Source organism: Rhinolophus sinicus, chromosome 17, assembly GCF_057876585.1.
Source record: "Rhinolophus sinicus isolate RSI-liver-muscle chromosome 17, RSI-T2T, whole genome shotgun sequence".
NCBI classification, from domain to species: domain Eukaryota; kingdom Metazoa; phylum Chordata; class Mammalia; order Chiroptera; family Rhinolophidae; genus Rhinolophus; species Rhinolophus sinicus.
Genome location: NC_142517.1, coordinates 56,755,491 through 57,043,848, shown reverse-complemented (window position 1 = coordinate 57,043,848; position 288,358 = coordinate 56,755,491). Strand labels below are relative to the sequence as shown.

General features: G+C 41.6%; 6 protein-coding genes and 2 long non-coding RNA genes across 30 annotated transcripts; 6 read left to right on the top strand and 2 right to left on the bottom strand.

Moving 5' to 3' along the window:
* Window positions 1-29,062: 29,062 nt before the first annotated feature.
* FAM43A (family with sequence similarity 43 member A) lies at window positions 29,063-34,072 on the bottom strand. The gene has a single exon (XM_019723378.3). It carries the CDS (start codon window positions 33,592-33,594, stop codon window positions 32,317-32,319), a length of 1,278 nt encoding a protein of 425 aa, XP_019578937.1. The 5' UTR covers window positions 33,595-34,072; the 3' UTR covers window positions 29,063-32,316.
* On the top strand, window positions 33,984-36,797 carry LOC148754792 (uncharacterized; the record flags this gene model as incomplete). The annotated part of the gene is given in 3 exon segments (XM_088794352.1): window positions 33,984-34,172; window positions 34,175-34,436; window positions 34,439-36,797. Coding segments are annotated over 3 exon segments (828 nt in total), but the record flags the coding sequence as incomplete, so codon positions are not given.
* Window positions 36,798-47,903: 11,106 nt separating this feature from the next.
* On the top strand, window positions 47,904-76,513 carry LSG1 (large 60S subunit nuclear export GTPase 1). 2 transcript variants are annotated; one of them, XM_019723317.3, is made up of 14 exons: window positions 47,905-48,080; window positions 49,661-49,787; window positions 55,233-55,353; window positions 55,533-55,619; window positions 56,151-56,237; window positions 59,257-59,317; window positions 60,143-60,319; window positions 63,749-64,162; window positions 66,987-67,088; window positions 67,231-67,374; window positions 68,937-69,060; window positions 71,534-71,613; window positions 72,941-73,114; window positions 75,948-76,513. In XM_019723317.3, the coding sequence occupies exons 1-14, from the start codon at window positions 47,982-47,984 to the stop codon at window positions 76,125-76,127; spliced, it is 1,977 nt and encodes a 658-aa protein (XP_019578876.3). In that variant the 5' UTR covers window positions 47,905-47,981; the 3' UTR covers window positions 76,128-76,513. The 2 variants fall into 2 exon arrangements, with proteins under 2 accessions (XP_019578884.3, XP_019578876.3); XM_019723325.3 differs by lacking the exon at window positions 60,143-60,319 and having other exon boundaries at window positions 47,904-48,080.
* A 5,884-nt stretch (window positions 76,514-82,397) lies between these two features.
* On the top strand, window positions 82,398-125,637 carry TMEM44 (transmembrane protein 44). 18 transcript variants are annotated; one of them, XR_016019702.1, is made up of 14 exons: window positions 82,400-82,962; window positions 85,469-85,595; window positions 87,145-87,238; window positions 88,280-88,446; window positions 88,660-88,746; window positions 92,563-92,733; window positions 94,373-94,510; window positions 95,732-95,836; window positions 101,210-101,368; window positions 102,095-102,287; window positions 104,068-105,268; window positions 106,006-106,099; window positions 110,741-110,858; window positions 111,738-111,757. XR_016019702.1 is itself a non-coding variant. In XM_019723353.3 (11 exons), the coding sequence occupies exons 1-10, from the start codon at window positions 82,820-82,822 to the stop codon at window positions 124,840-124,842; spliced, it is 1,236 nt and encodes a 411-aa protein (XP_019578912.2). In that variant the 5' UTR covers window positions 82,399-82,819; the 3' UTR covers window positions 124,843-124,860; window positions 124,955-125,637. The 18 variants fall into 18 exon arrangements, 6 of the variants coding, with proteins under 6 accessions (XP_019578920.2, XP_019578912.2, XP_019578927.2 ...); XR_016019703.1 differs by lacking the exons at window positions 110,741-110,858; window positions 111,738-111,757 and adding an exon at window positions 114,675-114,764; XR_016019700.1 differs by having other exon boundaries at window positions 104,068-106,099.
* An 18,897-nt stretch (window positions 125,638-144,534) lies between these two features.
* LOC141572657 (uncharacterized) lies at window positions 144,535-162,755 on the bottom strand. 2 transcript variants are annotated; one of them, XR_012497997.2, is made up of 3 exons: window positions 162,619-162,755; window positions 149,877-149,954; window positions 144,535-144,669 (listed from the first exon to the last, which is right to left on the bottom strand). It is a non-coding gene; the product is annotated as an uncharacterized LOC141572657 (long non-coding RNA). The 2 variants fall into 2 exon arrangements; XR_012497984.2 differs by lacking the exon at window positions 144,535-144,669 and adding an exon at window positions 147,215-147,699.
* A 12,044-nt stretch (window positions 162,756-174,799) lies between these two features.
* LOC141572656 (uncharacterized) lies at window positions 174,800-185,906 on the top strand. Its single transcript, XR_012497976.2, has 3 exons — window positions 174,800-174,938; window positions 181,616-181,684; window positions 183,061-185,906. It is a non-coding gene; the product is annotated as an uncharacterized LOC141572656 (long non-coding RNA).
* Window positions 185,907-191,059: 5,153 nt separating this feature from the next.
* ATP13A3 (ATPase 13A3) lies at window positions 191,060-269,705 on the top strand. Of its 4 annotated transcripts, XM_019723285.3 has the most exons (34): window positions 191,097-191,192; window positions 191,998-192,040; window positions 214,457-214,555; window positions 215,794-215,967; window positions 216,648-216,830; window positions 217,136-217,206; window positions 218,879-218,959; window positions 220,148-220,217; window positions 221,953-222,087; window positions 222,504-222,576; window positions 224,842-224,973; window positions 226,129-226,308; window positions 226,450-226,607; window positions 227,318-227,506; window positions 228,225-228,286; window positions 232,255-232,405; window positions 234,694-234,810; window positions 235,381-235,398; window positions 235,491-235,644; window positions 235,742-235,862; window positions 238,906-239,030; window positions 240,808-240,983; window positions 241,488-241,610; window positions 241,689-241,768; window positions 242,396-242,438; window positions 242,527-242,636; window positions 242,862-242,958; window positions 243,856-243,928; window positions 245,957-246,134; window positions 247,447-247,634; window positions 252,757-252,845; window positions 258,278-258,358; window positions 259,758-259,847; window positions 266,245-269,705. In XM_019723285.3, exons 3-34 carry the CDS (start codon window positions 214,505-214,507, stop codon window positions 266,440-266,442), a joined length of 3,771 nt encoding a protein of 1,256 aa, XP_019578844.3. In that variant the 5' UTR covers window positions 191,097-191,192; window positions 191,998-192,040; window positions 214,457-214,504; the 3' UTR covers window positions 266,443-269,705. The 4 variants fall into 4 exon arrangements, with proteins under 4 accessions (XP_019578859.3, XP_019578844.3, XP_074185751.2 ...); XM_019723300.3 differs by lacking the exon at window positions 191,998-192,040 and having other exon boundaries at window positions 191,060-191,192; XM_074329650.2 differs by lacking the exon at window positions 218,879-218,959.
* A 2,668-nt stretch (window positions 269,706-272,373) lies between these two features.
* Window positions 272,374-284,397, top strand: GP5 (glycoprotein V platelet). The gene has a single exon (XM_019723063.3). The coding sequence runs from the start codon at window positions 274,348-274,350 to the stop codon at window positions 276,073-276,075; it is 1,728 nt and encodes a 575-aa protein (XP_019578622.3). The 5' UTR covers window positions 272,374-274,347; the 3' UTR covers window positions 276,076-284,397.
* The last annotated feature ends 3,961 nt before the right edge of the window (window positions 284,398-288,358 follow it).

Genomic DNA, 288,358 nt, shown 5'->3' with positions numbered 1-288,358 from the left:
CTAGCAAAGAAATGTGCGATTATTTCTCCTATGCTATGCTATAAAAGAAAAATGCTCTCTACTTCATTTCCCCCTCTAGCTACCACTCCACTTCTTTCTCTTTATGGAAAAACTCCTAAAAACATTATTAATGCTGGCAGCTTCCACTTTCTATCCTCCCATTCTCCATTAAACACACTTCAACTGAGTCTTGACCCCCAGAACTCCATTGCCACGCCGACCTCCACATTGCTACAGCCAATGGTCAATGCTGCAGTCTTCACCTTACGTGACCCATCAGCAGCGTGTGACCTAGTTAATGCCTCCTCCTCGATGCACTTTCCTTCCTTGGCTACGAGGACACTGTTGGCTTTCCTCCTACCTTACACTGTGCTCTTTCTCAATATTTGCTTTTTCCTCCTCATCGCTGGACCTCTTTATCTTGAAATTACCCCCAAACTCAGTCTTTGGAACCCTTCTCCATCTACACTCATTATCCTGGTGATCTCATTCAGGTCCATGCTTTTAAACTCTATCAATAAGCTGATGACTCCCACATTTATATCTGTGGCCCACATTTCCCCTCTGATTTCCAGATACATTTATTCAACTACCCACTTGACATCTCTGCCTGAATACTATTTAAAAGTAAACTACAGATCCAAAACTGAACTCATGATCTGTGCCTAAAACCTGCTCCTCCCACCGTCATCTTCATCTCAGGAATGGCAGCTCCATCCTTCCAGTTCCTCAGGTTAACATGGCCATCCCGACTCTTCTCTCATGTATACATCCAATCTGTCAGCATCATGCATCGGTGGAAATAGCAGGGCATGGAACAGTAATGTCATGTGCAGCTTTCTAAATGACAGCAGAGCATAAACCTGAACATAAAGGTTGGACATTGACTGCTGTTCTTTGAAACAGCGTGACCTCTTGCACTACATTCTTAACCACCTCCCAAACAGCAAAGTTCTTTAGTGTAAGTGAATAAAAATAGAATAATTGGTAGGGGACAGCAATGATTCAGCCTTAGGCTAAAAGGGTTGTGCAGACCTCAGTTGGTCTTAAACTAAATGCTTCACCTAATTAGGGAACCTCTCAACTGGGACTCCTATCCAGAGGTCACACAGTTCTGCACCACACACTGAATCTCCAACATGGGCATACAGAAAATAAGCAGGACTTCCTGTGACCACCGTAAGGCCTGCTGGCGAAGGGCTCTTTTCTTAGCATTGATGCTTCCATTCCCTCCCCTTGTGTGATCCAGGACTTTGCTAATCAATCTTGGGCCTCTTTTCCTCTGAACATGGATTTGGCTTCAGAACCATTTTCAACCCAATAGCCCAAACAGCCACGACCAATTGATCTATGCGATTTGGCAAACAACTTTAAACCTAATCGGCCTCCCTTGCCTGGTCCTTGCCAGATAGTTGTGTAGTCACAAACACATACTCAGAAACGAAAGAGATGATAGAAGTGATGCCAACACAGGGAGGCTTGAAATCCACCCACCTCCGCGGTGGAGGGTATTTCCACCCCAAACGCATAGCTCCCTTAAGCTGTCTACACAGCAACTAATAGTTTCCACCTTCTACCAAGGTATATTCCTGACAGTCACATTATAAGTGGGTTGTATTTTCTTATAATAACAATAGAATAATTAGAGGTTGTGTTTCTGATGAAGAACTACGCAGCAAATAAATTACAAAGATGATCAACAATGTGTCATACAAAGTTGTCGAACAAAAGCCTTTTATGAGTAATTAAAGTGTGAAACTTTAAAGTCTCTTAAATGGGCCTAAGTATTGTATTATACATATATAAATATATATGTATACACACACACACACACACACACACACACACACACACACACACACACACACATATATATATATATATATAAATACAATAGTTAGGCCCATTTAAATATGTGGGTTAGTCAGTGTTTATAAACTGCTCACATAGCACGTAAGAGACCCCAAAGCTCTTGAATCGCCAGTTTAATCCACCTAAAATGAATACAGGAACTTCAGTAAAAGGTAATTAACTTTTTAATTTAAAAAATTGGATTTGCCTTCAGGAATTAAGAAGGCTTTGGGGGATAATCTGGATGATTCAGATTTCTTTTGAGAAGAAGAGGAACGACAAAGGGAAATCTGAACCACGGCTTTGTCTTTCTCCTAAAGAGAGGACATTGGCCAATGTTTGCAGAAGCCTGCTCGGTGTAAGACCTTGTGCTAAGGGCTCTGACACGCAAAATGATTCAAACTCATTCTTCTGACCTCAGAGCGGCACTTGTGGGACTGTTCTTTCCAAAATAGCCGTTGCATTGTTTAAATAGTTGAAGACCTCACTACAGAGCTTGATTGCATCCTACATGTCATCTTTTTATCTTATTCTCTCTTTTTAATATATATTTTAATGTTTTTACTAATTTTCCTTAATTTACTATAATCACTTGAAAGTTTCACCCAAATGGCCTGGAAACTACAGGTACGTCTACCAGTGCTTCTCAACCCCAACTGCATATCAGAATCACTCTGGGGACCTTTCAAAAATCCTGATGCCTGGCTGCACCCCAGACTCATTCAATCAGCATCTCTGGGGTGGAACCCAGGCATCAGTAATTTTTAAAGCTCTTAGGTGCTTCCAATGTGCCCCCGCTGTACAACACGTTTGACTGTCTTCCCTAAATGAAAGCCAGCAGGTAACGCTCCCTGCCACTCAGTAACTACTTGTCCATGCCTGAAGCAGACCCCCCAATGCTAGTGGATTTAGTCAGCTCAGTTCTCTAGGATGAGCATGTTTTTCCCAAATAAAAGTGGATTCTGGTCTCCAGTTATCAGTTAATATGATAATCAGGTAATAAGAGAAAAGCCTTCATGGATTTTCTCTATTCTTGACCCCCAGAAACTGTCACACTCTGGGGTTCTTTTCTGGCTACATGATGAAATATGAGACTGTCCAGAGAATGCGTCACCCACCTCACGGCCTCACTCAGGCTAAGGGCGTCTGAGAAAGAAAGTTTGGGGTGTCAGTCCAAATTCCATCCTAAATTACCTTATTTATTACCTTCCTAGGGCTGCTGTAACAAAGTACCATAAGCTGGGTGTCTTAAACCAACAGAAATGTATTCTCTTGACAGTTCTGGAGGCTAGAAGTCCTAAATCAAGGTGTCAGCAGGCCCATGCTCCCTCTAACGGCTCCAGGGAAGAATCCTTCCTTGTCTCGTCAATGTCTCGTGGTTGCGGGCACCCCTGGCTTGCAGCTGCATCACTCCAGTCTCTGCCGTGACTGTCACATGGCCGTCTTCTCCTCTGTGTGGCTGTCTCTCTCTCCTTATGCACAGTCATTGGATTTATGACCCACCCTCATCCAGTGGGACCTCATCTTAACTTGATTACACCTGCAAAGACCATATTTCCAAATAAGGTGACTTTCAAAGGTTCAAAGAGGACATGAATTGGAGGGGCACTATTGAACCCAGTACACCTCATAAACTATGGATAGGTATTCTTGTTCTTCATCCCTACAAGGCAAGCAGTAGGAACATTTATCCCAGTCTATCTATAAATCTAGTTAGATACTTGATTCTTCTCTAGAATATTAGAAAGAAAGCCATCTGCCCATAGTCAAAAGAAAACAATTTGGCTCATGAGATTGGCCTTTTAAATGTTTTAAGACAGAGAGGTGAAAAGGACAGGTATTACGCTTGTGGGTTTCTTTCTTTTTCCAGAATTTTGTCCAATTTTTAGCCATTTTTGTGGTTCTATGTCTTTAGAAACAGTAAACATGTACTATTTAAAGTGTAATCAACTCATTTTTCTCTCCTAATGAAGCCTGACCGACGATAACACACACACACACACACACACACACACACACACACACACACACGAAGTGAACTACAAACAAGTACAAACTCCTTTTATGGTTCAAATTTAACATTGTAACAATTCAATTAGACGTCCCCAGGAAGCACAAAGGGAAGCCCACACTGATAGTCAGATTATGTAGAAATTCCTCTGAGATCATTTAACATCACTGAACATCAGTTGCTTCTACTTTGTCAACAACTTTCTTTTACAAAATCTGAGGCAAGTTTTAGCCAGATTTACTGTTTCTATTGTTCTTCAATGCTACGCCCCAGGAGTATTTGCAAAATGAAACCGCGTTAGGCTTTACGCAATGAGAAGAGACATTTACAAAACCCACAAAGGCCCCAAAGTTCCTGGGCTGACCTACAGGTCTGGGTTTGAGAATTCACTATTCCCACTCCCATTTCTTCTTGTCATTTGAGCTGTCACCTTGGAGATGTCACAGCCCATATGTGCTTCATTCTGTGAAATGAGGCCCGTGATCATTGGCTATAAAACATCAGGGGAGCTGAAGGAGCAGCCAGGAGATGTTAACTTATTTTCAACCACAAGTCACACTGGCTCTGTGCTCAGGAAGGCAGCAGGCAGTAGCAGATCAGTTATGGAAAACAGCGGTAAAAACTCAAAAACAAGGACGCGGGCTCTGGAGTTGGACTGCCTGGGTTCAAATCTTAGATCCATACGGGGGTGGGGTGGGGTGGACGACAAGATATTTCTCTAAGTATCCTGCTTGCTCATCTGTATGTAAAAGGAGAATAACGGCAGTGTCTGCTTCATGGAGTTGTGCAGAAGTAATGTGATAATGAATGCTGCCTACAGCCCAGCGCATAATAAGTGCTTAGCAAATGCTAGCCTAGCTCTTATTTACTTGAGTACCAACTTTACTGAATATTCATGGATGCCTGCATCAGAGCCTTGAGAATCTTGTTGTGGAGTGACCTGATAGATTAGTGATGTCTGCCATGGGCAGGTAAGGAGTGTGGGTCTCCTGGAGCTACACGTTTGCCATTCCTGCAGGAAACATATCGGATTCATCTCTGTCTTCCCACAACTACTTTCCAGGATCCTCCACATGAAAGGTACTCAGCATATATGTAGTTAAAAAATTCCTTGGTTAGTGCTTCTTCCTATAGTGGTGCAAGGCAGGAGGAGAGAAAATGGGAACTAAAGTCTGTTCAGAGATTGAGACAAAAATCTCTCTCCCCAACATGGTTTTTTATATCTTTCGTGAGTTAGGCCATCACGCAGAATAAGTAGTCTTACGAGCAGGTAAATCCGTGCTGTGAAGCTGTTTGGGTTGGTGTGCAATGGTGAAGTAAAAACCTGGAAAACTGATGAGCTAATGCTGAACAACTGGAGGCAGAATGCTGCAGAAGGAGGAGCCACAGCTGCGCCCAGCGTCTCCAACAACTCAGCTCACACCAGCCCCTCTCCTGTCCTCAGCTCCCTTATTCATTAAACAAAAAGGATCATCTCAGTCGGGGGTGTTGTGAGGCTCAAATGGCGTAAGACATAAACACATGCTCTACCTAAAGCTTCTTACAGGAGTAGGAGAGTAAAATATGAAATCCCACTCACCCATCGAGAGCCTAACCAAATATCAAAAAAAGATATACTCAGGTATATTCAACCTATTGGTATTTCCCCCAAATTTCAACCAACCCTCCTTGGTATTTTTCTGTCTTCCTCTCTGTCTATCCCTATTCTGGGATGAGTATTAAAGTGTAAATGAGCCTCCACCTTACCTTTCCCAACCCGGTCCTAGCCAAAGCCTGTGGAAACTTTTAGGCTGTCACCACCTCATTTAACCAGAAGTTAGATTTGAGCCATGCTGCTCATTCAAAGCTAAAGGCTGCTGATCTAAGTGCTATGTGGCTCCAGATGCAGCATCCCAACCCAAGCCTCTGGACAAGTAGGAACCAAAGCCAAGAATTTCAAGCACTGCCCCACCAACCACACCATTTTAAATTGCAATGGCCACAGCTATGGCCGTGGGTAAGTCACTTTCTTTCTCTGGACTTCAGACCCTCTATTAGCCTGTAGAGCCTTAAAGTTACACCTGGTAAAGGGGCTATGGGGACAGAGTCCCAGAGAGCAGTTTCCAGGCTCTCGGCCTCACGTGGAAAGGTGCTGGCTTGGTTCTTAGATGGCCATCAGCTGTGATCAGATGACCATTCGCTGTGGCTGGGTGGCCATCAGTTGTTACCAGTTAACCATTAGCCACTAATGTACCTGCCATGGCTACGCTAGGGGGTTGGTTGGTTGGCAGAGAATCAGATGGCGGACTGCGGCTAGCAAGTGAGGTGGGTTGGCAGAGAAGCAGACGGCAGATTGTGTGGCTTCTGCTTCCTGTGTCTCCAACCCAGCCGCCAGCGAGAATATAGTGGTATGTCCCCCCGATCTATGGCTCCATGGGTGTTCCTTTTTGGCCTCACCATATCCTGCGTTCTTATGCTGGGAGTGGGACCAGAGGCCCGGCATGACAGGGGTTCAGAGCAAATCTCCCCAAAATGTGTCAATTTGCATTTAGGTTATTTTGAACTGAAGTCAGTCAAGCCCCAGCAGACCATACAAATTATCTAAGCAGAAGAGAGGGCAGAGAGAGGAAGAGGGGGAAGTAGTGTGGTGGGAAGAAAGAAACGATCAGAACTGCCAACATTAATTGCTAAATTTGACCCTAGGAAATGTTAAATTATTGTGTTGTGTCTTGTGTAGACACCGTACTTGGAACCTTGACAAGTGAGACATTATGCAATCATGATGTCACGCCAACTTGGTGAGGCAGGCATACATGCTCCATTTCCCAGAGGAAGAAAGGGAGGTCCAGAGAGGTGACATGCTTTGCCTAGTCCTCTGTGTACTTGCAAGCTGAGCTGGGATTCCAGAGCAGGTCTCCTGATTCTAAGACCAGATGGGAGCACTGGTAAGGAGGTCCTGTCTGGATTTTCTTGAAATATTGGCACTAACCTGGACTAGACTCCTTTCTATGAGAATAAAGAAGATGAGAGAGACAGATGAATGCGTGCATACAGCCAGGACACTAGATATCTGGGCGTTATCTGAGCACCTGGGGAAGCCTGAGGGAGATAAGCCTCCAAAGGTTCCCGGGTCCCTTGGCAAGAGGTTGGTGTGAACTCATGCTGCTCTTCCACAAGCCCCAAGAGGACAAAAGCTGGGACCACCCAAGGAGGTGCAGGCAGGCAGGCAGTACACTTGTGTGAAGGTAGTCAGTACTGAGCCATGCTGCTGAGGCCTGCAGTTCCCAGCAGACAGCAGGTCTGAGAGGAGCTGCCAGATCAGACAGGGAAACAGGAAGACAGAGGCGCTGCGTGTGCCGGTAGGCAGGGCTGTGAGTGTTCACCACGCAGGGCGCCACAACTGGTGTTACCACACCCAGATTCACATCGCCAGGGCCCAGCAGGCCACCTCCCTGGCCACCTCCCTCGGTCTCATGCTCACAACATCCTGTGTTGGTGCCCTATTTTCTGTTTGTTCCTTTATTTTTTATTATGAAATATTCCCAAAGGGCATTTTAAAGAATAGTATAACTTAAGCCCACCACCAGGCTTGGTCAAATTCTGATATTCTTTTCTGTATTTGCTTCAGATAAAATTTTTAAAGACAAGATCCTCACCGATAGCTTTAAAGTCTTCATGTACCCCTCCCTGATTTCTTTTCCCTTCCTTTATTCCCAGAGAAAAGCATTCTCTGGAATTTGATGTTGATTCTTCCCACGTATGACTTTTTCACTTTCAGCACATGTGGACATCCGTAAATAATCAGTGGTATTTTTCACATATTTTCAACTTAATGGAATCATACTATTAACTAATATAAACTAATATAATATTAATAAATTATAACATATCCTATATAATATAAAAACTAAATAGATATATGAAATGTGATAGTAAACAAATAATTATGGTATTAGTATACATGGAGTCAAAATGCTACTTGCTTTGTGTTTTGCTAACATTCTTGATTTGATATTTATCTACGTTAACACTAATTCATTTATTTTGATGCTACCACGTTTCCCCGAAAATAATACCTAACCAGGCAATCAGCTCTAATGCGTCTTTTGGAGCAAAAATTAATAGAAGACCCGGTCCTATATTATATTATATAAGGCCCAGTATTATTTTACTATAAGATCGGGTCTTATATAATTTTTGCTCCAAAAGACGCATTAGACCTGATTGTCCGGCTAGGTCTTATTTTCAGGGAAACATGGCATCTAGTATCTCATTGTATGAAAATACTATAATTTATGTGTCCATTCTCCTTTTGATGGGAAGGCAATTTTTCCACCTTTTTTCCAATACTCTAATTTTTTACTACTGCAAACAATGGCACAATAAGTATTCATGCACATGAATCCAGGCTGTGTACCTAGGAGCGGAATTGCTGGGGTAAGGAATGCATATCTTTCACCTCATGCTTGAGTCCCCTTTCAGCCTATCTGCCCACTCTGGACATCATGGGTAATTCCCCAGACAGGGGCACTCCTGGAACAAGGATAAGATCAGGAAATGCTACCCACAAAAACAAATGGCCAGACATAAGCACTCAGAACTTCTGTGACTGCCCATTCTGAGCTGGGCTGTATGTGCTTGTCAGTGTGAGGCAGATGGACTTGAGGAGCTGAGGAAATCCAACTACAGGCCTGAAGATGAGATCTAAGCCTGCGATGTCCCTACCAGCTGTGTTTTGGGGCCCAACTAAAACAGACAGCTAGCTTTATTTTTTCTTTTTAAATATTTAACTTCATTTTCCCCTATCAAAGTTATATGTACTCTTGACATAAATTTTAGAAATTTTAGAAAAATATTTTCATGTTAATCACCCAAAATATCCTCAGAGACATTCACTATTAACATTTTAGCTGATTTCTCGTCAGTCTTTTTTTCTTGGAATTTTTCTCTTACAGATATACTCTATTATAATCTGATTTTTAACCTAATATTATATCATTTTCCATATTGTTGAAAACACTATCATTTTAACGAATTCAGACTATTGTATCTTTTACTTAGTTTTCTATTATCTACTTAATTATTCCTATATGTTGGGTATTCAGGTTATTCCTAATTTCTATTTTCACAACTAAAATACAGTGGGCATCTTTGAGGATAAATCTTGGAAGGCCTTTTAGATCATTAAGAGAGGATCTTAGAAGTGTAATTCTCAGAAGGGCATTTTTAAAGCTTTTGATGGGTATTACTAAACTGTCCTAGAAAGACAACCATGTTACTTGCCCGCCGACAAAGGGTTCCCAATGCCCAGCTGGCCTACCTCCACCCAGTCAGCTAATTGTGAGATCTCTTTACACTGAGGCTCAGATGTGGAAGGAAAGAGAAGCTTTCAATGCTGGCGTGCCCAGCCACAGACTGTTGGGTTTGATGGAGAAGAATGTTTGGCATCCTCCCAAGCAGTGTGTATTAAGCTGCTTCCTTCTATGAGAACTAACAAGATAGCAAAATGGATGAATCATACTGTGGGAAAGTCGAGCTCCAGAACCAGGTCCCTTATATACAGTAGGCAGTTGAAATAGGCCACTGGGACAGTAGATGTACTATTTAAGTTTCTTTAGGTTGACAGCAACAACAAAAAGACTCTGGCTCATTTAAGCAAAACAAAAAGGAGTTTGTTAGAATCATACTGGGGTAAAAGCCTGTGTCTACTATTGGGCAGGTTCTGCACTGTACAGCTCAGGCAGTGGGGAATCATTCATGCTGTCATTATGTGACTGGCACTTCCTACAGTTGTGTGGTACGCTGCCTACAAAACCGTATGCAGCAGCCATGCTGGAATAGCCCATAGAACAATTCCTCAAACTATCTGGGCTGAAGGACCAGATTTTTAAATAATAATAATATTATTATTAAAAGCCATTACAGATCAATACTTTGGTGAATTAAGTAAATACGAATTACTAGAAAAACGAAATGCCACTTGATGTCTCAGCAATGTCAAATACTATAAAAGTTACTAAACACTCAGTTTCTGAATTTCCCTCACTGTGGACTGGTAATATATAGTTTGGGAAACAGCCCTCGTCCACAGACCACACACTTCGGGTACACTTTGAGTAATACCGACATAGATTCTCCAAACTGCATGAAAGTGGGAACGAAATGAGAAGTCCAGAATAACTAGATCCAAGCAGTCAAAGGGAATAGACTCTCTGTCTCCCATGTCTTTCTTTCTACCTGTTGGTACTACTAAGCCTCTCGCAGAATGGCTTTCTCCAGAGAGCGGAAAACGAAACAATTAACAGCTCTATACATGTTGTGTCTTACAGCCTCAGCCACCAGAGAAAGAATTATTGGTGCCAAATAAACAATTTTCAGAGAAGGGACTGGTTTCCAATCCAGGTTTGGTGCTCACTCCTACGGCTAGGAGAGATGTCACTTGTGGGCAAGGGTAGGACACGTAAGAAAACACTAGTTCCCTTGGGGACCATGTGAATGGTGCTGGGAGCCGTCCTCAAAAGAGAGGTGTGGTGTTACCACAAATACATGAATTTGCCAGGCAGGTGAAATAATAGGTTTCCAATTATTAGGTCTATTTTTTCCTACATTTATATTCAACTGAATACACTTTCTGAAATATATTCCACCCCAAAAAAGGATTTATGATCAAATAAATGTGGGAAAACTACAGATATTATCACCCTCATAGACATTCATAAGGCATATTAGCATATTAAAGACTCTGAGGAGTCCTGTTAAAAACATTACATAAATGTCTAAACACTATGCTATACATCTGAAACTAATATAAAATAATATTATTGAATATCAACTAACTGAAAAAACTAAATAAATTTTGTTTATAAAAACGTGCTTAATCCAGTGTTTCTCCAAGCTCATTTGATCACTGAAAGCTTTTTTAATGTAACATCCAGTAACACCCCATGGGATTAGTGTTCCAGGAACTTGTTTTGGAAAAGCCCTTGTAGGAGATAGATGTTCTTCAGAAAGGTGTGGCTCAAATCCTTAAAAAAACAAAAATTAAACAAACCAGAGAACTAGATATTTCCAGAAACTTGTAAACTATTTGCAAAGAGTTAGTTTATAATTTCAGTTAAACACCATCAAAACCACTAGTTCTAGACTCAGAGTTTTGTATGTTCAATCTTATTAACATAGCGTGCATCTCTGCAACTCCAGCTCTTCCTTCTCTGAAACATTCCTTTCCCAGGGCACTATCACAGGTGGTTCAGAACCCTTTTCATGTGATGTCTGGTACCCTGCCCACTTCGAGGGAAGGTGTATCTTTATGTCATTATGTGGCTGGCCACTGTGGTTTGCAAAACCAACTTAATAGCACAGGACACCTGCTCTACCTTGTGTGCTCATATAATAAAAGGCCCCACTGGGTGAGCAATACACTTGAGAGCAGCATTAACAGCACCCCACATTTGGGGAAGCTTGGAGGTGGGACCGACATTAATAAGTATAATGAAGGCCTTCTCCTCTCTAATGAGAGATTAGAATCTTATACAAGGTCAGCCAACTGGATTATAGGCACAACTAAAGGGCAGAGTAAACTACCTGGACAATTGGGATCAGAGGGCATAATATAGGTTGGTCACCAAGTCTGCACACAGGCAACTATATAATAAAGGGTTTATTAATATTACATTATAATGCACAATAAAATAATATCTGCGTTTCCAGACTTTGCGGCCACTCTGTAGCCAAAGCTATTATTTATATCAAGCAGTTTCTAAATGTCAGGAGGCACTGTTCTCAACGCTTCGCTTGAATTAGCTAATTTAATTCTCACAACAATCCTATGAAGGAGGTATTGTCATCATTTCCATAGGAATAGGTGAGGAAACTGAGCTGTAAGGGGATTCAGTATCTGGCCCAAAGTTACACTGTTGGTGAATGGTGGAGCTGAACTTTGAGCCCAGGAGGCCTCACTCCAGAGCCCAGACCCATCACACTGCAGCTGCCTCCCCAGGAAGCCTAAGTCCCCTATGCTTTCCTGAACAACCACCGATAAACAGGGATTTGGGGTTCTGCATCTTGCTCTTATTTTACCCACAGGTGGCATAGGAATAAGCACTGTAACTCACAACTGTTCTTTGCAGTTTGGTCTTCATCACAACCTATTATGGTAAACCAGGCAGAAGCTACGGTTCCATTTTATAGATAAGGAAGCTGAGCCTTTAACGGGATCCCTACCTACCAGTGGCAGAACCATGTCTTCTGACTTCAAGAGTCTCATGGTTGTAACTGATCTCCTGTTTTGGATTCTGTGGTAGCCAACATCCAGGATAGTCCCCAATGATCCCTGCCTCTTGTGTTATCCTCACCAAATAAGACTCATGTGTCAAACCACTAGGACTTTGTGGAAATGACAGTAATGACTTCTGAAGCTAAGTCAAAAAACATGTTGAAGCTTCTGGCTTGATCTCTCTGGATCACTCCCTCAGGAGGGTGCCAGCTGGCTTGTTGTAAGGATGCTCCCATAGCCCCTGTCATGCGGGACGGCCTGTGGGGTCTCTGGTCCCGCTCCCCATACAAGAACGCAGGATATGGTGAGGCCAAAAAGGAACACCCACGGAGCCATAGGTAGGGGAGTCATACCACTACGGTCTCACTGGAGGCTGGGTTCACTGGACGTGCGACCTGCTGTTCGTTTTGTCTGCAACCCACCGACGACTCTCTTTCACTCTTTCTCTTTCCTTCTCTCTCCTAGCGTAGCCACAGCAGTTATATTAGTGGCCAATGGCTCACTGGTTACAGCTGACGGCCAACTAGCCACAGCTGATGGCCATGCAATCACAGTTGGCCATTTACTACCTGAGCCAGCACCTGTCTATGTGAGGCCGAGAGCCTGGAAACTACTCTCTGGGGCTCCGCCCCCACAGCCCCACAGAGAGTCTCCCCTGGTGAGGAACTGAAGCCTCCTGCCCACACCAGCACAAATGCGCCAGCCATGTGGGTGAGCCCCCTGGAAGCAGGTCCTCCAGCCCTAGTCAGATAACTGCATCCTAGGCTGACTTTTTGACTGCAATAATCAAAACAGCATGGTATTGGCAGAAAAACAGACAGACCAATGGAATAGAATTGAAAATCCAGAAATAAACCTACATGTATATGGGCAGATAATTTTTGACAAAGGAGCTAAAAACATACAATGGGGAAAAGAAAACCTCTTTAATAAATGGCCCTGGGAAAACTGGAAAACAAAAGAATAAAACTAGACTGCTATCTGTCAGCGTGTACCGAAGGCAGCTCAAAATGGATCAAAGACCTAAACATAAGACCTGAAACAGTACATTGCATGGAAGCAAGCATAGGTCCTAAACTTATGGACCTTGGGTTCAGAGAGGATTTTATGAATTTGACCTCAAAGTCAAGGGAAATCAAAGCAAAAACAAATAAACAAGACTATATCAATCTAAAAAGCTTCTGCACAGCAACAGAAACCATCAACAAAACAAAGAGGCAACCAACCAAATGGGAGAAGATATTTGCAAACAATACCTCCAATAAGGGACTAATATCTAAAATATATAAAGAACTCATACTACAACTCAACAACAAAAAAACAAACAATCCAATTAAAAAATGGGCAGAGGACCTGAACAGACACTTCCCCCAAGATGACACACAAACAGCCAACAGATATATGAAAAAATGCTCAACTTCAAGAGGTATTAGGGAAATGCTAATCAAAACTACAATGAGATACCACCTCACACCTGTTAGAATGGCTATCATCAACAAGACAAGTAATAACAAGTGTTGGAAAGGTTGTGGAGAAAAAAGAACCCTCATACACTGCTGGTGAGAATGTAAATTGGTACAGCCACTATGCAAAACAATTTGGAGTTTCCCCCAAAAATTAAGAATAGAATTACCATATGACCCAGCAATCCCTCTTCTGGGTATTCACCCCCAAAAAAATCTACAAACATTTATCCTTAAAGATATATGTACCACTAGGTTCATTGCAGCATTAGTCGTGGTGGCCAACACATGGAAACAACCAAAGTGTCCTTCCATAGATGATTGGGTAAAGAAGATGTGGTACATATATACAGTGGAATATTACTTAGCCATAAGAAAAGATGAAATACTGCCATTTACGACAACATAGATGGATCTTGAGATTATTATGCTAAGCGAAATAAGTCAGATAGAAAAAGTTGAGAAACATGACTTCATTCATATGTGGGATATAAAACTGAAAGCAACAAACAAGACAAACAAACAAACAAAAGATCATAGACACAGACAATAGTTTAGTGGTTACCAATGGGTAAGGAGGGTGTGGAAGAGGGTAAAGGGGGTCAAATATATGGTGACAAAAGGAGAACTGACTCTGGGTGTGAACACACAATGCAATATACAGATGATATATTATAGAAATGTGCACTTGAAACCTATATAATTTAGTAACCAGTGTCACCCCAATAAATTTAATTTAAAAACTTTTTTAAGTTAGGGGGAAATTTGTTTGGCAGTTACAGTTAACTAATACAAGTTCCAGCTCTAAAGTTCGGATCCTGATGAAGGTCACTAACTAGCTGTAACCCTGAGAAAGTCTTTGAAGCACTCTCTGGGACTCAGTTTCCTCCCCTGCTAAATAATAATCTAGAAAAATTTCTGAGGCATTCTTAAGGTAACTAATTAACCATTACCACTGGATTCTGGAATGCTCTGTGCAAAGATGAACTTCTGGCACAAATAGGCCAGTTCATGGCAAACCTACATCATGTACCTGTAAGTATTTAAGGAACATGTCATTTGTGCATCTCATCTATCAACTCATAAAGATCTAATTTAAGACTCTGCATCTCTTAAGTTCCCTGCTCAGTGCTGAGAGGCTCAGAAGAAGGTGGGCCTTTGCTCACATTGTGTGGTTCACCAAAAATGCCTTCCTTGACCCCCACCTGCCACAAACCCATCCTTTGCCCAAGGACCATGTCAAATGCTTCTGAGACCTCCCGGGTCCACTTCATCTGACCCAGCCCTCATAGCTCAGCAGTGGTGTGTTGGTTAATGTTTAACAACTAGCTCTCTGGGGAGAAAAATGTCCTGACTTGTATCCTTTCTTGTTTTCTGTGGTGTTAATGCTTCTCCCACAGCTGATTTAAAGCTCTCAATATGACGTCCCTGAGTATAGAGTTGGGAAAAGATGTACACAATCTCCCGAGCCAGTGCCAGCCAGCTCCAGCACACCCCTGCATTTTGGACACCTCACACTCCCTGACTGTCCTCTTGGTTATTCTGAAATGTTCCTGGGACCCTATCTCCCTGCCCCATCACCAGCATCTCTCCCTCAACCCAGGCCTTCATCATCTCCTGCTGGGACCATTTTAAGAGCCTCGTCCCTGTTCTCTCCACCTCTGACCCTCCTCACTCCCATCCCTCCTCCCCACCACCTCAGAATGAGCACTTCTACACCATCATCTTATAGAATCATACTGCCCTTCCTTAAAATCTTTCAAACCCATGGTTTTCAATAGAAACGTCAAAGATACACAAGCTTTTTTTAACACCTGACCCCTGTCTACCTCTCCATCTTTACACACACACCCTCACACACTGAACCCCAGGGTGCTTCTCTGATGCACATGGTACTTTTCATGCCCCCTTCATTCCTACAGCCTAAAATGCCTTCTCTTGTCATAAACCGCACTCCTCCTTCTGGGCTCATCAGCGTTGTTCTCTTCCTCTAGCCTCTCTAGTCTCCACATTTCCATGGCATTTTATTGAGAACTCAACTGGGGAACTTATTGTGGGGAATCAGGGCTGGTTCTGTGCACCTCTGCTTTTGTCTCCCCTCCCAAAGTCATAAGCTCCTTGAGGGCAGGATCCTCAAGTAATTCTCTCACTCTTCAGTTCCTGGCACCATGTCCTGACCTGATGGGAGAGCCTGTCTGAGTCTGGACAGGGGAAGGGTGCTAGGAGGTCAGTGGGGTGAGGCAGTCGGAATGGGTAGAGCCAAGGACCTCTCCCACCCCAAAGCCTAGCGAGGCTCCTGGCAGATAGGGGTACAGTTTGCTAAGGTGGGAGAGGGGTAGGGAGGGTTGGGGGGGTGAGGAACAGGAGCTCTTCCAGAACTCTCTACAGTGACTGAGGTTCCTGGAATTCCACCTCCCTCTGTTTTCTCTATCCCTCTCCCTGGGCAGAATGCCCACTCTCCATAGCTAAAACCCATCTCTTAGGCTGTGTGTCTTTTGTGTTGCTTTAAAATGAGTAATTAAGGGCTCAAAACAACCGCTTGACCATATGTTAAAGGCTCTGGCCCAAGCCCTGACCCCAAGACTGGAGGGCAGCCACTCTCCTTTTACAAAAAACATTAAAACTTAAGTCATGGATCAAATGGTAATGTCTCGGATTTCAGGTAGTTTCCTTAAAATAACTGTAAGAAAACCCCTTGGCATGTTAGCTCTGCTCCAGTTACTAAGAGACCTCCGCAAATCTCTTTGTTCCAGCTGATTTGTCACCTGAAAAAAGGAAGTTAGTGACCAGATAATCACTACTATTTTTGACATGATTCTAAGCCAATTCCCCCCCTCTGTGCCTTACTTTTCTCATCTATAAAATGGGAATAATAATATCTGCCCATCACAGAGGGCTGTTGGACACCAAATAAGATCATGAATATAAAAATACCATTGTAAACTATACCATAAAATATTAGTTGTTATTATTTGTGAAATTTAATTATTGTGCAAAAAGTCTTGTAAAACATTGCTCGGCGATGTGAATTGATTTTAACATGTTTGGAGTCATCATGGCGAATGTTCCTTTAGGAGAAAAGCAAGAGTACGTGAAAGGCAAGTCTCCATCAGTGGGGACTCTTCACCTGGTTGGGAAAGCTCAGAGATCAGACATCCACTAGGTGATGGACGAACACGGCAGGCCAGGCCTGTATCGACAGTTTCCATTATTGCTTTTTGATTCCCCAAGATCTACACACGAGATTGGCCATGAGAATCAAGGCATGGCTGCATTTGAATGTTCAGTCAGCCTTTTAATATATGTGCTGAAGAGAGTTAAAGTAACTCATACCTGTTTGCCTTTCCCAGGTAGGATGTAACTAGGTCACTACAGTATTTCAAATGTCTTCTTTTCACCATTAGTATTGATATATATATATATATATATATATATATATATATATACACACATATACATATATATGTATATATATGCATATATATGTATATATATACACACATATATATACACATATATATATAATTTATTATTATTATTATTCAACCCTTCAAAAACAAGGTCAAGATTCAGAAGTAAGCCAGGCCTCACTTTGATCTACAAGGTCATGGCCACAGTCTGCCCAGCAGCCTTCATCCCCATGTCTCCAAGCACAATAAAGGCCTAATTAGGAATCTATTACAGTGTCCTTGAGAACTGATACTCCAGAGTGATTGAAGCCGAGGGATAGCATGAGAGTCCATGTCACTCCACAGCTTTGGCCTGAAAATCATTGCTGACCACTATCCCAAACTGCCAGCCCAAGAATGACACTCCCTTTAATTTCGCTTTGTAGATTAGCAGAGAAGCTCTTGTTAGTTAACACCTGTTAGTAGGTAGCCGCTGACCCAAGCCTCCGTGCGGTGTTCCTTCTCGTGTCACCCTGGTCACCCACGCCCTGCCTCTGGAACCCCCACTGCCACACATGTGACATTGGCAGTGTAGTTTCTGTGTCTGTCATTCCAACTGATGTTTAGAATAAAAGGTTGCATCCTAAGCAAGGATACTTTTTCAATGTACAGTTACAAAGGTGGACAGACACAGATGGCCCAATGGCCTATCCACAGGTGACCGTCTATCCCGCAACAATGTAAAACCCCGCTGATGGAAGACACTGAGTCAGAAAGCAAAAGTTAGCCAAGGCCCCCAGTCCACTGACAAGCAAATTGGAAACATCCCCTTTGTATCCGAAAGGCAGTCCGTTCAAAAACAAGCACGAAAGCACAGACAAAATGGTGCTTCTGTGAAGGGAGTATACTATCATTATTAACATTATATTATTATTATTGTAAAATCTTTAATATTTGTAAATTATTTTACAGATAAGAAGGTACTTTCTCATGATTGATATTGTGCTAGAACAGCCATACTGATGGGTAAAACATCGAGTTATTTCTATATCTGTTGGTGGTCACTGACCCAAGGCTCCTTGCGTGATCCTTCTGGGGTCACTCTGACCATGCAGACACTTCCTCTGGAAACTCCCCCCGTGCTCCCCCCCCCATACACACACTACCACCACTACACACACCTATATACCTGTCCAAGACCCAGCAGTCAAAGAGTTAACACCTGGCCCAACAGGGGCCCCTAGGACCTATGCAAGGCCAGTGCTGCGGCCCAGGTGCTTTCAGATGATGGTGAACATGCCATGCTGCTCATCAATATCTTAGTACCTCGCCTGCCTACCTGCACTGAGGTATTTAGGATAGAACAGTCTGCAGGGTCCCTGTGCTCTGCACCCCACACTCCGCTCTCTGGCTCAGCCCCAATGTGGGAACATGAGTCAGGTGGCTTCAGAAGGCCATGGGGCCAACTCCGAGTGCGTGGTCAGGCCCTTCTTTAACTGTGAGGGAGGAGTGGGAAATGTCCTCAGTGCCTAGCACTTAAAGGTGGCTTCCCTCCCCTCGGCTTTTCCCCAAAGCCCCAGGTGGGGTGCCTCTTAAAAACCAGAAATAATAACACATAACAGCCATATGGGCAAGTCCTCAACCTGCCGTCTGCGTAAGTTTCCCTCTGTTCAATCCAATGGAGAAAGATAATAACCTATCTCAGGCTTAATTAACATCTAGGCCCTGCTTCTGGGAGATTCCCAAACCCACGTCTCCCTGTAATTGCAAACCTTTATTTGGGCACTTTGATGACAGACACATAATGGGAGCTATGGCCCCAACCCCACCCACAGCCTCATACTTGCCAGCTGCCAACCTCCCCTCCCCACCCTCACCTGCCCCTCCCTGTTACTTTCTTGCCTGTCTACCCACCCGTCCCCTAGCGTCCCATGCCCATAGTCCCTCTGCCATATATCGTTCTGTGCCCATAGAGCATTTGGTTCTGGAGACTTGGGTCACAGTCCCAGATCTGCCCATTACTTCCTCCACCACCATGACATACCTGCACTTGAAGTGCCCAGCACTTTGCCTTGCGTGTAGTAGCTGTTTAACACTTGTCAGCGGCCTTCCTTTCTCCTCCATGCCACTCTTTCATCCCCAGGCCTCTCCCCTGAAAATTGAGTTATTGATGCTGCCTTGCCTACATCCTTGAGTGGTTACGAGCATCAGGAGAGAAAGTGACCAAGAAGCATTCTTTATAAATTGTCAGGTACCACCTACACAGAACAGTGGCCTCCTCAGAAGGAGAGAGCGACGGTGTGCTGGAGGAACCACTGGCCAGACACAGCCTCCAAGGGGGACAGTGCCTTGGGGGAGCCACCCCAGTCCAGGTCTGGCCCTCAGGAATGCAGGTCCTAAGGAAATACTGGGGGTCTCCATACTCAAGAAGTTTTTGGGGAAGCAGGATTCCCAGAAAGCCACTCGAGAAAGACAGAACAGGGTCAGGCACCATGTGCCACAATGTGTCTCGGGCACTCTTCCCAGCCCACCACCCGAGACCAACCCCAGCCTGCTCTGCAGTTCCTCCAAGAAGACGGCTGTGAGAATTCCTCACACTTGTATCACACTCTTCCATAAAAGTGGCTTATCTCCCTGATTTCCATTGAATTGCACAATGCTATACAGTAGCATAATTGTCCCTACTTACAAATGAGGACATCAGACCTAGAAGAACTGCACCTCTTTATGCAACATCACACACGGGGAACCTTGTAGAATGGGCTGAAAACCCAAGAACAGGGTGCAAACCCGAGAATGGTGCAAACCCAGGAAGAAGGTGCAAACTCAGGAATGGAGAGCAAACCCAGGCCTCTGAGCTGGAATGCTGTGCTTCTCCCCAAGTGGTTACCCCCATAAGAGAAACAACTTGTTGCCTTTGTTTTCTTTTTTCTTTTCTCCCTCCCTTCCTTCTTTCCTTCCTTCCTTCCTTCCTTCCTTCCTTCCTTCCTTCCTTCCTTCCTTCTTTCTTTCTTCCTCTCTCCCTTCCTTCCTTTCTCCTTCTTTCCTTCCTTCTTTTTTTTTCTTGATAATGATACATTTATTTCAACTATTTGCAGGTTTACCCCTAAACTTATCAAAGAATAATAACCAATAAAGTAATGCCATAATATACTAACACCCATACCAGTAAATTTCCCAAATAATCCTGTTAGGTATCATAAGCCTTTTGCTAATAACATTTTGAATTAAAATATTTCTAAAATGCATTATACAGTTCTTTATTTTTTCATTATATTAGCTTATTATAAATGTAACATGTTAATAAAATTAAAAATCCAACCAGTACAGTATAGTATAAAGTGTAAAGTCCCCCTGTCCTGCCCATACTCTGGGCCAGTGAGCTGATTTAGCTGGTTAGCAGAGCCGTTTCTGACAGAGGCCAGCGGGGCCTGTAGCAGACCTCTGGATGCAGCGTGGAATTCACTTACAGCCTCCCAGAGCCACAGTAACCACTCACACATCCCTGCAGGTCTCGCTCTCACTTGCAAAGCAGAGCCGTCTCTCTCCCCAGCTGTCTGGGCTCCCTGGGGGGAGTCGCTGAAGGCTCTGTGGGAGAGAAGGACACAAGTACCTTCCCTCAGGTGACTGGTCTGACCAAGGATGTGGCACAAAAAGACTCTCCTGGCAGGGCTTCTGATGTGCCCAGGACATTGGGGAAGAACGAGCCAACTCACTGTCAGCAGCCTCACAGGACAGTGTGACAGACTGTAGGGACACAAAGCTTAGAACTGTTTAAGAAGCAGAGCTGTCCCTTCAGGGGCTGGGCTGTCTCAAAAGAGAGATCTACTCCCAAAGGCTGCAGGAATTCGCAGACCCCCAGAGAGGGGTCCACCTCAAACGTTCCTTCTAGCCTTGAGTTAATGATTGCAGCATCTGTTTCTGAAAAGTTACTTGAGCTCTGGGTCCTGAGCTATTTAAAGCAGACCTTAGGGCCAAGTGCAAACTGAATGATGAATGCCTTCACAAACCCTCATAAATAACAGTTTCCCCTGATCCTCCTAAAGACTTAGTTCATATAAACCTGGGCCCGTGGTCATGAGATGAAGAGTCTCTGTTACAGAGACTGTATACTTTCTCCCCAAGCCCATTTCCCTTTCCTTCTGAGCATACCGCTAAACTACATTTCCCAGCTGCCCGTGCAGTTACATGTAGCCATGAACTGAATTCTGGCCAATGGAACGTGCTCAGAAGTTGTGTGTGTCACTTCAAGGCCTGCCTATTAAGACCTCCAAATGATCATGCACACTCTCTGTCCAGCAGAGGACATTCTCTGGCCAGAAGCCTATGACCCAGAGAGAATTCTGAGTCACTAAAATAGGGGTCAGCCAACATTTTCTGTAAAGGGCCAGATAGTAAATATTTTAGGCTTGTGGGCTACACAGTCTTTTTGGCAACTACTCACCTCTGCTGTTGTTGTACAAAATAGCCACAGACAAAATGTAAATGAATGAGCGTGATTGTGTTTCAGTAAAATGTCATATAGAAAAACAGCCAGCAGGCCCGATTTGGTTCTTTGGCTCCTACTCTAGAAGATGATAGAGACACATATACAAAGAGTTTACGCCCCTGAATGCTTGACAACAAAGAGTATTCATACTGAACAGTGCATAGGTGAGAAATAAACTTATTATGTTAAGCCAGTAAGAGTATGGGATTTATTAGAGCATCTTACCCTATTTAAGTATACCCACCATATTCTATTTTTTCTGGTTGCCAAATTTGTGGGTCAGGAAATGGACCAATGAGAAAGAAAACCCAAATATTCTTCTGCAATGGCCTTTAGAGGTACAGGCTGGAGAGAGGTGGCAGGTAAGAATTTTCAGAAGCATCCTCCAACCCTCCCTCCAAAATGATTTACAAAAAAAATACTCTGGAGGACAGTGCCTCCCCTAGCACCTAGATCAGACAAGGCTTTACGACTCAGTGGGAGCCTTTGAGGAGACCTCTCTGATAGCTGAAGAGAATGGTCATCTCTTTTGTGAAGCTCCCTCTGACCCCCTCCCTCTCTTGGGTGGGCTGGCTGCCTCTCTTCTGTGTTCCCTGGATACTTTACATATAAACTGATCGTTCCTCTTTTTATGTTGAATAGGTATTACATGTTTTGGTCTTTTCCATTGGATTATGAACCCCATGTGAGCAAAGGCTACTTCTTGTTCCCCTTTCTTATTTCCCACCCCCACCGCCCATTTCACACTCCCCCACCTCACCTCTGGAACCAGCACAGTGCTTGGCATGCAATAGATGCATTATAAATGTTTCCTCAGAGAAGGAGAGAAGAGGAATGAATGGATAAAGACATGGACAGGCTAAGATCAAAGTCACCTGGGTTGTAGGTAGGAAACTATATTATTTATCATCCAAACTAAGACACTTTGAGAGTGAAAGGTGGCTCTACTATACAGTCATGCGTCACATAATAACATTTTGATCAAGATGGACTCCATATATGATGGTGGTCCTGAAAGATTATAATGGAGCTGAAAAATTCCTATTGCCTAGTGACCCTAGTGGCATCATAGCCGTTGTAATGCTGTAGCGGAACACATTACAGTTGCCTACAGTAGTCAGTACAGTATGCTGTACAGGCTTGTAGCCTGGGAGCAAGGCTATACCATACAGCCTCGGTGTGTAGTGGGCTGTACCATCTAGGTTTGTGTAAGTGCCCTCTGATGTTCACATGATGATGGAATCACCTAACAATGCATTTCTCAGAACATCTCCCTGTCATTCAGTGACAAATAACTGTAATTACGTGAGGACATCAGGCATACATGGGGACTGTCCTGAGCAAACCAGAATCTACGGTCGTCCGAGCAGTAGGCCTCTTTGAATCGTGGGTTCCAGCAATACAGGGCATTCCTAAAAGAAATTGTTGGTGTCTATTAGTGTAATAACCTTTTAAAATTAAACACAAACAAAAAAAGAAAACTCAGAATATGATGGAAAGGAAAGGGTGTTGTGATTTGAAGTTTTTCTTGGCGGAAATCTGGGAGGATCAGCACAGCTCTCTCATTGCGCTGAGTTTTCACTGATCATTTCACACTAATGCCAACCACAGCAGCTTGAGTTTACAGTACAGCTCGTATTCACCCTTGAGCATCGGCCCAGACATACCCACAGGAACGCACGCACACACACACACACACCACAGTGTCATCAGTACAAGAAGATCCTAAGTATTCTCGTGTGTACTCTATATAGAATATCTCCAAGAAAAACCCCAGCACCTCTACATTTCCAGAAAACAGTCTAAAGGATTAATTTAGGAGGATTGTGTCCATTTCAGGAACATCTATTTGAGAGGTAAATTAAATCATGATTGCAAATAATTGTGGAGAAGTGTGTGTGTGTGTGTGTGTGTGTGTGTGTGTGTGCATGCGCATGCGCCTGAGTATAGAACACTAACCACACTAGAAATATTGATCTGGGCTGATAATCACATGCTGACAAAATGAATCCCATTACAGGAAACAAATAAAAACCCAGCCCAAGAACACAGGCGGCTGTCATGCCCTCCTGCCACAACTGATGGAAAAGATTGGGCTGGAGTTGGAGCCACAATGCACATGTGGATATCTAGAGCTTTAGACAGAAAATTGGCCCGTAATATTTCCATGTAAAGCCTGCCATTTAAATACCTACCTACTGTTTCCTGTACTTAATAAATTACTTCCTCTTTTTTGCCTGTTTTCCCTCCTTGGGCCCTGGAATGTATTTCATGGAAAATGTCCCTTCTCATGTACACATTCGGCCTCTGGGGGAGCCCCACTGAGGCTCACTCATTCCAACTGTGTTATTTCAATCTGAATATTCCCGGAGCAACCACTCCTTTCCTGTGCTGTACTTTACAAGGCATTTAGTCACCCAATATTTAGATTTTGAGCCTCAAAATGACCAGAGAGATAGTTTGGATAGATATTACTATCTCCATTTCACAGAAAGAACTGGTCCCAAAAGAAAACTTGCCCAAGGTGAAAGAGCTAATAATGTATGGGAAAACCAGGGCTAGACCCAGGTCTCAAGTCCAGTTCTCTTTCAACTTTAGCTTACAGACTCGCTCACAAGAATATACTGTTCCCTACCCCACCGTGGCACCCCCAATCCCACATTTGTCAGTTTATGTTGGTCATTTGATAAGAGCTGGGAATGGAATGGCGGAGATATAGTATAAGACTAAAACTTGTGTTGACTTCAGCGATGTGAATAGTTGCTGCAGATATAAAAGGAAGGGCCCCACACACCTTGCTGCGTCTACACATCTCATTTGGACGAGAGGCATGGGTTGGTGCAGGCACAAATAGGAGCACCTAATTATGGGGTGCTCGTATAAAGAGAGGAGCTCCTCTACTGCAAATCAGGTGGTGAGTGGTTTTCCCTGGGAATCAAGGACACTGGGGGCAGGTCGGCATGCAAAGGCTAAGTAAGACGAGCTCATCTGCAGAGAAAGCCCTGGGGGAGGACGGACAGCAGCTGTGGGTAAGGAGCTGCTGCTGGTTTTGTAGATCTGTAGGTGGTGCCTGGAAACCATTTGCAAGCCCTGAACTGGAACATAGAACTGAGAGTGTGCTGATGCAGGACCCAGTGGCCTTACCCACCTTCCCCTCACCTTGAACTCGTGTGACCTTAGAAATATCACTTTCTCTTTCTCTGTGTAAGAGATCCGCTGCAAGAGTGGGACCTTTAGGAATATGACTCATGATGCTAGAACATCTGTAATGTTCAAAGAGGTACATCCTGCACCAAAATATTTCTTCCTGTCTATTCTAGCCTCTTCCCATCACGGTGCTTGAAATACCCTTATTATTTGTCCTTTTGTATCTCAAAGGCTTTTAATATTCAAGAGTCTCCTATCAAAATGTCAATTCCCTGAAAATTCATTCAGTTAAGAGGTTGGGACATCCACGGTAGGCTGAGAAACAATAGCTTGAGGAGGCCAAATTGTGAATTTGACCACTTGTGGGAAGGAGCCGGGCACTTTGCACACATACAATTGGCTGAGGTCACCAAGGAAGTGTGGCTCCCTGCATTGCTGTTGAGGGTTTGTGAAAGAGGGCAGTGTGCCACCTTGGAAAGAGAGTAAGGGAAAGTAAAAGCCCGAGTTCCGATCTCGGCTCTGCTAGAAGTTTCCTATGACACCTGAATAAGCCCTTTCCTTTCTCTGGGCCTGTTTCCTCATCTATAAAAATAAGGGACTGGACTAGAGAAGTGCTCAGGTTCTGTCTGGCTCTCATGCTCTCAGAGCAAGGAAGGGTAGAAGATCTTGGAGTGAGCGTGGTGACCTCTTGAGCCATTGTTGGCTAATCCTGGAACAGAGAGAAAGGAGAATCCCTGACAGGCAGCTAAGAACAAATTCTCCTAGGAGAAAGATCCAGGACTGGAGTGGCTCCTGGAGCAGGAAGGAGCCTGCTGCAAGGGGAGGAGAGGAAGCATGCCCGGGGTATCAACTCCCTCTTAGTTCTAGACTTGCTGCAGGTGGGTTCTGCTCTATTGTCAGGAGAACAAAACACGCTGTTGCCAGGTGCCCTCCTGGCCTTTGATCAGATACTTGGGCTCTGCCAAGTTTCCTTGGCTAGTGTCTGGGTTGCTTCCAAACTAACTTATCCCAACCCAAAAGATACAGGGAAAAGAGTGTAGGACTTGGAGTCAGGAGATCTGAGTTCAGGCCCCAACTTAGGAAAGTCATTTTATGGGCCTTAACTTGGCCTTAACCCAGCCTTCAGTTTCACTGTCAATCCCTATTTTAAGACCCACCACAGCCTCCAAGTTTTGTAGTGAAAAGGGTAGTGAAAGGGATGCCTCAAGGAGAAACTCCTGCTCTGGCTTGGCCAAGGAAACATCACCTCCAAATTAGACTCTGGTGAGGGTCCAGACCACAGTTGGTCCTAAAGATGAGCTCTGTCCCAAGAGCCCCGGACAGTTTCTAGCCCAGGGTCAGAGGTTTCTTCTATTCTGTCCCACTACGGGATAAAAGAAGGCAGAAAGACAGTTGACCTTAACCTTTGCTCCTTCTTCAATTCAAAACATTAGTGCTGAAAAGTCTTGCTATTATCTAATCCAACCCACCCCTTTTACCTTTGAGGATCCTGAGGCTAGAGACAGGAAGTGACTTCACTGAGTCAATGCAGAAGGAATCCAGGTCACGTCAAGGCCTGGATCCAAGGCTCTTGGGGCAGGCTTTCTGCCTTCATGTGGCTTAGAGAGATTTGGGTAATAACCTTGGGGCTGAAATGAGCAGGGATAGGACTCCAATGCCTTTCAATGCTAATTCAAAACAAACCATCCTTCTCCAAACCAGAATTACCACTCCCTAAGAAGATCAGGGAGCAGTCTTGCCTAAGCACCATTTTGGTGGTCTGAATGACTGTAGAGCTGAGGAGTCAATTGAATCCCAATCTTCTCTGCTTTCTAAACATATGTCCTTCAAACCTTGGCTCCTCCATTTGAGCGATGACCTTGAGGTTTATCAGACCTATTCTCCTAGCCTGAAGTGGAATCACTTCTTTACTTCTTCCTTAGCATTTCCTGAGCACCTACTAAGTGCCAGGCTTTGTGGTAAGTTTGGTGAATCAGAGATGCCTAACCAGGAGGGTTACAGCCAACCAGGAAGGATACAGATGATTAATTATCATGATGCAAGGGGAAGAGCTCCCCCACCCTAAAGCTAGACCTGATCTTCTAGGGCAAAGTCTTGTTCGACCAGATCTCAGGGGTGGAAGCAAGAGGAGACCAAGTTCCTCTGAGGGTGGCCAGACACCCATCAGGAGCATTCTCCCCAGGAAGACAGATACCTGACCTCTCGGCCTCCAGCATCATGCAGCTGGACAATCAGCTCTAATGCGTCTTTTGGAGCAAAAATTAATATAAGACCCGGTCTTATATTACATAATATTATGTAAAGACCCGGTATAATATAATGTAATATAATATTATAATAACAGGGTAGATACTCATTCACACAGTGCTGGGAGTGGTGTGTTGATGACTGGTATCACAAATATTTATCATCAAGCATCTACCATGTATAAAATGTACAGTACTAAAGGAGGGGGAAAAGAAAGATTCAACTGCCAGTTTCTTCCATCTCAAATCTAAATATCTGGTTATAAGCCATGAAAACTGGAAGAATGTGAAAAGAGCACGGGTAGATGAGTTTGAACCCCTGGGTATTGATCCCATCTTGTGTAACCTCGGGCAGGACACCTCCCTCTATGCTTCCGTTTGTTCGTCTCTCAGGAAGGGCAGGGCCAGATCATGCTCTGGAATTGCAAGAGTGATGCTGCCTGATGACTTGTATGCTTGGTTTATTTTTTCCCTGAAGTTTGGGTTTTCTTTTCTTTTAGGTGATGTAAGGTCTGAGTTAGATGTGTGGGAATGAGAAGTAAGGCCAGGATCAGGTGGGAAGCTGGGTAATAAAAGAAGCCAGAGGCCAATGAGGAAGTGGGATGGGAGAGAGATGATGAGACGATGCAGGAAGAGGCTGTCAGAAAGGCCCCTCTTCATGGAAGTTAAACCCAAGGATGCTTGCTGGTGTTACTGTACAGCCCTAGAGTGGGAAAGTAACGAGTGCCAAGCTCCAGGGCCACCTCGTCATTCAAACCACCAAAATGGTGCTTAGGCAAGACTGCTCAAATTGGGTGACTTCAGAGCTGGTGGTGGGGGTTTGGTCCCAGGCACACTGCGACCTGTGAACATGGATGGGCCAGCAGGAGCAGGAAAGGCCCGAGCTCACAGTAAAGCCAGATCCAGATGTGGCCATGTTGCAGGAAAACATGGTGCCAAAAGTACAGCGCCTCCTGGTCCTAAGGGCCTCCTGCCCGCCTGGAGCCCTGAACAGCTTCCCACATGTCAGACATGGCTCCTAGCCCCAGCAGGCCACGCACATTTCTAGCTCTGTCATGCATCACTTACCAGCAGATGTGCGGGCTACTGATGCATACCACAGAGAAGAAAGAGTTCTGCTTATTAAATTACTAAATCCTGTTAGAAACGAGAGCAACTTGCTCCTAATAGAATTTTTATGTTTCTCGTGATCCTTGGTGACTCCCATGAGGTTTTTTAATCTCCAGTGTGGTGCCAGGGGTGGATTCCGCCAGCCAGTTCTCTCTCCTTTCACAAGCAGAACCCTTAAAAGCAACTCTGTCCCTGCGAGGGAATTGTGCTTTCTTAGTATAACGAGCCTTTCTAATTTGTTTAAAATCTACTGTTCTGCAGACTGAAGGGCAGTGAGAGGGAGGTTTTCTTTAAGGAGGAACATGTGTGTGGAGTGGGTGTCCTTTGAAACTATAATAGTTGAGAGGGTACGTAATATTAGTGTTTATTTTATACCGTCCTACTTCTGCCCCCCTTTTCCCTCAACACACACAACAAATTGTATAAACAAGCATGGGCTGTTTGTGCCGAGAAGTTGATGAGTGGATTCACGCTGTCACCCTGCAACAATCTCTCATCACTGGAAATCACTCCGTTTTTTTAAACAGCCAATGCTGCTTTGTTGACCATGGAGGATTACTTAGGCTGAGGAAGAATGTGGAAAGTGTCTCACTGCATTTAAACTGCCATCAAGTTACGTAAAGGAGAAACACGAGTCTCACCTTGCAAGAAGGAAAAGCTAAATTTGATGAGTAAAACAGACCTCAGGTGCTTTCTGGAATGCATATTTCAGCTAACTACTGAGTTTTGCTTTTGTCACACCACTCTTTTCCCTTTTTCCTTCTGTCAGGAGCAAATAGTTTTCGGTTTTTTTTTTTTTTTCATTCAAAACATCTCTTCTTACGCTAGTGATATCATCCCTGGAAGACTGAGACGTAAGAAGAGTGAATCATGTATCACCTTCCCATCTCTTCTAGAATTACATTAGCCAGAGCCCTAGGGTGCAGTGGGGATAAAAGCCAAAAAGTAGAGGGGAGGAGGGAAGGGAGGGGAAGGCACCAGAAGGGAAGAAGGGAGCTGGTTCTTTTGCAGTCCGCTTATTTTCTTCTTCCTCCTTCCTCAACGCCTAAGTCCCCCTTCCCAATTTATAAATCAGGTAACAAGAAAGATCAGACTTTGAAAAGACAGTTGACATATTTATTGATGGTGTTGGTTTAAATGTCATTTGTCTGAACTTTTTGACCAATCACCATCCCCCCATCAGTCACCGATGAAAGCCACCCTTGGCATTCTCACTGGACACATAAATTGGATAAGAATGAAGACATACAGACCCTGCCCCACCCAAATATTAACAACATGATCTTAACCCTGTTTAATGTTCTCATCTGTTTCTGACAGCAGAGGAACTTGGCGATGTGTGGAAATCATTTAACGTGTGAAATCTAGTGATGCAAGATAGTGATGGCCCACACAGCTGTGTGCCGGTCAGGTGAGAACTGGGTAGGAGGCATGCAACGTGGGAGTCTGGGTAAAATGGGATTTGACTTTCCTCATCTCGCTCTACCTGAAGGTTTTAGAATGTCATTCAGTGATGTGTATCTGAGGTATTCAGCGAAAGGGATAGAACCTCAGCCAAGCTAAAATACGATAGATTCAAAGGCCTGGACCTTGTCCTAATGTCCTTAACAAGTGACTCTGAATGACAACAACATCTCCAAACATGCCAAATATCCCCTAAGGGGAAAACTCACTACCATTTGCAAACAGTTGCCTTGCTAGTTGTGTGACTTGACAAGTTAGTAACTTTTTGATCTTTCATAAAATTAGCCTACTAATATATTACTCTCAGAGTTGTGATTATTATATGTGCTCAGTGTAGCTTGGCATATTATCTGGTAAACATTTGGGAAGCCTTCGCTGTGATGAGAAAAAAAGTATTGTTATTTTAGTCACAATCATTATCGTCATGGGTTGAACTGTATCCCTCAAAAATTTGTATTTTGAAGTCCTAACCCCCAGTAACTCAGAATGTAACCTAGGGTCTTTACAGAGGTGATCGAGTTAAAATGAGATTATTAGGGTGGGCCCAAATTCAGTACGATTGGTTCTTATAAAAGAGGCAAATTTGGAGACATACACAAACATAGGTTAAATACCATGTAAAGATGAAGGCAGCTATTGGGGAAATGCTTCTCTAAGTCAAAGAACACCAAAGATTGCCCCCCAAAACCACCAGAAACTAGATAGGAAGAATGGAACAAAGTCATAGCCCTCTAAAGAAAGCAAACCTGTGGATACCTTGATTTTTGGACTTCTAAACTCCTGAATGTTGAGACAATAAATTTCTGTTGTATAAGTCAAAAAAAAATAAAGGTGACTTTGAGTATTTTTAAATGATTTCCCACTCACCCACTCATCCTTTGGTTTGCTTTTCTAAAGATAATCTTATGCCTGAAACACTCCCGTTATTTAGAAGAAAATCTCACCCTCCATTCCTTTATGGTTCCAGTGAATTCCAGACTCATTAGGATCTCTGACTCTAGCTGCTCAGAACATATTTATGATGAAAACAAAGCAAAGTGGCATCAGGACACCAGGGAAGGCCAGGAGTGCAATCCATTTCTGCAACACAGGAAAAGGGGCCCAAAGGGGTAAATGGAACAAACAATTTGCAGAAGGCACAGTTTTGGCAGCATCTTATTACAACTTCCAGCTGATCGGGTGTAGTCAAACTGGAGACATCTGTTTGGAGTTTGCAACAGAAACAAACACAGAAAAAGCATGAAAGCTGACACACACACACACACACACACACACACACACACACTCCCCAAGCTCTAACAGCTCTTCTCTGCCTTGACCAACACACCATTCCCCCACTGAGTCATGCTGGGGAAGGGAAGGAAATCATTTCCTCCACCCCCTCCCCAACCACCCCACCTGCACCAGGACTCACTCAGATTCTGACTGGAATTTATCACCTTTGCTCTCCTTGATTTTCTTCCCAGGAAAAACAAAGATGGTCCCACTCCTCAGAGAGCCCCATGGGAACTTTCTTTAGGTCTCTAGTTAATCTTTAAAGCTCCTGGAGCTGTTTGTAAAAGAAAAGATTATCTCATATCCTTATGCTTACTTGATCATTAGTATGAACCACAGGAGGGGGTAAAACCTCAGGTGTCAAAAGTCACTCCTCCCTAAATAACCTCACAGGTCTTAGAGGGAGGAACAGAACTCACCTGGCATCTCCAAGAATTAACTTAAAGAGAGCAGAAAAAGCCCCCACTCCCACAACTCAGTGAAGCCCTACTTGAGGAAAAGCCTGGCTCCATCTGCAGCACCCAGAATGGCAGAGGACCGGAAGGTGGGTTCTCTTCCCCTAATCACCTCTAAGTACCACAAAAGCCAAACACTGTCCTACCACACCATCCCCTGATGGCCACACCCTCTCCCAACCCCACCGCCAAGCATTCTCAGCAGCAGTTCCAGACAGCTCCCCTGTTCTTTTCAATTTTCCTCTTTATTCTCTCCCCACTGGCATGCAAACAGAACCAGAGCAGTGCTACTCTTCAAAAATAACAAAATGTTTTATACATATTTCTGTATATACAACTGAACAACATTTTACATGTCCCTTTTGCACAGCAAAAGATATAAAACATCCAGCTCTGAGAACACAGTTATGTACAAAAAAAAAGATGTCAAAAGTACTTCACAACAGTGCAAAAATATTTTACACAGTATCATGGAGTGAGATCTTTTGAGCAGGAGGAAGGTGTGTTTCTAAAGGAAAACTCCTTTTTTAGATGTTAGACGTCTTTAACTGTAAACAAAATGCAACTTTCTTTCATTCCCCACCCCCAAACAATTATTTGAGGAATTTGGCAGAATTTCAAGGGTCTAAGTCTGAGGTAAACAACCCAAGCTCTCGCACCAAAAGGCTGGGGGCAAGGAGGCGGTATTAAAGTTTCAAACACGGTGCGAGCAAATTCTTTTTTTCTTTTACAGGACAAGTCAATGGCAATGCTAGGCTGCTTCCAGTTAGGGAATGGGAGGAGGAAGTTAACCCCTCCTCCAGAGGCCCCAGCCTCCTCACAAACAGGAAACTGGCCTGCAGGCACCTGACGCCTGCGGGACTTTGCTAACTTCAGCTGGCATTTCCCTCACCAGCGACCCGAGAGGACTGCCTCTCTCCTTCCCTGTAGGTTTTCCCCGTCTCGCACATCCCACCACATTTTCACGCGCAACCCGAGCTCCACTTTAAACAGAGCCAAATGTGTTGAGGGAGAGGGGCAGGGGTAACTCTGGGCTTCAAGTGTCCCATTTCCCCTTTCCTGGGAGCAAGTGGGGGCGCGGGAGGGGCAGGGAGGTGGTCTAGAAGACTGGTGAGTGATCGCGGTGGTAACTCCACGGCACGCGCAGTAGGTTGCTGGGAACTCAGCCCGAGTGCTGCTCGTCTGGGCTGGCGCGGTCTGCAGGGCCGGCCTGGTTCCCGACGGTGGCAGAGGTGGCGTCCGGGCCCCCGCCTTCAATGGAGCTCTCGCTGCCGGTACTCTCGCCAGACAGAAGGCGGGTCACCCGCAAGTCGGCCTGCAGGCTTCGCACGTCGTTGCCGAAGCTGAGCTCGCCTAAGTCGTTAATAAGCTGCGACAGCTCGGCCTTCACGTCGGAGGAGCTGCCCAGCAGCAAAGGCGGCGGCCCAGCCCCGGGACCCAGCGAGACCCCACCGCCCCCCAGCGCCTCCTCGCGGCCACTCTCCAGCGTGTCCAGCAAGTCCCCGCATTCGAAGTGCATGGCCATAACCAGCGCCCGCTGCGCCTCGGCCTCTACCTCTGCCGGGTCCCCCTCCTCCGCACGGTCCGCTTCCTCCTCCAGGCAGCCTTCGGTGTGCTCTTCTTCCTCTTCCTCTTCGTCCTGCAGTTCCTGCTCCTGCTGTTCGCCGACCAGGTCCTCGGTGATGGAACCGAGCTTGGGCGCGCTGCGGCTGCGCTCCACCGGTGGCTTGTAGCAGCAGGGTCCGTGCAGGAGCAGCTTGCGCAGCGGCACTAGAGGTATGGTGTGTGCGCCCACCAGCTCCTGCTGCTGGTGACGCGCGTCGTCCCGCCGCTTGAGCCGTTTAAATTCCGCCAATGCGTTGGCCGAAGTCTGGTAGAGCAGCAGGGCCATAGCCTGCGCCTTCTCGGGCTTAGACACCAGCACCGCGTGGCAGCGCAGCATTACCGCCTTGTGCTTGAGCTCGTGCCGGTACACCCAGGCGAAGACCTTGGGCAGCCGCGCATCCGCCACGCAGTAGGTAACGCGGTGCAGCAGGTAGAGGTGGCCTGGGCGGCGCAGTGCGCGCTCCTCCGCGTGTACCATGCGGATACCCTGCGCACTCACAGTCAGCTTCATCTTGGTGCCCTGACGGCCTGCCTCGCTCTTGCTCCAGATCTTGCCCACCGCTAGGTCGGTGCAGCCGTCGCCGCGCGCCTGGATGGTGGTGGCATTGCCCAGGTAGAGCACGGTGTAAGTGGGGTCCTCGCTGGTGATGTGTAGCTTCTTGCGCTTGGAGCGGAACATGCTTCCCACCCGGCTGAGCGCGCCTTCGGGACACGCCCGCGCCAGCGAGCTGAGCGCTGAGTAGTGCAGGCTTACCGCGTAGCCCTTGGGTTTGGACGCCTGCCTTGGCGGCGCCTCGGCCAGCAGCTCGAACTTGTGCTTCTTCCACGGCAGCATCTCCGGAGGGCGCCCCTGCGCAGCTGGGCGGCGGTGGCGGAGCGCAGGGTGCGAGCCCCGCTGAGCCACCCGCCCCGGCCGGGCTCGGCCCGGGCAAGACCGAAAAATAAAACTCTGCTGGGAGTGGCCCAGTGGTAGGGGGTGGGGGCGGAAGGGGGAGTATAGAGCTCGGGAACCCTGCAGGGGGTAAGGATAGAATTTTTTTTTTTGAGAAGAAAATACTCAGCTTCGAGCGTGGAGAAGAAAAAAAAAAAAGTTCACACACGATTTACCCCAGCCTGGGCAAGAACGGAGGCAGAGTCTTAAGCAAGTAAAATGAAAGAAAAAACAAACGAGAGTGGACTAGAAAACATCTTTAGAAAAAAACAGACGCGAGCCTGCAAATAAATAGAGAGACCCCAAGCAAAAGCAGCCGAGATGATGCTCTAAGGATACGCAGGAACTCCTCCGCGAATGTGAAAAGGAACCCCCTTTCACCCACGCACACAATTCCCAGGGCTGGAGCCAGAAACCGCGGAAACTCCACAGCGAGTGAGCCCAGGGGCCGGTGCTCCCCACTCCCAAGGGGTGCTAGAGGCAGAGAGAGCCCCTCAGCGGGGCTGGTCCCAGAATCAGCTGCTTGCCCCAAGTGCAGTCAGACAGGGGGTCCGGCTGGCCGCCGCGGGCCGCGCGCAGCAGTCCCGCCGTGGCTCACTGCATCTTCGCTCGGGCTGGACGCCGGAGACTTGGGCTCCGCGGGCTCACTGTCCTGGCTGGCTTGGCCGGGGCAGCGCGAGGCTCCAGGGGTGGGGCGCGCGCATGGTCGGCTCCGGGGACGGTCGCTACCTCATTTCTTCCTCCGGGGTTACCCAACTCTGTCCCGGGCTCCCCTCGGCCCGCTAACCTCCTTTGCAGCTCTCCCCCTCCGGTACTGCGACCGCTGGCCAGCTCGCCAGCCTCACATCCTTGCCGTCCGGGAGGAAGATCTCGGGTAAATATAGGCCGGCGCGAACCATTTGACGCGCGGGGACAGGGGAGGAGCAGAAAAGAGGATCTGTTTCGGTCTCCGACGCCGGGCGGGTTCCTGGTCTCTTAAAGGGACCTAGTTGCAGCCACTGCTCGAGAGAATGGGCAGACCGGTCTAACCCGGCAATTACATCCCAAATTTACCAGCATTTCTTTTATCAACAGATACCGCCAAGACCTGGGGTTACCCCTAACGAAAAGCAACTCGAATTCTGACACTCCACCCCCAGGCTGAATTGCTACTCACTGAATAAATATATGTCTCCACCGAAACTTGTGGAGGAGGTGGTGGAAGGTGGGATTTATACTATAATTTACTATGCAAAAAGGTTGGGGGAAAATAGTGGTTCTTTCATTGTGTAACAGCTCTCTGAGAATGACTGGGTGCTGGGTTTTTGCTTTTGTTTTTGTTTTTAGAATTTTATACTGTTAAAGAACATAGAACCGGACAAACACCAAGACTTATTTTTCACTATCTTGGAGCCTTTCTTCACCGGTAAAAATGAGATGAGTGGTAATAAGATGATTAGAGTGAACAATATACTATATAATCCATGATAAGGTGGTACCTGCCCCTAGCCTTCCGCAGTACCCCCTGCTACTGTCAGGCCTCAGAGTATCTCAGTTTTCTGAGATATATACAATTTCCAAGTAATGCTTATGTGTAATCAGAACTCAGTTTACTTTGACAGGCCAGTCATTCAGTTTTATTACATAATTAACACATTTTGGATGAGAATCCCTAGTAAAAATTTAAATGATTTGTTTTATTTGAGTGTCAAATAATGCCCTACCACCCTCCACTGGGAATGATAATCACATTAATTATTATCTTGTGTGCCAACTGGACAGTGTAGCTTTAATCATCTGACCAGCTTGACCTTTGGCTAGTAACTCATTTCTGGGACCTTGAAACAACCTGCTTGCCTCTGTGGTCTGCTCAGTCAAAGCAAAAAAACGTTCCTAACTGGAATGTGTGATAAATGCCCAAATAATCCTGTGTCAAATTCCCAAGCTTGTCCCAGAGGAAGACAGGGCACCTTCCGCTCCCCAGACCCAGGCCACTGGGGGACTGTGGTTATCTCTCTGGCTTCCATGCCAGATTTCATGTAATCCCTCCTGGAAATTCCCTGGCCCTCTACCTTTGCTAACTTTTAACCATTTTTTAAAATTCTAACCCAGTTTTCTCAGTCAGGTACTGAGTTTCAATTTAACTAACTTCTGAGTACCTTTTGGTGCTAGTCCCTGAGCTAGAAGCAGACCCAATTCTTGTCTCCAAGAAGCTCCCAGCCCAATGAAGGATGTGAACGCCATTCAGCTCTGGGTTTGCACTGGAATGTAGGATCCATGAGAGCACCATGTATTCCCAAGGCCTGATACAAATATCAGGCCTGTATTCCCAAGGCCTGATACAAATAGGCACTGCTTAATTATTGAATTAATGAATGAGATATGCATATGAATAAGAAGACAGAGTGGGCTAAATGACCCCAAGAAAGACCCAAAGTACCATAAGAAGCTAGAAGAAGAAAAGTTTCATTGTGACTAGGAAAATCAGAGAAGGCTCCACAGAGGTGGTGAGGTTTGAAGGATAAACAGGATTTCTCCAAGCAGGGAAGAATTAAATGGCTTTCTACGTATAGAGGACAGCAAAGCTACAGAACATAAAAATGCATGCAGGGGCCGGCCTGGTGGCTCAGGCAGTTAGAGCTCCATGCTCCTAACTCCGAAGGCTGCCAGTTCGATTCCCACATGGGCCAGTGGGCTCTCAACCACAAGGTTGCCGGTTCAACTCCTCGAGTCCCGCAAGGGATGGTGGGCTCTGCCCCCTGCAACTATGATTGAACATGGCCCCTTGAGCTGAGCTGCCGCTGAGCTCCCGGATGGCTCAGTTGGTTGGAGTGTGTCCTCTCAACCACAAGGTTGCTGGTTCGACTCCTGCAAGGGATGGTGGGCTGTGCCCCCTGCAACTAGAAAACGGCAACTGGACCTGCGCCCTCCACAACTAAGACTGAAAGGACAACAACTTGCCTGGAAGTACACACTGTTCCCCAATAAAGTCCTGTTCCTCGTCCCCAATAAAAATCTTTTAAAAAAAAATACATGCACATGTGCAAATTAGGATGGAGTTTAACGACTGTAACAATGAAAGAAGAAAATTTCCTGATTAAAGAAGTCTCCTGATTATGCTTTTTGGGCCCTCCTAGTCTCGGAGAGAAGAAATGGCTTTTTCATGGCTGACTAGCCTCAGGCTGTCGTTAGACCAGAGCTGTATGCCTTACTCCTCAGCTGCCCTGTTAATGGAGGGATACCAGGCGCAGTGTTGGAATGAGCTAGTTAGAACTATAATAAGCCATTTAAGGTTAATTCTTCTTCGCTTAAATTTCCAGAATGTCATGCAGTGGCAATGAAGTAGACAGTACGTCCTCTAAACAAAAAAAATTTCAGTAAAAACACACCAAATTAATCTGTGCTAAGCAACCTTTAACAGGTACATAATCTCAAAATGTAAACTCTGCAAAGGCATGTGTGAGCAGTAATTTCCAAGGGAGGTCTTGGAGGTCCAAGGGTCAGAAGGGTTTTGGGAGGAGAAGGTGGGACGAATGGCAGGAGCTAAGGTTGGTCTTAGCATCTGCAATGGGTGAGAACATGCAGACCTTGGGCTTCATGCAGTGGCAGGGAAACCAGTGGTGCACACGAGCAGGGAGGAGTGCCCTGGCAGGCCAGGCTTTGCGGCAGCAGCCAGTGTCAGTCCCACACACAGGCACACAGAGCTGCTTCTGCGGTCTGGTCTCTGCCACACCTGGACTAGCTTCTTAATAAGCTTGCTTCCAACCTTGGGAGGACAGAGGGTTCTAGGCAAATGGGAGTACTTCTGTGTGAGAGTCATGCTCTGTGCCTGTGCTCAGAGACCCAGGAGGAGGACCAGGCTGTCTCCTGGCAGACTGGGCCTGCGCCAGCCTCTCGGGCCTGCCTCACCTTTTGGAGAAGCTGGCCACCTCCCTGGAAAGCACAAGTCACAACTGAGGCTTCATTTCTTCAGCCAGGAAAGCTGGCAGAACCATTTATGATCCCACACTGCAGACCTGAGACACTGGGCAGGTCCAGAGCAGTACCGCAGCAAAGCCGGTCAGGAAAGGGGATAGACATCCATTGGAGAGCAGACTGCACTTTTTTTGTTATGACACTGCCCCATCTACTGGAGCCAGGCAGAACTGCCCCTTGGTGAGATGGTTTCTTTTAGAACCGGATGAGCCAGTGGTTGAATCAACACACAGCCATGTCACAGCAGGAAAGCAACCCGGCCTCTAACTTGACGTCTGAGAGTCAGCCTTTTAGTTCACAGAAAGCTTTCAGGCTGGCTTTCTCCTACCTTATTACTTGCATAATCTCTCTCTCTCTCTCTCTCTCTCTCTCTCTCTCTCTCTCTCTCTCTCCCTCCCTCTCCTCTTCCCCCGACATCCTACTGAATGAAAGTTGGCTTCAGAGATGTATCTGGAATCTTCAAAGTCATTTAAGAAATATTTGTTGAGTCCATTGAGGATGTGACGCAGTTGCTGGGGACACTGCACTGAAGAAGACAGACAGGTCTTTGCCCTCATGGGAGTTATATCTTATGAGGAGGCAGATAATAAGAAAACAAACAACAAATAAGACATCAGATAGCAATAAGTCTCTGAAGAAAGCAGCGCAAAGTGCGGAAGGTGGCTGGTTTGAACAGCACAGCCAGGAAAGGCGTCTCTGGGCAGAGACCTGAATGAGATGGGGCCAGCCACGTGAAGATATAGGGGGGGACATTCTAGCCTGTGCTGGCCAATGTGGTAGCCACACGAGGCTACTGAGCACTTGAAATGTAGTTGGTCTAAATTGAGATGTGATGCAAGTATGAAACACACACTGGATTTTGAAGACTTAGTAAAAAAAAATGATGTAAACTATCTTAATAATTTTATAGTAATTATACATGGAATGAAAATATTTAGTCTGTGTTGAGTTAAATAGATTTTTAAAATTAATTTTCCCTATTTCCTTATACTTTAACGTGGTACTATAACATTTGCAACTATGTATATACATGGGCAGTATTGTGCTAGGCAAACGGTGCAGCTCGTGTGAAAGCCTTGAGGTGGGAATGAGCTCGGCAGGTTCAAAAATGAGCTCCAGCTTCAAAACTGCCACTGTGTGATCATAGCCTCTTTCTCTGCCAGCCCTCTTAATTCCTGACTCCTATAACATGAGTTCTTTAACCTCCTCAAGACTTCCCGGATCTACCGCAGCATTCCTCAGAGGGGCTCACCCACTGGCTCTATCAGAATTCCCTGGGCCAAGTTCTGGATTCCACCACTAAGTCAGAATCTCTGCTTAAGCTCCTTCGTGACTGAACACATACTAACGTTTGGGGCGCCTGCTCTAGCCCACTTCATTTCTCCCACTATCAACTCCTTCCTAACCTCTTCTCCTTCCCCTCCGCCCCATCCAAGACCTTCCGAATGAGCACCGGGTCCACAGTTTCTGTACACTGCCTCCACCCAGCAGAGCGCCGACCCTGGACCTCACCGCAGTCCATATGCGCTGCTTGTGGAGCTGGACTGCTGAGTGGAATCCCTCAGATAGTCTAGTCACAACGCATTGTGACCTCTCCTATGTTAAGCAGAACATCCCCCCCCACCACCACCACCACCAAAGATGTGTCTGTCCTAATCCCAGGAGCCTATGATTATGTTACATTCCATGGCAAAGGGGAAGGAGGAGCATAGATGGAATTAAGGTTGCTAACCAACTGACCTTAAAATAGGGAGCGTACTCTCCATTATCCAGATGGGCCCAATCACCAGCCTTCTTCAAAGTGGAAGTGGGAACCTCAAAAACATTATGTGAAGTAAAAGAAGCCCGATGCCAAAAATCATGTGTTGTAGGAGTCCATTTATATGAACTATCCATAACAGGTGAGTCCATAATGACAGAACACAGATTGGCGGTTGCCAGGAGCTGGAACGAAGAAGGAATGGGGAGCAACCGCTGAATGAATATGGGGTTGCCTTTTGGAATGAAGAAAATGTTTTGGAACTAGAGGTGGCGGTTGCACAACATTGTGAATATCACTTAATTGTTCCTTTTAAGATGGTTAATTTTATGCTATATGCAGCTCATGGTGAATTTTTTGAGTGGAAAAAAGGAGGCAGAGAGGGGGTCAGAGTGACACAATATTAGAAGGTCCTAACCCTCCCTTGCTGGTTTTGAAGATGGAGGAAGGGTCTGCAAGCTAGAGAATGTGGGATCTTCTAGAAGATGGAAAAGGCAAGGACTAATTCCCTCCTAAAGGTTCCAGAAAAGAGACCCTATCACACCTTGATTCTAGCCCAATGAGACCAGTGCTGCACTCCTAACCTACAGAATTGTAAATTTCTATTGATTTAAGCTGAGTTTATGGTAATTTGTTACAGCAGCAATACACCTCCCATCCAGCCATCTTTTCTCTTATCCTGTCTCCAATTCCTTGACCAATCTCCTCAATAAGTACCCTGAATCCTCACCACTTTTTCAAAGCTGCCCACCTGATCAGTTCCAAGCAATGGACCTGGTGCCTCCTCAGGAAAACCGAGGCAGCTGGTGCAACGTTAACTGTGCCAACCCCAACTAACCCACTCACTAGGCCACGTCCATATCTAGTCTTACTTCTCTCCTCCAGATCAGAAGTCTCTCTTACTTTGAACTGTCCCCTCAAATCCATCCTCCACACTGTACCAAACTGCAAATCTGACCTTGTACCCCTTTCCATGATAACTAGTCAGTGGCTTTCCACCAACCCCAGGTTACAGGCTCAGCTTCTCAGTATATCACATGAGAATTGTCAGGTCTGTCACCTGTCGACTTCTCCAGCCTCACTGGTCACTTCCCCGGCTTTGTCATTTCTGCTTCATCAATAAATACTGGCCTGTGCTTCTCACCACGCTCAGGAGACTTTCTTGTCTTCCTGCCAGTGCCTATGAGGTTCTGTCTAACTGGAATGACCTCCTCCTGCCACTGCCCCTGGCTGACCCTTGCTTGTCTTTAAGAAGCCAGCACAGGTGCCATCTTCTCCAGAAAAGTGCCCTGGCCTCCCCAACTCCTCCTCCACACTCCTCTGTGTGACCTACCTCTGCACTTGCCTCAGTGTAATATTGTTGTCTTTAACTCTCTCCTCCCTCACTAGACTGCGAGCTCCCTGAGGACGGTGACTGTATTTAATTCACCTTTCTGTCCCCAGCTGCTAGCACAATGCCTGCCAAGTCAGTAGACCATAAATGTTTGCGGAAAGAACAATAACTATGTGTTTATTTTCACAGCAATCAGACTATCAGAAACACAGACTGTCAGAACGGAAAGAGCCCTTTAAGACAATCTAGTCCACCCTCCACCCATTTTTACAGATGAGGAAACTGAGACACTGAGAATGCGTGTACATGGCCGTATAGTTATGTAGCAGCCAAAGCAATATTAGGACCTATGTGGCCTGAATCTAAATTCCTTCACCTAAACATAAAGTCAGAAACCTTTAAACATATGTGTAGAATACATGTTCTATACTCTCTCCCCTTCTATGAAGGGCTACATTTGGGGGGCTCATGGGTTCATTGGGTGGACTGGGCAGGAGCAGCCCTCACCTACCAAATATACTTTTCCCTGTGACGCAACTGAGCTGCCACTCACTGAGCCCTTAATCAAAAGTCCCTTTGTTACTGGCTCTCACTGCCACTGAAGAGGCAACTGTCACGGGCTCTCCTTAGTGAGATTTTGGTCTCCCTAGTGGTCAAGATCATGCTCAGGTCCACGAGAGGCTGGTGGCCCACTGGTTTCCTCTGCTGTGCCCAATGACCCTTGACCTCTCTGCAGTCACTTCAAAAACAGTGAGAGTTGTAGCAGTTCTTATTTCTCAGGAAATAGTATAAAGAAGTACCAATGAAATTAAACGTATATAGTAAATACTTGGAGATTGTCAAATTGAGAGTGGAGAGGATATTATGCAACCTGTGGCTTAGTTTGTCTTTTGTTTTTGAACTTCTCTCTGGGCATGTGGGCCTGGCACATCTTTAGCTAAGCTATGCAAACGAGCTGGCAAAGTGACAGCTATCCAATCACTAATATTCCCTGTACTGGCCTCTCCCCACTAGGTGCTGGGGAGATGCACGTGGTCTCACCCTTAAGGAGGTTAGAATCCAGTATTCACTGATTCAGAGAGGACTCAAGGAGGTACTTTGGGGTGGTGTAGGCCATGAAACATAGGTGCAGATAAGCCTGACCTGAGATAATGAAGTCTGAGCTTAACACAAAGCACCCTGAGAGCTCAGAGGGAAAAATAACTTCTAGCCAAACAGTAAAGAGAGGTGGCTTCATGTTTCACTGAAGGATGAGCAATTGCTATGGACAGAGACAGAAGCAAGAAATCCAGAGGGAGGCAATGGCTCACAAAGATAAGGGCTAGAGCTGAACGTTTTTTTTTGTGTGTTTTTTTAATTGGGGAAGGGGAACAGGACTTTATTGGGGAACCGTGTGTTCTTCCGGGACTTTTTCCAAGTCATGTTGTTGTCCTTTCAATCTTAGTTGTGGAGGGCGCAGCTCAGCTCCAGGTCCAGTTGCCGTTGCTAGTTGCAGGGGGCACAGGCCACCATCCCTCGCGGGAGTTGAACCGGCAGCCTTGTGGTTGAGAGGACACACTCCAACCAACTGAGCCGTCTGGCCACCCTAGTGCTGAACTTTTAAGACTAAAGCAAAAGCAGGGAACTCAAGCATACTGAGTACCGAGTGTATGTCAGACACTGTGCTAAGTGCTTCCGACTCACCTGGATATTTCATCCTTAAGAGTGTTGTAAGGTCCGTCGTATTCTCTTAATTTTACAGAGGGAGCAGACTGAGGCTTGGAGGAGTCAAGAAACGTGCCCAAGATCGCCAGAGCCTATTCTCTTTGTGTTTGCGTCAGGTCTGGGCCTGACTCGAGGGCCTTGAATGGCAGGTAGAGGAGTCTCCCAGGCTGTGGTGAGTCACGAGGATTTGAGCAGGGACGTGCCATGATGAGAGCCAGAGCTTAGACACTCCCCTCTCAACCCTGACTCACTGAGGGTCCCGGAGCAAGATGCTGCCCTCTCTGGGCCCTCACCCCCGTTTGTGAGCTGAGCAAATTACCTTCCGGTTCTAAGATCATAGGAGGCTGTGTTGGTTTCCTAAGACTGCCGTAACAAATTACCAGAAACAGGGGAGCTTGAACAGAAAGTTTTTCTCTCACTGTTCTGGGGGCTGGAAGAAAGAAGCATGCTTCCTTGCCTCTTCCTGGCTTCTGGTGGTTGCCTGCAATCCTTGGCATTCTTTGGCTTGTAGACATATCACTCCAATACCTTCCTCCAACCTCACATGGTGTTTTCTCCTTGTGTCTTCTCTGTTTGTGTCCAAATTTATATCTTCTTATAAGGACACCTATCATTGCACTAGGGCCCACTCTAATCCACTATGACCTTATCTTTGGTTGATTACGTCTGCAAAGACCCTATTTCCAAATAAGGTCACATTCACAGGTACTTGGGGCAAGGACTGGAACCTCTGTTTTTTGAGAGACACCATTCAACTCACAACAGAGGTCATGACAAGAAATTGCAGGAATGAGAGAGGAACAATTGATAAGGTCACCATGTGGCCCAAGCCCCCAGAAATGTTCTCACCATGATCCTTGCTTGCCACGAAGGCCCTCCCTCTGTGGGTTGCTTATTTGGAATGTTTGCCACCTGAACAAGGCCCAGGCAAAAATGCAAAGGCATGAGAAGGGAGTCAAGAGACGTAAAACCATGAGCCTTGCAAGTGAGGCTTTCTCATCAGCATCACCAGAAGCAATGACCAGTAAAGAGGGACCAGAGTGGTTTCTCCCTTCCGCAAATGCAAGGAAGAGCAATCACTGTCCCTGAATGGTTAGTTTTAATACAGAAACCTTGGATCTTAACATTTCCTTTTGGAGTAATAGCATTCATAACTAATGATGATTGAATTTGCTAGATGGTAGTTCAGTGCCCTCAACCCTCACGTGACAAAGTGGTCAACATGGCGTCTTCTCCCCGCGTTACAGGTGAAGGCACCGCCTTGCTACTGCCATCGTAGGCATCCTTTCTGAGACCATCATTATTCCTGTTATTTCAGATTTAGGGTAAGGAGTCTGTTAAGCACCTTAGGGGTCATCTATTCCAACACCCACTTTGAAGCATGATCCTACTTTAAAACATCCTGATACTTGGTTACTAGCCTTTGCTTGAATATCCCCTGGTGGCAGGGAGCTCACTCCCTTTCAAAGCTCTCCATTCCATTTTTGAACCACACTGGCTGTAAGAAGGTTCAAACAAATTGAACTGAAAATTGTGACTCAGTAGTTTCTATCCATTTGTTCTAGCTCTGTTTTCCTTGTCTCTACTCAGAACAATCTTCTCTCCTTTCCCTATGACAGTCCTTCACATAAATAGAAATTGGCTTCCACATATCCTGGGAGTCCCCTCTCCTGAGGCTAATTGCACTTTCTTCACCTTTTCCTTCCGATTCCCTCACCATCCAAGTTGACATGCTAACACTTATTAATATATTTATTAGAGTGACTTAAGGGGAGGGGTCACATTTAAAGACAAAAAGTAAAATCCCAGTGGTCAGAAGGCTCTCCTGCTGGAGTGGGGTCTAACTGGTGGTGTAGTTCAGAGCTCTACCACTGACCTTGGATTTAACCTTGGATAAGTCCCTCTGTCAGGCAGGTAGCCACTAAAATGTAAGTTCTTGAGGGTGGGGGGCAGGGAGTGTGTCTAATGCTGACGCCCCAGAGCCTAGTGATGAATGAGTGGAGGAATGACTAAATGAGAGAAATCTGGTGCTTTCTATGTGCAGATTTTAGAATTGGTGCTTATCAATTGCACTTCCGGCCTCCTTTATTTTGTCTTATTTTGCTTAACTTTATTTGGTCTCAGTTTTTACAACTAAACGTTCAGAAAAATAACAGTCACTTGACGGTTGCGAGGAAAAAAGTAATTGCAAAATCATCTGTGAATAAAGGTCCCTAGATATTCCAAGTATAACTACAAGAGTGGGGGATAATTCATAAGTTCAAATGCAGTGTACATAGGATCTTGTAGCCTGTATCACCAAAGCAAGAGGTTCTTACACTTTTCATTGTCCACGCAATGACTTGCACAAGCAGGCAATCCATGTTTGATTGAAATGACTCGAATTAATGTCTTGTAATAACCATAAAGGGCTGCTGAATTTTTGAAACTCACTCATGTATGAGAAGCCGCCCATTTTTAATAGGGATAAACAGAGAATGACAGATAATCAAAGGGAGTTTCCCTCCTGATCCAGTGACTCTGCAGAGACTGCCAGATTTCTATTTTCACAACTCTCAGCCTTATGCAAACTGCTTTAATGTTCTTGTGGAAGAAGGTGGTGTAGAGAGCGGCAGAGAGGGAGGGGCAGGGCTGCAAACTTGCCTTGGAACAAGGGGTGAAAAGAAAAACCAGAAACCCACCCACTGTCCCTTCTCTCTCTCCAGACAGATGAGCCCAGAGGTACAACAGTGTGGAGTTGGAGAGTGGAAAGCAGAAAGCTACTCTAGGTTTGTGCCTGGGTGTGGGTTTCAGAGCTTAACACTACATTTGTTTAGCCACAGTACAAGTATTATGTAACATCATGAATTAGGAGCGCTCTCTGTGTTGCCTTTTGGAAGCTGGCTTTGTGAGGCTTCCTATCCCCAAATCAATGCAACCTCCTGCAGGGGTCAGTTGTTTAGAGAACCCTGGCTTCAGTGGGAGGGGTCAGCCAGGTGGGGAATTGGGAGGCTCTGATCAATCTTCCAGACACAAGCCCCATGGATAAGTGTTTCCACTGTTGTGACAAAGTGATGAGGGTGGGTTGTGTTGTTTCCTGGAGTGTGTGGGTGGAATGACTTCTGCAGCTGGAAGGCAGGGACCTGGGCTGATTCATCTTTGCAACCCCTTCACTCCGGCAGCAGCCAGCACCTCGCCCCACCCTTCACCACCACCTTCATCACTGTCCCCTCATTCTCACTTTGTTCCTCTGAATCTGGATCCCATGATCTTGTGTCCTCAGCACCCTCAATTCCCTTCCTCCTTGCTCTTCTCAATGAACTGGCATCACAATCCCTCAACATGGATCAATTATACATCTGGATTCTTATCTGCATCATCCAGCTGTTGGGGGGGAAAATTGTTCAGCTGCTAAAACTGTTATTCCACAAACTACTAGGCAATGATCTTGTAGCATTATCTCATTTGCTATCTCTGCAGGACAGGAATTATATCCCCATTAACCAGATAAGAGACTGAGGCTCAGTTAGTTATTTTCAATGGTACATTTGAGGAACATCTTGGGGGAAATATTAAAATTATTTGTGCCTTACTTGTCAGTTAAGAGTAGTTGCTGCTATTTTAACCTTATAATTTCAGTGTTTCTTTGACTCCCCACCAACCTTGATTAAATTATCACTTAATTTGGTCGATTTTTTGAAGAATGACTGTAGAAACTCAAAGTGTTTGCTTTTTCTAAATCTCTCAGGGTAACAAAAACTAAAAAAAGAAATGGGGGTGAAGCCCCAAATTCCTGATTGAGTTCTAGGAATGAGATGGCAGGGTTTATTTGTTTTTGTTTTTTTTTTTTTAAACATCATTTCTTATTATTGTCATTAGAATGTAAAATTCATTTAATTTTGCTTTATGAGTTAGTTATATTTTTAACCACTCAGCTCCAAGAGAATGCCAAGAACTGTCTGCTTATTTTCTTCCGTGGGTCTTCTCCATATCTTACTGCTGGAGATTATGTTCAAGTTTTTTAAAGATACATTGTTTCTAAGTTGAGAAATGGGAGAAACCATGTTTATTGCATTCCGTTGCTGATCTGTGAGCGCTGCCTTCCCAAAGCCTCACCGACTACTACATAGCTTGTCAGCAATCCCTTGGGTGTTTCCCAAAGTTCACTCCAATTCAGCAGTGGGGTGCAGCACACAGAGATGGGTGGGTGATGCGGCCCCAGCTCTGTGTGCGCCTGACTGACTTTCAGCTGGTCCACGTCAGTGTCTTCATCTGCGCCGGGAGGGAGTGGACGCCTCTTGCTGCTCAGAATGTGGCCCATGGACGAGACCAGCACCACCCGAGAGCTCGTTAGCAGTGCAGCGTGTCCGGCCCCGGCCCAGACCTTATTAATCGGAATCTGCACGTTACCGAGATTTCCCGGAGGATTCATTAATGTTGGGAAAGCACCAGGTTCTGAAACACATGCTAACAACCCTCATCCTCCCCTTTCCTCAGGAAAACGTAAGATAGTTGATGAGACGTGGGTTTGACTCCTGACCCCACACACAGTCCGCTTGACTTGAGCAAACTGCGTCCTCTCTGAGGATCACAACACGGAGATGGGTCTCCCGATTGGTGAAATGTAGGTGAAACGCCCAGCACCCACGCAACTCTAAGCCGACTCTTTATACTCCTATTACAGGGACATTAACGGTCAAGTGAGGAACAAAAGCCCAGGCCTCAAAGAGGAGCAGCCTCACTGTTTCACTTACAGGAAAGTTTTAATAGAATTCTAAGTGGAACTTTTTTTTTTTTTTTTAATAGTTGACCCTTGAACAAGGCACCGACATCCCGTGGTGTCGAAAATCCTCGTATAACTTCTATTTGAAATTAAGTTTTTAAGGCTGAGCCTGATGGCTTTCCCTGCATCCTTGCCAAACTCTGGAAACATGACTCATCCTTCCATTCCGAACTCTCAACCAGGCAAGGTTTTTCTCTCCACTTCGCAACTCTGGAAGACTAAGTACACAAAAAGTGATTTAGTTGATGGGCTTGACAGCGGGAAGGCCATACCTTGGGACACCGGCGGAAAGAAAGAGCCAGCCGGGTCGCAACGACAGCCACCTTGCACTAGGGGCAGAAACATCCCTCCCCCGAAGCTCCGCCTCCTCCTGACGAAAAGAGTCGGGAGGCGGGGTTAGTACCGCGACCACGAACGGCCATGGTTTCCAGCTCCTCTAGTTTCTCGCCGGACGCTAAAGACTGACGCACAAATCTGGAAGGTACCATTCTCTGATTCAATCACTCTATCCAAATTTGAGATAGTCTTAGAAATATCTTTGGAAAGTTAAGTTACTAGGGAATATTTAGATTTACATTCTATAATAATTGTAAGCTCGAGATATAAAAAGGCAGTTTAGAGCAACTTATTCCTTTTCCCGTTCAACGCGGGCCTCCACTACTTGGGCTCGCTCTCATGCCATTTCCGGGGATCGCGTTCTAGGGTTCCGGGGATCGCGTTCTAGGGTTCCGGAAAACGCGCTCGTTCGGCCGGGAGGTTAGTGCGGCGGCTGTTTCACCATGGGCCGTAGGAGAGGTCCAGGTGCCGGGTCCCTCGGCCGGGCCCTTATCCGACACCAGACTCAGCGGAGCCGTAACCACCGTCACACCGACTCCTGGGTAAGATAGACCTTGTCATCTTTCTCAGCCTTTCTGTGTAGTTTTAAGAGTGTGACTGTGCGAAGCCTGGAGTCAGAGGGCACTGGGAAATTTCCCATAGGAAGTGACGAGTAAGTAGGGTTTTGAAGGATGAGTGTAAGTTTCTGCCACGCCGTTAAGCAGGTGCTTCTTCTAGGAGGAACAGAGGGCACAGAGGTAGAGGCTTGAAAGGAAGGCTAGTGTGATGATATGGCTGGAGTGAGATCTTGAAATGTCAGGATAATAGTTTGGTCTTTGCCTTACAAGCCATGGGAGCGTTTGGAAGTTTCTGAGCAGGAAAGACACAAAAATTACTTCTTTTTGTATTAATTTGGTCAAAGAATGGACTCTCCTATAGTGGCTGTTTGCTACTAGAAATAGATAATAACTCTTAATTCCTGCTTCACCCTTGCTGTTCCCTAGTGGTTTTGCCCAAAGATGAACAGCGCATCTCCAGATTGTGGCGGACTGGCCTAATATTTCCTTGGACCCCTAAGGACGATCATAGTTTTAGGATCCTTGAAAAATGGACAAAGTAGATTCACTTGTGCTTGTTATTTGAGCATTCATAACCCCAGGTATTGGAGACTAAATTCTCAGTAAGAATCTGTGCCTTTAAGGTCAAAGATGCAGCTGGCGCTATCTATGTGCCACTATCACACCATCTAATTTCCATCCATACAGTATGCACAGTAAGCAACATTGAGGGCTTATCAATATTTATCAGGTCAGAGTTACTCTGGACATTAGATTACTGATCATTTTAGTTGATTTTGAAGCAACTTGTTATTAACATATACTTTAGGAAGTGGTAGGAACATTAAATACAAATTCTAAAGAACTGGATTCTCATCCTTTCTCTGATTTTTGCTGATTCTGTAGCCTTGGGCAAACCACCTAACCTTTTAACCTTCATTGTTTTCATTTATTTGTACTTGTACTGAGCGTGTAGCTAGGATGGTGTTTATCAAACTCTGGTTTGTATCTGGTAAACAGTTTAAGTAGGTTGCAACTAACAGTTTTTTAACCTAACAGAATAGAATTCAAAATACCTGAGTGTATTATGTAGTAAGGTAACTTTGTTTCAGGACCCTTTTGTTTCCATTTCACTGTGCTGAATGGTACACAATTGTATCACTGTGTGTATCACAACATTTGGGTCACTGTCTAAAAGATATTTTAGTATTGGTCTCCATCAAAAAATTTTGACTAACTGTGGCTGCCAGGACCAGAGTCTGGGTTCAAATTCTACCTCTAACACTTATTAGCTGCAACTATAGGCAGTTTATTTTCTCTATTTAAGCCTGTTTCGTTATCAGGTAAAATAAAGACATTAAAATTTGCTTCAAATTATTTTGAAAATTAAATGAAATAATGAATGGAAAGTACCTATCATGAAGTAGGAAAGTGCTCATTTAAGTGGTAACTATTATTAATATTGACTCTGAAGGGGCTGATAACATGCTCCAGACCACAGAATAGTTCCTTGGGATTTTAGAGTTTGTTTTTTGATGTCAAAAGCAGAAGAGAGTGGCTCTATTTTTACCCTGTTTTATTCATAGTTGCACACAAGTGAACTCAATGATGGCTATGATTGGGGTCGTCTTAATCTTCAGTCGGTGACGGAACAAAGCTCCCTTGATGACTTCCTTGCAACTGCAGAACTTGCAGGAACAGAGTTCGCAGCTGGTAAGTTGTTTGTTGCTGAGTGCATCTGACACTAGTCACGTTTCTGTCTTTGCTGACTAGATAGATACAAATAAATCTATATGGGAGTGTTTTGTGGGCCCTACTAAATTCATAAGTGAGCTGTCTTTAACCCAAAGGCAAATATCCCAGAAGCATTGTGGGGAGGTCCGGATGAGCTGTATAGAATGTGCCACAGTTTTAAAATTCAGCTCCAAAAAAACCACTTCAAATTATATATCATCATACCAAATTCAAGAAACTCGGTCTCTCATAGGAAAAACACCAGTCAACATTATAGTAGACAATACCAGCATTTTCCAGAATGTTTTCTGATACCATTGTTAGAAACAAAGTTCTGGGCTTGCTGCTGTTACTTAGGCAATTTGAATTGTATTTTAAAGCATGTGTCAAGTCATTATAGTGAATTTTTCTGTGTGTGTAATTTGTTTTAGTCACTGCTTTCTCTACTTTGCTTTTTTTTGGGGGGGAAGGAGGGTATGTTTCTAAGCACTTAGAAAAGTACCTGTGACAGAGATAGCATTATAAACTATTATTTCTGTTGCTCTTTTATTATTGTAAGTGTTGTTATGTTAATTAGTAAATTCATTTATTTGTTCAGAATGCTTTTATTGATCCCCAGCTACTCTCAGGCATTGTACTGGCTACTGAGAGTGCAATGTTGAATAAGACAAATTTTGTTTCTTTAGAATTTTGTTTTAGGTGCAATGAAAGAAGTCTGTAGCAGACAATGGGGTCATAAAAGATGGAGTTAGTATCCATTTCTATCTGAAGGAAGACTAGTGTTGGTTAGGGAAAGCTTTGTGCTGGGCTGAGTCTCAAAAGATGAGCAGGTGTTAGAAGGATAGGTGAGATGATACAGGCGGGCAGAGGACCCGGACTAAAATGTGAGCAGCAGCCTGCATTGTTCAGAAAATAGAAGTTTGGCCTTGCTCGTCTTTAAAATACACAGGGACAGGATGGGATGAGCAAATATTGGGGAGGTGGGTAAGGGCCAGATTCTGGAGAGAATAAGGGCTTTAAGGAATCTTTGAGGGGTGTAAGCAAGTATAAAACATGATTTCCTATTTTATTAAAGGTCACTGGTGAATTTTGAGGAAGACCAATCAGGAGACTTGCTTTAGTCCCAGAAGAGAAGCAGGCCAGAACTCAAATAGCAATAGTAGAAAAATGAGGAAAAGAACAGGAAGAGTAGAGACAGGGCGCTAGAATAAATCAGACTTTGTGGAGGGGATGGAGTAAGTGAAGAAGAGTGAGGAGTGGTAGAACCATAATTGGAGTTATGAGAAAAAGGGAGTGGAAAGTAAGGAAATAGAGTTAATGAGAGAGCACTGTTTTCTTTTGAGATATTTGACTAGATATGGCAGGGAAAGAGAGGTGTGTGCTTTACTCGTATGTATGTATATGTATGTGTGCATGTGTGTGTGAGATCAAGGTTAATATTAGCATGTGCATGGGTTATGGGGTGAGAGCCAGTAGAGGGAGAAGTTGAAGACAGAACATTTGGTGTGGCAGTATCTGTTAAAAATTTAAAGTGCATAGCCTATAACCCAGCATTTCCACTTTTTAGTGTCTATGCTAGAGCAGTGGTTCTCAGATTTTAGTGAATATCAGAATTACCTGGAAAACTTGTTGCACAGATTCCTGGGTTCCTTTTCTGGTGATTCAGTAGGTGTGGGTTGAACCTGAGAATTTGCATTTCTAACAAGTTCACAGATGATGCTGTATTTTATTTAACAGTGAACACTTGGAAACAACCTAAATGTTCAATAGGTGGCAGAATGGCTAAATAAAGTAGAATAGACATGCTATGAAATACTATTTGTAGTTAAAAAGAATATGGTAAATTTCTGGATACTAATATGAAGAATTTCCAAGATCTATTATCAATGAAAAGACCAAGCTGCAGAATAGTGCATATAGTATAGTACCATTTGCATTAAAAAGATAATCTAACCTGAGTACTAGACATATATAAATGTCTACTCATTGTGTTGTACACCTGAAACTAATGTTATAGTTTGAAGTAATATTATAGAAACTGTAATTGAAAAATAAATTATTCAAAAAAATTTGACCAATCCATGTATGTATGTATGTATATATTAGAGAAAAAAAGCTTGGAAAGCTACACATTTAATCAATAACCTCAAGGGAAGGAACTGGGATTGCAGGGGTAGGGAGAAGTTTGGGGGGGTTGGTCAGAAAATGTGTGCTTTACTGTGTGGTTCAATTTTTTATAAGGCGAGTTTATGTATTGTGTAATTCTGTAATTAAAAGTTAACTTTAAAAAACATGAAAGAAAATAGAGATTAATGAGGAAATGGATCAAAGTTTGAGTCCCACAGGAGGTGGGAATAGAATGGGCTCAAAAACAAAGTTGGAGAGATTAGCTTTGTACAAAGGAAGCCGAGAGAAGGAAGCTGAAGGTGAGTGCACACGTCGAGAAATGTGTACAAGATGAGAAGTTGAGAGGGTGCATATCTGATAGCTTCATTTTTTTCTCTTATTAAGGTAGAAAGTCGTCTTCTGAAAGGAAGTGGGCAGAGGAGGATTAGGGAACTTAAGAGTAGTTACAGCTTAGGGAATAGGAGAAATAAACCAAGAACATAGGAGAGTGTTCTTCCTTCTATGGGAAGTCCTACGGACTTGGGTGATGTTGGGGCCATACACTTACAGTGGCAGTGTGATACTGCCATGTGATGAGAAATACATGCACACACACACACACACACACACACACACACACACACACAGGGTGCCACAAAAATGTATACACATTTCAAGAAAGGAAAAAACTGTATTAAAATCGTAATACTCAGGGCCATTCGGATGGCTCAGGTGGTTAGAGTGTGAGCTTTCAACAAGGTTTCCGGTTCAATTCCCGCATGGGCTGGTGGGCTGCGCCCCCTGCAACTAAAGGTTGAAAACGGCGACTGGACGTGGAGCTGAGCTGCGCCCTCCACAACTAGATTGAAGGACAACGACTTGGAGCTGATGGGCCCTGGAGAAACACACTGTCCCCCAATATTCCCCAATAAAATTTACTTTTTTAAAAAGATTATAATACACAATATACACCCATAACAAAAGATGAATACAAGTCATGTGTATACATTTTTTGGAACCCCCCCAGTATATACTCATATATGACCTTTGGAATCTCTGGAGTTAGGAATCTCTTTTTGTATGCTAATATGACAATTGGTGACTGGGGACCCCTAGATAACTTCAGGATGAGGGTTGATCTCCATACAGACCTGGGCATGATTAGAGGGTTGGGACTTTCAGCCCACCTCTGGGGAGGGGAGAGGGACTGGAGATTTACTTAATCACTCGTGGCCGGTGATTTGATCAATCATGCTACCTAATAAAATCTCCGTAAACCTTTTGAAATCCATTAGAATTCCTTGTTTCATACCTTCTCTTCCTTTTTCTTAATAATGTAGAGGTGATAGAAGTTTGTCTCAATTCTCTATGACGTGCAGATGTGCAAATAGCACTTGTCTGCTGGACACACAGGGTCAGGGATTCTTACCTGGAGACGACAGGTTTCAGCCGTCTGCGAGCCCCTCGGATTGCACGCACAGTTGTGCACATAAGTGCATTTTGGATGGGATGATGGTCCACAGTTTTTAAGGAGGTTCTCATATGAGTCCCTGACCTAACAAAAGTGCAAAATAACAAGAAATTCCACATGTGCACTGGGGACCCTCCACTTTTTTAAAGATGGCACAGATAGCACTCATTTCTTATTTTTAACAAATAAGAGGAAGGTATGATATTGTGACACAATTTTATATAATTCCCAGTTTTATAGCTTCATCCCCAGTTCCTGATACAAAAGCTTTTGAAATCCTCGTAATTTCTTGAGTAGTAAGGGCTAGAGGAGAATTTATGTTAATGAGGTAACTGGTGGTTCCCTAGGTAACTTCTGGGTGGGGGCTGGTTGCCACAGGAACCAACCCTGTGGTTAGAGGGTTGGAATTTTCAGGACCACCCCCTTACCTTCCCCCAGGTACTGGAGATTAAGTTAATCACCAATGGCTAGTGATTTAATCAATCGTATCTTCGTGTCTGAAGTAGGGCAGTCATGGTACTGTGCCCTTAAACCTATGGAGTTTTTATAGTTAGTGTCAGAAAAGAATTGAATGGTAGGGACACCCAGTTGGTATTTGGAGAACTGGAGAATTGGTGGTTGGTGTGGGAAAAACCACGTGTGGTGTCAGAAATGGTGGTGGTAGACACAGTTCAGAGACAGGCGGCTGCATTACTGTGTGATTTACTTGTAGCAGGACTCACAGCGTCACTGCTGCCATGAGAACGAGAAAGGATAGTGGGCTTTACGTAAGGTTGGACATTTGGGACAGGGTACAGTAGAGTAAAGAATTTTGATGTTCAGTCAGACTGGTTGAATGTATGTACCATATGGTTATAACCAAAGAAGGAAAGAAGTGAAGCAACAAATTGGATGATAGACTGGGGGAAGAGAAAACAATCAAGGGGCTAGAGACGTGTACAGTGGTTGGACATTGGGTGGGAGATCACCGTTGGAAGGAGGAGTTAATGTGAAAGAATTATCAAATATTGGGCTCGGATGTTTGTTTTGACTGTTGGTTGAGGATGACATGTAAGAGAATGGTGGTTGGGTTGGCCGTACTCTAGGTTACTAAACTGTGCAGACTGAGGTCATAGATGATATTGGGGGGTCTGAAGAGGGTTGCGCACAGGCTGCAGTCTTTTCTGAAAGGTCAGTAGGAACATTGGTGAAGATGTCCTATTATCCTTGAATAGAACCTTCCTTTGGCATTTTGGTAAGAAGCTTAGCTTGCTTTATAGGTTCTTATCTCAGTGGAGTCACCGGCCAAAGGACACTAGGTGACTACTGACTACGTGGTGAAATAGAGAAGGGTGGAGCCACTGGGGGAGGGGATGGGGATAGAGCCCTGTGACAGAGGTCTCTAGTTCATACATGTATTTCTCATTTATATTATTCCTTTGAATTCTTACATGGCATTAATTGTGGGTGTTCATCATAAATAAATTATAGCAGTGTAGTAATTCACAAGTTCTAATAGAAGTGAATCTCTTCCCTGAATCTTTGCTTTTCCACCCATTCCTATTGTCCTATTCCTTCCCACTCTTACTGCATTTAGCATATGGAGTTTTATAAAATCAGTACTTGAAAAAATGGTTGACCTTTTGAAAGCTTTAGTAAAGATGTTTTCTTTCATTCCTTCCTTTCTTTTTTTTAATAGAAAACTTCTTTTGGAAATTATGATTTTTCCAAGGCTAGAGGAATCTAAATCAAGAAAGCTTGAATTCTGTTTTAGGTGCTCATATTTTTAGTTTCCAAAATAATGACCAACATTCACTGTCTACATATATTGCCTCTTAAGTAATAGTACTTTTCTTTTCCATAAACAGAGAAGCTTAATATTAAGTTTGTGCTTCCTGAGGCCAGAACTGGACTGCCCTCTTTTGAGGAGAGCCAGAGAATTAAGAAGCTGCATGAAGAAAACAAACAGTTCTTGTGTATACCCAGGAGGTAAGTCAGACAAGAATGGAGCACATTACAAGGCATAACAAGGCCACTGAGTATAACATTTTAAATTTAGTATTCAGTTTTTTCCTGCTGTCTTTTCTCAGTTGCCATTATTACATCCAAATCCTCTGTTTTATTTTGGTAACTGATGTGGAATATTTTTTCCTCTGTGATTGTTTCAGACCAAAGTGGGACAAAAAAACTAGCCCTGAAGAACTCAAACAGGCAGAGAAAGATAACTTTCTAGAATGGAGACGTCAACTTGTCCGGTGAGTGTTAGACTATCTGAAGATGTGCCTTGAAATTCTGAGTCAGGCATGTTGGTGTGCTTGCATTGCTATTTGCATTTTGAGGGCTTGATTCTTCTAAAAATGAGATGGTAGATTTCTCCTTTTAAGTGCAAATTGGTGTGTGTGCAAACAGCACTTGGTGGGCACACATGAGTCCTTGCACAAAGATGGTGAGTGGGTAACTCCGTTCCATTCCTGGCCTTTTCTCCTTTTCATACCCTTCTGCAGCCATTAGTCACCCTGGAGTTGATCACTGCTTCCTAGCATTCTTCTAGGAAGAGATGTCTGGGACAAATGTCACTTTGATAGGTGAACTTCCAGGGCTTAAATAGATTAAGTACAAAACTTGAATTTGATTTTCATATTGACTCAGGAGAAAGTATATAAAAATAATTTGACAGTTAATATTTGTGTGCTTATTTTTTAATGCAGTGAGTTTTAGTGTGTGTATTTTACTTGAAATCTCTGTTATAATATTGCAAAGGTATAAACTGTTCATTTTAAAGCCAGGCTAGAAGAGGAACAAAAGCTGATATTGACTCCATTTGAAAGAAATTTGGACTTTTGGCGCCAGCTTTGGAGGGTGATTGAGAGAAGGTAAATTACCATTTGGGGGCAGAAGGGGAGGGGTTATGATATTGTGGTGGCAATATATTAGATTTGGATGTTAATATATGTTTATAGGCCCAGGGATGGGGAAGGAGGGCAGGGCAGGATTAAGCTATGCAAAGGGCTGTTGAGAATTACTATAAAAACAAAGTATGATACTATATTTCTTTTAAAACATAAATATTTTGTTATTAGATGAACACATTGATAAAGCTTGTAAGAATAATGAATGTGTACTGTAAGCTGAGTTCTAAAGCACCTGTAATGATTTCAGCTAATGTAGATTGGATTCCTACTGGTGATAATGGAAAATATGGGTGTGAAAAGGGGTAAATACCTGCCTGCAAAGAGTAAATACGTTATGGGGAGGAGGCCAAACAAAGTGCCAGGCAGCAAGCACACAGGTAAATGAAATGCAGTTTTTGTGCTCAGGTGACGCAGTACCTAGTAAAACACAAAGCAGAGTGTGATTCCTACTATGTTACAGGTAGGAAGGCGTTGGGCCCAGTCATAGAGGAAGGAGCAGTTGATAAGAAGTGGGGAAATCAAGGTGCGATTTGTTTTCATTGAGATTTGAAAAGAAGAGAAGGATTTTAATAAATTGAGAATGGGAGATTTTCAGTCTTTTTTCATGTCCTGATTGTTAGAAACTGATGAATCAGCTTTCCTCAGTCTCACCTCCTTGGTGTAGTTAAAAGGGTTTTGCTTGCCTCAGAGTGTTTGAGGAAACACATTGGCACTTAACAAAGCCTCCAGAAATGAACCTTATATTTTAAATGATGCTTTTTTTAGCAAGGAACCTTCAGGGTGTATTTTTCTTTTTTTTTTTTAAATCCATAAAGTATACCCAGTAAGAACATTAGGAAACAGGATGCTTTGGTTCTCGGGAAACAATATTAGCACATTTAGCATTGTTATGAAGAAAACAGGACTTGGATTAAACTTGTAAATGGGTAGGGAGTAATTACCTGGCTGAGTGAACAGGTGAGCAGACCCAAGAGCCCCCTTCAGGCTGATTTCAGTCCCATACTTCACCCTGGCCTTGGGCTAGAGCTGATGCTTCTAATCCTAAGCTTTCTCGGGCTCGTGGGCATAAACAGGCTTGCTTCTTACTGGTTTGACATTTTAGTTGCTGTTCTATCTATCTCTTTGTCCTAATGAGTTCCAGCCTTTACTTTTATTTTTGTAGGGTTCAAGAGAGACCAGAGATAACCATATATGTTCTACCATGTTTAACGGGAAGGCTCTTTATGCCCCTAAATAGCGGTTGGTTTCCCTAGAGTGAGCCTATACTTGTTGAAATTTCTAGCTTCAATTGGATTATAGTATTACTTGCTCTGTTATTTTTATTTGGTATTTCTCTTTGTAAGAGAGAACAGGTTTCTAAGGAATATAGTTTATATTACATGGAAGTGGATCTGAGTTACATAGAAATATTATCAATAAAGTGACTATTGCCATGTCTTTCAACAGGAAATATTTATTAGTGTGTTCTATACAGCAAATGTCTCCTTTTTGGCAACAGGCAGCTAAGCCATCTGCCTCTTTAATTTCAAGAGTAGTTATCAGAAAAGATTTGATGTATAACATTTCACCGGAGCCCAGGAAACTGCTGCAGCACTGAGGACAGAACACTGTTCCAGTAAGATACGGCACTTCCGTTGTACTGAGTCACCCTTCCTGGTACACAGTTGGCACTTTGCTCTGCACCCTAATTCAGCACACAAAACAAACTGTCTTAAGTTCGTCTTCTTACTGATTTATTTTTAAGCTGATTATTCTTTCTGCATGTTTAGTAGGTAGATATAATGTTTGTAGACCTTGTAATTTTAGTTCATTCATTAGGCTTTGTCTATCTTTTGCAACCATTCCTGCCTTTACTGTTAAATCCTCACAGTTTAAAGGCAGTAGCTATTACCTTAAAGAAGAAAATACTAGGACCTGCTTAATTTGATAATTCAAAAACAATTCCTCACAAGTTAGCAAGTCTGTGACTTCCGTTGAATCACACGATTATGCTGCAATTTTGGCTGTTCTGAAGGAAATAACACTTTCTCAAAAGCCCTCTCCTAAATGGTAACTGATTTAACACATTCCCTTGGTGTTCAACATAGTTGCTTAAGGGTTACCTCAGAAAAGGATTTTGGGGAGACTGTTGTAAGGTGGTAGTACATCTGCAATTTATCCCCTTGCAGTAGCAGTCACAGCTGGCCCTTAAAGAAAGCATCTTTCCCATGCACAGAGGCTGACAGAAGGGAGGGTCCTCCCAGAGAAGTGAAATATGTGTTCTTGCAGTGCTGGGCTGCTGTTGTCCCCACCACATTTTCGAGGGATTTGAGGGGCTTGCTATCAGCTGCAGAAAGTTTTCTTATTGCTACATTTGCTTGTAAGTTGGACCCATTGTCCTTCAGGATGGCAACTTAAATTGATGTTTTGCTGTTTTGTATTTTTGCCATTTAAACATATTCTGGAACAGATGAATGATTATTTGCCAGATACATGCTTTCTCTTGTTAGCCCTGGGTTTCAATAAGATACAGGCTTTGATGGGGGCAGCTGTCAGCAGGTGATACATTAGTTTTTTGATGCCTTAACCATGTAGATTAGGTACTGAATATACAACAGACCTCACCTTGGATTGAAGTATTTGGAATGCTCTTTTATCTTTCCAAGAGAGTTTGCTAGAAGATACAGGTAAAGTTTTAGCAGTGAAACATCATCAGAGCCCCTCTGCGCCACATGAAGAGCAGGAGGATGTTTTGATTAAGAGCATGGCCCCTGGTCCAGACTGCCTGAGTGCGTTCTGGCTCCATCGCGTAGTATCTGGTGACCTTTGACAAGTTACTTAACTGTTCTGAGCTTCAGTTTTCTCATATATAAACAGTATAATTGCACCTTAAAAAGTTAAATATGTCAAATGCTTAATGTATAAAAAGTGTTTGCTGCTATTATATGGTCAGTGTGTACATTCACTTCGCAGTGATCAGAATATCACATTTGTTTCGCAGCGATATCGTGGTGCAAATAGTAGATGCTCGAAACCCGCTCCTGTTTAGATGTGAGGATTTGGTAAGTACAGTGTGACAAGATGCAAACTGGAAGTCCTTCGCACGGCAGTGGGAGGACAGTGTCACTGTTGGCAGACACCTTCGTTATGATCCCCTGTGGTGGTTTACAAATAAACTAAGTTGGTAAAGGGGGTAATAATTAAGGTATAAGGATCCCAGGAAATAATGTAATACAGGCTTTGAATTAATAAAACACTGTTCACACAGGAAGTGTTCCTACTGAGGACCATCGCAGTAATAATACAGATTATTTTTGAATCCGCTGGTGAATAACAAAACCCTTAATGGTGAAACTCTTAGGAAGTCAGCTTTTCTACTTCTGGTGTGTTTCCTAGTGAAGAGCCAAACCTGGGAATTAATGTCAGTTACTGAGTCTTGGCTTTCTTTTCTACAAAAGCAATTTTTACATGAAAAGCTGAGTGCTGTTGGCAGTCATCACTTGGCTGAAAACTCGTCCCTCCTGGCTGACAAATCTACCAGTTATGCGCTTCTTTAGCTTAGTTTAAAAGAAACAATTTAGTAGTACTATAGAGAGGAACTACATTGTTTAAAGAAAAAAGAACCTGTTCCACATAAACAGGGCAAGAAAGCATTTCTTTGTAACCCTTCCAATTTCTTACGTTAAGTAGTAGTATGTGACCTAACTACTTTTCAGAGTTTACTGAGAGGATCAGTGGAATGTACCATAATTTAAGATCTTTAAATTAGGAATGATTTGAAAATGGGGGCAGTAAAAACTTTTAGTCATAGCTGGTGGTCTTCGATATAATTAGCCTAATTTTCACCTGTTTGAAGAGGCCTTCCAAAATATCTTTGTCTTGCCTAGGAATGTTATGTGAAAGAAATAGATGACGAAAAGGAAAACGTTATTCTGATAAATAAGGCAGACTTGTTGACTGCTGAGCAGCGGAGTGCCTGGGCCACATACTTCGAAAAAGAAAATGTGAAGGTTATTTTCTGGTCAGCTTTGGTCGAAGCCATTCCACTGATTAGTGACTCCAAGGTAACCTTTCAGGTTGGGTTTCAGGAAAGAGGATTTCAGTTTCTAATTAGTGTGCTTTGCTTCTTACTGGAGATGTATGGGAATTCAATTCGGGGGTGTTGTTTGTTTTTGTTTTTTTCCCTAAGTGCTGTGACAGTAGGATGGCCTGTAGAAAAGTGAGTCGCAAGGTTACTTTCCCTGGTTGTCGAATAGTTTGCTGTCCCCTCCACTCTGTGTTGCACACTGATAATAGCTATAATTTTTAATGTTTTAAAATGTTAGGCAGAAAGTTGTATCACAAATTTTATAATGACCTTGTCATCGCTTTTCAGAGACATCAGAACAAAAAGAAATCAAATACAACTGAAAGATGTAGTAACTTCCAGGAATGATTAGAATCTTTTTTTGACTTAGTTTTGAAAACAAAGAAATGAAGTAATCCTAAATTAAGACCTACAATGTTATTTTCTATATCTTTTAACCCAGATTTCACAGAAACAGTTCGGGGTTTATTTTCTAAAAAAAAAATTAATTACTAACTGTGAAAAGAAATTAGTAATAGAGTCTTGGAGCTGGGAGAGACTAAAAGAATGTCTTTTTTCCTAACGTCCCCCTTTCCTTTTTTCTCTATCAACCATATATTGACTAGTATGTTGAGCTGCATGCTGTGAATACAACACCTACTCTTCGCGGAGCTCACAGGGTCATGAGCTCTTGACTCGGTGAAGTAATTCTTTCCTCCACCTCCCTGGCAAACAGTCCTATAATCTCTGATAACTTTAAATGACAGATCAGGCAGCTCATTCTTTTTGTCTCTAAACTTAGAAACTTCTTCAGTGAAGCTAAGTCATTCCCTAACCTTTGATCTAAGGACGTTCCCTTTGTTTCCCCAGTTCTCTCTCCTACAGATCAGATTTGCCTGCTTTCCTGTTCCTCATAGGCATCATCCAGGGCACGCATTGTCCTGAGTGCCTGTTGGTCTGTGTCAGGATCGCACTCAAAATTGGTGACACCTAATCAAATACATTTTTCCAGGCGTGGTTTGCCTAGGACATATACAGAGGGACTGTTATTTTTTGTGATCAGGATATTTCCAGTAATTCACCCCCGTTCTGAGGAGCCGTATTGTGCTCGTGGCTCATTGAACCTGTGAACAACCAAATCATTCAGGTATTTTAAAGAGAAGACATATTAATCAGATCTCGTCCCATCTTTAAATTTGGAAAAAGTTTTTCATTTTGTTTTTACCTCAACTTAGGACATTACTCTTCCTTTTAAATATTACATTAGTGATTTGGGGCCAAGGTAGAGTTCATTTTGGATGTGTAATTGTTTTTCTCTCCTTCTAGCTTTGAATCATCTGCATATTTTGTGTGTTTGCCCATCTATCTATATATGTTCTTTTCAGTCATTGATAACATTGTTGAATAGATTAGGACCAAGGATAGAGCTTTGTAACCTTCTGTGGACTTACTAAGCACTCAGTACCAAGTATTTTAATGTGATGAATACAGGTGTGTTTGCAAGGATGCAGCAATAACAATTATTCTGTTATTGGTGTTAATAAAAACTGACCCGTAAATAATTTATTCTCTGCCAGACACCACTATTCTAAGCATTTCATATATTTTATTCATTTAATGTTCTCAACAATAAGTGTACGTGCTTATTGTCCTCAGACTTCATAGTTTGTCCTCTTAACCATCATTTCTGTTGTTTCACATCTTTCCTGAAAGTCCATGTCTTGCTGAAGCTTTTAAATAAATATTTATCACGGTGTCGCTGAGCCCTGATGCACCAATGCAATAACCCTATCAAAAACAGAAGAGGAATTAGTTTCTACGTCTGTGGGATTCCCCGAACTGTTGACCAAGTAGTAGATTCCAAAGGGAAATAGAATTTGCTCGCGTGATCTACTCTCAGGGAACCCTGTCACCTCCTGTTGCTAACTGTCTTCTTTTCAGGGCTTGGCAGCTAACTTGTGGAATTGTTTACATATCAGATTCCGGGCTGCAGTTTGTGGTTTATGGAAGATATTCTTCCTTCCTTTTTAAAAGTTAGGCCCCATTTATTCCTCCTAAGTCTTCTGAAATCTCTGTTTTTCAGGATTTCCCAAGATAAAATACCAGCTACCATTGTAATGTCATATCTGTAATCACATCTGTCATTTGAGTATCAAACATGAACTTATTAAAAATTGTTTGATATTCACTGTTTTGTGACTCACCTGTGTGGAGTTTGGTTCTTCCTCTATAGTTGTTTAATTCCTTATTTTAAAAAATAGGACTTTTTTTTTAGTTGTACCTCAGTTTTTCTCTTGGTTGTCTGTTAAATTGCACTGTGCTCCCCAAAAGATTGACTTTTTCTTTCTTTTTATTTTTAATTTATTTTAATGTAACTACCACAAAGCCCTTTTGTTGTTTTTACCATTTTTCCTGAACCTGAACTGCTTCTAGCTTTAGTATTCCTTATACACATTCATGTTCAGTTTATATTCTTGTTTTCTGCCTCTTTTATATTTTAAAATGATTAAGAAGAGCACAGAGTGACGTCTTTACATTCATTGCTTGTTTATCATAGAAAGTCCTTCCAATTCCATGTTTCTTTTTGAATTGTCAGCATTATCTGGAATTACACCTATTTTCCTGGCATCTCTCTCCTAACATTGAAGATACCTGTTAAACTGAGTCCCTTATGTCCCCTTCTGTGATGGTGACTCATTCTAAAACTGGATCCAAACCAGTTCAGTCTTACTTGGTACAAATTAGTGATACTGTAAATTGCCTTATTTCTGCTTTGTTATCAGTAGAAATGCAGAAGAATTAACACCCATGAATACTATTATACATGATTTTATCTTTCTCTCTACAAACAAACTCTTTACTTAGTGAATAATTTCCACTTACTGGAGTTGAGTTTTATGTCTCCTGCATTTACACACAGGGAGCTATTTCCGCAGTACTTTGATTTATTAAAAGCAATTATAAAAGAATAGCAGTTTCCTTAAACACGCAAAACACTGTCTTTTAAAAATGTGAATGTAAAATGCAGCTCAGATTACAAATTATGCCCTTCTTGCTTTGTACAGAGAATGTTTTATTTTAATGAGAAGTGCTTTGTTCTATAGCCTGTTGCAAAATAATGTACAGCCAAAGAAGTCAGCTTGACATGGGCTTTCCTAAACCCTTGCTTTCTTTAAAGATTTATCAGTTACAAAAGTAATGCATATTATTTGTACAAAGTTGAAATAACGCAGAAGCATATAAAGTAAAGGTCCCCCACGCCTCTCCTCTCCCGAGGGGACCGCTGTTGACAGTTTGGTTGTGTCTTTGCACTGAAAGGTGTACAGTGTCTCCTCCGTGACTTTATATAACCAACCTGAGGATTTTCACTAGAGCGAAAAGGCAGTTGTGACACTGTTGAACTTCTGTGGTTTTATTACTTCATCAGGAGCAAGCAGACAGAGAGACTGAAGACGCTGACACAGCGGACTTTGAAAACTCCGGTTGCAGTGAGACTGACATTCCCCACAGTGACACTGAACATCTAGACCGGGATCCTGTCTCACTCAGTGATGCTGTCACTAGTGACGAAGGTGATAGTGAGTATGAGGACTGTCAGGAGGAGGAGGAGGAAGACTGGCAGACGTGTTCAGAAGAGGACAGCAACCCTGCCGAAGAGGCCAGTGGCCAGGCCGGGGAGGAAAGCTGTGCCGTGGATTCTGCGGCTGACAGCAGGGAAACCCTGCAGAAGAGGCTGACACACAATTTTAGCCACCTGGTATCAAAGCAGGAATTACTAGAGATCTTGAAGCAGCTGCACACTGGGAAGAAGGTGAAAGATCAGCACCTCACTGTCGGACTGGTGAGAAGAAATATGTCATAAAATTGTTACCACGTGAGGGTCTTTATTCCCCACCCTTTGGTTGCTGCATTGGAACCCCAAAGACGTCAGGTTTCTGGCATCACAGGGAGAATTAATTCCCCTCGTGCTGCCCACTGGCATTGTGGGAGTAGGCAGTGTGACAGGCAAAGTCCAGCTAGAAGAGTGAACTTTCTCAAGGCTGATATTGGTTACACCCCGTTCCTATGATCTCATCTCCTTCCAGTTCAGCCCTGCCTGTCATGTGACTTACTAGGTTGTCTTTAGACTTCTAGTCCAGTGTTCTTACCTTTATGTAAAGTAGGCTTTTTAGGTAAGGGAGGCTTTTGGCATCTTGTGATCCTTGCCAACTTAATACTCTGAATGTTCCAGAAGTATATTAGGGAGAACCCCAGCATCTTCAGGCTGGGAAAGATATGACAAATGCTTGAGTTGCATAAACACTACAAATGAGGGAAGGAGATCACATCCCTAACTACAGATACCTGACTCCGAGGTGGCTGTGAAAAGTGCCCAGATCCCAAGAGATGCAGCATGATTTGAGGTGCCACGTCTTTAGCTAAGGAAACGTAAAATGTTAGAGAAGGTGTTTATTTTAAAGATCTTCCATCCAGGAGAATAAAACAGCGGAGGAAAACAAATCATGGCAGGTTTAAAGTCTTCCAGCTCGTAAATTACATGCCAAGGATAGCTGATCCCAATTATTTTTGTCCTCCCTCCCCTGCCTCCAAAAAAGGAAAGCTTACTTAAGACATTTTATTTCAATGTACTGGTTAAGAAAGTTGTGTCTGAAGCGAGGCAGAGTTAGGTATCGTTCGTAGTTCTGCAATGGGCTACAGTGGGACTGACTTACTTGCTATGAACCTTGGGGAAGTGACTTAATTCCTCTCAGCTTTTTTTTTTTTTCCAAGATTTTATTGGGGAAGGGGAACAGGACTTTATTGGGGAACAGTGTGTACTTCCAGGCCTTTTTTCCAAGTCAAGTTGTTGTCCTTTCAATCTTAGTTGTGGAGGGTGCAGCTCAGCTCCAGGTCCAGTTCCCGTTTCTAGTTGCAGGGGACACAGTCCACCATCCCTTGCGGGACTCAAACTGGCAACCTTGTGGTTGAGAGGACGCACTCCAACCAACTGGGCCATCCGGGAGGCAGCTCAGCTCAAGGTGCCATGTTCAATCTTAGTTGCAGGGGGTGCTGCCCACCATCCCTTGCAGGACTTGAGGAATTGAACTGTCAGCCTTGTGGTTGAGAGCCGACTAGCCCATATGGGAATCGAACCGGCAGCCTTCGGAATTAGGAGCATGGAGCTCTAACTGCCTGAGCCACCGGGCCGACCTCCTCTCAGCTTTTAAGGCTTCATTTCTCTCTGTTATTGCTAAAAATTTATTATCCACATGCCCCGGAAACCCAACTTCCCTACACATTAATTTCTTTCTTACATTTATGGAAATGCTAAGCAGCCTCCCTCCCTTTCTGAGTTTCTTATTCTAGAAATCCTGAGCATAGGTCAGTTTCCTTATTCTACAGACATTAATCACCTGTCACATGCCAGGCATCCTGCGGGGCCCTAGCAATGCATCAGTAGACAAGACAGACACAGCCCCACCCTCATAGATCTTTTAATTCCAAGTGTGATGAGAATTAGAGGGAAGTTCACTACCCTGTAGGAGTATATAATGAGGGAACCTGATGGGAGCTTGCAGGGAGGATGACAGCAACAAAAGTCTCCAACAAATAACATTGAAACATATAATAATATATCATGTTAATCATGCTATAAACAAAACATTAAGAGAATACTGAAATTAATAAGCAGTTACATGAACTCTTAAAGAAGAATTTTGATAAGTGACAATGGAGCGGCATTCCAGAGAGACAAAATGTAAATGTTTAAGCAAAGCCCTGGGAATGGAAGAGTGTGTTTGTGGAATGGCAAGTGATGGAATGTGGCTGAAGTTTGATGAATGCTGAGAGGTAAGACTGGAACGCTGAATGTATGTCCATTATGAGTCTTGTACGAGAGGTGGGAAGTTGGGGATTTTATATTCAGTACAGTAGATATTTTGTAATCTTCCAGTCACCTTGATAGAGGATTCTTGGAACCATGTAAGAGAGGAAATTGATTTGGAGGCCTGGGGGAAAGCCTGAGAAAAAGCATGGAACAAGTATGGCATAATTTGAGCAAAAAGTGTGCTTGTCATTTTGTTTGAGAACTTTTTTCCTTCCTTTATATGATCCTGCTTGATCTGAGGCAACGTGACATTTCAGATTTGTTGGGGGAGAGGCAGAGGTTAAAAAATGGATGTTGTTTCACCCAGAACCCAAGAGTAGTTGAAGAATTTTAGTAGCTTGATAACACATATCAGTTCATTGTTCCTTTTAAAAATTTTTTAGCCAGCAAGACAGAAACTTGCTAATGTTATTAAAAATTAACAGTAATTGTATGTTATGATGAGAATATCTGTGATGCTCAGCTTTACCCATAGTGCGGAAGATGCAACAGAAATGGTGAGATGCCTGTAGATGGGGAAGCGGGGAGAGCTGGGAGCCAGGTGGGGAGTTTGACTGTAGCATCTGCTCTTAGAGCAATACCTACAAAAATAAAATGTAGTTAGTGTGACTGTTCATCCCTGGAGATGAGTCTGAATAACTACACCCACACTACAGGGTGGGAAAATGTCTGACAACAAACAGCAGCTGTTTCAAATTTTCCGAAGCAGCCAGACACGCTAATGTTGCCACTATTTATATAATTGGATCTGTGATAGATGTTCTGTTAGACTGTTGAGTAATTTCTGAGTCTCTTGTAGGTAGGCTACCCAAATGTTGGTAAGAGTTCAACTATCAACACCATCATGGGCAACAAGAAAGTGTCTGTGTCTGCCACGCCTGGTCACACCAAGCACTTTCAGGTATTTATCTCTGCAGCCTCGGCCTCTGGATTTCCTTCTCAGCCAGTTCCTCCCTTTGGGTATTTTTGAAGTTCTTGGCCACTCATGTGCTGCTCTTCTTTCCCTTCCTATGCCCAGCATAAACCTCGTACTTGTCTTTCAGACTCTCTTTGTGGAACCTGGCCTCTGCTTATGTGACTGCCCAGGCCTGGTGATGCCATCCTTTGTCTCCACCAAGGCTGAGATGATTTGCAGTGGAATCCTCCCAATTGACCAGATGAGAGATCACGTCCCGCCTATGTCACTGATATCCTTTCTGCTTTGCGAAGATTCTGGTCATTATGGGTAGATTAAGGCTTCAGGTTTGTTTTAGACATTGCCTTGCATTTGATGTATTCAGGGTTGATATCTGAGAATGGAAAATTGAAGATGCTTACTAGTGTCTGCCCAGGTTTATCCAGTGTGATCACAGCAGGTTCAGAATTTGAAAATCGTGCCCTGATTGCAACGCGGTAGCCTCGTATAAATGGAGGAGCCCAGGCTGGGATCTCAGCCTCAGATACAAGCCTGTTTGAATCCTGACACTACCATTTGACTATTTGAGTGACCTTGGAAAACTTGCTTAACCTTTCAGAGACTTTACTTTGCTATAAAATGAGGGTGACAATAGCTACCTCACAGTCGCCTGAGAATTTCATCATTCTGGCTAACATGTATTAAACACTCGCTCTGTACTTTGCTAAACACTTACCAACTAATGTCTCATTTAATTCTCAAAACAACCCATGAGGTGGATACAGCTGTTGTTCCCATTTCCTCAAACTTGAGGAAACTAAAGCACATAGAAGTTAAATAATTTGCCTGAGATCTCACACCTAGTAAGTGCAGACTAGGAACTTTGCTGCCTTTCAGCAACGTCATGAATTAACTTAAGTGAAGCTACTAGGATGTTACCTGGCATGAAAAACGTACTCAAAGGTAGAGCTGTGAAGAACTGCAGGGTCTAAGATTTAACCCTCCTTACAAATGAACACGTTAGTCTGTTACTGTTTCAGGGGTGCTGGAAACCGACACGAGGCGCCATGAAGCTGGCACACGAATTTGCTGGTTTATAAGTAGGGTTAGATCCCAGGCGCTGCCGATTCTTGACACGGCCCTTACTGACCACGCATAAGGCCGCAGATTTTGTGTACCCCACATTGTTTTCTCTTTCTGTAAGGAATAAAGAGTAAGAATCCATTTACTAGGACAAGTTAAACACGGTAAAACAATACAGTTGTTTAAAAGAACGCATTAAATCTCCGGATAGCAACCTGGATGAATCTCAGAACATTTATTGCAAACTAGGTTTGGTTGGGTTCTGTGGACGATACAGGTGTGAATCGGACGTGGATCCTGCCCTTTCAGGATTCAGTCTGTCGGGGATGTGGGGCGTGTACATGAATAACTAGTACAAGATAGAATGTTATAATGGCTTCAGGAAAAAAATGTGTGGGTACTTAGACAAAGGAGGGAAAAATAACCTCTCCTTGCATGGTCGTAAGGATTAGAAACAGATTCTCTGTGCTTTGGGTCAGAATTAGGATCGTCTCACAAACTGATGTTTCTTTAGGTTAAAATGTGTCATCTTTAAGATGTATTTCAGAGACAATATTTTAATAGTTATTTTAAAAGAATTCATTTGGAAGTGATCATTGGTGCCTGAGGCTTTAAGAGAAAAGTCTTTTTAAATGAATGACTGCTTCTCTTGGAGAGGTGAAAAGGTTTTTGCCATAGAAGTGTTGAAGTACCTTATTCTTACAAGCATGTGTCAGTTACCATGGGAAGGAGGGGGTCAGTTCACGGGAGTGGATTCCTTGACAAGATTACATTTGCCAGAATATTCCACGACATGTATTGGAAGCGACCTATGGCATTGACATCATAAAGCCTAGAGAGGATGAAGACCCCAGTAGGCCTCCAACGTCAGAAGAGCTGTTGACAGCTTATGGATGTGAGTTGTGATTTCTTTTAAAACATGAACAAAAAATAATACATTTAATGACAAATATTCCTCTGCAAAGATAACAAATTCAGAATTTTTCGTAAGCACCTGTCATGTCGTGTTCCAGGGTTGATATTTTTGTTTTCTCTGTTGGCCTTGCCTATAAAGTGGCCTTCAGGTAGCTGATTTGCTGGTGGTTTCAGGGTCAGGAGGGAGAGCTGAGCGCTACCTGAGTGATACTTTACTTCAGTGTGTTAAGTGCTTTTTAGAGTTAGAGAAGGAGGTGCTTTATGTTCCTTGCCTGTTCCCCAGGTCTGCCCTTCCCAACCTTCTTCTCAGAAATCAGTCCCTGGGGAGACACGGCTTCCCATGGTCTCCTGGTCTCAGGCCCTTTCCCTGTAGGAGGCCTAGATGTGGGCAGTGGTAAAAGCTCCCCCAGGGAGCACAGGGCCTGGCATCAGCTACCATAGGCTTCTAAAGAAAAAGCCCTTAAGACATTCACTGCTTTGATGGTACCCAAGTGTAGACGCAGGGGTTCTGATCTGATGCTGTGTTGGCTTTTTCAGAGTCTTCTCCCCAGGAGGGAAGAAAAGGGATGTTGGGAAGAAAATGAGTATGCTTACCACAGCAGGATAAGAGAGTTACGAGGAGAGTATCAGAAGGAAAGTTCCTCAGAGATTTCGACAGAGCTTGGTTAGGGTAGGGACACAAACGTCCTCCTTCCCCTTCCATCAGTCCCTCGTAAGCCTTGCTTGACATTAAAAGGAGTCCACAGCTCTCCCACTTCCATGTTTTACCCCAATTTTACATGGGAGTTATCTTAGCCTATCATTTCTCTATTTGATTGTGATGTACTTACCTTAAATACAAACTTTAAAGGTGGTCTGGGGAAACCTGTGTCTACCTAAAGAAATAGCAGTGTTAGAAACATTTCTGTGCATGTGTGACTTGCCTTTAGAAACATTTCTGTGCATCTGTGACTTGCCTTTAAAGGAATTGTCACCAGCGGGGAAGGAGTTCAGTTTATTTGATTATTTACTGGCAGAGAAAGGTGATTTGATATGAACCACACTTAAGTCAGACCTTGAACTTACCTTAGTTGAGAGACTTTAAAGAGGATAAATACTAAGGACTTGTGGTGAGGCTGGTATAGTCACAAAAATCATAGAACTAGAAGAGACAGTAAAGATCACTGCACCCCGCCTCCCCCTTCTTAAAACAAGTAATCTGAAATCAGGGCGTGAAATAACTTGCCCACGGCAGTGTCTGCTCCCACATTTCCTAACCCACGCTGGCCGGAAAGGTGGGCAGAGGTGGACTTTCTCCCAAACTTCCCATCTGATTTGACTTTCAGATAAAACTGAAAGTAACGTTAGTCTTTCAAGATTTTTCATCTCATTCTGTCTGATAAAATCAGAGTAAGGAAAAGACTGGTTTGTAAAAATGGATGACCACACATGTACAGTTTCTAAGATCACCGTCGTCCATAAAAAATGCTTTCTAACAGTTAATTTTAAAAGATGTTGCTAAATAATTTTCTATTTAATTTTTATTTCTTTAAATATTAGTGAAACTGAGCATCTGTCCATATGTGTGTTAGTCATTTATATTTCTTCTAGGAATCACCTTTTTCTACACATTGTTTTGTCTTAATTTGTAGGACTTCTTTGTTACACGTGCCACAAATGTCTTTCCCCATGTTTATGGCTTCTTTAGCCCTATAGAAGTTAAAAATTTTAACAGACTTTTTTTTTTCCTTTTTGACTTGATTGGGTTTCTTGTTTTACTTGGGAAGGCTTTCCCTAATCCAAAAGGATAAAATTATATTCCTGTAATACTTTTTTTTTTTAAACTTTAGATTTTTAATCTGTCTAAATGTACTTTTGTGTATGGTGTAAACTAAGGTTCTAACTATTTTCTTCTAAATTGAAAGAGCCAACACACAGGCAGTATGTGAGGGAGCCAAGTTCTGAACCCAACCTGTCTTCCAAAGACTGGATTCTTACCCACTGTGCTGTGCTATGCCCTTCTCATTGAGTTCTATTGAAGGGATCTTTGTTGTATGTTTGGGAAACTGGGAAAATATGGAGATACATGTATATCTAGATGAAGAAAACTTGCTTTGTTGCTTTTGGTTTTGCTAATAATATTGACAACATAGCATTCTATAAGTAGCCTCCTTGAATGAATGTTTAAAATTGAGATGAAAGAAGTAAGTGGAGTAGAGAGTAGTTGAATGTGTCTGTCACAACGTGGTGCTGGGATATCAGATAGAACAGTATGGTCTGTTCTCCTGGGTTATCAAATGTTTTTGTAATGCTAACCAAAATATTTTCTACATGATAATTGATTTTTTTAAAGACAGAGAGTAAGGATGCATAGTGTAATAAGGGAAAGGACTAAATTTCCACCACTTAGGTCATCTTTGTTGTGATGTCCTGTCTTCTAACTTAGATTTTGCAAAATTCATTTCTCCTCACAGGTATGAGAGGATTCATGACGGCACATGGGCAGCCAGACCAGCCTCGATCTGCACGCTACATCCTAAAGGATTATGTCTGTGTAAGTGAACCCTGCTTCTTGTTGCTCTGGAATAAGCAAGGCTCTTCACGGTTTGTTCTTAGAAAATGGCAGCCTGTTAGGTTGTAAAGATGTTTTCTCATTGAGATTGTGTTATAACTGGAGTTGTACTCTTGATCCAGGGGAGCTTGCATCATATAAAAGTGCAAGTGACTGACATAATCTGAAAGAGGTGAAGATCTCCGAATACTTGTCGGTGAAAGTGATACATTTATGTCTCTGGTTTTTCCATCTCCTGTTGCACAATCTCCCACGTGATATAGCTGTATATATGCTTTTCACCCTACATTTATCTAGTAACAATAATAATAGCTAACATTTACTCAGAGATAACCCTGCTAGGAGTAGTTCTAAATGTTTTACATGTATTGTCTCATTAAAAACACATAACAAGTCTATGAGGTTATTGTTCTCATGTTACAGATGAGGTCATGCGAAGTTTTTGGTTTTCCTCATCAATGGCATAGGAATTAAAAGTATCTATCTCATGAGATTATTATGGAAAATAAATTGTACCAATGTATGTGTGTGGAGATACACCACTGAGCTCAGTGCCTGACATGTAATTAGCCCCCAATAATTTTCATGTATGAAGCTTAATTCTTTCCACAAATCCACAACTAAGCATTACAGGGTCGCAGTGATGGCTGGTTTGAGGATTTGGCTTTATTCCCTCATCGTCTCAATACCACATCCACGGGGCTCTTCGAGCATAGCAGTCAAAGTGGACAGCCATATTCTCTTGCCTTCAATTCAGAAAGAAAATAGTTAATAGAATATGTATATGGATAAATTATTCATTTACAATTTATAGATCTGTGGAGGATAGGAATATGAGTTAAAAACAATCACAGTTTTTTTTAGTGTTAGTTGTGGAAAGAAAACAATCTGCACCCAGTGAACAATTGCAACTAGCCCAGTATCCCCATGAGTTCACTCATAATGTCGGATTGTGTCCTGGTTTTGGCTTTGGAAAATATCATAAGTATAAGTCATACACATGTACTGAAGAATACTTGAGTAGAAATGCAAATGAGGTAAAAAGGAGCACAGGGAAGAGAGATTTGACTCTATTCTGGGGGCTCCGGGGAGATTGAGGCCTCTGGAAAGCTGAGGAGCGTCATCTGTATGTTGGTTAGGACTCTTCAGTGGCAGTTGACCAAAACTCAGCTCAGCTAACTTAATGGCAAAGCAGAAAGCTCCGTTGGAGTGTGTCTGATTGGCGATGCCTTGTCTGAGGACTTTTTCTTTCTGGGATAACACAGGTGGCACTTCAAATGCACTGTTATTATTCGTTCTGTCCTTGTAGGGTAAACTTCTGTACTGTCACCCTCCTCCTGGAAGAGATCCCATGACCTTTCAGTATCAACACCAGCGACTACTAGAGAACAAATGGAATGGTGGTGGAATGAAACTACAGTCAGGTGGAAATAAAAAAGCAAAACAGATTGAAAATATAGTTGACAAGACTTTTTTCCATCAAGTAAGTTTTAAAGTTTTTCTTAATTTCTCATCCAACACATTTTGTATAACAGCTTTATTGGAATACAATTCACACATAAAATATACCCTTTTAAAATATACAATTCAGTAGTTTATATTATAGTCACAGAGTTGTGTAACCACAACTACTATCTAATTTTAGAACTTTTTTTTTTATCACTCCACAAAAAAACTCCATACCCATTAGCAGTCACTCCCCATTCCCCTCTGCCCAGCCCCTGCCAACCACTAACTTACTTTCTCTATAGCTTTGCCTGTTCAGGACATTTTCTGTAAGTGGAATCATACACTATGCCATCTTTTGTAACTGGCTTCCTTACCTTGGCCTGGTGACTTCAAGGTCCATCCGTGTACCGGTGCTTTAGTTCTTTCTATTGTCGGACAGTATTTCATTGAGTGGATAGACCACATTTTGTTTATTTTTCAGTTGATGGACATTTGGGTTGTTTCCACTTTTTGTCTACTATAAATAAGGCTGCTGTGACATTCATATGCAGGTTTTGTGGACATACATTTTTTGTTCTTTTGGGTATATTGGTAGGAGTGGAATTTCTGGGTCATACGGTAACTCCATGTTTAACTTTTTAAAGTGGCTGCACCATTTTACATTCCCACCAGCATGTATGAGGGTTGTAATTTCTCCACATCCTTGCCAATATTTTTGTCTTTTTTATTTTAGCCAATCCTAGCATGTGCGAAGTGGTATCTCCTGATTTTTATTTGTGTTTCCCTAATGACACAAATTTAGGGAAATTTGTGATATTGAGCACCAGTGGTATTGAGCACCTTTCCTGTGCTCGTTGGCACATGCGTATGTCTTCTTTGGAGGATTGTCTGTTGTTGAGACGTAAGAGTTTTTTAGATATTCTGGATATGAGCCTTTATCATATTTATGATTTGCAAATATGTTCTCCCATTTTGTGGATTGTCTTTTCTCTGAGCCAACACATTTTAATAACTTTAGTTGTTTACAAAGCTACAATTAAAAATTTTTTTTCATGTCAGTTACAGTTGACATACAGTATTAGCTACAGGTGTACAACACAGCGATGAGACATTTCTATGCCTTACAATGTGATCACCCCGATACGTGTAGTACCCATCTGACATATCACAGATACAATTGCATATAGCATTTTAATGAACAAATTCATATACAGAAGAGTTAAATCATATAATTGTACTTAATATATTTTTCAAATGATTTTGTGACTATAACCAAAGGAAGGGGGGTGGTGTAGGGGTAGCCAGAGAATGATTTTCTGTATTCGTGTGGTGCCGTATCTGCGCCACACAGTGAGCTTGGGGAGGTATTGTTATCCACGCAGATACTGTTAGCCCCATTTTGCTACTGAGGACATTAAGACTCAGGGAGGCGAAGTGACTTACCTGGGGACATTTGTTTTATCAAAGCGGGGCTGGAACTTAGATTGTCAAATTATTTTCAAGTCTGCCAATATTTAGAAGAAAGTTTACCAATAGGCAGAAAATTACAGGTTCTTTCTTGGGCCTACTACTATCATACAGGGCATTTAAGTTGAAGTTTTAAGTGTTTATAAAAAGTTTCTAAAGGTCATGTACAAGAAAGCTGAGAACTTACAGGTAATTATAATCTTGTATCTAAGCTTTAGTCTCTAAAGTAATGGTTTACTGTTTTAAGAAGATCATGAGATAGTGCTTTATACTTACAAATCATATTGGATTTTTTTTCCTACTAAGTAAACTTAAAATCAGTTTAGTTGTTTTGTTTTACTTAAAAGAAATCACAAGTTTATAAAAATTTTTTGATCACTTACTTACTATGTGCCAGCTACTGTTCCAGGACTTGGGATATCAAAATGAGTAAGACACAATTATTGCTTTGAGGGTAAAGCACATTCTAGCCAAGGGGAGACAGGCAAGTTAACATGACATGTTAGGTCTGGGACAGAGGTATAAGTGAAGTACGTTGTGAACACAGATTGTGGAGCAGTTCATCTTGGGGCTGGGAACGTAGTGGGTGAGTGAAAAAGCTAGAGAGAAAATGGTATTTAAGCTGGACTTTGAGGGACAAATAAAAGTGTGCCAGCTGGAAGGAGTGGTGAGCACCAGATTTCTAGGCAGAAGGAGTAGCATGAACAAAGGCATAAAGGTGTGGGTATGTGGGCTTTATCATTAAAGAGCCCGTGTTGTAGGTGGCCTTGCAACGGAAGCTGAACTTGATTTCCCTGGTCTACAGGGAGCCACTTACAGAGATTTGTGAGGACAGGAATAGAGAGAGACATGATTAGAGAACTGTTGTACAAATGTGGACACTGGGTTAGAGGAGTCCTGCAGTGGTCCCGTGACAGCGAATGAACACTAGGGGTAGAGCAGTGGGGATAGAAGGGAAAGGAAATAGAGGAACAAAATTCTGGAGACTGGAGTCAACAGAACTTAGTGGCCAACCGTGTGTGATTATGAGGAAGGCAGAGAGTGCTGTCTTGGCAGCTGGGCAGATTCTTCTACCACCCACTGAAATAAAGACTGGAGAGTCAATTTCTAACTAAATTTAGATTGAAGCGAGTTGAATTTCGATATCAAAGTAGAGATTTTCAGAAATTAGCTAGTATTATGAGTCTAGTTATAGATAGTATGTGAAGCTATGGAACTAAATAAAGTTGAGGAAAAAGAATGAACTGAAGACAGTGCTGAAAACTTATTTAAGTAATTGGGAGAAAAGAGGATCAGGGAGAGACAAGTCCACTATCTTGGAGTTCTCCATAAATAATACTGTGCATAGCCTCTAAAGGAGACTGCGGAGGCCTCAACTAATATTTTCTCTCATTTGCTAGGAAAATGTAAGAGCTTTGACCAAAGGAGTCCAGGCTGTGATGGGCTACAAACCTGGGAGTGGGCTGGTGACTGCAGCTACTGTTAGCTCTGAGAGTGGGGCTGGGAAGCCCTGGAAAAAACATGGCAACAGAAATAAAAAAGAGAAAAGTCGTAGACTCTACAAGCACCTGGATACGTGAACTTGGGCTGCAACAGAAATGGCATCTACATCCGGAGAAGAACAGAAGCTGCTCCTCGCCTGTGGTGCTATAGAATGGACCTGGCCCGTGGCCCCGGGGGCTCAGCCACACCCGGCAGTCGGTATCTAACACTGGGGGCTCCTCGGAGCACCAGCTCTGCCTAATCTTGGAGCCCCAGAAACCTCCTCCTGTAGAAGGCTGAATTTAAGAGGAAGGAATGAATGATGTCTATTTGTTTGTGAAAACATATACACAAGTGCATTTGTAAGTTGGGAATTTTTTTGAAAAGATTAAATTGCCACTAACATGTTTTATTGGTTTATGTAGATACACTGCTATTTGGACGTTCCACGTTCATTAAACAGTTTTAATTTGCTAAAACATGACTGGGATTTTAGATGGACTCTTTTGAATGCATTTAGATTAGTGATTCTCAACCTCACACACATACCCAACACACTCCTGATAGGGTGGAAGGCGTATCAGATCTTGGAATGGTTCCCTCTGAACCACTACTACAGAGGGAAGCGTGTGTTTTTCTAAGCTGTGCTATCCTTTACAGGATATGCACAGTAGGATAGCTAACCTACAGGGAGTGAGAGCAGGCAGTCTCAATAAAATCAGCTCGTTTTAGGGATCCCTAATGTCCTTAGTACTTACAACCATCAGGAGTAAGAAGGGCAGTTTGCCTTTTACAGTCACATTCATTCTAATACGTTGATAATACACTATGGCTGTTTGAGCTTCTCACTTTAATCTCCCTTTTTCTCTGAGACTCATTATTCCCTTAACTTGGATCATTACCTTGTTTTGTGTCAGATGTTTCTGTAAATGGAAGTTATGGATGCTTGCTCCAGAAAACATGCACATACACAATTCCGTGACCTACGTCAGAAGGTTTACAAACCCACTCAAAGTTCACCCATGAATTCAGAGTTAAGAAGCCTTCAAGTGCCCATATGTATTTAAGATACATTTGAAAATGTGCTGAATCTGGGTGATAAAAAAATTATATTTGTTCATTAATTTAATAAATATTTATTGACCACCTACCATGGCAAGAAGGGCAGTGTGGAAAATACCGGGGACAGCAGGGCCCTGAAGCAGGAAGCAGCACTGCAGGATAGGAGTTAGCCAGAGCCGGTCCCAGGGGCCTTCGAGCCTGTGTAGGGATTCTGGAGGTTTTCTCAAAAGCAGTGGGTAAGCCAAGGAAGGATTGATACATGAGAGGAATAGGTGCTTTCTAACTGTTCATTTAAGTGTCAGGTGAACGGTTATGCAGATCAACGCTGAGGTAGCCCTAGCTAGAGCAGGCAGAGCTGAAGATGTTCTGACATTGTGTTCCTCCACCTGTGACACTCTGCTTCCAATCGTTCCTTTCTATCTGAGACTAGAGGCAGTCTAAATAAAAAGTTCCTGACAGGAGAGGAACAAGCATTGGCACACGAAAGCACACTTTGTTCCATTTATTAAACAGGCACAGGCATATGGCAGAAACTCATACCGAATGGACAAAGCATGTACTTACTTAGAATAAGTTTGGCTTTATGATAGTGCCACAGCTAAAACATGAGACTTTTTAGAAAAAGAATAATCATATGTTTCCACGCTCTTGGTTATTTTCATAACATTGAGATAACTCACATACCATGCAAATTCACTGCAATTCAATGGTTTTTAGTATATTTACAGAGTTGTGCAACCATCACCACGATCAATTCTACATTATCACCCCAGAAAGAAACCCTGTACCTTTAATAATCAGCTCCCATCCTCTCATCCCCCCAGCCCTAAGCAACCACCCATCTAATTTACATACAGATTTGCCTATTCTGCACATTTCATATAAATGAAGTCATACACTGTGTGACCTTTGGTGACTGGCTTTCATTTAGCCTAATGTCTTCGAGGTTTATCCATGTTATAGCATCTATCAGTACTTCATTCCTTTTCATTGCTGAATATTCCATTGAATGGATATACCACACCATTTATCAGTTAATAGACATTTAGGTTTCCACCTTTTTGGCTATTAGGAATAATGCTGCTATGAATATTTGTGCACAAGCTTTTGTGTGGACATAAGTTTTTCATTCTCCTGGGTATACATCTAGGAGTGGAATTGTTGGGCCGGCCATTGGAATTGCTATATATTTAACCTTTTGAGCAGCTGCCAGACTGTTCTCCAAAGTGGCTACACCGTTCTACATTTCCCACCCAGTGTACAACAGTTCTAATTTCTCCACATCTTTGTCGACACTTGTTACTGTCTTTTTTGTTTTAGCCATCCTAGTGGGTGTGAAGCAGTAGCTCATCATGGTTTTGATTTCCATTCCCTTGATGACTAATGATGTTGAGCATCTTTTCATATGCTATTGGTCACTTGTATATCTTTGGAGACATGTCTACTCAGGTCCTTTACCCATTTTTTAATTGGGTTATTTGTCTTTTTATTACTGAGTTAACAAAAGTTCTTTATACATTCTAGATAAAAGTCCCTTATTGGATATATCATTTGCACATATTTTTTGCCATTGAACGGGTTGTCTTCATTTTCTTGGTAACGCCTTTGGAAGCACATTTTTAATTTTGATGGAAGTCCAAATTTATGTTTTTAATTTGGTTACTTGCGCTGTTGGTGTTATATTTAATAAAGTATTGCCACATCGAAGGTTACTAAGATTTACCCTTATATTTTCTCCTAAGAGTATTATAGTTTTAGGTCTTACATTTAGAGTTAATGGTCCATTTTGAGTTAATTTTTGTATATTATGTATATTATATATAATTTTTGTACATTATATAATTTTGTGTATTATATTTTGTATACTATGTGAGGTAGGGGATGGACCAACTTCATTCCTTTGCTTGTGGCTATCCAGTAGTCCCAACATTTTGTTGAAAAAACTAGTCTTTCCCCAGTGAATTGTTTTGGCACCCTTGTCGAACATGGAACATAAATGTTAGGGCTTATTTCTGGATGTATACCTTTGATATTTAACATTCATGAACGTGGGACAATTGTAAAGAGTATCTGACTCCATTTTCTAGCAAGTATTACTGGTGAGATGTCTGTGGAGATGCCCCATCCAACCCCATGTCCCTTAGCCTACATTGAGCTCCCCTGCAGCGTTGGTGGAGAGTTCCCATGCAAACCGACAGCTTTCCACCACAAGCGCTCTGTTTTCTGCTGTCCTGCGCCGCAGAAGCTTGCTCAGCTGCACATAGGGCTGTCTACGGGGCCAGGTGTTTAACACCTGAGAGCAACCCCCAACTGGTAAGGAACTGGGGCTGGTTGGTAAGTACCCCAGCCTCCCTGTCACTCGGTGCGTACATTCTACCTGTTCCTCACTAGATCCTAAGTGGAACTGAGCCCCGCTTGCCCACAGCTAAAACCATCTCATTAACTCACCCTTCATTGCTTTTCGCCCTTCCCTGTCTCACTTTCTTCACTCCCTCACTTCTGTTTCATGGAATTGCTTCCCAAATAAACCAGCTAAACCTAAGTCCTTCACTTAGAGTCTAAGGAACCCAAACTAGGACACCCTGAAAGGGGAGTTTCTATTTGCACCTTTGCTCCTGCCCAAAATATGTCTTGTTAAGTATCCCTTACAATTTTTTTTTTAAGTATTCCGACCCTTGTTATAGAGGTTAGTACTTTAGACTTCACAAACTACCATCATCATTAACACTTTATTGTTTTGACATTGTTTCACATCATTTTATTGCAAGGAATATACCACCCTTTTAGAGTATAACCTGTTGTACATCTGTCATCTGTTTACTTTTCAGGAAATTAGAAGGCAGTGGAGGTTTTTGTCAAGAAGCCAATAACAACATATGTTTTCTTGGTGGATAAAATGGAAAATTTGGCAGCAAGCCAGATGTCTATTTCGTGCCTCCTTTTTTTCATAGCTTTTTCCCTTCTTCAGTCATTGTGGAGAAGTGAGGAAATTCATTCAAAATTTTCACACTTAATTTCCACTATTTGTTGCCTGTTGCGTTTAATTGGTGAATCCCAATTTCACCTTTTCTGTAGTTTTGAAAGTTTTCAAAATAAACAATTGGGAGTCATAAGAGAAGACACTTAAATACAAGGGCTCAGGGCCATTCAGAAGAACAGACAGAAGAATTATACTGGGAGACCAGAAACAGTTACCCAATTAACAGAAACATAAGTTTCTGATTTTACTCTGCCTTTGCTGGCTTTTGGGAAGTGGAGTTATCCAGCTCCGATATTGGCATATAGGAACTTGGCAGGATGCTTGTTTCTTTCTGAATTGTAAACTGCAGTGAGAACTTACATTTCTATTCAACAATTATTTCGATGCAAATATTCAAGTACTGCATTCTATGTAGTTGGCTCTTTAAAAGATGAGTTGCCTTGCTGTTATATTGGACAGCATTCATTGAGATTTACCTCTTTAAAAATGCAGGGTTGGGCGGACCACGTGGCTCAGGAAGTGGGAGCCCGGTGCTCCTAAGGCAGAAATTGTGGGTTCGATTCCCACATGGACCAGTGAGCTGCGCCCTCTACAGCTAAGATTGTGAACAATAGCTCTCCCTGGAGCTGAGCTGCGCAGCCAGAGGTTGGCATAAGCTGCCACGGACTGCTGAGTGCTGCCGCTGGCTACTGTGTGCCAGTGTGGGTGGCTGGCAGCCAGCATGAGTGGCCCGCAGCCAGCAAGAGGTGCAGTGAGCTGCCAACTAACGACTGGCAACCAACTGCCTCAGCCGGGGTAGCGCAAGGCTCATTATACCAGCAAGGGCCAGGGAGCTGTGTCCTATACAACTAGACTGAGAAACAATGGCTTGAACTTGAGTGGGGTGGGGGGAGAGAAGGTGGAAGAAGGGGGGAAAAAATTCAGGGCTTTCCTTGATGTAATGTTTCAACATCTGTTAGCTCCATTAGCCCTTGCCTAGCTTCTAAGCATTGTGAAGTAAATGACTTTCAGCAATCAGATGTTATTAATGAGGAACTTGAGGGGGGAAACTTCACAAGATCATACAGTGTGTTGATGACAGGGTTTTAAATAGAACCCAGGACCCCAACAGTCCTACCACCTGCTTCAATCATGACACTCCAACATGTCCACAATGGAATTGACTAAAACTTGGAAATGCCATTATTTCAAAATGCATGCTCTTAGAATTAATTTTTCTACATTTATGGCAGGTATATCAAACTTCCTCCAAATAATGCGTTTTACAAGAACATTAGCAGGAGGCAACATATCCTCAGAAGAGAAAGCTGTAGAGCCTCTCTCCCCCCAGGTGGCTGGGATTTATGGCCAGCAGCTGCCCACTCCTGCTGGACTGCCCAGGTTGCCACAGCCCTTCCTTCTTGAAGACAATGGCTGTGGGTGCTGTGCCTCTGCCAATAGGAAATGCCTATGAGCCGTGGAAGGAGGCCATGTTATGATCCTCTTGTTAGTTTTTCTTTTCGGCAAACTCAGGACCTTGGCCAAAAAACATTAGCTTCTGGGTGGGGCAGCTGCCGGGCCGGGGGAGCCTGGTAAAGGAACTGATTCACTTCCTAGGGACTGATCCTGTGCAGAGCCCTGTGGAAGGTGCTGGGAGAATCTGGGAGGCAGGGAGGGAGTTGATTGGAATACATAACCCTACGTGTTTCCTACAGGGTGAGGTCCCCATCCCCTCGTGCCTGGGCTGCGGACTGCCTCTCTCACCTCATGTCCTACCCTCAGTGCGGTACCTCCGCTATTTGCCAGTGTCCTCAGTCCATGCCCTTCCCGCCTCCAGAAGGTGAAAAAAATGAAACGACACAGTCATGTTCTTTAAGAAAAATTATGAAAATCAACAAGGAAATTTAAAAATTGTAATAGTTTGTTTTCAAGAAAAGCAGCCCTGTATACCTGAATTGTGTGGCAGAGTGGCTGGATGGGAAGGGACAGATTGCAAAACCCACCGGGCTCCTTGGCTGCTGGGGTCGCTGTCTAGGGTGACTTCCAGAGCCAGGCTTGGCTGACTGAGTGGCGGAGGGCGCCGGTCCCGCCTCAGAAAAGAGTGAGAAGAGGTAAGGGGATTGCTTACCAGCGCGTTTGTCTTATCCTTCGTGGCCTCCTAACACGCCTTTGTATTGTACCCTTGTGACCAACAGGACCGAGCCCCACTCACCTCGGGATCCCCGGCACCCAAGCGCTTCGCCAGACGCAAAGTACGTATTGTTTGGCTCAAAAAATGTGGTGGATTGATGAGCGGACAAAGTGCCTTAAAGTGACCCGACAGATCACTGGATTCCTCTCCGGCCACCGGGTCTGGGGAGGTGGGTGACAACGAAGTGGGTCGGCTGGGGCAGTGCCTCTGCAGCTGTCAAGGGGGCGGGGGCCGGGGCTGCAGCCTTTGTGCCCAGGCAGCTCGCGGCTCCCGCCGCTGGGGGGCGGCCTCTCGTCCGCGGACCCCCGACAATAGCGCGAGGGGAGGGCAGCTGCGCGGTCCCGGAAACTTTAACCTCGAGTCTTGGCCGCAGCTGCCAGCGCCCAGGACCGCAGAGCTGGGCGCACCCATTTCCCGCGCGCGGCCGGGACGCTCCGCTGGGCCGCCGCGACAGAGCCGAACCCAGAGAAGGGGGCGCGGGGCGGTAGCGCCCACAGCTTCTGCGGCCGGGGGAAGCTGCGCGCGGGTCCCTGGCCACGCGGGTGGCTCCAACACTGGTCGGCGGAGGCGAGCCTGCCATGGGGGAGGCGCCCACCCCCGATCCATCGCCCGCGCTTTGGGACTGGGGCTACCTGGACCGCTGCTTCGCCCGCCACCGCGTCTGCATCTCCTTCGGCCTGTGGATCTGCGCCTCCTCCTGCTGGATCGCCGCCCACGCGCTGTAATGGGGCCCGGGACCTGGCGGCGCCGGGGTGGGGGCGGGTCGGCCGCGGGGGGAATGGGAACTCACTCCCTCGCCGGCTAACTCCCTGTGGGAAACCTAGAGGGAAGGGGGCAGAAAGGGACGATGCAGAAGGCAGCACAGTTGCAGGATCGAAACTAACGTTTCGCCGTAGACTGAAGTCGATACTTTTACCGGATTCCACGCACAGGGAGGCTGGGCCGTGGGCCAGCAGGAGGAGGCTGGGTGATACAGTGGTCAGGGCCCGGGACTGGAAGCCGCCAGCCCTGGGATCTGGTGTCAGCTTTTCCCCATTAGTTCGCGGTGTGAGCTGGGTAAGCTATAAACCCTCGGCCTCGTTTTGCTCACGTAAATGGGATGGTAACTCATAGGATGGAAGGGAGGATTAAATGAGTACCGCTAAAGGGCTTAATAAGTGCTCATTAAACATCGTTCTTATTGCTCTAGTTCTGTCACCAACCCTTGGCAGAGGGCAAAGACCTAGGACAAGTCTCACAATGTTTCTGGTCTCTATGTCCCAAGGCCCTCTTAGCTAGGAAATGGGGAAGGGATGATCTGACTCTGGCCACAGAATTTGCCCTGGGTGTTTCCAGCACCTGGAGCGGTTTTGACAGCTGATCACCATAACCTGGGTTCTAAGGGTGAAGTCTGGCTAAAGGTGACCTCCAGGTCTTCAGCCACCCTTTCCCAAGCTTGGAAGGATGCTGCCACCCAGATATTCCCTGGCAGAGGAGAAAAGACCAGCAACCCCCAGGAAGGCTGGTGCCAGCTCCCCTTAGACACTTGATGGACATTCCCCTGAGGCGTTTGGTAGTGTTTCAGAGATTCTGCAGCCTCAGTACCCAGTCACTGCAATAGGAATAAAGACACTTAGAGCATTTACTGTGGGCTTACTGTTGCATTCATTAACTCATTGACTCCCTGCTACAACTCCAGGAGGTAGGGGCTGTTATCACCTTATTTAGATCAGGAAATCGCGGTTCCGAGAGGTTAACTAACTTGCCAGAGTGAATGGAACCAAAACCCCAGATCCTATCAGAAAGGGGCAGGTTTGTGAGAATTAAACTAGCCAGACCAGAGGATGGAAAATGAGGCCCTCTACATGCACTATCTCGTTTGTTCGTCACAGCTACCCTCTGAGGTCTGCATTAGTAGACATTTTACTGACTTGGAACCAAGGTTTGGAGAGGATAAATAACTCGAGAATGCCCAGCCAGTTAGTCTGGGAGCAGAGTCCGCTTTCTCACCCTGCCTTAGGTGTGGACACACCGTTGGTTTTAAGGATTTCACCATCCCTGAATCTCATTTGTCCTTGGGGATTGTATCTCCTCCAAGCTGTGTGTAGGCTGGGTTAGGGTCACTATGGCATCCCTGCCCCTGAAAGATGGGTAATGGCTCAGAGCAACAGGGTACAGAGCGAAGCTTCCACACATGAAGTCAGAAGGTCCATCATTAACTCCTCTTTCACCGTAAGCCTCAGCTTTCTCCACTTTCAAGTGGAACAGTTGAGATAAATTATTTCTAATCTGGGTCCAACTCAGAGAGTCCCTCATTTAGAACCTTCACTGCTTGGCTTTGAATTGGTTTCAGGAGCCCGGGGCCCAAATTAAAGGTTGATGTTTGTACTCTGAGCTTCCTCTAGCAGGTCAGGGGATGTTTAGGAGGAACCCAACAGCCTTCCATCCTCATCCGTGATGCCCAAGGGCTGATGCTCAGAATGAAAGGTCCTATCAATGTAGAGTGAGTACTACCCTGTGGGGTAAAGGAAATGAAACCACAGCTGCAACTGTATCTTGGTTTCTCCATAGAAAGGTAGCAGGGAAACATCTAGAACAAAGTTCTTCCAAGATCGCTTCTGCCTTTCTGAGCTTGTTCCTGGGTGTATGGAGAAGGGCTAGAAGCCAGCAAGCCATGGGGGGCGGGGCACTGGTGGAAGTCAGCCCAAAGTGCCTGGCATCTTCAAGAGTTTTGCTCTCCCTGTCTGTAAAGAACGTGTATCCAAAATGAAATCAACTTTGATATGGGCCAGTAGAAGACTGGCCACTCCATTACAGGGGTGGATTAGAAAGATTTCACTTTAATTTCAAAGAAACAATTTGCCTGTTTAAATTTAGGCAGTTAATTCTGCTCTACAGTAAACTGCAGTGATTGGGTTATTTTTATAACCCTCCTGTTTCCTTTCATAAAATAAAACCTGACAGCTAGTTTGTCAGCACTGAAAGGTGGTCATGAACTTGAGTGGCCCAGATTTGTAGGAGGAAAGAAATTCCTCTTCATTAGATAGGCTGGTCTGTTTCCTGCCCCAGGCTGGGAGCCTTTTGATCCTTTCTTTTCCTGTCTGTAAACTAAGTTCAAAAATACCCGCTGAATACCTGGGGTAGAAACTGCTTCATAAGGACACACAGCCACAATTGCCCTTTTCAGACACCTGCTTTGGGAGCCCAAACTCACAGCTCCCATGTTCCGTCCCTTTCTGTCCCCGCAGACTTCTCTATCTGAGATGTGCAAAGAAATCTGGACAGGACCAGTCAGCGCTGTGTGCTGCGTGCTGCCTCCTGACCAGCCTGTGTGACACGGTCGGGGCGGTACTGGCCAGACAGCTCACCATCCAGGTGCGTCCGTCTTAGTCCCTTCCCATGTAAGGCGCAGTTCGCCTCAGGGCCTGTGCCCTTGCTGGTCTTTCTGCCCCCCTCCAGTGTTCTTGCCCTGACAGCCACATGGCTCACTGCCCACGTCCTTCAACTCTGCTCAGAAGCCACCTTCTCAATAAGGCCTCCCCTGCCCACCTGTTTACCTCCAACATGGGCTCTTCAGACCGCCTCATCCTGCTCTGTTTTTTCCACAGCTTACCCTCTAACGCACCTTCCACTTTGTGTACTGAGTATATGTTTCTTGCTTATTGTAGTTAACCCCTACTAGAATGCCAGCTTCACACGGACAAGAATATATATATATGTGCATATATATATATATATATATATATATATATATATATATATATTTAGTACCATATCCCCATCACTTAAAACAGCAGCTGGCACATATTAAATGCTCAGTAAATAGTGGTTGTTGGTGTTAATTGTTTTTAGAGCCAGGGGCCCAGCCCCAGCTCATGCAGCAGTGTCTGGATCCTTTCCCAGGTGGTGATGAGGGCTTTCGGGTGAGTGAAAAGCAGTTTTAAGTTTTCCCAAAGTCTAGGCCCTCAAACAAACCTGTGTAGGAGGGGCCTATCCCTAAACATGTATCCCAAGGAAACTCTGTAGGCTCCATTGCAGGGCCACTGCTTAGGGGCTGGACCTGGCCTTGTGCCTACCCAGGTAGACAGGAAGGAGTAGGAGGGTAGCCTAGTGGTCGGGACACAGATTGGGAGAGTTGTAGACCCTGCTTGGAGTAGTCTGGCCTCAGAAAGAGATCACCTGCCCATTCTCATTAGCTGATGGAATATAATGAGTCCAATAGTAATAGTTGACATTTGTTAAATAATTAACTACCTACTTGACACTGAGGGCTTTTCATGTATTAACTCATCTAATCCCCAAGTCATCTTGTGACATGGGTGCTCTCATTATCCCTGTTTTACACATGTGGCACTGAGGCATAGCGAGGTTAAATAACTTCTCTAAGGTTAGCCTCTACTAAGTAGTGGTGTGAGGATGCAAATCCCAGAGCACATGCTCTTAGCAGGAATCACACTACCCTAGTAGCTCATGCATTTATAAATGGGTGCGTTTTACTTTCCTCCGGGTGCTAGTCTAAGCATTCTCCATGTATTGGCTCATGTAATGTGCTGAATGGTGAGGGAGACACTGTTATTATCTGTTTTACAGATGAGGAAACAGGCCCAGAGAAGGTCAGTGACTGGGCCAAAGTTACACAGCAGAGATTACACCATGCAGTGGAGAGAGTGTGAAATAGGAAGTGGAGGGCTGGGGGCCTGTGCTGTCTCTACCAATGGGCAGCTTCATTCCTCGAGATTAGTCATTTAAGCACCCCCATCTCCTCAAAAGTCAAATGGACATGATCTCAACCTTTCTTGGGGTTGGGAGTCATCCCTGGAAGCACTATTATCAGTGGGACACGTGGTAGAGGAGATCCGGGATGACAGGTGCTGTAGTTGCTGAAAAAGGTTTGAACACCAACTCTATTTCCATTTGCTCCCAGATTTTCACTGGTGCCTACCTAGCAGCTGTTGACTTGGTGAACTTTGTGTTCATTCTCTTCCCAGCCTGTGGCTCCAACCCCAAGTCTAATTCGGGTGAGTGTGTGGCCATCTGTTCCTGTCTTCATTCCCCTACTCATTCATTAGCATGCTGAGTGCTCACTCATGGTCCCTCCTGCCCCGGGCTGGGCCCTGCCTGGCACAGAATGAACGAGCTCCCTGACCTCAGCCAGAGGAGGGAGACAGGGCCCTAAACAGTCCTTAGAACTGCCAGTGAGGAGGGCCACCAGAGGACAGAAGGGGCTGCGGGTGTCAGGGAAGGCTGTGGCATTGGAATTGGGACTGCAGCTTCGGGGATTCCAGGTGAAAAGAACAGCGTGGGCAAACGCCAAGAAGAGGGATGGTGCCCGGCTTGGCGGCATGATGTCAGTGGGCACGTCTGGGGTGGCCGAACAAAGCCTCACAGCTTCTTGAAATGGATACCAGGAGTGGGCATGGGCAGAGCAGGAAGTGACCGAGATAGGATGAGAAGTCAGGTGTGTGGGATGGGAGCTTTCTTGAAAAGGGGCAGGAATAGGCTTGGACCTTGTCCAAACAGGAAACGCTTGCATCGGTGGGGTAATTAACTCAGCTGCTCAATGCTACCCCGAGGAGAATTGTTCTGATTAGGATTGTTCGGAGGAGTATCTTCTATTTCAAGGAGACTTTCAAAGATGGTGCTCCGTGTCCCGCTCCCGGTTTTGGCACGCTGGCGCAAACGTGTTCACTCACTGATACAATCACCAAGTTTGTGACGGTTCTGCCCTGTGCCAGGCTCTGAGGAGATTGTAGAAACTGCCAGGGCACACTGGCTGCCCTCAGGGGCTTCCAGAGTAGGAGCGGCGATGCTGTGCGCACAGGTACTTATGATAAGGGATGATGGCGCCCTGCCTTGAAACATCAAATGCTGTGAGAGGGCTGAGATAGGAGAAGAGCGCCGTCATGGCAGAAGTGTGGGGGGCACGACCACAGGGCCTTGACCGGTGGGGAGGACCTGGTCTGGCACAGGGGCTGGGTGGACACCCGTTCTTCCCAGCAGCTGCCTGTCAAGTTCCTCCAGATCCCAGGAGCTGTGTGGGACTTTGGTGTGTGTTGCAGGTCAGGGCTCCCAGGACAGGAAGAGGAGGCGGCGGCTCAGGGCCAGCATATTTGCCCTGGCCCTGCCCCTGAGCCTGGGCCCGGGCTGGGCTCTCTGGGCTGCTGTCCCGAAGGCTTCAGGCCCCATCCAAGGGCCACAGCGGAGGCTGCTGGGAAGTGTGCTGCAGGTGAGGCTGAGCCAGCTGGGGGTTGGGGGTATAACGTGGGGGAGTGCAGGTCCCTTCCCTCCTCACAGTCCCAACAAACACCTCAGGTGTGTGTGGGCGGGGCAGGGTTAGGCCTTGTCTTTGTTGGGAGGAACCTGCTAAAAGCAGAAAAGGACTGGTCTGGGATGCATGGTCGTCTCCTTGGGGTACTGAGTGTATCACCTGTTCCCACAGGACAATACGGAAATCCTCGGCTATCTGCTGGGTGGCATTGCGGCCTTTGGCTCCTGCGCTTCCCGGATCCCCCCACTCTCCAGAATCGTGAGGCTGGGCTCGGGGCTGGACTGTGGGGCACTGTCTTAGGCCATCTGGGGGCATTGTTGAAGCTCAGAGCAGAGGGGTGGTGTCACCCCATGGCGAGGGCGGGGTGGAGGTGGGGGGCGTGGGCACCTGGCCCAGGGCAAGTGCTGAGGCCTCTTACTGCAGAGTCCACTGCATTCTCTCCATTTTGTGTAGCAAATGAAAAGCAGGCTCTCAGGAAAAAGCCACTGGGGTTGGACCAATAAGTAGCCCACAGGGAATGAGAAGGTTTTAGAGGACAGAATCATGTAGCTGCTGGGGTTCTGTGTATTCGAGAGCATCTTATTGGGAGATACCTTCTGAGCGTCTGAGGTGAGGGAAGCCCTGCGTTGGCCAGTCCCTGGTGTGGGGATATAGACATGACTTGAGATGCCGTGCTTACCCTTGGGAAGCTCCCAGTCTCATGGAAGACACTGGGAAAATAGAATCAAATATTTGGGGTTTTTGAAGAGGGAGAAAATGCTCCTACAGTATTCAAATGTGTGAGGGTGAAAACTGTTTATGCTGCCTGGTAGGTGGGTGCTGGGGAGGCCTCAGGTTGGCTCTGAGGGGAAGGTGGGATTTGAGGAGGCAGAGATGAGGGAAAGAGGAGAGCGCACAGGAAAAGCCACCGAGACAGGAAAATGCCTGCAGAAGAGTAAGATACCGTGGATGTGTGAAAACTGCTCTTAAAGGAGGGCCTTGCTGAGGGAATAATGGCTGCGAATAACTCCAGAAATGTAATGGGCCTATCATTGGGTCTAAAAAAAAAAATCGCTTGCCCAAAAGCATCATTTAATAGCAGTTCCAGGAGAACAGGTTTTGGGAATGGCAGGTGCTCAGTTGATCACTTGTAGGAAGCTGCAGCCTATGGTTATGGCCAGAAACCTCATGGGCCATGGGGTCTCATCAACAGAGGTGCAACCTCCAGATCAAGGAGGGGAGAGGAGGGAGCACTGCTGTCCATTCAGTGACCCCTGGGACAGGTCTCCAGGTGGCATGGGGGCTGGGAAGCTGGTCACATGAAGGCCTTTGAAGGAACTGCTGCAGTGCCCTGACCACCCATATTAGTTCCTCCTAGTGCTGCCATCACAAAGTACCACAAACTTTGAACAACAGAAATGTACTATCTCTAAGTCCTGGAGGCCAGCAGTCTAATATCGAGGCGTCAGCATGGCCACGTTCCCTCTGAAGGTGCTTGGGGAGGATCTGTTCTAGGCCTTCCAGGCCTCTGGTAGTTCCTTGGCAGGTGACAGCATAGCTCCATTGTTCACGTGGCATTCTCACGTGAGCGTTCCTGTGTCCATCTTGCCCCTGTTTATAAGGACACAGTCATATGGATTAGGGCCCCCTAATGGCCTCATCTTAACTATCATCTGCAAAGACCCTAGTTCCAAATAAGGTCACATTCACAGGCTCTGGGGTTGGGACTTTAACATCTTTTTTTGGGGGGGGGGTCACAGTTCAACCCATAGCACCTCCCCACCTACAACAGCCCAGGCCAGCCTCATCACTGTCACTCACTCTGCTTCATTCCTTTATAGCCTTTGTCACAACCCGAAATTAGCTCCTGCAGTTATTTACCAAGTTGTAATCTTGGCAACAAGATAGAGGAACGTCACCACTGAGAGAGCAGTGGCCTTTTCCCCCACTGTATTCCCCACTGTTTTATTCCCCACTGTATTCCAGGTGCTTGGGACCTGCCCATGGTAGGTGCCAGCAAACACCTGTTAATGAGTGACTTAAGCTGGCCTGGGCAAAAGGAAGCTCATGGATGCAGGAATCAGAAGGGCTGTCTTGGGGCAGAAAGAGCAGCCTCGTTCTCTGCAGTCTCGGAGAATAGAACCAAGACCAAGACTGGGAAGAGGTGATGGGGCAGGGGGCATTTCCCATTCATGGGTTAGGCACTTTGCAGGTGCATGGCCTGTTGAGAGCAGTCAGTATTGTTATTCCTGCCATAGGAGGTAGTGGGCTTCCCAACACCAAAGGCATTCAAGCCTGATGGCCATGTGGCAGGAAGATAAGTGATTGCATTGGGATTCAGCTGGGGGGCTGCCGGGCCTGAGTATCTCTGGTCCCATAAAGGAGAGCCCAGAGGTCAGGTCCCCTTATTAGGGAGAAACCCAGCAGGATTTGGGGTGTTCTAGGAAGCTGCTTCCAATTTACCCCTGGTGGGGTTGCTGAGGAGTAAGTGGAATGGCTGAGTGGCTTTGGAGGGAGAAGTTTCCATTCTTCTAGGAGCATGTCATTGCATGGACAGTGAAATCCAGACTGACCGTCAGGCGTTGTGCTGACAATAGTGGGAGTCGTCACTGCTGCAGGAGCTGTCTGAGGCATCCCAGCCCCCAGCGGGGATGTGCCAGGCAGCCACCAGGCTGGGTGTCCTCCCAGCTTCTGTCCTCACCTGCTAGACAAGGCCCTCATGTGCTGGAGAAATTCCTGCCACATTGCGAGTCACCATGCCAGTTCCATTCTTCAAGCAGTCACTGAGCACCTCCTGTGCACCCAGCACTGTAGGCAAATAGAGCCCTACAGGCCCTGGAACTGAGCCTGCAAAGAGACTGAGTTTTGCATTCAGTGGGCACCGTGAATGGGTTGGCATGTGAGTGAGCAGGGCTGATCAGCAACAGAGACAAGAGGCAGGAGGGCCCAGGTCCTAGCCCAGCTCTGCAAGTCACCTCCCATCTCTGGCCACCAGTGTCCTTTGTGAAATGTGGGCGGGCAGGCTGGAGGACCCTCCCAGGGGCTCCTCACCAGAGCTGTGCTGACTGGGGGAGCCGCTGCCTGGGCTGTGTGAGGCGGGAAGGGGTGCTGTCCCCACCCTCAGCCTCTGGGTCCCCTCCACTGGGTGCTGTCTGTACTGAGGGGATGGTGGGTCGGAAACAGGGAGGCCCAGGAACCAGGCTAGGAGAGATGCAGAGGGACATGCAACACTCCTGAGGAATCCTTTCAAGAGTTAAATAAAAATGAGGAAAATCAGCCCCAACAAGCTTTTACCCTGAATTTTTTCTGTTGCCTAGCCAAGGCCTGTATGTCTCTATGTCATCTAATGAGCAAATTAAGTTATAATATATGTATTAATTTATACTATGTAATTATATATAATTAGAAATATATAGTATTTGTGTATACATGAGGTATATATATAAAATGACTTTATACCTATAAAGGGTACTTACATATAAGCATTGCATGTTTCCTTTTAAAAAAATCAATATTTCTATTACTCATTCTCCAAAAATATCCCACTGGTTTCAAAATTTCCAGAATGTTACGTCTAATTTTCCTGACTTCCTTGTCTGGCCTTAGCTCGCCATAATTCAGTCTCCCTCATGTCCTCCCAGCTGACTGTCACAAGCCCCTGCCCAGTACTGGGTGCCAGGGGTACCAAGATGGGGACCTCAGCCCTGCTCTTAGGAGCCCTCTGTCCATCAGGCAGACAGATGCGTAAGGAGCTAAGTCATGATCAGGGGGAAAGGTGCTCCAGTACAGGGACGTGTCAGGTGTGATGGGACGCAGGAGAGGGAGTTACTTCGCTCTGCTTAGTGTGGAAGTGGGAACGGATGGTTTCCCAGAGTTGAGTTTAAGCCAGGATTTGAGGGATGAGTAGGAGTTCACCAGGCAAGGGCAGTAGCTTGCGCAAAAGCCGGAAGCCCAACAGAAGTAGCACCCTTAGGGATTTGTCTTGGGCAGAGAGTTTGCCCTCCCACCTGCTCTGCTACCAGGCCCTGGGTCTTAGCTCTGGGGGTTGGGGGTAGCAGTGTCCGTCCCTGCCCCAGCTTTCTCCTCTCTGCCCAGTGCCGTGGTAAGACGTTTCCCTTCATCCACCTGTGGACCCGGCTCCTGTTCGCCCTGGCTGGCCTCCTGTACGCCTCAGCCATCGTGGCCCATGACCGGCGGCCTGACTACCTGCTGCGGGCCACTCCCTGGTTCCTGACCTCCCTCGGCAGTGCTGCGCTGGACCTCGCTGTATCCACCCAGGCCCAGCAGGGCTTGACCGCCTGTTTCTCATCTCCCTGCCCCTGCCATGCCCCCCTTCCCTCTTCCTAGATGGAACTCTCTCCCAGTGGCCAGGAAGGCGGTTTGAAACCTGGGGCAGGCCAACACAATGGCAATGTGCGTTTTGTTTTGTTTCCTTTTTTTTTTTTAAATGAGAATAATTATATGTTGGGTGGAGCTCTGTGAGACAGCAAAAGGGATTGTAAAAGTCCTGGCCCTGGGATCAGAAGAGCTAGCTTCCAGTCTCAGTTCCGCTCCCGGGTGGGGTTGGTCCCTGCCCTTTAGGAACCTGTTTTCCTCATCTTTGCCTTGCCTTTCTCACAGGCTGGGAAAGGGCTTTGCAAGCTGACCTGCTGTGCAGGGGTAATCATTCCCTCTCTTCTCTTTGGTCCTGGAGGCTGGGTTGGGAAAGCAGAGAGAAAAGTGGACAAGGGCTGCCCTTCATCAGTGATTATGAGCATCTTCCTGGTTCCCCGGGGCTGTGGCCTGATGTGCTGAGACCCTGGTGACCTTGGCATAAGGACCTCAAGGGCAAGCTAAGCTTAGACAGTGATGGGTGGAGATGGTGTGTGTGTGTGTGTGTGTGTGTGTGTGTGTGTGTGAAAAACCTGTGGATTTAGCATAAATAGTTCAGAAACTGATTTTCTCATGTACTGTGTTAGTTTGCTAGGGCTGCCATAACAAACGGCCACAAACCTGATGGCTTAAACAACGGAAATGTATTCTCTCAACTCTGGAGGCCAGCGGTGCGAAGTCCAGGCCGGGCCACCCTGGCTCCGAAGGCTCTCCAGGAGATTCTTTCCTTGTCTCTCCAGCGTCTGCTGGCTCCTGGTGTTCCTCGGCTTATGAGCATAATTTTAATTTCTGCCTCCAGTCTTCACATGGCCTTCTTCCCTTTGTGTACCTTTGTGTATCCTCTCCTCTTATAAGGCCTCCTGTTGTGGGAGTTAGGGTCCACCCCAATCCACTATGACCTCATCTTAACTAATTTTTTTTATACATAATTTTATTAGTTTCAGGTGCACAAGACAAAGCAATACTTAGACGTTTATCATTTATATCCCCCACACTGTGTGAACCCCCGCCCCCCATCCACTACCCCTCTGACATCGCACACAGCCATTACATTTCCACTGTCTCTATTCCTAATGCTGTACTCCGCTTCCTGTAACCATATACATACAAACATATACATACACATATATATATAAGATTACAGTTGGCATTCATTATTGTTCAGCTTCAGGTGATCTTAACTAATTTTTGAGTTGTGCATTTTGAGGTTCCAACTGGATGTAAATGCGGGGTGGGGGGGTGAGGTGGGGGCCGCTGTCAACCCACTACAGGTTGTACCTGTAAGCCAAGCCCTTCAAGGAAGCTGTTTTCCAACATGCTTGTGTTTACCACGTATTTCCTAGGTGTTCGTTAGAAGCAGGCTCTTGCTGGGTGCTGGACCCTTGTGGGGAAAGTGTAGAGACCTGGCCCTGTCCTCAAATGAGCTCCCCGACCTGGGGAGGGAGCGCAGAGGGTGGGGCCTCGGGTCAGAGCCCAGGGCAGCACTGGGCAGCTGAAGCGTTCCACTTCCTTGGACCTTAGTTCCACGTCTCAGATCATCTTCCTTTCCTGGGTGATGAAGAGCAAGATGAGGCGGGCCTTGGGATTTCCTTCGGAAGCCAGAGAGAGCACCGACACCCAAGCCCTTCTGACCTGCGCAGAGAAAGAAGACAACCAGGAGGCGAGGAATGAGGCAGGTCTCACTGGCTGGGGAACTGCTAGTCCCACCGGTGTTTGCGCTCAGAAGGAGCAGAGGCGGGCTCTCACCAGGGCCAGGCCTGGGGGCCTGGGGTCCCTCTGAACGTGGCCAGCTGGTCACTTTAGAAAACCACTATTCATGCCCAACAGTAGGGATGTCCTGAACAAATAGGATCTTCCATTTTCCCAGTTACAACATATATTGTAAAAGTTTTTTGATTACTTAATGAACTTTAATATGTTTTCAGCAATGTAGATCAATAGTCAAATGTCCACTTACGCTATTTAGTGATTTACATACATATATACACACATACTCACAAGAGTGTATGTATATATGTATACATATACATATATGTACACATTTTATACATATATGTAATATTTAATTTTACATACTGCATAAATTAATATGTAACCTGACTGAGTTAATAAAATAGAAGATAGTGGTGGGTATGGCCAAGGTAAAAGGGATTTATATAGGTGCTTGGACCAAAGATCCAAGTTCCCATGAAGGTTCCAATGGGAGGTTATTTTCATCCATTCTAAAATTTATTATGAAATATTCCCAAAAGGGAGCTAAAATATTTAAAGAGAGCCCTGTGTGTCTTAGTGTTCTGAAGGGAAGAAGTTGAGACTTTGCAATCACTTCATCAGTCCTTTAGAGAAATGGTTCTCAAAGTGGGGTCCTTGGACCAGCACCGCCTGGGAACTTGTTAGGTTGCACCCAGCTCTACCAGATCCTAAACTCAGAGTGTTTTAATAAGTCCACTGGGCACTCCTATTACACACGACAGTTTGAGAACCACTGCTTTACACAAGTATTCATTTCGCACCTGCTGCACTAGTTCCCAAACTTGACCATACTTTACAATTATCTATGGGGCTTTTAAACTCTGCAGGTCACATCCATACCAAGTAAGTCAGAATATCTGGCAGGGGGAGGGAGGGTGAGAATTAAACATCAGTTATTTTCTTTTTTAAATTGCCCAGGTGATTCTACTGTGCAGAAAAGTTTGGGAACCATTGACCCACTGTGATCTCAAAGAGAGAGATAAGATATATCTTATAGGAAGCAGAAAGTGAGCTGCCATAAAATAATAGAAAAAACACTTTAGGGGGTTCTTTTGAAGAAAATGGGATCTTGTTTTTAGAAAATGTCTCCTGACTTTAAGAATTCCCCTCCCCTTTCTGTCTCCTTGTCTCTGCTTGAAAGAATTTGGATTGGGTGCCTCTCACCACACTACCACAATGCAAGTCACCAAGGACAATGGCAGCCATCAGTCGCTACATGGAGCTGACCATTGAGCCAGTGCAGCAGGTGAGTGGCCATGGGCCACAGCCAGGGGTCCAGAAGGTGACAAGTAGTCATAGAAGGCTTCCTGGAGGAGGTGGCCCTTTAGCTGCAGAATGGACAGGAGGAGGCAGAGAAGCATGAAAAAGAGGAAGGAGCTCTCCAGGGCAGATGGAGGTGAGTTTGGGAGATGAAAGGCTAGAGAGGAGGCAAGGGTAGGATTGTCACACCATGGAAGCTATCATCCTGAGGTGATAGAAGTCTAGGAAGCCTCAGTACTAGAGACTCAGGATCAGACATGCATTTTAGAGCCATCACGCAGGCAATGTTGGAGGACAGACTGGGGGAGATGAGATTAGAATCAAGGCAGCCAGTGAGGGTCTCTTGTAAGTTCAGGAAAGCGGTGGTATGGACTGAACCAAGGCTGGCACAAATGGAGAAGCAGAGATGGCGTGGAGAGAGTTGGCAAGTAGAGAGTTGAGGGGAGTGAGGATGTGGGGGTGAGGGACACCGAGGGCTCCAGATGTCTCCCAGGGCTCTGGCCTGCATGTGGGGTCCCTCAGGAGGAAAAGGATTAAAGGAAAGAAGGAGTGAGGTGACAAGTCCTCTCTGTTGTCCCACTGGCCCACTAAGACTGTTCTTGTGCAGGTTGCCGGTGACCTCCAGGGTGCTAAATCCTGGGGTCATTTCTGTCCTAGTTGAGATTCAGCTCACTTGGCCACTAGTGATATAGGAATATTTCTCTGTGAGTCCCCAAATGCTTGATGTAGGGGATTTTTGAGTGAGTGAGTGCCGGGATTGTGTCTCATGAGACCAAAGAATGGAAACACGGACCCAGGAGAGGCAAAGAGTTTTAAAAAGAGGATAGTTTATTGAAAGCAAAGGGTCAGAGCTCCCGAGCGGGAGGGGGTACCCAGTGACTGAGGCAAAAATTCTTACTTTTTATACCTTCCCTCACCTGCTTGGGGAAAGGGGGCTGGAGCCTTCTAATGGAATTCATCTATCAGGTTTGTCTTGTTTGCCCATCCTGAAGGGAATAACAAAATAACCCATTCCCATCTGCTCCTTTGTCTGGCCAAAAGGGATTTGAGAGAATTTATTAACCTCAAGGCACGTTCTCATATCTTTGTCCTGGAATGAAGGAGACATTCCAGAACCTGGAGTTTCAGGATATGGCTGCTTTTTGCTTATTCCACCAGGGACCTCCCTGTCTACCTAACGACATGCTAACTAACCTGTCTCACTAACTCCTTGTGATTTCTGGGGCCTTCATTTCCTGGCTTTGCTGCCACCCTCACAGGTCTTCTTTCCCTGTCACTTCTGCTAGCTTCTCCTGATGAGCTTGACATTAAGAATGCCCAGGTCCCAAGTGCAGTCCCAACAGGGCCACCTTCTCTTGGTATCCTCTTCCAGTGCCCTAGTGCCACAGCTGTACACACCAGCTCTTGCTGATTTCCCCCGTGCTTGTCTCCATCCATTTCCTCGCCCTCCACTCCAGTCTTGACTGCAGGCTGCCTAGTCAGCGTCACCACATGGCATCTCACTGCTATGGTGTCCAAAATGGAGTTCTGGGTTTCCATGCCCAGACCTCTCCCCATCTTCCTCGTCTCAGTAAAGGACACTATTTTCTGTGCACTTGGTCAAACCCTAAGTTCCTCTCTTTCCCTCTCTATGCGCCCATGCCCATCTGATCCATTTTCAAGTCTTGTAAATACTGCTTTTTAAATACATGCAGTAGCGACAGAATTGGTTTTCCTCTCCGCTGCTATTTTTGTCCCGTCCTCTCCATCTGCAAGGGTCTCTTACAAATGTAAATTACATCTTGTTTCTCCTTTGTTTAAAACCCTCCTCTGGCTTTCCATTCCAGCAGAATGGAATCGAAACCCCTTCCACAGACTTGCAGGACCCTGTCAAGGCTGAACTCCCCCCCTGACTGCCTCCTGTTCCCTTCCCTTTTCACTCCTCCCTCCAGGCATAGGATTTCTCTTCATTCCTCTGCCTAGATGCTCTTCCTTCGGTTTTTTTTGTTGTTGTTGTTTCTTTTTTCCAACATGGTTGGCTTTTCTTCAGACTTCAATTAAAATGTCACCTTCTCCAAAGGTCTTCCCCAACCACCCATTCAAAAATAGCCTCCATCTCTGTTGTGTTACTTTACTTTATTACCTTTTAAAATGCTCTGCAAAGCACATAGCAGGATCTTTCACTTTTGTTGGTTGTCTGTTTCCTGCTGGGATATAACCTTTGTCTCCTTCCGTTTTGTTTGCCTAGACTCTGGTGTGTCACATCACAGGCTGTCAGTATAGCTGTGTTGGGAACACAGAGTTCAATGGGACCACCCCTGCAGGACATACTGATGCTCAGAGAAAGTTTGCACCCGAGACATAAGTTTTATTCTTTGTTGTTCTTCCTTGGAAAGTGGGTGCAGGTAACCTGTATGTGCTGTAAGTGAGGTTCAGGGAGAATCAGAGCATGCTTTCACAATGAAGTGCCCACTTCAGCCATTAAATCCTTCTGATGGGAAGGTGGGTGGGTGATGGGAGGCCCTGAGGAAAGCACGGAACCCTGGCAGCCAAAGCTTTACACAAGACATTTGTAAATCATGGAACTTCTGAAAAATAATACAGCAAAATTGGCATTCACTTTAACCGTTCCAGTACTTGAATCCTGAGTAGATTCCTGCTGGGGAACAGACTCCACGAGAGGAGGCTGTTCCTCTTTCATTCTCTTCCACTGAGATTTTTTTTTGAGCAAATGCTTGCCCTCGGCCTCTTCCTTCTGTGTCCAGCAGAGGGCGACAGGTGTCTTGGAGACAGCTCCCAGGCGGAAGCCTGGAGCCCCACCTTCCAACCTGGGCAGGAAGCCACCTCCCTGTGCTCTAGAGCCTCCATACCCACGATGGTCTATTTATTGAGGGCTAACTACTTGCCAGGCTCTTAGTATATAATTAACAGCCAATGCTTCCATGATTTTTATTGTACTGGTCATAGTGCTCAGAGTAGTGGCCCAAGTGCTTTACATAGTAACTCTTTTAATCCTCCAACCAACCCCTGAGGTAGTTACCCTCATTTTACAGATGAGGAAAATGAGGTACAGAGAGGTTAAGCAACTTGCTCAAGGTCACACAGTTTGTCAGTGGTAGAACCAGGATTCAGAGTTGTCTCTCCCTGAGTCTGTGCCCTTGACCACTGTATACACTGCCTCTTGGCATAATCACTGACACCAAAGTAAGCACTTGATAAATGGCTGTTTTTTGAAATTATCATTAACACAAATTTTCACAACAATGTACGAGGTAGATACTATTATTAGGTCAGTGCAAAAGTAACTGCAGTTTAAAAGGTTAAAAAAAGTTGCAAAAACCGCTATTTTGCACCAACCTAATATTATGTATTAACAATTAATCATTTTATTATTATTTGAAACTGAGGCGCAGAGAAGATTAAGTCAGTTGCCCAAGATCCCATAGTTAGAAAATTACAGATATAGGTTTCAAACAGCCTGTTTGATTCTGGGACCTGAGCTTTTATAAAGAGAACATACGCTCTGTGCTGCCATATGCCAGCTCAGTCAGCAAATGTTTTCTTTTTTTCATGAGAATTTCCCAGTGGGCAGGGTTGTGCTGAGATATATGTCATGTGCGTTGATATATGTCCTGATTGGACAGCCACCTGGAAGTGGGCAACAAGTGGTACCACAGGGTCCCTCCCGCCCCCACCCCTGAGCATTAGTCCTAAGGAGGGATTTTCCAAGAGGTACACCCCAGATTCAGGCTGAGCTGAGTGGTCAGGGGCCGTGGGGTCCTGGGGATCAACAGGTTGGAGTGTGTGAAAACTCAAGTTTATCTGTTCGCTCAGGTGTGGTCAGGCCCTGAGGAATTTGTAGAATCTATCATTGTTGTTGCCTGGGAGCCATCTGCTTCCCCCACCTCCCCCACCCTGCCCAGGGGTGGCCCAGAGACACTGCCTCTGTCTCCTTTGTAGACTTGCCCTGCCTGTTCAGCTGACTCTCACAGGAAACTATGCACTTACACTGAAGACATGCTCCAGTCACGCTGAAGCCCTGTGTGATTTGGGGTCCAATATGAGTAGCTGTTCTTCTCATGTGTCTGGGACACTTACATCCGAGCCCTGTGATACCACTTCAAAGGAAGCAAGGCAGGGATTACTACCCCCTTTTATAGATTAAGAAATGAGATTGAAGGAGGATTAATTTCCTGCCTAGGTCACATGGTTAGTTGGTGGAAGATACAGGTCCAGAAGGTGGGTTGTTCCCACTGCAGTGTGTCAGTGGAATGACTGGAATCCTGCGTGGCTCTGAAACCCTAGCCCACAGAGTGTCAAGGATCTCTAAGCAAGTACCTCCTCCCTGCTCCCCACTCCCGCTGTGAGCCCTATGGGAGGAAGCTCTCTTCCGAGCTAGATATAGATATAGATATAGATGTAAATAGAAAGATGATTGATAGATAGACAATTGATAGAATGTAGATAGAAAGAAAGATGATTGATAGATGTTTGGTTGATAGAAGTTTGATAGATAGTAGATAATAGAATATAGATAGATGATAGATATGATTGATAGGTAATGGATAGAAGGATAGATGATAGAATATAGATAAAAAGAAATGATAGGTACATAGATAGATGATAGAAAGTTGATAAATGATAGATGGTAGATTGACAGACAATAGATAGAATATAGATAGAAAGATTATGATAGATCTATAGATGATTGATAGATAGACAGACAGACAGATAATCCGCCTTAAACCTTCCCAGCTCACTTTCTGCTGCTGTAGAGCAGAAAGGGTATGAGTCTGTAAAGCGTCTATGGAGTGCATTTTTGGCAATAGCTGTCCAAATTACAAATGCACATACCCTCTAACCCCCAAGTTCCGCTTCTAGGAATTTATCCTTTAAATACCCTGAGATTTTAGCTGTACAATATAATTTACTTTTGCAATCATTGTTGATTGTAAATGCGAGAGATCGGAAATACCCTAAAGACCCATCAGGAGATTGTGAGCACCTATGCAATGCTACCAAAAAAAATCTGACTTAATAGTATCTCTGAGACACATTAAGTTTTTAAAAAAGCAAGATGCATAAGAGTGTAGAACATGCTACCATTTGTGGATATATATATATATATATATATATATATATATATATATATATGCACATTTGATCACATGTGTTTAGACTGTCTGGAAGGATACACAGGAGAGTGAGCTCTGGCTGCCTCTGGGGAATACTGGATGGCTGGTGGATGAGGGTGGAGGTAGGCGTTACACTCTACACCCTTTCCTACCTTTTGACCACTGGAGTAGGTGAGTGCTTTTACAATTCAAAAGTAAAGAAGTGAAGTAAGCTTCCTGCCCGCCCTTCCCCACACACCTTGCAGGCAGGCTGCAGCGCCACCAGGCTGCCTGGCGACGGACAAACAAACACGGGAGCGGCATCCCCGCAGGAGCCCCCCTCCTACCCTCCCGTTAAGGTCATCCGGGCCCGCGTGTCTTCCAGCAGCTCCTCCGAGGTCCCCTCCATCAACTCCGACCTTGAGGTACACGTGGTTGCTTGCGGAAGGGTGCATGGTTGCCCTCCTTCACCAGCCCTTACCAGTGCCTCCTGAGTGCTTATGCTGCGGTTCTCAAATCCACCCACGCTAACCTCATGCATGCTAAATACTGAATAAGCCTCTGCTGGCTTCTGTGTGAGGAGTTTCCCACACTGTCAGTGCTGAGAAGGGGTTTCCACAGTCAAATGAGTCAGGGAAACATTGCGTAGTGCAGCGTGGTCTCCAAGAATCACTTGCACAGTCAAGTCTTGGGAACATAAATGCACGAATAATAAACTTGAAAGGGTCTCAGTGTTTCCCAACTCATCTGACCATGGAAGCTTCCCCTCCACCCCAGGAGCAGCTGCATCCTGTGGTGCCATCAGGGTTATGGTGGGGAGGGGGAGGGGGTCATACGAGGTCTGACAATTAAGTTCGCAAACTTGTTGCAAGGATGTTGCTAACCTTTTTTGATATCAGGGATTATTCATTATGATTTGTACCAACGGGATAGTTACCCAAGTTTACTATTTGGAAGTGCTGAAAAGGCTGCATGAAAAAGTTAACGACCAGAACTTTTCGCCAACAATTCATGGCTCTTTCATCATGATAATGCACCAGCTCACATGGCACTGTCTGTGAGGGAGTTTTTAGCCAGTAAACAAACAACTGTATTGGGACACCCTCTACTCACCTGATCTGGCCCTCAGTGACTTCTCTCTTTACCCGAAGATAAAGTAAATATTGAAAGGAAGACATTTGGATGACATTCAGGACATCAAGGGTAATAGGATGACAGCTCTGATGGCCATTCCAAAAAAAGAGTTCCAAAATTGCTTTGAAGGTTGGACGAGGCACTGGCGTCCGTGCATAGCTTCCTAAGGGGAGTACTTCAAAGGTGACCGTAGTGATATTCAGCAATGAGGTATGTGGCACTTTTTCTGGGATGAGTTCACGAACTTAATTGTCTGATCTCGTAGAAGCCTGGCACTTTCACAAACTTTGCCTCATTTTGAATTTTTGGATCCGTAAACAAAACATCACATTTCGGATACTGCACATGGTTGTAACCCTCTCGTCTGAGCTGTCCTGTAACGCTCAGCCCCACACCTGTGGCTTCCAGCCCTGTTTATGAGGAAGTTTCCCTCTGTGGAAAAGGAGAACAAGGACAGTGTAGCGGACAGGTGCTGTCAGCAGGAAGGTGTCAACTGTATTTTGGGGGTGGAAGGACAGTCATTCTGGGTTTGTGTTCTACTATGTTAAAATGCCCTTTTATGAAGTGATGATAATGGTAGTTGGCATTGAATTTTTTTGTTTTGGTTTTAATGGCTTTATTTGGCAAAATAATCCATTAGTTGTTCTAAGTAAGTCCCCCAAATTCCTTGAACTCATAGTGGACGCTGAAATCCTAAAGACTCAGAGCCATTGATCTGTGGGATAAAGTCCAGATTCCTTAGTGTGAGGTTCCAGACCTTTCACACCTGCCCCAGCTTTGTGCCCCTCCCCTGCCCTCACCTAGATGTGCCCCTTGTCTGTGGCGGTGGCCTGTTGCCCCATCCCCAGCCTCTGGGCCTTTCTACCTGGGATTTTTCTCTCACCCAATTTCCATGTGTTGGAATCCTACCCAGATGCCACCTGTTATGTGAAACTAACCCACCCTCCCCCCTACACACACACACACACACACACACACTCACATGCACACACACGTTATAAAGCTCCTTCCCTTGAGTGCCCGGAGCATATACCTCTCTCACACAACTTCCATTGTTTGCTGAATAGCGGGTGAGCTGTATGGGCCTGTCTCCCTTGCCAGGCTGTGCAGGAGCTTTTAGGTGTAGGGCCAGGGCCGCCTGCATCTTTTTCTATCCCTCAGCACAGCTGGTCATTGAGAGCTGGGTTTTGAGTGAGGAATTCTGCACCAGACCAAGGACCATTTGGGGTCCGTGTATCCCAGTGTCGTGCAGTGTTGTTTATTTCTTGGATCCAGTCCCCCACGACACATGGCTTGTCAGCCTGGAGCCAGTAGTCTGGGCAGAGATCTAAAGACTTAACAGGGAAAGAATGAGCCTGGCAACAAAGTGTGTTCAGTGAGGAGAAGGGACAGTTAAGTCAGCAAGTCAGGGATGGGCTGGGGAAAGCGGGAAGCAGCATTCACTCTGTGGAAACAAGGACACATTTGTCCCTCACCCGCAATTAGAGGTAAGGACTGGACAGTGACCTTGAGAAATTCGGGCATTTGTCTTTGTGGCTAGCGTGGGTCATTTCTGTTTTGCATTCCTTATTCTTCTCCTACTCTATTATCTCTCTGTTTTTACACTTTTTTTTTAACTATATAAATTCCAAGGGGACAAGGTCACACGTAAATTGGGCAAATGGAAATGAATGCTTTTGCTCATGTAAGGAATACATTTAAGAAGCGCAGCTACCCCAGCCCACACTCCCATAACCCCTAGCTCACTCCTTCTGTTTCACTCCCTAAAACATACATACACTCTGAATGACAAAGCTACAGAGCCCTGTAAAGAACTACCTTAGAATTTCACTAGACATATACACTAACAGGTCAAACGGGCTGTAAAGCTGCCAATACAAAAGGTTAATATATGAGCAGGACACAGTGAAGCTTTTCTCAGGTTTGTGATCCGTTGGGCCACTGGTGATCTACATTTTCTGCTCTTAAAAGTAATACATATTTATTATAGACAATTTGGAAAATGTAAAGAAGAAAATTAAAATTAATCCACGAGCCTGCCAACCAGTGGCTGCCTCTGGATGGAGGGATTGTGCAGGCTTGACAGCCTGCCCTGTTTTTCAGAGCAACGTTCCTTTAAGATCCTGGTTCCTTTGTGGCTGAATGTGAGCAAGAAGGTGTCTTTGAACAGATGAGTGTAACCCAGTATTTGACCTGTCTGTTTCATAGCACACATTTTCTCAGGGTGGAATTTGACAGAAAAGTGCGTGAGGACATGGACTGGCCCAAACCCCTCTCACAGGGTGGAAGGTACTTGGTCAGTTGGTCACGGCTGAGAGTCTGATCTTTGCCTTACTCGTCCAGACCACACTCCTAAGGGACAAAAGCGTATGGATCAGTGCTGGGGCCCCAGGTTGTCACTTCCTCTGGGGTGTAGCTTCTCTTGCTCCCAGGATTTCACAATTTAAATAGCTCGTGACATTGGGCCGAGACACCTGGGGCTCCTTTCCCCTCTCTTGGGATGCCCTCCACCCCCACCTGTCTCCCCTGGGTCTGCTAAGGGGGCGTTTGGTGCCCTCAACCACCTCTCCTGGTCCGTGTCTGTTGCCAACCAACCTGGCTTCTGCTTCTGCTTGGCCCCATGGGTCCGTAAGTGAATGCTGTCCAGCTTCCACTGTGGAGGCCTGTGAGCCTGGGGGCCATTGTGCGTCATTAAGATAATGTGTTTCTCTCTTCTGTGGTCCTTCATGATTTTATAATTCAACTCTCAGATGGTGGTTTTATGTCCATGTCCTTGGGGCACATGCCGGCTATTTCAAATACTTCCTGCAGCACTGGGGAAGGTAGAGAAAAAGAGCGGTGCCTCAGCAATACACTGTAGCCACAGCACTCTGACTCGCTAAGTGTTTTTAAGTCCATTAATAAGAATAACAGTGCTCACTGCTAGCAGCGACTGCGTACGTGTCAGGAGCCAGGCACTGCATAATCTGTGCTTTACAAGCACTGTTTGGTATAATCCTCTCAACAGCCCTGAGAAGGTACCTTTGTTATTCTTGTTTTCCAGAAGAGGGGACTGGGACTCAGTGAATTTAAGTAACTGGTCAACAACAACAACAATAATAGGTGACAGACCTGGAATTTGAAACCAGCTCTGTCTGGCTCTTAAATCCCTGTTGTAACCACTGCTTTAGCAGGAACTGGTACCCAGGGAGGTATGCAGGACCAGAGCTATTAACTATCATTCCCATTTTAGAGATGAGAAAACTGACTCCCCAGGACTCTTTCCACTCACCTGTGCTCTGCCTGGGTTTTCTGGGAGTGCCCTCTGTAACAGACAGGATACAACAGTGGGATTTGCAAGTAATTCCAATGATGGCAGAACAGGAAAAGGGGTGAGACAGAGACAGACTTAGTCTGTGGGAGCTCTTATGGAGGGAGAATTTGGATTATTTTTACCTTTCCTCAAGTGTCCACTGGCTGGGCTGGTCAGGGCACCAGGTGAATGACATTGGAGCCTCAATGTGACCCGTGATCTTTTAGAGAGGCCATTTGCTTGGGCTGTGTGGATTTCCAGACATCTCCACAAGAGATGGCACACTCCACAGAGACTGTGGACCCACTCATTCATTCGCTCACTCACCACTTTGACACAAGGTAGACCCAGTCCTGGCACCGCCATCCGGAGGGCGTACTGGACAGATGTTGAGTAAGGATGACTGCCCCCATGGCCCAGGGGTGGGGGCCGAGGCCAGACAGAGCAGGGCTCTTGGGCGTAGCCTTCTCACTTTCCTGTTTATGAGTGCAGGGTTGACTTTCCCCCAGCATTGAAACTGTTCCTCTGTCTTTTAAAAGTTTTATTTTTTTTTAGCCCCTGGCATGCAAGAAAAGATTAAGTACAGTTTTGTGACAAAAGAGCATTTCGTCATTTTTTTCCTTCTGTGCTTCCTAGCAATGCCACAGACCTGGCATAAGAAGCTTTGTAGGAATCATACAAGGAGGACGTTTCTGTCATTGGCACAAAGTCTGCGTGTTGGAGAATGACTGTGAGTGGAGCTGGTGCAGTTGTGTGTGTGTGGGGGGGGGGGGGGGAGAAAGGAGGGGGAATGAGAACGGGGCCAAACACCAGATTGCTCTGTCTGATAGAGGGTCCCAGGCCGGTGTCCCGTGAATTCTGTGCCTCAGGCGCTTGACAACTGGGACTGCTTGTTCCCATTCCAAACCCTGCTTCCAGCACCAGCAGATTGGGACACAGTCCCATGGATGTTTGCCATTCTTAAAGCCAAATCATTCTTTTAAGGAATAAATAAATCACACACACACGCACGCACACGCACACACACACACTGCTCATTTTAGAAGGAAATACATATAAGTAAGAAGAAAGAGGCCAGAATATTCCAATAGGCACCAAAGGCCAGAAATGAAGTTGAGGATGTGGGTTCTCCCTGCCATGAGACAATGAAAGATAATGCATCCTAAAACGTGGGAGGCAGTCAGCTGGTTCCCTGCGGGTGAGGACAGACACTCCCCGGGGCCCCCACAGGGAACCGGCTATGCAGGAGAAAGAACTGACCAGGATTCGGGCCGACACAGGGCCTTATCAGGGTTCCTGCTGCCTTGCACTCGACTTCTTGAGTTTTCGTTTCTCCCTCTGTAAATGGAAATCATGAGACCAGCCCTGCCTGTATTACAGAGGGACTGTGAGGATCAAATGGGGGTGCTGCTGGGGCTTTGCAAGACAATCAAAGGTGTGATATGCTGTGCAGTGGAATATGGGCTGGCAGTGGACTCCAGTACTCACTCCGGCACTTTTAGCTGTGGAAACAGGCAATGCCCATGCATTTCTCCGGACCTTCTCTGAAGGTGGAGGTAGTGAGCTCAGGGAAGATGGTGAAGCTCCACCAAGGTCAGAATGTGAAGGAGCTTTGATGCAGGAGAGCACTGGTCCCCTGAATGCTCATTCTGAAAGCCCCGCTTTCGACTGGGCGTCCGACTTAGCACTGTGACCCTAAGTGTCAGTGTGTTGTTGAAAGAGGTAGACGGAGGTCAGTCACACTGAGTCAATTCTTAGAAGTAGAAAGGCTTCCATTTAGAAGATGAAAGGGTCAACCACCAGCCAAACGCGTTAATGTCCTTGACAGCACAGTAGCGCAGGCTGCTGGGTCTGCCCAGATGCCACTCTCGGGATACCTCCTCTGGCCACCTCAGTGTCTAGAAGCATTTCCAAGTCCACTGCCCCCAATCCAGGGAAGAGCCTTACTACTTCTGCTTGAACCAGGGCAGGCACTCCTGACTGGGCCCCTGCCTCCATCTCTCCTTCCATTGCTGTCCTACCCAGGATCTTCCCAATACTCGATCCCAGCCCCACGGCCTCCCTGCTCTCAAGCCTTCTGTGGCTCCTTACTACTTACATTTTAAGTCCGAACCCCTTAACCTGACCTCCAGGACACTTAGTTGTCTGGCCCTGGGCCAACTCTCCAGGTTTTTCTCGGCACATCCAGTCAGCTTTCCCTTCTCTACGTTCCTCTGCTTATTTCAGTCTTCTCTTTCTGACCTTCAAAGTCCTGGTGAAATCCTGCTTCCTCCAGGAAGTCTTCCTGGTGTTCCTGGTAAGGTGCTAGATTTAACAGGCAAAAAATACAGGACGTCAATGAAATTTGAATTTCAGATGAACATACCTACACCAAAACATTTTTCCAAAATTCAGATTTCACTGGGCATCCTGTGTTTTATCTGGCAACCCTGCTTCTGAATCACACTTGCCAACTTCTGGCCCTTCCCTAGATCACTTCTTCAGTTCTTTTGAGCAACAAAGTTTCTTCTAAAAAATCAGGAGCATACAATGTTATATGTCAATTATATCTCAATAAAATAGAAGAAAGTGATTTTTAAAAGTCAGGAACAGGAGCCAAGGTTGCCAAGTCCTTTCCTACAAGGCATCTTGGGATTTGGGCTAGAACAGTGCTTGCTCCCAACCCTTGATACCCACTGTTTTAACACACATGGCTTCTCCTTCTTGGCCCTTTTGTTCCAACCTTGGGATGTCCCTGAAGTGAAACTATGTGTCATCTTTATAAAGGAAACCAACGCATTGTGGGTCAGAACTTCTCTCTTGCTGATCTAGTTCACGATGGGCTTTGCATAGAGCACCTCAGCCTGTGACGCATATTCTCATCTCACATCCTATTTCTCCCACAGCAGCCCAGGAAGCAAGAGCAGCGCGGGGAATTTGGGCAGTTAGAGAGGAGGAAAAAAAGTGTGGGAGGTGAAGGTGCTTGATCCAAAGTGTCAAAGAACTGCTTAACTATTGTGTGGATTAAAAAAAAAGAAGAAGAAATAAAAAGGATGAGATTTTGAAGCATCTGGTAGAATGTTTAAAAGTCTGTAAAGTATCGGGTCAAAAGGAAATCTACTTAATAAAATTAAGAGAGAACTGTAGCTAGTATGTATCTGTCCAGTCTTAATCCTTTTTAATCAGAAGGGAAAAAAAGCTTTATAATCGGTCCTGAGTCCAGCACCATCTCACCCCCTCAATCTTGGGGAAGTCACTTCTCCCCAAATATAAGAAGTGGGAGTTGAACAAATGGTCAGTGAGGGCCCATCCAGCTCCCACAGTCCAAAGTGACTGTTTCTTCAATTGCTAAGACACACCTCAAAATCTTCAAGAACAAAGGAAAAGTTACCACATGTCCTGTGGACAGGTTTCAGAAGCATGAAAAAGTGTTTTTAGAAATGAGGTCAATTGAAATACTACATGCAGTGGCTCACAAAGGTTATAGAATTGCTGTCCTAAGGACAATTTAAGGATGTATGGAAATATTCATTGCATTTTAAGCAAGAAAAGTCATTCGTACAATTTGATGTGAGAGTGTGTGTGTGTGTGTGTGTGTGTGTGTGTGTGTGTGTTTCAGAGGGCTATTCAATAACTTCACAGAGACTCTTTTGGAGATAGAATTATGGGCCATCTTTGTTTTTTTGAAAAAAAATGTCTATACCACAATGAACACATTTTGCTCTGGAAATGGGGAAAAGACTCTAAGATGTTATTTATTTTTACTTTTTTAGAGGGTGGGGAGAGACCTCAATTACAGAGATTTGGTGTAATTGTACTCTTCAGGCACATCCTCACTGGTTTAAAAAGTAACTTAAAAAAGAAATCTTGACTAGGACCTCCGCTAGAGGGCACTCTTAAATTTTCGACCGCCTGTGATGCGGAAGATTTACAAAGGTGGTTTCAAGGTTTCATTTCAATCCAGTTGGGGGGACTCTTAAGCTTCTTTGTTTATTTGTTTGCTTGGCTTTAAATAAACTTTTTTATTTTGGGATAATTTTAGATTTACAGGAAAATTGCAAAGGTCGTACAGAGAATTCCTATATACCTTTACCCACCCAGTTTCCCCTAGTGTTAACATCTTACACAACCATGTTACATTTGTCAACACTAACAAATTAACATTATTTCAGTACTATTAACTAAACTACAGACTTCATTTGGATTTCACGATTTTTTCCATTAGTGTTCTTATTCTGTTCCAGGATACAATCCCGTTTATCACATTGCATTTAGTAAATTTTTTGTGTGTGTTTTGTTTTTTGTTTTTTGTTGTTTTTTAATAGACATTTATCATTTATACCCCTCACAAAGTGATAACACCCCTCCCCCAATCTATTACCCCTCTGACATCGCATATAGCCTTTACATTTCCACTGTCTCTATTCCTAATGCTGTACTCTGCTTCTTGTAAATATATATATATATATATATATATATATATATATATATATATATATATATATATAATTATAGTTCACATTCATTATTGTTCAGCTTCAGCTTCAGGTGTACAGTGTAGTGATCAGGCATCTACTCTGTCCCTGAATTGGTCTGCCTAATAAGACAAGTGTCCATCGGATACACTACAAAATCTTTACAACTTTATTGATTATATTCACCAAACTGTCTTTTGTATCGCCATGGCAATCTTGTGGTTACCGACTATGCTTTCTAATCCCCTCATCTTCCCCCTTATCCCCACATCCCCTCCCATCTAGCAACCCTCAGTTTTTCTTCTATATCTCTGAGGCTGTTTCTGATTAGTTCGTTCAGTTATTCTTTTCTTTAGATTCCACATATAAGTGAGATCATATAGTATTTGTCTTTCTCCATCTGACTTATTTCACTTAGCATAATGTTCTCTAGGTCCATCCATATTGTTGCAAATAGTAAGATTTCATTCTTCTTTATGGCTGCGTAATACTCCATGCATTTAGTAAATTTTTTAACAAACAAACAAAACACTCACTGTGATAACCACAGATTGCTATTTCTGTTTTGCCTGAACATCTGTATTTATTTATAAAAGTTATTTAACTTTTTCAACCCCTATGTTGTCATCAACATTTCTGTCTTGCAGTGTGCATGGAACCATTATATTTTTTTAATTATTTATTTTTTTCAGTTACAGTTGACATTCAATATTATTTCATATTAGTTTCAGGTATACAGCATAGTAGTTGGACTTTTATATAATTTATGAAGTGATCCCCTCGATTAGTCTAGTCCCCACCTGGCACTGTACATGGTTGTTACAACATTACTGGCTGTATTCTCTATGCTGTACTTTATGTGGAACCATTATTTTCAGTAATTTTGTGTTTTTTCCAATTAATCTTTTTCTTTTCAGTTTATGTTCCTCCCAGCGGGATGTCATTAAAATATGAATGCGATGGAATTATCACTGTTTTTTAGATATAATAATGGCATTGTGCTTCGGATTTCAGGGAAAAGTCCTTATCAATGAGGTACATACTGAAGTATTTACAGATGAAATTGTTTACTTTAAAATACTTTAGCAAATAAAAAAAATGGGGGAGCTAGAGAAAATAAAATAGGATGTGTCCATGAATATTCACGAGATTATTCTTTTTTGTGTATGACAGAAAATCTTAAAAAGTTGTTTAAAATGGAAATATAAAATAATTGAACAGTGGAAGCTTGCTTGTAATGTGACAATAATGCCGGAGGCTGTGGATTGTTCAGATTGGCAGCTATTCGGCTTAATAGACTTTCACAGATCCATTTAACAGACGTTTGTAGAATCATCGCTCTATATCAGAAACACTCCCAGGCACTGCACACAGTGCCGGAGGAAAAAGACAGACCGAGAAGCCACCCTTCAAGAATCTGACTCAGACATGTTTGAGGCTTGGGGTGGAACCAACCATGCAGTAAAGGCTGATTAAAAATGAATCGTAGCTGGCAGCACATACCCCATATTTTCGAGGTGGGGATTTTATTTGCATCTCTCTTTGCTAGTTTTGTGGTTTTTGAGTTGACTCATCTCAGCCATGTGGTTAATAAATGAAAGATTTATTACTATGACACTTAATAACAATAATTTCTAATAGTAATTTAAAAATCTGTATGGGTTATAATTCTTCCAAGAACCTGCAGCTCTTCATAATTATCACAATTACCCTGTGATCATTTAACTAGATTGTAGCTGCTTAGTCGCTGCTCCCTTTCTGCTTGCTGAAGTCAGCTATTCCTTTGCCCTCAGACGCTCAGAGGGCCTGCCTCCTGGCTCACTGAGCAAAACAAGGGCAGGTGCTGAGCTCTGCTCTGCTCTGTGATGGTGGCAAAATCTGTCCAACACTTTTCTATCTCTTTTTATTCTACAGCACAAGTATTGGGAAGCCCTAAACTCGGAGCAGGTACGGACAATTGTGCTCTCTCTCTATTCCAGCAGGGACTTCCTTTGGCTTGACTTCAGTTCCTGCTTTTGTTAGCCCCCCCTTGGCTGTCTGGGCCCACGCCAAACAGGGAAAAAAAAGAATGTGAAAATGAGAGGCGAGCCTGAGGATCAGGGGATGCTCCAGGTTCTCTCAGTTCAGAGTGTTTTCCACTTTGCCCAAACCATCTCATAGGGACTCAGAAGATGTGTCCCTCAAGGAAGAAACGTGGTTTGGGACAGAGGGCTATGAACAAGCAGAATAACTGCAGGTTACGAAGGGTAGCGGTGCTGAGAGTGGCTGCAGTAGTTGAGATACACATTCTCCCACATTGTCATCCTGAGACCTCGGGCAGCTGGCTGCTGTCTCCGTGCCACCCTCACCTCCAAGTGATAGTTGAGCGTGTTTTATGACAACCACCTGTGCCTGTCATCGCCCAGGATTGTGTCTGATAAGACGGTAGATCATCTTTTGCTCAAATTCTCTTTATGCCTGGACAAATGGTTTTTATTACCTAAAATGACGTTGTTGTTTTTTTATTGGGGAATATTGGAGAACAGTGTGTTTTTCCAGGACCCATCAGCTCCAAGTCAAGTCGCTGTCCCCCAATCTAGTTGCAGGGGGCGCAGCCCACCATCCCATGTGGAAATCTAACCGGCAACTTTGCTATCAAAAGCTCGCACTCCAACCAACTGAGCTATCCATCCGCCCCACCGGCAGCTTGGCGGCAGCTCGTTGTCTTCAATCTAGTTGTGGAGGGCGCAGCTCACTGGCCTATGTGGGAATCGAACCGGCAGCCCTGTTGTTTAGAGCTCTCACTCCAACCAACTGAGCCATCCGGCCACCACTCAAATGAAATTTTAAAACACATTATTCTGGGGAATCAGAAGAAAGATTTTAAAATGTTTTGAATGCTTAACCCACTTCACAGAGTTCACTTGATCAAAGTGGCGGGCTGTTTCTGTTTGCTGAAGCTGAATTGGTCAGGTGTAGCAAGAATAACCCTGAAGAAGCCATTTCAGGAGCTCGAACAGCGGTTCTGAAACATCAGGGCAGTTAAGAATCTTCCTAGGAACTCGTTACAATGCCAAACCTCAGGATCCAACCCACAGATAGTGTCTAGGGTGTGTCGCCAGCATCGGCCTTTTTTCTGATGAGGTTGGTCCCGAGCACACTCAGAGCTGTGATCTAGAATGTGGGCCTCAGCTGGAAAACAGCTCTCATCACACAGCACACTGTCCATCCTCAGAGAGCAGGCTCCGACTTCCGCCACTGGGCAACCGGGCCATGGAGGCTGAAGGGCCGGGGAGCTCTTTTACTTGGGATCTTTGATAATGTCAGAAAGGAATTTGCTTCGAGATTTCCCCCCAAATCTGCAACCACAAGTAAATGAGAAGTTAGCACTGGAAGTGGCTGGCACAGCCCTGAACAGGTACAGGGGGCTAAGTCGTACCAATCAAATCTGCTTTGTCCCTGGCCTGCAGGGTTAGTGGGAATGGGGTCTTTTTAACATGATGCTGTTTTTAATCACTAAGTAGTAGAACTCAGTTCAGTTATTATCAGTACATCACTCATTGAATTAGGCTCTTTCTGTCTAAAACCAAGTTACAATTTGTGTTTTATAACAGGCATGGTATGGGCATTCTCTGTCAGCAGCTCAGGGAGCCTTCAACACCTCCTCCCAGACCTCTAAGCACTGGACTGATTGATTTAGCTCAAATTTGAGCATCTGGTGGAGTTTAGTTTTGTTTCATTTGGTTTGGAGCGCATGTCCGTGACAGCTCTCTTCTCTTGCCCAAACAGGTCATCTGGCCTGGGCTAGCACAGCCTCTGCCGTCTTGCTTGTTCTTTTCTGGGTCTTTTGATACTGTTAAACGTGATCTGTGACTCAGAATTATTCGTCATAGAAACTCAAAAAGGAAAGAAATCGTATTATCTAGTTACTGATCCAATATCCCAACTTACATATAGAAAAACCAAGGCCCAGAGAAGAGAAAGCAAGTTAGTGGCCGAACGACTTGAGTCTAACTCCCCACTTGCCTCCAGGGCTGGAATCACAAAGGATTCCCTTTGCTCTGAGCCCATGTACAAAAGTCTCTCTCTCAACCATCGTATTAGAGCAATAGGAGGACTCTGCAACTAGCTTCATCATGCTCTTGTGCCCGCCTCTTTTTTTAAGCTTTCACTCCTATCCCTGCAAATTTCAATTTCCTGTACTTGTCTGAGTCAGAGCAATGAAGTATTCACTGGCTGTGACCACCACTCTGAATTAGGTTTTAAGTGATTGTTTTTGACAAGTATCCTGACCTCAAGTTTAGAGGAAACACTGTGAGGAAACAGATGCGCAAGGGCAGACCAGTGCCCTGCTCTTACGGAGCTCATCATCTGCTTGAGAAGACAAGGCAGAAGCCCAGAGAAAGGTCAGGGCTGTCCATGTGCAGCTGCAAATGACTGTTACAGGTAGTCCAAAGAGAGAAGGGGGTGAGAGCTCAATAGGCATAAGCAGTCAGGTAGGCTGTTTGCAGGAGGAGGTACTTTCCTGGGTCAGAAAGAAGGGGTTGTGTTTGCCGGGTCTTTTCTGGGAATGGAGATGGGAGTTCTCAGGATAAAGGGAACATGACTCAGTCTCACTAGAGAAGGACTTGATGACAACGGGAAAAGAGGGTGGGCAGGGAAATGAGGCTGGTATATTCAGGATGGCTGCCCATTAATTCTTTTATTTAATTGTGTTTGCCCCGGTAGGTCCTAGAAACACTGGCCTGGTTACTTGTTTGTCCTTGTCTATGCCTGGGCCATGAGAACCAGGATTGGAGCTATCGTTGGGGGGTTGTAGGAGATGGGAAGGGTCTGTTCCACCAAGGTACCTTTTGTGTCTTTTCTTCACAGTGGGACCCTGAAGATGTAAACTTTGAAGGGAACAAAGACAACATGGAGATGCTTAGATGCCAGATGCACAGGTGCTTTGTGAGTCCAGCGGACTTGACCTCTGATGAGTAACTCTTTCTGGAGCCAGCTCAACAGTGCAGAGCCCCAAGTCAAGTGTTTGTCAGGAACTGAGGAAGGATCAACCGGCAGTGACACCCATGGTAGGAATTTAAGCTTCTGCCGAGGCTGCCCAAGAAAGTGAGGAACCAGGAGCTGTCACAGCTTGGCTGGCCTGTGCCATGGCTCAGAATGGAGCTAAGACTTTGAGTCCTGTGGACAGACCTGACATGCCCAGAGTTTGTTCTGAAAATTACAACTGTATAGAGCACCCTTGCTTTGAAATATAAAACTTCATCTAAAGGACATTGGACCCTCTTTTCCCATTCCCTCTCGATTCAGCCATACTCTGAATATCTGCCAAGTGCCAGGAATGAGTTCATCTAACAAATGGTTAATGTGTTTGGTTGGATCTCAGTAGAGCTCCATTCTGTAAGACCTGGCTAAGCCTAGGAGATGAGAGGGGTCAGCCCTCATGCTGGGGAGTGGGGGGCACACAATCACAGGTACTGATGGGACCTGGCTCTGGCCCTCTGGTCACCCACTTGAGTTTTCTGCTGGAAGTTAGAGATAGGACTGCGTGGTCAACCAAGTGTTTGTGAGGGTAAGCGAAGCAAATTTCTGTAGGTACCAGGACTTGTTCCAGCTTGGCAAGGTGTATGCTGGGACACGGCTTGCAGGTGAGGGGGACGGTCTGTGTCAGGAGGTAACTGAAAGCATGCAGAGGGTAAGAGGCATGGCAGGAGGTGTTAAATTCAAGCACAGCCATCCCATTTTAGGATTGTTTTGATACTGTGATCACAGATGAGGGGGAGGGTAGAGGGACTGAAGTGAATAAACCCTGACTGAGAGAATAAACCCTGACTGAAGTGAATAAACCCTGACTGAGTGTGGAGCAGAGATAGGTCTGAATCCCAGCACAGCCACAGAAGTCTGCCACAAGAGGAAGTGGGAGAAATGCCAAGAAACAGCTCTGCTCCTGGCTGGCCCCCGGCAGCCTGTGTGACTCAGCTGCTGCTGCCTGCTTTCTCCTAAGGGGCAGCGCAAGTCCTGGCAGCATGAAGAAGGGGGTGCCTTAGGGAAACAGGTTGGCCCCACATAGCTCTGCAGAGATCCTTAGCTCCTGGGTGATCTCTGAGCCAGAAGTAAACTTCAAGCCAACCTACGTATCCCCTTTATCCAACTGCTTTGGTCCCTGATGGTCTTGTAATGGAGTTTGCTAGTCAGTTTTGCATTGTGATCTTAACCCCTGAAGCTGTACTTTGAGGAAAGAGGAAGATATGAATTGGCAGGGTGGGTGCAGTGTGTGTGTGTGTGTGTGTGTGTGTGTGTGTGTGTGTGTGGAGAATTCCAGAAGATGAAACTGTACAGAGGATTGAAAGCAGGGAAGGGTGGAATCCAGTCAAGGCAGGAGGCATCCAATGTGACCAGGATAGGTTATGTGCTGTAGGGAGTGGATAAAGAGGCCAGAAAGCAAGCTGACTGTGAAGGCTGGGAAGTCGGTACTTAATTCTGTGGCTAATGTAGCCATAGAAGATACCAGAGTAGGAAGGTGGCTGACGTGCCTCACGTAGGCCACAGCTAATTGGTGAGTTTTTATCCCTGTGGCCCCAAATTTTCAGGAAACAGAAATGTACAGTCATTAGATACAGTACGAATATGGGGAACGTGTTTAATCTGAGTGGTAACAGCAGGGCAGGACAGCTCATCTTTAGAAAGAGGCATGGGAATAGGATGACATCTCTGTAGTGTCCTCTAGCGCATTCCCCTCTTTCGGGGGGGGGGGGGGCTGGCGCAGGCTGGTTCCTGATGGAAATGGCCATTCATCCAAGAACATTAAATGATCTTCTTGTGGGGGGGGGCAGTGGGTATATGAGACATCGCTATACCTTCCTCTCAATTTTGCTGTGAATGCAAAACTGCTTTTAAAAAATAAAGTCTTTAAAAAAGAATCTTGCTTTCAGCAGCACAAACTATTAATATTTGAGCTCCAGATGTTGTCTGTGTCCCTACATCCCATCGTCCCCGCCTCTTCCTTCACAAACCAGTTCCTAGCATCGCGGTCCAAGCTTGTCTCAAAGCTGAATTCCAAGTCCCTTCATCCAGGGTGAACACTATTAAACTGGGAATTTTGGAAGCAAAGTTTGGCCTGGTTGTTCAGTGAGAATCTGCCTGTGATGCAAAGCTCTGGAACCCTGGAGCCTCTGTGAAGAGGTACCAACCAAATGCCTTTCTCCTGGTAGGAGTGTCCTTGCTTCTCATCCCTAGCTGTTAGTCAGGCCGGGAGGATCATGGGCGTTACATGCCCTGAAGACTGAGCAGTGCAAGGCGTTACCTACGCTGGCAAGAGGCTGGGGAACAAATGTGTAATCCTCTTCTGCCCACTCATCTGGAGATAAGAGATGACAAGGTAGTCTTAGTTGCGCTGCCTATTATCTGCATGGCTTGGAGCACGCATGTTACCTAACCTTCGTGAACTCTTGCGGTAGACTGAGAAGAATAACTAGAAAGCTTGTAGTGAAGACTGAGTGAATTAACATCTATGAAATGCGTAACACAATGCCTGACTCAAAGTAGACAGAAGCAGGATTAGTTTCCTTCCGCCCTATACTCCCTGGCCACAAATGCACTGAAAGGCAGTAACTAATGAGGCCCACAGTTGGAAAGGACTTCAGTGATTTGAATCCCCTTGACAGCAACCCCAACAAATGATTATCCAGGCCCTGTTTGAACTTTTCTAATAAAAAAAAGATTGCACCCATTTTAGCTCCCAAAGAAATTTGTGTCATTTAGGGAAAGCTCTCATCACTAAGACTTTCTTAAAATTCTGTCTAGATGCTAAAGAACCAGTCCTCTTATTTCCTGCCAGTACTTCATTATGATGAATTTTTTAATTTTATTAACTTTATGGGGGTGACATTGCTTAATACAACTATATAGGTTAGATTTATGAGTATCATCTGATGCCCCACTCACATCATGTTTGTTACAGTGGGGTATGAGTTCCCATAGGGTAAGGAGAGGCACCGGGCACGGGGCATGGCCAGGCACCAGCTCCCAGCACTGATTCAGTACGATACTTGTCAAGGCATTTCCCTTTCTGGGTCAGTTTCCTCATCTGTAAAATGAAAGTCAGGCCAGATTTCTTTCCTTTTCTCCCTTTTATGAATATGCTAATGAATTTTTGTTTCCCACAGAGTTTTATAAACTCTCAAGAAAAACATACTATTAAGCCAAATTTCAGATATACTTTGAAAATAGGTTTCGTTATATAATACTTCTTTCTGTTTGGTTTGACTATCTGTTTAAGATGAAATTTGCCTTTTATGAAGAACTCAGTGCTTGCTATCACATGAAGAGAGCACAGCATTTGACATTTATGAATTTTGCCGTTCCTTCCAGTACTGAAACCAAAAACTAACTCCTTGTTTCCAGACTTGGGGATTCTGGTCACTTCGTGCACTTTCTTCATTGAGAGTCTCTATTACTGGCGGTTTATTTTGGTCAAGCCTCATTCTTGCTAAACTATTTCTTATATTGAAGGACATATGAAAAAAATTTTCCACAGTGCAAGAAAAAGAATCTGTATCAATCATTAAGGAAAAAGAACAGAGATGTCTTGGCAGTGTCTCGAGACTAATTATGCACCACTTCCAAGGTTCTCTCCACTTCATTTCCTTGCTCATGTCCCTTCTTTATCATTTTTCTCCATATTTTCCAACTATGTGGGCGTTGTTCTACTCTCTTAGGCTTTACATTGTTTTGTTTTGTTTCCCCCTAACGTTCAGGTGTATGTTTTGTCAGAGGAGGCTCTGCCTTGAACGAATCCAACATTTGGTGTAATGTTGACGAAGATCTCTTCAACAAGTTCACACATGTCTGTCCGATACTATTCCAAGGGTCATCATCAGGTGAGAGGGCCGATCTCAGAGAAGTTCAAGAAATGGTACGAAGTCAAATGACTTAGAGAATATCTGATTTGCTTTTTCTTTCCCTTACTCCGAAAGCCAAACAAGGCACCAGGCATCCAGAACTGCATCTCTTGGGCCAGACACTTCATGTCACAGCGCATTCGTTAACTTTAAGTGCCTTCAGATTAATTTCAGTTCACCTGTCGCTTGGAGAACTCAGCATCCTTTGCTGATTCCATTGGAAATTTTCCACCAGCGGCCGGTATTGGCAGCAGAGAACCCGGTTCTATTCTTCTTGGGCCTCAGGCTCTGCAGCTGTGATCGCAGCGGGGCTTAGTCTCTTGCCCCCCTGTCTTCAGCCTCTATTGGGTTCATCCACACTCTTCACGGGGTGGGGGGCAGTAAGTGGTCGCCTCAAGCTGCGAGGTCGCGGTCCCCACCGTTGGCACCTTCAGAAGTGAATCCTGGCTCCTGCTGCCGACTTTTCTCCGAGAAGCCGCCGAACCCCAGCTCCTTGCGGCCCTGCGGGACTTCCGGGAAGGGAGGAAACGCGCGGCTGGGCGCGTGCGCACCCCGCCGCCGCCGCCCGCGAGTTCCGCGAATCACGCGACTCCCGCACGGTCGCCACGGGGCCCTGCCGGGCGCTGGTTCCCGCCTCCGGCAGCCGCGCGCGGGCCTCGGGAGCACAGCGCAGAGCGACTTCTAGTGCACGTTTCACACCCCTGGTTTTTAAAGGGATAGTTCCGAGATTATTTCACCGTTCCTAACGTATTTGAGGCTGCTCAGCATCCCTCATGGTGCAAATCATTCTCTTCTTTGTTTTTAAATACATTACATACATTTTTTGAAATAAATGCAGTGCAGGCACATGGTTTTTTAAAAGAGAATCATCATTGTAGCAAATGGTTTATGAAGACAAGCAACAGTGCCTTGCTCCTCCCCTCTGCCCGTAACAGTCCTGCTTCTCAGGAAACTTTTTTTTTTTTTTTTTTTTGAGGGGACCAGTTTTTTTTTAACGGTTTTGCTTGTTCTTGTAGTTTTCTCTGTTAGGTTTGATTTCAAACATGCTTTTCAGCTATGAGGTTGTAAGATTATCTTTTTTTGTTTTTTTCCTTAGTTGGATTACCTCTGGCTTCCATTAAGTGCAGGCTAATGAGACACAGCCGCTAGGACAGGGCCACTGGTGTATTGGGACCTGTGCATTAAGAACTATCTGCACATCCTTCAGGTTGCTATGGACTCAGTTGTGCCAGGGCCCCCTTGCGCACGCTGTTGTTCCTGAGCTAGAATCCAGTTTCTGAGTTCATTCCTTCCAACTCACAACGGCCTTCAGGGCAGTCTAGCAAGTTCCACTTCGCTGCTCTGGACTTGACCTTGCCCTTCATCCTTTTACCTCTCCTCATGCAGGTGTCTTAGCACTTGGAGCATCTTCAATTCAAGTCTGAGGAGTTTCCCAAAACCACAACTGGAGCAAGGGCCTTCATTCACCGCAGCTGCCACAGTCTTTTTCCCAGGGAACTTCCTGGGAAGTTCAACATGTGAAAAGAGACATTCCACAGGCCTTTCCTTCTGACTAGCAATTGCACTTTGCGGAATATGTCTGTCCTAAAGCTCTGATATGTGTGATACCTGTTTAAATGTAGGCTCCACCCCTGGTGATTTCCAGATCAGGCCAGGGCCTAGAAATCTTGAACAAACTCTTCAAGTGATTCTGTTACAGATGATCCAAGACCATTCCTCCAGAAACACTACCCTCAGGAAATTAGCTTTTAAGCTAATGCATTTGTGTAAGATGTAGTCATAAAACTCTCTAGAATTGGGGAAAAAACGTGATAAAGCTCGAAAACCCAAATATTGCAAAAGATTAAACATTATACAGATGCTCCTTGACTTACAGTGGGGTTATATCCTTATACACCCCACTGTAAGTTGAAAATATAGTAAGTTGAAAATGCTTTAATACATCTAACCTACCAAACATCATAGCTTAGCCTAGCCTACCTTAAACGTCCTCGGGACACTTATATTAGCCTACAGTTGGGCAAAATCATCTGACACAAAGCTGCTTTTATAATAAAGTGTTGACTATCTCCTGTAATTTATTATGCCTATAGCTTTCATACCATGGTAAAATTGAACCACCATGAGTTGAACCATCATGTAAGTCGCGCATTTTAATGAAGAAATGATATTTTCCCATTGAACCTAAAAAATCATAGAACCATAGACTGAAGAACAGAACTGGATTACTTTGAAATAATCTAGTTCAGTGTGTGAGTGGCTTGCTTTCTCACAACATGAATTCCCAGTTCTAACATGGTAAAAAAAAAAATCTACAAAAGAAAATGTTAAGTAACAAAGTAGAACACAAGACACTGTGTGCCACTATTAGCAGTTATTAGTAAACATTGTTTACTAATAAGATCAGAAGAGTCTTATAAGTCATTATACATAAGACTTTCTGCTGTAAACGTGTTACGTGAATTCTTGTAGTGGTTTCTTGAAGTGGAAGCAATTAAATACTTCCCCCAAATTAGAAGTTTTCCTCCCTGCATTCCCTTTCCTTTAAAGTTTGCAGCATAAACACCTTTTATTACAAGAGAAACCCCTTGGCTCAAGCAGCTGGTGTAGTTCCAGCTTGTTGTCAATTTAGTCCTGCAAGATTAGAGAAAGGGAATGGGAGACCAGATAGAAACTACTTCCAAACCAGGGAAAATAGGCACAAGAGAGCCCCCAGGGAAACATGACAGCCAAGTTGCTATTTAAAAGCAGGACAGAAAAAATAAATAAAAATAAAAGAGGACAGGAAAATTAAAAGGGCAGACTTTTTCTTTTTTTTGAGTTTTTAGTATGAATAAGAAAAGAGGCATATGAAAAAGAAAATATGTAAGTAACTTTGTTATGGATATGTTCATGAATTTTATACTTTTAAATGGTTTTTGGTACTTTATAAACTTTTTCAATTAGTATACATTTATTATACAACTAGACAGAACAAACTAAAGAAATTTATAGATACATATATGCTCCCCCAAATAAAATTCACATAAACCTTAAAAAATTCATGCATAACTGTACTGTGTATTGGTACATGTATTTTTATGTTGCTCTCTGTGTGTATGTAGACATTATATTTCTTTATATATTTCAATTTATATCTTTTCTATAATGAGTATGTATTTCTCTTAAAATTAGATAAAAACAAACTGAAAAAGTGATCCACCATAATAATTGACAGGCAATGACCTCAATAGTTGCTAAAGGCATGGGGTGAAAGATTATTGGGAATAGGATAGTCACACCGTTTCAAAATATCATCCCAAAGATTCTTTTATTAATTATAAACAGAAATACATTTATTTATAATGATGAACTCTGGACGATATCATTTTAACCAAGGAATCAAATGTACATCACTAAAATGGGATAAATTGAGAATGAGTGCCCCCTGATGTAATATCCTGAGCAGGATAAAACATCAGCTATGAAATATTCTTGCCAAAATGTTTTAATTGAGATCTATTTTTGAGGAAACAATCAGATAAATCCAAATTGTGGGACATTCTGTAAAACAAATACCTTTGGCTTTCAAAATGGCAGTGTCATGAAAGAAGGAAAAAACAAACTAGCAAACTGTTCTATTAAGTTGGTGCAAAAGTAATTGCGGTTTAAAAGGTTAAAAATAATCGCAAGAACCGCAATTGCTTTTGCACCAACCTAATAGTGTAAAGGGAGAAGTGGGAAGCTATAAGGGAGTATTGGGACAATTAAGGACATTTGAATATGTATGGTATAATTAGTTAACATTGTTTCATTTCTTGAGAGTGATAATAGTATTATGCTTGGATAGGAGAATGCCCTATTCTTAGGATATACAAGTCAAACTAGGAGAAAAGCATCACGATTTGGTAACTTTGAAATGGTTCAACGGTGGGGAGGGGGAGGCGGGAGTGTATATTTTTCAGGTGTATATGTGTATGGAGAGAAAGAGATTAAACAAATGTGACAAACGGGGACCAAGTGGTGAAGCCAGATGAATAGGATGAGCATGTTCATTACATTATTTGTTCAACTTTTCTGTAGGTTTGACGTTTTTCAGAGAAAAAAGTTGGGGGAGAAAGGCCAGCAGTAAAGACTCACAGTCACGCTTGCCAAGGAGTACCTGAAGTCCAGGGCCTTGCGAAGGAAACAGCTGGATTACTAGGGACTGCTTTTAAAACAGCTTCCCAGTGTGGCTGGATTCCGTTAATTGTGGGAGTATGTCAGGCCACAAAGGGTGGACAGATTCCAGTTTGTCTGATACTGAGAAAAAAATAGGCCCTCTATCTTAGACAGCCTTGATAAGGCACCTCCGTGGATGTGAGTAATGGCCAGGCCGAGAGGATGAACCCCGGCTAAGAAAGCTAGACAATGGAAAGCCTGGAGCACTGTGACAAGGAAATTCTTCCCCTGAATTGCCTTTTCCTATTGAGATAAGATAGTACACAACAAAAAGCCAGGCTCAGATGCGCTGTCACCAATCCCGAGGGGAGCAGCCTGCACTCAGGCCTGAGCTGTCAGCGCTGGGTAGTCTCTAGAGGGCTTGCTATGGCCGCCACACCTGGGGCAAAGTCATTGCCCTCAGACCCAGAAGGCCTGGGGGCAAACCCTGCTCCCACCACTCTCCAGCTATGAGACTGAGCCCTTTCTTTGGTGTCACACAAAAATAATATACTCCTCTCCTGCCCACCTTATGAATGGGCTGCCGAACCTGAAAACAAACTATGAAAGGGTATTTTCAACTCCTAAAGGCCATGGAGATATCAGTTGTTATCATTATTTCCTAGGCATGAAGCACTTCATTTTGTAGTTTGCCCCAGGTTTAGGGCCAATTCCTCTGGATGTCTTTTAGGTCCTGAGTATATTTTTGTGAGGAGGTTGTATGAGTAGAGCCCTTTGAACTTCTGAGGAAGGACTGAGGTCTCAGGACTGAGATACTTTGAGAGGCTCCACTTCTGCCTGAGCAAGCAGAGAGTGGCAGAGAATGTTACCCCTTTGATATACCTTACCTGGGAAATAGAGCCCCACAGGCAAGCGGTGACTCACCCACCTGTGTGAGTGAGTCAGTATCCTAGCTGAGTGAGCCCAGACAGTCCTCTGCCCCAGTGCTGCAAGGGACAGGGAGCAGGCCTCGTCTCAGTCCAGATGGCAGCCTTCGAGCAGAGCTGACAGAGTGGACAGGGAGCAGAGCCTTTGGTCTTCAGAAGGAGAGGACTGAGCGAGTGGTCCTCCAGAGAAAGGATGTAACTCAGTGCAGGGGAGAGCTTTCATTTTGCCATGCCCAAGCTGCAGTGCTTGCTGGGAGCTCTCCAGCATTAGACTTGTTTCCGCACAGCTCCATCACCCCTCCTCCAAGACGTTTTGGGAAAGATGCCCCAATGACCAGAGAGATGGATCAGATGATATGCCAGGACCCTTCCAACCTTAAGAATCTGAGCTAGTTTTTGTCTAGCATTTGTCTTATAGTAAAATAAGACCGAGTCTTATATTAATTTTTGCTCCAAAAGACGCATTAGAGCTTACTGTCCGGCTAGGTCTTATTTTCGGGGAAACAGGGTAGCTCTTTCTGAATGGTTACTAAGTCCCAGACACCCTGCTGGGCCAGAGGGATGCATAAATAACACCTAGTCCTGCAAATGTGTCTTGGCTTGTGCGGGGAGAACACAGAGAAGGTATGAGGTGAGCGGTGCTCTCAGGGAAGTTTGTGCAAAGCTGGAGGAAGGGAGGCCAGACAGTGGAGGTATTCACCAAAAATAAGAGGTCTGAGCCTGTCTTTGAAGAACAGACCATGATTTTCTAAGTAAAAAGGGCAAGGAGAGGGCATGAGCAAAGTGCATGGGCCCTGTGGACTTGGCATCCCTGCCCCAGTCCTCACCCAGCTCCCTCCCTCTGATTGGCTCCCACATGCAGCTTCTTTCTAAGCAAGAGGATTTGAAAACTAGAAAAAGTCCCTGGAAATACTGTTGCCTGCTCATTGTGGGCTGTAAACTATCACTGTGAAATAAAGGCACCAATTCTCAACGCAGGCTGTATAGCAGAATCACCTGTGTTTTGTCTTTGGTTTTGTTTTAATTCAGATTTCCTGGCCTCACCCTTCCTGTGTTCTGATTCACCAAACCTGAGACGGGCCCCTGAAACTGGTATGATCTGCTCTCACAAATTTGAAAGTAGAAGTACTTACATCGTCTTTGTTTTTCCCGGTCCTCACTAAAGACTGCACATGTTTCATTGCAGGAAGCCCAGTATCCCGTAGGTTCCCACCTATCTTCAGTTTTCTGAGAACTCTGAAAGCTTACAAGTTCCAAAAAGTGAAGAAGTTGTGATGCAATTACGTGGGATTACTCTGGACTCCATTCCCAGACGGAGAGAACAGATGATGAGCAGTCTTCCTTGTGCCTCATTTTCCTCATCTGTGAAGTGGGAATAAAAACAGCTGTCACATGTTAAGATAGTGGTGAAGACTTAAAGAGCACAGAGCACACACTATCACATAGTAAATGCTCCGAAAATGATGGCTATTGTTATGGAGGCAGGAAAGCCTGCCTTGTGGTTAGGGGTGTGGGCTCTGGAGTCAGACAGCCTTAATCACAGCCTGACTGTTATTCTATAACCTCGGTGCCTCAGTTTCCTTCTCTGTACAATAGAGGTGATAATGACTCCCACACAGAACTGTTATTAAATGAATGAATAAATGCAAGTCATTTAACATCATGCTGGGCAAACACCAAAGAAATATTAGCCGTTATCATTACTTCTGCTGTGACCTCCCGCTGCCTCATGGTGTCACTGTTGGACACTGGTCCTACCCTGTCCTCAGCTGGTGCCCACTAGCTGTTTCTAGCAGCCTTTCAGGTCCAGCTGTGGCCCTTTGAGAAAGGCCCACCACTGCCCACTTTGCTAACTGTGGCTAAGTATACCCCAGCTGAGTCTCCTAATAGAGTAGTTCACCTACACAGCCTCCGCCCAGGATGGCAGCTGGCCCTGCCATGCTGAGTCAGACTCAGTTCCAGCCCCACTAACTGGCAGAACCAGAATCTCCACTCTCCCACCTTCTTCCCTGCAAAGAGCCACTGTACGTCTGCAGTTTTTCTTGGACCATCCTGGAGCCTAAATGATGCGAGTACATCCCTTTCTCCAGGGACGGTACTCTTTTAAAGGAAGTTACCAGAGTAAGTCCTGGGGTCCCTACCACTTTGTTCAGAGAAGGCTCTCTGTCCTCTGTGATGCCAAGCGATTGACCTTCATTAAGGAGATTCCCCAAGAGGTTACCAGGTGCCAACATGTACCCTTCTGGTGGAACCACTGCCAGTAATTCTAAGGTGATTTTTTTGTTTCTTAGAAAAGAGGGGGGAAAACCCACACATCTAATCTCTGCTTGAAAACCATAATTCTTTTAAAACCCCATATATGATTCTCATATCCAGCCAAGGATATGAGAGAATCCCTGAAGTAAGAAGACCGAGACCTACTGGTTATTACAACTCACCTGTGCAAGTGGGAGGCTGGGCTTATTCCCTGGAGGCTGCCAGCCCTCAGAACATTTTGATCCTAGAACATTGGAGCATAATCTGTCTTTAGAGTCAGCTGACTCAGGTGATTTCCAAACTCAGTGTGCCGCAGAATCCTGGGTGGTCTGCTTGTCGTACAGATTTTTGAGGTTTGCTGATTTAGTCGGTCTGGGGGTGAATGGTTGGATCCCAAACCCTGGTGAGATGCCATGAGAGGGGAGGGTGTTGACAAAGTTGGTGGGGGGCTTCCCACACAGTCGTGCCCAAGCAGGGAGTTATGAGAGGCAAGGATGACACCTCAGGTAGGATCAGACGTGAGGGAGTTGTCATCAGAAGCTGGACACAAAATGCAGTGCTCAAAGTTAAATCTCAAATCTCTTGCCAAATAATATATCCCCCTATCTGGCTATTGGGGCATATTTTCAGATGGAAGAAAATGTGCGTCCAAAGCAGGAATTCCAATATCAGAGCTCTCCGTGGGAGCGGAGGTGAACCCCTGGGAATGCAAGCCAGGAAGACAATTGCTGCCAGTGGTCAGCAAGGAAAGTCGTGGGCTCCGATGACCTCATGGCTCTTTTCTGTCGCCGGTGACTGGACACTCCCTTCCCCTCTGCCCACCTCCACCCACAGGCATATCAGACAGATGACCGCATGAGCCCAGGGGAAAAGTGTTCCCCATCGATAACACACATTGTCACGTGCTGCTGCCGCCACCATCCTCATCTCCCCCGCATCCAGTGATGTCAGGCTGAGTAAGCCTGAATGAGTTCAGCGGGAGCTCTCCCCCTGGAGACACAGGAATTTTTAAAAGTTGCATAAGGGCAACTGCCTGATCATGCCTCGAATTCTTTGTGTGAAACCTTTAGCTCCGACAGCTCAAGTCACATTTGCCCCTGGCTCACGGCATATGGCTTTGTTTCTCTGAGCAGTGTTCATTGTGAGAGGTAAAAGAATGTTTCCATTGCTCCCCAGAGGAGTCAGCCCAGCAGCCTGTCCAGCCAGAAAGTAGGTAATTGCTGAATCAGTCTAGGCTGAACTGCGACCTCCTCCAGAGAACCCACATCTCAGAAGGACTCTCTCCCACCTTTCTGCATTCTGTCAGTGACCCTAAGGTGTCTCCTTACCTTCAAAGAACTCAGTGATAAAGAACTCAGATCGTGGAGCCGGAGCCTCCTGAGTATCAGATTTCCAACATGTGAGATCAAAATAGTCCTTTCCCCACATTATCATGCTCTCAAACCTCTGACCGCTCCCCAACCTTTCCCTGCCTCCCACTTGGCTAAATATTTGGGAGCTGAAACAATAGCCGTACTGAAGCAGTGGTGGGCAATTACTGGAAAGTCATGTGATTGTTCAAATTGAACCAATTTGTCAAAGACCATTTTCCTTTCACTCATCACCTCCCCCACACCCCACGATAAGATAGGGTCCCAAGAGCACAATAATCCTTTCCTGACATACAATGTAGAGACTCCTGAGAAAAGAAACAAAAGTGAGGCTAATTTTGGCTTTTCTGGGACTGAAGACAAGCAGGCAGGCAGGCCCCGTCCAGCTCGAGGAAGCCAGGGTGGGCCTGGTTTTGTTACTCCAGGGTATCTGCTTAGATCACTAGGGATTTGGAGAACAATGCAAGAGAGGAGGGGGAGATGGGAACCAAGTCCTGGCCCTGGCTGCAGTGATGTGAGCCTGTCTAGCCTCTCAAAAGTCTCTAAAATGACAGCCCCTGGCTTCAGACTTGACTTTTTTTAACGGTAAACTCACCACTCCTCCTCAAGTAAACGACTAATGAATTAAAATTTGGGATTTCCTCACAGACCCAGCAGTGGTCCTCTTCAGGGCTTTGTGAAGCCCCTAAAGTTGTAGGCTATGTTGGGATGCATCTGCAATATTTTCTGGGGCAAGGGTCCTGGGCTTTCCTCTGATTCTCAAAGGGATCTGCTCAAAAAAGGGCACAAAAAAGATGTGCCCCTCTAGGAGTGTCTCCCCCCACCCACACCCCCATCCCCAGGCATAGCTCCTGTCCTGTATGGAACTACTGCTCAAATTTCAATGTGCATTAGAATGAGCTGGGTATCATGGTAAAATGATTCAGTATTACTGGCTGGGTTCAAGAATCCGTGTATCTGACAAGCTCGAGGGGGTGTCCAGGTTGCTGGCCCAGGACCACACTTCAGTAGCAAAGCTTAATGACAAACTGATTCTCTCACCCCAAGCCTGGATCATGACCACAGCCGCGTGGCTGATCTCTAGTCTACCCTCCCCATGGCCACTGGAGTGGCTGAAATGCAAAATTCTAATCATGTTTTTCCCCTTCCTTAAAATGTTCTGTGTGCCCCCACCCCCAAGTTAAATAAAGACACCTCAGTATCCATTGTATCGCTCCATGAGCAATTAATTCCATTCACATTGGACTGCATAAGAGCAAAGACTGGGGGTGGGGATCAGACTAGTGTCTGAATTCTGTTCCTGCCATTTATTAGCTTTGTGACCATCTGAACTCCGGTCTCTTCATATATAGAATGGGACTGAAAACACCTCGTGGACTTATCATGAGGAGCAAGTGTATGTAAAGCATTTAGCCTAGTTCCCTGCACATAGTAAACGCTCACTAAGCAGTAGCTGTTGTGACTCTATACCCTAGAGCAGGGGTGTCCAAACTTTTTTCAACGTTTTTCACCAAGGGCCATATGCGGTAAAATACACAAACAGCCGTGCCACTCACTCGAGGTGAAGTACGTATTGCCTCACCTGGTTTATTTAAGGAAACTAAATATATTTTTGGAATTTGCTGCGGGCCAATTAACAATGGATCGCAGGCCACAGTTGGCCCGTGGGCTGCAGTTTGGACACCCCTGCCCTAGGGTTTCCATTTAGTCACACAATTCCATGCTTGGATTGATTATTCTTCCAGTTCCCCTTCTCTAACTGCATCAAATGCCACCTCTTCCACAAACCCTTCCTGATCCCCGCCCCCCATCACCATCCAATCATTCACCTCAATTGTAACACTGTGGGTGATTTCTTTCCATTCCCTCCCTAGAGCAATGCCCAGCATGATTTTGGGCACATAGTAGCACTAGTTACTTGTAAAATTTTATGAAAATGAATTGTGTTCTTAATTCTTTTTGTTGTAGTATTTACTCTTTAGCTACAATGAATATATATATGTATTACCCTATAATTGGAGAGGTTTGTTTGGTTATTTCTTTTTTCCCCCAACTAATTTAGTCCTCACTAATATCTATTACTTCTGCCCTGACAAGTTGCAGATCTCAAGTGAGTATGTGATTAGTATGGGTAATTCCTTATGTTGGAATCAATTCACACAATAAATACTACGGGCATCTTCCATGTACCAGGCACAATAAATGATAGTTGTGAAGGTGATCCCATTGTCTTGGCCACAGCACAGGTGCATGTGGTCTTCCTTATGGAGCCATTGACTCTGGGACAGCTTCTGCCCCCAGGAGAAGAAAGGGCATGTGCGGAAGCCTCCCTCTGTAAGCCTCATTGTATGTGCTCCAGGAACTCATAAATACCAGGAATTCTCCCCTGCGCACCTAGGCAAGGATCCCTTGAAGCTATTTCCAACTCCAAAGTTGTTCGGGCAGAACATTCCAATTCTCTGAAAAAAAAAAAAATTAGTCCTTTTGAGTATTTGTACTCCCCTCCAAGCCTCAATTCCCTAATAATAAAGGCCTTCACTCAAGCAGTCTACAGCTTACAAAAACCTTTCATGTACAGTAATGAGGTTGATTTTTGTCACAACCCTAAGAGATTGCAGGGCAGGGTTCTAGAGTCCCATGTTAAAGCTGAAAGAGAATGGCCTTGTTCGCATGGGCCGATGGGCCTAGGCAGGGAGACGACCGACACACATCCCTTTCAGAAGACAAGTGTGCTGAAGTGGAACCCGATTTTGTTGGTAGACGTGACTTTTGGTGGCTACTTTCCATTAGTGCTCACTCAGCTTTTAGCAAAGCTGTGTTTAGTTGGGAATTACGGGTCCTCTGTCCAGCATGACAGTAGCACCTGTGATTAGTGAGCTTGCCAAGGGGAAGTTTACTCTCAGAAAATAAGTCGGTGTGCGGTCCAACTGCCCTCCCCATGTGGCGATGTCCCTCCATTGCTGTCTTTAGAATCAGGGATGATTTTTATTAAGGAAAACCAAGAGTTTCCGTAAATGAGGAGGAGGGATTTCCATAAATCACTTCTAAATTCTTTTCAAGGATTGGGATTCACAACCTTTGAGGTCCAGTCCCGGCTATGCTGCCAGTTCACAGGGTATTTGGGCCAGTGCCCAGACCTGAGCCTCTCTTTGCTGAGCTGTAAATCATGAAGGGTTAAGTGATTTCAGCCTTGAATGCACATTTGAATCGCCTGGAGAGCTTTCTAAAAAAAAAAACCGAAACAGGAGCCCCACCCTCAGATACTTGTTCAATTGGTCTGAGAAAGGCAGGGGAGTAGTATATTTTACAAGCTCCTTCAGGGGAGGTAGTCTATAGTCAAGGTGGAGAAACAGGATGGGTTCATCTCTGAGCTTTCCTGAAGGGCTGGGCCAGAGCTCAGGTGTGCTGGTCCACATCCCATGATGCACCATGTGGCCACTCCATCCTTTAGATTCAAGGCCGTGAAAGACCAGAGCAGACAGCACTGCATAGCAGCCATGCTCAAGCCCCTTATTTTAAAGTGGCAGGCCCGTTAGGGAGCAATGGGTTCCAGGCACACAGCACGGCAGAGCAAGCAGATGTCCAGGCATTCAGTCCCCAGGACAGTGACCTTGTCTCAATGCCACACAGTGCTGGGAGAGGCCAGGGTAACTACTGGAGAGCAAAATAACAGTTTTGCCCAAAGTTCTCCATATAAGGCTTTCACCTAAATGTGCTTTAGAGTTTGGTGAATATCTACTCATTCCTTCTGCACGTAATATCTAGGGGCCTGGACCCAAGAGAAGCAGGTTATGAATATTCACAGATGAAGAAACTACAGGTAGAAAGGTTGCGACTTGCCCTGGCCACATAGCACAATAATAGCAGGGACTGTGTGTGTCATGGAAACAGAAGCCATTCTTTTCCTGGAGGAAAATCCCTTGCTTTTCACCATGACTCAGCGGCTCAGAAGCAGCAGGTCTGAGCCACAGTGAGCTCCACTGAGAAGAGGGGACACCTGTGTGAGGTGCTCCTGCCCTCTCAACATCCCAGCAAGAAGACAGAGCCCATTCCAGGCAACACTTCTGTAGTGGGGCAGCTCTGTGGCTACGCTTTTGGCACCTCAGCATCTCTCACGTGTTTACCGAGTCCTGTCACCTCTTGTCCCACTGGTTTTTCCTGCCCTTGTGTTCAAGCACAAGCTATCTCGGCTCTCCCCAGCTGTACCATTCCATCCGGAAAGGGAAAATATCAGGAAAGCTCCCAGCTGGGGGTGGATAAGGTGATGAGAAGGAAAAATGTTAGGCTTGCCGTTGTCCTGTGTGTGAGTAGAACAATTGCAGAGCTGCATTAAACCATAGGGTGTGTGGGGACAGAGTCCCAGAGAGCAGTTTCCAGGCTCTCGGCCCCACGTGGAAAGGTGCTGGCTCGGGTAGTAGATGGCCGTCAGCTGTGACTGGTTGGCCATCAGCTGTAGCCAGTTAGCCAATTAGCCACTGATATAACTGCCGTGACTGCGTTGGTTGGTTAGTTGGTTGGCAGGCAGAGAAGTGGACAGCAGATTGCGGATCATGTGGATCCCACTTGGTGTGTCTCGCCCGGCCACCAGCGAGAATATAGCGGTGTGACTCCTTATATGTGGCTCCGTGTGTGTTCCTTTTTGGCCTCAGCATATCCTGTGTTCTTGTGTGGGGAGCGGGAGCAGAGAGCCCACATGACACCCTGCATGACAGGTGCCACAGTAGAAACTTCTGCTGGCCTCTAGAGAATGCTGCATGTCACCCACACGTGTGTACTCATGGCTTTCTGTTTGCAAAGAGACAAGACTGTTCTCATCCAAATCCATTATGTCATGTCGATTTCTCTTGAGCTTCACTCGGAGGAGAATCCTTTTTGGAGCCCGGCTGTTGCTTCACTCCGCTGTCCCACTCTGCTCTAAAGTCATCAGCAGCCACAGAGAATGTGCATCCAGAAACTGGGCATCCCACAGACAGGTAGCAAGTGAAGAGTTTGTCCAGGCAAGCAAAGAAGGCTTTGTGTGGCTTGGCTTTGAAGTCCCCAGGTGATGCTTCCCTTTCAGGGAAACTATAAACTCTGCATCCAGGAAGGTTATTTGAGCTGATGAAAACTCTGAGAGACCAAGAACACCATTTATAGACCCCTTGGCTGGAGTAGCCAAGACAGTGAACCACCTAAGTGAGGCTTGGGCCTCTGCCAGTTGCCTGCCCTTCAGCATCGTCAATACTGCTCCTATCTGGCTTTAATGACCTCTGTCATGCCAAGTGTGGCAGCCAGCCTCCAATGTGAGCCCGAATGACCTCAGCTCTTGGTTTTCACACCTTGTGTAGTCCCCTCGCACAACGAAGAGGGCCAATCCATGTGACCAATAGGATACCACAGACCTGATGGTGAGTGACTTCCCAGGCGAGATCATTAACGAAAATTCAGCTTCCACCTTGGGCCCTTGAACTGCTCACTTGGGGATGCCAGCTGCCACATTTTGAGGACATTCAAGCAACACTGTGGAGAGACCATGTGGGGAGGAACCAATTTCCAGTATGAATTTGTCAGGCACATGAATCAACTATGTATGTATGGAGGCAGATCCTCCAGTCCCAATAAAGCCTTCAGAGGATTCTAGCTCCTCAATGTTTGAGTCTTCAGCTGAGGCCCCAGACAGACCTCATGGACATAAGCTCTTGTCTGAATTCCTGATCCACAAAAATAATGAGGTAATATGTGGTTATTGTTGTTTTCTACCACTAAGTTACAGGGGTAATTTGTAGCACAGCTATAGATGGCCCGAGCCATCTATAGTTGCATACAGATATGAGCCATCACAAAATTGGATCTGCAAAGCCCATCCCACTTTATAAAGCAATAATTCAAAGCTGGATTCTTCTACACCTACCTTCTAGACTTGCATTCAGTAGTCTCGAGTACTCATAACAGATGTGGGTCTTCCACCCGCAAGTACCAAGGAGGTCTCAAGTTCACCTTGTTAATGGAGGAGTTCATACAAAGTCCACTAAAGGAGCCCTCACTTGACCAAACCGTCAACACTCCCTGCTCCTCCCACCGAAACTGTCTTCGCCTGTGGGAGTCTGACTGTGGTCTCTATCACTCCTTTGGCGTCATCCTGTCCTCAATCATCAGGGGCCTCCTCCTCTCTATTCCAGGAGCCTAAGTTCTAATTCTCCTGTACCTTCTTGATCTACCATCCCTTTGACTTCCCTGATACCCACTTCCCTTTCTTTCTCCTTGGTTCCCCTACTGATTCCTTTATTTTACTGGCAAATCTTCCCCTCCTACCCTGTTTTGTCCCCGACTTCTCTAAAAAATCAGCGTTTTTGTATTTATGACTAAAGAGAAATAGACTGTCTTGGGAGAGAATGAACTTACTGTCCCTGTAGGTGTGTTAGCAGACATAGGGCGACCATCCAGCAGGGCTGGTGTGAGAGAGATTCTAGCCATAGTCTGAGGCTATATAGTCTGAGATAACTGAGGGTATTTGGAACCAGGACTATTATAATCCCAGAATTCAAACTCATCATAAAGAGTCAAAGATGGACGGGATCTTTCAAATCAACTACATGGTCTCATCCACTCTAACATTTCAACTCTCCCTGTAGAGATGACTTCCATTGTTTTCTCATGACTAGATCTATTTTCCAAGAGCTAGTCCCAGGTTCCCTCCTGGAACCTACACATCTGCCCTTGGATGAATCCCATGCCTCTCAGATTCAGGCTGGCTGAGTCAGGTGCCCTCTCTCCTCCTGCAAACCTTCTCGTCCTCCCGAGCTCCCTATCCCAGTTAAGCACATTATTCCCTGTATGGGTCTCCAAGGCAAAACCTTGGAATTATCCTTGTCTCTTTCCCCTGCCTTCCAAATCTGCATTTTATTAGTTGCCAGGACTTACTCATTCTTTCTTCTTAATGTCCCTCTCATTTTTCCCTTCTGTATTCGTCAGGATTCTCTGGAGAAACAGAACCAAGTGGGAATGGTGGCAGGGATGGAGGTTATGCGTGAGTTTCCACTCACCACTGCTGACCTGGCTACAACCAGTGCTGAGTGCCCAATCTGCTAGCAGCAGAGATAGACACTGAGATCCCTGTATGACTCTAGCTGGGATAATCAGCCAGTTACTTTGTGGCAAATTGATTACATTGGACCATTTCCATCATGGAAAGGCCAGCGCTTTGTTGTTAGTGGAATAGCCACTTAATCTGCATGTGGATTTGCCTTCCCTGCACCATGATTGTGGCAAAACTCCCACATGTGGACTTATAGGATACTTCATGCACCATCACAGTACCCCACAGAGCACGGCTTCTGATCAAGGAACTCACTTCATAGCCAATGAAGTGCAGCAATGAGTGTTCATGAGAATCACTAGTCTTACCATGTTCCCCATTATCTTGAATCAGCTGGCTTGATAGCAGGGTGCAACGGCCTTTCGAAGACTCAGTAATATCTTGTGGGTGTGGGGCAATCTCCTCTAAGATGCTGTATATTCTCTAAACCAGTATCCAATATATGGTGCTGTTTCTCCCATAGCTAGGATTCATGGGTTCAGGATCAAGGGGTGGAAATGGAAGTGGCTCCACTCACTTATTACTTACAATGATTCCCTAGCCAAATGTTTGCTTTCTTTTCCTGTCACTTTAGGCTCTGGTGGTCTAGAAGTCTTAGTCTCCAAGAGAAGAATGCTTCTGCCAGGAGACAATGATTCCTTCAAACTGGACCTTCAGACTGCCACTCAGGCAAGTGGGTTCCACAAAAGAAGGGGATTACTGTCCTGGGCAAAGGATGTGGACATTTCTAAATAAGTTGGATACATAAAGGCAGTTCTTGTTATAAAAAATAGAAAAAAGTTGTTGTTACAAAAAATAGAAAAAAGAAAGAAGCACATATATGGAATGGGTCAATTTCAAAGTTCCAACATAGGTATTTGAGGGATGTGATGGTCTTTTTTTTCTATGTGTCAAATTGGCTAGACTAAAGTCCCCAGTTATTCGATCAAACATTAATCTAGATGTTGCTGTGAACGTATTTTACAGATATGGTTAAAGTCCTTAATCAGTTGACTTTAAGTAAGGGAGATTATCCTAGATAACTTGTTTCAATCAGTCGAAAGGTCTTAAAAGCAGAGTTGAGGCTTTTCTGGAGAAGAAGAAATCCACCTGAGAGTTCCAGCCTACCTTTCCTATCAGTCTGCCTGATGGATTTCAGACTTACCTAGCCAGCCTCCATAATTGCATAAGCCAATGCCTTGCAATGAATCTCTTAATGTATTAATATTTACCTCCTACTTGCTCTTCTCTAGTTGAATCCTGACTGATAGAGACATTAGAAACCCCTCTCTCCAAAGCCCCTCCCATTTCCCTCCTTCCCATTCAATAGAGAAACCTGAGTCAGGCAGAACCATGTGGGCATAATATTCTCAAGTAAATGAAGAGAACATTGTAATGAAAACCTAGGATGGGGAAGGCAGAGGGATTTCTGTTCCTCTACAAAATGAACGAGTAAAATTCTGTTGACAAAAGGAATGTGAAGTACTTACTTACGTAGACCCATTGAAGGTTAACTAGTCTTTTTTTTCAATTGAGATAAAATTGACATGTAACATTGTATAAGTTTAAGGTATTGATTTGATACATTTATATATTGCAACATGATTACCACTGCAGTGTTAGCTAACACCTCAATTGTGTCACATAATATTTTGTGTGGTGAGAACAATGAAAATCTAGTCTCTTAGCAACTTTGAAGTATATAATACAGTATTGTTGATTATAACCACTACTCTGTGCGTTAGGTCTCCAGGATGTATTTATCTGCTAGTTGCAAGCTTGTCATCATTGAGGTGCAAGATGTGTTTGATTTTTCTTTCTAACATATTTGGGGGAAAGCAAACTATACTCTGAAACAAGAGTCCCCTTTATCTTGGATGCCCTTTATTTCCATTGTAGAGTTTCAGAACCACCTCTTCTCTGTACCCAGTGGCAGAAAGTGGAGAGAGAAGAGAGAGATGCTGGAAGCTCTAAAGAGTACAGACACAAGAGTCGACTTGGACCTGGAGATTTCTGATAAGAGTGTTAGTAATTCAGGAAAATAGGATAGGGAGATGCAGGGACCCCAGGGAGGTTAAAAAAGAAAGAGGAAATATGAGAAGGGAAAGAAGGGTTAATGTTAGGAAAGGAAGGGGCATCCACAGGGTCACAGGTCAGGGCGGTAGGGCTTCAGATGTTTGCTCAGGGCAAAAGGACAAATCTGAGAAAAGGGACTCAATGCCTGACTTCCTACACTCTGACTATGTGGTTTACATTCATCACTGGAGCTTTGAGTAAAGAACTGCTTACCCCAATTTGGGTTCTAAAGTAAAAATAAAATAAAATAAAATAAAATAAAATAAAATAAAATAAAATAAAATAAAATAAAATAAAATAATAAAATAAAATAATAAAATAAAATAAAATAAAATAAAATAAAATAGGAAGAGGGAGGGAGGGTCCCTCCTCCAAGATCAGGGTCAGGAATTGGAAAAATCTTTATTGGGTCTGCCAAGTGAACAGTGAACGGGGACGAAAGGAAAGTGCCTTTTGCATGTCCTTTGCGAAGTGAACCAGAGTGTGGAACACAGGGGAGAAGTTACAGGGTGGCAGATTTCAGTTCTGCCAAGAAATAGCTTGTAACTGTTCTTTCCAACCAAAGGGAAATGGACGGCTTTGGGAGGAAGTGAGCATCTTGCACTTGTGGGCGTTAGTAGCTACATGGTGACCACCTCGTAGGGCTGGTGTAGGAGGGATTCAAAGCAGAGAATTCTGAGGAATATGATTCAAGAATATAATTCCATAATTACCGAAAGACTTAGATACTGAGATAACATTCAGAATATTTGGGTGCAGGACTATGAGATACTCTATTATAATCTCAGATTTGAAACTCATCGTAGGGAGTCAGAGCTAGACTGGATCTTTAAAAACATTATGTCTAACTGCCCTCCTCTCCCCTTTTTATACAAAATTTAAAAGTAAGGCCTAGAGAGATGCGAGTAACCCAAGGTCTCACAGCTTTAAAATGGAGGATCTGGGCTTGAACCTGGAGCTCGTAGGCACGTTTCATCTCTCAACCTCTTTGCTGGAATCATTATCAAATCTGTGCAGAAACTTCTGGAAACTTACCAGGAAAAGAATAATGGAAACAATTAAACCTTGACAAATGACAGCTTCTTCAGATATCATTTAAACACATAGAAATATAAGGGACGCAAGTGCTGATAACATCAAGGAAAAGGAGTCATGTCACATAAATCTCCGAGATGATGTCATCTAAACACACAAGCAGTGAGTGGAAGTTCCAACTCATCATGAAGGAAATGATTCTTATAAATAGTTTTGATCTAGAGATACTGTTTGGCGTCACAAAGAGGTCACCTGACCCGGGGCACACGGATCCTGCAAATATTGGCCAGTTAATGCCACGCTCAACCCTGTATTTCCATGGCACCTGTACCGGTCTGCCCATGAAAGTGTCCCAAATTGAGTGGCACTTTTTTCTTTCAACCTGAAAATAGTGTTCTTCCTAATTATAAGATAAACATGCTTATTGTAAAATTTCAAATAATACAAAAAAATATAAAACAGATGAGAAATTTCACCACCCAGAGATAATGACTATCATTCAACTTGATGAATGTCATTCAATTATTTCTCTACACATGTATGTTTAAATTAGGACATCCATATTTTTGTAAAATCAGGACCACATTATAAGAGCACTTTTGTCACATTCTTCTTTTCACATAACTATTTGTATAGATCTACATTTAATGGTTGCATGATAAACCTTCATATGCTGTAGTGAGCCAGACCCTGCCTGATGGGTTAGCTTTTCCCAGTTTTTTGCTAAATTGGGAGGTTATTTCTTGCTTCAGGGAGAGAGGTCATCTTCGTCACCCTTGAAGGGTGAACCACCTCTGGAAACTAAAAGTAACTCACTTCCTCCAAAGTGATGGGGGGTGATGGTAGGGCAGAGGTGCGCGTCAAAGTGAGCGGGTGGGTGAGAGGCACGACTGTCTCCTCTGGGAAAGGGTGTATAAAAGGGACTTTTGGTTTTTTGGAGAAAATATTCCATGGGGAGGCTTTAAGGAGAGGTCAGTGACGGGAGCCCATCTGACCTTGGCTGACTTCCAGGTCAGCTTGCCAGCCTGGCCCTGCAGTGCCCATAGCAATAGCCAGAATGGAGGACTGGCCCAGTCGCTGGCCCAGGACCCAGCTCACCCAGGCCAGCTGCTGCTCTGTGACCGGGACTCCAAGCCTGGCCCCAACCAGAGACGTGGCTACCTAGTTCCTTGTTCACTAAATGAAACGAGAGCTTCATTTACTTCTGTGTTCTGGGTACTGATTGCTTAACCAACTGCTACTCTGTAACCAGCACTTCCTCTCACACTTACAGTAAGAAACAGCACCATGGATTTATTCCCATGGGTGTTATATGAGGAGCCTAGGGCTCTCTAGCATCTGCCCACACTCTGTGGACAGCATGGGGTACAAAAGTACTGCCACCACCACCTCCAGCTGAGGGGACGAGGGGACAAGGACGAGGAGACACGACAATGCAGTAATGAGCACCTTCCTAGTATGTCTTTACATATTTATCCAATTATCTCCTTAATATAAACTCCTGTAAGTGGAATTGCTGGGTCTGTGGGGAAAATGCTAAACAAATCTTGCAGAAATGCTGGGTGGCGCCTGGGAAGGACCAGCTGGTCAACTGCTGAGAACATTCACAGGGTGGCAACATATTCTAGAAGTAGCTGCTGTCCAAGGTCTGGTCTTGAAGATTTAGAAACTTGATCCCACCAGGGCCTCAAAGTTAATGGGACTCGGAAAGCTGACTCACTCAGAGGAGACCAGAGGGGATAAAGCAGAATGCCAAATGATTAATTTATAATGAGATGTATAAATGCCAGGTACAGCGGGCATTTGGGTCAGCCTGACCAGCTTGTCCTTTCTCATGGTGGGAAGCCAAATCGCAACAAGAAAGCTAATGGTGGCCCTAGAATAGAGGGAGGAGAGTTAGTCTGGTGATCTGAATGGTGGCCTGATGCATCCACTCCCCACCAGGGTGATAAACACCTCTCAGGTGACATTGGCTGGAAAGAGAAGTCAGGTGAGTTATAAGTACAGAAGCTGTGGCTAAGGTGAACCCCAAGCCATTCTCCTCACAGATTTCCTTCTCCTATCTCCCAGTCTCTAGAGGCCTGGGGACTCACAGTGTTTCTTGAAGATATAGAGGGTGTAGATAGGTCAAATGACAACATAGGGCCCTATATTTTTTAATAACCTAGTCATATGTCCGTATTTACTTATTTATTCACTTATTCAAGTTCTCAAATGATGGTTGGGCATGGGTCAGGTCCTGGAGAGACAGAAGTAAGTAAAATAAACAAAATTCCTCCTCTCATGGAGCTCACATTCTAGGAGGGGATAGCAATACTATACATATAATCAAATAAGTATACAATAATCAAAACAAAGACACCACTAAATAAATAAGGCAATTACTAATTGCAACAGCCTATATGCAAGATATTAGATGGCAATATTTGGTATGAATGAAAATTAAGCAGGGTAAGGGGTCAAAGCATGATAGAGTGGAAGCGGGAACCATTGTGATAGGGTGAACAGGGAAGGTCTTTCTAGTAAGGTGGCATTTGAACAAAGACCAACCTATACAGATATCTGGGAGGGAAAGTATTCCAGGTGAAGGGAACAGCACATGAAAAGGCTGTGAGACTAGAACGTGCCTAGAACAGCAAGGAGCTCAATGTGGCTGGAGCATATAAGCAAGGGGAAGAAATGGTAGGAAATGGGGTCAGAGAAGTACTGGAGTGGGAGGAACAAATCACATAGGGCTTTGCAGGACGATGTTGTAAAAATTGGATGTTATTCTGAGTGATATGGGCAGCCACCAAAGGGTCAAACGTACCTTTTATAAGGAGTCTGACTGGTGAATGGGAAATAAACTGATTATTCTAATCTGTCAAAAATAGAATCACTGAAGATTAGGAAAGGGACCTGGGAGAACTAGCGAGACTCTTGCTACTCAAAGTGTGACCCGCGGAGCAGAAGCACTGGCATCACCTTGTTAGGTGGACCTTGTTAGACGTGACGCATCTTGGACCCCACCCCATACCTCCTGAGCCAGAACCTGCGTTTCACAACACCCCCCCCCCCCACCGTGATCGATGTCCACACGGAAGTGTGAGAAGCGCTGGTCTCATAATTTTTCAAGTGATGAAACCCAATTTCAGTTTGCAGAAGTGACTTGCGTGTGATCACATGGCTGTGCTCACGACGGGGCCACAGGTAGGGCCCCGGTCTCTTGAGTCCTGTGAGCCCACTTTCCATGGCCTCACGTGGTCATGCGGCTAATAGATTATAATATCCACTCATTCAATCACTCAATAATTCACTCACTCACTAAGGCACCGTCTGATAATCATATACAATCACCTCATGAAAGATTTTTACTGATTAAGAACCTGAGATCAAGTCGAGAGAAACTGCTGAAAGACTAGGCCGACCTAAGGGAACCCACCACCTACACTGATTAAAAAAACAAAACAAAACAAAACAACACCAGAAAAAAAAACTACCGTACGTAATATAGGCCTTTGCTGCAATATTTCCCCTGACCCATCTCATCATCTGCTGAGATTTGCTGGAAATGCCCAGGATGTTTAGATGTGGTGCCCCCTGAAATCTTTCTTCCTCCAGGAGGGTGGGAAAAAGCACAAATTTCATTGTCTTCTCAGCAGAAAAATCCCCTATGGCCTGAAGAAATTAAAAAAAAAGAAAATAAATCTCTATGTGGGTACCACCCCAGGATCTTGGAGATTAGACATTGAAACCTAGGTCATGTCCCAAAAGGGAAGAGTCAAGATAGGAAGGACTCTATTTTAAGGGATTGATAGGGTGAATGGCTGGAAGTTTCTACAATGGAAAAAAAAGGTGGGGTTATCATCTCTGTCATTGCTATTATTGTTGTTGTTATCAAAAACTTGTAAATAGTGCCCTTAAATTATTGTCCCTTTAGAACAATAAAGGAGATAACGGAGACTTCTGAGTGCATTTGCAAGCCCAAAGGGAATATGACTGTTCACCAGCAGCTTTGCTTTTCAGAAAAGTGGCCCAGCACCGACTGTTGGAATTGTGGCAATTCCAGGGACAGGGTTAGGTGTGTTGTTTGAGGACTGAATAGGGTCAGAGGGCCCTTTAAAGAAATGGTTCTCGTAGAGTGGGAAGGGCACATCTAGGGGAAGAAACCCCACTCTCTAGGAGACTATTTGAGCCATTCAGGAAGTAGATGGCAGGAGAGAGGGTGAGGAAAGAAGAGGAGTGGGAGACCCTGTGTAGACTGTCACAACAGAGCAGAAAGGAGGGCTTGAAGATGTCTGTGGGGACAGAGTCCCACAGAGCAGTTTCCAGGCTCTCGGCCTCATGTGGGAAGGTGCTGGCTCGGGTGGTGAATGACCATCAACTGTGATTGGTTGGTCATCAGCTGTAACCGGTTAGCCAGTTGGCTACTGATATAACTGCGGTGCTGCGTTGATTGGTTGGTTGGCAGGCAGAGAAGTGAATGGCGGACTTCGGATGGTGTGGCTACTACTGTGTGTGTGTTGCCTGGCCGCCAGCGAGACTATAGTGGTATGACTCCCCTACCTGTGGCTCCGTGGGTGTTCCTTTTTGGCCTCACCGTGTCCTGTGTTCTTATGTGGGGAGCGGGACCAGAGGCCCCGCAGGCCGCCCCGCACTACAAATGGCAGAGCGAGCAGGGTCTCCCATAGGACAATGTCGCTGAATATTCAAGCCTGAGGGATTGGAGGAATATGTGGGTTACCTGGAAAGTTATTCAATTTCTGTAATTAATCAGGATTATTAGCACTAGCTGCTGCCCACCCTCCTCTACCTCTCTTCTCAGTGTTCAGCACGATAAATTTCTTATTTATTTCTCACCCATTAAAGTAAGATGTGGATGGTGCTGGTGGGGCAGTGTTCCCACACACGTAGTAACTTCACCTTATTAGAATCCTTTGCTTCCAACCAGATGGACAGAAAAAAAGAAAAGAAAGTAAAACTTTTTCTTCACCACCATGAACTGGAAATGACCCATAACTTTCACTTGCTTCTCCTGGGGAGGATTAGTCACGTGGCCCTATCTAGCCTCTGGGGGTTGGGAAACCTACTTCAGCCATAGATCCAAGAAGTGAACCTGCCTACGGGACACAGCCAGCACTCTGCCACAGGGAAGGCCAGGCCGCCCACACCTGTGTGGCTGCACAGGGAACGGGCCCGCGGGCAGGGAGCTTATCCTGTTAGGAGTGGGGGAAGCTCTTGGTGATTCTGAGTACAAAGGAGATTCCTCGGTGCCTCCTCTCTCCAAATCACATCTTGCTGCACTGTTTGGACTGTCCCTGATTAGGGTTAGGTTTGGAAGTCATTTGGGGCCATTGTGGCTCTGGCAATCCCTCCTTGCAAATGGCAGAGCGCTGTACTTTGCTATTTACTGTGGGCAGGCTGCGCAACCTTTACTACTCCTTGCATCACTCCTTCGTGATGAATATTCTGGATCTTTGGTTTCTCGCCCTGTCGCTACCAGTACCTTGATCTCAGGGGAAGCTCGTCTTCCTGGGCCTTAGTTTCCCCTGTGCAAAAGGAGTGGTTGGCGCAGATGGCCTTTAATGTTCTTGCCAGGCCTGAAAATCTATTTCCCCTTAGGGACTAGCTCGAACCAGCCCATTGCTGCCTCCCCTGAGCCCCTGGAAAGGAATGAGGACTAAAAAACCTGGTGTTACTGCTGTGAGCGTTGGCCCTATCTGATCCTGCCCAAAATTGCATAAGGAACTCGGGGACTCCTTCAGCCAGCCAGCTGCTGGCATTCAGTAGCTGGCAACTGTCCAAACAAAGCAGGATCTGAATGGGTAGAGGGAGAGTCCCAAGGGCCAGTGCCAGGACCCGAGGTCAGATTTCAAGGCAGCAAAGTGTTCTGCCTGCCAGGACCTCTGCGAGACCCAGGTGTGAGCAAGGCCTAGAGCACCCAGACATGTGAGACCAAGTACATCCGTCCAGGACGCAGCACAGAGCAGACGCATACTCAGAAGTGTTCAGTTGGGGAAGGGAGTAGAATAAGGGACTTAATGAAGGGACTGTTTACAGAGCTGTGGCCAGAGTTCAGGAACCAACACTGAATGGTGAGGCACCCAGGAACTAGGGTCAGGCCTAAAGGGCAAGGGGAGAAAACGTGTCTGGAGTCTGTAAAAGCTAGAGTTAGTGGGAAAGTGGCCTGTGGGGACAGAGTCCCAGCGAGCAGTTTCCAGGCTCTCAGCCTCACGTGGAAAGGTTCTGGCTCAGGTAGTAGATGGTCATCAGCTGTGACTGATTGGCCATCAGCTGTAACCAGTTAGCCATTGGCCACTGATATAACTGCCGTGGCTGAGCTAGCAAGGGCAGATCGCAGCTAGCAAGTGAGTTGGTTTGTTGGCGGAGAAGCGGACAGGAGGATTGCGGATTGTGTGGCTCCTACTTCCTGTATCTCCAACCCAGCTGCCAGCGAGACTATAGTAGTATGAACCCCCAATCCATGGCTCCATGGGTGTTCCTTTTTGGCCGCACCATATCTTGCGTTCTTGTGCGGGGAGTGGGACCAGAGACCCTGCATGACAGCGCCTCCCACAGAAGTCAGGGCCCCAGGGGAAAGTCACCTCTGCCAGACCACAGTAAAGCAGGAGCAAGGCAGCCCAGATGGGGTAGGATGGAGAGGGGAATAAATAGGTCATCCTAGAATTTCTCGCTAATGCCTCCCATTTGCCAAGAGGAAGTGAAAGGAACAGAGAGCCTCGTGTTGCAGAGGGCACAGAGCAGGGCAGGGATGGCTGGCGGAGGCACGTGGAAAATAACCAGGACACAAGTCTCAGGTCTCACTCAGTCACCTGCTCTTGCTCTCCATGTCTGTGAGAAGAGTTTGAATGGCTTGAACTAGGTGGTATAGTCCCAATGAAATTCCCAGCCACGTGGGTGGACAGCAATAACAATGAAGATGGTGACATTATCTTTTTTATGTAACCATGTTCTCCTACAATAATATCCAGTTACCTGGAGCATCTTTCACAGCATCTGAAGGAGCCAGGTCAAGTTCTCTGCATCTTTCACTTAAGATTTCTTTTCGATAAAGATTTGGACCCTGTTTCACCTTTTGCCTGAGTGGTAACACTAGCTGCTCCATCAGTCCTGTGAGAGTTGGAAGAGTGGGATAAATTTAGACCAGAGCTTATTGTGCGGAAGCCAATATTTTAAATACTTGGTTTTTAACATGACCTTGACCGCTATGGCTTGCATAGCCACATGTTCCCTATCCTCAGTTTGATCAGCTTCTCAGTCTCTCACCCCATGCTCATATGTATCTCCTGCCCCCTGAAGCTATGAATAGTTGGTGTGTACAAGGAGACTGGGTGCGGGGCTATAATCGGTTCCCACTCCATCAGATGCCATCACTGTCAAAACAAAGTCAGCTATGTGAAAACCCTCACCATTCCCCCTGCCTCCTTTTAGAATGCACTGTTCTAAATGCAAGTACAAAGCAGCAATTTATAAGCATGAGTTGGTGCAGAAAACAAGACACAAAACCAAGAAAATGAATATGACATGGCATAGCATGAATTTCAGAACTGTAAACAGGGAGACAGGGATGGAATCCGAAATAAGATGACATTTTAAGATTAATATACACAAGATATGAGGGCCAAGAAACCAGACCGTAGGTATTTCTTTTATTTCTCTGCATAGCCAAGTTCACTATAGAATTTCTGTCCATAGATTATTTTCCTTTGGCATTTTTAAAAGTCTTTAAATAAACATGCTCGTGCATTTGGCTGTGCTTTTTGGTACTATTGAAAAAGGAAAAAGATATAGGAAGTTTTTTTTTTCTTTTTCTATTCTGTAGTATAGTGTACTGGTTTTAAACTGTGGGTCACCACCCATTAATAGGTCATGAAATTAATTTAATGGAATATGGTCAATGTTTCCCCCAAAATGAAATAGAGTTAGAATTGAATATAAGCATCAGGGTGTATTACACATAATGAGGTTAAGTATTGGATAACACATGCAGACCAACATGTGTGCTGGGTGTTGAGTAGAATACACTTGGCTGTGGGCCTCAGGTAGTAGAGTTGGCTGGGTGTCAGGGCACTTGTTCTAGCACAGCCATTAATCTTCTAAGTGGCCTCCTCTAGACAGTTGTCCTCTCTGGCCATCATATCTTTATGAGTAAAATGATACATTTGCACTAAATGAACTGTAAGAGCCTTTTAATTCTCCCAAGTAACGTGAATTTATTGCGCACCTACTAGGTGCCCAGCACTGGGGATTTAGGAGCAAACAAAGACCTTGCCTTCACTGAGTTTGTGTTCTGGTGTGTGTGGGGGGTGGGGTGGGGGGGAAGGTGAGGACAATAAATAAAGAAATGAATAGATAAAATGCTGAGTGGTCATAAGTGCAATGAAGAAAAACAAAGCAGGATAAGGAGACAAGAACACCAAAGGGTGGGAATGTCATTTTAGATGGAGTGGCCAGGGGAGGCGTCTCTAATAAGGAGATATTTTGCTAGAGACATTTAAGAAAGAACGTGAAGGGATGAAGCCACACAGATATCTGAGGGAAGAGTGAACTCTGCTGAGGCTACAAAGTGTTTGTTCAAGGAAGCGGCCAGAGTGGCTGGAGCAGAGTGAGCCAGAGGCAGGGGCAGGAGAACAGGTCAGGGAGAGGGGGGGAGGGACCACTGGCAAAGAAGCCCAGGAGGGTTTTGACCTGATCTGACTCACATTGTAAGGATCCCTATGGACTGTAGGAGGTTAGTTAGGAGGCTTCTAGAATAGTCCACAAGTGAGATAATGATGTCTTGCTCTAGGATCGTAAAGAGAGAGCGATGAGAGGGATTCTGAATCTATTTTGAAGGTAGAGGAAGCAGGATTTGCTGATGGTTTATCTATGAAATGAAGGGGAAAGAAGAATGTAAGATGAATTCCAGCTCAGGCAGTAGGAAAGAAGAGAGTTTTGACTTACGGAAATAATGAAGGACATGAAAAAAGAAAAGTCTTTGGGGAAGGGAGGATGAGTGAAATGTGAGGCGGGAGATGCTGATTGAACACCCACGTGGCCACAGATGTCATGGAACTTGAAAACCTGAATCTGGACAGGCACCGGGAGTCATGAGCGTGTGACGATACGGAGGCCGGAGGACTGGATCAGGTGACTCAGGGAGAGGGCAGACGGGGAGGTTAGAAGAGGCCCCGGGAAGGATCCCTAGGCTCCTCCAACAGAGGCCTGGAAGATGAGAAAGAACCAGCAATCCTGCTTTGACATTTGACTCGGAGACGTTTTTCAGAAGAGGTTGCTGAATGAGAAGAGAAAAATCTGACAAATGTGTTTTGAAAATAATTCGCAGGACTTTCCTACCAATCATTGCTAAAGTAGTCATTCTTGATTACAGTAGTCCCCCCTTTCCTGTGGTTTCACTTTCCATGATTTTAGCTGTCCACTTTCAACCATGCTCCAGAAATAGCAAATTAAAAACTCCGTAAATAAACAATTCATAAGATTTAAATTGCATGCCGTTTTGAGTAGCATGAAGTCGTGCGATCGATCACCTTATATCATCGCAAGAAGGGTGAGTACAGTGCAATAAGATATTCCGAGAGAAAAACCACATAACTTTAATTGCAGTAGATTATTATCATTGTTCTTTTGTTTTTATTTTTAATCGCTTACTGTGCCTAATTTATAAATTAAACTTTATCGTAAGTATGTATGTCTAGGAAAAAACATAGTATATGTAAGGCCCAGTACTATCCATGGCAGCAGGCACCCACTAGGGGTCTTGGAAGGTGTCCCTTGCAAACAAGTGAGGGACTGCTGTACCACAATGATAGTCTCTTGTACCCAGCTAGGCAGAGGATTGTTGGTGAGTTAAATGGAAATGTATATTGATTGAATTAGGGTTTCTTCCAGTTTCTTGGTGTTGTGAAAACAAAAAGGGAAAGAGGGGGTAAATTAGAGCTTATTTACTTTCAGCCACAAATTCAGACTGGAGGAAATTGGTCCCCAGGGCTTCCCCAGGCCCTGTGCTCTGCAGGGAGCCTGCAGACTGCATTTCTCCAAGTGAATTTCTGCAGTCTGTGTCATCCTCATTCAAAGTATAATTGCAGTGCCAAGTCCTGAGCTCTGGGGGGACGGGTGCACCCAGGGGTTTCTCCTTTCTTTCTGTGAAGGAAACAGAGACCAGCCCTCAGCACACGCCTTTCCAGTGTTTTCTCAGGCTTCAGGACTAACTCTCCAACCAGGGGCAGAACATTTTTCAAGTTGAAGAGAACTGCAGGAAAGCCTTGACTTATTAGAACTTGACTTGTTGGAAAAGGATGCCAGACTGCAATGTTCAGCAAAATGTGTGGTGTTGCAGGGTGTGTCTTTCTGTTCGTGCTGCATTTCAACTGTAATTTATATCAACCATTTGGATGCAGCAACGGTTGGAAGGTCATGGTGGCCACAGTGAGATTAGAGGGGAGAACAGCAGACGGCTATATTAGGAGCAGCCACAAAAGGAACTAGCAATTTTTACACCCCAGGAAAACTTCCTAAACTGCTCCCACCACCGTGATCCTCTCTCTGCCCATTGAGTGCCCTTCCTTCACCTGGCAACTAATTCTCTGATTCTATTGGCACTATTGATTCTCTGACTTCTCTGGGCACCCAAACTAGGACTCCGTGCATTTCAGGAACTGTCCTTGGACCTTTCCCCTCCCTCTCTTCGCTGCCCCCACCCCTGCCCTTCGAGCACCAAACTCCTGAAATCATTACCACTGCCCTACAAGACAGGATGACTAGATTTGGAGGCTTCCCACCCAATAGACTCGGTATGGTGAACTATTGTCTGAATCAAGAGTGACGACCAGTTGGAAGTTCGTCAGCCTTCTGAGATCATGCACTTACCAGGCTGAGGGAACGGGCAGGCTGCCCTTTTGTCTCCCCAGCTCTCCTCTCCTAACCACCAGGGTGGACAGAGGGGCGGGGAAGAGACCAGCACTGGGGCCAATCAACAGCCTAATATAATAGATAGTCTGTTTTTGTTCCTGACTATCCTGCTCGGGCTATGTATTATTTTTAAAAGTCCTTCCCTAGTTTCCTGTTGCCTGTAGTGCAGGCTCTAACCTTGGCGGCCTCTCTTTGAAAGCCTCACACCATGTAGACTTTCCACAATAGTAAATCATATCCTCTTCAACATCCCGTGTGTGTGCACACACACACACACTCGTTCTGACATCCGATTCACTGTGGCTAGAAGGTTTCTACCCCCAAAGTCTCCCCACATCTCTGAGCCTTTGTCCAGGTCTTTCCCTTTTCCCTTGGGTCTCAACTCCATTTTCCCAAACCATAAGTTACGCTGTTCTTTGAGCTGTCAGAGCACTTTGTAATATCACTTGCCACTGTCCGCATGGCACTCGAGCTAGCTGTGTGGGCTTCTGTCTCTGTCCTCCCCCTCAATGCCCCTGCATACAGAAAGCTGAGCTCTTTGAGGGCAAATTAATTCTGGTGACAGTCACCTGGAAGGGGTTTGAGCACCTTCACAGAATCAAATTAGAGAAGACTGCTAATTCGAAATGGTACCAGGTGAGCAGCTCCCATTGTAATTTCTCCTAATTTCCCATATGAGGACTCCAAAAAATGATGAAATTTTATATCTTCAAAAACAAACAAAGAAAAAAAAACTGGCACACAGCCTGGGCATTGGTCATATCAAATGCCCTCCCACTGTGACTCCAGAGGGTGGTGGCCAGATACTCGATCAAGGCAGCTACTTGAGCACAGGCTTAGAGAGGTGTCCCCCCACCCCTCTTTGACTCAACAATTCTCTTGCTAGGAAGTCATCCTAAAGAGTAATCAAGTATGCTGGTAAAGATTTAACCACAGAGAAAAAATAGGAGCAAACTACATGCCCACCAGAAAGGATAGGCTGAAAAATCGGGGTAAATCTATGTGAGGAGGGTGGACTGTATGTCCATCCAATAAAAATTACATTCTAAAGGCCACATTTATGGACATGGAAAAATGTTCACAGTATATTATTAGATGAAACTAGTTTAGGTTACAAAACAGAGTATGTTATCATCCAATTTTTATAATAAAAAACCTGCCATAGATATATACAGAGGATAAAGCCTGAAAGGGTACATGTCAAAATATTAACAGTGGTAATCTCTGGGTAATGGAAGTATGGCTAATATTAGCGTACTTCTTTTAGCCTATTTGTTTATTTCTACAATGAACAGGTGTTTTTTCTTTAATACGCAGAGGGGCATGAAATAGAGAAGCAACAGAGAGCCACGGATAAGAGCATAAGTTCACGAGCAGAAGACCTGAGCTGGATTTCATCTGCCACTTACTTGCTGTGTGATCCTGGAGAAAGTTCCTTAACTGTGTTCTTCTGGAAAATGTGCATCACTATAGTGTCCAAGCCAATTCTATGGAAAAAAAGATAGCCTTGTAAACACATGGTGCTGGAATAACTGGACATCCACATGCAAAAATGTGAATCTATACACAGACCTAACCCCTGTCACAAAAATTAACTCGAGATGGATGAGAGATTTAAATGGAAAACACAAAACGATAAAATTATTAGAGGATAACGTAGGAGAAAATCTAGATGACTTTGGGCATGACCATGACTTCTTAGATACAACTCCAAAGGCACAATCTGTGAAAGATATAAAAGCTGGATTTCATTAAAATTAAAAACTTCTGCTCTGTGAAAGATAACACAATGAGATGACAAGCCACAGACTGAGAGAAAATAATTCCAAAGGACACATCCGATAAAGGACTACTACCCAAAAAATAGAAAGGACTTCTAAAACTCAACAATAAGAAGTCAAACAACATGATTAAGAAACAAACCCCTCACTGAATAAGATCTAGAGATGGCACATAGGCACATGAAAAGATGCTCAGCACAATACGTTATTAAGGAATTGGAAATTACAAACACCGTGTGATACCACCACACACCTATTAGAGTGGCCAAAATCCAAAAGACTAACGACACCAGATGCTGGCAAGAATGTGGAGCAATAGGAATTCTTATTCGCTGCTGGTGGGACTACAAATTGGAAAAACCACCTTGGAAGACAGTTTGACAGTTTCTTAGAAAACTAAACCCACTCTAACCATATGTTTTAGTTGGCTCAGGCTGCCATAACAAATTACCATTGACTGGGTGGCAATAGAAATTTATTTTCTCACAGTTCTGGAGACTAGAAGGTCCAAGATCAAGGTTCTCAATGATTTGGTTTCTTATTGGGCTCTCTTCCTGGCTTGGAGAGGAAAATCTAGATGACTCTGTCCTCACATGGCCTCTCTCCACACACACACACACACAGAGGCGCGCTACTGGGTCTCTTTCTCTCTCTCTCTCTCTCTCTCTCTTTTGGTTTGAGAACTCCTTTTTTTTTAATTTATTGGGGTGACAATTGTTAGTGAAATTACATAGATTTCAGGTGTACAATTCTGTATTACATCATCTAAGGTCTCTTTTTATAAAGACATTCATCCTATTCCATCAGAGCCCCCCACTTATAACCTCATTTAATTACTTCCTTAGAGGTACATCTCCAAATATGGTCATGCTAGGGTATTAGGGCTTTCACATATGAATTTGGAGGGACACAAACATTCAGTCTATAACCCCATACCATCCAATAATTGTGCTTCTTGGTATTTACCCAAATGAATCCAAAACTTATGCCCACCCAAAAACCCACACACAGATGTTTATAACAGATTCTTCATAACTGCCCAAACTTGGAAACAAACAAGATGTCCTTTAGTAGGTGAATGGATAAAGAAACTGTGGTCCATCCAGACAATGGAATATTATTTAGCATTGAAAAGAAATGAGTTATCAAACCATGAAAAGATCTGGGGAAAATCTTAAATACATATTACTAACTGAAAGAAGCCAATTTGAAAAGGTAACATGTGGTATAATTCCAACTACATGACTTTCTGGAAAAGGCAAAACTATGGAGATAGTAAAAAGATGAGTGGTGGCCAGGGGTTAAGGGGCAGGAGGCATGAATAGGCAAAGCACAGAAGATTGTTACAGTGAAACTACTCTGTATGTTACTACAATGGTGGATACATGTCATTACACAAGTGCATTTGTCCAAACCCATAGAATGTACAACACCAAGAGTGAACCCTAACGTAAACTATGGGCTTGGATATGCCAATGTTAAGTTCATCAGCTGTGGCAAGCGGACAACTCTAGCACTGGGTGTCTATAGCGAGGGAGGTTGTGAGTGTGTGGAGGCAGGGGGTACATGGGTACTCTGTACTTTCTGCTCAGTTTTGCTGTGAACCTGAAACTCTAAAAAAATTAAGTTTTCCTTTTAGAAATGTCTCTACCTCACTGGGTTACTGTGAGAGTTAAACGACTTTATTCTTGTAGAGCTGTTAGAATAGATTCTGGCTGAGTAAACACTCAATACATTTCAGCTAAAATTAAGTAAAGTCAGCACATACACATACAGGAGAAGAGAATCTTTTAAAACCATGTAAACAAAAAAGGTTCCTTATCTGTCTAGAAAAGTCTAAGGGCTCTGTACCTAAAACTCACGGAACCTGGCATGTTTTTGATGCTCAATAGAAGCTACGGACAGGAGAGCAAGGGATGGATCCCTGATTTACTCGCGAGAATAAAGGAGACCGCTTAGGGAGAAAGTGCAGCGTGAGAGGAGAATGGGCCCAGGACGAGGTCTTACAACCCTCTAAACTTAAGAGTCTGACAGGGAGAACTGAGCAAAGAAGGCTGAGAACCGGCCAGATGGGAATCAGGAGTGTTTGGTGTCTGAAGACCAAGAAAATAAGAGCGGTTCAGAAAGGAGGAAGGAGCCAACTAACCGCGGTGGCTTTCTGCTGAGAGAGGTCAAAGAAAAGGTGTGAGAGTGTCCCTCGGGTGACAGAGATCCCAGGTGACCCTGCCAAATGCAGCTGTGGTAGAGTGGGAGGGGTGGGGACGGAACAGTGGGGGAGGGAGAACCAAACTGGAGGCAGCTGAAGAATGACTGAAAAGAGAGGCAACGTATGAGAGGGAGTGTAGCCAACTTTCAGGAACTTTGGGAAGGAAGCAAAAAGATACCTTAGCAACCCGAGGGAGGTTTGTTGTTTTGTTTTGCTTTTTATGATGGGAATGGCTGGAACATGTTTAATTTAAATACTGATGAGAAAAGAAACATCCTCCACGTCCATAAGGGACATGAAAGAACATAGCTAGGAGGTGGAGGCAATTGCCATCAGAGATTTCTATTTTCTTAAAGACAGTAGGGAGCAAGGTCAATTGCTAAGAGAAAAGAGGATCAAAGAGATGTGCGGATCCAAGCAGAGTGGAGAAGGTTTGAATCGGTCTCTGTGGAGAGCAAGACGGCCATAGACTGAAAAATACTGAGGGATAGTGGGGTCCTTATACATGCTGTATTTCTTCTGCAAGTTCTTCCTACCTCTCATTCCACAGCGAAGGGTACTGAGACACAGAGAGGGGAGGCAATTTGCCCAAAGTCACACAGCAGGTTAGTGGCAAAGCTTTGGCTGAGGTCAGGTGTTTGGACTTTCAGTTAAGGGCACTTCCATGCACAGCCGGCATCATCCTCTTATGCGTTGGCTCTTCACTGTGTGCAGTTACCTCAGACTCTTTTCAAAATATGGGCTCCTGGGTCTTACTAGATGTTCTGTTGCTCTCTCATGCCAAGCCTGGCACATAGAAGGGACTGAAGCAATATTTTCTCAATGAATGAACGATTAGAAATCAGGCTGTCCTTTTTCTGTCTCACTTTTTTTTAAAAGGAAGTCTTCCCTTTATATAATTCCTTTCTCACCCCCTCACCTCAATTTCAGAATAAACAAAGGGTACTGCATTTCAATTCTGACAATAGCTGCTTTCCTACACTGGGGCATGGATAACATATTTATTTATATACACCCCACCTTGTTCTGGAGTGTATCCGTTGCTAAAAAAAAAAAAAAAAAGTAATAAGTCCTGTGTTCATTATGTGCAGAACTGGATTTGGCTATTAGAGATTCCACTATTTAAGTCATGGCATTTCCTCAGGGGCTTGGGAACTCATTTATGTAAATGAATGCAAAATAGATGGCAAATTAGAATTCCCACCCCTAAAACTTGTCACATTATAAAGATAGAATCAGGAAGGAGTAATCACTATTTCTTCGCTCGATGGCTAGCTGCGCTAATATGATTTTTTGCAGTTACATAGCTGTAACCCTGTACAAATGCCAGGAGAAGACTCATAACTGCTGTGGTGGGTGGCAGGCCCTTGACCCTGGGACAGTCAGGTGATGGGATCCGAGACGCAGAGAGTGTAACGGCCAGAACAAGAACCGTGTGACAGTTAGGAGATCTCTGTTTTAGGCTTCGTTCTGTCACTATCTTTCTAAATTATATCTCTTCTGGCTCTCAGTTTCTCGATGCTCTAGGTAAAAGGAAGCATTCTTGCTGCTCTGACACAGCAAGGTCTTTTGGCATCTAAACTATTTCTGGCCGTGGACCAGGCCTTACACAGCTGTGCTGTCCCCCGAGTCACCGCAACCAGCGGCTCATCCCCAGGGCAGTGAGCACATATCAGTGAACATAAGGAGCATGGTCTTCCTGGTCAAAGTGCTTCCCTGTGCCTTGCAAGGGATCTGAGTCTGATCCTTGCTGTGTGTTCTGCTGTCTGAAACTCTGACTGAAGTAATGTAGGGTAGACTGACTAGTGTATTTACCTCAGTGGCATTAGCTATTCCCCATTGCTATTTAGCAGCAGAGCAGGAGGAGCTCTGAAAGCCATTTCTAAGAAACTGCATGTTTGAACGTATCAGTAGACTTGGCTAAACCACAAAGTAACCTGACTGGGGGAAAAAAGTCTGCCTGCAGCCAGCACTTCTCAGTTTCTGCTTGCATTTCCTGAGTCCCTGAGGCCGTGTTATGAGTAGGAGACTGGCCCAGGCCAGGGTGAATGAAACCATGAGGAGCTTGCAGGAAGCGGGGTGGTTTCTATTCCCAACTGAGGGGCCCCCAGCCTCTGGACTAACCCTCAGGGTCAGGCCACCAGGACCTGGGAAAGGAACTATTTCTCCAGAGCAGGAATGGGTGTTCTGTCTGGAACACACGAACATCCAGGTTGCCAGAAAAGTCTGTTAACCTTATTGTTGTAGGTAGGACTTTGCTAGGCATTGGGAATTTAGAGGTAGATAAAACATGATTCCTGTCCTCAAGGAGTTCGCAAGTGGCTGGTTGTTAAGAAAAGCTCCTTCCAAACCTGGGAGGCTGCAGGGGAGCACCCAAAATCAAGTTCCTGGGCAGGTACAACTGAGGACCAGGCCCTTAACACACTTGGGCCCCAGCAAGATGCAGTTGTGCCAGGAGGGCCTGGAACGCCAGCTGGATTTTTGCTCCCTCCCTGCACTGTGGACTTTGCTGCAGTAACCACTTTGCTCTTTAATCAGACACAGACTTCTCAGAATGTTAGATAATCACTGTTTCCTTTTGTACTTGCTATTGACAGCGACTCTGTATACATTCACTAGCGTTCTCAGCTCCCACAGAAGAAAGGAAACAATATATTTTAGTTGTGTGCCCGCCTTTTAAATTAAGGAAGTGTATCACATATACAGAGAGTATATGCACAGTTAAAAGATAAATAGTAAAACAAACACCTGTTACCACCAGGGCCTGAAGCCCAGCTATGTGGCCCTTTCCAATCTCTGCTTCCCCTGCCTGTGCTCCCTCCCCTCAGGTAACCACTGGACTGACCTTTATGTGAATCATTCCAGTTTTCTTTACAGTTTACTCTCCATATCACACATCCCTGAACAATCAATCGCTTGGATTTGGCTAAAACAGATCTGGCTGTGTAAGGAAAGAACACTATTGCCAATATGAGATGGGATTTCACAGGAAAACAAGCTGAAGAGAGTCAGTGGGCTAGTGTGCTTTCCTGAGTTTTCAAAAGCGTCTTCTGAGGAAGTCAGCGGGCAAAGTTGTAAGTAGAGGCAGATTTAGGATTTGTGGGGCCTGAAGACTATATAATTTGGAAGACTCTTTAAGAAGATTATAAGTTCAAAAGTTCAACTACTGAGTTAGGTACAGGGCCTTGGCAGGGGCATGTATGAACAAGGGGCAAGTTTCGTTAACTTCAGGCAAGTAAGTCTCTAGCCACGAGGGCTCTGCCGGCCTGCGCCTCTGGCAGATCTGCAGTCTGGTCAGGATGGGTCAGGCACTGAACACCCTATAGAAATAAAGTCAAAGGGAAAGGGCTGCTTTGCATTTTCTGTTTCTAAGCTCACCATAGCCTATGACCAGCTCTCAAGAGTAGGTCAAAACAGAACACTTCAGAAATCGTGGGATTTTTCTTCCTTCCTTCTTTCCTTCTTTCCTTCCGTCCTTCCTTCTTTCTTTCTTTTCTTTTGTCTAATTATCCTCTCCTTTTCCTCCTCTTCCTTCTCCATCTCCTTTCTCACTCTCACTCTTATTCTTGTTGTGTGTGTGTGAAATGAGTACTCTCCATTGAGTCTCGCAGTAGGGCATAGAGAGATGAGCAGGAATTTCCTAAATATATGGTCAAGCCGTGACAAACACAGATGAACTTGTCTTCAAGTTTAAACGCGAGTATGCTGTCAGTGAGGATTCTGGTGATGACAGTTCTCGTTATACCTGTTTCTTTAGTCGCCGTCCTCCAACTCAGCCTGGTTAACCTCTAGACCTGGTGTATAGCTATTATTCTGGGATTTCCCTTCACCACCTCCTGGGAAATCTTTTTGTCTGTCTCTTATTTTAGATCCTCCTCCTTGACTGACTCTATCTTTGAGTGGAGTACATTCTCTAGTACCTTTATGAGAAAGGATGCATGACAGGTAAAAATTTTTGAAACTTTGAAAAACTTTTTTTTCCCCACTCTCATACTCAATTGGTAGTATGGCTGAGTGTAGAATTCTAGATTGCGAATGATGTCCTTCAGAATTTTACAGGGTTCATTGTATTTCAGCTTCTAGTTTTATTGATGAGAAGTCAGAAGGCATTCTGATTCCTCAACTTTGTATATGACTCACTTTTTTTCCTCTCTGGAAGTGGTAAAATCTCTTGATCCCTAAAATGGTACCAGCCACTTATGGTTTCTTTAATCTGGCAGTTCGTTCTGTTCTTGAATTTTACCATTGATCATTTTCTTCCTTCTTTTTCTCTTTCTCTCTTTCTGGAAACACTGCTACTCATACTATATACTGAAATTAACTTGAAATGGATCATAGTCCTAAATTTAAGAGATAGAAATATAAGATTTCAAGAATAAAGAGAGAGAGAGAGAGAGAGAGAGAGAGAGAGAGAGAGAGAGAGAAAATCTTTGTGACCTTGGGTTGGGCATATATTAATATATGTAATAGACCACAAAAACTAGGAAAAAAATAATGAACTGAATGTCATCAAAATTAAAAACTTCTGCTTTTCAAAAGACACTATTAAGAAAATGAAAAGACAAGCCACAGACTGGTATAAAATATTGACAAAACATATCTGTCAAAGGGCTTGTATCTAGAATATATAAATAATCTTTATGGCAGCCTACTAAAAACAACCATTTTTTAAAAAATGGACTAAAGATTTGAGTAGACAACTCACCAAAGAAGACATATAGATGGTGTTTCATGAAAGGGCTGTGTATGCAAAGTGGCTCACAAATGTGAAAGGAACTGAAAGGCCAAAGAACAAGACAGTTAAATCCAGCTTATTGGTTTAAAGTGTTTAGTAAGGAACTTACAGAAGGTAGCCTTGGGTGGCAGCAAGACAAACGGGTCCTCATGACTTCCACACCCCAGACTCTGTGTTTTATAGCTCGAAGCAGTGACAATGTATGGACGATCGAAGGGGTCAGGTTCTGGGAAGCTCTGGTATCAGGGTGAGGTAAGAGAAATATGGAGGGTGCCTCACCCTGGAGAGAGAATTAATGAGAGTCTCGTGATCATCCCAGAGCTCTGTGTACATATTCCAGATCTCACCTGGGGGAAGGAGAGAGGGTCAAGATTCTGGGTTCACCAGATATAAAGATGGCGGATTAGCTTTAAAATGGAGGCCACTTATGTTCTGTATGGATGGCAAATGAGCACATAAAAAGATGCTCGACATCATTAGTCATTAGGCAAATTAAAAGCACAGGGAGATACCACTATGCATCCATGAGAGGGGCTGAGTTGTAAAAGACTAGCCATGACAAATGCTGGCAAGGATGTGGAGTAACTGGAACTTTCATACATTGCTCATAGGAATGCAAAATTGTCCAGTCACTCTGGAAAACAGTTCAAGAGTTTTTAAAATAATATAAAATGTACATTTATTTACACTATGACCAAGCAACCTCACTCCTAACTTTTTATCCAACATAAATGAAAACGTATGTCCACGTAAAAGAAAATCTCTATACAATCTATAAAAGTGAAAATGGATAAATTGGACTTCCTGAAAATTAAAAACATTTGGTCTGCAAAAGGCCCTGTTAAGAGAATGAAAAAAAATCTACTGAGTGGGAGAAAATATTTGCAAACCACATATCTGACAACTGGTTTCTAAAATATTGAGAACTCTCAAAACTCAACTGTTAAAAAATCCCATTTTAAAATGGGCAAAATATATGAACAGACATCCCGAAGAGAATATACAGATGGTCAATAAGCCCATGAAAAGATGTTCCCCATCAGTGGCCATTAAGAAAATACAAATTAAACCACAATGTGGTACAACTACCCACCTAACACAGTAGCTAAAATAAAAAATAATGACAACACCAAATGCTTGGAGGGATGCAGAGAAACTGGATCTCATAAATTGTTGGTAAGAATGTTAAATGTATAACCAGCCAGGAAAACAGTTTGGCAGTTTCTTATAAAACTAAATATGTAACTACCATATATCCCAGCAATTATTGTCCTGGACATTTATCTCAGAGAAAAGAAAATTCATGTTCACACCAAAAACCTTATACACAAATATGTATAGCAACTTTATTCATAATAGCCCCAAATTGAAAACAAACCAGATGCCTTCCACAGGTGAAAGGCTAAACAGACTGTGGTACATTCATACCATGAAACACTACTCATCAAGAAAAAGGAAGTATGGATCTTCGCAAAAACTTCGATGAATCTCCAGGGAATTAGGCTGAGTGAAAAAGTCAATACCCCCCACATTATATGGTGAATGATTCCGTTACTTTACATTCTCGGAAGGACAAAATTGTGGAAATGGAGAAGAGATGAGTGGTTGCCATGGGCCAGGGCGGGGAGCGGAATGTGTGTATAAAAGAGCAACACGGGAGGGCTCTGTGATGAGGGGGCTGTTCTGTGTCTTCACTGTGTCAGTGGCAACACCCTGGTGGTGATACCGGACTGCACTTTTACAAAACGTTACCATTGGGGGCAATTAGAGGAAGGAATCTCTTTGCATTATTTCTTATAACTGCATGTGAATATACAATGATCTTAAAATAAAAAGTTTAAGTAAAACTCTACATGAATGTTTATAGTGGATTTATTAATCATCTTCAAAAGCTGGAAACAACCCAAATATTCACTGACTGTTAAATAAATAAATAAATTGTGGTACATCCTGACAATGGAATACTATTTAGCAATAAAAAGAGTGAACTATTGATAGGCAACAACATAAATAAATCTCGAAAGCATTGCTAAGTGGAAGGAGCCAGACATAAGACTACATACTACATGATTCCATCTATATGAGATTCTAGAAGAGTAAAAAAACATAGTGATAAAAAACAGATTCGTGATTGCCAGTGGCCAGAGATTGAAGGTATGGAATAACTGCAAAAGATTTCAAGGTGACTTTCTGGGGTGATGGAAATGTTCTATCAATATCATGGTTATCATGATGGTTATATAATGGTATATATACAGTTGGTAAAACTCATCTAATTGAGTACTTAATCTTGGTGAATTTTATTGTATTTAAATTATACCTCAATAAAATCCACCAAAAATGAGGCTAATACACTTAGACTAATTTACATTTTGCTTTTTCCACTTAACTATGTATTGGTAGACTTCTAGATTCAAGATACACACACACACACACACACACACACACACACACGGTGCCAAAAAATGTATACACATTTTAAGAAAGGAAAAACTGTATTAAAATTACATTGATGGTAACCACTTTGAGCACCTCTTATAATTGCAAAAGTCAAACATGACTTGTATTCATCCTTTGTCATTGGTATATATTGAGTATTACAATTTTAACACAGTTTTTTCCTTTCTTAAAATGTGTATACATTTTTTTGGCAGCCTGTGCGCGCGTGCTTGCATGCGCGCGTGCGTGTGTCCTTATGTCCTTTTTAATAGTTGCATAGTATTTCATTGTATGGATGAACCATAATCCCACAACTAATTTAGTTAGTCCCCTTTTGAGCATTTAACCTTCTTACAATGTTTTTATGTTATAAATAATGTTGTAATGGTCAACTTCATATATTTTTGCATGCTTGAGTAAGTGTTTTTATTGAATGGATTCTTAAAAGTGATATTGCTTGGTCAAAGAGTATATACACTTAAGATTTTAGTAGTAAGCACCAAATTGCCTACAAAATAAGGTTGTGTCAACTTGCGCTCTCTCCAGTGGTGGATGAGAGTCTGGTGGTTATTGCTAAAGCATTCTTTTAAGGCTTATTTACTTGTTCCTTTTCCAAAGCCTTTTCATCCAGTTGATGTTTTCCTTTCCATAACTCCCGTGGAATTTCTGTAACTCCAAGCTTTGATTGCTGATGCTTTGCTGGGGCTTGTAGAATGACCTAGTTATCTGATGTCCTTTTAATCAACAAGGAGCACATGAAAGTGGAGAGACAGACATGAAGAGCAAAGCAATACTATATAGCATGATACTTGTAGATAAGTACTCGAATCATACATGCTGATGATGATGAGAGAAATGGTGTTAGTGCTGATAATAATAATAATAGCTAAAAATTATTGAGCATTAACTACATACTAGAAGTTGTCTAAGAAGTGTGTGTGAGTGTGTGTGTGTGTGTGTGTGTGTATTCATTTAGTCCTCGCATAACCCTCTACGGTGAACCTATTACTACTGTTCCATTTTATAAATTCCTTGACTAGACATTGAAGGATGAATAGGAGTTAACCAGGTGAAAAAAGGTCATGGATTAAATGGAATCCCAGGCAGAATGAAAAGTGTGTACAAAGGCACCGAGGCATAAGAAAAGTCCATTCAGGGGTGAATGGACTGTAAATAATTTCAGATGGCTGGCAACCAGAAGGGACTAGGCAACAGGGATAAAAGAAGGTAAAGGGAGCTCATGAATGGGTGGTTGTGGATGTTTCTCACTTCGTCTTATTAAACACACACACACACACACACACACACACACACACGCACACTGCATTTGGCTGCCCCCATCTTACTAACCTGCGGTTTCTAATGGACTCTAGTGGAAGACTTCTCATTAGGAAGTGAAGCCTAGATTCAGACAAAAGGCTGAGTAAGAGTCAACCAGACAAAGAAGAGGAACTGAGTGTTCAGGCAGAGGAAGCAGCACGAGATGTCATGGCTGCAGGGCTGAAGGAATTGACCGGTACTGGGGATGGCTGGGGATAAGGTGTTAAGGCAGAGGAGCCCTAAATGAGGCCACAGAGGGTAGCAGAGGCCAACTCATGTATGGTCTGTAGGCCACCTTAAGGAGTTCAAACCTAACGGCGATGACAAAATCAATCAACGACAAAGAAGTGATCGAATATTTACTACAGGCAGACCCTGTGCTAGGGGCCAAGGGAGAAACAGTGAGATGCAAGCACGATTTCAACCTTCAGGAAGCTCACAGACTAACTGAGAAATTAAAACACGAGCAAATACAAGGGAGTTGATCAGTGGTAAAGAGCCACATATAACAAGGAATAAATGTAAAATATTGGTGTTTCTAGGAGGGAAAGACAATTGGTTGGGAGATGAGAATAGTCGGAGGGGGTAAAGGAATGGAGCTTTGAAGGAGGGGCATGATTTGAGAAAAAGATAGGGAGACGGCTTTCTTGATAGGACATTCCAAACATGAACAAATGGGACGTATCAGACATATTTGAAAGAGACTCAGTGTGGATACGTGCAGGGAATATGGGAGAACTTTAGAAAGGGTGCATAAGGTCAGATTGTGAAGAGTCCTACGTGCAAGGCTAAGGAATTTGAATTTAAACTTCAGGGGGCAAAGAAAGGCCACTCTGCCTTTTTCAGGATGGAGCAACTTGATTAAGGTAATCTTGTTTGATGATTAATCTGGAACAAAAGAGATAACCAAGTCAGGGAGACAGTTTAGAAGGTTAGGGCTTATGTCAAAGTTCTGAACACAGTTGGCTGAAATAAAGAAAAAGCAAGATATCAGAGGGAAGGATGAATGTGTCCCGTTATTTATGCCTTTTTGCAGGAAAGTTGTTTTTTCCTTTCCGTAACATAATTCCCTTTATCTTCTTGTAGTCTGCCTTAAGTCTTGAAGATAGATTTACTTCAAGTTCTGGAAACTGAATCAATGGCATAGTGTCATGTCTTTTGGCGACATGGACTCAAGTTTCTTCATTGGAGTTCATCACTGTATTTCACGCCCATTGTCCCCTCACTGGATTTCCTTTTCCCACAAGATGTTCATGACCAAAGCATTCTTGGTACAATAATAAAATACATTAAAATTATTTAAAAGCGTGTTTCCTTCTCTTGGGGCATTTTTACTCACCACACTTTTGACATCAAATGTGAGGGTTTTCCCACACCAGCAACCATTTCTCCAACTCTACGGACACCAATTGGGTGTCTTACCACTCAAACCTATTCCAGCACTAACTACCTGGAGTCAGCATCAGACTCCACAGGTTTCAGGGCGCAGTCCCACAAGGCTGCTCCACTTCAGATGACGACTGGAAGTATTAGGTCCCCAGGGTACCCACACTTCTGTCCAACTTGCCTACAAAGTCAGGGTTCCCACACTCCCCCCTCCCAATCCCCCCCCTTTCAAGTTTGATAATTTGCTGGAACTACTTACAGAATTCAGATAACACTTTACTTACTATCACTGGTTCATTATAAAGAGTGTGAATGAACAGCCAGATGAAGAGGTACTTTGGGTGAGGTCCAGAAGGGTCCTGAGCACAGGAACTTCTGTCCCTGTGGAGCTGCAGTGTGCCACCCTCCCATAGCATGAATGTGTTTGCCAACCTGGAAGTTCTCCGAGTCCTAGATTTTTATGGAGGCTTCATTACGTAAGTATTATTGATTACATTGTTGGCCATTGCTGATTAACTCAACCTCCAGCTCCTCGCCCCTCCCCAGGGGGTTAGGAGCAGTGTCCTGAAAGTTTCAACTCTCCAATCACAGGGTTGGTTCCTATGGCAACCAGCCCCCATGCAGAAGTTACCTAGGGGGTCCATTAGTCACCTCATTAGCATAAATTCAGGTATGGTTGAAAGGGGCTTGTTATGAATAAAAGATACTCTAGTCACTCAGGAAATCCCAAGGGTTTTAGAAGCTCTTTTGTCAGGAATCAAGGATGAAGACTAAATATATGCATTTCTTATTATAACATAATATCACACCTTCTCCTTATTTGCTGAAAGTGTGAGTGCCACCTGTGCCATCTTTTAAAAGTGGTCCCAGTGAACATTTAGCATTTGCCATTATTTTGCACTCCTTTGTTAGGTCAGGGACCCACCTGAGAACCTACTTAAAAACTGTGGACCATCATCCCATCCAAAAATGCACTTATGTACACACACATACGTGCACAACTGTGCATGCAATCCGAGGGGCTCGCAGACCACTGAAACCTGTAGTCTCCAGGTAAGAATCTCTGTCCCCATGTGTTCAGCAGACAAGTGTTGTCTGCAGGCCACGGAGAACTGAGACAAAATTCTATCACTTCTACATTATTAAGGGAAAGGAAGAGAAAGTATGAAATAAATTTCAATGAGGAATTCTTATGGATTTTTGAAAGGTTTTAATGGTAAGATTAACAATAAAAAGCTCTGTGTGTATGCATCATAGAATGCTGTATAAATTTAAAGGATTCAATCTCTATTTGTGTATAGAATACGATAGAAAGCTAAAAGTGGAGGAGCATCGCTGGCCCTCCTCATTAGTTGGCCTTTGCTGGACAAGCTTTTAAGGCAGTAGGCATTGTTCAAGGTCCTACAATGTGCCAGCCATCGTGTTGGCACCTGGGAGGAAGGAGAAAGATCATGAGGACTATTGCCCTGGAGGGAAGTTTACGGCCTAGGGGAGAGGAAGATGGGAGAGGAACAGATGCATAGACGAGTATATTAAAAAAAAACAACACTAATGAAAAGAGCTAATGATGTGTTAAAATAGACTTGTGGAAAAGCCATAGAGAAAGGAGGTGGCATGTTGTGGGGACAGAGTCCCAGAGAGCAGTTCCCAGGCTCTTGATCACACATGGAAAGGTGCTGGCTCAGGTCGTAGATGGCCATCAGCTGTTACCAGTTAGCCATCAGCCACGCATATAACTGCCGTGGCTACGCAAGTGGAGTTGTTGGTTGGCAGAGGAGCGCGGATGGCAGCTAGCAAGTGGGGTTGGGTGGTTGGCAGAGAAGCAGATGGCGGGTTGCAGCTAGCAAGTTGGTTGGTTGGTTGGTTGGTTGGTTGGTTGGTTGGGTGGTTGGTTGGTTGGCAGAGAAGCAGCTGGCAGATTGCAGCTCCTGCTTTCCGTATCTCCAACCAAGCCGCCAGCAAGAATATAGTGGTATGACCACTCTATCTATGGCTCTGTGGGTGTTCTTTTTTGGCCTCACCATATCCTGTGTTCTTATGCGGGAAGCAAGATCAGAGATCCTGCATGACACATGGCATAGCGAGCAGGGTACAACGTTGGCCAGAATCCCCAAAGGAGTAATGGAGCAGTTTATACCTGTGAAAGCTCAGCTTAGGAAGCATGTGAGAAGTGGCACCGGGAGCAGGAAACGCAATCTGCCTTGGAGAAATGTGACCCCTCGGTGAATTGGTGTTCCTCTCGAGCCTCCAGATGACACGCCTTCCTGTTGGCCATGGCAGGCGTCGCCTTCCTTTTGGTGGTCTGCTGCTGTTGTGGGCTCCAGGGGTGGTAGACATCTTGCACTGAGGCCACCAGCCACTCAGATACCTGGCATGGCAAGCAAGGTTCTGGCCAGGTAAGAATGATGTCTGACTCTGGGCAGGAGGACATGTGGTCCCCACACAGTGTGTGGTGCCGGGTGGCCACTGTTCTCCAGAGTTGGACTCCCATGGAGGGGTGGGAGGACATGGATGGTTCTCTAACCAGCATAGGCTGTTGAAAGCAAAGGTCCTTGTGGCCGTGTGGGCTGGGAAGTGCTTGCTGGGGTGGCCCAGATGTGGGACTTGTGGTCCCAGGAGGAAATGCTTGCTGAGTCCTTGGTGGAAGAGGTGGATGAGGTCGGGGTCGTCTCTCACCCCCAGGTTGGGGAGGACTTGGAGTCCTCGCACTGCGGGAAGGGCACACGTTGTGAGGCCAATGCACAGCCCTGGCTAATGACTGTGGACTATGGGGAAGTGCCTTCCATCCCTAATTTAATGGACCGCTTGACTGTTTGCTTGGGGATGTACCACCATGTAGTGGAACTGGCGGATGTTTGCTTCCTGTGTCCTCTCCCAGCCACCAGCGAGACTGTAGTGCAGGAAGACCCCTTGTTGGGGTGCAGGCAGATGTTTACTTCCTCTATGTCGACTGGCCGCCGTCGAGAATATGTAAGCACTTTGGCTGTGCCCAGAGAGACTGGTGGTACCCTAGGAAACCCTGGCTGTGCCCAGAAAGTTGGTGGACATCCAGGGACACCCCCGGGACATTACTTGAACTGGACTGAAACTTTTTCTCGTGATCTGGGTTCCTGACACAGGGCCCCTTGCGGAAGACGCTTGTCATGTAGATTGTGAGGTGAGAACCTGTAGGGGTGGAGTGTGGGGACAGAGTCCCAGAGAGTAGTTTCCAGGCTCTCGGCCTCACATGGAAAGGTGCTGGCTCAGGTAGTAGATGGTCATCAGCTGTGATCAGGTAGCCATTAGCTGTGGCCAGTTAGCCATTAGCATGAATATAACTGCCATGGTTACGCAAGTGGGGTTGTTGGTTGGCAGAGAAGCGCGGATTGCAGCTAGTAAGTTGGTTGGTTGGTTGACAGAGAAGCAGACAGCAGATTGCGGCTCCTGCTTCCTGTGTCTCCAACCCAGCCACCAGCGAGACTATAGTGGTATGACTCCCCTATCCATGGCTCTGTGGGTGTTCCTTTCTGGCCTCACCATATCCTGTGTTCTTATGCGGAGAGCAGGATCAGAGACCCTGCATGACAAACATAAAAGAAGCCCTGAAGAATGAGACGATGTTCAGGCAAAAGTTTCTTTTCTTTTTTTACCATCTTTTTAGTTTCAGGAAGAGAGAGTTCCTGGGTTCTTCTACCCACCCCCACTAGTCTTATCACCTGGGCCTAGTACTAGCTATTCCCAAAAGAGAAAAGGCCAAAGTGCGTACAGTCTTCTCTCCAGTAATAAATAGAAGTGGCTAACATGTGCCGGGAACTCTGCCAAGTGTTTTCCAACTGTTATCTCTAATTCTGACAACAACAAAATGGTGGTGAACGTTAGCCCCACTTTATTGAGGAAACTTGCCATGGCCACACAGCCAGAAAGTGGCTAAGTCAGGACTGAAGCTGACTCTATCTTCAAAACCCACTTTCTTTCCTCTGTGCCACATGGCTGCTGTGGGCATCATGATGTTGTGTGGCAGTACACACGCGCACACACACACACACACACACACACACACACACACACACACACACACACATAGAGCAGACATTGAATCCTTGGTTAGTGAGCAAATCAAAGAAAAGAACAAAAGAGAAAGTTCCCAGTAGGAGCAGCTACTGGGGAGCCTGTCCCTGCATCCTGCAGAATGATTTCTCTTCCTTGCTCATGCCATATCAGCAGTCAGACCCCAGCGTGCAGAGCAACACTCCCCAAACCCAGAAGAAACGGCCCCCTCTCACCAGAAGCTAAACCTCCAGCTCAGGTGCATTCATTCATCAAGTGCTGACTGAGGAGCAGCTCCCGGGCTCCGGGCTCCACTTCAGCAGCACGGGGGCCTTTCTGTCAGAAGGTGTCTTCTTTATTTTTGTTTAGCTTTTCTGTGGCTTCATTTTTTTCCCCTTTTTTGTTTGTTTGCTTGTTTTCCTATGGAAAATTTCTAACATAAACAAAAAGAGAGAGAATGGTATAATGAAACCCCATGATTCTATGACCCAGCTGCAACCATTGGTAACTCATGGTTAATCTTGGTTTATCACTAATCCCTCTCTGGATTATTCTGAAAGAGACCATATCATCATATCATTGTCATCCATAAAGATTTCAGTGTAGTAGTTCCCCCTTTATCCTTGGTTTCTATTTCCATGGTTTCAGTTACCCATGGTCAACCGCAGTCTGAAAATGAAAATGTTAAATGGAAAATTCCAGAAATAAACAATTCATAAGTTTTCAATTGCGTGCTGTTCTGAGTAGTGTGAGGAAGTCTCTTGCCATCTGACTCCCCCCCCACCCAGGATATGAATCATCCCTTTGTCCAGTGTCTCCACTCTGTATAGGCTCCCCATCTGTTAGTCACTTGGTAGCCATCTCAGTTCTCAGATCAGCTATCACCGTATCACAGGGCTTGTATTCAAGTCTCCCTTATTTTACTTACTATGGCCCCAAAGCACAAAAGTAGGGATGCTGGCAATTTGGATATGCCAAAGAGAAGCTGTGAAGTGCTTCCTTTAAGTGAAAAGATATTATGTATGTAGGAAAAATATAGGGCCCAATAGTATTCATGGTTTCAGGTTTCCACTAGAGGTCTTGGACGTATCACCCCATGGGTAAGGGGGGACTACTGTATGCTTCTTAAATCCCTCCTATTCCATGGATTTCTCCTCCTTATAGTTAATTTGTTGAAGACGCTGGACCATTTATCACATGGAACCTCTCACAATTTGAATTTTGGTGATTGCACCCAGTGGTATCATTCAACACATTCCCCATTTTTTACAACCTTTTCTCTAAACTAATACTGGACCTAGAGTAGTTGATCTGATACTGGTTTGCCACTTTGCCAAGACTACTTAATGACCGGTATTTCATCAGGAGGCACCTCATATCTGGTAATATCTGACTATTTTTGTCTTTTGATAGTCATTAATGATCAAAGTCCAAATTCATTAATTCACTAGCGATTGCAAAGTGGTGATATTTTAATCCTTCTATTCCTTTTTCATTTAATACCTGGGATATATCAGAAAGGGAAGCTTCCCCTGATCCCCTATGTGGTTAACCAAAGAGCTGTTTATCACTGGGAGGGTAAAATAATGATTTCTTTCTCTTTATTTACCAATTTGCAAAATAGTGAATGGATCCCTAGCAACTACCAAAGTTGACCAATAAGATTTGATTTTTTAAAAAATGTTATGAATTTATCATTTAAAACATATTTTGTGAGTCTCAATCCATGGAATTATATTGTCCCAGCTTTGGTTAGTGGGAGGCTCTTCAAGTTGTCTCCAGATGTGTCCTGCAGCGGTATGTTTGAGATGTTTGAGGACCACCCAGGGCAGAGCTGGGCCCCTCCCTTTTGATGTCACCCTATTGTCCTTAATAAGTTTTTTACTATCTAGTTTGTAATGTGATGTTCCAGGCTCATCTTGAACATTTCCTTCCCAGGACCCCAGATCTGGAATCAGCCATTTTTCCAAGGAGCCCTGGTTCCTTTTAGTGAATGGCATTTGCAGACCATATTCTGGGTATAAAGAATGCTTGCTTCTGAATCGGTGATGATTTCCAGAAATACTGTTCTTTATAAGAAAATATGAGTTCACACTGATATTTCTATTTCAAATTCAGGACTAATGACTTTCTACTTTATTGATCTTACATCCATACCTCCTTTCTCTCATGTCAAGAATCCTACTTTCCAAAACAACCAATGTAATTACTCATTGCTTTATCCCACCATATGTACAAAACAGTCTTAGAATAGCAATACCGACACTACCACGGTTCACATTTCATCACTAGAAACAATTTAAGGTTTTTTGTTTGGGTTGGTTTTTAAGGGGTATATCATCAGGGCTATCTAATCAAATTCCTGAGTTTTAAGGTCATTGAAATAGTTCCTAACTGTGTAATGATACCACCAACTTGATAAACAAGTTTGTTTTATTTTGTCAAACATAAATTTGTCCTAAGATTTTCTAATGTATTTACAAACTTCCAAAATAAATCTACCAAATAAGATACAGTATTCTGAAAGGTCAAGCTTCTGTCCCATTCCTCTCATTGTTTCCTTTCTCCTCTATTTATGTAACCTTTAAAAAAGTTATGGTCTATTGGGCGGCTGGTTGACTCAGTTGGTTGGAGCGCAGTGCTTATAACACCAAGGTCACTGGTTCGATTCTCACATGGGCCAGCAAGCTGCGCCCTCCACACTAGAGTGAAAACAAAAACTTGACTTGGAGCTGATGGGTCCTGGAAAAACACACTATTCTCCAATAAAGATTTAAAAATAAATTATGGTTTATCATTCTATTTTTTCCTATAATTAAGTAAGCATTTATAATATATTCATATCTCCCTCCCCAATGATAGCATACCCTAATAAATATCTTCACCTGTCATTTTACACATAACAATATATCCTGTTGATCGCTCCATATAGTATAGAAATACTCTTCCTTTTTCAGCTGCACAGTACTCCATTGTGTGTATGCACCCTGGCTCATTTCCCCAGCCCCCTGTTATAGCCATTGGTGATTTCCAGTCTTCTGCTACTATCAATAATGTTGCAGTGAATAGCCTTGTGCATATTACTTCATTTTTGAATTTTTGACCATGTGTCTTTAAGGATGGATTCCTAGAAATGAAATTTCCATGTAATTTTGTCCACGTAAAATTGCTAGGTAGTGCTACATTACCCAGGAAACTAATTTCTCTTGTGTATTGAATTACAGTTGTGGCACAATACAACAAAGGGGTTAGGACATGGAGGGAGGAAATTAAGACCTCCCTGAAGGGCTGACGTCAGCCTCTTTGCAGGAGGGACCCACCTTGACAGGTGATTTGTTCAGTGCTGCTAAGATGGTTAGGGTGCTTCTGACACCTCCTTGTAGGAGGGGCCCCTCCCAAATCCTTGGCAGAGACGGGGAACCACTTTACCTTTCTGGGCGCACTGCTTCTGTTGCCGCAGCCTGCCTCATGAGCTCGGTGAAAGGAAGTCAGTGGACATGTTAAAGCAAAAGGAGCCTCATAAAGTAAAAAGTTCTAGATAATTTATCATTATCAAAGTTCAGTCAGCTCTCTCCCTCAGGGAACTAAATTGAGATCAGGAGATGGTGCCATATGGCTTGCAGCTCTATGTTTGAAGAGGTCAACCCAGGGCAGAGCTGTCCACCTGGAAAGTTGGCAGTTCACATTTTTCTCAGAGCTGCTCGTTCAGCTTCTGATGATATCAAGGACCTTCTGGAGAGCAAGCAGCTGTTGTTTTTGAAGGTTTCTCTTCAGCAAGGCTGTGTCCGCATCTGCTGCAGGCACTGTCTGGTGAAATATAGATTTGCCCAGGCAGAAGCTATCCTCTCCACCAGACTTTGCCACTGGATTGTCACCGCGTGTGGAGAGACCTTGCTTTGCATACAAAGCTGTAAAATTTCCTGAAGATGGGGTTCCCGTTTGCATCACCACCCTGCTCCCCATAGTCTCTGAGATTAAGCAGCTGGGAAAACTAAAGCAATTCTAAAATGGGAATGTCCAAGTCTTTGTAAAGATTCACAGATGCATAGTTGTGACAAGAAACCCTTTGTAAAGTATAATGTAAAATATGATTATTGTTATTATTAGTCAATTGATAAGTGATTAACAAAGGATTAAACAAACGGTGGTGTGAAAAAAGTATGGTGGGAATAAGTGTTCCAGGAATTTAGATTTGTGTGGGGGAGGGGCCCCTGAAGAAGGGAGACAAGAGGATGGGAGGATTTGGCTATGACGGCCTATGGGAATGGGAGTGGGGAAATGTTCCAGGAAGGGAGAAACTGCACCAGCCACTCAACAACAAGCACTATTTATTTGCAGCAACATCCTTGTCAGAAGAGTTCTATAAGGAAATTGTGTGAAATAGGGTCCAAATGTAGCCAACATTGATCAAGAGTCCCTTTGTGCTGGGCACTGAGCTAAGTGCTTTACCTGGGAGACCTCATTTCAGCCTCATGACAGTCCCATGGGGCGGTTACTATTGTGATCATCCTCAGCTAACAGATCAAGAAATTGAGACACAGAGAGGTTAACTAACTTACCTGAAGGCTAGGGAGAGCCACACCATTCAGAGCTTTGCATATCACACTAGGACTTTGAACTCCCATAGGCAGAGGGGAGCAGCTGTAGGTTTTGGAGCAGAGGTGTGACATGGTAATACTGGTGCTTCAGAAAAAAACAATGTAATATCGTGGTTGGGAGTTTGGATTTTGGCACAAAACTACCTGGTTTTTAAAAATCCCAGTTTTGCTACTTGTTAGCTGTACAATCTTAGACGTATTATTTAACTACTCTGTGCCTCAGTTTCCTCATCCATAAAATGGGGGTAATAAAAGCATCCAGCTTTTAGCGTTTTATGAAGAGTAAATAGATAATAAATGTAGAGCACTTAGAACACTGATGGCACTTGTGTATACGACAACTGTTAGCTATAACCAATATGTTAGCTATCTACTAGATGGACTGCAGAGAGGTCAGAGTCAGGGAGGCCACAGGAGGCCTGATCTGAAGCAGGGCTGCCTAGGGTGATGGCAACTGGAATGGGGAGTAAGACATTTTAAGATAAGATTCAATAGGATCTTAACTGGAAGTGTGGGGTAAAGAGTAATAGTGAATGGCTCTCATTAACTGGGAGGAAAGGTCTCCTGATAGCAACAGGTTATCTAGGAAAGAAACTAGTTTTGGGGGCAAGACCACATTTTTGGAAACATGGGAGGTGTAAAGAGGACCCTGGGTTCTATTGCCAGCTCTGCTACCAGGTGGCATTATCACCTTGGCAAAAGCCTCCTTCCTCCTCTGGGCCTGTTTTCCCATCAGAAAAATGAAGCGTTTACATTGAGGTCTCAAAATTCCCAACTTAGTTATTTCCCAGTTTTGCTGGGAGTGCCCTACAGGGAGAATGATGCTGACAGCCTGGCTCTTAGGGTTTTTGAGGTTCAGAGGTAGGTGATAAGAGGAAGGCAGTAATATAAGAGGACCCCCATGTCCTTACTTTTCTTCATGCCCACTTACATGTTGTACTTCAGATTCCTGCACTAGCCCCCTCGGGTATGCTCTCCAAAATAGCCTGTCCTATAGATTCTGGCACCTCTCAAGAGATTCTGGGGACCCACCTCGAAGAAAGTCAAGTTCAATGTTTATTCAATTTAGCTGCTCTCTCTTCCATTTGATTAGTTCCTGTCTGGGCTTTGTTTTTTTGTACCAGATTAGAGAAGAAAAGGAAGGTTGTTTTTAAAGTTCACTACCCTAAGCACTGGCGTCAGAGACACAGCAAGTGAAACCGGAATCCTTGGTAGAGGTGGGAGCCCAGAAGAGCTTGTGTTTACCAAGAGAGTACACCTGAGGGGAGGGAGCATCACCTGCCCAGGTGTGTGCCTGGAACTGGCCTCAGGCAGGTGCACGCCTTCCATTCAGGATGGCTGTAGGAGAATGTGCCACTCTTCTTGAGAAGAGCTACATTTTGAAATAGTTTCACATAAAAGAAAATAGAATGACAAAACTGAGGCTGAATAATGAACATGTGAATGCATGACAGTCAACTTAGAAACAAACACCTGGGGAGACATTGTTTTCAAATACAATACCACTTACACAACACAGCAGAATAATACTACATAGCAGGGTGTCCCCTCCTCCTTTTGTTTTAGCCAGCCTCTGTGCCTAAACCTGTTTCCTCAGGTTGTGACAATATTTAGAATTAAAGTTAGGAATTAAAAATTAATTCTAGCATATAGTGATTGATAGTCTTTTTAAAAAAACTTTAGGGGCGGCCATTTAGCTCAGTTGGTTAGAGCGCGGTGCTCTTAACTACAAGGTTGCTGGTTCGATCCCCACGTGGGCCACTGTGAGCTGCGCCCTCCACAACTAGATTGAAACAACTACTTGACTTGGAGCTGATGGGTCCTGGAAAAACACACTTAGAAAAAACAAAAAACAAAAAACTTTAATTCGTTCTCAAACTTAATGGTTAGAGGGAACTTGACATTAAGTAGGCTTCTTTCAGTTTACACAGAATCACCGCTGTTATTCAGGTCAGCAAATATTTATTGGGCATTTTTATTATGTTTTTAGTTTTTACTTAAATTTATCAGGGTCACATTGGTTAAAAACACTATATATATTTCAGGCATACAGTTTTATAATACAACATCTGTACACTCCACTGTGTGCTCAGCACCCAAAGGCTAGTCTCCTTCTGTCACCATGTATTTGACTCCCTTTACCCTATTCATCTTCCCCTCACCCCCTTCCTCTCTGGTAACCACATTCTGTTATCTGTGACCATGCGTTTGTTTGTTTGTTTTGTTCATTTGTTGATTTTTGTTTTGTGTTCTACACATGGGTGAAATCATATGGTTCTTGTCCTTTTCCATGTGACTTATTTCACTTTAGCATGATACTCTCAAGATGCATTATTAGGCGTTTTTATATTAAATTAGATCCTGTTTGTCAAAAGTATTTTATATGCCTAAAAGCACTCTGCGAAGATGTAATTATGTTTGGTGGATTCATAGACTCCAAAAATATCATGCCCCACATTTTTCAGATGGGGAAACTGAGGCCCTGGGAAGCAAAAAGACTTACGGATCCTCTTTCCCTATTTAAAATGAAAGCACCAGGCTCTGATGATTCAAGGAAATGAGACTTGCAAGTAATTTATAATCTAGCTCAAGAGAGAGGGCACTGAGAAATGAAACTCATGGTGTTTAATTTCTTGTTTATACTTCATTTGAATAGGGTGCCCTGGTGCCTCTGAAGGTGAGCTGGTGACATAGGAGCCCAAGTCTTCCAAGCAAGGCTGGAGAGACCGTAGAGGAACCTAAGTGAAAAGAGGGCACAGAAGTGACTGGACATACTGTGTTTCCCCGAAAATAAGACTGGGTCTTATATTAATTTTTGCTCCAAAAGACGCATTAGGGCTTATGTTCAGGAGATGTCATCCTGAAAAATCATGCTAGGGCTTATTTTCTCGTTAGGTCTTATTTTCGGGGAAACACAGTAGAAGTATATCCATGGCTCCCTGGAGAGATAGCAGGCTGCTGACGACTAACAATGACTGAAACCTAAAACAAGGGCCGAATCTCTATAAACCTCTATGGGAGAGGCTTTGGGGATCCCCTTTTAACCAGCACCCACAGGCAACTTCAATGATTGGCTAAGTATCAAGACAGAAAACATGGTGAAAGAGTGAGAGATGGTGAGTGAGGGGAGATGTGGGGAGAACCCATCCTTTGGTTAAGTCATTCCACTGAAGTCAATCTCAGTGAAACAATCAGAAATTTGGACAACGGTTTACATGTTCCAGAATTATTTATCATTGCCTCTGTTCTCTCCATTTTTCTCTCCATCCCATTGCATTAGTCACATGGAATACTTGTAGTTCCCATAAACATGCTGCATACTCTCTCATGGCCTTTACACATATGCCTTTATATAATATAGGCCTTTATATATATATATATATATATATATATATATATATATATATATATATATATATATATTGCATCTTTGTGTCACCTCATAAAAGCATTTCTATCACTAAATGGTTTGGGCTGAATTGAATTCATGTGTTGAGACCCAGCCTCCAATGTGTCAGAATGTGACTGTGTTTGGAAACAGGGCTATTAAAGCAGTGATTGTGTTAAGAGGAGACCCTTAGGGTGGACTCTGATCCAATCTGAAAAATGAGATGTGGAAGCACAGACACTGGATAAGCAAGCACACAGAGAAAAAACCATCTGAAGACACAGTGAGGTGGGGACCAAATCAGGGAGGAGACCTCGGAAGAAACCAACCTGCTGACACCTTCAGCTGGGCTTCCAGCCTCCAGAACTATGAGAAAATCCATTTCTGTTTTTGCGTTGAGCCACCAGTCTGTGGTACTTTGTAAGCCGTTTCCTCTTTGGGTTACTACAACTCCTTGTGCCTCCTTTTGTCGCCTTGTATTAAATGTAGACGTCTGCTTCCCAGTCACTTTCCTTCCACCATTTGAGTTCCTGGAGGTCTCGACTTATTCATGTTAGTTCCTCAAACCAGCCCAGAGCCTGACTCTTGAAAGGTAAGAGTTCAATAAATGCAGAATTAATTAATTAGTATAAATGAAAGCAATATAAATAATGAACAATAAGGAACTGGATACGCGAATTATAGCATATTCATATAACTAAAACAAGGCTTACAATCAATTTTGAATAATGTGGGGGAAAATCTTATGCTCTTACAGTAAGTGGGGGAAAAGTGGGATAACAGATTCTACCTTCAGGATGAGCACAATTATATTGAAATGAATCAAAAGTGACTGAAAAACTATGGAAAATGTTCACAGTGCCTCATCCGGATAGTGGCATTATGGATGTTTGTCTTTGTTAGTGCTTCCTATTTCAGAAATTTGTACCGCTGGTCTTTCCTATTGAAAGTCTTCCTTACGTCCCCAGGAAGTCTCCACAACAATCTGTCCTTACCTCCTTTGTTGCATCTCTCTTTCTGTATTTCAGTTTCCTGGTTCCTTATTTCTGTTTTGCTAGCCTAAACTGTAAACTCCTTGGAACGGGAGCAGTGTTTTTCTACCATTGTTTCTCCAGTGGTTGGCATATTCTAAAACAGACAGTAGTCGTTCATTAAATAGTTCTTCAATGAATGACCGCAACAACAACCACAAAAAACGTGGCTTTTTTTTTTTTTAAGGAACTCATTAAACGTCTTTTTTTTATGTCTGGCAATCCAGAAATATGTGAGCAGAGGTGATGATTTGTCAATATGAATAGAGTCCAGTAATGATTCAGGTAACCTTGTGTCAAATAAAGGGATGAGATGGGCCCACAAGGAAGAGAGTTTTGTGATTCGAGAAAACATTCTGAAAGGCTCAGTTGTGAAACATGCTGAGGATGAAGAAAGAAAACCTGGCCACATTTTGTCAGAATTTTTCCAAGTCCCTTACCAGTCAGTCCATTTATTTGTTCATACAACTTGAGGTCACGGTAAGATAATACACCATGTTTGCAATGAAAAGTTACTAGCAAAACACATGGAGTGTTCAGCTGCCCCAAGTTAACAGTTTTTCCTCTCAGAGTTTAGCCTCAGTTTCTGGTGAAATTCGGCAATGAATGCCCACATCCACCCTTGTAGATGAGTGTGGACCCATCTCCATAAATACGTACTAGATCAGGGTCTGCTTTGAAAGTTTAAAAACCACAGAGTGACTGTTTATGGAACCCACTACAGAGCCCCACAGTGGCCTCAGCCCTCTGGATTCATCTTAGCTTCACTCACACACTCAGAACAAGGTGAAACCCAGTGGGCCTAAAGCAAAGGCGGGATCTTAGCAAAACACAGCTGCAAGTTTCAGCTTGTGTGTAAATGTTACTCTGCCTCGTGCACATGCCATTTTCTGATTTGCTTGGCTCTGAAAGCTAAGCTTTCGGGCTTTAAACTTAATCCAGGCAGACCTGAATTGATGCCTCTTAATTATGCCTGTGATGTCGTAAATCAACACCCTATTAGGAAGTCATTCACGTATTAAACATTTAGGAACTTATTACAAGAAAATTGCAACATGTAACCCCTCAGGCGGGAAGATATGTTTCCTGTACAGAGCAGGGCTCCCCGACATTGGGCAAGACGGGGCTGAGCTACTGGTCATATCCCCATTCATATGTTTCATCAATCCCAAAGCTTAAATCCAACCTTTCAAATAATGAAAACACCCACCCAGTATAACCCTCTACCCCACTTTTGTTTTTTGTGTGTGTTTTTTTTGTTTTCTTTTTTGCCTCTTTGTGGTCCTCTTTATCAAGACAAGTTGAAATTAAGTCCTGATTTGCAGAGAGCAAAAATTTCCAATACTGAGTATTTTCTTTTACTGCTCTGGACATTTGAGATATACCAGCAAATTAAGCAAAGATCTCTGCCCTTGTGGAACTTATATTCCAATGGGGGAAATTAACAATAAACAAAAGCAGAATAAACAAGAAAATCGTATAGGGTGTTGGAAGGTGACAGGGGATATGGAAAAAGTAATCAGTAGGACCAAGTATTGTTGGGGTGGTGGCGGAGGGAGTTGCAGTATTAAACAGGTGGTGAGTCACATGGAAAGACCTGAGCAGACATGAAGACGGTGGGCCAGTTAGCCAAGCAGATACTTGGAGGAAGAGCATTGCAAGAAGGAACACAGAGCAAAGGCCCTAAGGGGGGAGGTGCTGGTTATGTCCAAAGAACCCCAAGGAGACCATGTGGCAGGTGAAGAGTGAATCGGGTAGGGTAATAGGAGGGGATAGCAGAGAAGGAAGCGGGAGGGGAAGAGGGTCAGGTTGGCTGTGTAGCCTGCACAAGGACGTTTGTTGGCTTTTGGAGTCTACACAGAAACTGGAAGAGGTCAAGTGACTGACAGACAAGACTGGTTCTTGGAATCAGATCTGGACTTTGCCTCTCCCTCTACCACTAAGTTAATTGCCTGACCTTGGACAAGGCCTATTTCAGAGCTTTTGTCTCCAGGGTTGAATTAGAACATTCCTAAGGCTCCTTTTAGTTCTAAGATCCTATGACTTTAGGCAGCCATCTCCAACCTGTGATTTGAGCAGCAAGGAAATATCTCAAAGTCCAAAAATCTCACACATTGGCAGCCACCAGACCTAAAATCTCCAGATAAGCCTCAAGGTTTCAGGCTTTCTGGAGTCATGGGGCCCTTCTGAAAATATTGGACAAGAGCTATAGAACTTCTCCCCTGAAAAATGTAGAGCTACGTCGCACACAAGATGTTACTCACAGCTGTTGGGAGTTTATAGAGTCCTTGAAACATCAACATGGGCCACCCAACCCAAAGCGATCTGTGGGTAACTCTTTAAGAATCAGTACATTAAGGAGGCTTGTTAATTTCCCCTCAACTTTCCATTATGAAAATAGTTCGTACATTCAGAAAAATCAAAAGAATAGTACATCAAACTTCTATGCATCTTCCATTTAAATTTCTTTAAAAGTTAATATTTTACTATTTATTGTAACATTTTACTATTTATTCTATCTATCTATCTATCTATCTATCTATCTATCTATCTATCTATCTATCTATCTTTGTCGTTGACCCATTTGAAAATTGCAGATATCATGGTACTTTATTCCAAAATACTTTCTGCAAGTATCTCTTAAGAATAATCTCCTCATGATACCACAGCACCATTATCATATCTAAGAAAACTAAAACTGATTCCACAATCTCATATCCAGTCTAAATTCAAAATGCCCTTCATTCTAAGAATTCCTTTTACATATTCCCAAGATTCTAATCAAGGTTCTCACATTGCATTTGATTGTTATGTTTTGTTGGTCTATTTTATTCTAAAATAATCCCTCTGTGGTTTTGTTTTCTGATTGTTTATTTTTCAAGATACTGACTTTTTGGAAGAGTTCAGACCAGTTGTCTTGTAGAATGTCCCCACTTCTGGATTTGATTGATTGTTCCCTATTAGTGTCTAACTCATTTCTCTACCCTCTACATTCCCTATAAACAGGAAGTTAACTCTAATGGAAACTGTGAGTTTTAATTGAAGTACAGTGCAATCTGGGAGGGGGTGTCCATTTTCTAGGTATTGACTAGATTAAATGCTATTTTAGGTGTTGGCACTTTAGAAGATCATCTTTGGCCTTATAGTACTCCACGCCTCATGGGAGGTGTACAAGGGAGGTGGACATGGTTATATATGAAGAGGAGAGAGAGGCAAGCTTTCCACAGCAGGGAGAGGAGCAGCACTGAATTTGGAATTTAGCCCTGGAGTTGATTGTTTTCATTCCATGGCCCTTGGTTTTCACCATGTAAAAATTGGAATAATAATAATTTCCTTTTCAATGGATTATTGGGCTCAAATGAAATAATAGATCAGAAAATTCTTTCTTTGTAAAATGAGAAGATCTACATGGAAGCATCTCCGCTTCAGGGATTGACACCAAGTGCAGAGATGTCCTTGATTCATCTCAAGTGAGCAAAGTATCTATATCTATCTATCTATCTATCTATCTATCTATCTATCTATCTATCTATCTATCACCTATCCATCCAGAGTGATGAATTTCTGACACTTCTCAAGAGTTACTGGAAAGAATGGTGAGGGTCAGTTTCTCAATGATTTAATGCAGCGGATCTCAATCAGGGGCAATTTTGTCCTGCAGGGGACATTTGGCAATCTCTGAATACATTTTAGGTTGTTAAACTGGGAAGTTGCTACTGACATTTAGTGAGTGGAGGCCAAGATTCTCCTAACTATCCTTCAATGCACAGGACAGCTTCTCTCCTGCCCCACCACCCCCGGCACACACAAAATTATCTAGCTCAAAATGTCAATAGTGCCAATATAGAAAAACCTTGATTTAATTTAATGTAAGGTACAGTTAAATATTGAATCTTAGTCCAAAATCCTGGACCAATCCTTCAAATAAATATTGAGATTTGGGGTGACTTACACCAAAATTCCGTGCCATAAAATAGCAAATTATGAATAAAGGAAGAAAACCAGAAAGAAAAAATGGTGATACAAATATGTTAAAATCATTGCAATCAGCATTATTGTTTTGGTTCAACTGAGCTTTCTCCAAGGTTAAAAAGAAGTTACAATCAGTTCTATAGTTTTGATTATCAGAAAGGGTAATTCCTAAGGGACATTGCTTTTCTTAAATTCAACCTAAAGTTTTCATAAAGTTTTTTTTTTTTCAAATGTGCTTTTTTTTCCCCCGGGACCCATCAGCTCCAAGTCAAGTAGTGGTTTCAATCTAGTTGTGGAGGGCACAGCTCACAGTGGCCCATGTGGGGATCGAACTGGCAACCTTGTTGTTAAGAGCACCACGTTCTAACCAACTGAGCTAACTGGCCGTCCCCATGAAGTATTTTACAATCAGGAAATAATGAGTGATGTGTTGATGGGATGGGCAATAGTCTCAGTGTTTTGTTTTGTTTTTCAGTCTCAGTGTTTGGGCAAAAAATGCAGAAGTAAGCTTCATACGGCTGTTTATTATAGCAACTTAGAAACAAACTGTAGGGAAGCTATTTAGATGAACCTGTTAGGGGGATGCTATGAGGCACTAGATTAATATGATTCCATTTGGAGCCTTCTGGTTGCCTAATTTGATGAAAGAATTGAATTATGGTACCTGGAAGTATATAAGGTTTAAGTAAAGGCACAGCTGAACCATAGCCCGGAGGCTTTATGTTATTTAAAATCCTTTGTAAATACACAATTTTTAGAAATAACAACTTTGTGAAGATATTATTTACAGCTATAAAAATCACCTTTTTAAAGTGTACAAGTCAGTGGTTTATAGCGTATTCACAGAGTTGTATAACCATCACCACTATCTCATTTCAGAATATTTTTGTAACCCCAAAAGGCAACCCTGTATTCATTGGCATTCACTCACTCTTCATCCCCTCCCCCCACGCCTTATGCCTGGCAAACACTACTCTATGGATTTCCATGTTCTAGACGTTTCATATAAATGGAGTCATATAACATGTGACTGACTTCTTTTACTTAGCATATTGTTTTCAAGATTCATGTAACATGTATCATGTTCTAACATGTTATCAATATTTCACTTTTGAATTGCCAAATAATATTCCATTGTAGGATATACTACATATTGTTTATTCACTCATCAGATGATGCACATTTGGATGGTTTCCATTTTTTGTTGTTGTTGTTATTGTGAGTAATGCTGCTATGAACTTTGTTATTAACGTTTTTATCATGAAATGGTATTGAATTTTGTCAAATACTAGTTTTGCATCTATTGATATGATCATGTGGTTTTTGTCCTTTATTCTATTAACATGGTGTAGTACCTTTACTGATTTGCATATGTAAAACTAACCTTTACATTCTTAGGATGAGTCCTACTTGGTCACGGTGCAAAATTCTTTTTATATGTAACTGCACTTGGTTTGCTAGTCGTTTTTTAAAGATATTTGTGTTAAGATTCATAAGGGATATTTCTTGTGATGTCTTTTTTTTTTTTTTTTTTTGGTTATTAGGTGAATAGTGATTTTATAGAATGAGCTGGAAAGTTTTCCCTTTTATTTTTTGGAAGAGTTTGTGAAGAACTGGTTTTCTTCTTTACATGTTTGTAGAACAGATCACTGAAGTCACCTGATCCTGAGCTTTTCTTTGTGGGAAGTTTTTATTATTATTATTATTATTATTATTATTAATTCAACCTCTTTACTTGTTATAGATCTATTTAGATTTTTTTTCTGCTTAAGTCAGTTTTGGTAGTTTGTGTCTTTCTAGGAATGTATCCATCTTGTCTGGATTTCTAATTTGTTGGCATACAATTATTCATAGTATTTCTTTACAATTCTTTTTATTTCTGTAAGGTCAGTAATGAGGTGCTCTTTCATTCTTAATTTTAGTAACTTGAGTCCTCTCTCTTTTATTTTGGTCACTTAGCTAAAGGTTTGTCAATGTTGTTGAAATTTTCCAAGAATCAAATTTTGGTTACATCAATTTTCTCTGCTGCTTTTATATTCTCTATTCAATTTGTTTCTACTCTAATCTTTATTATTTCTGTCTTTTGTAAATGTACTATTAAATGTTTGCACAATATTCCATATGTGGATGTGTTATAAATTATATTCCAATTTTGCTGACTATCTTTGGAGCTTTAGGTTTTCCCTTCTTCCATTTTCCCCCAGTATAAAAGATATCGAAGTGACCATATCTATATAAGCATTTTCTGTTTCAATTTCTTGTATAGGGTAATAGAGGAGAAATGGCTTTGGAGGGACACTCTCGTTCTTCAACTTACCTAGCTATGTGACCTTGGGTAAGTCACTCATGTTTGAGTTTCTTCATTGGCAATGTGGGAATATTAATACCTTCCTAGGTACCTAGGTTATATTATTAGGGTTCTATAATTAAAATATCTAGGGCAGAGGATGTGAACATTTCTAAAGAAACTTGATACATAAAGGAATATTTTAAAATTAGTCCTTCTTATAAAAAATAAGAAAAGGAAATAAATATATATATGGAAGGAGTCACTACCAAAGTTCCAAAATAGGTATTTGGAGGATGTGGTCATTTTTGTGTATCAAGTTGGCTAGGCCATATCTCCAGTTCTTCAAACACTAATCTAGTTGTTGCTATAAAGGTACTCATATCTTGTAGATACGGTTACATTCCATAATCACTTGACTTTTAAGTAAGGGAAATTATTCTAAAAATGTGGGTAGGCTAATCCAATCATTTGAAAGGTCTTAAGAGTAGAGCTGAGGCTTCTCTGAAGAAATTCATCTGAGAATTCTAGTCGGCCCTTCCTGAAGACATACATGCCTTACATATTTCAGCCTTGCCGAGCCAGTCCTCACAATTGTATAGGTCAATCCATTACAATAAATCTCTTTATATCTCCTCCAGATTCTAATTCTCTGGTTGGTCCCTGACTTTTACAAAGCAGGCCAAATTTACTGAGAAAAATGTTAAGAATTCTAAACTTCCTTCTCCCACATTTATTAAAACTATAGGCTCATTTATTCAATATTTGTTGAGTAACTACTACCTGGAGGTTATTGTTCTGGTTGCTGGGGTTATAGGAATGAGCAACATCAAGAAAGTTCCTGACTTCGTGGAGATTACATATCAACAATAACAATTATTGACCACCTACTACTGTGGCCACATGTTGTGGGGGATAAAAAAGGTGAATACAACTCTGCCTTCTCTATTGGAGCTTGTAATTAGTCGGTGAATATTTGAATGGGTAGAAGGAGGGTGGAGCTGGACATGATTTTTGTTTGTGGGAACGTGTAATTTCTCATGAAAAGATAAAATCAAGTATTTTAGGAACCTGAAAAACCTATTAGGTACGACTTGAAGGAATGTTGGAGATCTTTAGGGTCCTGAGTCTGCCTCAAATTTATGTACGAGTATATTTAAAAAACGAAACTAAGTTTATACATTTATTTAAAGATACCTGCCCTCCCCCCACCCCCGCCCAGAAAAAACACACACATAAATTTAAAAGATTATAAAAGAAACTTTTAGTAAAACCCAAGAGGTTTCACTTTGGTAGTTGGCTGGTGATATGAGCTACTTAAATGTATTTAAGGAGTGTAGTGACAAAGAACAACGTGGAAACAGCAAGATTTTTCTAGTGATCTCCACATTGAAACCTTGCTCTCTTTTATTCTGTGCCTGCAGCTGTTGTGGAATTTGCGAAACCTCGAGCTGTTTGGACTCTGCTTGCCAGACTGGATTAGATTACGGGTAACCTCGTGGTGGAGGCGTGTTTTTGGATCAACTCACTTTTGAAATGTTTGTGAGAGAAATTCTATGGCGATGGGACATCCACATGGGAGCTTTATCAGCATTGCCTTAATTTACCAATTCTGGTGAGGCATCTTTGCTTTGAGAAAAAAACAAAAACAAAAACAAAACAAGAAGAGCAAATGGGTTCTTTTTCTTTACACGGAAGCAACTATCTTTATCAAACAGCTTTATGGTGGTTTTGAGATATTGATCCGTGGTTTATAGTGCAATGAAAATCTGCTGACCTGAGTGAGGCAGTCAGGAGCCAGTAAGACTGACAATCCTTTCACTGAGCAATTCTTTTTTGTTGCCAGGAGTGCAAAGGAGACTTTGGACCACCTGTAGCTGGATTTGTTCATCATTTGCTCTAGAAGCCAGAACTGCCAGATCTGAAAATAGGTCACAAGTGACTAGCAGTCCCTGTGAGGCTTACAGGAAGTAGCTGCAAAGGTTAGGGAAAGTTTTTAACTACTAGTATATAGGAAGCCAGTCAATGATAGTTTGAGGAGTTTCTCTGCTTGGCATCTGAAATAGCCACATGGTGGAGCTGCCAGGGAGTCAGATGACAGGTATGGAGACATGAACCTGATGCCTGAGCCCCATAAAAGAGGTACCTTTGCTCTACTGTGCAAAAAAACCCATGTCGATATAGAGGAATGATCCTGCAGGAATCAAGGGATGATCGTAAGGGATTTACAGCATTAACTTCAGAAACCCAGTACAATATCCCCAAGTAGAAAGTCAGGGTTGGGATGAACAACCTCTGAATTAATTCCAACCCTGGGATGTTGGGATCCCATGAAGTCAGATATATGTTTCTGTTAATACACATTTTCATGGATCATTTGTTACTGAAGTTTAATGCTAGTTCACTGACATAATTGTTATAGTACAGATGTTAGGGTACAGTTAAATCTTGACATTATTTTTTACTTGTATTATTGGCACAGAATCCAACTTCAAAGCCAGCTTGAACCTGGGGCCTACTAGGCTCCTAGTAATAACTATTGTCTCATTCTATATGAACAGGGAGGACACCATAGAGCAGGTGTCAGCCAACTTTTTCTGTGAAGGGCCAGATAGTAAATATTTTGGGCTTTGTAGGTCATATGGTCTCTGTTACAACTGGTCAACTCTGCCATTGTAACACAAAAACAGCCATGGTAATGTGTAAATGAATGAGCACGGCTGTGTTCCAATACACCTCTATTTATAAAAATAATCGGCTGGCTTTGACTTGGGGCTCTAGAGGGTAAAAGCATGGACTTTGGAGCCAGGTTCATACCTTGGTTCTATTACTTGCTAGCTGTGTGGCCTTGGAGAAGTTAGTTAACTTCTCTGTGCTTTGATCTTTTCATTTCTAGATTGATAATAGTACTTACGCCACAGTGTTGTTATAAGATTAAATAAGTACGTTTGTAAAGTACTGAACAGTTCCTAGCAGATAGTAAGTGCATATAAGTGTTTGTTAGATAATCAACCATTTTGTGAGGTGGGTAATATTACTCCCATTAAAATTGAAGTTCTAAGAAAGAAATACTCTACTTCAAAGAAGGCTAAGCTTTGAATCTCATTTTCCCAGCTCTGGTACAATTGCTCTTTACTCATCAGAGGTGAAATCATTACATCTAAACATAGGGAAATTTCTTATAACAGTGTATGAGTCAGGCCTCACCCCCTAAAACCATCAGTTAAAGGGCTGCTTGTATTTTTCCTCTCCCCGTCCACAGTAGGAGTTACTACAAGCAGCAGCGTGCTGGAGCTGGTTTATGTCAGCTTATTAGAACAGACTGCTAAATTTTCAGGAATTTTGTGAGCAGCTTAAACTGTTGATAGCTTGAAATTGTCTGTGGTGGGAGTATTTACACCACGAAATTGGCAGGTGCTGCCTTCCTCTTGGAAGACTCGCTTACTAGCACATGACTGGCTGTATGTCAACAGTGAGCACTCCTCCAGCAGGAACCCTATGTCCTAAATAAAGAGCTGGTAAACAATATTCAGTGGCACGTGACGCACCACATCCCAGGGCACGGTGGCCTGAGAAGAATGCTGGGCCACTGGCTATTGCTTTGTGGCAGAGACCAAAAAAAAAATTTAAATAAATAAATATTACATTGCTTAGCAACACAAACTACTCAGTGTTGGCCCCTGGACTCTGATTTCTAGACATCTGACTCACAGCTTTGCTCCCTGTTCCTGTTCCAACACACACACACACACACACACACACTTGTGAGAGAGAGAGATAAATTGACAGAGAGAGAGACAGACACACCTTCATGGTTCAAGCTAAATAGGGACAGACAGCTTAGGAGGAGCTAAAGGAAAGAGAGCTTGTTAGGCAAACACCATAATCAAAGTACTTTTAAGGGCCACTTTTTTCTAGGAAAGGCAGTGAGTGCTGTGGTATTTTTTTCAGTTTCATCTGGAAACAGAGAGATAATAATAGTACCTACTTCCTAGGATTATTCTAAAGATTTAATGATCTAATACATTTAAAACTTCCTCAGTTTCTTTATAAAAAATACAGATAATAGTAACCGCTACTTTTAGTATTGGCATTGTTGAAAATATTCAGAACTGTAAAAAACAACATGAATATGACATAGACTCATGGAAGACACAAACACTATACAGTGTCAATAAACAGACACTAGTGATTCAAGGTTGTAAATGATGGGAAAAAGATGCACGGAAGAGAGATTCTCAGCGTGGGAGCCAGGGAAAGCATTTGATGTTTGATTGTAGTTCATTCATTCACTTATTCATTCGTCAGACTACAAACATTTGAGCATGTCAAGTGTGCCAGGCTTCATCCCGTGCTGGGTCTATAGTGATAAATCAACTCAGTCTCTGCCAGTAGCAGCAAGAAATTGCTTGGGGGGGACGGAGAGGAGAAACTATGTGCCCCTTCCCCATAATTCCCAAAGTCCGTCTCCCCACTTACAAAATGGACAACTGATACTTTTCCAATCTTAATAAATGCCATGCAAACACAGCCTCAAGACAAATACTCATTTCCTCTTCCAAAAGGATTGCCACTTTTTAAGACCCTTCTAGAAAAATTCTGGAGCTACAGGTGGTCCCCATCATTACAGAGCCCAGAGGCAGGTGTTAAATACAATCATAAACTCACAAGTAATTAAAATTATAGTAATAGTTATAAAGAAAATAAATGGAAGTCATCAGAAAATAAAGAATGAGTGTCTGAGGAACGCCTTTTTCAAGAACTGGTGGATGCCCATTTAAGACCAGAGCTGAAATTTGTAAGAGCCAGGCAAGGAAAAAAGGGAAGAGAAAAAAAGGTTTTGCAAAGGCCCTGAGGCAGGGAAGAGCTTGATGTGTTTGAGGAACTGAAAGAAGGTCCACTGTGGTTGGAAGGAGGTAAGGTAGGGAAGAAAATCTGGGTGAGAGGAGCCGGGTCGGGGTGGGGGGTGGGGTGGATGAGTGCCAGTGAAGGAGGAGGATGGGCAGGACATAAACAACAGTGGACCTTGCAGGTCATAGAAGTTCACATTTTATTCTCAGTGAAATGGGAAGCACTTGAAAGCCTTCATGGAGAACTACGCTCCAAGTCACACTCAGTAATACACTCTGGCTGCTGTGTGAGAATGGATTGGAAGCAGTGAAGAGTGAAAGTGGGAAATCAGTTGGGGACTAAGGCAGTAGTTCCAGGTGATAAACAGAGGCAGCTTGGATTATTCTAGTGGCAGTATAGAGACATGTGGAAGGATTTGAAATGGATTTCGTATTAGATTGGAAAGAATGACTCCAAGATGTCTGGCTTGAGCAGCTAGATGGGTAGTGCCTTTTGTGAAGGTTGAGAAGGCTGAGAAAGGAGCCGGTGTAGAGAAGTAGGGCAAGAGTTGAGTTTTGGGTAAGTGAATGTATGAAGTAGCGGAGAGTCGTCATGTGAAGGTGAGAGGGAAGTATGGCTCAGGGACACTGAAGAGAGACCTGGGCTGTGGGTATTAGTAACCATGGAGAGTACTGATGTCCATACACATCTTAGCTTCAGCCATGGGGATGAGGTCAGCTGGGGGAGCGCATGTGAATCAGGGCTCTTAGCCTTTTTTTGGGTCCCAGACGCCTTTGAGAAGCTGATGAACGCTCTACTTCTTCCTTTAAAAGTACCTGCATTCAAGTTTAAGGAATTTATAAACCCCCTAAAGCCCATCCAAAACTCTTGTAACATTGATAAATAACAGATATAAAAAAACAACAATGAAACTGGTGTAGAGAGAGAAATGGGTCTTGGACTGAGCCCTGGGGAATAGTACCATTTAGAGAATAGAGGAAGCATCCACAATAGGTTGAGAAGGAGTGGGAAAAAAAAAAGAGGAAGAATTCCAAAAGAGAGTTATCAAAATATTTTAAGAATGGGAGCTAAATGCTGCTGAGAGAGCTAGAAAGAATGTCCACTGGTGTTGGCCACAGCAGTGACCTTTGGGAGGCCTAGGATAGTATTTGTGAAGGGTTAGCTCTCTCAGCAGGAAGCATTGATTGATCCTCTGCAAAAACTGGAGGGAGAGAGACACGGAACGCAGGTGTGGGGTAATGTGCAGATTTGTGAGTGTTCCCTCTTGACAATCTGCATTTTCTCAGTGAAATAAGAGGTAAGGTGATGGTGAGACGGGAGGTCATGCAAGGATGGAGCTTTTGAGGATGGAGGAAGTGTGAAGTAGTCTTTGTGGCAAGTAAAGTTAGAGCTTACTGGAGGGTTGTTGTCTATTTGCTGTCTATTCACTGGGAGGGTTGTGATCATGGGTGGGTCTTGAAGGAATGAGTAGGCTCAGAGGAGGGCAGAGCTAGGCCCAGTATGAACAGAGGCTCTGCCCAGAATCATCCTGGGTGGAGAATCAACAAGCCTTCTAGAACCTCTCAGGACTTGCTTCGCTCTCTATCTCTCCTTTTTTTGACTTCTGGCATCTCCTCCTTTCCTGGCTCCATCTTTCCCGCAGCCTATAAACATGCTCAAGCCTTTTTCAGTGACTCAGCCTCTCCTCCCATCAGTGTCCAAATTCGCTTCTTTCCATAGCCAAAACAACTCTAGCAGGGAATTTTTGGAAATACTCAATTGCTCTTTTTCTGCCTATAGTTTCCCCTTGCCTGGGCATGTGTTACCTTTTTCTGGGGATTTTGGCTGCTTCTTGAATTCTTGTGTTCTTACGGTCTTTTAGAAGCCCGAGTGCATTGACACGTTGATGCTGGCTGCCTTGGAGGTACACATGCAACCAGAAGCCAGGGGGAACCTCTGCAAGATTTTTAAATAGGAGCACAGTTTAGGTAGTTCATTCTGGAGGCTGAGTGGAGAACAAGTTTGTCTGAAGGAGACTGTGAGGAGGCTGCTGCAAAAGATCAGGCTGAAAAGGATGGCTAGATGCGTGCCAGGGGGAACGGAGGTAGGGATTTGAGGCTTACTACGGAGATGGAATAGATAGGACTGGGTGATCAAATAAGGCAAAGAGCTGAATCAAGAATGACTCACGCATCCCCAACTTTCCAATTCCGATGACTGTAGATGGTGGTGCCAACAGCTGCAGGAGCAGCTGTTATGGAGGTAGAGGATGAGTTCAGTTTTGGACATGCCGAGTTTGGGGAGCCCCAATGATATCTACATAGAACTGCCTGACAGGCAGTTGAATGTAACTTATGGGTCTAACTTATGGAAGAGGTCTGGGCTGGAGAGTGCTGACTTGCTAGTTGAAACCATGAGGGTGGAGGCACGTGGTCTCCTAAGAGAGTGGGGTGAGAGGAGCTGTGGACTTAGAGTGAAGTTTTTCATTTAAGGTGCAGATTCACAATTGGTGTCATTTAAGGATGCCACCAAAGGAGGCAGAGGTTTTATTTACAGAGATGTGAGTATTGGGAGAGTACACTCTTTTGGAAACCATGGTAGTATTGAGATTCCAGAAGGTGAGAGTCATCTGAGGTGTTAAATGAAGCAGAGATCCAGAGAGAGAAGGTCTGAAGGTCACGGATTATTCTTGTCTGAGTGGGGTCAAGGGTGTGTTCTGCGCGTAAGTGTGTGTGTGTGTGTGTGTGTGTGTGTGTGTGTGTGTGTAGAAAAGACCAGCCAGATAGCCAAGTGTTGAGAAATGAGGAAGTGGAGACAGCCAGGGGAGACCACTGTTTAAGTGGTCTGCGTGAGAGGGGGAGAAACACTTGGAAACTGAGTGGAGAGGGCATTTCGGGTTGACTCAATAGTTTTGTTTTTAGGACTTGAGAGACTTGAGCTTTTTTAAAGGCTGAGGGGAAACAGCCAGGAGCCAAGGAGCCGGGAGAGGCGGAGGAAGAGGCTTTAAGAGCTGAATTCCACTGAGACAACTTCTCACAGTTTGCCCAACACTCCCACACCCCTATCTCATTTAATCATTTGGACACAGTGAAGTTTGAAACGAATGAACAGTGAGACTGAGCCCAGGTGTTGGGAAGAGAGGTGTGGATCCATCCCTGTCCGGGGTGCTGTCCACACCACCACGCCCTACACGGCAGGGCCAGGAGCAGCTTTTTCCTGGCTCCTGGTGAGGTGGCATCGGTGCCGTGGACTTGCCAGGGCGGTGTGCTGCCCCAGATGAGGTGTCACCATGTGTCGCGGACCAGGGGCCAACCCGTACGTCCCCTCCCTTTCTTAGACTCAAGCAAATGAAAGTTCTGTTGGCTGCAAGGTGGACTAACAACACCTACGTTTACTTCGCCCGCGCCTGATCGCCGGGTCTCACAAGCGCGGGCGAAGCAGACTTAGGGCGGAAAGATGGCCCAAGGCCGAGACAGCAGGTGACAGAGTGCGCTCTCGCGTCGCAGAAGGGACGCGGCGAAAACCAAACTCGCGATTTGTATATCCGGCCGGGGCTCTGCTGGGAGATAAACCTTCTGCGGAGGGAAGTATTTAATTTGCATCCAGCACTGTTTGAAGAAACTCCTTCCCGCAGGGGAGGGGGGAGTGGGCATGGGGATCTGTCACTTGGTACGCCTCCCAGTCCTCCGCCCGAGGCAGGGCGCGCCGAGCCAGTTGTCAGATGAGAATTGTAGTTTTTTGTTTGTGTTTGGAAGGCATGGGGTGCTGTTAAGGAATAAAAGAGACCTGGATTGGGAGCTAAGATCTGGCTTCCTCTCCATCATTCTAGCACAAGCTTCCTCTGTGACCTTGACTCCGGGCAAGTCTAGTCTAGGGTCCTTATTGAGCCTCAGTTTCCCTGTTCATAAAACAGGGATTTGGATTATCATCTTGTCTTTGCACGGCCAGAGTGGCATATTCCACTTCCTCCCGCCAAAGGAAAAAAAGCCGTCTTCCGTTAGTAACCCCGTCCCTAACACTTAACTCTTTTTAGAGTGCCCTCCCAAATGCAGTCTTTTCTTCAGTCGCTTGGGCGGAGGGGGGGGGCTAAAAAGGCGAGGGGTGGGCGGGGCCTGTCACATCGCCCCGCCCACCGTATGGTCCCGCCCCTCCCGTCGTCCCCTTTGCGCCCCTCCGCCCTCTGCGCTGGGATGAGGCAACCACGTGACCTCACATCCGGCGCGGGAGTCCCGAGCTTGCGGCGCGCTCTACCGCCCGCCTGTCGGCTGTCCCCGCAGCTAGATCTGGGCGCCACCGCGGAGGGGAGGGGGGTTCGCTACGTAGCTGGCGGGGGGAAGCCGTTTCGGATTGCAGACCGCCCCCCTCCCCTGCCCGCCTCCCACTGCCGCCCTCCCTTGTTCTCGCTCTGTCCGGCTGCACGCCGCCGCCGCAGGCGGGAGGAGCGCGCGGACACCCTAGCGCCGGGCTCGGCCCGGGCCCCGCCGCGGCGCCTCCCTCCTCTCACCCCAGCCGCAGCGCGCGGCGACGGCGGCGGCGGCGGCGGCTCCTTGAGCCCGAGCGACCCGCGGCCGCCGGCGCCTGTCGAGGGCGATGGGGCTGGGCTGAGGCTAGGCGGCGGCGGCGGCGGCGACAGCGGCGGGCCGCGGCCCCGGCCCCCCGTGGGTGGCCTTTGGGGTGCTCCGGCCTGGAGGCCGCGGAGGAGACGGCGCGGCGGCAGCGGCGGCCGGTGAGTGGCCCGGGCTTTCTCGGGGCGCTGGAGGGCAGGGTTAGCGGGGCATGGAGCGGGTGGTGGGGGGGGGGAGTTTGGAGGAGGCGAACGGTATTGTCGGGGTGGTGGGTACCAGGTGAGCTTGTGTTCGGCCTCCGCGGGCCAGAATGGGGCATCATTTCGGGGGAGGGGTGTGGGGGGTGTAGAGGGGCGCTCTGAGACTACGGAATGTCTCCTAGGACAGGTGAGGCGAGAAGGAGCGATCCACGTTGTGGGTGTGAAGGCCTGGTTTGGACACGTCCCTTGTGTCGGGGCTTCTTCTCCTTGTGTTCCTTGTGTTGGGAGAGGGATGTTGCACCAGCCCGTGTAGAAAGTCCGGGAGATGGTGTGGTTGAAGGTAGGGATGCTGGCAGGTCATTTGATGGGTTTCTGCGGGTGCTGACTGAAGGAATCGAGTGCGCCGGTAGCCGTGGAACGGTAGAGCTCCTTGCCAGTCACCGCACTTTACAGATAAACTAAGGCCCAGAGAGGAAAAGTGACTTCTAACTGCTTCATTAAGGCCTCTCACTTTGACTCATAACGAGGGCTAGAAAAACCAGGCCCCTTTCCTCTAATTCTTAGGTGTCTACTCTCTTTATGGCCTTTGCTTCTGCTCATTCCCTTCACAAAGTTAGGTTCTGGTCGATGTATGATCTCTCTTTCCTCCCCCCCCCCCCCCCCCCCCCGGACGGTGGGTAGCGAGTGAATCAGATTGAGGATTGACAGTAGCTTCCCAGTTTGGAAAGCTTTTTTGACAGGTGTTTATCGTTTCCTCTTCTCACAGATCTGACAGAACATCCTTGGATCTTGGTATCTGGACATAGGAGGTATGAATCACTAACATAATTAACTACTTTTAATCATCAGTGTCTTAGAGCTATATTTAGTGGTTATATTAGTGCAAAATGAATGGGTATGGAGTAGTAAACCTAGAAACAGAAACCAATGTTTCCTACATAGGGTTCTGAGCTAAATGAGAACACTAGTATATGTAATGACTATTTCAGATCTATGAGTCAGAAGTTAGAATTTAAAAAAAATCTAAAATGCAGGAACGTAAAAAATTATTACAAAATGAACACTATCTTCTAAAGGCTTTGTAGCTAAAGTTAAAGGCGATTTGTCCTTTGAAGGACATTTACATGCTCTACCTTTGGTTAGAACTCAGCCTCTCTACCAAGGCACATTTATTAATTTTGTTTCACTCGAATATAAGTAGCATTCTTTTCTCAAAAGGAATAGGCTACAGTTGCCAAAATATGTATGTAGGCACCTCATTCTGGTTTAGCAACCCCTTTTTTAAGGCAAATCAGTTCCTGGAAGTTGTTTGAAATAGTAAGCCTATTATTAATAATGGTTATGGAAATTTACTTTTGCTACTATTGTTGCTTTTGCGATATCCACCATTAGGTGAGGTGAGATGGTTAAGTGAGATTTTTGAACATTGTTAGAACGACAAAGCTTGTTTTTGGTCAGGGGATTGGGTAGGAAAAGTGATGACACTGTTTGGTTGCCTCAATTTATAAGTAGTACAGTTATATATAAATAAAATATATATTTTTTAGGTTTTATTTATTTGTGTTTTTCCAGGACCCATCCACTCCAAGTCAAGTAGTTGTTTCAATCTAGTTGTGGAGGGCGCAGCTCACAGTGGCCCATGTGGGGATTGAACTGGGAACCTTGTGGTTAAGAGCACCTTGCTCTAACCAACTGAGCTAACCGGCTGCCCCCTAAATAGAATATTAAGTAGCAGTTTATTTTGAAAATAAAGCCGAGTCCTCAATTTGATGCAGTGTTCAAATTATGTAGTAGAAGGGCTGATTTCTTTGTGCAGGCCAGCCAGGAAGTTTTATTTGGGGTACTTCTGGTAATTAAGTTTTAATTACAAGTGATTTGAGATAAATTGGATAAATTCCTACATAGGAAAATAGTTTTATAGTAATCAGAACAAAGCTCTATAACCCTGAATGTCTAAGTAGTATCCATCTTCTGATGAAATTTCTGCTTGGTTCTGCTTATTAAATATTAGAGCTAAAATACTTCTGTTGGTTTAATTAGCTCTTAATAGTTATCTCACTTAGGTAATATCAGTTTCCCATCTTTGTCATGTTTCAAGAATGTGGATAATTGTGGGTTGGCAGCTATAGCATACTGTAGTAGAAAAAGCATGGAGAATCAGACCTGAGTTTGATTTCTGACTTTCTTAACTAGTTGTTTGACTCTGATCAATGCTAATAGTTACTGAGTAAGCTTACTGTATACTAGGCTTTGACATGAAGTGTCTCATTTAAACTCCATTTTACAGATGAGGAAAGTGAAGTTCCGAGATGTTAAGTTGCCCAGAGTCACATACAGCTAACTTGGTCACATACAGCTAAACCTAGAAGTAGAAACCTCTTCTCATACAGTAACAGAGCTAGGATTCTGGCTGTCATCAAATCCCTTACACTGTAAGTTGCTTGACTTTTCTGTTCTTCTTCCGCCTTTTTTTTTCCAAGTTAACAAAGACTACTACCTCAGAGTTTTGAGGATTAGCTGAGAACATATAAAGAAAAAGTACCACTCTTCCTGGCACATAATACATAGTTCCTTTCACTCTTCCATTCCACTTACTGAATCAAGCTGTGCTTGTATAGCATTGTGGTTTTGCAACCACTATGCACATAAGGTTTTAAAATGTGAATATACTTTATTCCTAAGATTAATAGCAGTCCTACGAGATGAGTTATGATCAGTGATATGGGCATTCTGGGAAACTGTCTTTGTTCTGTATTTTTTCCCTGTTGTCTGGGTGTTGGTGGAAATAAGAACTTGATGCTTGTGAATGACAATTAGGTGGTTGTAATTTCTAAAATCTTGGAAGACAGAAATAGAATTTCAAAATGATCTTGATTCCTTGGTTTATGTAAAGCTGGGTCCTGTTTACTGGTGTACTCAGTAACCTAAATTAGCTATGCAAGTACTAAGTGGGAGACCTTGTGAATAGACCTAAGTTGAATAAGAGTTAGCAGCTTATCACTTATTAAAGATAACAGTCTTAAAACTCTTGAAACAATTCACAGTGATATGCTAAAAGAAGATACAGTAGTGTGTGACATCTACCTGATAGGTCACCAGAATGTTTGTTCCAGTGATGGAATGTATTCTGAATGTGCCATATAGCTCATCTGGTTAAATTTGAATCCAAGAGATAGCTGACAGGATTTAGTCTTTGGTTTTGGAGCATAGTTTGTGCAATAAAGCTAACTGGCCTACGGAGACAGTAAATTTGAAGTCATCAAAACCATGTTCTAATTAACTCACCTAACTAGTCCAGGAAACATACAAGAAGCAAGGATATAATATTAGAGTCTAACTTGAATTTTGTTGATCTTTCTATTTTGATAGTAGAGAAATAAGATCAGAATTGGGGCACATATTTTGAGATTTAGGTTAAAATGTGTAAAAGGTTCTAGGCTTATTTAATCTGGAGAAAAACAGGTGGTATTTATAAGATAGAACGTCCTGAAGTTAATGGTAATGATTGCAAAAATTATGTGCTAAAAACATTTATATTAGTAAGATTAAAAATAGAAGTAATGTGAAATGTCATGAAAAATGGTAATTGGAGAAAACGATCGTTATTATAATAGTGAGTTAATGATATGCAGGAGAAAAATGGAATGCAGGAAAGGGACAACTACTCAAATAACCAAATAACTGAGAATGAGTAAAGTTGAGGATGGGGATTGGTGAAGTTTCCATGGAACAGTTCTCCAAAGAACTAGCCCAACACCAGATCTAGTAACATCCTTGACTCAAAGGCTCATCCTGGTGCCTTTGCTAGGACTGAGATGGTAAAACAGCTAAATAGCAAACGTTAAGACTCCCAAATATAAAAAAGACGTATGTACCACAAGTTGTCTCCCCATGGAAAAAGGCTGTGTAGACGTATGGAAACGGCGCCTCCGAGGCATGTTCCTTTGAAAGTCTAAGTGGAAATTTATCTTTTACCTCTTCCTATTGCCAAAGGCTACCAATACGAGTATGAACTGAGGATGCAGGAGGAAGTATCCGATACTTGAGTCTATTTATGTGTGTGAGATGGGATGAATTAAGTTGTATTCTAATTAATCTTTTAATCAAAATTTCTCTCTTTTGTTGACTTTCACTTCCTTTGGATCTTGCATTTAAGTGATCTATTAGCACTCAGATACTAGTTAAGTAAGAAATTAAATTTCTGGGAAAAGTGAGTTAACTGTAAAGTAGAATTTCTTGATTACATGATGTAGAACTTGCTGATTTCTGTAAAATCTTTCTCAGAAATTTTAAATAAAAATGTTTATAATGTTATTGGGTTATGTGAAAGACAGTTCTACCTCAGTGATAAGCTAGATTGACTCGTATTTTATTTAGTTTCCTTATTTTCACAAAGGAATTTGTGAATTGGACACTGAAATAAAGAGGTATGAGATTAGAAAATAATAATGCTGAATGTTCATAAGGCATAGATCAGTCCCTTCTTTTTACAGAAAAGGAAACTGGTATCTGGAGAGGTAAGTGATGCTACCAAAGTATGTGGGGTTAGGAGATTTCTCTTAGTTGGGTATTCTTTTCATCCTGGCCTTTATTTTGTGCTGCAGTAATGGCACATGTCAAAACTAAGTGTGTGTTTTTTCCTACTGAGAAACAACTTTTAAGGGTTGCTTTTTGATTACTTGACAAGCTTCTATCACATTTTTTAGTATATTTTAAAATGAGTCATGGAATTAGCTCCCACATATGAGGTATGATCAAAAAATACAGTGAATGTTGAAATTTTTTAAAAAAATTATTACAATAAAAGATACATTACCCCTCAAAACCCTCCCCCTCGTTTCAAACACACTGATCCCATTGTTCTTGCCACTTTCTGTAGCAGTTCTGGAAGTCCTCTTTCGTGAGTGTCTTTAGTTGCACTGTCGTGGCTGCCTCGATGTCCTGAATTGATTCAAAATGTTTACCTTTCATGGTCGTTTTGATTTTGGGGAAGAGCCAGACGTCGCACGGTACCAGATCCAGTGAATAAGGTGGATGAGGACACACCATAATGTTTTTATTTGACAGAAATTGTACCAGAAGCGATGTGGGACACTGAGCCTTTCTGTTATGATCAAAACATACTGCTGCCGAGTGCCATCCAACGGAAAGGTAGAGATCTTCAATGCAGGAAGTGGCACGTCAAACCTTAGTAACAGTGTGTGACAGGTTTCAACTTGTTTGGTGCAGTCGGGTGTGAGCTACGGTTGAGAGAAGGTGTGTTTTAAAGTGTGCCCTAAATCATCCTCCATCATGACAATGCGCTGTGTCACAGACTGCTTTTGGTATACGGCAATTTTTGTCAAATAAAAACATTAAGATGTGTCCTCCTCCACCTTATTCACTGGATCAGGCACCATGAGACTTCTGGCTCTTCCCCAAAGTCCAAATGATTTAGGACATCAAGGCAGCCATGGCAGTGCAATTAGACACTAAAGAGGACTTCCAGAACTGTTTCAGAAAGTGACAGGAACGATGGAGTAAGTGTATTTGAAGTAAGTGGGAGTATTGGGGTGTGGGGGGGTTAATGGCAATGTGTTTTTTACTGTAATAACATTTTTTTATTTAAACATTGAGTTTTTTTATCACACCTCGTACGTGTCTAGCATGGCTTCTTTACAGCATTCCTATATTGTTTTTTCTCACTTGTGAAATAGGATGAAAAATGCATTAGTTATTAACTTATTTTGATGTAAAAGACAAATGATTTGGTTTCTTATTCTTTCTGATCTAAAGAGCTAAGTAAAGTCAAATCACCTTTTAATGTGGGGGCTTTGGACCTAAATTCTCACTTCAGGTAAAAATCTTGTCAGAATTACTCTTGAAAAAGTCCTTTAGGAAGGCACCAGTTTGAAAACTGGTTAACTGACATATTTTTCAATTCCAACAGCCAGTTTTCCCTCCAGCTTTTAGAACAGGTTACTTTTTTTGGTGAGCTGCATTATAATCAGCTATATGGGGTATCATTTGACAGGTGAATGGGACTTTACATTGAGGAAGAGCAGCTTTATCGTCCCCATTGCGTGCTTGCTCTGGTACAAGGGTGCAAGGGCAGGCGTCCTACCACCATTATGGAAAGTATTTTTTCTCTTGTTTTTCTTTTTTCCCGCAGCACAGGTAGTTGAATGGATATAATTAAATGCATATATGATGTGACTCCACAGTGTGAATAATAGAGAAAGAAATTTGATATTTATGAAAATCTGCTATATCCCCAGAGTTATACCATGCAAAAAATGTAGCTTAATTAAAAGGCTAAGTAATAAAGTTGGGAATATTGGGGGACCCTTGGTACTTGTATAATTCTGGGTTAATACTCAGCTACTTTCAGTGTTTTTAAGAGTTAATGTCTTCCTTAGCAAAATCTGCATTATTTTAAAAGAACTATATAAGTTGTTAATATTTTTCATGAAATTTAAAGTGTCTGAAACTAAACATCACTTTTGGGATAGCACAGTAAGAAAACACCAGTCTTTAAAAAAAAACCTAATGGTGGCTAAAGATGCCCTGGGAAGAAGGCCTGGTGTATGGGTTAAAATGTGGACTTCAGAGCCATATACCAGTCATTTTGAATTCCAACCTCATCACTTAATAGCTCTGCAGACTGGGTCAAGTCACTTAACCTTTTTTAGTTTCTTCATTTGCTGAATGGAGGTAAGAAAATATAGCTGAGTATTGTGAGGATAAAAGGCTCAGTAAATGGTAACTTACTATTATTTGTTAGTAATATTTAACATATTGAAAACCAAGAAAGAGACAGAGACAGAGTCAGAGAGAGAGAGAAGTGTGTTTGTGGGGAGACATGATTGAGGATTGCTATTGTTTTTCTTGTTTTTTCTTCCTAAAGTGGAACAGCAGACAATGATAACATGGTGTTATATTCAGGCTTTTCAGAGCAAAAATCCGTGATTTTGTATCTTTGATAACAACATCCTAAAAAGCTCAAGATGTTAATCTCATGTAGCTCTAGTGTACATTTTATGTATATTTTTGTCTTTCTCTTTGTGTCTCTGGGCGTGTGTGCAGCAGTCTTTCCCCCATCCTCTGTTACTGTTACTTACCCATTGTCTTTCTCCCTGGCTACGTTGTAAAATTAAAGAACATGTTTAATTGTATGTATTTAATAGGATTTTATGTGCCGTATTTTCATTGAAAATACTGATTAGTGAAATGTGTCTACATCTTTTCTTTAAAAAGGAGACTTGAAATTTTACTTCTGTGGCCTTTGATTTAATTTCTTTAAACATAGATTACTGGTTCTTCATAGACCGAAGATTTTTCATACATCTCTAGATTATGCCTTTTTAAGCCATCAATTTTTAAACCTCATTTATAATTATTTTTTGTCCATGATTCCCTAAAGTTTCTCTCTAAAAATTCTTTTTCCTTATTTCCCAAGTAAGAGGTGGAATCCTTATTTTACATGGCAACTATAATAACATAATTTAATTTACTATGTAAAATGTAAAGTACTACAGGTAAGTAGCTTGATTTTGTTTGGAGCACTTAATTATTTGAAAGACTAGACTAACCTAGCAAATTCTTAGTTAAAATAAATTTAAATTTTTATTTCATAGGTCCTTTTGATATGAAAATGTGCTTTTTATAGTTATCACCACAGCCTAAGAGTCAGTTGATGAATAATTTTGAGGTAACCTCTGGCTGTTTTCTGTTAAGTTTTTGGTGAGAAGAAGAATAGAATAAACGGCTTCATTTAGTCAGGTTCAAAAGCATCTTAATGTGTTTTTCCTCTAAATCCTTTCTTGTCTCTGGTGCAGCCCACTGTGAATGCCTCTCACGTTTTGTTGCAAGCTGTGGCAATTCCCAGTTACTATAGCGCGTGAGAGTGTGATCCTACGGGGCGTGGCTAGCGCCTCTCGGTTATGCCTTTAGGATTGTGTTGGCACATCTAACTGTTCAGTGCTTTTTTAGTTCCTGTATGTGCCACGCTCAGGGCTAGATACTGAGTCTACATTGATGAATGCGTTCTGCCATCTTAGAGATAAACCGTCTGGCAGGCGAACCCACGCTGCTGCATCGCACGAGTCCAGAGGGCGTCATTCACACTGTGTTCTTCGGCATGTGGCCCTTTGTGTGGCCTGGGGTCTCTTTCAGACTCCATTACATATAAGTTCATCTGTATCTTTATCATGTCAAACAAGGCCCTCATAATAATCTGATTGTCTCATCCCCCCCCCCCCCCATTTCCAGCCATTCCCCAGAGGCCACCCTGTGCTCCAGCCAGTTTAAGTAACTTGTATTCCTGATATTTTCTAGGATTCCTCATGTTAGTACTTCTGCATACGGCCTTACCTCTGCTTGGATTCCATTCCCGTTATTTCTCCTCTTTTGACTGCTTGTTTGCTTGATGAACTTAACACCCTTCAGGTCTTAGATCAAGGGACAGTTCTTCTTTGAAGTCTCTTCTATCCTCCTTTCCCTCCTGTTCCCCTCCCTACTCCCATGACACCTACTGTACTGTGGCACTCAACTACTTTGTTTGATCTATGTTTGCTTACTTGCTGGATTCATCTACTAGAATTGGCTCCCTGAGGTTAGAAATTTAATCTATGTCATCTCCAGCATTTAGCTCAGTACTTGGCACATGTAGACAGTGACATCATAACAAATGACTTTTTATGAAATCACAAGTGGTGATTCTTGCTAGAATGCTAATTTATTTATAAACTTATTTCAAAATATTAGGATACTTGGTCAACATCTTGGTTTTCTCAATTAGTTTGCCTTTTCCTAAATCAAGTAGTGGTCTGGGGTTAGATTTCAAGTTGCTACTTGGCCAGGATAAAAGTGGTGTTTTAAGTTTATAGGTGAACATGTTGCTGAGACTTTCTGTCCATAGTAATGAAAAATTAACCATGAATGGTCTCTAAAGCAAACAAAGGCTTTCGGTCCAGGAAAGGTGACGCCCAGGACTGCGGTGGCACCCAGTGCTACCTCTGTCTCTGCCAGTGGTGCCCACTGCTGCCGGGCAGGAGTGGATGAAGTGAAGAAGGGGAACCCCTCAGGCAAGCCCAGTCAGGGAGACTTCCAGACTTGTACCGGCCAACCTTTGAGTGGTAGAACGGAAATGCCCACTCCCCACATCTCCGTACTTTTTAAAATTTTGTTACTTAGAGATTTATCTTAGATTTGTCAGCTTTAAGAAGCTATAATTCATTTATGTATTAACTTCTGAACAGAGTGATCTTGCCTGAGAGGAAGAGGAAGTAGTTGATAGTTAGGAGCATAGCTCTGTGGTGGTGTTTACACAGGGTTAGGTGAGGTCACCAAGGGGCCTGGGGAGCGGATCATGGGGAGTCAGGACACGAGCATAGGCTTGAGGTGTGCGAGCACACCAAAGACAAAATGTACTTAGTTGTCAAAGTTTCCCCACAGAAATAGAATTTTACCCCGTCTTGCCCTGTCTCGTTCATTCAGCCGCATTGCTGGGTGCTGGCCTGGTTCCCAGTCTTCGAAGCGTTTAGTCTGTATGTCCAGTATTGTGGAAAACGTTTTCTGCCGCATAATGGAAGAAGGACAAACGTGGAAAAAGTCCTTTGCTGGAAGGTAGAAGGGACAGTCAGAGTTTAGTAGGGAAGGTAACGACCAGGGTCTGGAAGGATTAGTAGGAGCTCTTCAGCAGAATGAGTTAGGAAAGGGCGTTGCTGGCAGACAGAGTAACAGACAGGAGTGGAGTCAGGAAACAGGAGGCTCTTGCAGGCATCACAAATGGTGTTCTATATAGATGAGATGTACTGTTTGTGAGGTGAACGCTAACCGCTGGCGAATGGCACGTGGTGTTGATACCCAAGCAGGGCCAGATTTGGAAGGACTTAGCATGGCTGCCAATTAGTTGCAACTTTGTCCTTGGAGCCCAACTGGGCCTCACTTCTACTCCAGTTCCTCTTGGTAGTGGAATGGTAAGGCTTTTCAAAGTCTTGCTAGTGAGAGGACTGCATAACTTGGTTTAATCCAGTATTTTTTTTTCCAATTTATGACAGCAATTTTAAATGCCTTTACTTTTTTTTTTCCTCTGGGTGGTGAACACACAATGGGACTTATAGATGATGTAATACAGAATTGTACACCTGAAATCTATGTAATTTTACTAACAATTGTCACCCCAATAAACAAAAAAACAAAAAAAAATTTATTTTGGAAGGATTCTTACCCGTTTGGGAAATCCTGCTGCAGACAATGGGAAGCTATTGACATTTTAAGGAGAGAAAGAAATGATCATACCTGGTTCGTTTGTTGATTTGAATGAGGTCTGACAGGGGATGAGGGCCTGAGTTGAGGCAGTGCCAGTGGACATAGGGCATGGTGAGGCGGATTAGAGACAGGTAGAAATGATGACTCACTACCCAGGTGGACGTAGGTGTGGCTTAGGAAAGAGTGTAGGGTAACTTCCAAATTCCTGGCATGGGGTTTTAGGCCAATTGTATTCATTAGAGTACAGGAAATTGGTGGGGGTGGTGGTAGGGCAAGTGTTTGGGAAGAAAGATAAAATTGAATTTTAACTGTATGCAAACATGTATGATAGATGTTTGAGTCTGGATGTTGGTCTGGCGCTCGTGTGACCAACTAAAATCAGCTATAAGTGTGATTGGTAGGGAGTTGCCACTGTAGATGGGCCAGTAGTGCTGTCCTTGGCCTCTGGCGATGTTACAAAGAGAGAAGCCTGGAGAAAATGGACAATTAAGAGGTGAGCAGAAGAAGTAGAGGTTGGGGAATATTAATAGTTCAGAAGTGGATAGAAGAAGTAGAAGTTTGGTCACCTGGCTACCTGCCCCATTACCCAGGTTAATGTAACATGAACTGTAATTCAGCTTAATTGTGGGAGTAAAAAGGATCATTTGTGGGCCATCTTGGGAGCCTAGTCACTATTTTTCTTATGGAAGGATGTATTTCAAGTACACTGGATTTCAAATGAATTTTTGGAAAGTAGACCCTTGAAAGATGGTGCTGTCTGCCTGTCATTCCTTTTTGATATAAAGTCACTTCATGCTTGACTTTTTAGGGAAAGTGATGAGTGCTGATCTTGGTTAAGTGAACATTCGCCCCCTCCCCCCGTTTTTAAAAGACAATGTTGATTGAAAACTGGTAAGTGAAGTAGATAATGCCTGTAGAAGTGTTCTGTAAACCAAAAATCCTGTACAAATGTCACTATTATTATAGTTGGCATAGGACCCAAATACATTGATTTTAAAAAAAACACAAACAAACCTCAATAGTGTATTACAGAATGACCATAGGAAATGAGAAAGTTCAGATTTCTGTAATGATTGTACCATGAGTAAGGCCATTATCCTCTCAACAGAAATTTAAAGTGCTGCATTTTTAAAATATTTGTTGAATACATAGTTAGGGCTTTGCATTTCCTTTCTATGCTGAGTCAGGCTTCAAGTTGGGAAAAAGGAGTAAAGAGGAAAAAGACTAATTCACATAATTTTAAAAAGTTGATCCAAATGCCTGTCAGTTATAATTCTAAATTTGTAGGATTGTACTTGTTGTACAGAATAGTTTCCTAGTGATTTTGTGCTTCTTCCTTTGTGTTTGGGTCTTCATAATGTCTGGAAGAATGAAATGTGAACCATACTGTAATATATAGATCATGAGTAAACCTGATTTTGCTTTATTTATTTATTTATTTATTTATTTATTTATTTATTTATTTATTTATTTATTTATTTAAAGTGTGTTTTTCCAGGACCTATCAGCTCCAAGTCAAGTAGTTGTTTCAATCTAGTTGTGGAGGGCGCAGCTCACAGTGGCCCATGTGGGGATGGAACCAGCAACCTTATTGTTAAGAGCACCGCGCTCTAACCACCTGAGCTAACTGGCTGCCCCTTGGCTTTGATTTTTTTCAAGCATACAATAATCCTGAAGTGAACCATGCTGAATAATGAAAAAAAATATTTTGGGGTTTGCTGTTAGTAAGAAAAATGGGCATCTCTGGGATCTATATGTAACGCCTTAACATACTGAAACTTACGTAGAAGTATACTTCTCTGGAAAGTTTTCTGTTGTTCTTCCCTTTTTTCTTTACTTTTTCCTACAGCCCACCCCCCATCTCATCCTGGTCTGTCTCTAAGCTGCTGCTCTATTTTGGTTCCTGTCTCTTCATGCTATTACTTTTTGTTTCAATATGCAACTACAATGTAACGTTTTTGAATAGTTTAATCATTTAAATTCAGCACTGTGCTACCAACTGCCCTTTACTCCAGTGAAATGACAATACTGTGAACAATTCAGACCAACTTTGAGCACATGCTTGTAGTGACCACTGTATTTGGACGGTCACCTGCCAATAGAAGCAGTAAAACTTCATCTAAGCTGCATCCTGATTTTAAGCTATGCTAAAATGTGTTAAATTTGAGTCTTAGAATTAATGAATGTTTAAATTTCAAAGACTCTTTTTATTGTTGATTGAAATGTCAACAGGTTACTAGGGATTTGGATTAACAGCATTGCAGATTAGAAGAAATAATCACTAATTTGCATTAGAATAAAATAAACATTGATTTATATATTACTTAACAAAACCACTTATCTCTGAACTTAAAAGTGTAATTTTTAGTTTGGGGAGTTAGGCTCACTTACCCATTTGGTTTGTTTACACAAGCTGTTACTAGAAACTTTTGATTTGTCAGTTCTTATTGTATTAGATGCCCATGCCACGCAATGTCTTTTGTGCTTTTTGAAAATACTCTTATTTGTTTCAAGTAGGTTGTTTTGCTTGTAAGTACCCACTTTTTACCCCCAAAGAAAAAAAGCACAAAACTTTTACTTATTTCATAGATCTTAACAATGCAGAGGAATTTAAAGAAATGGCTAATGGTAACATATACTGTGTATAGGTACACGTGACGTGAATTTCTAATCGGGGTTGTTGGATCAAGATATGTGGAAGCTTAAATTTTATTGTCAGTTGGTTTTCCAAAAAGGTAGTACAGATTCGCTCTTAACAGCAACCTATAAGGGTGCTCCTCGCCATTTTTTTTTTTTTTTTTGCTAGCTATAGGCAACAATTTTTACACTTTACCTCATCTTGTTTCTGATTTTTTCATGTGCTTTTTGTCACTGCTGTCCCCTGCTCCACAGAATTGTAAGATCCCTAGATTCTAGTTTCAGACAATTGTGGATTTGGGAGTAATCTGTGGTATTAAGGGAATAATAATGTGCCTACACTACCTTCCTCTCCTCCCCATTATCATTTGTTTTGTGTTTATTGCACATCTTATTTTTCAATTGAGATACATGAAACAGAGGCTCCATTATATAGGCAACTCCTACTTTCCCGTGTTAGTACCTCCAGTGGTACTAAAAATCTCTTATATATAATTTTTTATCTTTAATCACTCTTGATCAGCAGCCAGCTGCTCTGTGAAGACTTGTGAAAACTGTCAACCTCCTTCCAATGTTGGAACGTCACCTACTGGTGAAAGAGTGCAGCAACAGACTATATACAAGGGCAATACATACTTTACTGTCTATCTTAGGTCAAAAACTTCCGTGGTTGGAGTGCATCGTATGAGTTATTACAACTGCTTCATTTTAGTGGAGAAATTGAAACCAAGATAGTTGAAGGAGCTTGCATATAGTTCATGTTGAATTAATTGTCATTTACGGACAAATTAAAGCTGACTCTTGAATTCTATGCTCTTTTCATTTGTTTTTGTGTATTATGTATTTTGGAGTACAGTTGTATATTTCCTATTGTCCCTAATATGGTAATGAATATGGTATATATGCTTCTTAATGCTTGTAGATGAATTAGTCTGATAAAATAATTTTGAATTTGCTGCTCCTGTATTTATGTGATGTCACTGGCTCATGTTTTTTCTCAGTGGAGCCAAAATGTGGAGGGGATATATAAAGAAATAAACAACTGTAGCTTACTAGAAATGTACTTGTTAAAGAAGCCTTCAAAATTACTTGCCTGGGGTGATCACTTCGTAAGTTATGTAAATGTCTAATCACTATGTTGTACACTTGAAACTACCATGTTTCCCCCAAAATAAGACCTAGCCGTACAATCAGCTCTAATGAGTCTTTTGGAGCAAAAATTAGTATAAGACCCGGTCTTATTTTACTATAATATAAGACTGGGGATAATATAATATAACATAATATAGTATAATACATATAGTATAATATAATACCAGGTCTTATGTAATACTGGGTATAATATAATATAATAACCGGGTCTTATATAATATAATACTGTGTTTCCCTGAAAATAAGACCTAGCCAGACCATCACCTGTAATTAATGCGTCTTTTGGAGCAAAAATTAATATAAGACCCGGTCTTATTTTACTATAAGTAAAATATAATATAATATTCAAATATATTTTTCAAAAAGCACAAAAGAAATAGAAGACAGGGTATTAAATTAATTTTTGCTCCAAAAGATGCATTAGAGCTGATTGTTCGGCTAGGTATTATTTTTGGGGAAACACGGTAATATAATATTGTATGTCAATTGTAATGAAAAATTTTTTAAATTAAGAAAATGACTACTTGTTTGAGCTAAAGTAACTTAATTAAGAGTGAGATCCAGAGAATCTGGAGAATGGTCTGATAGAGCACCATGAAGTGCTTGGGTGGTTCAAGCAAGTTCAAACCCAAGGTTGACCATGCATTGTAGAATTAGAAGTTTATCCATATGCACACACTCAGCCTTTCTTCTTTCATTCCTTTCTTTCTTTAACTCTTTTAAAATATTATTACATGTAGATGGTGAAAGCATTCAAAAAGCATTGAAGTCTCTCTCACTTCTTCCCCGACACACTGTTGCCACTGGTAGCTAAGTTATATAACTCGTAATGTTCTTAATATCAAGTCTAAGACAGATAATTACATTATCTTTCCCAGTTATAACTTACAGTATTTTGTTAAAGCTATCACATTGTTTTGTAACATACAAAAAAGTATAATTTACAAAGACTGCACTTTACAAATGTAAATATAGTCTTGCTTTGGTGTATGTTGGATACAATGGTCTTCCTTAAGCCTAAACACAGAAACAAAAGCATGTATTCTAAGAGAAAGTTCAAGATGGGAAGTGATAAAATGGGTATTGAGTAGAGCTTTGTTAAAATTTAGCTGGTATCCTTGTAAAATTTCCATGTATTCATTAAATTATATTATGTCATCCTTATTGTTAGGAGCTGACTTTAAGTGGTAAGTTTTGCCCTCATAGCAAGTTGTCACAATTTGGTTACTGTAGTTAGGAGATTGAGGGTTTTTTTACTCTTTTTATATAAATATTTGTACAGATATGAAAATTGAAGGGGCTCATGAGCAGAGTTAGGATTTTATATGTTTTAGGGCATTTTTTATTTCAATTGTAAAGGTGGAACTGCTTTTGAATTGCAGAAGGTCATCTTAGTTGCTGGGATGTTTCAAACTTGACAGTGAAATAATATTCAGAATGCCAGCTATGCTGTTTATACTTCAGGATATTTAAAACACCTTTTGCAGAGTCCTTAAAAGATGGGTTTCTCAAATCTTTATTTGACATGGGCAGGTATGTTTAATTCTCAGAAAAATAATCTTAGAAGTACAAAACAAAGGGGGAGGATTCATTTCTCTTTCAACAATACAAGGTGGCTCAGAAGTCTTAGTTCAGTTTTAATTTTTAAAACTCCAGTTGTATATGTTACAAACTTATAAAAAGCATGTTATTTGAGAATGTAATAATGTGGTTTTGTGAATTTTGGAGTAGTACATTTTTAATGTTAGTTTTTAGCTTTGGCCTTGCTGATGTTGCCAAATACTGACTGAAGTAAACAATTAAATTAAAAATGCATTGTTTAAAATTGCTTTGCTTGAAGTTTTACTTGAGTTACAGATCGTTCTCTAAATCACCTTGTGAAATTACTTACTTTGGAATTCTAGGCACATATATAGAATATCCTTAAACCCTTCACACATATACTATTACAATACTGTTGGTACAGCTAATGAGAAATTCAGGTTTTGAAGCAAAGAAGATTTAGAGGTTTGGGGATTTCTATGCCTGTTAAAGCCAACTCATCTTGTTTTAGGAAATGAGATATGACAGCTCTTATTCTAAAGAGTATGCTTTAAATGGTTCCTAGTAATTATGTAGTGGGAAAAAAATAAGTAAACTTTAAAAAATTAGTATTAGATTTAGTGAGATTTATTCCTGATAGCTTCACTTTTTCCTGTGCTGATGGTTTTACTCACAAAAAAAAAAAAAAAAAAAAAAAAATCAAGTTCATTGTAAATGCAAGGAAGGGTTTGGTTAAGCACAATAGCCTATAAGCTTCTTGCTTTTTAGATAACATCAAGGCTCAGGCATGCACTGCGCAATTGGGGCTTCAGTGTGGTAGCTCGATATGATTTATTCAAGTAATAGGAGCTCGACCAGTGGTAGTCAGATGGTAAGAGGGGTGTAGCTTCTGAAAACCCATTTAAAGTCAGTAAATTAAAAAATCCTAAATTTTAATGTCTTAATAATTTTGGAAGAAGGTAAAAAAAAATCCAAAATAAATATTTGGCAGAGAATTCTCACTTGAATGGATTTTTATGCTTAGATTTATTTTATTTTTATTATTAAGAGCCAGCTTTTGAAAGCTCTGCTAATATCAGCAATTGGGAGGAATGCTGATCTAGTGCTATTGGTAAGAAAAATTTCTTTGTTTCTTAAGAGCTTGATTGAAAAACACATGCTTTCCAGCAAACCACCAAAGCTATACTTCTGTAAGTTAAATGGATTTTAGAAGTTTCCTATTAATGCTTTAAATGTCTAATTAGATATATGGTAAAATAGTATTTAGTATGTATTTTCATCTTGATAGGCAGTATATTTTAAATTATGTTTATATAGATTTTTATCTTCATGGAGTCATAGAAATGTTAAGGGCTTTCTATTTATGTACATGGTTTTAAAATTTAAATCTACATTTACAGTATATATTAAATGTAAACTGTTGGAATTGTTCTCGTTGGATTTTACTAAAAGTTTATGTGAAAGGTGAATTCTTGGTAATGTCTTGTGAGGTATAATGTGTGTAAAGAGAATAATAATTGGTGGTTTTTATTTAAATTATTTGAATTACCTTTAATATTTCAACTTTGGTAAAACTTGGTAAGACAAGAATTTTGCCTTAAAAAGGATGCTAAATTTTGGAGAAATAACACTTGTAAAAAGAGTAATGAGATAATTTGTTCAAGAATTATAATGAGAAAAGTATGAAAATAGATTGTCATAGGCAGTGCACTATGTATATAATAGCTTATTTAAAAATTAATGAGTATTTTTTGCTATGGTTGGTTTAGTTTTGTTTTTTTTGGGCGGTGGTTAGTTTTTAACTGTAGAAGATGAAATGAGAATATACTGTTTCCCCGAAAATAAGACCTAACCGGAAAATAAGCCCTAGCATGATTTTTCAGGATGACATCCCCTGAACATAAGCCCTAATGTGTCTTTTGGAGCAAAAATTAATATAAGACCCGGTCTTATTTTCAGGGAAACACAATAGTTATGTTAGACTAAGGTGAACTCAGAGATATTTGGGGAAAAGATTTTAAATAGTTATAACTACATGGACTTAATGAAAACAATGCATTTTAATGATAATTCATTTTATAAAATTATAAAAAGCATGCTTATTTATCTACTAATACATTCTACACTGAAAAATTAGGATTTACAAAGGTGGGGAAGTACATCTATATTCCTAGGTGATGGATAAAAAATAAGGGTGAAGAAATATTAGGTTCAAAACCCAGCAGTATGCCTGGTACATAATAGGTTGACTCATTGGAATTTGGATTCATAGAAACAGAATTCTCAAGATTTTATGGACTTTGGTGCCAGGAATGAAAAAAAAATTTTTTTCATGTAAAAGCTTTAGATGAGTGCTTTTATTTAATTAAAATAATTTATATTGTAGATAATTTCTCCATACTGGAAAGTAGGAAGATTAGTATAATGAACTCTCATGTACTTATTGCTCAGCTTTTAACTCAGCTTTAGCAGTTATTAACTCATGGCCATCCCCTGACTGAAAAAGATAGGTTTTTGTTTGTTTATTTTAATTTAATTTTTTTTTATTTGGAAGTTCAAAACTGTAGAAAAGTTGCTGTATTGATGTAAAGTTGTTCATTACATTCCGTGATTATCTTTCTGACATTTGCAGAATCTGTATTGATGTCTCTTCTCTTATTCCTAATATTGGTCATTTGTATCTATCCCTGTGTTCTCTTTGAGTCTAATAATGATCAATTTTATTCATCTCAAAGAACCAGCTTTTGGTTCATTTATTTTTGGTTCATTTATTTTTCCATTTTTCTGTGTTTTATTTCATTGATTTCTTTTCTGAATTTTATTTCCCTTTAGTGCTTACTCTGGATGTAATTTGCTGTTTACTACTTTAGTAAGGTATTAATAGAAGCTGAAGTCATGATTTGAGACCTTTCCTCTTTTCATATACTGGAACTTAGTTCTATAAATTTTTTAGATGCTGTTTTAGTGGAGTCTCACAAATTTTGATATGTTTTCATTTTCATTCAATTCAGAATACTTTGTATTCTCCCCATTGATTTCTTAGATTCATGGATTTTTTTTTTTTAGAAGTGTATTATTTTGTTTACAAGTATTAAGGCTTTTCTACTTATTGTTAGTAATTTCTAATTTAATTCAGTTGTATTCAGAATATGCTTTGTATGGCTTGAATCTTTTTTATGTCCCAGAATGTGGTCTTCCTTGGTAAATGTTCTGTTTAGTGTTAAAAGAATGTATATTTTACTATAGTTGAGTAGTGTTGTGACCAATTGGGACCACTTGATTGGTACTGTTGTTCAGCTCTTCTATATCCTAACTAGTATTTTTTGACTCTACTTGTCCTCTAACTTACTGAGGGAGTAGTATTGAAATGAAATCTGAAACAATAATTGTGAATGTCTATTTCCTTTCAGTTTTATCAGTTTCTGCTTTGTGTATTTTGAAGGTCTGTTAAGTGTATACATGTTTAGGATTATTATTTTATCTTCATGAATTGACCCCTTTGTCATTATGAAATGGCTTTATCTCTGGTAATATTTGCTTTGAAATCTCCTTTGTTTGATATTAATACATTCATTCCAGCTTTATTTTGAATAGTGTTTGCTTGGTATATCTTCCTTTTACTGTTAACCTACTTGTACCTTTATATTTAAGTTGCGTGCAGTTACCTAGTCTTGCATTTCAAAACTACAACCACAACCTGCCTTTTAATTGCTATTTAGGCCATTTATATTTAATGTAATTATTTATAGGCTTAAATCAGTCGTCTTGCTATTTGTTTTCCATTTCCCTATTTCTTCTTTGTTTCGTTTTTCCTTTTTTTGCTTATTACAACAGTTGAGTATTTTTTTATGGTTCTGTTTAATAACCTTTGTTGATTTTTTTTTTAGCTATGACTTTGTTTTATTTAGTGGTTTCTTTAGAGTTCATAGTATACATCTCCAACTTATTATGATACACCTTTAAGTGATATTATATTATTTCATGTATCATATAAGAACCTTGTAAGAGTTTACTTCTGTTTTTCCCTGTTCTTTGTGCTGTTATGTATATTTACCCACATAGTTAACCATTTCTGGTGTTCTTCATTCCTTTGTGGAGATCCATATTTCCATCTGTTAATTATTTTTTTTCCGCCTAAGGACTTTTAACATTTTTTTAAATAGTGTAGGTTTGCTGCTAGTAAATTTTTTTTCAGCTTTTGTGTCTAAAAAATGTCTTCATTTCACCTTTGATTTTGGAAGATATTTTTGCTGGGTATAGAATTCTATAAATAGTATTTTTTTTCTTAGTACTTCAAAGATAATTGCTTTGCTGCCTTCTCACCTGTATTATTTTTAGTAAGAAATCTGATGTTGGTCTTAGCTGTCTTTGTATGTAACGTGTTTTTTTACTCTCTCCTTTCAAGATATTTTTCATCACTTGTTTTGAGCAATTTGATGATGACATGCCTTGGTGTAATTTGCTAATGTTTCTTGGCTTACTTTTAGTTGGGCTTCTTGGATCTATGGACTTACAAGTTTTTCAGCTGATTTGGAAAAGAATTCGGGCCATTATGTCGTTACATATTTTTTGATTCCCCCCCAACTTAGTGTGCTTGAAATTGTCTCACAGCTTACTGATGTTGTGTGCATTTTCCCTAGTCTTCTTTCTCCATTTTTTATTTTGGGTGTTACATTATTATGCCTGCAAGTTCATTGATTTTTCTTCTGTAATGTCAGATCTGCTCTTAATTCCATCTAGTATGTTTTTCATCTCAGATATTGTACTTTTTATCTTATATGTCCATTTGATTCTTTTTTATTTCTCATTTCTCTACCAGCATGTTCAATATTTCTTCTTGGTTTTTGAACATATGGACTACAGTTATAGCAGCTGTTTTAATGTCCTAGTCTACCAATTTTATTATCTGTGTCAGTCCTGGGTCCTTTTCTCTGGATTTATTTTTTTCTCATTGGTTGTATTTTCTTTCTTCCTTGCATGCCTGTTAAGTTTTAACGGAATGCTAGACATTGTGACTTACTGGGACTAGATATTTTATAAACCTATAAGTCTACTTGAACTTTATTCTATGAAGCAATTAAGTTACTTAGAAACAATTTTATCTTTTCAAGTCTTAAAAGCTTTGTTAGGCAGGACTAGCTTTTAGGACTATTAAAGCAAAACTCTTCTGAATACTCTCCCCTGATTCCTCGTGACTAATGAGGTTTTTCACTGTGGTTGGGGGGAACAGGCACTCTTCCCAGCCGTGTGAGCCCTGACACTTTTTTCCCTTTAATCCTTTTGGGTGGTTCTTTCCCTGGACTCTGGTAGTTTCCTCACACACAAAGGCTGATCAGTAGTCAGCTAAAGACATGAGGGGGATCATCTTGCAGATTTTCAGTGTTCTTTTTCTGTACAGATCTCTCCTCTGGTAATCTGCCCTGCAAACCTGGGTACTTTGTGCCTCCCCAGACTCCCAGCTTCATCTCCCCAACTCAGGGAGACTACTCTGCCCCCCCTGGGTTCCCTGCCCTCCCATTTTGTGGCCTGTAAACTCTAGTTTGTAAACTGGGACAATTGTAAAACTCACCAAGTTTGCTGCTTCTCATCTCTTTATCAGTTTCCTTCTTTGCCTGATGTCCAATTTCTTGAAAACTGTTGTTTTATATATTTTGTACATTTTGTTGTTGCCATCATTTGAGGCAGGAGGGCAAATCGGGTTCCTGTTTTTGCATCTTGGTTGGAAGCAGAAGTCTCTCCATATAAGAATTTGAAGTAGTTCCTCCCCCTAAGAAACATTTCAGGTAGTGGTGATGGGAAATGAAGATCCGAATTATATGTATTTAGTAATAAAAAATGAGTCCTATGAATCCTGAATGATGATCCTGAGATTCACGTCAGAACTTAAGGAAGAACCATAGACTGGAGGTTAAGAACACCAGACCGGTATTCTTTAGTGGGGACAGTGTCAGGGCAGAGTGCCTTTGTGTTACCCTTTGAAGGTAGGTATGCGCAGTTTACCTTGCATGGTCAGGCAACAACAGCTGACCTTTTCTACAGGGAAAGAGGTTGGGCTTGCTCGTTCTCCCCATAGTACATAGAAATCATACTGATTTGATAGCGCAGTCTTACCTTGGGGGAATGACTCTAGTAGCATACTTCAGGGTTGTAACACTACCCTAGACTGAAAAGAAATTGTTACTAAATCGCTCAAAGGGTTTTGTATGACAATGTGGCTTGTTTTGGAGAAATTGGACCAGATACTTTTACAGTTTCTTTTGGAAAGTGTGTGTGTGTGTGTGTACACATCCATATTTGTAATCAAATTCCTGAATTTTATTTTTGTAGAAAGACTCTACTTAACCCTGAGTCCATCTTCAGGGCCACTGGAAGGTAGAGAAATTCTGGATACTGTTATAGGAGGCATCAGTATTTTTTATTGGTCATTTTGTTGACATAAATCAAGATATTTCAATAGTCTCATATAGGATTAGTTTAAAATCCTGCAGTTAGTTTTATTTAGCTATTAATTTCTATCATGTAAACATTAAATTAGTTATTGCTATCTTAGCACAAATTCTTCATTTTTTGAGTGCCTACCATGTGTCAAGCCTGTGCTACACACTGGATAGATGAGTTAGAGGTATGCCATCTGGAATGAGGGAGGTGATATTACCGCTGTTCTGCAGATATCACCTTAAAGCAGTGCCTCTCAAACTCTTTAGGCTTAGACCCATAAGCTTGACAATTTATTGTGAACTCTAAAGAGCTTTTGTTTATGTGGATTATATCTGTTGATAACATATTAGTTAAAACTGGTATATCTTTGAGAATATTAGTTTGATAAAACATAACAGTAATAAACATTACATGTTAAGTAACATTTTTCTGAAGCGTATTTGCCAAAACAAAACAAAAAAAGGTTCATGAGAAAACTGGCATTGTTTTTCAATTTGCAAATCTCTTTAATGTATGCTGAATGTCTAATATTTGAAATTCATCTTATTTTTTAATACAGGAAAATTTGTCAATGAGCTCAATGGATTTTCTCTTAGACAAATATCACGGGTAGTCAGAAACAATCAGAAAATTGCATAGTGGACTTTGAATCAGAATAGAGGATTCAGTTGAGTGATCTCCAATAGGGGTACACCTGTCATAGGGATTGACTCTTAGCCAGGGAATGTCATTCTTGTAATAGATGCTCAGCAAATATTTGTTGGATGATTAGTTTAATCCCTGAGAGGTTTTGGGTTAGTTTCACTCTGGTGCTTTACTTCTTCACTATACTTCAAACAATAAATTGAGTTGTGAGAAGCACTTTTAGCTTAAAGTGGCATAACCAGGTTACTTCTCTGAGTCTGGAGAACAAGAAAGGAAGATTCTGTAGTAGTTTCTCCCAGAATTTAAATTGTTTTGTAGCAAGGCTATTGCTAGTATAAATTAATTAATAAATATGCCAAATTTTTTGATAGTAAGTAATGCCAGTTCAAGAACTGCACACTGTTGAAAATGTCATTAGAACCATCTAGCACTTCAGTGACTACTTAAGTATCAGTTAAACTTTGATACATGTATCACAATGAGAAATGTGATAGTATGAAGTTATATAGTCTACTAAGATACAAAATAATTCCCTAACATTTGTTCCTCTCTCTCCTCAGTTATCTTCAGCTGTTCTGAAGCACAAGACCTTTCAAATCACTGTAGATATGGACAAAGAAGAAAGGAAGACTATCAACCAGGGTCAAGAAGATGAAATGGTAACCAGTTTTTATAATTTACTTATAAAGTATGAAGAATTTTTCTATGCAATTTATTATTCTAGGGGAGTAGAAAAGTATATTTTAAAAACCCAGCTAAATCAATGTGCTTTCCTCATCCTGTGTTTTTGAATTGGGATTATGTTAACATCTCTTTGTTGATTTTAGTATAATTCCTGTTTCACTTGTCAACTATTAAAACTTAGAGGAAAGAAGTATATTTTTTTGTTTGGTAATTTAAGAAGTTATGTTAGCTAATGCTTAAATATAATCCCAAATACAAGATTTCTAATTTTGATTTATAAAAATGTTTAAAATCAGCTTAATAAAAACAACTTCTGAACTCTGTGTGTGTGGGGAGAGATATTGTTGTCAGGTAAAATTTAAGATACCCTGTTAAACGTTAAATGTGAATTTCAGATAATCAAGGAATCAATTTTTAGTATAGTGTCCCAATGTCCCAAATATTGCATAGGGCAACAAAAAAATACTAGTTTTTTTTAAAATCTGAAATTTAAATTTAACTAGGACCTCTGCGTTTTCATTTGCTAAACTTGGTAACCCTTGTTAGGACGGGGGATAACTGAAACAATTGAAATAATTTGGGTCAGGAGGTCCAATTGATAGTCATAGTGGTATTGGGATGATTAACGAATAATTGGAAAAAAAATGAAGTTAAAACCTATCTCATCTAAATGCAATGTGATATTCTGAAACAGAAATAAGGCAGTGAAAAAACTGGTGAAATCCTAATAAAGACTAGATTTACTTAATAATGGTGAACAGTATTAATTGCTTTGATTTTGATAAATGTACTGAGATATTAACATTGGAGGAAACTGGATGAAGCGTATACAGGAATTCTTAATATTTTTGTAACTTTTCTGCAAATCTAAAATTATTCCAAAATTAAAAGTTTATTTTAAAAACTACCTCATAACAAGATAAATTCTTGAAGAATTAAAAAGGTAAATATATTCTTCATCGGTGGGAAAGTGTTATGTTACTAAGCATAACATCAAATGTAAAACCATAGCATGTAAATATTAACATATTTAACTATTTAAAAGTATAACTGTGATCTCGTCGAAACAAAATTTATAGGTAAATTAATGGATTGGGAAAATATTTTTAGTCTATGTGACAAGACAATAACACCTATTTGGAAAACAAAGAACTTTGGAGTTTATCTTTCATATCATTTGATACTTAATCATATGATTACTGTGTCCATACAGGAGATTTATGGCTATAATTTGTGTCGCTGGAAGCTTGCCATAGTTTCTCTAGGAGTGGTTTGCACCGGTGGCTTTCTCCTCCTCCTCCTGTATTGGATGCCTGAGTGGCGGGTGAAGGCGACCTGTATTAGAGCTGCAATTAAAGACTGTGAAGTGGTGCTGCTGAGGACTACTGTAAGTGCACGGGGTTACTGCAGCCCATTGTCTGGGAGGAGAGGAACGTCTTTGTGTGGACTTTGTTCAAACTAGTATATGAAGAGAACATCACTGCTAAGATACAATGAGGAGTACTAATCATAGTAATTCTAAAGCCCCTGTGTTTGAAGTGCATATTACCACAGCAGTTAGAGTATAAGGAATCGTAATGATGATCAAAACCACCCTTTTCTTTTATAGGTCTTGATGCACTGACAGATTAGATGTTTGTCTGTCAAGGTTACTGGACAGTTAGCACTATATCTTAGATCTCTTATTCGCTAGACCAGCTGTCTTTACTAAGTAATGCGGCTGCAACCCAGTGTTTTTTGTTTTTTGTTTTTTTATCCAAATTGGAAGCATTTTATAAGAGGCTTTAATATCTAATCTCAGTATGTTGATGGGTAAATTAAGAAATTATTCATGACCTTTTATGGGATATTGTATCAATGAAGTATGTCACTTAAATGGTGAGTAATGGAAAGCACTTCACGTTTAAATTTATGCATCTTCATGAAATGGTTTAACATTTGGTGAGTAGGAAGTGCTGCTTTCTCAATTAGAGATGAATAAATAATATGTAAGAGATGGAAATCAAATAAAAATATAGGACGTTATATAATATACATAATTGGCTTATTACCTTTCTCTCTTCTAAGGATGAATTCAGAATGTGGTTTTGTGCAAAAATTCGCTTGCTTTCTGTGGAAACTAATCCGTTTTTGAGTCCAAAATCTATGGCTAATAAAGTTTCGAATGGCCATGCTATTCTTTTAAATGAAAATCTGACTGAAGAGAACAGACATGAGATAAGTACACATTCACAGATGCAATCAGAACAGGTATTGTGATATTAATCTCAAAGTTTCTTTAAAAATCAGAATTGTTACATTTTATGCCATCTTGGATAGTGTATAATTTTGTGCTTGCAGTTATTTTTGTTTGAGATAAATTTATATGCATGTAAAAATACCCATTTATCACTACATATAACAGTTCAGGTATTAGTAGAAGAAACAGATTGTATGTCATATGTGAACACTTTAATTTTAATATGTTACATGACAAATTTGTGTTAGTAAATTTAATTGATAACAAGTAATGATAATGCTTTTTGATGTAACATTCATTTCTGTATGTTCTATAGCTTCGTTATTTCACCCACCATAGTGTAAAATACTTCTGGAATGATACCCTTCACAATTTTGATTTCTTAAAGTAAGTAATTTTCTTTTGTTTGGATTATATTATGAGTATATTAAAAATGTTCTAGATAGAAAAGAATTCATTCTAGTGTTACATGAAATTGAAGAGATTTTTATTTATATAACTGTTATTCACTTATTCATTAACAACTCTTGGTGTTTATTTGAATACTGATTAACCATTTTAGAATAAATCTCACCTGCAATTTATACCTTGGCAAAATTTACATAAAAGTTAGAAGCAGTGTGATCCTAAAATCCACTCTGAGTCTGAGTTCTTGTCTTCTTGAGGGTTCATCTCAAAGTGAATTTTGAGTACCTCTTATAGCCTGTCTGAATCATTACCTCCCAGTTTGCTGACAGTTACATCTACTTGTATTTGAGGGATGGAGTGATAGACAAACAGAAATTTAACTTTACTATGTGGATTAAGATGGGACATTGTCAAATGCGTTAAGCTTTGGGTAGGACAAATTAGAGTAGTCCCTTAAAATTTATTTTTGTGGAGGCTTCAAGTTATGTAAGTACTAAATTAATGAGGAGTCTATTTTTATTGCCTTTGTTAAGCTGATTATTATAAATGCCCGTTAAGTATTATTGCTTGAGGATGCTAAAGGAATTCTAATATTATCAATATAAAGAGAATCACCTTATGAACATTTAAAATATTCATACCTGGATTTTTAATCTTGACAGTAAGAATTGGAATATTCTAGAATGGACCAGGGCATTTCCACATGCCTAGTTCTGAAGAGCATTCCTAGTTAAGAGCCACTGCCTTACAGAACACTGCCAATGAGCTGCCATTTTGTGTTTTTTTAAATTGATTTGGAGCTCATCCCTGCTGCCTTTAGAGGGGTCATCAACTTTGGGGAAAAATGTCAAACATATTGCCATGCAGTCTTTGCCAACCATAGAAACATGTAGAATTTAAGCTTATCCTAATGCTAGCAGTTAATCATGGAGCTTAGTTTTCCCATCTGAAAAAAGTAGAAAAGGATTGGAATTAAATGATATGTAAGATTCTCTTCAGAGTTCTTTGACTAGTATCTCACTAAAAGAAGCATAATTAAGACATTTGGAGGGAAAAGTAGATAGTTTAGTTGAATCCCACTTAGAATTGTTACAGATTTTAGACATTGCCTGGGACTCATGTAAATTCTGTACTTCTCTCCCTGGTGTGCATTAGATCAGGGAAGGGTTTGGATTGATGTTTTTGTAGGAAGAAAAATAAGTGAAAGAATTTCTTAGTGTGAAGCTTAAAAAATTGAAGAGGGAAAGCTATATAAATAAAAACTAAAATGTTTATTCATCTTTAGTTTGGAATTCTCAAACTAGTCATACTTTACATTTAACTTTATTAGTTTAATTATTAACTCTTACAGCTTTGGTACACAGCCTTAAAGGATAATAATATTATATAAACTTGAGTATTTAGAGCCGTTCTATCATGTGATAGATACATTGGATAACTTAGAAGTTGCCACATTTGAGACTTAGACCTTTCTTATTGTTTATCTTAGGAACTTGAGGTTTTAAAATTCTCATTCATTATCTCAATTTTTGTTAAGGGTTTCTATTTGTAAGGTAGTCACACTTTAAAATCAGGAATATAGAAAAATGAGGCATTGAGACATTTGGATATTTTAAGCTTTGTTTAAAGTAAAAACTTTGGATTTATTTAGGGGACTGGATGAAGGTGTTTCTTGTACGTCAATTTATGAAAAGCATAGTGCAGGACTGACAAAGGGGATGCATGCCTACAGGTAACTTTTATACAACTAAAGTTAGATCTATTATCAAAAGTCCTCAATAAAGTAGTATACATAGTCCGCCCTTTTGCCATAGAGTTGTACATATTAACATTTAAATATTATAGATGTAGTAGTTGACAACTTACTGGTATTTTATTTGGATAAAACTGTCTCTCAGTTTAAGTATTATAGAAATGTTGAAGCTGATATTTTTAAGTGGATGCCATGAAAATATGCCATATTTCATCAATCCTAAGGTGCACATTTTCCTACATTTTAACTTCTCTAAATGGGGGATATGTCCTACAAGGAATGGAGTATCATCCTTTACTTCACAGCATTTTTATCTTTCTTGATGGTGCATAAAATAATGGGTATATCTTATTGATAGCATCTTAGATTTTTCTGAAATATGTTGGGAATTATAAACATGAGCACAGATATGTTGGGAATTATAAACATGAGCACAGATTTACCACAATGAGGATTTATAAATTGGGAGACAGTCTTTTTTATCATGTTATTCTCTACTAAAGTATAAAAACATATCAGTGTATTGCATATTTTAAATATAAATGGCATTTTGAAATTAAATTAGAAACTTTCTTACACTCCTGTAGCATGTTTTGTCAAAGTGTTAAAATGTAAAAGAATTCATTCATTCAGACTTAATACTTTTTAATAGGCAAGAATTACTCTATCAGATAGAAAGTACTATTATATCATAAGGAATTTGAGTGGAAGGATTTAAGCAACTTAAGTATTCTTTTAAAAAGTTAAATGTACAATGTTTTGAAATTAACATACTTAGTACAGTATTCTTACTAGAAAAATAGTGCATTTCTTGCAAAAATTAATTGCAATTGAAAATTGTTGAGACCTATTACATTCAAGCATGGAAAAGAGCCTTTACTGACATGGTTATTATAAACTAGTGGAAAAGATACTTGTCACACAAAAAGATATGGTACAGAATGAAACAAAATGTTAATGCTACATTTATCTAATATTGACTAGATTGATTTAAATACTGTAGCTAGAGAATTTGAATTGTAGAAGACAAGTATTTAGAAACATGAATGTTTAAGTTCTAGATTTAAGAGCAAGCTGTGGTTTGAGTGTTTTGCGGTGAAATGCCTTCCCTAAATTATGCTATTATTATGAAATATAATGTATCACTATTATATTTTCTTGTTATAGAAAATTGCTGTATGGAGTAAATGAAATTTCTGTGAAAGTGCCTTCTGTTTTTAAGCTTCTAATTAAGGAGGTAAGACTGTTGTGCATGTCTCAACAATTGGGATCAATAGATTTGTCAACTTGAAAAGAGCCATGATTTAAGTAAGGGGACACTATTAGTTTTCTGTTTCCTAACTTCTGTCTTTCTCTCTCTTTTTTTCCATTTGGATGGCAAAGGTAATAACTCTGGTAGAGAAATAATTTGCCATATAAATTACCTTTTTATTTTGTCTTTCTTTTTTTTTTTTTCTTATCTGTATTTTTTTTTCTTTTAATTCTCAGGAAGTTGCTCATCTAAATCCAGCCGTGTCCTTTTTTGTTTTCAATTTTTAAACAGTTTGTCATGCTTTATTCTTCATGTGGTGTTTCATGATACATTATTGGGAACTAGATATTGTCCCAGAACTTTGGAATACAAAACATGACCTGATGATTGGCTTTAGCCTGGGAAGAAACGTATCAATAGTTATTGTAGTGACTGTTGCTGTAAGTGTCATAGAAAAGGTGTGAGTAAAGGTTGTGCCTGTAAAGGAAGGGAGTAAGTGGTTTTGCCCAGCAGAATTAGTCTCTCCAGTCTTCTGATTTTTTTGCCAAAGATCAAGAGTTAGCTGTATGGGGTGAATACTTTTAGTAGAAATAACAGATTGTTTTCCATGAGTTCCTGAGAGTGGCCATACAGTGCTGCTTTAGAACATAGCAAAGTGTGGTAGTGATAGGAGTTAGAAAGCCTTGTTTGTAATATGGTTCCATCTGTAACTAGCTTTGTCATAAGAAAACCTTTCTCCCTGATGCTTCTTTATCTGTAAAAATGGAGTCTTTTCTAATTATCTCATTTAATTTGGAAGTAAAATGGGTCTCTCTCTTTCTCTCTCTCTCTCTCTCTCTCTCTCTGTAAATTATATATACAGAGGGTGCCAAAAAAACGTATACATATTTTAAGAAAGGAAAACTGCATTAAAATTGTAATAATATATACCGATAACAAAAGATGAATACAAGTCACATTTGACTTCTGCAATTATAAGAGGTGCTCACAGTGGTTACTATCAGCGTCCAGACACTTCTGATTATGGCGAACTACTTCTTGAGCAACGTTGACCAAAGTGTCCACTTGTATATGTGTTTTTTGGCACCTCCAGTACATATGAAGTGCTTTGAAAAGTATGGAAGCATCAGTTTTAAGACAATGAGAGATTATTAAAGAAATTGATAAAATATTGTGAAATTTAGGCAAATGAGGTCTATTGCCAGGACTCCCTTATTTCTTTTCTCTTTCAGGTTTAGAGCCTTAATTACTTCTTTAGAAAAAGCAAACCAGTGTAACATCTCACGTTTGTCTCCCTTTTGGACTGTAGTGAACCTTTGACTTATAAGTAAATTAGTGTTTGGAGTTCATAAAAAGTAAACATTTGTTCCAACTGGTTAAAAGTTTTGTATCTTTTAGTCTCCCCTTAATTACTGGAAATAAATGTACTTTATTGCTGAAGCAGAATGAAAAACAGCTAAATTCACATGTTAGCTGTTTCTAGCTGAATCTGTATTTGGGTTTGGTATGACTAATGGATGCGGATAATTTAAATTAAGCTTATTTAGCCAAATGGTAGTAGTTTCATGGTAAAACAGTACTAAGCTAACATCTTGCCCTCCTGTGTGGTTAGTACATGTTGCCCTAAGTACCTTGTTGGTTACTTCTTAAATGAAAAAGTGGAAAATCTGTATGGTTATAAATATCTCACGCAATTTGACTTAAAAATCTTATTTTTCAGGTTCTCAACCCATTTTACATTTTCCAGCTGTTCAGTGTTGTACTGTGGTGCACTGATGAGTACTATTACTATGCTCTGGCCATTGTGGTTATGTCTGTAGTATCAATTCTAAGCTCCCTGTACTCCATTAGAAAGGTAAGTCCAGCTCATTATAGGTTTCACAACTGTGCTTGTTTCATAATAACATAGTATTTGGTACAAAGTAATTCTCAATATAGTGATTGCTTTAGTTATATGAATATGTACTTTTTTTATTGAGGTGATTTTTAGAGTCAGACTACCTACCACTTGACTGCCTGGAGTCCAGAGGGATCTATACTTGCTTATCACAGGCCGGAATATTGGTTCTACTGGTTTCAGGGCTAAAGTGCTTCTTATTTTGGTCTTGAGCTAAGACATTGAATAATATTTGAATCTTTTAGTCTTGACATTTTTAAAGGCAGAGTAATACACATTTATTATATTAACTTACCTTATTGTATAGTACCCTTGCTTTTTAATATCTCAAAGAGTGGATTTATATTAGTTTTGAATTTTTTTTCTTATTTCAGCAATATATTATGTTGCATGACATGGTGGCAGCTCACAGTACTGTGAGAGTTTCAGTTTGCAGAGTAAATGAAGGTAAGTACTTCAGGTGACTCTTGGAAAAATAAACCAAAATAAATATCCATTAAGCACTAATATATATACATTAATTTCTTAAGAAATAAAAGTAGGTGTTTGGATTTGTACTCATATGAGTTTGTATCAGATTTGTACGTTTATGTAAAATTGTGTTTTTCTTTTTCTGCAATGTGACAGGTACTGTATTAGGCTCTGGGGATGCAGTGGTTACCAAGGTGTTCATGGTCCTTGCCATCACTGAACGTCAGTCTAGTTGGAAAGACAGATGATAAACAGTAACAACAAAGTGTGACAAAGGCTATGACAAGGAGAATTCAGGGAATTAGGGAGCGCTCATTTACTGTACGTGTCAGGGATGGCTTCTTTGAGTAAATATTTCTGAAGTGGTTGAATTAGTCAGATAAGAGGTAGGGGAGCAGGTGGTATGGTGGGGATGGGAGAGAGGGAGAAGAAGAGTTTCTAAGGGCCCAAAGGCCTGGAAATTAGAGTTTGGTTATCATACTAACTGAAAAAAATTCAGTGTGCAGATGCTGCAAGTGGGTGAAGGACAGCCTTCTAAAGCATGTTTGAAGAATTTTGACTTATTCCAAAAGGCAGTGGGAAACTATGGAAGGGTTTTAAGCAGGGGAGTGATCTGATCATAGTTTTTGAAAAAACCCATACTGACTGCCATGTTCAGACTGGTTTAGTCAATAGTAGTATTGAGAGCATGAAATGGATCAAGCGAAGGTTGTGGACTTGGAGAGAAACAGGTGGGTTTGAAAGACACTTAAATGTGGGCATTGAATGGGATTTGATGATTTGTTGGATCCAAGGTGATAGAGCGCTATCAGGCTGGGGGGAGGGGTGTTGAGGTCATTAAATAGGAGGAGCAGGATTGTGGGGAAGGATAATGTTTTGGACATGTTAGTTTGGTGAGATATTGAAGAGGTAAAGGAGACAAAGGGGAGGCAGCACAGCACCATGGGGGCAGCATAGCCACTTTGATTTATTGAGAATATCAGTCTCCATTCTCTTGGCTGTAAACACAGTTTGACCTAGCAGGTTACTTCCCCGTGCTTCTTGGTCACTTGCTACTTTAGCTGGAAGTATCTGTCTGCTTGCCCTAGCTCCAGTCTGACAGGTATAGTTTATTGCTGTTCCTCTCTTCCGACTGGGCTGCTGCTGACGACATGGGGGAGGCCAGGACATACGTACCATTCAACTTCTGTCTTCCTTACCTCCTTTGTATAGTCCAACAGGCCATTGATAGTTTGCTTCTTGATACACCTAAGAGGAATAGAATTTAAAGTGGCGTTAACAGCTTTAAAAGAGCAATGTTTTTAAAGCAGGGATCTTATTTTAAAATGAAGGTTATTGTACCTGCTATGTACTAAATATCATTAGAATTATTTTCCTCATAGCTTAGTGAACTAGTTCTTCATTTTTTAGAAAGGAGAGTGTTTGTCCTACAGACTAGTGTCACAAACCATAATTTTCTCTTCACTCATCTTTGTTTACAAACTAGTGTAACTCTTTTGAGCATGGTATGAAACCTAGGTAGAAAAAATAAACAGAGGGAGAGAATGCCCAAATATAACACAATCCTAAAGAAAAATCTTTAACTTGGGAAGATCTTTTAAAAGTGTTTAGCTAACTTGAATATAGTACATAAAATTCTAAAGAAATAATGAACTAGATAAAATATCACAATTTTTATTTATAAATTTATTTAAAATAATATCTAAAATATTGTTAAGACTGTTTTAGGAATAGAGAGAAGGCAATGAGACTTTATAGGTTATAAATAATGGCAGTGAGAAGAAGAATGCTGTTAAAAAAGAAAGAATGCTAAAATTCTCATTGCTTTCTTCTGTTTCCAAGGGATCATATAAACCTGTTTATTTACACATTATACAAGTTCTCATGACAGCTCACTATTTTCTAAGAGGGCTGTTAGCTAAAATTGATCATTGAGTGTTGTAATGAATATTAGAGCCCATTCAGCTGTTTGGTCAGAGAAGGCTTGGCATGACCCGTGCACAGTTGGCATCCTATCAGGGATCAAACTAGCTGACACACTTAAACACCATGCCTTGTTAGCCTAAGGAATAATAATCTTATTTGTTGAAATTCTTCATTTATTGGAATTTTCTTATTTAACTCCATTATATTGTTAACATCCACTATAGATCAAGTGACCTTTGTATAGAACTTTTGTTTGCTTATTTTTATTCCAAGTTAAAGAATATGCTTTTCAGACTTTTCTTTCTTTAAATCCAGAAATAGAAGAGATCTTTTCTACAGACCTTGTGCCGGGAGATATCATGGTCATTCCATTAAATGGGACAGTCATGCCTTGTGATGCAGTACTTATTAATGGTACTTGCATTGTAAACGAAAGCATGTTAACAGGTAAACTAAACAAAATGAGTAAAAATCAGATGAGTTGTTTATAATGATATTAGGATTAAGTAGTTACTGATTATGCTATTTCAAAACTGGCTGTGCCATTTGTATCCTTATGAATGTCACGTGAATAGGATGGTATTGAAGTTTAGTTTTTTTTAAATTCTGAGGGCACCAAATTCTGCATTATACTCAGCTGCGGTACTAGATCACTGTGCTGGTGTTAGCTATGGTACATTTCTTGGCGTGCTCCTAGCCACTCTTCTTGACATGAGGGAATGCTTTATAGTAAGGCAAGAGGAAAGAAGTCTGTAGCCCATACAGAATGCAACATACCTCTATTTGATGTGTAAAAAATGGGAATAAAGACTTTATATTTTTCTTAAACTGGGGAGAAGTAGACTTTAAAATGACTTCCCTTTGGAAATTCACAATCTGAAGGTAGAGCTTGATATATTTTTTATCACATGAATTTTTTTTTATTGCCATAGTCTGGTAAGAAAGTGATTCCTATATAATATGTATGTTTTCCTACTGATAAGAATTTGTCTTAAAACACAATCACACATATAAATATCCCCACACATCTGTGAGCTTTGAAGTGAGAAGTGTGAATGCTGCAGAGAATTAAATTTCAGCATTAAAAAGAATTTCGTTGTTTGTTATTGTTTAAGAGAACTACCATATGCTTATTCTCTCTTCTCCAGATGCCTTTTTTCTTCCTTACTCCTGAGAGTGTGTGAGTGTGTGAGTGTGTGTGTAGTGGGGTTAGGAGTAGGTCTTCACATCTCTTTGTGTGCTTGACGTTGCAGAGTGCTTTCCAATTCAGTGCTTAGGGGTAAGAGAACAGGTGCTGGGCTATGGCAACTTACCTGGTTTCCTTATTCAAAATGACACAATCATTTCAAAATGATTACCTTTGAATCACAAATCACTTTCAGGAATTACTGTGGGGGATAGGATTTTGATATTTTGGGGCAAGGAAATTGGTAGACAAAAAGCTAATTGAATAAACTGTTATCGACATATGAGAACTTTATTTTAATAGGTATTGTAAACAGTATGATAACATTTAGGGTATTTGATAATTCAAGGTTTATGTGTTTGACACTGATATTTCTGTGCTTTGATTTTTTAAATTTATTTATTTATTTTTTTTAGGAGAAAGTGTTCCAGTGACAAAGACTAATTTGCCAAATCCTTCAGTGGACATAAAAGGAATGGGAGATGAATTATATAGTCCAGAAATGCATAAGCGGCACACTTTGTTTTGTGGGACTACTGTTATTCAAACTCGTTTCTACACTGGAGAACTTGTCAAAGCCATAGTAGTTAGAACAGGTAGAAAACGTTTAATCTCTTCTTGCACGGTGTATCGTATTTGATGCCTGCTGAATGTTTAAAAAGACATTGTGTTTTGGGAGATAATTCTCATTTTCTTATAAAAATATAGTCATTTTCTTCTTTAATTTTCTTTTAAAGGATTTAGTACTTCTAAAGGACAGCTTGTCCGTTCCATATTGTATCCCAAACCAACTGATTTTAAACTCTACAGAGATGCCTACTTGTTTCTTCTGTGTCTTGTGGCGGTGGCTGGCATTGGGTTTATCTACACTATTATCAATAGCATTTTAAATGAGGTATGCACATGGGACTCTTAGTAGTGTTTAATCCTTAATTATCACATGTGACTACTGAGGATTTGAATGGCGGCTAGTGAGACTGAAGAACTAAAATTCTAATTTAAATTAATTTAACTTTAAAAAGCCGTATGAAACAAGTAGCAATTATATTAGGAAGTACAGATACAGAACATTTCCATTAGAGCAGGAAGTTCTTTAGGATGGCTCTGGTTTAGATGGTGTTTTACTTACTATCTTGTGACTTAAAAAAAAAGAGTGGTGACCACATACCAAAAGCTTTCTTTTTTTAACCTCTGGGATGTATTGCATTAAAATTATTTGCAATTACTTATTTGAAGGTATTACTAAGGAACCTTGTCAACTTTCTCTTTACTATTATCCCCTGTAGAGTCTGGCACAGGACAGTGCTTAGAGTAAGAGTCAGTCTCTGACACACGTTTGTTGGACGTGGAAGTGCGTAGTGTGTGAAGTATGTAGAGCTATCAAAATGAGTTTCCTTTTAAAACAGCTGTCATTCCATTGACAGTTTATTGAGCTTTCTATTGTGCAGAATCTCTAAAGGGAAAAAATAATAAAGGGCTAATAGATGTATACATACGCAGTTATTATATATGAAATTGAAAATGGTTTATAGGGTTTTTTTTACTAAATAAATACTCAGATTAGTAAATATTTGGGTCTGACATTTATTTTGCTGTGAATTGTAGGTAGAAGTTGGGGTAATAATTATCGAGTCTCTTGATATCATTACAATTACTGTGCCACCTGCACTTCCTGCTGCGATGACCGCTGGCATTGTGTATGCTCAAAGAAGACTGAAAAAAATTGGCATTTTCTGTATCAGTCCCCAAAGGATAAATATCTGTGGGCAGCTGAATCTCGTTTGCTTTGACAAGGTTGGTTCAGTTTCATAATCATTCTTAAAGGTTACCTTGTAGCTTTTAAATGTTTAGATTAAGGTTTTCTATGTTTTTTATCAACCAGTTTTTTAATGTTCTTCTAATTTTCCTCTTTTTCAACTTACTTGGCACATGAATTGTTTTTGTCTCATTTCGTCTCATTTTTTTTTCAGTGTTTCATAGTTGGGATACTGTTTATCTGCCCAGTTGCCTAATCAATCATATCCCGAGTTATGCCTTAGAGTAGTAGTAGTCAAGCTTTCTGATCTTTCATGTTTTTAACAGACTAGGCTAAGCATTTGGCTGACTGCTTCCTCCTGATGTCATTTAACTTGTTCCTCTTCCCTTTTTGGCTCCCTATGCCCTAATCGCTCCCCGCTATGTAGGCATCCTTTATTGATTGATAGATTAATTGGTGCATTGGTCCACTGTTTTGTTTTTTTAAAATAATATAAGCACATAAATATACAGATCTACACATATGCTCCCCACCTTACGTAGAGAAACCATACATAGTAAGGAGTGTTCTGCACCCTTTTCCCCACTTTAACTATTTGTCCTGGAAATTATTCTCTGTCAGTATACAGAGATCTTACTCGTTTCGTTTTTAACAGCTGTGTAGTACTCCATTGTACATATGTAGCATAGCTTTTCATGATTTTTGTTTTTGGAGGCATTATCCATATTTTGTATGTGTGCTTTCTTTTTTTTTTAGACTGGAACTCTTACTGAAGATGGTTTAGATCTTTGGGGGATTCAACGAGTGGAAAATACATGGTAAATATTAGTTAGACTTGATCATTTATTAGTTAATTTTTAATAAATATTTTAATATATGAAACATTCAAACATAGAGAAAGTAATATGTCAGACAGCTGTGTACCCACCACCAGGATTAAACTGTTGACATTTTGTCATATTTGCTTCAGAGCTTTTAAAAGATTTAAAACATTGCAGATACTGCTAAAGTTTTAATCTAATCCCTTTCCATCCCTACTATCATTCTGAAGTTGTGTTCTGTTATTATCTTCACATGTTTTTTTACTTTCACTGCATACATACGAATCTATAAACAAGATCTATCTATAAACAAATATACACAATTGATATCCTGTACATGTTTGTGCCTCTTATATTGTTTTACAAGATTTATCAGTATTGATATGTATATTTATTAATCTCAGTTATTTAGTGTTTAATCATTTTATGATTAAACCTTAATATCTGTTCTTGTAAAGAACAGTTTCATTTTTTGCTCCCCTTTCCCTTCCACTTTCTCAAACAATGCTGCAATTAAAATTCTCATACACAACTCCTTGTGTGCATGTGGTAGAGTTTCAGTAAACTCGCTTCCCAGAAACATCAGTGCTGGGTGCCGTGGCACAGGCATGGCTACAGCTTTAGTAAACATTGCCTGGTTGCTCTCTGAGTGACGGTGCTCCCTCGGCCTCGTAGGTGAGATACCTGGTGCTCCACGTCCTTGCCAACGTCCTGCTCAGACTTCTCATTTCTGCCAGAGGGATAGATACGAAATGGTATTTCATTGTGGCTTTATTTGTAGTTTCCTCACCACTTACAAAGCTGAACATATTTTCACATTTTTGGAAGGAGAGTCATTTAGCATTCTTCTGTGCACTGTCACTTTGTAGTCTACTTTTTCTATTGTGTTGTTAGTCTTTGTCTTATTCATTTGTTAGAAGTCCTTTGTATTTTCTGAATGGTAATCTTTTTCTTTTGCATTGCAAAAATATTCCACCAGTCTTTGTCATCTTTTTAGTTTGTTTTTGTTGTCCTTTGATGCTTATATGTTTTGTTACCATGGTTGTGTTTGTCATTTTTTTTCCTGTCAAAGTCTGTGGGGAGAAAAAAAAAGAGAAATAACAACAACAAAAATCTGTGGGAATTTGGTTTATATAGTTTAAGAGACTATTGTTTGGTTCATATAATTTCAGAGTTGTTACATCTTGGTAAATAGGTTGTCACATTGCAACCTTATTTACTCCTGATAATGCATCTTGCCTTAAATTCTGTTTCATCTAATGTTTTTATGTAGTTACATGCCAGCTTTCCTTTGCCTAATGTTTGCCTTATGTATCTTCTTTTCCATCTCTTCTCAATATTTCTGTCATTGTGTCCACATTTATTCTGATTTCAGATATATTCACCCATTTCCTTATATTTCTCTCTCACATTTTCTCAGATTTTATACATCCTAATCTTTTATTTACTGTTTGTTCTTAAATTATTAATATTGATATTTAGTGTCTAAAGTTCATGGGTTTCTATATTGGTTTTTAACCCTCCCCTGCCCCCCAAAACCCCCCATGGACTGCAGAGTACTTTTACTTTGATTATTCCCCTCCCTTCTTATATGTATTTGTTACATAATACTTGATGATTATTGTGGTTTTCTACAATGTGCATGCAAAGATTTACCTAGGTTTTATAAATATCTTTGCTAACCATTGCTTTTTGTATCCTATTCCTCTGGATTAAATTATCATCTTCTATAACTACATTCATTAGTAATTCTTTGTTTCACTATCACTCTTGAATGATGGTCTATATAGATTTCTGGGTTGGCAGTTGTGTTCTCTCTGCACTTTGAAGGTGTTAATTCCGTTTCTACTGATTACTTTTGTTATTGCTGTTGAGAAGTCTTACTTAATCTCTTTAGTAATCTCTTTTCAACTTTGTTGTTTTAAAAATATTCTTTATCCTTGATTTCTGCAGTTTCACCATGATCTTTTCACTTGTTTGTGTAGGACTCATTTTGCTTCTTGAGTCCAAGGATTCATGGTTTTCATAAATTCTGGAAATTTTTAGCCTCTTTCTGTTCCATTATGGCCTTTCCCCCATTCTTTCTTTTTTCTCCATCTGGGAATCCTAACCATATGTTGGACAAGAAATTTCATTTGGTCCTTTCCAAATCTGCCTCTCCCCGTCTCCCCGCACCCCATGGTGTTGTATTCTTTTTTTCTAAGTCTTTAATTTAAAAATGCCTTTTTTGCATTCTTTCAGATTGTCATTCTATTATATCAAATTTATGGGATTCTAATTCTGTCTTTGTTGTGTCTGTTGACTGGTGAGAATTGTTTCCTGGTGCATTTTTAAATTATGAACACATTCTTAGCAGCATTTTTCTGTGAGACTCCCTCTTTTGTGGCTGTGTTGTGGGAGTTCCTCTCTAGAGAGCTTTGACTTTGCTTAGCCAGGAGTTTGGCCAAGAGCTTGGCCAAGAGTGGTATCAACTTTGCCAGACAAATTTTAATACTACTTTCGTGACTTAGGGATTTCCGGACCAGACAGTAGAACACAGTCAAACCCAAATCCCATCCTAAGTGGCATAGTGGTTCAGAGTTTAGGCCCTGAAACTGGACGTGTCTGAGTCCTTGCTCTGCCACCTCTGTGCTGTGTAACCTAGGCAAGTTGCTTAACCACTCTGCTTCAGTTTTTTCATCTTTAAATGGGAATAATAAAACACCTTTCTATGGTGTGAGGATGAGATGAGTCAAATACAGTATTTAAAGTTCTTAGACCACTGCCCAGTGCACAGTAAATACTATATAGATATTAACTATTTTCTTAAACTTTGGGCGGGGGGGAAGAGATAAGCTTATTCTTAGTTAGGCCTTTGGGCCTGTGGGTACATTTTTGTAGTATACTGTTTTTTGAGGCACTTGAAGAGCAAGCAGTGGCTATCTTGGGTGAGACGGATTCCCTTAGTTTAAGGTTGCCACTTTGTATGTGGCCAAGACTTTGTCTCCTGTTCCTGTGTGGGTATTAAAACCCAAGTTGTCAGGGTACTGAGATGGCTTCCCTCCCTTCTTCTCCCCCAGGTAGTCACAGCATCTGCTCAAGTTCAGGCCCCTCTGCTTTTCCTTTCCCTCTATTTCTGGCAGTTGAAAATTTCCCTTTATTTCGTATGAGCTTAGTTTTGCATTCAAAAGATTATGTGCTACACATTCGTTTTATCTTTTTGTAAGACAGTTTTAATGTATTCTAATCTGCCATATATCCATAAGCAGCAGTTTTAATTATTTAGTATCTAGTATTTTCTGTAGTGTTATATCTGGCCTAGTTATTCAGAATCTGAGCTAAGACTGTATTTTTTTTTTTAAGATTTTTTATTGGGGAAGGGGAACAGGACTTTATTGGGGAACAGCGTGTACTTCCAGACCATTTTTCCAAGTCAAGTTGTTGTCCTTTCAGTCTTAGTTGTGGAGGGCACAGCTCAGCTCCAGGTCCAGTTGCCGTTTCTAGTTGCAGGGGGCACAGCCCACCATCCCTTGCGGGAGTTGAAACCGGCAACCTTGTGGTTGAGAGGACGCGCTCCAACCAACTGAGTCATCTGGGAGCTCAGCGGCAGCTCAGCTCAAGGTGCTGTGTTCAATCTTAGTTGCAGGGGGCAGAGCCCACCATCCCTTGCGGGACTTGAGGAGTTGAACCGGCAACCCTGTGGTTGAGAGCCCACTGGCCCATGTGGGAATCGAACCGGCAGCCTTCAGAGTTAGGAGCACAGAGCTCTAATTGCCTGAGCCACCGGGCCGGCATAAGACTGTATTTTAATATGTATAATTTTAATGCAGGAAAATATTTTTGAATGCCTAAAACTATGGTTAAAAAATATTTTAAAATGCAAACATTTTATTTCTATTTTTAAAAATTATAAAACCTGAATATTGTTAGAATATTGTCTTGAGTCTTAGGATTTATAAATCTAATTCAGTGTACTTTCTCTGTAGTTTTCTTTTGCCAGATGAAAACGTTTGCAACGAGATGTTGGTAAAATCTCAGTTTGTTGCTTGTATGGCTACTTGTCATTCACTCACAAAAATTGAAGGAGTGCTCTCTGGCGATCCACTTGATCTGAAAATGTTTGAAGCCATTGGATGGGTAAGTTCAAAATTTTTAAGCACAAGTAACTTTAGGAAATATGTAGAGTAAAAATTACCTTGCAGGAGGATTGTTTCTGCTGGTTGTTTTTATGGCAGTCTATCTTGTTCCATAAAAGGAACTATGTAATTTCTAAAGATGCATGACTGGAGAGATTGTTAAAATTGTGTAAAAAAATGTCTGTTTTAGTTAAATTGATTTTCTTAAACACCATTAATAGAGGATGACCTGCTCAGTCCCCTGCTTTATGTGTGTTTATAAGAGTAATCAGCTGTCAGCAACTTGGGGTCAGTAAGATGGTCTTCAGCTGCACAATTTGTTGGTCAGGTAAAAAGTGTAGAGTAGTGATGTGTCTTCAGTGTTCTTTGTCCCCATCTTCTACTGCCTGTCCTTACACACACACACACGCACACACACACACACACACACACACACACAGGCTTTTGTTTGTTCCTTTTATATATTTTGCCATTGATAATTTTAATTTCTGAGTGCTTGCTTATGTTCTCAGGTTGTTAGTGTTACCATTTTACAGCATTCATTTTTTTTTTTTTTTTATAGATGCAATGGTAGTTTGTTTTTAGAAGGTTCCTTTTGGCTTCTGAATGATCTATTTTCTCTGGGTCAGTATTTTTGTTTCCTTACGCTGAATCCTTCATGCTTTTGGTTTTCACTGTACGTCTTATTAATACTTGCTTATTTGAGAATGAAGATCTGATTTAATAACTGGGTAGCTGCAGTAAGGTTTTTATCCTTGCTTGTGTATGTTAGATTGTGTTCTTGAGAAGCATCTCCCCTGAATGGGAGGCTGGAAGGCTGACTAGGGAGAGTTTGTTGGGGGTCAAGGGTAGAGTCTCATCGGCAAGCATTCTTCAGTTTCCGAGGAGCAGAATTTGTCTTCAGGTTGAATTCCTCACCCTTTCCCACAATGCTTTTGCACAAGCAGGGTTTTACTCTGGAATGCTAACCCTCATAGTGCAGCCCTTCCTTTTAGGTCGGGAGTCCATATGTCTAGAGGATGACTCCCTCATTCTGGTCTTTGTTTTTTGCTTAGCACAGCAGTTCTGGCTGAAGACAAATGTTCCCACTTCTGTATTTCCTCTTGTGTTTCTTCTGGGTTCCTGTTTTCTTCATTGCTGAATTCATCAATATGTTTCAGTTTGCCTTTTGTTTCCAGATTGGAAATCTATCTCCTCTCCCTGCTTTCCATTCTGTTTACTTTTATAGGTTTATTTCTTTTTTGTGTGTTTTGTTGACATTTTGAAAGAGAGGCTTAACTGCTTTGCCATCTTCTTAAAGCCCATGATAAATACTTAATCAAATTTAATTTCTTTAAGGAGACACACTTCATTTGCAGAGAGTAAAGCAAAATAGGACTGATTCCTCATTGGTGTTCTCTAATGCCTCTCTCCAACTGAATAGATTTTCAGTAGATTTTAGTGTTCTGTTTGTGGAATTTAAAAAAATAGGTTAAATAAGTTTGTATAATAGCATGTTTTGTTGACTTAGATGCTTTGATCTTACCGGAAAGGATCAGTGGGATGTTTTCACATAAGTGGGCACTGCTGCTTTTGGTTATGATTGATGTCGTGTAAGATACATCCCAATTTCAGGAATGTTAAGGTGTGTCTTAGAATTGTATAGAATTGGCTAATTAGACAGTTTCCTTCGCCATCATTTTCCTATTGATTGATTACTCCAGTTTATAGAATCAAATTAGTTTGTTTCTCATGTATGTGTATTTTAAATACAAGTTCTTGTTTGAATGTTTTCACCAAAAAAAAGTTTTTAAATAAATTTTAAGGGGTTAAGATAGTGGTATCCTAAGTAGAAATGTTTAAGCTGAAACAATTAACACATCTTTGGACCTCAGTGTGTTTTTGACTTAGTGTTTCTTCTATTAACCATATCTGAGCTTTATGTACTTTTGATTCTTACCCTGTTAGAAAGGAATCCCTGGATGGTAAACTGAAAATTTTGGAATTGTAAGAACCTTCTAGTTTTCTTTTAGAACTAGTTTCTGAGCCTAACAAGCAGTAGGAGCAAAATTAGAGAAGTTTTTCTCTATTTCTTTACTCCACTTCTATCCTCTGCCTCTTCTCTCCCATGAGTTTAACTAGCTTTGTTTACGTTCTGTTTTATTTATATTAATGATTTAGTAGTGCTCGTTTATTTCTTGGACACAAAGTTTTTTTTAACTTCACCGAAAATAGCCATAATGTTTCATTTAAAAATGGAACTAGTGCATTAAGTTTTATGAAGCAATGTGTTGAATATTTTCCTTTCAGATTCTGGAAGAAGCAACTGAAGAGGAAACAGCACTTCATAATCGAATTATGCCCACTGTGGTTCGTCCTCCAAAACAACTGCTTCCTGAATCTACACCTGCAGGAAACCAGGAAATGGTGTGAAATCACTTTAAGCTAGATTATACTGTGGATGCTCATATTTAACGCTCACTTTGAAATGTAACTAGAAGATGAAATCACATGTCCTTTAACTCTTACGCAGATATGAATTTTTAACTGCGTTTATTAGAAACTCCAGCTGGAGTGTTGCAGGCATTCTTTGTAAAATATTGAGATTTATTTTTCGGTACCATTACTTTTCCTTCCTATTTACTGAGCAGCTTAGGGCCTTGTGATTTACATACATGGTGACATGGTGATTAATCCTTTTAAATTGCGCTTGTATTTCTAGAATTTACTAAAAAGAATATGTGAGAGGCTTTATTTTTAGGTGAATTTTAAAACATGTTCCCCTCAGTTTATTTTAGTACTTTGAAAATATTCAAGAATATACATTTTAAAAATGGGAGGTGGTGGACAAGCTGATCTTGAAAACTGACTTTGAAATAATTGAAGTTTCTTGCTGTTTTCCAAATAATGTTTTGTGAATGTATAGTTGTGTTTTTTTAATTTGAGTATGTTAATGGATTTAATCTCTACTGTTTCTTTATTCTTTTTTGTTTTTAGGAGCTGTTTGAACTTCCAGTAAGTGAACAGTGTTTACTTGTTACCAAAGTATATTTGTTTTAATTCTTAAAGAATAATAAATGCTTTGTGCATCTTTTGAAATTATGCAGACTATTTATGAGATAGGAATTGTTCGCCAGTTCCCATTTTCTTCTGCTTTGCAACGTATGAGTGTGGTTGCAAGGGTGCTAGGGGATAAGAAAATGGATGCCTACATGAAAGGAGCACCTGAGGTCGTTGCCAGTCTTTGTAAACCTGAAACAGGTAGGAAACAACTAGGCTTTGAATAAAATTCTGGCATTTATATAATGTTGTATGAGCACTTCTAACAGTGACATTTATTTTTTTTCTTTTTAAACAGTTCCTGTTGATTTTGAAAAAGTTTTAGAGGACTACACTAAACAGGGCTTCCGTGTGATTGCTCTCGCACACAGAAAATTGGAGTCAAAATTGACGTGGCATAAAGTACAGAATATTAGCAGGTAAGCTTGATGAATGATTTTTCTAGAGTTTTTTCAGTGATGTGTCATTTATGTTTATATAAGTACCATACAATAATTTGTATCTAGTTGGGTATTTATTAAATATTTATTGAATTTGTACAGGTACACATAGTGCAGTGTTTGTTTTAGGTGACTGAGGTAAAAGTATAGCTCTTTGGAACTATTTTTAATTCATTTGTTAAATAGTTATTGAGTGTCTGGTATGTGTCAGGCATGTTCTAGGAACACAATTATGTTTTAATAAACCAAATTCTATAGTTTATTTTTCCCAAATGATCAACTTGCTTTTTCCCAGAGGTTGGAACCAAGTGCTCACTTAGGCGGAGTATCATGACTCACAGTAACCAGTTACCTACTCTCCACCCCAAAGGTCAAATGACATTACCAGCATCACGTTTACTTCCATGTATGGATCCGGGTTTTACATTCAAGGATTGTTGCTTTTACTGTAACTGATACAGACCTCCCGCTGGAGGATAGCATTTTTGTTTAGGAATTTTTCATGGTATACGTAGCATTTTGTAAGCAGAAAAGAGTATTCATTAATTGCTGCTAATTCTGCCTATCAGATAGCTTTCTCTTCTTCTGTTCCCACTGCCATTGTCTCTAATTTAGGGACTCAGCTCTTTTCTCTAGTCTTTCTCTAACCTGTGTTCCACCCTGCCTCCAGAGAGAACTTTTCGACATTTAGATCTAATACCAACCTGTTAACTGGAATTCTTATAAATGGCTCACCATCATATACTAGAGAAGTTCACAATCAGGGATATGCATTAGGAAAGAAAACAAAACACATACACATTATTTTAAAAATGGGCAAATTAGACAAACAGGTAAACATCAGAAAAAACACATAAATGGTCAGTGAACACATGAAAATGATAGGACACTTCAGTTCTTGGGAAACTGCAAAATGAAGCCACAATATGATATCACTCTTAAGGTTGGCCAAATTGGAAAGATTGATAATAGCAAGTGTTAGCGAAGGTTTGAGAAAATTGTAACAACATATACCTACCAACATATAAATTTTGCTTGTATAATTTGATCTAGCAAGTGTAGTTCTAAGAATCCAGCCTAAAGAAATATTTCTACATGTGTACAAGTTCATGTTTAAATAGTGTAAATAACATAATACTCACCAGTAGGGTGGTGGTTAAATTATAGGCTATTAGTACTTCTGGTTAATTATTCCACACAAGTTAAGTAAAAAGGATAGGACAATGTTTATAGGACAATGTTTTTCCGAATGAGTACTAAAGGAGTGGAGTGGATAGCCAAATAACTGAAAGGAAAAACTACATTAGGAATTCTAACTATAAAACAGAATTATCTGGGGGATGTGGTCTAAGCATGAACATTTCCAAAAAAAGCGATAACCAGATGATCTGATGATTGGAAGCCACAAATGTAAGATACTATATCCTCACTCCTGTGAAGAGCACCTTAGGCTCTTTTCCTCTACAGCTTCACCTTTTGCCATTTCCCTCCTTAAAGACTATTGAATTGCCTATAGTTCTTGAGCCTGTTATATTCAGACATCCTTCCATGCCTTTGGATAGGCTCTTCCTACTGCCCAGGATACCCTATCCCTCCCTATCAACTATTTTTTCTCTTTACTTCCCTTCATCCTCATCTTCAACCAAGACCTTCTCTGTGTTTCCACTCTGCCTTCTGGGAACAGGTTTTGGCATTTCTCTTACAGCTTGAACCATTTTTATCTCATATTAAATATTGTACTATTCATTAATTAGAGGGCAAAATTTCCATGACCTGCATCATTCATAGGAGAGTTAGGACACCAGCTGTAGCCAGAAACTATTAGTCCTCATAGGAAAATAGCTGCAGTGCTTTGACCCAGTAGTTTCACATTTGTATAGCTTCGTGCTTTGAAATACGTTTTCAGGTTTCAAGGCTTGTTTCTCCTGTTACCACCAGCAGTATCATTTCTATTAAGTTTTTAAGCTATTCTCTAATCCCTTTTACACACATTGTTCTAAATTATATTTTAAGATGTTTAGGTTTAGTTGTATACTTACAGGATCTTTATTGTTGAATTCTGTGTAGAAAAACCATTTGGTATTGCAAGTCTGAAATTTTGGTCTCTAATCTCAAGTCCCCGTTCTCCATTGAAAAAAGTATTTCTGTGATATAATTTGATAGCTTGAGATTTTTTAACAACACAACTATCACTGAATAGAGTTCATCCCCGCTATAGTGCTGAAGCAGATTTTATTTTTGCTTGCATGTCTGTTTCCCCACAAAAGCATACTGAGAGTAGATGTCTTTTCATCTTGACCTCCCAATGACTAGCATAGTCCTTGGTGCATTGTAGATACTCAACTATTTGAAGGAATAGCATCTTGGTAACTATTGAATAGGAATAAATATGCTAACAGACCCGTCTCTGGGTCCTGAGGAGATCTCATTGTTGGACTGCTAATAGTTCTTAGATCACACTTCCAGGATCAAGAATTTGATCAACAGTTTTATAAAATTCATCAAAGACTTGATAATGAATCTAGTATAATTATATCAAATGTGCTTATGGTGTAGTTTTTTCCTTTTCTCTTAACATTTAAATTAGAGTATCTTGTATGGGGGACAGTAAAGAATAGATTTATTTATGCTTCTTCATTTGGTGAGTAGGATGCAAGATGAACATTCTTTAGTATTACGAGTCTTACAAAGATACACAGTTCTCCCTTGGTATCCATGGGGGATTGGTTCCAGGAACCCCCTGGGGATATGGAGTACCAACTGGACATTTCCAAGTGATCCTTATATCCCCACATTTCAAAGGGTAAAATTTAATTTCAAAATGTATTTCTTGGGAATTCTTTTTCCAGATTTAAATTTTTTGAGATATTGAACTCATAAACACACACATTTGTGGTTTATTGTGCATGTAAAATGTTTTAATTTATGATTTATGGATATTTTAAATTGCTTTATCAATATAAAGAGAAAATACTCGTTCTCTTGACTAAATCATAATGTCTTAAAATGTCTTTTTCTGCAGAGATGCCATTGAAAACAACATGGATTTTCTGGGATTAATTATAATGCAAAACAAATTAAAACAAGAAACCCCTGCAGTACTTGAAGATTTGCATAAAGCCAGCATTCGCACTGTCATGGTCACAGGTTAGACTTTATAAAGGACACAGAATGATCTGTTGGTTATAAAAGCATATTGCATAGTGGCCCCATCCTACATTGCCCTATTTCAGCTCTGAATATTTTTCAAGATATAAGATGACTTTGCAATACTCTTTTGCGGTCTAGCATTCTATTTATAGAAAGTATAGTAAAAGAGCAAAGGACATACTATAAAAATGTAAACTCTGCTCCTTGTTAGCTTTTTTAATTATGTATTTCTTATAGCACTTATTGTGCCTCACCTTGTGTTAGTTATTTATGGATTTGTTTTCTGTACTAGAATATAAGATTCTTGAGGGTTAAGAGTTATCTTTTACTTATTTTGGGGTCTTCTACAGTTTTAGAACAGTTCCAGATGCATGGAAAATGACTAATAGACACTTGTTAGAATTACGTTTTTTATGTATAAGGTAGTACACATTATTGCTCGAATGCATAATGATGAAAATAACCTCGTTTTGTTTTTTTTACTATTGCATCTAACTGATTCTCCTGGTTTTACTGCGTTTCCCTGAAAATAAGACCTAGCTGGACAATCAGCTCTCTAATGAGTCTTTTGGAGCAAAAATTAATATAAGACCCGGTCTTATTTTACTGTAATATAAGGCCTGATATGATATGATATATGACATGATATGATGTAATATAGTATAATATAATATAATATATACCATGTCTTACATTAATTATTGCTCCAAAAGATGCATTAGAGCTGATTGTCTGGCTAGGTCTTATTTTCGGGGAAACACACGGTATTGTACTGTTGGTAATATTAGATAATTGTCATTCCTTAGCTGTGTGAAATTGTGGCAGCTCTAAGTATTTTTTTCTCAATAGGTAATCAGAATTAAGATACTCATTTTATGGCATTTATGTGTTCAGCAACACTTACACGGAAATGGCCTGTGTACGTTTTTATGCTTTAGAATCTGAGAGCTATCTAATAGCATACTTATTATCGTATAGCTCGAATTACTAAATTTATTAGCATCCCAGCAAACTCTTGGTTCTAATGACTCCTTCAAAGCACTTTACATCTTTCTCTCCCCCCCCCCCCCCTTTCTCTGCCATGACAGACTATGAGGGTCTGTCTGGTCACAGGAAGACACACTTGGAAATAGTGTGTGGGAATTGGGGGACAAAATAATATTGCCCTTCAGTTCTGATAGCAGTGGGTTCCCAAGACCTTTGCCTGCTTGTCCTGTAAGCTTATATTTTCTTCTCTTGATCCTGTCCTGACATTGCTGCTCTTCAGTTCTTTCCTTCTCATGACTGAGAGGTAGTCTGTCTTGCTTCTCTTTTCATCTTATAAAGATTGTATTCTTGTTACCTTGCTGAGCTTTTTGTTTTGTATAATCTTCCTTTTGTAATTCATTCTTTTTTTTTCTGTGATAATACTGTAGTATTCTTATATAGACTACCAGTCACTCCTTGGTTATTTCAACAAATATTCTTTGAGCGCCTGCTCTGTATGTAGCATTGTGCCTGGTGTTGAGTGGATACTACTAGTGCATGACTCAGAAAGATTGAGAATATATTTGGCTTTAAAAATTGTGAGTGAGAATGTTTTGACTATTTAGTATATAGTATGTGCTTGAATTATTTGAGGCTTCCTTTGATAAACTCCAAGAGTAAAGATCATACATTAACTCCATTTTGCCCAGTCACAAGGTCTCTAGTAGATTCTCAGTAAATACTTACTGTTTAATACATTTCCATTTCCATTTTAATTTTAACATATTTTCAATATTTTGAAAATTAGGTGACAACATGTTGACTGCTGTCTCCGTGGCCAGAGACTGTGGAATGATACTACCTCAGGATAAAGTTATTATTGCTGAAGCATTACCTCCAAAGGATGGGAAAGTTGCCAAGATAAATTGGCATTATGCAGACACCCTAACACAATGCAGTAGTTCGTCTGCTATTGACTCAGAGGTAATGTCAAGATAAATTTTCCCTTTTGAAGCTTGCTAGTCTGGAAAAATAAAAAGTGGTGCATTAAAATACAACAAAACAAAAAGTAAACAAAAGCAGAGGCCTGGGCCATCTCCTCAGGGGTTCTGATTCATTAGACCCAGGAATATCAGTGTTTAAATTTTGATAGTTAGCCAAAGTTAAGCACAGTTTTAAAGTATAAGAATCCCAAAGATTTACTCTATTTTAAAAGTAGTGATAAATAATGCAGGTGGTTCATAATATTCAGTTTATGGATCATTTCAAATTAAAGCTGATATTTAGCCTTCATTAAGTTTTTTCCCCCAAAATAAATATAGATAGATTACCTTAAAGTTGAATTTTACTTTCAGTAAATGTTAAATTTTCAGTGTCTTTTGTAAAATATCAACTGAGAGAATTTAGTTTTGTATCAAATATATTTGAAATAGGATTGTGTTACTTGATTTGACTGCCTAAATGTTGTTTTGGATGTCGTATACACAGGCAATTCCAATTAAATTGGTCCATGATAGCTTAGAGGATCTTCAGGTGACTCGTTATCATTTTGCAATGAATGGAAAATCATTTTCAGTGATATTGGAGCATTTTCAAGACCTTGTTCCTAAGGTTAGTGATTTGGGTTTATGAATGTGTTTACATGAATACATTGTAATAGTATTTTAAAGAAATTCATATTTTTTTCAGTTGATGTTGCATGGCACGGTGTTTGCTCGTATGGCACCTGATCAGAAGACACAATTAGTAGAAGCATTGCAAAATGTAGAGTAAGTATTGGTGTGTGTGTGTGTGTGTGTTTATGAATTGTAGTTTCATTTTCAAACCCAGAAAAGTAAGTCATATTTCATGTATATAAAATAAGTGATAACTTTAGGTGTCTATTTAAAAGAGGTTTATGTACTCATTTATTTAGCTAAAGTACAATATTCACAATTTCTTTTCCAGTAATATCTGTGTTAGAGTTCATTCATATCAGTTTGATAGAAGTTACTTTATAGTTTTCGTAAATAATTGTGTTTCCTGTTTTTAAGAGGTGAAATTAATAATTATGTTTCATGTTTTACTGATAGCCTTTAAAGTAAGTGTACTAAAGACTTAACAGGCCCAAGTATTTTCCTCTAAAGGTTAGGAAATTGAGATACCAAAATGATAAACTGATTTGCCCATCTTATGACAGAAGAAGTAGGACAATAACCCAGATCATTTGACTTGTAGGCTGGTCCTGTTTGCAATGCAATATACTTGTGGCTCATTGTAATGAAAGGTTTCATTAGCTCCACTGGGGGAATCTTGGTCTTTAGCTCCTCATAATACTGTATTGGAGAAATCTTAAGTTAAATATTGTGTGTTTTTAAGAAATTAATCCAAATCTTAATGCATTTTTTGTTTCTTAGTTACTTTGTTGGGATGTGTGGCGATGGTGCAAATGATTGTGGTGTAAGTATAATTTTTGTGATTTATAGTTCTTTTTCTAGCCTCAGTCACAGTCACAAAACTTAACCAGTGACCTTTTTCAAACTTTTAGGCTTTGAAGAGGGCGCATGGAGGCATTTCCTTATCAGAGCTCGAGGCTTCGGTGGCATCTCCTTTTACCTCCAAAACTCCTAGTATTTCCTGTGTGCCAAACCTTATCAGGTAGTGCACATTGAAAATGTTCCCATGATCTTTTTGTAGTTTGCTCTAATAATATAGGGAAAAAATTATCATAGAAAGTGATATGAATTTGTTTTCATGGTATATTGGTATATTTGATATGTAACTTATTAGCTGTTGAATGTTGATGTTCAGCTAAGATATAATTGCAGTTTGGAGGAGGAGTTTAAAATGCCTTTATTCACATGCCAACATTTGTTTTCACAGGGAAGGCCGTGCTGCTTTAATGACTTCCTTCTGTGTCTTTAAATTTATGGCTTTGTACAGCATTATACAGTACTCCAGTGTTACTCTACTGTATTCCGTGAGTACTGACATTGCTTACAGAGATGGCACTTAGTGTTAAGATATTTAAATTAAGAGTTGAGTATGTATGTATGATTTTGAATGCTGCATCCATTAATTATGGAACTTACATAAGTAGCATCTGTAAATTTTTCTTTACCTTACTGTATTTTGAGTAACATCTCATTAATCTGGAATAGCATTTTCCTGAAGGCTGACCACTATGGCTGAAGCCTTGTGAATAAAAGATGATTGCATTTTTTTTTTTTGCCTTTTGTGCAGATTGGACATCTTTCTTAGAACTCTTCAAATGTCAAGCTGTGACATATTTCAGAGCTGTACTTAATTAACTTTGCTATACATTTACAGGAAAAGGCCAGCATGAGAAAAGATATTTCAGCAATAGTTTGTAGGACGTTATGCATTTGCAGAAAAAGCTTAAACGGTGTCCATAGGTACTCCATCAGAGTTTATACTTGAAGTGATCTCACTTTAGGTTTATCTCTAAATGAACATTGGTAACATCCAAAGAGTCTTTGTAAAACTATACCTTTTTGCCACTTGTAGAAAGTATGAGGTGGGATGGTGTTAGATATTAAGGAAGCTTCAAGACACTAATTTCCAAGAATGTTGAATATTGTAAGTAAAAGTTTGTTTTCCTTTTGCCAAGAAACTTTTAAAAGGTTTTTATTGAATGAATTTTTAGGAGATGCCTATGTTAATATACTAATATATTAAATTGAATGTTTCCTAATATATGTTATATTTCACTGATTTGAAAGACAAATGAATTTCACTTTTTAAGCAGGTCCAAGTGTCATTTTGAAGTTATTATTGGGGTGGGGGAACTAAAACGGGGGAAAATGATATAAAAATAGTTCCTGAAAACTAAGTGTTTTTAAAATTACTTTTGTAGGTCTTAAGTAACCTAGGAGACTTCCAGTTCCTCTTCATTGATCTGGCAATCATTTTGGTAGTAGTATTCACAAGTGAGTATTTTGTTTTGTTATCGATTTCAAAGCAAATGAAATTCTGATGTGACTTATTAAACTTTGGTAAATTTACATCAACAATTGTAACACTGTACATACCTCTCTCGATTCCCTGTAAGTATTCTTTTTTATTTCCAATCTCTTATATTTTGCCCCATTTGTTTTATTCTCTCTCCACTCTTTTCTGAAATATTTGAGAATGTTTATGCGATCATGCCCCATTGCTTCTGAATATTTTAGTATATATTGCCTAAACAAAACCATTCTTTTATATAATTAAACATTTATAAAGATCAGGAGGGGCGGCCGGATGGCTCAGTTGGTTAGAACGCGAGCTCTGAACAACAGGATTGCTGTTTTGATTCCCACATGGGCCAGTGAGCTGCGCCCTCCACAACTAGACTGAAGACAATGAGCTGCTGCTGAGCTTCCAGAGGGGCGGCCGGATGGCTCAGTTGGTTAGTGCGCAAGCTCTCAACAACAAGGCTGCTGGTTCAATTCCAGCTGTGCCCCCTGCAACTAAAGATTGAAAATGGCAACTGGACTTGGAGCTGAGCTGTGCCCTCCACAACTAGATTGAAGGACGACTTGGAGCTGATGGACCCTGGAGCAACACAGTTCCCCAATATTCCCCAATAAAATTAAAAAAAAAAAAAAGTAAATTCAAAAAATAAAAAGATCAGGAAATTGAACAATGTTATCTAATCCACAGCCCATATTCAAGTTTTGTCATATGTCCTAATAATGCCCTTTATATCATATCTTTTCCTATAGTCCCCTAGCCCAAGATCTAATCCAGGCTCACAAATTTCATTTAATTATTCTCTCTCTTTAGTCTTCTTTAATCTGGAATATAGCATCAGCCTTTTTTGGGGGCTTGTTGATGTTGACATTTATGAAAGAAGATAGACCAGTTATATGAGTTTATCTGATGCATTCTCATTAGACTCAGACTGTGAATTCTTGGCAAGAATATCACAGAAGTGATGCTGTGTCCTTCTAGGTCCATCATGTAAGGAGACACAAGATGTTGAATTGTTCCAGTCTTGGTTACATTAACATCAAAATAAATAATGATGGTAATAGGATATGACTCATTTAATCAAATAAAAATTTATAAATCCGTACTGGCAATAAATAGGTAGGTAGGTAGATAGATAGGGAAGGGAAAGCTTTTCCTTACAGTAAAATGCTAACTAACAAATATAGAATGAATGATGAACTTAGACCTTGGAAAGACCCTGGTCTTATTGACATTTTAGGCTGGATAAATCCTTGTGCTGTGCATTGTAGGATGCTTACCAGTGTCTCTGACCTCTACCCAACTGGATTCCACCAGCACTCCCCCAGTTGTGATAACCAAAAGTATCTCCAGACATTGCCAAATGTTCTCTGGGGGACAAAAATCACATTAGTTGAGTGAGAATGAATTATTTCAACAGTCTTCAGTGGATGTTAAGACTAGTGAATGAACATTTGATGAGGAACCGGATTTTTACACAGTCTTAGTATACAAATTATTTATTCATTACAAAGAAAAAAATAGAAACTTTACAGCGGAGAAACTTGGTGGATACCATCTTAATAAGCAGTCAAAGCCCTTTTTTATGTTACTGGTATGTTCATCTCTCTTCAAATCTTTGTTAATGTCTTAAGAGGAAGAAATATGTATTATTTTAACTGTAGCTTTGCAATTAAAGATTCAGAAATAAATTCTTAGTTAAATATATAAGTATGGTAATCTTAGTTTATATGCCCATATTTAGTATTCTTTTTACTTGTACTAGTGTTTCCTCTGAATTTTAATAGACTAATGTAAAAAGTGCACCTGTGTCATTTTTAGAAAAGCCTAAATTGTTTATTAGATTATTTATGGACATCTGGCTTGATTTTTGGACATTTTTCATACTAAAGATTTGTTAGACAAAAACAAAATTTTTCAGTTCCTAAATGAATCTGATTATGTATTTTATAATGACAAATTAATGTAGATACAAACATTTCCTTTTTTTCTTTTCAACATAGTGAGTTTAAATCCTGCCTGGAAGGAACTTGTGGCACAAAGACCACCTTCGGGTCTTATATCGGGAGCTCTTCTCTTTTCCGTTTTGTCTCAGATCATCATCTGCATTGGGTTTCAATCTTTGGGGTTTTTTTGGGTCAAGCAGCAGCCTTGGTATGAAGTATGGCATCCACATTCAGAGTAAGTTGGTCAATCGATTTAAAAATCCGTGTAAAGTCTGTGTAACATACATGCATGTAAAAATAAGTAAAAATGTATATAAATGTTTTGCATGCAGCTTGGTTAAACACTTAATAATTTGGCCTGTATTTGACTTTATATCATGATAACTCCTATCTGTAGAAAGGTGGTTAGGCAAGATGTTAATAATCACTGCCGAGACGGGGACGTTGGACGAGTTTCTTAATTTGCTACTGAGCCTTGCTTTCCTCATCTGTAAAGCGAGAAAACTGGAATTAATCACTAGAGTCTCTTCTAAACCCAGAATGTTGGTGCTTCTAACTTTTCTGACACCAGCTTAAAAAATGACATTTTAAAACCTAAACAAAGATTTTTTTTAAGTAATAAATGCTTATTTGTTTATGGGTAGAGTGTTCTTCAATCCACAAATTATGAGCACATTATTGTAATTAAACATACAAGCTATTCGCTAAGGTAATTTGGTAGAATTAAAATCTTCATATGCAAACATTTGGTTTGCTTATTTGAGGGAGAGTACTTGTCTTTAAAAGTTTTAGAAACTTAACATTACTGTTTGCCTACATGTACATAGAAGTGCTGTGCATGAGAAGGAATAGATGGAGTTGTTCTCAAGAATCGTTCCAGAGCTTATTTGTAGCAGACTTAACATTTTGTTACCACTTGACTATGCTTATTATAGTGGATGTTTTAATAATGGGCACTAGGGACTTCTCACACTTAGTTCTATATATGTTTGACAGTCCTACCCACCTGGAAGTATAGATGAGACAGCCAAGGCTAGAGAATATTGAGGGCCCCATCTCAGTGCCAAGTGCTTTGCTGAGTATTTACACAAGTCACCTTACTCATTCCCCACAGTCACCCTGTGATGGAGTAGGTGGTATCCACACTTATAGGTCAGGACATGGGCTCAGAAATTAAATAATATTTCTTCAGTTATAGCTAAAAAGTGGTACAGCTGAGGTCAAACCCAAGATCTGTTTTACCTTCACTATGCTCAAATGATTGTCAAAAATTCAAAAGTGAAAGGGGTTTATTAAAAGTGAGAGGGGTTTACTAATTAATGAAGTTTCTTCTAATTTTTTAACTGATTGGAATGTGAGTAAAGAGAAAAAACCCTTAATACCCTTCTACCTGTTCCATATATCTTACCTTAATATTGTTGAATCTTTTACCGTACACGTTATTTCTGTTTATGTTATAATAGTGATTCAAGGCAGTTAAGGTAAAGTTGGTTTCTTTTGGGAAATGGGTATTGTGTTTAGTAATGTAAAATTTTTTTGTGTTTTAGTGCTTGTAATACAACAGGAAGCTTATATTGGAATTCTTCACATTTGTACAATGAAACCGAACTTGATCCACATAATATACAAAATTATGAAAATACCACAGTGTTTTTTATCTCCAGTTTTCAGTACCTCATAGTGGCAATTGCCTTTTCAAAAGGAAAACCCTTCAGGCAACCTTGCTACAAGAATTGTAAGTTTGGCATTTAATGTGATTTCCATCCTACTTCCCTTCTTTACAAATAATGTAAGAAGAGTACAGTTAAAACTGTCTTTCCAAAGTAAAATAGATCTTCACAAATAGAATAAACTTAGTGTTTCAGATGTTTACTGTCTTGTTTTTTTCTCATCGTAGCTGCCACCCTAACTTTAAAATTAAAGCCACCAGTTCTAAACATTCATGGTTTTCACATCATTTTACTTCTGGCTCCAACTTTTATTTTTACAACAACTCATTGCAGAGAGAGTTAGAAATAGAAGCAAGAACAGAGGTTTCTCAATTGGAACAGTGGGTGTTATACATTCCTTCTGGGTGGTCTGCACAGCACGAGCTGTCTAGTCTTCAGTTTTTGACGCTGGTGCAGCCAGTATTCACCTGGAGTTCTTCACATCTGTCACTTTTGCGTACCACAGAAGGTGCTAATAGAATAGACATGTACTTATCTGCCTATGGGAATAGGAGATAGCATTTTATTGATCAGAATTAGGGTTTATGTATAAAAGCCAGTTACTATATATAAATTGCCAGTTTTTTTGAAAGTCGAGAATACACTAATTAATATATGGAATAACTTAATTTTTTCTTCATATAGAAGAAAAACCAGATTTTGCAGTATCTTGGTGTGAAAAATGTTTTTTTGTGTTTTTCTTTTGTTTTTTTTTTTTTTGCTATAGTTGTAAAGAAATGTCAGTTCAGCTGAGCAAAATGTTAGCTCACAGATTTCGGCATGTCATAGGAGTCACAACTACTAGAACCTCTGTCTCATGTTAGAGTTTACAACGCATTTTCACGTACCTTATTTATTCTTTACCTTTACCTAATGTGGTTTGTAGGGCAGGCTTTATTACTTTATACTCATATTTTAGATAGGTAAGGCTATTCAAATATAAATATCAGTAATATTGAAATCTGTCCTCCTTTTTTTTTTTTTTTTTTAAGAACTATTTCCTATCTAAGAAACAGAAACTATGTTCCTGAGAATCATGTTAGAACCATGCTGTGGGACAAGTGCCTTCTATTGAAGGTTATCACTGTACCCCTAAGAGGGCTTCCTTTAATAATTAGTTATTGTAAGGTGAACTTAATAATTAACATTGATATACATGTTTTATTTTTGGCTTAATATTTTTAAATTTCAAGGAAATAATTGAGCATGCCCAAGGGTAGCTAAAACATCTATCCAAAAGCAATGCTTTCTTTATATAAAGAAAACTGGTGTTCAGACTAGTTGGTAAGCAGGATAGCCACATCAGGAAAGTTATTTTTAGAGATCTAAGTAAGTCCACCCTATCCATACTTCTCCAATTAAAAAGAGAGAGAGAGACACTTTTGTTGCTTATTTTTAAAGTATATCTTTTATATTATTATAAATAATATTTATTTATAATTATATATTGTTTATTATCCCACTTAATTTCAAATCAACTTGAATAAATAATAAACTCAGTTGTTTACCACTGGACTATTTTTTTAAAAACGTGTATTAAAAATTATATTTTAGCAGAAATATAGGCACAAAACCTTTATCTTTACTTTAAGCAGCTTGTGCATGTCTGTCAGTAGATAAACAAAAGCGCATGCTGTCATAAAACATGGCTCCCAAAAAATACAGTGGGAACAGTAAAGGCAACAGATGCATATTTTGCTAATTTTTGCATCATGTCTGTGTGTCATTGGAGTCCCCTAATCCTCGAATACAGTTGTTACAGATGAGAAAGAAAAGTAGAAAATAAAATAAAAAATGACAGAGATAAAGTATAACTATAAAGTAATATACAATATAAAGTATAAATATAGAGGGAATGAGTGGGGAAAGATTAAGGCTTTACTAGAGCTGACAGCTTTTCATTTTCTCCTACAGAATAGACAGTTCACAGTTCTTTGTAGAACTTGCTAGTTGCCATTCTCTGTATCTAAATCTGTTTGAGATTATTATTTTAAAAAAATAATCTCAATCTTAGGCGTTTAAGTCATTCTCATTAGAGTTTTTTGCTGTCTTCTGGTTCAGTTGAATTCTGAATAAAACCTAATTTCAGTCTCTGGTTATCTATTTTCATCTTTAGTTTAGCCCAGTTATATTTTCTTGCCTGACTGTGGTATTATTTCAGGGGCCATGATGATATGGACTAAATTTTTGCACTCTCGTTTAACTAGATGTGATTTTTGGCTTCAATTTTTGCTACAGTTTCTTACTTGATTCCTACAATTTACTGTTTGTGAAATCCATGTCCTTTCTCAGTCTATGAAGGCATTATACTGAACTGCCAGTATCTGTCCTATTCCCGGCCTATGTATCTCTTTCTTGTCCATCTGCTGTGCCTGAATTGATTGGAGCAGATACCTAGAGGCCTTGCAGGATAGGACAAGTAACTGAGTAAGGAAGGGGGGAGAGGAATACTAAGCCTTTACATTTGTGGTTATAGGTCAGAAGATCCCAGTTAGTATTTTTGAAGAAGGAACAAGAGAAGTATATATCAGAGCCATAAATGAGTATTGTGGGGGTTTTTGCTTTTTTCTTTTTTTTTTTTTCTTTTTTTCCTCTATGTAAGGTTTTATTTTTGAGTCACTTAACTAAGGGGACTATGAAGGAAATCCTTTATGGTGCCTTATTTTGGTACCATATTCCAGAAAAAGGATCTGTTATCATTAACAAATCTGTGACTCCATAAGCTGGGACATATTTAATAATAACTTGAATTTACATATTACTTTGCATTTTAGGTACTTAAATCTACTCTTTCCTATGGGATCCGCATCATATCTTCATTTTATATTAATATTAAAATAATTTTACTCTGAATGACTTACTCATGTTCATACAGCTTTGTGGCAGAATCTAAAACATAACCTAAGTCTCTAACTTAAGGACCATTCTGTCCTGGCCTCCAATCACCACCAACACACTATTTGTTTTGAAAACTGTCTTCTGGTGAAAAGTATTACAATATTTGCACTTCAGTAGGATTACTAAGAAATCACTGACAATGCCAGGAGAATCCAGGAACTGAGAGTATAATCCACTAGAAACTCATACTTCTCTAAAATGAAAACCTGATTTTTCCATTCTGGTTAAAATCCTTATTGGTCTTTTCATTTGGGTGGTTATAGAAATCTGCCAGCCATACACCTCCCCTGTCAAATTTATTTGACTAGTGCCTGTTTTTCTCCCATGGCTAAACAAAGGAATGATTCAATTATTTATTTTCTCCTTCACATGAAGATCTTGGCAGAGATTTAGAGGTGTGATCAAAGAGGGGGGCTCCAGGAAACAGACAGATGAAAATTTGAGAAACACTGTGGAAGTAGATGTAAGAAGTTTCTGAGCCTGAGTAAATTTATTTTTTCTTCTGGCAACATGTCAGGAACTAGATTGCAAATCTATTTTTGCTTATAGTTGTGAAAATGCAATAGAATTTGAACAACGTTCAACATTGGCTGTTACTTCATTGAAACAAAACTTTTCCTGTTTCCACATCTCTCTGGCATTTGTATTCTTACCATTTCTTTTTTGTCCTTTTTCTGAGTTTGTCTTCTTTTGTTTGTGTGTTTCTGTACTTCCAACTAGCACTTCTCAAACACTTTTTCTTTCACTGACCATAACAACTATTTGAATGACTATCTAACTTATGTATTATGAAACTATATATATATGTGTGTGTGTATATATATATATATACACACACACATATACATATATGTATATATACCACACATAATGTATATATATATATGTCATATATAGTGCCAAAAAAATGTGTATATATACATGTCATATATACAGTGCCAAAAAAATGTATACACATTTTAAGAAAAGAAAACTATTAAAATTGTAACAATGTATACTGATAACAAAAGATGAATACAAGTCACGTCTGACTTCTGCAATTACAAGAGGTGCTCAAAGTGGTTACCATCGGCATCCAGACACTTCTGATTATGGCGAACTACTGCTTGAGCAATGTTGACCCAAGTGTCCATTTGTATACATTTTTTTTGGTACCTCTGATATATATGTATAATGTTGTTTTATAGAACAGTACATATTTGCCTATAGTTTTGAACTGACATTAACAAAGTTTATATTTACAAATGATTCCTACATTTAAAAATAGTACTGAGACCCCTTGTTTACTGTCCATAAAATGGGATATTGACTCCTTTATCCAATCTGAAGGCTTTATCATAAAGTTTTGGTTATATGTGGTCTTAGTAAAGTTTGAGTTTGAAGCCGACCTCAAGTACGAACTTGTAAATAAATATCCAGACTGAAGAAAAAAGGGAAAAGAATTGGGTGCTATCACTATAATTGGGAAATTTCTGCACCTTTCTTGTAGCTCATTATATAAGGATATGCTTATATACATACATGCATGTGTGTGCATGTAATTAAAGTTAACAAAATGGCTATGAGCAGGTAGTTTTATTTTTGTAGTTGGGAAAGTGATACAAAGTACTGCTGGATGAGACGTACTATTTCTAGCTAGCACAGCAAGCCATGGGGTAGCCCACATTTAAAATAATAGATCAATTCAGTTTCTAGGTTTTAGCTAACATTTTCTGTAGAAATATTTTAACAGAGGAAGTCAATGAAAATGTGGGATTCACTTAACAGTAATATGTTTACATTCAACTTAGAATGCTTCTACTTAGGATTATAACATACCTAATACTGAGAATAAATTATTCAACATTTTTACAATCAACAATAATTGTCATTGCATACATGTTTATATGATAATCTCATTTTGCCATACAGAGTGTATCTAGTCTCTTATTTGTGAATTACATATTGGCTTGATAGTCTTACAAAGTAGCTATCTATCTGGGAAAGATACAAATAAATGTCCATAAACGTCAGTCTCTTTTTATAAATGCTGTTTGTTTTCACATGACGTAATTAATCCTTTGGGCCTGAATGATGTATCATACTCTAGGAAATAACACCGAGCATTGTATACTTCACCAACCTAAATAGAAGCATTCAATATTCAAAACCAAATTTAGGATTGACAGTATCAACAGTATACCAGTTGTTATTATATGCCTTTTTAGTTAAAGGAACTTCCTAATTTAATTGTTTTACTTTCTTTTTCAGATCTTTTTGTTGTGTCTGTGATTATTTTGTATGTTTTCATGTTATTCATCATGTTGCATCCAGTTGCCTCTATTGACCAGGTTCTTCAGGTAAGGCTTAAGCACATCAATTGTTACTGATTGTCTGAGGAGTGCTAGTACCGGGCACAGTAACAGCAAATGACACATTAGCATGATGTGATATTTACCAGCCAAGTGAGACTTCGGGATGTTTGCTTGGGCTTCAGATCTATCCCTCTGCTCTTACATGGCACTGGAGAAAGAGACTAAGCTGTCCGCATTTATTTTTTCCAGGATTTCCTTTCCGAATGTTCTAAGATGCAGTTCTTTTAACCTAAAGATGCCCTAAAAAGAATAAAGAACATAATTAAAACAGCAGCTTTTATTGATTTGTACCTGTTATCTTTCTTCCCTGTTTCTTCAGTCTTTGCTTCTGGTTCCATTTCCTTTTGTCTACAAACAAATGTCCCTTGGTCTTTAAAAATAAAAAACTTCGGTCCTGTTATTTGATCTGTCCCTTACCAGCCTACTTCTTGAGTAGTCTGTACATGCTGCCTCTTCTTCACTGTGCTTTGACTTCTCCCTACTTTTTTTCATTACAACCTTTATGAATGACGAAATACTTGTTGTCTACAAAAGAATATGCACGCATATTTAAGTTAAGCGTAATGGTAATAAAATAGCACCCATGAGTCCATCATTAAATCTAGAAACGCAGCTTTCCCATCACCAGTGAGGCACTACCATGTACTTTTCTCCAAGTACCTTGATGGAACCACCATTCTAATTTTTCACCTCATTGTCTTGCTTTTCATTATACACTTACCTGTATGAGGTCATAAAAGATAGTTTTTCTTGCTTTTGAGCTTTATGAAAATAATATCTTACTATCTGTATTTTCTGTGACTTGCTTTTCTCCGTCAGCATTGTTTGTATGATTCATCCATGTTTGTACATGCATTTCATTTTCACTGCTATATAGTATTCCACTATAGGATTATACTATAATTCATTTCTCCATTCTCCATTGGTAAATAGTTGGATTATTTATCGTCTTTTCCTGTATTAACAGAGCCGTTACAAACATTCTTGAACATGTCTCTTAGTGTGTGGGAATGAGTAATGGTGAACCAAAGAGGGGTGGGGATGGTACATCCCAGGTACAGGCAACATTTATTATGTATTTATTGCTGCAAATATAGCAGTAACGCCCACTGAAAGTCCATCTGCTTTTAAATACCACCAAGTGCTGGGAATTCTAAACGATGTCAATGATAAAATACTACTTCCACTGTTACCCGCTTACCTTGGTCTACCACTAGGGGCAAAGGGGTCCCCTGGTGTAGTCTAGTTTAAATTTGAGCATGTATTCTTCAATTTTCTCAGATGTGCCAAGTTATTTTCGAAAGTGATTGTACCAGTTTATACTTTCATCAGTGTATGAGATGCATTGTTACACATTATTGCCTGCACTTGTCTAGTGGGTAAAAAAATGTTATATCATGATGGTTTTAATTTGCAAATTATATTAATTTTGAATTGTTAATAGGGTCGAGCATTTTACATATGTTTATTGACCATTTATTTCCTCTGTGATTTGACTATTCATGTTTTTTCCCATTTTTTCTGTTAGGTTGTTATCTTTTTGTTTTCCTCAGGAATACCCATTTATTTCAGCATTATTTATTGATAGTCTCATCTTTTCACACTGATCCTTTGGTGGTGATACCTCTGTGCTCTCAGTTTTCCATATATATAACCACTGACCTGATGGGCTCCGTATTTTCTTCTTTAGTTCTTTCATCTTTCTCTGTGCCAGTGCCACACTGTCCAGGTTACCATGACTTTATAAGAAATCTTGGTGTATGGTTGGGCAGGGCCCCTGTCCTTAACCTCACAGAGTTGTTCATCATGATCTTTTTGTATGTTCTGAAGCTTTTCCTCCTCTATATAAATTTTAACTTGAACTTGTCAAGTACCAGGAAAAGCCCTCTTAGAATTTTTATTAGAATTGCACGGGGTTTATAAATAAATTTGAGAGAGAATTGATTTAGTCTCCCTTTCCATGAACAACATTATCTTTTTCCATTTTTTAGGTCTTCTTGATTATCTTTAAAATCTAACAGTTTTCCCCCTGAAGGTTTTTATACAAGTTTTTGTTAGATTTTTTTTTTTCCTGGAGTATCATAGTTTTTGTTCCTCTGATAAGTATCTATTTAAGATCACATTTTCTACTTCTTTCATGCTGGTGTAAATAGTACAGTTATCCTGGATATTTATCTCATATTCAGCAGCCTTGTCAAAATTTATTCTCACAATTTTTAGATTCTGTAGGATTTTCTGTTTTAGACACTCATCTACAAATAATAACAAACATTTTGTTTCTGACATTTCAGTACTTGCCTTGTATGTATTTTTCATGTATTAATGTCAGTTGTAATGGTAGTGCTAGGCTTGTCTTGTTCCTGACTCTAAAGGGAAGTTCACCATTGAACATACTGTGGGCTGTAGGTTTCTGGTATAAACTCCATGTCAGGTTGAAGAAGCTTCCCTCTACAGTGTTGTTAACATAAATAGGTGTTTAATTTTATCTAATGCTTTTCGTACAGCTATTGAAATGATCACACAGTTTTTCTCCCTGGAGAATGTGGTGAATTAGAGTTGGCTGGTATTTAAATGTTAAACTAACGTTGCCTTTCTAGAATAAATCCAATTTGGTCATGATGCATATTTTTTTATATATCCTCTGGATTTGGCTTGCTATGATTTTGTTGAGGATTTTTGCTTCTGGTTGCATGAGTGAAAGCAGACTTAAGTTGTTTTTTCTTGTATGTCATTAAGAGGTTTGCGTATCAAAGTTAGATGAACTTTATGGAATCGGTATTCTATTTCATGGACTTTTCTATAATTTAACTAATCCCCCTTGAATCGGTATTTAGGTTGTTTCCAGTGTTTTGCTGTTATAAAAAATGCTATATTGCAGGTCCTTTCACAATTCATTAAGGACAAATGTATATTTAGAGGTCAATGTGCAGAAGTGGAATTGTTTGGTCAAAGGGTATCTAGAATTTTAATTTTTTATAAATACTGTGTTATTGAACTTTGAAGAGGTTGACCGTGTATAATCTTAACCAGCAGTGTATGGGTGTGTCTGCTTCCCCACATGCTTCATTGAGAGATTTAGATAAGCACTAAGCAAAAGAAAAACACGTGTTTCCTGCCACATGTGTCTTCTGCTTCGCAGTCAAGTTATTTCTTGAAAGAATGGTACTCCTGCACACTCGTCGGCTAGTCTGGATCCTACACCTGCCAGTCTAGTGAAACTGCCCTTGCCAAGGCAATTGCCAACCTTCTTAAGTCCAGTGGCTTTGTCCCCTTAATTTTTTTTTTTCCCAGTCTTACTTGACTCCTCAGCAGTATTTGACAAGTTAGTTAAGCTATCATTCTTGAGATTTTTCCCCTGCAATTTTGTGATGCTTTGCTCTCTTGGGATTTTTTTTCCCTACTTGTGTGACTCCTTATTCCCCATTGTGGTTCCAAACCCTCTACCTGTTCCTCAAATGTTAGTGTTCCACACGTTTCTCTAATTGTCCTTCATCTTACTCTATACATTCTGGTGACCTCATCGATAGCCATCTATGTATAGAAGACGCCCAACTTTATACTCGTAGCCTAGCTCTCAAAACTGAGCTGTGGACCATATATCCACTGACATACTGAATATTACCTGCACGATTCACCTATCAGTTCCTTCATTCAACATTTTTAAAACTAAGCTCATTGAAAAACAAACAAACAAACAAAAAAACCTAAGCCCATTGTGTTCTCCAAGCCCTGCTTTGTCTCTTTCTTGGTACCACCATTTATCCAAGTCAGAAGTGTGTAAATGTGTCCTTGTCTGTTCTATTTTTATAGCTAGTCTGTGGCTACATTTTCTGTTTTCTTATTCTGAATCTCTCTTTTTACTCCAATCTCATTTATCACCTAGAAGGAAACTATTGTTTCCTCTACTCACAACACTTATGACACCAAATGTGTGGGGATTGTTCCTACATCAGCCAATTTTCCAACTCTCCGACACCAACCAGGTATCTTGAAATTCAGTTCTGACACTAACTACCTGGAGTTAGTATAGACCCTGCAGGTTAAGGGCTTAGTCCCACAAGACTGTCCCACAGCTTCAGACACCAGTTGCAAATCCCAGGTTGTCACCTGTACTTGTGACTAACCAGCTGTAAATTGCTTCCCACAATCCCTTTCTCAGGTTTGATCATTTGATTTAATGGCTCAAAGAGCTAAAGAAAACACTTATGTTTACTGGTTTATTATAAGGAGTATAAATAAAGGTACAGTTGAAGAGGTACATAGGCTGAGGTCTGGAAGGGTCCTGAGCACAGGAGCTTCTGTCCCTGTGGAGCTGGGCTGCACCACCCTCCCAACACATACCTAGATGTGCTGACCAACCCGGAAGCTCTCCAAACCCTGTACCATAGTTCAGGGATTTTTTAATGGAGGCTTCATCTCATAGGCATGATCAATTATTAACTCAGTCTCCAGCCCCTCTCCCTCCCTGGATGATGGGGTAGTGGAGCTGAAAGTTCCAAGCTTGTAATCATGGCTTCATCTTTCTGCTGAGCAGCCCCCATCCTGAGGCTGTCCAGGAGCCCACCCAGAGTGGCCTCATTAGAACAAAAAGCACTCCTGATACCCAGAAATGCCAGGGGATTCAGAAGCAATGTAAGACACTCCTATCACCTCCATCACTCAGGAAATAACAAGTTTTAAGAGCTCTGTGTCAGGAACCAGGGACAGAGACCAAACAAATTTTTTACTATGCCTCCCACCACTCTAGTTCAGGCTGCCATTGTCTTTTTCCTGGGTCACTAGAGCACTCTTCACCCCTCAAATCCTTCTTGCTGCAGTTGTACTTGTTTTTCTAAAACATTGGATCATATCACTCCTCGGCACCTAGCACCGTATTTTAGGTGCTCAGTAAATCATTTGCTGACTACAAGGATAAATGCATGAATGGGATATTTTTGTTGTTTTGTAGGCCTTAGAAATTAATGACAGGTTTTAAAGTGAAAACAGATTGTGTTTCCTAAGTTGATCTGTATAGTTCTTTTATGAATTTGTTTTTATAACAGTATAGCTTTGAGTCATATTAGATCAGTATCTGTCTGCCTCATTGTTTAAAGATAGGATTTTATTTTAAAAATAGGGACTTGTTAGAAAAAATGGTCTAGTAGAGCATGGGCTATTGAATCTGAGTGAATAGGATTTGATTGTAAGCTCAACCACTTCAGTAATTTTTCAACTTCAACTAACTTACATTTTGAGTGTTATTATCCAAAAAGTGGATAAAATATCTACTACCTTGTGGCGCTGTTGGAGATTGAGTAGGTAATCTTTATGAGGTGTTTGGTACATAATAGGAATTCAGTATATTTGGAAGTTAAGATATCGTGCTGGAAATACCAACCGCGTACTACGGAGCTCACGTAACCGTTTTTGCCTTGCAGGTAGTATGTGTCCCGCATCAGTGGCGTGTGACTATGCTCGTCATTGTTCTCGTCAATGCCCTGGTGTCTGTCCTGGTGGAGGTAAGCACGTCAGATGATCACATGACTCCCTTGCTGCTTTGGGATTCTGGCAATTGAATGGTAATGGGGGAAGAGGACAGGCTACATTATGGAAGCCCGCACAGTTTCAGGTTCATTTTAGTTCAATTCATTTAGCCTTTTTCTCTGACGTTTTCCCTTAACTGGTAGTAGTCATATTAAGGGGTATAACTTAGTTGCACTCATACAGGTAGGAGAAAATAAGCAGTGAGCAAAAATTAGTGATTAATAGAAAGAAGATTGGTGCTCAGGCGGCCCACAATATCGTAAATATTAAGATGTTTTTTGAGAGTATAAAATAATGACCATTAGGAACTTACCCAATCTTAGCATTGATTGCTGGAACTTCCTCCTTGCTTTTTGCTTTTAAGTTCCCTCTGGAGGTCTTAAGTACTCTTTGATCCAGTGTGTATTATAGAGTTACTTTTCTATTAGGATTGCCTTTAGGTCAGCTTCCATAAAAGGTGCTACTAAGTTCTCATGTGCTGCTTATTAGTATAATTTTGTCTGTTCTCAGAACTACTATAATTCACTCCTACAATAACAATTTATGAAATGGAAGAAGGAGATGCAGTTGTGATTTTTAAGTTAAGGGTTTCATAAGGCAGGATTTTTAATTAAAATTAGGTAATTTGTGAAATGCATCCTTTAGTGGTAATAGTTTTAGACTTAGAAATTATGCTTAATTTGTTATCTTTCGAAAAGATGACTTGTGGTCTTTAAATTGGGCCATAGTGGGCAGTGTGGATATTACGGTACTGGTACTGATCTTTCTAAGTTGCCCAATGGAGTGTATTTTTTCTATTTTGTGGATAGTAGAAAGCAAATCCAAGATACTGTATTTTAAAAGCTTTTTTTTCTATAGTATAAGTTTATCTTTTCACTCAAATGCTTAAGATAAAAAAATTTAAAAAAAAAGCAAGACTTTTTAGGGGATCTTTTCGTAATCCCTCATAATTTATTATTCTTCATCACTGTCAAAAGAATTATTTGTGTTGGACTCTGATGAAATCATACTCATTTATAGATATAGCTATATGTAGATATAGAATTAATTTTATGTATTAATTAAATGGAAATAACTCATCGTTAAGACTTAAGATTATAGACATTTTAATATGGGAAAGACCCGAGGATTCATATATAAGTCATATTTTGTGGAAAATTTAGAGGTCCCTTTTTATCAAGAATTTTATGGTTTATATTTGTCACAAAAGTGCTGTTACTCTGTCATTTTGCAATATTAACTGAAATTCTCTATGTGAAAATCAAATCATGTTTTTCACTAATGATTCAGCATTGTGTGATCTTTTTAAATGTGCACATTAATAAAGAATGACTTAGTCCTTTTTAATTCTTAACTCACTGGACTATCTCTCAGAACTTCTGCCTTGACATGGTCCTTTGGAAAGTTGTGTTCAGTCGAGACAAACAAGGAGAATATCGCTTCACCACCACACAGCCACCACAGGTTGGAAACCAGCACTTACTCTTGATTCTTCACATATATCTAGGCTCATTCAGCTGTGTGCTCTGCGTTCTGTAGAGCGGTGTTTTACTGTGTGTTGCTTCAACCTTTTCCCTTATGCCTGGCATTTCATTTCTTGTAAGGAGTCCTAGAAAAGTCATGGCAAACCTTTGTTACAGGCTTTTCAGGACTTCAGAAATTCCGTAAGTCTTTTCCATTCCAATCCTCATTTTGTGTGTGTGTAAAGTTCTTGTCTTCAGTGGTGAGAGTTAAAAAATGTTTCCATTTCCGTCTGGCTTAAATTTTATGTTTTTGGTTTTCATGAGTCCCTTTAGAAGCTAAATGAGATTCATGTGAACAGAGTTATGAAATGGGAATTATTTCTTCATGAATCAGAGTCCAAAGGTCAAAATTTTGAGGTATTATTTCTGATGTCTTGTTATTGTGCCCTAATTTGGGGCGGCTTTTTGGCTTTCCTCAACATACGCCTCTAATCATTGCGAAAAAATTTCAGAGTGACAGTGCTCGTTTTTGTACAAACCATGGCTTAGGATTATTGGCTTTTTGGATTCATTAAGTAGCCTATTATTTGAAAGATATGCAAGCTCTGCGATAAAAAGAGAAGAGAATCAGATGAATAAAACCCATTTCCTGGTGTTACGATGTTGAAGTATAGTTTTTAATAGGAAATACAGGTTAGTCTTATTTTTTAAACCAATGCCATTGGATTACATACTACAGCTTTTTGGGTGCAGAGAACTTGACAATACAAAGACTCACCCCTTCATTATCCTACCCATGTGTTTAGGTGGGTGATGTGGTCTAAATCTTTTACTAAAGATATCTAAATCTAAATTGTTTCCTCATCCTGAGCCACAAGGAAGCTTGTAGGGTTCAAGAGGATTCCCTGGCATTGCTGAGTTGGGATGCTCACTTATTTTAGCCTTTTTTTTTTCTTTCCTTTCTTTACCTAAGTAGCAAACTCCTGAGCTTTATTTTGGTGAATGCTGCAGGCTTGATGCCTGGTGTAATATCACGGAATCCCTTGTAAGAGGTCCTGGAGAGTACCATTCCCTTTCCTAATGCTTTACCATGAATAGTGGTACCTTTGTAAGGCTGGGATGAGTCTGGAATCAGCTTTAGTTTCCTTTTCTCAAAGCAGTGTAATGCCCAATTGTCCCTAGTAGTGGGTATAACCAGAGCTGTATTAGGGACTCAAGTCCTTGAGCTAAATCTCCTCTGTGTCTATATATTTTTCTTTTTGGTTACCTTACTACATTATCTGGAAGTGTTAACTTTGGCTCTTACCATCAGTCCTCATATGAAATACTTATAGGGCCTGGCCAAGGAAAACATTTACACTGAGTTTTCGGCTTCTCCAGAAAGATATTCGACTGTTTATCTAAACAGAAAATGTAAGTTCTGAAGAGGAGTTATGCCCTGACTTAGTCAAAAGTGGGTGTCATACTGTTTTAAAATATTTGAATTGGAAATCTCTCCATACTTTTCAACCAGAATTAAATGACAGAAAATTCTATCATTTGTTACATCTCTATTTTCTGAAAATTTGTTAATAAGTATCTGTCCTCCTTATTTCTAAGATTTTGTCTCTCTCATGTGAAGTCCTCCCTCTGAAGAGCTTAGGGGAGAGCGATGGTAGAGAAAGGGCTGAGCGAGTAGCTGCAGCATGCCCTGTGTGCTCCCCACTTCTGAGAATCATGAGTAGATAAGGATTTTAGTCTTCAACTTTTATGGTCATGATGAAGAAAGCATTTTTTAACTTACTGGCTTTAGAAAAGAGAGTTCTTAGAACCTCTTAGCACAGAATGAAATACTTTCATCTTCTGACATTTCTGTGTGTAATGTGGTGTCACTTCACATTTGTGACCCTTCAAGAGTTAATTAGTCATATTACTGTAAGGCTGTGCTTCTCAGGTGGGGCACTCTCCTGCCCCTTCCCCTTCCTGGGACATTTGGCAGGACCTGGAAACATTTTTGGTTGTCACAGTTTGGGGTGCAGGGTGTTGCTACTGGCATGAGGTTGGGTAGGAGCCAGGAATGCTGCTAAATAAACGTCCTACACAGGACAACCCCTCACAACAAAGTATATGTAATTCAAGGTGTCAGTAGTGCCAAGGTTGGAAACCTGCCATGAGATGGAAAAGGAAGTGAAGATCAGAATGTCTTGCTACCCCGAGGACTTCTGTGGCCGCCGTGGTTCTTCCTCAGCACGAACTCCCTTCTGTGCTCTTTCTACTAAGAGTCCCATGAGGGCGTCTCAGACGGCAACTTCCAACCTTCTCTATTAATGTTAGGGGAAGAAAAGCCCTCTTTCTTCTTTTCCTCCCTTACCAGGGACCACTGAATTGGGTTGAAAGTTTCAAAGCTAGAGAGACCCTGGAGTAGGCTCCAGGTCTTTGACAGGTGAATTGGGAAGTCAAGAACTTCACCTGGAAATCTCTAGTAACCATGTCCCAAATATCTGGTGATCAACAAGGCACTATACACTTCCAGGACCCTTCAGTCTTACAGTGTTTCTCACTTCATTTTATACAGCATGCAGTCCATTTGCCAAGGTTTTGTGCCACGAATGGTAGAGTTGGGAGTTGAAGTCAGGGTTTCTGATTTCAAGAGGAGTGTTGCTTTTCATTATGCCACAGCCCCTCACACACATGGGATCATGCAGAAGTAAACTAATAGAACAATCAGATGACAAAATGGAGACACAGTAGTTACTGTTTTCAGTACCTACTTTCGATGGTAGACACTGTGTGAGGCATTATGTATAAATTCGCTCTAATTTTTACAACCTTAAGAGAGCAGTATCTTTAGTCTCTCCCAGTTTTCACAGATGAAAAAACAGTGTTAGAACTGGAATTCAAATTGAGGTTTTTCTGGACCCAGGACAATAATATTTCTATACCAAAAAGCTCCCATCTGTTCTTTAAAGACAAAATAAACTTTTAAGAATCGTTTTTCTTAGTAGTAGACGTTTTAGATATTATGTTCTTGGCCTACTGAACTTTCATGCAGCTAACCTAATTTAGATACAGGAGAGTTTTTTACATAATAGTAATTTATTTCCAATAGTGATTGTTTTTCTTATTGATACTCAGTGGCCCCAGAAAATGTCCACTGAATTAAACTGAACACAGGTTAAGTAAGCCATTTGCAAATAATCAAAGTTAAAACTTACGTAGCTAAATATTTTTTCTTGTAATGTTGATATGTCAGTGATTTTCAAGCAAAGATAGTCTTCAAAATTCCTTGAACTTCACCTTTGACCTACTGAATGAAAAAAGTCTTTAGCAGAGGGTCCCATCATCTGTGGTTTTCTATAAAGTTTTACCCGTTTGAGAAGATCCGTGCTGCACATTCTCTTACTAAGAAGCACTTGTACCTGTCTTCTGTCTGGTAAACTGAGGCTGCGTAGTGATAGAGGTGGAAATAACATCAATACCATCATGTAGTCTGATCCTGTCTGAGGATTGGTGTCTAATTGTGTTTTCTTTTTGGGGGAAAAAATCCAAGTGTAGGCTTTATGCCACTTGGAATATTATTCAAGCTTATTTAGATAGAAAGCTAATTCTGATTGTCTTTCTTTTATATTCAGGATTGGTATGAAAGAAGACTTTTATGAAAACCAATGTACCATTGTAACATTTCCTACAAGCATGGTTTTATGTTGTACATGCTCCCCATGAAAACATTTCCTAAAAGACTCTGCAGAGTAAACGGGCATTGGGGTTCTAGAATGAACAGCCTGTAATGGTCTAAGAAGCAAAAAGAACTTTAGCTGTAGATCTTGAAATTTCTTTGTGGTCTCGCTGCTGGTCTGTGGTCGCCCCTTTCCCTTCTGAGGGATACACTGGGTCATGTAACCATTCCTTTTCGAGCAAACCCAGAGCTCCAGTGACTAGGGCTCCTTGCTCTGCTTCAGGGACTTCGGCCGAGCGCTCATGCTAAGCTGGTGTGTGACGCTCACCCTCCACGCCTGTGTGCTGCACGGTGCTTGCCTGTGTCCTTGGACACCATCTTCTCTCCCTTGCTTTAGCTCTCATTCCAGCATGCCTGTGGCCCCTTTTATTTTCTCTACCAGTGGATTATACGTTTGAGGATATGTGTGATATGTTTGTAACCTGATAAACCTATGCTTGCCTGTGGTGGGGTATTGGGGGCATGAGGGCACAGGAACAAAATATATGTCTCTACTTACACTGGACGGGGTATCCCTGGTGTTCCTTGTGACTTAATTTATTTTTTCTAAATTATAACAAATGTGCATTGCTTTTAATAGAAACGTGAGGATTTTTCAAAACATGTACCTTAATGTAAAAAGAATTATTCAATTGTGATTCGGTTTGCAATGAAATTAGTATTAATTTTATTGCTTTCCTCACTCTTCACAGTAGGGAACAGTGGATTTAGGTGTGTGTGTGTGTGTGTGTGTGTGTGTGTGTGTGTGTGTTCCATTTGAATACACTTGGCTGTGACTTCCCTTAATTCAGCCTGCTGTTCATTGCCCTTCAACCATGCTGGCTCACCTGGACGGACGGGACCTATGTGTTTCTGCTTTTTAAAAAAGTCAGCATTCACCATTGTCCTTTTCCTGTGATCCTTTAACAGTGCCACATGCTGTAAAATAAAAAATGACAGCTTTCAGATTGATTTAGGAACAATGATCTTTTCTGCAATTAGATTGAAGACTTTAAATACCAAGATAGATCCAAGTAGTGAGCCATCACCTCCGATTAAATGTTAAGGTTTGTTGTATATGTGTATTCCTACCCCAGAAAGGAGTTATTTGTTATTTGGATTACCTGAAGAATCCTTATATCTAGTCTCTTTTATCTCTTAATGCTCAATTTGTGTGTGGGGGGGCTTCTTTAAGGTGATGGTAATAAGTATTTTTAGCTATGGCATTAAAGAGGCTACTAGATGAATAGTGTTTACATCTGTTCCCCAGCCTCCAGAATTTAAAAGTATAGTTTACTTGAGACCACAATTTCTGCCTGTAAATTCTTGGTAGCAATGCAACTTACTGTGTTTTGTTGACAAAGTAACCATACCTTTAAAAGCACATAGTTGTTGTTTATCATGGTCTCAGTGCTGCCACTTACCGACCCCACAGTTTGGGGGAAGGAAAGATTACTGTCTTCCTGGTGGTTGTCTCGATAAGATGAGAAGCCTTACCGTATAAAAATATGGAAACGTTTGAAAGAGTTTTCATATAAAAGTATTTTGCTCTTCTCCAGTGTCAAATTTAGAAACATATGTTTCAAAACATATGTTATAACAAATCTGCCTTTCTTTATCATGAGGATATTTTGGTGTTAACAGAACGCCCATCTCAGCTATGTTATACTTCTGTTTGTGAGATTACTTCAGTTGAGAATAGACCTAGTTGTAGCCTGGGTTATATGCTGATGGCAAAACAAAACAACCTGGGATTTAAACTTTTCTTTGGAGAAGCAACAGCCAAAATAATTAAAATTTGACTGTTTTTTAGAGGTAAATATAACTACAGGTCTCAGTATAGTCATTTAGTTTTATTTTATTTCTGTATCTCAGATTTCAATTAAAGTAAATTCTGAAGGCTTCTATTGAATTTACATTTCTGTACAGTAACCAGGGAATCTGCTTTCTTGTTTTCCAAGAATTATTTATCTAAGATCACATTTGTTTAAAAAATCAGGATTGATCAGAAGATTTCAGCAGAGCTTTTTATAATGAAATAATACCAAGAAATAATACTTTATATCTTTCTATGTACCTCTTTCCAGTCAGTAGTGGAGCACCAAGGGAAACCATCATTGTAAAATAAAATTGTTTTTTATATTAATAAAAAATGAGGTTTTAAAAGAATTGATTGACATTAAACATGACCTAAGTTCTAATTTTGATCTAACAGTATTTTCATAATGCTTCATGTTTTGAAAGGTGATATTAACAGTAACAATATTTTTACACTTCCAAAAATGATCAGGTAGCTAAGTTGCTTGGAGCAATAGAATATGAGGGTTTGCATGTTAAATATTAAAAATGTTTTCTGTTGTTGAATAGTTTAAAGTTATTCTTAATACATTAGATGTTTTGTGTTACAGTTACAGAATCCAGATCTGCATGTCATTTTAATAATGCATCCATACACAAGAAGATAGGTACATAAAACTAAATAAAATAAATTACATCAATAACTAAAGCATCTTATCTTAAAAAACAATATGTTCCTAAATAATTGAAAGCTGACTTTTTTACATGGATTTTTTTTTTTTCATTTGTTGTGCTCAGAAGTCATTTCCTCTTAGTTTTCTGTGTTGATGTACTATGCTTTGACAAACGTGTTAAACACAAGCAGCCCTTAATCTACGAGGGTGTTCTTTTTTCCTTATTTTCTTAGGAGTCAGTGGATCATTGGGGAAAATGCTGCTTGTCCTGGGTCCTGGACTGTAGAAAGAAGATGCCAAAGGCAAAGTACATGTATCTGGCCCAGGAGCTCTTGTTTGATCCAGAATGGCCACCAAAACCTCAGACAACAACAGAAGCTAAAACCTTGGTTAAGGAAAACGGATCGTGTCAGATCATCACCGTAACATAGCAGTGCATCAGTCTCAGTGGTATGCTAGCGGCAGTGTTGAGCAGAATGTAATTTTAGGACTTTCTGATCCTGTGTGTCAGAATGGCACTATTTCAATTTATGCCCCTTCTGATATAGTAGCTGATTTGAATGCTTTTTTTAAAAAAAAGAAAAAGAAAAAGATTGGCCTGCCAGTTAAATTAATAATCAATCTGTGAAGTCCTCTATCTTCATTCAGTAACTCTGGATATTATACATATTTCCAGAATTTTCTTGTTACCCTCCGTGATATTCTTTATATAGGGTACAGAAGAAAGTTGGTATTTGATAGGGTTTTAGACATTACCTTTTGAGACTTAGTTTGCGCCTTTAAACTTATGTTCACAAACCCTATTAGAAAAAGTCCTCGTTTATATTATAGGCCCTAAATTTGTGGTTGACAAATTAAATGGGTGTTAGTCTCCAGTGAAAATAGGTAGAAAGCCTGTTTTCACTTGATTCCAACATTTCTTCCAAAGAATTCTATATATACATACACCAGTTCCCTTTGATAGCCTAGAGTTAGGAGTGAGTTTTATGGTGTTGCTTATAGAACAACTCAGGTGATTTCCATTGATGGTTTTATATTTTCTGTACAAACTACCTGGGTTTTATTTTTCTAATCAGCACGGTGCTTCACTGCCTTCTTGAGATGTCCCTCAAAGCTATTAAATGGATCTTGTGCTATGTCTGGTGTCAGTAGTGTAATTTGTTTCAGTTACATGTTGTAAAACCTTTTTCATTAGGAGAAAAGATTATTTCTTTTGGCAATAGATGTGGATCTATATTTCTAATATCTCTTCATACCTGTTTTTTCTCTCAGGTTTTATATTATTTAAATGTCTTTATTTTCTACTTTTTTAATTACCTAAAGACATAGGATAATAATGAGTTGGTTTTGTTTTTTGTGTGTGTTTTTTAGTTTTTTGAGTTAGACTTTTGCCATCTAAAATTTAAGGTTTGATATATATCTATCCTATCAATAATAAGACTTAAAAAATAATGAGTGGTTTTGAATGACTGCTATTTTTTCAAAGCAATATGAACACAGTGAAAGTTTCTTTTGTGCCATTAGGTGGCACCAGAGGTCAGAGCGTATTTATTTTGGATTGGCTGTTGACAAATGAGCACATTTTGGTTGTGGAAATTTCTGGAAGAAAAGAAAAATGTAAATAAAGTTAAAGAATAGACATTCATTGAGCCAAAAGAAATGTGGATAATATTTTTTCACCTTTGTGTTTTGCCTGGTTAATGTTTAAATTCTAAACAAAATTAAAATAACTTTAAAAATGCCTTTGTAAGTAAGATCTAGCAGTTTGGCAAAGCCCACAGTTAATGATAAACAAGGAAACTGATACTGCTGTAAAATGGACACTAAACTACTAAAACTTTGTGACATTATCCTATGTTCTTCCTTAACCAGTAGCATGCATGTACTTTCCACTTCTAGCTGATCATTATTTTCTTGATACATGCTTAACCAGTTTATCAAATGTACCCAGAATTGTAGAACCAAATGGTTCTCATTTTTTATGCTGCAGAGACATGAATGATGTTTGGTAACTATAGAAAAAATGTAAGTTACACTCAGGATCACTGTTATTGCTATTGCCACTGATGATTCTTAACAAAAATATAATCGAAGTTTTCCATCAAAAAGTATGATGTGATATTAATACATATTAGATGATAAGAACAATTGTTCCATGAATGATTCTATGAAGCTATGCATCTTAGACCTCTTGAGCTGTGAATTAGCACTGTTTTCTATAGTTACTTATTCTCTTGATTGTTTAATTTTCAATATACACAAGTGTTATTCTTCAGTGATATCCCAGAATTGTAAATCTTATTCATTGATTTAAATACTGAAGCATATAACTAATTACTAAGTAGCAGCTTAAAAACCCAATTATCAGATTGTAATTAACATCTTTAAAAGCATGATCATAAAGAGCTATATTTTTTACACCCTTCCCCTTTTTTAACATTTAGATTTTATAAGGGTTTTATATCTCATCTGTCCATATTGTTTTCAAAGGAATAAGGTTTTTAGGTAGGTGGAAAAGAAGTTGTAGGAAATTAGATTTGAACGTAGACAAAGTGGGTTGTTCAAGTTGTAATTGACGGCTTCCAGAATATTATTTTAAGAATGTCTGTGAATCCAGGCGTGGGTCCTACTCAGTGCCATAGATAGAGTCCTCTCTCTGTAGGTCACCATTACATAGTAATTTTGATTCTGAATTTCACATTAAATTATTTGAGTGTATACAGACCTAAATTTTAAAATCTGTACATATATTATTTTGATGTATTAAGATTAATAAATATTGCTGATTTAAATTTTATTTATGCACATAGTTAAGGACAGAAATGTCCGGGAAAGTAATTGTTAAATAATGATATGTAATTTTTAACTTTTTAAATAAATAACAAGATTTTTAATGTGTGTCTCCCTCAGGGTTGTTTAAAGTTTTTTTTTCCCTCCCTCAAATATAAATAGTGGTAACTGTATGTTTTGTATCTTCTAGCACCAACTGCTGTAAAGCAATGCTGCAAATAACGCTTGAATAAAAGTGGCTAAGCCAACAACAAATAAATACTTTTTATATTAGTTTTATAATCTTTACATTCGAAAGCTTTCCAAATTGTACTTGCAATTAAACAGAACTGTTGCAGTTGATTTATTTTGTTTTCCATGTTTATGAAAATACTGCACAGTTTCAAAGGCATGGTAAAATATCGGTGTTTATATGTTCTGTTTCCAAAATGGCTATACATACAATATTCACAGAAGAGCAAAATTCAGGCTTTAGGAAACATTCTGAGATTTCATGCATGTAATTTTGACATATCTGAAAATAGGTTTTTGTATATTTATGGTGGGAGGTGGTTGGGAACTTTTAACAGAATATGGGATGTTAATTTTTGTACAGTCTGTAGGCATTTACACATATTTTTAATGTATTTAAATTTGGTAATTATGTGCACATTAAATTAATAAAATAGTTACTTCCTGTTATGATTTGTGAATTCCCTAAGACTTTGGATTTTTTTTAAAGAAACTTTATATCAGAAATGATACTGCATCTTTATATTTTTTAAATTGTATTGCTGCTCAAGAATGGTACCCAATGTCAAAAAGGCATACATTCATAATTGTACATTCAGCACTGTAAATAACCTTATGAAATCTTTTTTGATTAAAGCTATTCAAAATAAAAATGTAAATGAATGTAATAACATTTCTTTTTTTCTGTGTCTTTATACCTTTGTTTGCTGTTTATATGAATACCACCCTCTCTGGATTAATTTTCCTGCTTAATACTTTCCCATTTCCCCTTTTTTTTTTTAAACTTTGGATTTCTGAAGGAAATAAATACAGCATTTCACATAACACGTCATGTCTGTGACCACCCCTTGGAAACCTCTCAGTCAGATACAGTTTAGAGCCAAATGTTAAGTGTCAGGAGGCCTGGGGGAAATGGTAAATTCTAAGACACGGGATTTATAGTCTGTGAATTGTTGGGAAGGTCAAACCTACAGCTAATACCATGGAAGACATGTTACAGTGAAGTGAAGTGGCATCCATGGGTACAAAAAGAGCCCTCCGAGAAGAGAGAATCTTTGGAGCTAACTACTGATTGTAGAAATCCCAGGGAAGACAGGTTTGTGTTGGCCTTTTGTGCTTGGGTAGGTGTTCACTGGTATTGGTGTGGGAGCCTGACGTCGTCTGCTGTGGGCTGTGCGGCTGGCTGGGGTGTGATGGATTCAGTGGTGTGAAGGCTTAGTTTTGCTGTTCACTATGGTTTGTGTAGCACATGATCATGTCCCCATAGCCTGCTGACATGGGCAGTTCGTGTCTCTCCTTCCCCCCAACATCACTGCCAGATGCTTTATTCTGAGTATGTTGCTGGGAAGGACGGGGGTCCAGAGTTTGAAGGAGAACAACTTTGAACAGTTGAGGTGGTGGTTACTTTCTAAGTGTAGAGACCCCTGCAGTGTCCTGGCCGCTGAGTCTCCCCCGTGGAGGAAGAAAAGCATATTCCATCCAGGAAGACACCTGCTTTTGAATGGCAAAACCCCACAGGTCAGGGGTCTATGACCGATACAAAAGCTGCCTTTCAGAACAGCAAATTTCTGACCTGTTCGTGGATCCCAAATCCAGAGGACGTGAACACTGCAGTTGTCAACTTCATTGCTCCAAATACTTCTTGGCACCTGGTCTGTTCGTTCAGTGGATGGACTTACATGTTCCTCCATTGTCCGCATCTTCTGTATCCAGTTTTCCCTTCCTGGGCAATCAGGACGTCCTGCTGTCTTCAAAGAGCAAAACCTGAGGCCATACAAACGAGGTTTTCCTGAGAAAATAGGCTGATGACACTTCGCCGGAGTTTGACCCAAAGTCTTACTCTGATCATTTCACAGTATTCTTCCCAGTCTATCACAGTTGCTTCCTGACGTTTTCGTGGGCAAGGGGACTTTCACTTGGTGTGCCTATGCGTGACTGTTCCCAGGGCAGCTGTTCCGGGCTCTGGAGTTGCTTCCCTTGATAGAGCCGAAAGATACATATTCTCTGATACCTGGCAGAGGCAGGGGCTTTCCCTGTGGTTCAGGACTTCATGACGTAGGAGATAATTTCAATCACTTCAGCATTTACTGGGCTTTGACTGCATTTGCTACATCAAAGGCTGATTGCATCTCAGTGCTTTTTCTACAACACCTGAAAATGTCATGGATCCGGGGTCTTTTCCCAAAAGGGATTATTTAAGAACCACATACACTGTCCCAGAGGTTAGTGTTGACTCGTTCATAATTAAGCATTGACTTTCTCCAGTATGTTTTCATACCTTTATTCTTACCTTTTTTCTTCAATGATGCTATTTTCCCTTCCAAATCGCTTTATTTTTGCATTGTTTATTAAAAGATACAGTGATAGAAGCACATTTAATAAAAATGCAAACCTCACAGAAAGATATATAAGGAAGACCACCTATGCCTTGGTTGCTCCCCTAAAAGGTGCATACTAAAGTTTCTTGGGTATTTCATTCCAGAAAAAACATTCATTATATATATATATATATATATATATATATATATATATATATATATATATATATATATATATATATATATATAAAATCCTCATATAAGAATACGTTTTTAAAAATCCTGCACAAGTAGAATCCCATTTTATATGCTACGCTGCCCTTGTTTTATGTCATTCCATATATCTGCAATAGTTATGTCAGCATTTGCAGCTCAAGGTCATTCTCTAAGTAAAGTTTGCAAGGCATCCCATTGCATGGGCATACCATAATTTAATTACTTGTTTCCTGTTGATGGTGATTTAGGTTTTCATTTATTTTTCTATTACAATCTGCAATAAATGTTTTTGTGCACATAATGAGCATATCCATAGGGTGTATTTTTTTTTGCAGTGGAACTGCTGGACAAAGGATACGTATATTTTAAATTTGGTTCATACTACTAAATTTTCCTAAGTGTGCCTCAATTTATAATCCCACCAATGTAGTATGAGAATGTCTATTCATGCTTCAAAAAATACTGGATATTTTTCAAGCTTTAAAGATTAAAAGGTTATTTCAGTGTGATATTGGTGCAGGGATTACAAAATAGAGAACCCAGAAAGACACCCATACATTCATGAGATGTTGGTTCATGGCAGTGCTGACACTAGCTCTGAGGGAAGAAGGGATTATATATATATATATATATATATATATATATATATATATATATATATATAGAGAGAGAGAGAGAGAGAGAGAGAGAGAGAGAGAGAGAGAGAGAGAGAGAGAAGCTGATTACCCTCATGGGAAAAAATAAAATTAGACTCAACTCACATCATACACAAAAATCAACTCCAGATGGATTAAAGACAAAAACAAGGACAAAACTATAAAAATAAGGCATTATAGGGAAATGTTTTTCTGATGGGAGGAAAGGTTTAATAGAAAAAAACATTGTAAAAAAAAAAAAGATTAATTTTGCCTATATTAAGACATTTGTCAAAAGACCTCATAAAGAAGGTGAAAGAGCAAATCAAACTAGTTGACGATATTTGCAACACCTATAACCAACGAAGGATTAGTATCCAGAATATATAAAAAATGCCTATAATTCATTTTGTTAGAAGATAAGCATACAAGTACATATTTTACACATAGACAAATGGGCAAAAAAAAACACCTTAATTTCCCAGAAGAGGAAGCACAAGTGGCACTATAAAAAGATGCTTAGGTTCATTATTAGAGAAAAATTAAAAGCGCACTGTGACAATTATTTTATATGAATGGCAAAAGTTTAAAAATCAATTCCAAGTGTGGGCAGCGCTATGAAGCACAGGAACTGTCATACACTGCAGGTGACATATGTTGGTACAACCACTTTGGAAAGCAGTTTGACATTCCTAAATTGAACATGTAAACACCCCTCAACCGAGTAATGCCATAATGGAACAATATTTGAGAATATTCTTAGCCTTACTATTCATTGAAGGGGGAACTGGAGTAGAGAATTGGGGCAATATGGCACAGAGAGGAAGGCCCAAAAGTAGCGTGGCCCGTGTAGGGTGTGGCTGCTGCCATGATCCGACTGTGTCACTAAGCTTTTCTAGCCCTGGAACTATTGGTGCCATTTATGGAGACACTTCTCTCCCTTCTGCTCTTATTCAGCTTTGACAAGGATTTAGGTTGTATATGGTCGTTCATTTTGACAATATTTGTCATTAAAACCCAGAATATGCCCTCTGAGATAGGATCCTTTCTGTGACTTTTATTCTGGTAAAGTCTTTATCCTCAGGATGCAAGAATACCTCCCTCTTCCTTTGGAAAGTGCTGAATCACAAGCAAAGCTCTAAGCCTTTCAGTCGCTTTGGGGTGCAGCACCATTTCAGGTAAGTCCAAATGTTTTAAAAATTAGCACGAGCAACTGGAGGGCTTGGCTAGTGTGTGCGTAAGAAATAAAATTTAGTACAAGAATTGATTTGTGTAAAATTACATTTGGGAAACATTGTTTTGATAGATTAGTATTTTTGTGTGTCTTTCACAGATAATGTGACGTGTATTAACTTTTAATTAAGCATCTTAGAAATGACAGCTCCTTATTTATGGCTCATTCAGATATGCTACTTTTCAAATTTTAGCTCTGTGACTCTGGTTAAGTTACTTAACCTTGCTGTGCGTTAATGTCTTCATCCTTTGGGGATAATAATAGTACCTACTTCATAGGGTTAGGTAAGGATTAAATGAATTGATCCAAATAAAGTGCTGGGAACAATGCATGGCATGAAGACATAGGTATTATCTGCTTTTCTCAGTGTGGCTGAGGGTGTTCCCTATTTTAGGGTGTTCGTTGCTTTAGTAGAGTAGTTGGTATTGCTGATTACCATGGTTGTAATAAAAGGAGTCGGGTGGTGGTTGCTGCTGTTTTAACAGACTTTGCTGTTCCCTTTATGACTTGGTTATAGCCACCTCTAGGTGAGTTATACAGTCAAGAGCAGAGACAGCTCTTTTCATAATGGGCGCTGGTCTGTGATGTCTGGAGCTTAACTGAGAATGATTATTTAATGCGTCCTATCTATGTAAAGATCTTAAAAGTATAGGCTTTTCTATAGCTCGAAAACGATGTAATGTCCATGCTGAGAGTGGAAAAATTAGTAAAACAAAAGAATGAGACTTCGTTGTGTAGAGCGAATGTGTTCTTACCATCCTGGAAAGAGGGAGACTTACTTGTTTGTGTCTGGATAACATTCCAAGTCCGTGATGACCGGGGCGATAATCATGCCTCTGCAAAAGGAAATTCCCAGGGTTACAAGATCGAGTATGAGCGCTTGGCCTTGTGTGTTGCCTGCAGGTTTCAGACATGCTGAGGGGCAGCCTGCTGTGCGCCGTGCTAGGCCTCCTGCGTGCCCAGCCCTTTCCCTGCCCACCCGCCTGCAAGTGTGCCTTCCGGGACGCGGCGCAGTGCTCCGGGGGCCATGTGTCGCGCCTCGCCGACCTCGGCCTGCCCACCAACCTCACGCACATCCTGCTCTTCCGAATGGGCCGCGGCACCTTGCAGAATCACAGCTTCAGTGGCATGACCGTCCTGCAACGCCTGATACTGTCAGACAGCCACATTTCAGCCATCGCCCCCGGCACCTTCAATGACCTGATAAAACTAAAAACCCTGAGGTTGTCGCACAACAAGATCACTCATCTTCCAGAAGCGCTCTTGGATAAGATGGTTCTGCTGGAACAGTTGATTTTGAACAACAATGAACTAACGGACATTGACCAAGACATGTTTCAGAAACTGGTTAACCTGCGGGAGCTCATTTTGACCCACAATCAACTCGTTTTCCTGCCTGCTACCCTCTTCACACATCTCGGGAACCTGAGATTGTTGGATTTATCGGGAAACAATTTGACCCACCTGCCCAAGGGATTGCTTGGGGCACAGGCTAAGCTTGAGAAACTTCTGCTCCACTCTAACCAGCTGGTCTCTCTGGATTCGGAGCTGCTCAGTAGCCTGCGCGCCCTGATACAGCTGCAGCTCGACAGAAACCACATCCGCTCCATCGCGCCGGGGGCCTTCGACCGGCTCCGCAACCTGAGCTATTTGACTCTCTCTAGAAACCAGCTCGAGTTCCTGCCCTCTGCACTCTTTCTTCACTCGCACAATTTGAGCTTCTTGACACTGTTCGAGAACCCGCTGGAAGCGCTCCCAGAGGTGCTCTTCGGGGAGATGGCGGGCCTGCAGGAGCTGTGGCTGAACCGCACCCAGCTGCGCACCCTGCCGGACGCCGCCTTCCGCAACCTGAGCCGCCTGCGGGCGTTAGGGGTGACCCTGAGCCCGCGCCTGAGCGTGCTCCCGGAGGGCGCCTTCCGGGGCCTCGGCGAGCTCCGGGTCCTCGCCCTGCACTCCAACAGCCTGGCTTCCTTGCCCGACGGCCTGCTGCGTGGCCTCCGCAGCCTCCGCCAAGTGTCGCTGCGCCACAACGCGCTGCGGACCCTGCCCCGCGCGCTTTTCCGCGACCTTCGCAGCCTGGAGGAGGTCCAGCTCGACCACAACCAGCTGGACACCCTGCCCGGCGACGTGTTTGGGGCTCTGCCCCAGCTGGCGGAGGTCCTGCTAGGGCACAATCCTTGGCGCTGCGACTGTGGCCTGCGGCCGTTCTCGGCGTGGCTGCGGCAGCACTCGAGCCTCGTGGGCCGGGCCGAGCCCCCGCGGTGCCGCGGTCCTGTGCAGCGCGCTGGCCTGCCGCTTTGGGCCCTGCCGGACAGTGACCCGGGGTGCCCAGGCACCGGGAGCCCTTCTCCTCTCTCTCCCACCCCCTCCCGGCGGGCCCTGCCCACGGCCCGGGGTCCCCCTGGCTTGGTGCCTACCAGCTCAGAACCCAGGGCGTGGGCCCAGCCGGTGGCCGCCAGCAAGCATCAAGACCATAGTCTGTTCTGGGTTCTTTATTTTCTGCTTTTAGCCACTCAGGCCGTCATAACCGGGTTCATTGTATTTGCTATGATTAAACTCGGCCGGCTCTTCAGAAGATTAATCAGAGAGAGAGCTCTTGTTAGAATCAGAGGGAGAAACTTGGAATTAATTAAAACGTGACCAGAGTATTGTTAGATGTAGCTCTGGGGAGAATCCAGACAGGCTGCCCGTGTCTCCCTTTTTCTTTTTCCTACGCCTCTTCTCCCTTCTCCATCCCGCTCTCCCCTCTCCCACCTCTGTCTTCCACCTCCTCCTCCCTCCCCTTCCACAGAATAGCCTTTACATTTGTAAATTCTGACTGCCAGCTTTGCTTTGTACACGCCCCCACACCCACACCCACACACTGTGTGCTCCTGGGCGTGGCTCGTGATTGCCCATCCTTAAGCCCGCTGTGCCAGGTGGAGAGACGGTCTCTTCAAAGTTTACCTAGGAAGGAAGGGTGCACAGAAGCCCGCCAACTCCAGGCTAGGGACCAGCTCCTGTGCATAGTAGGTGTCTGGTAAATGTTTGTGAAATGAATGAATGAAGTGAATACACATGGCCCAAGTGATGGAGACTTTTCCTGAGGGAAAGGATTGATTGTTCTTATTATGTACTGTTATTTGAAAAAGCAGAACTCTTCCAGTTCTTTCCTTTATCCTATTTTTGTCCCTCACTTTCTGTATCTCTCACCTGTGGGCTCTTAGGGAGAGTGCTGGACTCCATTCATTCAGCGCATGTTTTCAGAGTAGACTTACTCTGTGATAGGCTGAGAGAGAAAAGAACATAGGGACTTCCCTCCAGGAGCTCGGCACCCAGTGACAGAAACCAGGCAGCCACCCTCAGGGCTGAGTGCTTAGGAGCAGGAGGAGGGGCCATGGGGAGGGCAGGTGGAACAGGTTTGGGAGAGAAGTTAGCAGCTCACCAGGAGGTCTAAGTATGTGTGTCTGCACAGATTTCTGAAGCTGCTAGGAGAATGAAATATGTCATTTTGACATTGGGCTGGTTTTTATTTCCTGCGACTAAATGCTACCTCATTTCACAAGCATTTGTGGGGCACCTAACATGTGACAGGTGTCCGTGAATGTAATGAGAAGCTGGATTTCTAGTTTATTATGCTCAGATCACGTTCTCCTTCAGTTGAAAGCCGTGAAACCCTTGATGCTTTTGCTGGATGTCCTGTGAGCACGGGAGTTAAAAGATGGGCTGGAGAGTTGACTCCCGTGGGCTCAAATCCCCACCACCACTTACTAACTGCTAGGCCTCGGTGCAAAACACCTCAATTCTCTAAGCCTGGGCTTCCTCCTCCCAGGAAAGGGATAAATAGTAGGTGCCTCATAGAGTTGTGAGAATTAGAGGCGTTAAGCTTGTGATGACAGCCCAGCGCACTGCATACGCTATGTACTCAAATGTTAGCTCTTATTTAAAGGGCAAGCAAGTACCTTACCTACAGTGCTGCTGTCATGATTTTTAAAGAAGAGGTCCGAGTTGTTTTCTTCTCTGTGTGTATAAAAGTGAGAGCAAACTTTCTCAAACTGGACATTGCATTCAAACCAATTTGTCTTCACATGTGGTCGGTCTCCGCCCTGTGTGCCCAGGCTCTGTGCTCACAGTCCCGGGCAATGGACCCCCTGCGCAACACCAACTGGATGGGGGGCAGGAATTACGGGGCTCCTGGCATTTGTAGGTGCATTTCCCCTTCAAGGCCAAGTTTAAATGTCTCTTCCTGGTAAAGCCTCCCCTGACTATGCGGGCAGACTAGCGTTCCCTGCTGTGTGCTGCCCTCTCGGACTGTCAGGCTCCAGGCACCCTCCCCACCCCACCTGCTCCTGCTCAGCCTTCACTCTGGGGTGTGTGTATGTTCATGTGCCTCCTTATCTTGTTTATTTCCACTGCTCCAAATTTTGCTACTATGCAGCATAAAACCCAGACTTTTTTTGTTGTTTTGATGGGCTCTAGTCCTATCCACTATGCTCTCAGGTAAGCTACCTAACTCTAAGTGTCCATTTCCTCACCTGTAGAGTGAGGATAATAATGGTCATAACCATGGTTGCAAGGATGAAATGAAATAATCCAGGCCAAATAGTGAAGTCAGTGGCTGGTACATATGGCGCTCCATAGAAATTGGCTATTTTTATGATTAGCTCTTGCAGAACACGCTGTGTTGTAACCCATCTCAATGCTTTTGTACATGTTCATGCATTCAGCAAATATTTGTTGAGTCCTTCCTCTGCATCAGGCCTCTTCTAAATGGAGGGATAGAGCAGTGCATGAAACAAAGTACATCATTCCGTTGGGTTTACATTTTGGTGTTTCCTCCAACGAAAACGTCTTTTCTGAACTCTTTGCCATTATCTTTAAACATTCACAAATGTAAGGAGAACAACTTTGGGTGCCTCAACCCGCTTTATAAAATCTTTATACCTTGCTATTAAATATTTGCTATGGATTTTTTTTAAAACAATAAAACACGACAGATGAAGTTGAAGGCTTCTGCACATATGTCTCCCGTGTTCTCATTGCTCTCCTTCGCTGAGAAGTAACCTACTTAATAAATGTGGTGTTTTCACATCCCTAGGCATGTTTTTATACTTATTACATGTGTCTACAACTCTGAGCAAGCTGAAGTAATGCTTTGCCTGTTTTCAAATTTTATATAAATAATGCTACTCTGCATATAGTTTTTTTTTTTTCTGGGCTAACATAATTTTGAGATTTATCCATATGAAGGATTTGGTTCTAGTTAATTCATTTTAATAACTACATCATTATCTATTGAATGAATATACAACAATTTATCTGTTCTCTTGTTAATGGATATTTATTTCCAGTGTTTTTTCTTTTCTTTTTATTCCCTATCACTCTGTATCCTCCCCAACTCTACATAATGTCAGAAATTTTAATTTCTGTCCATCTGAAAGGTACAAAATGCTAACTCGTTATTGTTTTATATTTTATTTTCCTGATAACTAGTGAAGTTAAACTTTTTTTTTGTTTATGGAAATTCAGATTTCTTCTTCTGAGAATTATCTCTACATATACATAGACCAATTTATAACGGGGTATCTTGTCTTTTTCCTTTTGATCTGTAGGAATTCTTTACATTTCCTGGACACTAATCCTCTAAATTTTGAGTTCTGACAATTAAGTTTGCAAACTTGTTGCAACGATGTTGCTAACCTTTTTTGATATCAGAGGGATTATTCATTACGAATTTGTACCAACTGGACAAACAGTTAACCAAATTTACTATTTTGAAGTGCTGAAAAGGCTGCATGATAAAGTTAGATGACCTGAACTTTTTGCCAACAATTCATGGCTCTTACATCATGACAATGCACCAGCTCACACGGCACTGTCTGTGAGGGAGTTTTTAGCCAGTAAACAAGTAACTGTATTTGAACACCCTCCCTACTCACCTGATCTGGCCCCCAATGACTTCTTTCTTTACCTGAAGATAAAGGAAATATTGAAAGGAAGACATTTTGATGACATCCAGGACATCAAGGGTAATATGACAACAGCTCTTATGGCCATTCCAGAAAAAGAGTCCAAAATTGCTTTGAAGGGTGGACTAGGCGCTGGTGTCAGTGCATAGCTTCCCAAGGGGAGTACTTCGAAGGTGACCATAGTGATATTCAGCAATGAGGTATGTAGCACTTTTTCTAGGATGAGTTTTCGAACTTAATTGTCCAACCTTGTATATGCTTTGCAACTATTCTTTTTCAGTTTGTGGCTTCCTATTTCACTGTATACTGTGTTTTGTGGAACAGAAGCTTTAATTTTAATCTAGTCAAATTTAGCAATATACTTTTATGGTTTGTGCCTTTAAAAAAATCTTGTTTAAGAAATTCTTCCCACTCTCAAGTCATAAAAGTAGTCTCCTGTGTTTTCTTCTGAAAGTTGTAAAATTTTGTTTTTGACATTTAGGTCTTTAGTCCACATGGAATTTATTTTTGTATACAGTGCGATGTAGGGAACCCAATGTAGTTTTTCCAAATGTACATTATGTCCTGTTGTCCCAGATCGTTTATCCCACAACCCCTCATTTATCCCGCAGTCCCCACTGACTTGCAAAGCTACCTGTCATGTATCAAGTTTCCATAGGCACGGGTTGGTTTCTGGGTTCTGCAGCCTAAATCATTAGCCTATTTATCTAGTCTTATGTTATACTCACTGTGTTCATTATTGTAGCTTTAATAATTCTTGGTATGGGGTCACTGCTCCACCTTGTTCTTGTTCAGAAAAGTCTTATCTATTCAGGACCTTTTGCAATTTTATGCACGGTTTAAGGTCAGCACGTCAAGTTCCACTGAGAAGCCCTGCTGGGATTCTGATAGAATTGCAGTGAATGTGTAAACTAATTTTGGTGGGGAGGGATTTACGTTCTTCACAATAGCTAGTGCACTGTCTATAAACTGGTTCATCTTTCCATTTATTTTGGGCTTTTCTAATCTTCCAATGAGGTTTCAGAATTTCTTTAATAAAAATCTTGCACGTAGTTTGTTAGATTTATTTCTAGATATACTCCCCTTTTTTAAAATTATGTTGCTATGTAGATGGTATCTTTTTTAAAAAAAATTACAGTTTCTAATTGTTTATTACCATTATATAGAAATGGAATTTATTTTTACATAATTATCTTATATCTGACAATAATCCTAATAATTTGCTTCTTCCTGTTAAAACCTTATACCTTTTATTTATTTATTAAAAAAAATTCTTACCTGCACTAGCTAAAACTTCCAATACAGTATTGAATAGAAATAGTGATAAAAGCATCTGATTGCAAATGGAATGCCTCTAATGTTTCATCAATCAATGTGACATTTCTAGCTCTAGTTTGCTAAGTATTTTTTAAACTATAAGTAGATGTTAAATTTTATCAATATATTTTCATCTATTAAGATGCTCATAAAGTTTTTCTCCTTTAATGTGCTAAAGTGGTAAATAAAATGTATAGGTTTTGAGAACTAAAATAATTCTTGCATTCCTGACGTAAACTGAGCCTGGTCATGCATTTAAAAAAATACAGTGTTGGATTTAGTTTGCTAATGTTTTGTTGAGAACTTTTATTATCTGTTCATTAGTGAGATTTTCTTATAAATTAAAAAAACAAATCTTTGACTGATTTTGACTGTGTCATCCAAATTATACAGCCTCATAAAGTGGGTGGGGATAATCTCTGGAATAGTTTGTAAAAAATAGGATTATTTTTTCCTTGAATGTATCATAGAATTCCTTTCTAAAACCATCTTGACCTGGTTTTTTGTGTGTATATTAATGATCTACTGCTGTATAGCAAATACCTGAAATCTTAGTGGCTTATAACAACATTTATTATCTCACGGTTTCTGAGGATTGGGAATTTGGGAGCAGCTTAATTGGGTGGTTCTGGCTCCAGGACACTCATGAGGTTATCGAAATGTTGACGGGGACTACAGTCATCTTGACGGGGCCAGAGGATCTGATTCCAAAATACTTCCCTCTCACGGTCTTTGGCAGTTCTTTGCTGGCTAATGGCAGGAGGCCTCAGAGCCTTGCTGCACGGACCTCTTCATAGGGACGCTTCAGTGTCCTCAGGACACGGCAGCTGGCATCCCCCAGAGCTAGGATGCAGACAGGTCAGGGCAGAAGTCACAATGTCTTTTATAGTTCAGCCTCAGAAGTCACATTTCCTCTTTTCATCACTTCCACAGTATCCTACTGGTTTACTTAGGTCGGCCCTATTCAATGTGGAAGGTCAGGACACCAGAGTGTTAATACCAGGAGGACAGGATCACTGGGGCCATTTTGGAGCCTGGCTACCACAGCTGTGTGGTTTAACTACTGATTTAATTTTTTTCAGTGGTTATAGATCTCAATTTTATGCATTATATATATATTTTAGGAAGTTTCTGTTCATCTCTAAGTTTCAATTTTTTCATAATATTTTTATTTCTATTTTGCTTTAAAATCTCTGCTATAGCTGTAGTATCTGTAGTTGTCCCCTTTTTTCATCTCTAGTATTTTGTATATCAATCTTCCTTTTTTCTTGATCAATCTTGCAATCCTTTTCTCCTATTTTATTAGTTCTTACTAAGACACCCTTCGGCCTTTGTTACACTTCTCGTTTTGTGTCATTGTTTTCTATTTCATTCATTGTCAGTTTTTATCTTTATTATTTCTTTCCCCTATTTTCTTTGAGTCTATTTAGTTTTTTTCTTCATGACTTCTTAGGTTGGATACTTTGCCCATTCATTCTTTCTTCTTTTTCAGATATAAAATTTCCCTAAATACTGCTTTAGCAGCAGCTCCTGTTTTAAGCATTACTGTTAACAATAATTCTGTGTTATTGTTCAGTTCTGTATTTTCTCATTTCCATTACGATTTTTTTCTTTGAGTTGAGTTACTTAGAAATGTTCTTTTTATTCCATTTTCTTAATCTTTTTATTATTGATTTCTAACTCAGATGTGGTCTGTATGGTCCCAATTCTTTGAACATTTTTGAATCTTGTTTCATGGCCTAGTACACAATATTTGTAAATGTTCTCTATGTGCTTGAGAAAAAAATTCTCTTTTAAATTGGGTTCAAGATATTATATGTCCATTATATAAAACTTGTTAATTGTGTTGTTCAAGGCTTCTGTAAGCTTACTAAATTTTGGTTTGTTGATTAATTAATTACAGAAAGAAAGTTTGTGAATTTGAATTCCTATTATAATTCTATAAATTTCTGTATATATTTATGTAATTTATATGTAATACACATATATAAAATTAACCACATAGAAATTTGAAATTCCTAGTTAATTTAGTCTTTTATAAGGTGATTTATATAGGTTTTTTTTAAAGTTTTAAGGTTATGTAAGTTTTTGAAGTTATATTATATAGTGTCAGTCTGTATTCCCTATAATGTTTTCTTTTTAAAGTCTATTTTATGTGTTTTTGTTTTGTTTGTTTTATAACCACTGCAGGTTTCTTTTGGTTAATATCTCTATAGTATGTATTTTTCCATTCATTAATTTCATCTTTTTTCTTTAGTTTTACTTTAGGTGACTCTTTTGTAGACAACATGTAGTTGGAATTTTCTAAATTTTATTTAGATAACATCTGTCTGTTAATAACTGAAATTAATCTGCTTATATTTATTTTAGCTGGTTACTGATGTACTGTTACTACAAAGTGATTTTTTTGTTTTCTATTTCCCATTTCTTTCTTTGTCCACCCCCCCACCCCCCACCAACCCCGCCTGGGCAGCTTTCATGCCCTCTGGGAGATTGATAAGTTTATAGTAGTACTCTTATATCTGTTGGTTTTTGTTGTGGTTATTCTTTCAGTGGTTATCTTTTGAAACATGCATAGTTAATTATATTTTTTTCTAACCAATTTTAAAGTATTCAGTCTTTCTTTTCTATTTCTAAACACACAATGGATTTTACTGTCTTAACTACCCAGTGAACGCAGACAACCATCCTCGGTATCTAGTTACCTAACTTTTGGGTTGACCTTTTAAAACTTGGTTTTTAAAAATTTTTTGTAATTAAATTTAATTTACTGATGTATTACACATTTCTGCTCATATATATTGGTTGAATCATATGAAATTTCTGATTTTCAATCATTTTTTACCTAAAAAAATTTCATGTGATTCACTTTAAAGCTCTAACACCATATATACCTTTTAATACTTACATTTGTAACTTCAAATTTCACCTTTGTGTCGTGTTCCATCAACTATAGATGGTCTCTATTAATTAACACCTTGCTCTGTAAGTTGACATCATTGCTCCAATTTGTCCCAAGCTCTTCTTTTCCTTTTCACCTCCCAATTTCTGTCAAAACTGATGACTTTTATATTCTCTTATCATAATTAAAATTTTAGTGATTGTTGAAATTTCAAAAATGAATAAAAAGGAGTTGATGTCATTGTTCCTTTGAAAATATTATTTACTATATTGTCAAGTAGTACATTGTAATTACATTTCCTTTCAAGCATATCTTTCATTTTTCTAGAGTTTCTAGAAATCATTCTGGGCCAGCTACCCAGCTGTTGACTGGAACTTTTTTTCATGGTGTTTCTTGGTTGCTTCCACTGTTTACTAAATTCCTACTTTACTCCCTCATTTTATAATTTCTTAGGAGAAGTGATACAGAGGGTATCCTCTTTTCTGAGTACTTGCTTGAAAATTTCTTTATTCTCCTGTCACACTTGATTGCTAGTTTAGCTGGGAATAAATTCTAAATTCAGTTTATCTTCTGCCACCAAGATTGCTGGTGAGATTTTGTTATTATTTATAGTTTACTCTTTTATTTATATATTGATTGATTGATTGATTGGAAGCCTTTCAGATCTTTTCTATGTCCTTTCTGTTCTGGTTTCAATATGATGTGCCATGTATTGCTCTTTATTTCACTCACACTGCTGGGGACATTCAGGGTCCTCTGGAGACGTTTGTCCTTACGTTGTGTGAAATTCTCTTACACCATTTCCTTGATTTTTTTTTTTTGTCCTCTCTTTTAATTTTTTTATCTTTTCTTTTCTCTTTTCTTTTTTATTTCTTTTTTCTCCTTTCTGGAGACTTCTCAACTCTATCTTCCAACAATTTAATTAAAATTTTAACTTCTGCAATTATATTTTAAAATTCTGTGACCCCTGTTCTTTAATTGTTTTTAATTGTTCTTTTTTGTAGACTCTTATTCTTTTTTTTATAGATGCAGTCTCTTTTGGATTTTTCTTAGGATACTTGAGTTTACATTTTTGTACTTTTTAAAGTTCCCTTTTACTTTCTAAGCTGTATCTGTTTTCTCTGGGATTTTTGTTATTTTTATTGCTTGCTTGCGTCCCTTAAATCCTTGGTTGTTGGTTCATATTTTAAAAGTGAGGCAATAAAAATACCCTTTGGGAGCTTTGTGCACATGGCAAGAGTTATTGACTGGCAAGTTGCATTTTAGGGTTCTGGGGTAGCAAGCTGAGTATTTACTGGGAACCGCTACACACCAGAATGTTTGTAGAGGGTTGTTTTCTCTGTTACCTTGTAACTTCTTTAAGCAAATTCTTTGTTTGTTTGTTTTCCTAGGGGAACAAAGCAGAGACAACTGTTGCGTTTGCTAGCTTTCAAGTAACTCCCTGGGTTTTATTCCTGGATCTCAGACTTGTCCTGCATTGTATCTGGTGTAATCACTTTTCAAGCCTCTTTGGGGTTCTGTTGAGAAAACGAGCTATCTCTGTTCACACTGCCTTTGGCGTCCTCCTCCCCACCTACCTTCTGTTGTTCTGTTCCATAAACTGGCTGAAATCTCCAGTCCATTGAGATTCCTCTCCCATTTCCTGTGATGCTGTGGGCTTATACCACTTCAATTCCTTTACTATCGTCTAAGTGGGATTCAGGGGTGGAGAGGTGACAACGGGGTACAATCAATTTTCATGTTTAACTGAAAGTCCATTCATTTCTATCCTCCAAGTTTCCAGCTCTAGAAGTTTCTTTGACTCCTTCTGGACAAAATTGGGTCTGCATTTTCCCGAGTCTCCGGGTTCCTCCTGGCACTTTGAGCCTCTCCCTCATTCCCCCTCTCCCCATTGCATGTTCTAATAGGCTTCTCTCTCTGGAACCATGGCATTTTGGGCTCTGAATCTCTGCTGACACTGGGACTAACCAAGGCTGTTTTGGGGAGAAGTCACGCTGGGCTTCCCAGCTTTTAAAAATCACCATTACTACCAGGGCGTGCCAAAGGTAGGGAGATTCCAGGACTCACTACTTAGTTGCAGCACACACCCTCATTAGGCATCTGGAATGCTACGAGATGACTTCATCAACACCATAAAGAGACAAACATTAATTGAGTTCAGTGGCTGGATCCAGAGTCCCAGAGCCTGAGATGCCCAGGGGAAGAAACGATGAGCAACCTCTGCCCAGTGACTGTAGGCATCCAGTTGCCTCCTTTCCCCGTTCCCTTCCACCTCTCTGTCCGTGCTTCCAGGTGCTTCGTGGCTTTGATTTTCCCAGCACAGATATAGATATTTCCAAGTCCAACTCTTGGGAGGCTTCTATGTTCCAGCTGCTACCGCATTCAACCAACCTTTATTGAACATCTGGCTATGGCTGGCACCATCAAATCAACTTTCCTAACCCTCAAAACTGCCCTGGGAAGTAGGTATTATTATCCCACTTTACCCAAAACAGAAGTTCTGAGTAGGGCAGTAACGTACGTAAGGTATGCTTGGCAGAGATGCCGTGTAAGCTCAAGTCTCCTGGCTTCTGGCCTAGAGCTAGTCCAAGCCACCTCCCCACTGCTTCCCCTGATATGGCTGGGGTTAGTGCCCAAGCCAGGACCTGCTGGTCACAGAGAGGCAAGCCCCAGAAAGACAGGCACGTCTGTGGCTGTGGACATCCTGACACACATCCTGATGTAGGATGTGGACATCCTAGTCCCTCAAACTCTGGAGAGGCGCCCTGGGAGCTGAGCGCTACTTGTGGGGGTCTTGGCTGGTGAGAAGGAGAACAGAGGAGACTAAGAGAGTGGACGACACAAGAAAAAAGGATGGTGAGAAGCAATTGTGAAGGCCAGGACATGGGAGAAGGGAAGTAGAAATCTAAGTGTGATCCTGGCCCTGACCCAGCAGAAGTGACCCAGAGTCCATGGGAAGGGTCCTAATGTGGTGAGAATGGCAGAGGTGGTCTCAGGTGCGGGTCTTAGCTCTGCCACAGTCTCAGTTTCCCATCCTCCCTGGGGTGTTATAAGAGTCCAAGACGGTAATGCATGTGAAAGTGTGCTGTAAACTGAACCTCTGTCCAGCAGTAAAGGGTTCCCTTGTTGCCACACCACGCAGGCAGGGTGATGTCTGCTCCATGCCTCCACCCCCCAAAGTGTAACCAAGAACAGTGTCACAGTGTCACCTGGCACAGAGGAGGCCCAGGAATGAAGGATGTTCAACAGAGGATGCAGAGAGAGAACAGGATGTGGGATGTGTCTTCTCGGCAAGCCTCTTCCATGGCACTGTCCTCCTTGCACTGGCCCCATGCCCAGAGACCCCCACTTCCTCCTCTGACAGCCACGGCACAGCAGCGACCACCGACAGGCCTGCCAGACCCCAGCTTGCCTCAGGCAGAAGGCAGAGAGTTGAGTCTCCTCCCTGGCTCCAAACCCCTAACATTTTATGTTCGCAGTGACATCAAAAGAGAGATGAAAAATGTCGGTATTTCTGAGTTTTTACCCCTTGAAGTACAAGTTCAAATTCAGACTGTGTTCAAATTCTTTTCAGTTGAGAGGAGATGGTATCAGTGAAATTCTACAGACTGTCCAGCTCTGGGAATGGCATTCCTTTAATAAGTTATTGGCCTGGAGACCTGCCCCGGGGCATTCATGTGGGACAGTCTTTCTGAAGTCGAGGCTCAGGGAACCTCCTGGATGTATCAGACCCCTGTGTTCCACGACCTCCCACTACCCATTTCTGGTCCAACTAAAGACACTCCTGGGCACTGTGAGATCTATAACATTTCCAGTGATGATAAATTGAACATTAGGGTTCAATTTAAGGATTCAATTTAAGGAAGACTCTTCTCCATTCGTATCTGTCAATAGGAAGAAACAAGATACCTTGAAAGGTAGTGAGCCTTACAACCCTAGAGGCAATCAGGCAGAGGCTGGCTCTTCCGGGAAAAGAAGTGAAAGGAGGGCCAACAAATAATAACAACACTAGTGAAGAGCAAAAACTAGCCATGCTTTCTTGTCTCTATGCCTTGTGCAAGCACATTCTTCTTATAAATCTCTTTTCCCTTTCATACCGGGTGCTTCTGCATAAAACTCCTGCAAAGCCCCAAAGAATCCATGCAAACGTAATGCCTCTTTTCATGCATACAGTTAGTTGTTCCCTGTGGGAAGCAGAATAATACCTGATAAAAATGTTCAAGTCCTAATCCCCAGAACCTACGCATATGTAAATATGTTATCTTACACGGCAAAGGGAACTTTGCAGAGGAGATTAAATTAAGAACCTTGAGATGGGAAGATGATCTTGGTTTATCCAGGCAAACCCAATGTAACCACATGGGTCCTTTTAAGTGAGCAAAGGAAGCAGGAGGTTAGAGAAATCTGAAGAGGTGACAACCACTGGCTTTGATGACGGAGAAAGGGGGCCATGAGCCAAGGAATGTGGGCAGCCTCTAGAGGCTGGAAAAGGTCTCTAGAGGAGGAAGCTCTCCTAGGGCCTCCAGAAGGAACCCAGCCCTGCTGACACCTTGATTTTAGCCCAGTGAGTCCCATTTGGGGTTTGTGGTTATCTGTTCCTTCAGCAACAGGAAACTAAACATTCCCATTTTCAAGCATCATCAGTTGCAGCATCTAGCATATGGTCCTATAATTCTATGTGTGCTGGTCTCCTTAACAGAACCCACTGGGGTAAAAGCTGTATTAAGTAGCCTTTCTATCACGGCTGCAGAGCACA

Excerpts from the sequence above, each read along its gene's own strand:
- FAM43A (XM_019723378.3), bottom strand. The coding sequence starts at position 33,594 with ATGCTGCCGTGGAAGAAGCACAAGTTCGAGCTGCTGGCCGAGGCGCCG.
- LSG1 (XM_019723317.3), top strand. The coding sequence starts at position 47,982 with ATGGGCCGTAGGAGAGGTCCAGGTGCCGGGTCCCTCGGCCGGGCCCTT. Across the intron at positions 67,089-67,230 it reads GTCACACCAAGCACTTTCAG|ACTCTCTTTGTGGAACCTGG; the intron begins GTATTTATCTCT and ends CTTGTCTTTCAG. Across the intron at positions 69,061-71,533 it reads GCTGTTGACAGCTTATGGAT|GTATGAGAGGATTCATGACG; the intron begins GTGAGTTGTGAT and ends TTCTCCTCACAG.
- TMEM44 (XM_019723336.3), top strand. The coding sequence starts at position 82,820 with ATGGGGGAGGCGCCCACCCCCGATCCATCGCCCGCGCTTTGGGACTGG. Across the intron at positions 85,596-87,144 it reads CCAGACAGCTCACCATCCAG|ATTTTCACTGGTGCCTACCT; the intron begins GTGCGTCCGTCT and ends ATTTGCTCCCAG. Across the intron at positions 88,447-88,659 it reads TGCTGGGAAGTGTGCTGCAG|GACAATACGGAAATCCTCGG; the intron begins GTGAGGCTGAGC and ends CTGTTCCCACAG.
- ATP13A3 (XM_019723300.3), top strand. The coding sequence starts at position 214,505 with ATGGACAAAGAAGAAAGGAAGACTATCAACCAGGGTCAAGAAGATGAA. Across the intron at positions 217,207-218,878 it reads CACAATTTTGATTTCTTAAA|GGGACTGGATGAAGGTGTTT; the intron begins GTAAGTAATTTT and ends GGATTTATTTAG. Across the intron at positions 222,577-224,841 it reads AGTTTGCAGAGTAAATGAAG|AAATAGAAGAGATCTTTTCT; the intron begins GTAAGTACTTCA and ends CTTTAAATCCAG.
- GP5 (XM_019723063.3), top strand. The coding sequence starts at position 274,348 with ATGCTGAGGGGCAGCCTGCTGTGCGCCGTGCTAGGCCTCCTGCGTGCC.